This window comes from Schistocerca cancellata, chromosome 6, assembly GCF_023864275.1.
Source record: "Schistocerca cancellata isolate TAMUIC-IGC-003103 chromosome 6, iqSchCanc2.1, whole genome shotgun sequence".
NCBI classification, from domain to species: Eukaryota; Metazoa; Arthropoda; class Insecta; order Orthoptera; family Acrididae; genus Schistocerca; species Schistocerca cancellata.
The window spans coordinates 56,276,843-56,565,200 of record NC_064631.1 but is presented as its reverse complement, the minus strand read 5'-3'; positions in this window follow the sequence as shown (position 1 = coordinate 56,565,200).

The following is a 288,358-nucleotide window of genomic DNA, read 5'->3' as shown; positions in this document are numbered from 1 at the left end:
TACAGTTCATCTTAGGCTATGTACGCGGTGAAGAATCAATTTGGGGTACAGAAATAATAAACAAATGTCACACCTATGCAGATTTTGAAAAGCATTTTTTCAATAAATTCTGGAGTTCAGGTATACAACAAAGACTCCGAAAAGAGGTTTACAACGCCGAACCTTTCAACACCAAAGGAGGAGGTTTGAGACGTTATTTTGAAAAATATCTACGTAAAATTCAGTATTGGGACACGCCCATTTCAACCAAAGATGTAATCATGATCTTAAAGTCAAAACTTCCTGTGTCAATAAGAGAAAAACTAGTTAATGTGAGTGAAGAAGACCTAGAAGCCTTTCTTTCTGTTCTTGACAATTTGGATATGATCTATGAGGATGTGCGTGCGAGCGCGCGGAATAATTATAATAATGGACCGCCCGCTCCGCAGCAGCACATAACAAATTGCGTCAATGGAATGTCGTACCAACATAACACGGGACAACCAAACGCTCAGCCTTACGGCAATCATAACAGTTTCAACCGCCGTAATGGAAAACAATATAACAAACATCCACACCAGAATAGATACAATCCGATTTATCAAAACACACAGCAACAATACGGTAATTCACCGATAAATCACAACGGTAATTACCAGTACCAGAACAACAAGACGAATAATGGAAATCGTCACAAGGGAAAGAAATGAAACAATTATAACAGACCACAACAGTACAGTCAGCCGAGTCACTTCACTCCCTCTCAGCAAATAAATTTTTCACAGCCGAAAAATGCGACATTTTCTCACCAACCCAACCAACAGTTCAGGAACAATAGTCAGGACAATTCGTCGGATGCTTTTCCTGACACCGCCGGTTATAATAGCCAAGGAAATCCGACTATTTTTTACACACAGGCGAACCAAGCACCAAACGCGATGTCAAATAACACGCAATCAATAGATTCACAAGTCGTATGGGACACGAAGGCAAATTTTCGACCTGGTATGTCACAAAATACTAGTCAAGTAAAAATAACTGACATTTCAGCTCCACCCCAGTCGGAAAACCATTAGCAGCTTCTTTATGCCTCCACGGGGAAGCTGCGGAACCAATAAGCTCTCATATCTTTAACAACTCATGCCAACCTAAGAAAAAAGGCGCATGACAAACACATTAGCAAAGTCTTATCGTATCGTATAAATGAACGAGTACTATTAAAGACCCACTTCAAACCATCTTCGGTTCATCATAAGAATCGCAAGTGGCAGCACTTTTATGAAGGACCATATATTATCTTAAGAAAGCCGCACATTGCTATCTATTAGCTGACCCTGTATCTGGACGAATAAAAGGATTGTTTCATCACGCAGACTTGAAGAAATACCGAGTCAACCATTGAAAATATCTGTTAAGTTAAGCTGCTAAAATAAAATATACACACACTATAAGTTGTCATACTATGTGTGAAGTACCAACGTGTGTAACAGTAGTGCACAGGACTAACACCCTGTCGACCTGCCACAACAAGATAAGTAATTTATATGAGCACCTTAAGTAAAACACATTTATTGTAGGAGAGCAAGATTTGCCTTAGATGTAAGTTAGTTTTAAGTTAATTGAGCCATGAACGGCCACAGCCGAAAGAGCTGACATATATTATAGTAGGGACGTGCTAAGTGCCACCTGCTACCACTAGTTTTAAGTATAGCAAAGCTCTCTCCTCTTGAATGAAATAAATTAAAATGATCATTCAGACCAGAATGATTGCTCGTAGAAAAAAAAAAAATAAAAAAAAATTATCAAGGTGGCTTACTCTAATGAGGTAAATGTTATGTTATGCATAAGGAGTGTGTGACAACAAATTTTATGAGACCACCTATGAAACGCAGCAGGCAAAAAGCAGCAGCTTAGCATATAAGAATCAAGTAAGTCAATAACGATCCAGGTAGCAGGAAAGAAGTGCGCAACTCAATTATTTTATTATAATACGGAGAAAACCGTATACGCTCATAACAATTTTACGGCACAGTGCAGCTGAAATACTTACAAAGATCATTTATAAATTAATTAGTTTAGTACTAGAAATATCTATATCAGGTCTTCGAGATACGACGATTTCTTTTTTTAGAAAACAATTTTACGATACATGGAACAGAAGATAGTTAACAGACACAGTTCACTGCTAATGCATGGTTTAAGTAATTTTAGATATGCATAGAAAATTGTTTAGAGAGCTGGATCAGACGACACTGAAACTACTGTATCGATTTAATTATACTATTTGTCATGAAAAACTAAGGTGATAATAATTTATGTTAAGCTCATCATATCATACGTCATTAACACTGTGCCTTCAAATCTCTTCACTCCATAAAAGTCTTTTGTGTTTTCCTCTAACCAGTATCCTTACCATCCTACCTTATCCAGTAGAGAAGTGAATTTTACGAGCTGGTTGCATGATTGATACATACAGGCTATACGAATGGATAGTCGTGACACATTGGTTGTCGACGGGCTATGCTTATTCTTCGCAAATTGCGAGTTCAATTAAGATTTGTTACGTGCAATTGCACGACAGGGAACACCAAGCTTCCCAATTTCCCAATGGTAGTTTGAACACGAACTGTTCATCACGTAACCGAAGCCACATTGACTATGTCTTCAAACTAACGACGTAATAGAGAGAAAATAAAAGAGCTGAACTTGCGAAAAGAGTAACTATTGTAAAAAGAAAAGAATAACAAGATTTCGAACAAAGGGTAAACCTAAAGTGCCTTGAAGCACAAACTACGAACAAGAGACACGCTTTTCGTCAGGCCTTGTAGTCACACAGACTAAATATTTCTTTGTAAATAATTTTTAGACATGATATGTATACTAAATGTTAACTGTACTTTGTAATAATAATGCAGTCAGTAATAAATGGACACGTATGTGCTGCTGCGTGTGAACCGACTATAGACAAGTAATTAATGGACACGTATAAAAGTGGTGCGTGTGAACCTTAACATGACGACAAAATAAATGTGAACACGAATTAATAATAAAGTGTGAACTGAAAAGGTGATAACTCCAAGGGCACGTGTGAAATACCGCGTGTGAAGTAATGTTATAAGTACTTGTACCACGAAACCGCGATGTAGAAAGCCGAAGAGTGAAAGTGAATAAGTGTTGTGTACTTACCACAAACGATACTGTACGCCTTTCCACGGACACATTCTTGGAAACAGCTGCGGGAGTCGCCGCATCTGGCTGCTTCCGTAATCCAGAGTCGATGAAAAACTGTGTAAAAACTCACACCACGGCTAGTAGACACCTAACGCTCTGCTTCTCGCAGAATACTGCTGCTAGCGTTGTGGAACTGTCAAGTTATTATCACGTGATTGTGACCAACGGACGTAACACTGTGTACGCTGAGCGCTCAACAATCAATTTTTCTTTGCACAACGAGCGCGGATGCCAAATGTGTTTGAAATGCATTCAAAATAAAATATGATAAAGCAATGAATTAAGCACTCATGTACCTTGTGAAATTATAAAGACACTAATCGGAAGAGTCTTAAGCTCGATTTTGACAATTGCTACCGAATTTACTGACCAGGCCGAGTAATGACGAAAACGTGTCGAACCAAATAAAACCAGGAAAATAGATAAATATGAGAACTAAGCATTCCTAAGAGAATGAGACCTTATGTACATAAACAAATGTTATCCTTACCTAACCCAATTTTCTTTTAGACTAAGTTATTAGTAAGTAAGCACATTCTAATACAGATTTTTTTTCTGTATTTTTCATGTACGAAAACATAAATGGAAGCACGGACAAGTGTCAAGTGAAATAGAGACCGCCACCATACGGCTCAACATGTTGCAGAACCAGTCTTCCAGTTCCTGACCCTCGACGCATTTCCAACGCAACATCACACCCCGACAACTACTCCAACTTCCACAGTGAAAGTGATGCCCTACTTTTCCTCCACTGTGAAAGTGTAATCAATTTCCCCACTCAAGTGCAGTGCTATCATTTATACCCGAAGTTCTACCACTCCCAGTGCAACTCATACCTACCTAAGTGTAGTGAAACATTTTTTTTTTTTTTGCAGGTCATAAAAGCCACAAATAAGTAAAGTGCTACGTATTTACTGCAAGAAATCTTCGACGAAACAACGACAAAAATATTCCTGTAATATGCCATTGTAAAACAAGAATGTCAATCTTTTGTAACATATTTTTCCACGAGTGCACACAGCACCCAGACTTCCTGCGAAGTCAAGTAATTTATTTCTTTGTTATTTTTTTTAAATTTATTATGCCATGTATAATGTATCTATGTATGTGTATCTTTATCGTAATTTCATTATCTTTTACCGAGAAATGAACATTTGTTATCCTTGTACAATACATTAGAAAGAGCACAGTTCAATTGTCATGTAGTTACCCAATGGACAAATTACTATCAATGTCAGTCGTACGAATATACTTACCCGATACTCTGTATGTTAACCACATTGTCTGATGCAGTGTGTAAAATCTATTGTAAAGAATTTTTGCAAGTAATACTAATTTGTTTCACGAAAGCAATAATATCACGACTACGCGTGAGTCTCGATGATCCTGACGGAGTCATCGCTCCTCACGCGGGAAGCAATGTGATATTATTGGATTTCAGACATTTTTGCATATGAGAAAAGGACAGTCACCAAGCTGTAGTTTGCAGTGATACTAAGCATGACAACACGAGAGTAAAGAAACAAAATCTGTTTATAATGTGCGCCTATACCAAGACGCGCGGCCAGCGTTTAAAAGGTACTTTTAAACACTATGACTCGCTGGGCGCAGATATTTAAAATCATTGCCGCAGCGCTTGATAGCAAGAAGCTGCGAAACAGAAGAAAGAACAATTTATCATTTGTTAGGAAAATTCTAGTCTTTATAGTGGTTGTACTTCTGGTCGCCGATATGTTAACATGTACTTCATTACCTTTGATGTTTGGTTGCCGCCTTGTTAAGACGTGTTGTGTAGCACCGCTACAAGTTTAGTGTGAAAAACCACTTAATCATCAAGAAAGAAAACGCTTTTGTAAACCTAGTGACGATAAAAAATACTTACGCGCACGCCAGGACATTTAATTTTTACAAAATATCACACATACAAAAGCAGCGATTGTTGGACTGCTCCATGTATGAGAAAAACATAAAAATGTAAGTTTTGTATTCAGTGTAAATTTGGTAATGTTTATAGTTTAACGCCTTTCTTCTTTGAGAATATATTTTTCCTCCACTGTACAGAAAATCTATGCTTATTCTTTTCTTTAAATTAACCACAAATAATGTTTATGTTTAAATGAACTTTGTTACAGGTTCGCTCTTTATCGCGGTGTGTCGATTGTATTTGGGAGACCATTAACGTGTTCAATTTACGATCTGACAATTTTTATTTTTACAAAATTTCACTGTTTTGCATACATTTCCAATTTTTTTTATTATTCAAATAGGTCCCTTAGGTAATTTCATTGAAGAGTCTGATTGCGTGAAAGCAATCCGGGTTAAGAGGTCATTTGAGAAACTATTTTCACGCAATCAATCCGTACGACTCCGAAACACAATCGAGAACCGACGCATCGTCGATCATTCATTAATTTACCTCTTTTTCCAAGTCGTACCCAGAAACGGCCAAGGAGAACTGCCGTGAGTACGCAATCTAGTGTTAAAAGGTTGCATTCTTTATCTTGTCGGCAAACATTGCCATGAATTATCAACATCAATGTTATATTTGGTTAAATGTGAAAAGCCAAACAAAAAAAACCGTTTAACGCTAAAAGGTCCAAAGGATACAGTAAACCTGAAGTGAAGCATCGGAATCTAAAACTGGCCTAACACGAAATGCTCAAATCATAGACTGTTAGAAGACTCAGTCTTCTTGTAAATAAGTCGGCATTGTGCCTTTTGTATTTAATTGCGATGCAATTTTTGCGTTTAATCGTCATACTGAGGGTCCAAGGAATACTGTAAACCGGAAGTGAAGTATCGACATCTGAAACTGGTCTCTCAGCAAAGGCTGAAAGCATAGATGGTAAGAAGACTCAGTCTTCTTGTACTTAAGTCGGCATTGTGCCTGATGGATTTAATTCCGATGCAATTTTTGTATTTCATCGTCAAAGTGAAGGTCCAAGGAATACTGTAAACCGGAAGGGGAGCATCGATATCTAAAAATGGTCTCTCAGCAAAGGCTGAAAGCATAGACGGTAAGAAGACTCAGTCTTCTTGTACTTAAGTCGGCATTGTGCCTTTTTATTTAATTCCGATGCAATTTTTGTGTTTAATCGCCAAAGTAAGGGTTCAAGGAATACTGTAAACCGGAATTGAAACATCCATATCTAAAATTAGTCTCTCAGCAAAGACTGACAGCATAGACGGTAAGAAGACTCACTCTTCTTGTACTTAAGTCGGCATTGTGCCTTTTGTATTTAATTCCGATGCAATTTTTGTCTTTCATCGCCAATCTGAAGGTCCAAGGAATACTGTAAACCGGAAGTTAAGCATCGATATCTAAAACTGGTCTCTCAGCAAAGGCTGAAAGCATAGACGGTAAGAATACTCACTCTTCTTGTACTTAAGTCGGCATTGTGCCTGACGTATTTAATTCCGATGCAATCTTTGTGTTTAATAGTCAGAGTGATGGACCAAGGGATACAGTTACCGGAAGTGAAGCATCGATATCTAAAACTGGTCTCCAGGCAAAGGCAAAAGCATAGACGGTAAGAAGACAAACTCTTCTTGTACTTAAGTCGGCATTGTGCCTGATGTATTTAATTGCGATGCAATTTTTGTGTTTCATCGTCAAAGTGAAGGTCCAAGAGAGACAGTAAACCTGAAGTGAAGCATCGGAAACTAAAACTAGTCTAACACGAAAGGCACAAATCATAGACTGTTGGAAGACTCACTCTTCTTGTACTTAAGTCGGCATTGTGCCTTTTGTATTTAATTCCGATGCAATTTTTGTGTTTAATCGTCAAAGTGAGGGTCCAAGGAATACTGTAAACCGAAAGTGAAGCATCGATATCTAAAACTGGGCTCTCAGCAAAGGCTGAAAGCATAGACGGTAAGAAGACTCACTCTTCTTGTACTTAAGTCGGCATTGTGTCTGATGTATTTAATTCCGATGCAATTTTTGCGTTTCATCGTCAAAGTGAAGGTCCAGAGGATACCGTAAACCTGAAGTGAAGCATCGGAATCTAAAACTGGTCTAACACGAAAGGCTCAAAACATAGACTGTTAGAAGACTCAGTCTTCTTGTACTTAAGTCGCCATTGTGCCTCTTGTATTTAATTCCGATGCAGTTTTTGTGTTTAATCGCCAGAGTGATGGACCAAGGGATACAGGTACCGTAAGTGAAGCATCGATATCTAATACTGGTCTCTCAGCAAAGGCAGAAAGCATAGACAGAAAGAAGACTCAGTCTTCTTGTACTTAAGTTGGCATCGTGCATGATGTATTTAATTCTCATGCAATTTTTGTCATTCATCGTCAAAGTGAAGGTCCAAGGGATACAGTAAACCTGAAGTGAAGCATCGGAATCTAAAACTGGTCTAACAGGAAAGACTCAAATCATAGACTGTTAGAAGACTCAGTCTTGTTGTACTTAAGTCGGCATTGTGCCTTTTGTATTTAATTCCGACGCAATTTTTGTATTTAATCGTCAAAGTGAGTGTCCGAGGAATACTGTAAACCGGAAGTGAAGCATCGATATTGAAAACTGGTCTCTCAGCAAAGGCTGAAAACATAGACGGTAAGAAGACTCACTCTTCTTGTACCTAAGTCGGCATTGTGCCTGATGTATTTAATTCCGATGCAATCTTTGTGTCTCATCGTCAAAGTGAAGGTACAAGGAATACTGTAAACCGGAAGTGAAGCATCGATATCTAAAACTGGTCTCTCAGCAAAGGCTGAAAGCATAGACGGTAAGAAGACTCACTCATCTTGTACTTAAGTCGGCATTGTGCCTGATGTATTTAATTCCTATGCAATTTTTGGGTTTCATCGTCAAAGTGAAGGTCCAAGGAATTCTGTAAACCGGAAGTGAAGCATCGATATCTAAAACTGGTCTCTCAGCAAAGGTTGAAAGCATATACGGTAAGAAGACTCACTCTTCTTGTACTTAAGTCGGCATTGTGTCTGATGTATTTATTCCGATGCAATTTTTGTGTTTCATCGTCAAAGTGAAGGTCCAAGGAATACTGTAAACCGGAAGTGAAGCATCGATATCTAAAACTGGTCTCTCAGCAAAGGCTGAAAGCATAGACGGTAAGAAGACTCACTCTTCTTGTACTTAAGTCGGCATTGTGCCTGATGTATTTAATTCCGATGCAATTTTTGTGTTTCATCATCAAATGGAAGGTCCAAGGAATACTGTAAACCGGAAGTGAAGCATCGATATCTAAAACTGGTCTCTCAGCAAAGGCTGAAAGCATAGACGGTAAGAAGACTCACTCTTCTTGTACTTAAGTCGGCATTGTGCCTGATGTATTTAATTCCTATGCAATTTTTGGGTTTCATCGTCAAAGTGAAGGTCCAAGGAATACTGTAAACCGGAAGTGAAGCATCGATATCTAAAACTGGTCTCTCAGCAAAGGTTGAAAGCATATACGGTAAGAAGACTCACTCTTCTTGTACTTAAGTCGGCATTGTGTCTGATGTATTTAATTCCGATGCAATTTTTGTGTTTCATCGTCAAAGTGAAGGTCCAAGAAATACTGTAAACCGGAAGTGAAGCATCGATATCTAAAACTGATCTCTCAGCAAAGGCTGAAAGCATAGACGGTAAGAAGACTCACTCTTCTCGTACTTAAGTCGGCATTGTGCCAGATGTATTTAATTCCTATGCAATTTTTGTGTTTCATCATCAAATGGAAGGTCCAAGGAATACTGTAAACCGGAAGTGAAGCATCGATATCTAAAACTGGTCTCTCAGCAAAGGCTGAAAGCATAGACGGTAAGAAGACTCACTCTTCTTGTACTTAAGTCGGCAATGTGCCTGATGTATTTAATTAGGATGCAATTTTTGTGTTTCATCGTCAAAGTGAAGTTCCAAGGGGTACAGTAAACCTGAAGTGAAGCATCGGAATCTAAAACTGGTCTAACACGAAAGGCTGAAGTCAGAGACTGTTAGAAGACTCAGTCTTCTTGTACTTAAGTCGGCATTGTGACTTTTTTATTTAATTCCGATGCAATTATTGTGTTTAATCGCCAAAGTGAGGGTTCAAGGAATACTGTAAACCGGAAGTGAAACATCCATATCTAAAATTAGTCTCTCAGCAAAGACTGACAGCATAGACGGTAAGAAGACTCACTCTTCTTGTACTTAAGTCGGCATTGTGCCTTTTGTATTTAATTCCGATGCAATTTTTGTCTTTCATCGCCAATGTGAAGGTCCAAGGAATACTGTAAACCGGAAATTAAGCATCGATATCTAAAACTGGTCTCTCAGCAAAGGCTGAAAGCATAGACGGTAAGAAGACAAACTCTTCTTATACTTAAGTCGGCATTGTGCCTGATGTATTTAATTGCGATGCAATTTTTGTGTTTCATCGTCAAAGTGAAGGTCCAAAGGATACAGTAAACCTGAAGTGAAGCATCGGAAACTAAAACTAGTCTAACACGAAAGGCACAAATCATAGACTGTTGGAAGACTCACTCATCTTGTACTTAAGTCGGCATTGTGCCTTTTGTATTTAATTCCGATGCAATCTTTGTGTCTCATCGTCAAAGTGAAGGTACAAGGAATACTGTAAACCGGAAGTGAAGCATCGATATCTAAAACTGGTCTCTCAGCAAAGGCTGAAATCATAGACGGTAAGAAGACTCACTCTTCTTGTACTTAAGTCGGCATTGTGCCTGATGGATTTAATTCCTATGCAATTTTTCGGTTTCATCGTCAAACTGAAGGTCCAAGGGATACAGTAAACCTGAAGTGAAGCATCGGAATCTTAAACTGGTCTAACCCGAAAGGCTCAAATCATAGACTCTTAGAAGACTCAGTCTTCTTGTACTTAAGTCGGCATTGTGCCTTTTGTATTTAATTCTGGTGCAATTTTTGTGTTTCATCGTCAAAGTGAAGGTCCAAGGGATACAGTAAACCTGAAGTGAAGCATCGGAATCTAAAACTGGTCTCACAGGAAAGGCTGAAAACATAGACGGTAAGAAGACTCACTCTTCTTGTACTTAAGTCGGCATTGTGTCTGATGTATTTAATTCCGATGCAATTTTTGCGTTTCATCGTCAAAGTGAAGGTCCAGAGGATACCGTAAACCTGAAGTGAAGCATCGGAATCTAAAACTGGTCTAACACGAAAGGCTCAAATCATAGACTGTTAGAAGACTCAGTCTTCTTGTACTTAAGTCGGCATTGTGCCTTTTGTATTTAATTCCGATGCAATTTTTGTGTTTAATCGTCAGAGTGATGGACCAAGGGATACAGTTACCGGTAGTGAAGCATCGATACCTAAAACTGGTCTCTCAGCAAAGGCTAACAGCATAGTCGGTAAGAAGATTCACTCTTCTTGTACTTAAGTCGGCATTGTGTCAGATGTATTTAATTCCGATGCAATTTTTGTGTTTCATCATCTAATGGAAGGTCCAAGGAATACTGTAAACCGGAAGTGAAGCATCGATATCTAAAACTGGTCTCTCAGCAAAGGCTGAAAGCATAGACGGTAAGAACACTCACTCTTCTTGTACTTAAGTCGGCATTGTGCCTGATGTATTTAATTCCGATGCAATCTTTGTGTCTCATCGTCAAAGTGAAGGTACAAGGAATACTGTAAACCGGAAGTGAAGCATCGATATCTAAAACTGGTCTCTCAGCAAAGGCTGAAAGCATAGACGGTAAGAAGACTCACTCTTCTTGTACTTAAGTCGGCATTGTGCCTGATGTATTTAATTCCTATGCAATTTTTGTGTTTAATCGTCAAAGTGAAGGTCCAAGGAATACTGTACACCGGAAGTGAAGCATAGATATCTAAAACTGGTCTCTCAGCAAAGGTTGAAAGCATCTACGGTAAGAAGACTCACTCTTCTTGTACTTAAGTCGGCATTGTGTCTGATGTATTTAATTCCGATGCAATTTTTGTGTTTCATCGTCAAAGTGAAGGTCCAAGAAATACTGTAAACCGGAAGTGAAGCATCGATATCTAAAACTGGTCTCTCAGCAAAGGCTGAAAGCATAGACGGTAAGAAGACTCACTCTTCTTGTACTTAAGTCGGCATTGTGCCAGATGTATTTAATTCCGATGCAATTTTTGAGTTTCATCATCAAATGCAAGGTCCAAGGAATACTGTAAACCGGAAGTGAAGCATCGATATCTAAAACTGGTCTCTCAGCAAAGGCTGAAAGCATAGACGGTAAGAAGACTCACTCCTCTAGTACTGAAGTCGGCAATGTGCCTGATGTATTTAATTAGGATGCAATTTTTGTGTTTCATCGTCAAAGTGAAGTTCCAAGGGGTACAGTAAACCTGAAGTGAAGCATCGGAATCTAAAACTGGTCTAACACGAAAGGCTGAAGTCAGAGACTGTTAGAAGACTCAGTCTTCTTGTACTTAAGTCGGCATTGTGCCTTTTTTATTTAATTCCGATGCAATTTTTGTGTTTAATCGCCAAAGTAAGGGTTCAAGGAATACTGTAAACCGGAAGTGAAACATCCATATCTAAAATTAGTCTCTCAGCAAAGACTGACAGCATAGACGGTAAGAAGACTCACTCTTCTTGTACTTAAGTCGGCATTGTGCCTTTTGTATTTAATTCCGAAGCAATTTTTGTCTTTCATCGCCAATGTGAAAGTCCAAGGAATACTGTAAACCGGAAGTTAAGCATCGATATCTAAAACTGGTCTCTCAGCAAAGGCTGAAAGCATAGACGGTAAGAATACTCACTCTTCTTGTACTTAAGTCGGCATTGTGCCTGACGTATTTAATTCCGATGCAATTTTTGTGTTTAATCGTCAGAGTGATGGACCAAGGGATACAGTTACCGGAAGTGAAGCATCGATATCTAAAACTGGTCTCTCAGCAAAGGCTGAAAGCATAGACGGTAAGAAGACAAACTCTTCTTGTACTTAAGTCGGCATTGTGCCTGATGTATTTAATTGCGCTGCAATTTTTGTGTTTCATCGTCAAAGTGAAGGTCCAAGAAAGACAGTAAACCTGAAGTGAAGCATCGGAAACTAAAACTAGTCTAACACGAAAGGCACAAATCATAGACTGTTGGAAGACTCACTCTTCTTGTACTGAAGTCGGCATTGTGCCTTTTGTATTTAATTCCGATGCAATTTTTGTGTTTAATCGTCAAAGTGACGGTCCAAGGAATACTCTAAACCGAAAGTGAAGCATCGATATCTAAAACTGGTCTCTCAGCACAGGCTGAAAGCATAGACGGTAAGAAGACTCACTCTTCTTGTACTTAAGTCGGCATTGTGCCTGACGTATTTAATTCCGATGCAATTTTTGTGTTTAATTGTCAGAGTGATGGACCAAGGGATACAGTTACCGGAAGTGAAGCATCGATATCTAAAACTGGTCGCTCAGCAAAGGTTGAAAGCATAGACGGTAAGAAGACTCACTCTTCTTGTACTTAAGTCGGCATTGCGCCTTTTGTATTTAATTCCGATGTAATTTTTGTGTTTAATCGACAAAGTGATTGTCCAAGGCATACAGTAAACCTGAAGTGAAGCATGGGAATCTAAAACTGTTCTCACAGGATACGCTCAAATCATAGACTGTTAGAAGACTCAGTCTTCCTGTACTTAAGTTAGCATTGTGCCTGATGTGTTTAATTCTCATGCAATTTTTGTGTTTCATCGTCAAAGTGAAGGTCCGACGGATACAGTAAACCTGAAGTGAAGCATCGGAATCTAAAACTGGTCTAACACGAAAGGCTCAAATCATAGACTGTTAGAAGACTCAGTCTTGTTGTACTTAAGTCGGCATTGTGCCTTTCGTATTTAATTCTGACGCAATTTTTGTGTTTCATCGTCAAAGTGAAGGTCCAAGGGATACAGTAAACCTGAAGTGAAGCATCGGAATCTAAAACTGGTCTCACAGGAAAGGCTGAAAACATAGACGGTAAGAAGATTCACTCTTCTTGTACTTAAGTCGGCATTGTGTCAGATGTATTTAATTCCGATTCAATTTTTGTGTTTCATCGTCAAAGTGAAGGTCCAAAGGATACAGTAAACCTGAAGTGAAGCATCGGAATCTAAAACTGGTCTCACAGGAAAGGCTCAAATCGTAGACTGTTAGAAGGCTCAGTCTTCTTGTACTTAAGTCGGCATTGTGCCTTTTGTATTAAATTCCGAAGCAATTTTTGTGTTTAATCGTCGAAGTGATGGACCAAGGCATACAGTAAACCAGAAGTGTAGCATGGGAATCTAAAACTGATCTCACAGGAAAAAATCATAGACTGTTAGAAAACTCAGTTATCTTGTACTTAAGTCTTCATTGTGCCTTTTGTCTTTAATTCCGATGCAATTTTTGTGTTTAATCGTCGCAGTGAGGGTCTAAGGAATACTGTAAACCGGAACTGAAGCATTGATATCTAAAACTGGTTTCTCAGCAAAGGCTGAAATCATAGACGTTAAGAAGACTCAGTCTTCTTGTACTTATGTTGGCATTGTGCCTGATGTATTTAATTCTCATGCAATTTTGGTCCTTCATCGTCAAAGTGAAGGTCCAAGGGATACAGTAAACCTGAAGTGAAGCATCGGAATCTAAAACTGGTCTAACACGAAAGACTCAAATCATAGACTGTTAGAAGACTCAGTCTTGTTGTACTTAAGTCGGCATTGTGCCTGATGTATTTAATTCCGATGCAATTTTTGTGTTTCATCATCAAATGGAAGGTCCAAGGAATACTGTAAACCGGAAGTGAAGCATCGATATCTAAAACTGGTCTCTCAGCAAAGGCTGAAAGCATAGACGGTAAGAACACTCACTCTTCTTGTCCTTAAGTCGGCATTGTGCCTGATGTATTTAATTCCGATGCAATCTTTGTGTCTCATCGTCAAAGTGATGGTACAAGGAATACTGTAAACCGGAAGTGAAGCATCGATATCTAAAACTGGTCTCTCAGCAAAGGCTGAAAGCATAGACGGTAAGAAGACTCACTCTTCTTGTACTTAAGTCGGCATTGTGCGTGATGTATTTAATTCCTATGCAATTTTTGGGTTTCATCGTCAAAGTGAAGGTCCAGAGGATACCGTAAACCTGAAGTGAAGCATCGGAATCTAAAACTGGTCTAACACGAAAGGCTCAAAACATAGACTGTTAGAAGACTCAGTCTTCTTGTACTTAAGTCGCCATTGTGCCTCTTGTATTTAATTCCGATGCAGTTTTTGTGTTTAATCGCCAGAGTGATGGACCAAGGGATACAGGTACCGTAAGTGAAGCATCGATATCTAATACTGGTCTCTCAGCAAAGGCAGAAAGCATAGACAGAAAGAAGACTCAGTCTTCTTGTACTTAAGTTGGCATCGTGCATGATGTATTTAATTCTCATGCAATTTTTGTCATTCATGGTCAAAGTGAAGGTCCAAGGGATACAGTAAACCTGAAGTGAAGCATCGGAATCTAAAACTGGTCTAACAGGAAAGACTCAAATCATAGACTGTTAGAAGACTCAGTCTTGTTGTACTTAAGTCGGCATTGTGCCTTTTGTATTTAATTCCGACGCAATTTTTGTATTTAATCGTCAAAGTGAGTGTCCGAGGAATACTGTAAACCGGAAGTGAAGCATCGATATTGAAAACTGGTCTCTCAGCAAAGGCTGAAAACATAGACGGTAAGAAGACTCACTCTTCTTGTACCTAAGTCGGCATTGTGCCTGATGTATTTAATTCCGATGCAATCTTTGTGTCTCATCGTCAAAGTGAAGGTACAAGGAATACTGTAAACCGGAAGTGAAGCATCGATATCTAAAACTGGTCTCTCAGCAAAGGCTGAAAGCATAGACGGTAAGAAGACTCACTCATCTTGTACTTAAGTCGGCATTGTGCCTGATGTATTTAATTCCTATGCAATTTTTGGGTTTCATCGTCAAAGTGAAGGTCCAAGGAATTCTGTAAACCGGAAGTGAAGCATCGATATCTAAAACTGGTCTCTCAGCAAAGGTTGAAAGCATATACGGTAAGAAGACTCACTCTTCTTGTACTTAAGTCGGCATTGTGTCTGATGTATTTATTCCGATGCAATTTTTGTGTTTCATCGTCAAAGTGAAGGTCCAAGGAATACTGTAAACCGGAAGTGAAGCATCGATATCTAAAACTGGTCTCTCAGCAAAGGCTGAAAGCATAGACGGTAAGAAGACTCACTCTTCTTGTACTTAAGTCGGCATTGTGCCTGATGTATTTAATTCCGATGCAATTTTTGTGTTTCATCATCAAATGGAAGGTCCAAGGAATACTGTAAACCGGAAGTGAAGCATCGATATCTAAAACTGGTCTCTCAGCAAAGGTTGAAAGCATCTACGGTAAGAAGACTCACTCTTCTTGTACTTAAGTCGGCATTGTGTCTGATGTATTTAATTCCGATGCAATTTTTGTGTTTCATCGTCAAAGTGAAGGTCCAAGAAATACTGTAAACCGGAAGTGAAGCATCGATATCTAAAACTGGTCTCTCAGCAAAGGCTGAAAGCATAGACGGTAAGAAGACTCACTCTTCTTGTACTTAAGTCGGCATTGTGCCAGATGTATTTAATTCCGATGCAATTTTTGAGTTTCATCATCAAATGGAAGGTCCAAGCAATACTGTAAACCGGAAGTGAAGCATCGATATCTAAAACTGGTCTCTCAGCAAAGGCTGAAAGCATAGACGGTAAAAAGACTCACTCCTCTTGTACTGAAGTCGGCAATGTGCCTGATGTATTTAATTAGGATGCAATTTTTGTGTTTCATCGTCAAAGTGAAGTTCCAAGGGGTACAGTAAACCTGAAGTGAAGCATCGGAATCTAAAACTGGTCTAACATGAAAGGCTGAAGTCAGAGACTGTTAGAAGACTCAGTCTTCTTGTACTTAAGTCGGCATTGTGCCTTTTGCATTTAATTCCGATGCAATTTTAGTGATTAATCGTCAGAGTCATGGACCAAGGGATACAGTTACCAGAAGTGAAGCATCGAGATCTAAAACTGGCCTCTCAGCAAAGGCTGAAAGCATAGACGTTAAGAAGACTCAGTCTTCTTGTACTTAAGTCGGCATTGTGCCTTTTTTATTTAATTCCGATGCAATTTTTGTGTTAAATCGCCAAAGTAAGGGTTCAAGGAATACTGTAAACCGGAAGTGAAACATCCATATCTAAAATTAGTCTCTCAGCAAAGACTGACAGCATAGACGGTAAGAAGACTCACTCTTCTTGTACTTAAGTCGGCATTGTGCCTTTTGTATTTAATTCCGATGCAATTTTTGTCTTTCATCGCCAATGTGAAAGTCCAAGGAATACTGTAAACCGGAAGTTAAGCATCGATATCTAAAACTGGTCTCTCAGCAAAGGCTGAAAGCATAGACGGTAAGAACACTCACTCTTCTTGTACTTAAGTCGGCATTGTGCCTGATGTATTTAATTCCGATGCAATCTTTGTGTCTCATCGTCAAAGGGAAGGTACAAGGAATACTGTAAACCGGAAGTGAAGCATCGATATCTAAAACTGGTCTCTCAGCAAAGGCTGAAAGCATAGACGGTAAGAAGACTCACTCTTCTTGTACTTAAGTCGGCATTGTGCCTGATGTATTTAATTCCTATGCAATTTTTGGGTTTCATCGTCAAAGTGAAGGTCCAAGGAATACTGTACACCGGAAGTGAAGCATCGATATCTAAAACTGGTCTCTCAGCAAAGGTTGAAAGCATCTACGGTAAGAAGACTCACTCTTCTTGTACTTAAGTCGGCATTGTGTCTGATGTATTTAATTCCGATGCAATTTTTGTGTTTCATCGTCAAAGTGAAGGTCCAAGAAATACTGTAAACCGGAAGTGAAGCATCGATATCTAAAACTGGTCTCTCAGCAAAGGCTGAAAGCATAGACGGTAAGAAGACTCACTCTTCTTGTACTTAAGTCGGCATTGTGCCAGATGTATTTAATTCCGATGCAATTTTTGAGTTTCATCATCAAATGGAAGATCCAAGGAATACTGTAAACCGGAAGTGAAGCATCGATATCTAAAACTGGTCTCTCAGCAAAGGCTGAAAGCATAGACGGTAAGAAGACTCACTCCTCTAGTACTGAAGTCGGCAATGTGCCTGATGTATTTAATTAGGATGCAATTTTTGTGTTTCATCGTCAAAGTGAAGTTCCAAGGGGTACAGTAAACCTGAAGTGAAGCATCGGAATCTAAAACTGGTCTAACACGAAAGGCTGAAGTCAGAGACTGATAGAAGACTCAGTCTTCTTGTACTTAAGTCGGCATTGTGCCTTTTGCATTTAATTCCGATGCAATTTTAGTGATTAATCGTCAGAGTCATGGACCAAGGGATACAGTTACCAGAAGTGAAGCATCGAGATCTAAAACTGGCCTCTCAGCAAAGGCTGAAAGCATAGACGTTAAGAAGACTCAGTCTTCTTGTACTTAAGTCGGCATTGTGCCTTTTTTATTTAATTCCGATGCAATTTTTGTGTTTAATCGCCAAAGTAAGGGTTGAAGGAATACTGTAAACCGGAAGTGAAACATCCATATGTAAAATTAGTCTCTCAGCAAAGACTGACAGCATAGACGGTAAGAAGACTCACTCTTCTTGTACTTAAGTCGGCATTGTGCCTTTTGTATTTAATTCCGATGCAATTTTTGTCTTTCATCGCCAATGTGAAAGTCCAAGGAATACTGTAAACCGGAAGTTAAGCATCGATATCTAAAACTGGTCTCTCAGCAAAGGCTGAAAGCATAGACGGTAAGAATACTCACTCTTCTTGTACTTAAGTCGGCATTGTGCCTGACGTATTTAATTCCGATGCAATTTTTGTGTTTAATCGTCAGAGTGATGGACCAAGGGATACAGTTACCGGAAGTGAAGCATCGATATCTAAAACTGGTCTCTCAGCAAAGGCTGAAAGCATAGACGGTAAGAAGACTCACTCTTCTTGTACTTAAGTCGGCAATGTGCCTGATGTATTTAATTCCGATGCAATTTTTGTGTTTAATCGCCAAAGTGAGGGTTCAAGGAATACTGTAAACCGGAAGTGAAACATCCAAATCTAAAATTGGTCTCTCAGCAAAGACTGACAGCATAGACGGTAAGAAGACTCACTCTTCTTGTACTTAAGTCGGCATTGTGCCTTTTGTATTTAATTCCGATGCAATTTTTGTCTTTCATCGCCAATGTGAAGGTCCAAGGAATAATGTAAACCGGAAGTTAAGCATCGATATCTAAAACTGGTCTCTCAGCAAAAGCTGAAAGCATAGACGGTAAGAATACTCACTCTTCTTGTACTTAAGTCGGCATTGTGCCTGACGTATTTAATTCCGATGCAATTTTTGTGTTTAATTGTCAGAGTGATGGACCAAGGGATACAGTTACCGGAAGTGAAGCATCGATATCTAAAACTGGTCGCTCAGCAAAGGTTGAAAGCATAGACGGTAAGAAGACTCACTCTTCTTGTACTTAAGTCGGCATTGCGCCTTTTGTATTTAATTCCGATGTAATTTTTGTGTTTAATCGACAAAGTGATTGTCCAAGGCATACAGTAAACCTGAAGTGAAGCATGGGAATCTAAAACTGTTCTCACAGGATACGCTCAAATCATAGACTGTTAGAAGACTCAGTCTTCCTGTACTTAAGTTAGCATTGTGCCTGATGTGTTTAATTCTCATGCAATTTTTGTGTTTCATCGTCAAAGTGAAGGTCCAAGGGATGCAGTAAACCTGAAGTGAAGCATCGGAATCTAAAACTGGTCTAACACGAAAGACTCAAATCATACACTGTTAGAAGACTCAGTCTTATTGTATTTAAGTCGGCATTGTGCCTTTTGTATTTAATTCCGATGCAATTTTTGTATTTCATCGTCAAAGTGAGTGTCCGAGGAATACTGTAAACCGGAAGTGAAGCATCGATATCTAAAACTGGTCTCTCAGCAAAGGCTGAAAGCATAGACGGTAAGAAGACTCACTCTTCTTCTACTTAAGTCGGCATTGTGCCTGATGTATTTAATTCCGATGCAATTTTTGTGTTTCATCGTCAAAGTGAAGGTCCGACGGATACAGTAAACCTGAAGTGAAGCATCGGAATCTAAAACTGGTCTAACACGAAAGGCTCAAATCATAGACTGTTAGAAGACTCAGTCTTGTTGTACTTAAGTCGGCATTGTGCCTTTTGTATTTAATTCTGATGCAATTTTTGTGTTTCATCGTCAAAGTGAAGGTCCAAGGGATACAGTAAACCTGAAGTGAAGCATCGGAATCTAAAACTGGTCTCACAGGAAAGGCTGAAAACATAGACGGTAAGAAGACTCACTCTTCTTGTACTTAAGTCGGCATTGTGTCTGATGTATTTAATTCCGATGCAATTTTTGCGTTTCATCGTCAAAGTGAAGGTCCAGAGGATACCGTAAACCTGAAGTGAAGCATCGGAATCTAAAACTGGTCTAACACGAAAGGCTCAAATCATAGACTGTTAGAAGACTCAGTCTTCTTGTACTTAAGTCGGCATTGTGCCTTTTGTATTTAATTCCGAGCAATTTTTGTGTTTAATCGTCAGAGTGATGGACCAAGGGATACAGTTACCGGTAGTGAAGCATCGATACCTAAAACTGGTCTCTCAGCAAAGGCTAACAGCATAGTCGGTAAGAAGATTCACTCTTCTTGTACTTAAGTCGGCATTGTGTCAGATGTATTTAATTCCGATTCAATTTTTGTGTTTCATCGTCAAAGTGAAGGTCCAAAGGATACAGTAAACCTGAAGTGAAGCATCGGAATCTAAAACTGGTCTCACAGGAAAGGCTCAAATCGTAGACTGTTAGAAGGCTCAGTCTTCTTGTACTTAAGTCGGCATTGTGCCTTTTGTATTAAATTCCGAAGCAATTTTTGTGTTTAATCGTCGAAGTGATGGACCAAGGCATACAGTAAACCTGAAGTGAAGCATGGGAATCTAAAACTGATCTCACAGGAAAAAATCATAGACTGTTAGAAAACTCAGTTATCTTGTACTTAAGTCTTCATTGTGCCTTTTGTCTTTAATTCCGATGCAATTTTTGTGTTTAATCGTCGAAGTGAGGGTCTAAGGAATACTGTAAACCGGAACTGAAGCATTGATATCTAAAACTGGTTTCTCAGCAAAGGCTGAAATCATAGACGTTAAGAAGACTCAGGCTTCTTGTACTTAAGTCGGCATTGTGCCTGATGTATTTAATTCCTATGCAATTTTTGGGTTTCATCGTCAAAGTGAAGGTCCAAGGAATACTGTAAACCGGAATTGAAGCATCGATATCTAAAACTGGTCTCTCAGCAAAGGTTGAAAGCATCTACGGTAAGAAAACTCACTCTTCTTGTACTTAAGTCGGGATTGTGTCTGATGTATTTAATTCCGATGCAATTTTTGTGTTTCATCGTCAAAGTGAAGGTCCAAGAAATACTGTAAACCGGAAGTGAAGCATCGATATCTAAAGCTGGTCTCTCAGCAAAGGCTGAAAGCATAGACGGTAAGAAGACTCACTCTTCTTGTACTTAAGTCGGCATTGTGCCAGATGTATTTAATTCCCATGCAATTTTTGAGTTTCATCATCAAATGGAAGGTCCAAGGAATACTGTAAACCGGAAGTGAAGCATCGATATCTAAAACTGGTCTCTCAGCAAAGGCTGAAAGCATAGACGGTAAGAAGACTCACTCCTCTTGTACTGAAGTCGGCAATGTGCCTGATGTATTTAATTAGGATGCAATTTTTGTGTTTCATCGTCAAAGTGAAGTTCCAAGGGGTACAGTAAACCTGAAGTGAAGCATCGGAATCTAAAACTGGTCTAACACGAAAGGCTGAAGTCAGAGGCTGTTAGAAGACTCAGTCTTCTTGTACTTAAGTCGGCATTGTGCCTTTTGCATTTAATTCCGATGCAATTTTAGTGATTAATCGTCAGAGTCATGGACCAAGGGATACAGTTACCAGAAGTGAAGCATCGATATCTAAAACTGGCCTCTCAGCAAAGGCTGAAAGCATAGACGTTAAGAAGACTCAGTCTTCTTGTACTTAAGTCGGCATTGTGCCTTTTTTATTTAATTCCGATGCAATTTTTGTGTTTAATCGCCAAAGTAAGGGTTCAAGGAATACTGTAAACCGAAAGTGAAACATCCATATCTAAAATTAGTCTCTCAGCAAAGACTGACAGCATAGACGGTAAGAAGACTCACTCTTCTTGTACTTAAGTCGGCATTGTGCCTTTTGTATTTAATTCCGATGCAATTTTTGTCTTTCATCGCCAATGTGAAAGTCCAAGGAATTCTGTAAACCGGAAGTTAAGCATCGATATCTAAAACTGGTCTCTCAGCAAAGGCTGAAAGCATAGACGGTAAGAATACTCACTCTTCTTGTACTTAAGTCGGCATTGTGCCTGACGTATTTAATTCCGATGCAATTTTTGTGTTTAATCGTCAGAGTGATGGACCAAGGGATACAGTTACCGGAAGTGAAGCATCGATATCTAAAACTGGTCTCTCAGCAAAGGCTGAAAGCATAGACGGTAAGAAGACAAACTCTTCTTGTACTTAAGTCGGCATTGTGCCTGATGTATTTAATTGCGATGCAATTTTTGTGTTTCATCGTCAAAGTGAAGGTCCAAGAAAGACAGTAAACCTGAAGTGAAGCATCGGAAACTAAAACTAGTCTAACACGAAAGGCACAAATCATAGACTGTTGGAAGACTCACTCTTCTTGTACTGAAGTCGGCATTGTGCCTTTTGTATTTAATTCCGATGCAATTTTTGTGTTTAATCGTCAAAGTGACGGTCCAAGGAATACTGTAAACCGAAAGTGAAGCATCGATATCTAAAACTGGTCTCTCAGCAAAGGCTGAAAGCATAGACGGTAAGAAGACTCACTCTTCTTGAACTTAAGTCGGCATTGTGTCTGATGTATTTAATTCCGATGCAATTTTTGCGTTTCATCGTCAAAGTGAAGGTCCAGAGGATACCGTAAACCTGAAGTGAAGCATCGGAATCTAAAACTGGTCTAACACGAAAGGCTCAAAACATAGACTGTTAGAAGACTCAGTCTTCTTGTACTTAAGTCGCCATTGTGCCTCTTGTATTTAATTCCGATGCAGTTTTTGTGTTTAATCGCCAGAGTGATGGACCAAGGGATACAGGTACCGTAAGTGAAGCATCGATATCTTATACTGGTCTCTCAGCAAAGGCTGAAAGCATAGACAGAAAGAAGACTCAGTCTTCTTGTACTTAAGTTGGCATTGTGCCTGATGTATTTAATTCTCATGCAATTTTTGTCTTTCATCGTCAAAGTGAATGTCCAAGGGATACAGTAAACCTGAAGTGAAGCATCGGAATCTAAAACTGGTCTAACACGAAAGACTCAAATCATAGACTGTTAGAAGACTCAGTCTTGTTGTACTTAAGTCGGCATTGTGCCTTTTGTATTTAATTCCGACGCAATTTTTGTATTTAATCGTCAAAGTGAGTGTCCGAGGAATACTGTAAACCGGAAGTGAAGCATCGATATTGAAAACTGGTCTCTCAGCAAAGGCTGAAAACATAGACGGTAAGAAGACACACTCTTCTTGTACTTAAGTCGGCATTGTGCCTGATGTATTTAATTCCGATGCAATCTATGTGTCTCATCGTCAAAGTGAAGGTACAAGGAATACTGTAAACCGGAAGTGAAGCATCGATATCTAAAACTGGTCTCTCAGCAAAGGCTGAAAGCATAGACGGTAAGAAGACTCACTCATGTTGTACTTAAGTCGGCATTGTGCCTGATGTATTTAATTCCTATGCAATTTTTGGGTTTCATCGTCAAAGTGAAGGTCCAAGGAATTCTGTAAACCGGAAGTGAAGCATCGATATCTAAAACTGGTCTCTCAGCAAAGGTTGAAAGCATATACGGTAAGAAGACTCACTCTTCTTGTACTTAAGTCGGCATTGTGTCTGATGTATTTATTCCGATGCAATTTTTGTGTTTCATCGTCAAAGTGAAGGTCCAAGGAATACTGTAAACCGGAAGTGAAGCATCGATATCTAAAACTGGTCTCTCAGCAAAGGCTGAAAGCATAGACGGTAAGAAGACTCACTCTTCTTGTACTTAAGTCGGCATTGTGCCTGATGTATTTAATTCCGATGCAATTTTTGCGTTTCATCAACAAATGGAAGGTCCAAGGAATACTGTAAACCGGAAGTGAAGCATCGATATCTAAAACTGGTCTCTCAGCAAAGGCTGAAAGCATAGACGGTAAGAAGACTCACTCTTCTTGTACTTAAGTCGGCATTGTGCCTGATGTATTTAATTCCTATGCAATTTTTGGGATTCTTCGTCAAAGTGAAGGTCCAAGGAATACTGTAAACCGGAAGTGAAGCATCGATATCTAAAACTGGTCTCTCAGCAAAGGTTGAAAGCATAGACGGTAAGAAGACTCACTCTTCTTGTACTTAAGTCGGCATTGTGTCTGATGTATTTAATTCCGATGCAAATTTTGTGTTTCATCGTCAAAGTGAAGGTCCAAGAAATACTGTAAACCGGAAGTGAAGCATCGATATCTAAAACTGGTCTCTCAGCAAAGGCTGAAAGCATAGACGGTAAGAAGACTCACTCTTCTCGTACTTAAGTCGGCATTGTGCCAGATGTATTTAATTCCGATGCAATTTTTGTGTTTCATCATCAAATGGAAGGTCCAAGGAATACTGTAAACCGGAAGTGAAGCATCGACATCTAAAACTGGTCTCTCAGCAAAGGCTGAAAGCATAGACGGTAAGAAGACTCACTCTTCTTGTACTTAAGTCGGCAATGTGCCTGATGTATTTAATTAGGATGCAATTTTTGTGTTTCATCGTCAAAGTGTAGATCCAAGGGGTACAGTAAACCTGAAGTGAAGCATCGGAATCTAAAACTGGTCTAACACGAAAGGCTGAAGTCAGAGACTGTTAGAAGACTCAGTCTTCTTGTACTTAAGTCGGCATTGTGCCTTTTGCATTTAATTCCGATGCAATTTTAGTTATTAATCGTCAGAGTCATGGACCAAGGGATACAGTTACCAGAAGTGAAGCATCGATATCTAAAACTGGCCTCTCAGCAAAGACTGACAGCATAGACGGTAAGAATACTCACTCTTCTTGTACTTAAGTCGGCATTGTGCCTTTTCTATTTAACTCCGATGCAATTTTTGTCTTTCATCGCCAATGTGAAGGTCCAAGGAATACTGTAAACCGGAAGTTAAGCATCGATATCAAAAACTGGTCTCTCAGCAAAGGCTGAAAGCATAGACGGTAAGAATACTCACTCTTCTTGTACTTAAGTCGGCATTGTGCCTGACGTATTTAATTCCGATGCAATTTTTGTGTTTAATCGTCAGAGTGATGGACCAAGGGATACAGTTACCGGAAGTGAAGCATCGATATCTAAAACTGGTCTCTCAGCAAAGGCTGAAAGCATAGACGGTAAGAAGACAAACTCTTCTTATACTTAAGTAAGCATTGTGCCTGATGTATTTAATTGCGATGCAATTTTTGTGTTTCATCATCAAAGCGAAGGTCCAAGGGATACAGTAAACCTGAAGTGAAGCATCGGAAACTAAAACTAGTCTAACACGAAAGGCACAAATCATAGACTGTTGGAAGACTCACTCTTCTTGTACTTAAGTCGGCATTGTGCCTTTTGTATTTAATTCCGATGCAATTTTTGTGTTTTATCGTCAAAGTGAGGGTCCAAGGAATACTGTAAACCGAAAGTGAAGCATCGATATCTAAAACTGGTCTCTCAGCAAAGGCTGAAAGCATAGACGGTAAGAAGACTCACTCTTCTTGTACTTAAGTCGGCATTTTGTCTGATGTATGTAATTCCGATGCAATTTTTGTGTTTCATCGTCAAAGTGAAGGTCCAAGGAATACTGTAAACCGGAAGTGAAGCATCGCTAACTAAAACTGGTCTCTCAGCAAAGGCTGAAATCATAGACGGTAAGAAGACTCACTCTTCTTGTACTTAAGTCGGCATTGTGCCTGATGTATGTAATTCCGATGCAATTTTTGTGTTTCATCGTCAAAGTGAAGGTCCAAGGGATACAGTAAACCGGAAATGAAGCATCGGATGTATTTAATTCTGATGTATTTAATTCTCATGCAATTTTTGTCATTCATCGTCAAAGTGAAAGTCCAAGGGATACAGTAAACCTGAAGTGAAGCATCGGAATCTAAAACTGGTCTAACACGAAAGACTCAAATCATAGACTGTTAGAAGACTCAGTCTTGTTGTACTTAGGTCGGCATTGTGCCTTTTGTATTTAATTCCGACGCAATTTTTGTATTTAATCGTCAAAGTGAGTGTCCGAGGAATACTGTAAACCGGAAGTGAAGCATCGAAATTGAAAACTGGTCTCTCAGCAAAAGCTGAAAAGATAGACAGTAAGAAGACTCACTCTTCTTGTACTTAATTCGGCATTGTGCCTGATGAATATAAATCAGATGCAATTTTTGTGTTTCATCGTCAAAGTGAAGGTCCAAGGAATACTGTAAACCGGAAGTGAAGCATCGATATCTAAAACTGGTCTCTCAGCAAAGGCTGAAAGCATAGACGGTAAGAAGACACACTCTTCTTGTACTTAATTCGGCATTGTGCCTGATGTATTTAATTCCGATGCAATTTTTGTGTTTCATCGTCAAAGTGAAGGTCCAAGGAATACTGTAAACCGGAAGTTAAGCATCGCTAACTAAAACTGGTCTCTCAGCAAAGGCTGAAATCATAGACGGTAAGAAGACTCACTCTTCTTGTACTTAAGTCGGCATTGTGCCTGATGTATGTAATTCCGATGCAATTTTTGTGTTTCATCGTCAAAGTGAAGGTCCAAGGGATACAGTAAACCTGAAATGAAGCATCGGAATCTAAAACTGGTCTAACACGAAAGGCTCAAATCATAGACTGTTAGAAGACTCAGTCTTCTTGTACTTAAGTCCGCGTTGTGCCTTTTGTATTAAATTCCGTTGCAATTTTTCTGTTTAATCGTCAAAGTGAGGGTGCAAGGAATACTGTAAACCGGAAGTGAAGCAGCGATATCTAAAAATGGTCTCTCAGCAAAGGCTGAAAGCATAGACGGTAAAAAGACTCACTCTTCTTGTACTTAAGTCGGCATTGTGCCTGATGTATGTAATTCCGATGCAATTTTTGTGTTTCATCGTCAAAGTGAAGGTCCATGGTATAGAGAAAACCTAAAGTGAAGCATCGGAATCTAAAACAGGTCTAACACGAAAGGCTCAAATCATAGACTGTTAGAAGACTCAGTCTTCTTGTACTTAAGTCGGCATTGTGCATTTTGTATTTAATTCCGATAAAATTTTTGTGTTGAATCGTCAAAGTGAAGGTCCAAGGGATACAGTAAACCTGAAGTGAAACATCGGAATCTAAAACTGGTCTACCACGAAAGGCTCAAATCATAGACTGTTAGAAGACTCAGTCTTCTTGTACATATGTCGGCAACCTGCGCTTTGTATTTAATTCCGATGCAATTTTTGTGTTTCATCGTCAAAGTGAAGGTCCAACGAATACTGTAAACCGGAAGTGAAGCATCGATATTTTGAACTGGTCCCTCAGCAAAGGCTGAAAGCATAGACGGTAAGAAAACTCACTCTTCTTGTACTTAATTCGGCATTGTGCCTGATGAATTTAATTCAGATGCAATTTTTGTGTTTCATCGTCAAAGTGAAAGTCCAAGGAATACTGTAAACCGGAAGTGAAGCATCGATATCTAAAACTGGTCTCTCAGCAAAGGCTGAAAGCATAGACGGTAAGAAGACACACTCTTCTTGTACTTAATTCGGCATTGTGCCTGATGTATTTAATTCCGATGCAATTTTTGTGTTTCATCGTCAAAGTGAAGGTCCAAGGAATACTGTAAACCGGAAGTGAAGCATCGCTAACTAAAACTGGTCTCTCAGCAAAGGCTGAAATCATAGACGGTAAGAAGACTCACTCTTCTTGTACTTAAGTCGGCATTGTGCCTGATGTATTTAATTCCGATCCAATTTTTGTGTTTAATCGTCAAAATGAAGGTCCAAAGAATACTGTAAACCGGAAGTGAAGCAACGATATCTAAAACCTGTCTCTCAGCAAAGGCTGAAAGCATCGACGGTAAGAAGACTGACTCTTCTTGCACTTAAGTCGGCGTTGTGCCTGATGTATTTAATTCCGATGCAATTTTTGTGTTTCATCGTCAAAGTGAAGGTCCAAGGAATACTGCAAACCGGAAGTGAAGCATCGATATCTAAAACTGGTCTCTCAGCAAAGGCTGAAAGCATAGACGGTAAGAAGACTCACTCTTCTTTTACTTAAGTCGGCATTGTGCCTGATGTATTTAATTCCGATGCAATTTTTGTGTTTCATCATCAAAGTGAAAGTCCAAGGAATACAGTAAACCTGAAGTGAAGCATCGGAATCTAAAACTGGTCTAACACGAAAGGCTCAAATCATAGACGGTAAGAAGACACACCCTTCTTGTACTTAATTCGGCATTGTGCCTTTAGTATTTAATTCCGATGCAATTTTTGTGTTAATCGTCAAAGTGAAGGTGCAAGGAATACTGTAAACCGGAAGTGAATCATCGATATCTAAAACTGGTCTCTCAGCAAAGGCTGAAAGCATAGACGGTAAGAAGACTCACTGTTCTTGTACTTAAGTCGGCATTGTGAATGATGTATTTAATTCCGATGCAATTTTTGTGTTTCATTGTCAATGTGAAGGTCCAAGGAAAACTGTAAACCGGAAGTGAAGCATCGATATCTAAAACTGGTCTCTCAGCAAAGGCTGAAAGCATAGACGGTAAGAAGACTCACTCTTCTTGTACTTAAGTCGGCATTGTGCCTGAGGTATTTAATTCCGATGCAAGTTTTGTGTTTCATCGTCAAAGTGGAGGTCCAAGGAATATTGTAAACCGGAAGTGAAGCATCGATATCTAAAACTGGTCTCTCAGCAAAGGCTTAAAGCATAGACGGTAAGAAGAGTCACTCTTCTTGTACTTAAGTCGGCATTGTGCCTGATGTATTTAATTCCGATGCAATGTTTGTGTTTCATCGTCATAGTGAAGGTTCAAGGAATACTGTAAACCGGAAATGAGGCATCGATATCCAAAACTTGTCTCTCAGCAAAGGCTGAAAGCATAGACGGTAAGAAGACTCACTCTTCTTGTACTTAAGTCGGCATTGTGCCTCATGTATTTAATTCCGATGCAATTTTTGTGTTTCATCGTCAAAGTGAAGGTCCAACGAATACTGTAAACCGGAATTGAAGCATCGATATCTAAAACTGGTCTCTTAGCAAAGGCTGAAAGCATAGACGGTAAGAAGACTCACTCTTCTTGTACTTAAGTCGGCATTGTGCCTGATGTACTTAATTCCGATGCAATTTTTGTGATTCATCGTCAAAATGCAGGTCCAAGGAATACTGTAAACCGGAAGTGAAGCATCGATATCTAAAACTGGTCTCCCTGCAAAGGCTGAAATCATAGGCGGTAAGAAGACTCAGTCTTCTTGTACTTATGTCAGCATTGTGCCTGATGTATTTAATTCCGATGCAATTTTTGTGTTTCATCGTCAAAGTGAACGTCCAAGGAATACTGTAAAGTGGAAGTGAAGCATCGATATCTAAAACTGGTCTCTCAGCAAAGGCTGAGAGCATAGACGGTAAGAAGACTCACTCTTCTTGTACTTAAATCGGAATTGTGCCTGATGTATTTAATTCCGATGCAATTTTTGTGTTTCATCGTCAAAGTGAAAGTCCAAGGAATACTGTAAACCGGAAGAGAAGCATCGATATCTAAAACTGGTCTCTCTGCAAAGGCTGAATGCATAGACGGTAAGGAGACACAGTCTTCGTGTACTTAAGTCGGCATTGTGCCTGATATATTTATTTCCGATGCAATTTATGTGTTTCATCGTCAAAGTGAAGGTCCAAGGGATACAGTAAACCTGAAGTGAAGCATCGGAATCTAAAACTGGTCTAACACGAAAGGCTCAAATCATAGACTGTTAGGAGACTCAGTCTTCTTGTACTTAAGTCCGCATCGTCACTTTTGTATTTAATTCCGATGCAATTTTTGTGTTTAATCGCCAAAGTGGGGGTCCAAGGAATACTGTAAACCGGATGTGATGCATCGAAATCTAAAACTGGTCTCACAGGAAAGGCTCAAATCATTGACCGTTAGAAAACTCAGTCTTCTTGTACTTAAGTCCGCATTGTGCCTTTTTTATTTAATTCCGACGCAATTTTTGTGTTTAATCGCCAAAGTGAGGGTCCAAGGAATGCTGTAAACCGGAAGTGAAGCATCGATATCTAAAACTGGTCTCTCAGCAAAGGCGCAAAGCATAGACGGTAAGAAGACTCACTCTTCTTGTACTTAAGTCGGCATTGTGCCTAAAGTATTTAATTCCGATGCAATTTTTGTGTTTCATCGTCAAAGTGAAGTTCCACGGAATACTGTAAACCGGAAGTGAAGCATCGATATTTAAAACTAGTCCCTCAGCAAAGGCTGAAAGCATAGACGGTATGAAGACACACTCTTCTTGTACTTAATTAGGCATTGTGCCTGATAAATTTAATTCCGATGCAATTTTTGTGTTTCATCGTCAAAGTGAAGGTCCAAGGGATACAGTAATCCTGAAATGAAGCATCGGAATCTAAAACTGGTCTAACACGAAAGGCTCAAATCATAGACTGTTAGAAGACTCAGTCTTCTTGTACTTAAGTCCGCATTGTGCCTTTTGTATTTAATTCCGATGCAATATATGTGTTTAATCGCCAAAGTGGGGGTCCAAGGAATACTGTAAACCGGAAGTGAAGCATCGATATCTAAAAATGGTCTCTCAGCAAAGGCTGGAAGCATAGACGGTAAGAAGACTCACTCTTCTTGTACTTAATTCGTCATTGTGCCTGATGAATTTAATTCCGATGCAATTTTTGTGTTTCATCGTCAAAGTGAAGGTCCAAGGATTACTGTAAACCGGAAGTGAAGCATCGATATCTAAAACTGGTCTTTCAGCAAAGGCTGAAAGCATAGACGGTAAGAAGACTCACTCTTCTTGTACTTAAGTCGGCATTGTGCCTAATTTATTTAATTCCGATGCAATTTTTGTGTTTCATCGTCAAAGTGAAAGTCCAAGGAATACTGTAAACCGGAAGTGAAGCATCGATATTTAAAACTGGTCCCTCAGCAAAGGCTGAAAGCATAGACGGTAAGAAGACACACTCTTTTTGTACTTAATTCGGCATTGTGCCTGATGTATTTAATTCCGATGCAATTTTTGTGTTTCATCGTCAAAGTGAAGGTCCAAGGAATACTGTAAACCGGAAGTGAAGCATCGATAACTAAAACTGGTCTCTCAGCAAAGGCTGAAAACATAGACGGTAAGAAGACTCACTCTTCTTGTACTTAAGTCGGCGTTGTGCCTGATGTATTTAATTCCGATGCAATTTTTGCGTTTAATCGCCAAAGTGAGGGTCCAAGGAATACTGTAAACCGGAAGTGAAGCATCGATATCTAAAACTGGTCTCTCAGCAAAGGCGCAAAGCATAGACGGTAAGAAGACTCACTCTTCTTGTACTTAAGTCGGCATTGTGCCTAAAGTATTTAATTCCGATGCAATTTTTGTGTTTCATCGTCAAAGTGAAGGTCCAAGGAATACTGTAAACCGGAAGTTAAGCATCGCTAACTAAAACTGGTCTCTCAGCAAAGGCTGAAATCATAGACGGTAAGAAGACTCACTCTTCTTGTACTTAAGTCGGCATTGTGCCTGATGTATGTAATTCCGATGCAATTTTTGTGTTTCATCGTCAAAGTGAAGGTCCAAGGGATACAGTAAACCTGAAATGAAGCATCGGAATCTAAAACTGGTCTAACACGAAAGGCTCAAATCATAGACTGTTAGAAGACTCAGTCTTCTTGTACTTAAGTCCGCGTTGTGCCTTTTGTATTAAATTCCGTTGCAATTTTTCTGTTTAATCGTCAAAGTGAGGGTGCAAGGAATACTGTAAACCGGAAGTGAAGCAGCGATATCTAAAAATGGTCTCTCAGCAAAGGCTGGAAGCATAGACGGTAAGAAGACTCACTCTTCTTGTACTTAATTCGTCATTGTGCCTGATGAATTTAATTCCGATGCAATTTTTGTGTTTCATCGTCAAAGTGAAGGTCCAAGGATTACTGTAAACCGGAAGTGAAGCATCGATATCTAAAACTGGTCTTTCAGCAAAGGCTGAAAACATAGACGGTAAGAAGACTCACTCTTCTTGTACTTAAGTCGGCGTTGTGCCTGATGTATTTAATTCCGATGCAATTTTTGTGTTTCATCGTCAAAGTGAAGGTCCAAGGAATACCGTAAACCGGAAGTGAAGCATCGATATTTAAAACTGGTCCCTCAGCAAAGGCTGAAAAGATAGACGGTAAGAAGACTCACTCTTCTTGTACTTAATTCGGCATTGTGCCTGTTATATTTAATTCCGATGCAATTTTTGTGTTTCATCGTCAAAGTGAAGGTCCAACGGATACAGCAAACCTGAAGTGAAGCATCGGAATCTAAAACTGGTCTAACACGAAAGGTTCAAATCATAGACTGTTAGAAGGCTCAGTCTCCTTGTACTTAAGTCGGCATTGTGCCTTTTGTATTTAATTCAGATGCAATTTTTGTGTTTAATCGTCAAAGTGATGGTCCAAGGAATACTGTAAACCGGAAGTGAAGCATCGAGATCTAAAACTGGTCTCACAGGCAAGGCTCAAATCATAGACTGTTAGAAAACTCAGTCTTCTTGTACTTGAGTCCGCATTGTGCCTTTTGTATTCAATTCCGTTGCAATTTTTGTGTTTAATCGTCAAAGTGAGGCTCCAAGGAATACTGTAAACCGGAAGTGAAGCATCGATATCTAAAGCTGGTCTCTCAGCAAATGCTTAAAGCATAGATGGTAAGAAGACCCACTCTTCTTGTACTTAAGTCGGCATTGTGCCTTTTGTATTTAATTCCGATGCAATTTTTGTGTTACATCGTCAAAGTGAAGGTCCAAGGGATACAGTAAGCCTGAAGTGAAGCATCGGAATCTAAAACTGGTCTAACACGAAAGGCTCAAATCGTAGACTGTTAGAAGACTCAGTCTCCTTGTACTTAAGTCGTCATTGTGCCTTTTGTATTTAATTCCAATGCAATTTTTGTGTTTAATCGTCAAAATGAGGGGCCAAGGAATACTGTAAACCGGAAGCGAAACATCGATATCTAAAACTGGTCTCTCAGCAAAGGCTGAAAGCATAGACATTAAGAAGACTGACTCTTCTTGTACTTAAGTCGGCATTGTGCCTGATGTATTTAATTCCGATGCAATTTTTGTGTTTCATCGTCAAAGTGAAGGTCCAAGGGTTACTGTAAACCGGAAGTGAAGCATCGATGTTTAAAACTGGTCCCTCAGCAAAGGCTGAAACGATAGACAGTAAGAAGACTCACTCTTCTTGTACTTAATTCGGCATTGTGCCTGATGAATTTAATTCAGATGCAATTTTTGTGTTTCATCGTCAAAGTGAAGGTCCAAGGAATACTGTAAACCGGAAGTGAAGCGTCGATATCTAAAACTGGTCTCTCAGCAAAGGCAGAAAACATAGACGGTAAGAAGACTCACTGATCTTGTACTTAAGTCGGCATTGTGCCTGATGTATTTGATTGCGAAGCAATTTTTGTGTTTCATCGTCAAAGTGAAGGTCCAAGGAATACTGTAAACCGGAAGTGAAGCACGGATATCTAAAACTGATCTCTCAGCAAAGGCTGAAAGCATAGAAGGTAAGAAGACTCACGCTTCTTGTACTTAAGTCGGCATTGTGCCTGATGTATTTAATTCCGATGCAAATTTTGTGATTCATCGTCAAAGTGAAGGTCCAAGAGATACAGTAAACCTGAAGTGAAGCATCGGAATCTAAAACTGGTCTACACGAAAGGCTCAAATCATAGACTGTTAGAAGACTCAGTCTTCTTGTACTTAAGTCCGCATTGTGCCTTTTGTATTTAATTCCGATGCAATATTTGTGTTTAATCGCCAAAGTGAGGGTCCAAGGAATACTGTAAACCGGAAGTGAAGCATCGATATCTAAAAATGGTCTCTCAGCAAAGGCTGGAAGCATAGACGGTAAGAAGACTCACTCTTCTTGTACTTAATTCGTCATTGTGCCTGATGAATCTAATTCCGATGCAATATTTGTGTTTAATCGCCAAAGTGAGGGTCCAAGGAATACTGTAAACCGGAAGTGAAGCATCGATATTTAAAACTGGTCCCTCAGCAAAGGCTGAAAGCATAGACGGTAAGAAACACACTCTTCTTGTACTTAATTCGGCATTGTGCCTGATGTATTTAATTCCGATGCAATTTTTGTGTTTCATCGTCAAAGTGAAGGTCCAAGGAATACTGTAAACCGGAAGTGAAGCATCGCTAACTAAAACTGGTCTCTCAGCAAAATCTGAAATCATAGACGGTAAGAAGACTCACTCTTCTTGTACTTAAGTCGGCATTGTGCCTGATGTATTTAATTCCGATCCAATTTTTGTGTTTAATCGTCAAAGTGAAGGTCCAAGGGAAACAGTAAACATGAAATGAAGCATCGGAATCTAAAACTGGTCTAACACGAAAGGCTCAAATCATAGACTGTTAGAAGACTCAGTCTTCTTGTACTTAAGTCCGCGTTGTGCCTTTTGTATTAAATTCCGATGCAATTTTTCTGTTTAATCGTCAAAGTGAGGGTCCAAGGAATACTGTAAACCGGAAGTGAAGCAGCGATATCTAAAGATGGTCTCTCAGCAAAGGTTGAAAGCATAGACGGTAAGAAGACTCACTCTTCTTGTACTTATGTCGGCATTGTGCCTGATGTATGTAATTCCGATGCAATTTTTGTGTTTCATCGTCAAAGTGAAGGTCCAAGGTATAGAGTAAACCTGAAGTGAAGCATCGGAATCTAAAACAGGTCTAACACGAAAGGCTCAAATGATAGACTGTTAGAAGACTCAGTCTTCTTGTACTTAAGTCGGCATTGTGCCTTTTGTATTTAATTCCGATGCAATTTTTGTGTTGAATCGTCAAAGTGAAGGTCCAAGGGATACAGTAAACCTGAAGTGAAACATCGGAATCTAAAACTGGTCTAACACGAAAGGCTCAAATCATAGACTGTTAGAAGACTCAGTCTTCTTGTACTTATGTCGGCAACCTGCGTTTTGTATTTAATTCCGATGCAATTTCTGTGTTTCATCGTCAAAGTGAAGGTCCAAAGAATACTGTAAACCGGAAGTGAAGCATCGATATTTTGAACTGGTCCCTCAGCAAAGGCTGAAAGCATAGACGGTAAGAAGACTCCCTGTTCTTGTACTTAAGTCGGCATTGTGCCTGATGAATTTAATTCCGATGCAATTTTTGTGTTTCATCGTCAAAGTGAAGGTCCAAAGAATACTGTAAACCGGAAGTGAAGCAACGATATCTAAAACCTGTCTCTCAGCAAAGGCTGAAATCATAGACGGTAAGAAGGCTCACTCTTCTTGCACTTAAGTCGGCGTTGTGCCTGATGTATTTAATTCCGATGCAATTTTTGTGTTTCATCGTCAAAGTGAAGGTCCAAGGAATACAGTAAACCGGAAGTGAAGCATCGATAACTAAAACTGGTCTCTCAGCAAAAGGCTGAAATCATAGACGGTTAGAAGACTCACTCTTCTTGTACTTAATTCGGCATTGTGCCTGATGAATTTAATTCCGATGCAATTTTTGTGTTTCATCGTCAAAGTGAAAGTCCAAGGGATACAGTAAACCTGAAGTGAAGCATCGGAATCTAACACTGGTCTACACGAAAGGCTCAAATCATAGACTGTTAGAAGACTCAGTCTTCTTGTACTTAAATCGGCATTGTGCCTGTTATATTTAATTCCGATGCAATTTTTGTGTTTCATCGTCAAAGTGAAGGTCCAAGGGATACAGCAAACCTGAAGTGAAGCATCGGAATCTAAAACTGGTCTAACACGAAAGGCTCAAATCATAGACTGTTAGAAGGCTCAGTCTCCTTGTACTTGAGTCCGCATTGTGCCTTTTGTATTCAATTCCGTTGCAATTTTTGTGTTTAATCGTCAAAGTGAGGCTCCAAGGAATACTGTAAACCGGAAGTGAAGCATCGATATCTAAAACTGGTCTCTCAGCAAAGGCTGAAAGCATAGATGGTAAGAAGACCCACTCATCTTTTACTTAAGTCGGCATTGTGCCTTTTGTATTTAATTCCGATGCAATATTTGTGTTACATCGTCAAAGTGAAGGTCCAAGGGATACAGTAAGCCTGAAGTGAAGCAACGGAATCTAAAACTGGTCTAACACGAAAGGCTCAAATCGTAGACTGTTAGAAGACTCAGTCTTCTTGTACTTAAGTCGTCATTGTGCCTTTTGTATTTAATTCCAATGCAATTTTTGTGTTTCATCGTCAAAGTGAAAGTCCAAGGAATACTGTAAACCGGAAGTGAAGCATCGATTTTTAAAACTGGTCCCTCAGCAAAGGCTGAAAGCATAGACGGTAAGAAGACACACTCTTTTTGTACTTAATTCGGCATTGTGCCTGATGTATTTAATTCCGATGCAATTTTTGTGTTTCATCGTCAAAGTGAAGGTCCAAGGAATACTGTAAACCGGAAGTGAAGCATCGATAACTAAAACTGGTCTCTCAGCAAAGGCTGAAAGCATAGACGGTAAGAAGACTCACTCTTCTTGTACTTAAGTCGGCATTGTGCCTAATTTATTTAATTCCGATGCAATTTTTGTGTTTCATCGTCAAAGTGAAAGTCCAAGGAATACTGTAAACCGGAAGTGAAGCATCGATATTTAAAACTGGTCCCTCAGCAAAGGCTGAAAGCATAGACGGTAAGAAGACACACTCTTTTTGTACTTAATTCGGCATTGTGCCTGATGTATTTAATTCCGATGCAATTTTTGTGTTTCATCGTCAAAGTGAAGGTCCAAGGAATACTGTAAACCGGAAGTGAAGCATCGATAACTAAAACTGGTCTCTCAGCAAAGGCTGAAAGCATAGACGGTAAGAAGACTCACTCTTCTTGTACTTAAGTCGGCGTTGTACCTGATGTATTTAATTCCGATGCAATTTTTGTGTGTCATCGTCAAAGTGAAGGTCCAAGGAATACCGTAAACCGGAAGTGAAGCATCGATATTTAAAACTGGTCCCTCAGCAAAGGCTGAAAAGATAGACGGTAAGAAGACTCACTCTTCTTGTACTTAATTCGGCATTGTGCCTGTTATATTTAATTCCGATGCAATTTTTGTGTTTCATCGTCAAAGTGAAGGTCCAACGGATACAGCAAACCTGAAGTGAGGCATCGGAATCTAAACCTGGTCTAACACGAAAGGCTCAAATCATAGACTGTTAGAAGGCTCAGTCTCCTTGTACTTAAGTCGGCATTGTGCCTTTTGTATTTAATTCAGATGCAATTTTTGTGTTTAATCGTCAAAGTGATGGTCCAAGGAATACTGTAAACCGGAAGTGAAGCATCGATGTTTAAAACTAGTCCCTCAGCATAGGCTGAAAGCATAGACGGTATGAAGACACACTCTTCTTGTACTTAATTAGGCATTGTGCCTGATAAATTTAATTCCGATGCAATTTTTGTGTTTCATCGTCAAAGTGAAGGTCCAAGGGATACAGTAATCCTGAAATGAAGCATCGGAATCTAAAACTGGTCTAACACGAAAGGCTCAAATCATAGACTGTTAGAAGACTCAGTCTTCTTGTACTTAAGTCCGCATTGTGCCTTTTGTATTTAATTCCGATGCAATATATGTGTTTAATCGCCAAAGTGGGGGTCCAAGGAATACTGTAAACCGGAAGTGAAGCATCGATATCTAAAAATGGTCTCTCAGCAAAGGCTGGAAGCATAGACGGTAAGAAGACTCACTCTTCTTGTACTTAATTCGTCATTGTGCCTGATGAATTTAATTCCGATGCAATTTTTGTGTTTCATCGTCAAAGTGAAGGTCCAAGGATTACTGTAAACCGGAAGTGAAGCATCGATATCTAAAACTGGTCTTTCAGCAAAGGCTGAAAGCATAGACGGTAAGAAGACTCACTCTTCTTGTACTTAAGTCGGCATTGTGCCTAATTTATTTAATTCCGATGCAATATTTGTGTTTCATCGTCAAAGTGGAAGTCCAAGGAATACTGTAAACCGGAAGTGAAGCATCGATATTTAAAACTGGTCCCTCAGCAAAGGCTGAAAGCATAGACGGTAAGAAGACACACTCTTTGTGTACTTAATTCGGCATTGTGCCTGATGTATTTAATTCCGATGCAATTTTTGTGTTTCATCGTCAAAGTGAAGGTCCAAGGAATACTGTAAACCGGAAGTGAAGCATCGATAACTAAAACTGGTCTCTCAGCAAAGGCTGAAAACATAGACGGTAAGAAGACTCACTCTTCTTGTACTTAAGTCGGCGTTGTGCCTGTTATATTTAATTCCGATGCAATTTTTGTGTTTCATCGTCAAAGTGAAGGTCCAAGGAATACCGTAAACCGGAAGTGAAGCATCGATATTTAAAACTGGTCCCTCAGCAAAGGCTGAAAAGATAGACGGTAAGAAGACTCACTCTTCTTGTACTTAATTCGGCATTGTGCCTGTTATATTTAATTCCGATGCAATTTTTGTGTTTCATCGTCAAAGTGAAGGTCCAACGGATACAGCAAACCTGAAGTGAAGCATCGGAATCTAAAACTGGTCTAACACGAAAGGCTCAAATCATAGACTGTTAGAGGGCTCAGTCTCCTTGTACTTAAGTCGGCATTGTGCCTTTTGAATTTAATTCAGATGCAATTTTTGTGTTTAATCGTCAAAGTGATGGTCCAAGGAATACTGTAAACCGGAAGTGAAGCATCGAGATCTAAAACTGGTCTCACAGGCAAGGCTCAAATCATAGCCTGTTAGAAAACTCAGTCTTCTTGTACTTGAGTCCGTATCGTGCCTTTTGTATTCAATTCCGTTGCAATTTTTGTGTTTAATCGTCAAAGTGAGGCTCCAAGGAATACTGTAAACCGGAAGTGAAGCATCGATATCTAAAACTGGTCTCTCAGCAAATGCTGAAAGCATAGATGGTAAGAAGACCCACTCTTCTTGTACTTAAGTCGGCATTGTGCCTTTTGTATTTAATTCCGATGCAATTTTTGTGTTACATCGTCAAAGTGAAGGTCCAAGGGATACAGTAAGCCTGAAGTGAAGCATCGGAATCTAAAACTGGTCTAACACGAAAGGCTCAAATCGTAGACTGTTAGAAGACTCAGTCTTCTTGTACTTAAGTCGTCATTGTGCCTTTTGTATTTAATTCCAATGCAATTTTTGTGTTTAATCGTCAAAATGAGGGGCCAAGGAATACTGTAAACCGGAAGCGAAGCATCGATATCTAAAACTGGTCTCTCAGCAAAGGCTGAAAGCATAGACATTAAGAAGACTGACTCTTCTTGTACTTAAGTCGGCATTGTGCCTGATGTATTTAATTCCGATGCAATTTTTGTGTTTCATCGTCAAAGTGAAAGTCCAAGGGATACAGTAAACCTGAAGTGAAGCATCGGAATCTAACACTGGTCTACACGAAAGGCTCAAATCATAGACTGTTAGAAGACTCAGTCTTCTTGTACTTAAATCGGCATTGTGCCTGATGAATTTAATTCAGATGCAATTTTTGTGTTTCATCGTCAAAGTGAAGGTCCAAGGAATACTGTAAACCGGAAGTGAAGCGTCGATATCTAAAACTGGTCTCTCAGCAAAGGCAGAAAACATAGACGGTAAGAAGACTCACTGATCTTGTACTTAAGTCGGCATTGTGCCTGATGTATTTGATTGCGAAGCAATTCTTGTGTTTCATCGTCAAAGTGAAGGTCCAAGGAATACTGTAAACCGGAAGTGAAGCACGGATATCTAAAACTGATCTCTCAGCAAAGGCTGAAAGCATAGAAGGTAAGAAGACTCACGCTTCTTGTACTTAAGTCGGCATTGTGCCTGATGTATTTAATTCCGATCCAATTTTTGTGTTTAATCGTCAAAGTGAAGGTCCAAGGGAAACAGTAAACCTGAAATGAAGCATCGGAATCTAAAACTGGTCTAACACGAAAGGCTCAAATCATAGACTGTTAGAAGACTCAGTCTTCTTGTACTTAAGTCCGCGTTGTGCCTTTTGTATTAAATTCCGATGCAATTTTTCTGTTTAATCGTCAAAGTGAGGGTCCAAGGAATACTGTAAACCGGAAGTGAAGCAGCGATATCTAAAGATGGTCTCTCAGCAAAGGTTGAAAGCATAGACGGTAAGAAGACTCACTCTTCTTGTACTTAAGTCGGCATTGTGCCTGATGTATGTAATTCCGATGCAATTTTTGTGTTTCATCGTCAAAGTGAAGGTCCAAGGTATAGAGTAAACCTGAAGTGAAGCATCGGAATCTAAAACAGGTCTAACACGAAAGGCTCAAATGATAGACTGTTAGAAGACTCAGTCTTCTTGTACTTAAGTCGGCATTGTGCCTTTTGTATTTAATTCCGATGCAATTTTTGTGTTGAATCGTCAAAGTGAAGGTCCAAGGGATACAGTAAACCTGAAGTGAAACATCGGAATCTAAAACTGGTCTAACACGAAAGGCTCAAATCATAGACTGTTAGAAGACTCAGTCTTCTTGTACTTATGTCGGCAACCTGCGTTTTGTATTTAATTCCGATGCAATTTCTGTGTTTCATCGTCAAAGTGAAGGTCCAAAGAATACTGTAAACCGGAAGTGAAGCATCGATATTTTGAACTGGTCCCTCAGCAAAGGCTGAAAGCATAGACGGTAAGAAGACTCCCTCTTCTTGTACTTAAGTCGGCATTGTGCCTGATGAATTTAATTCCGATGCAATTTTTGTGTTTCATCGTCAAAGTGAAAGTCCAAGGGATACAGTAAACCTGAAGTGAAGCATCGGAATCTAACACTGGTCTACACGAAAGGCTCAAATCATAGACTGTTAGAAGACTCAGTCTTCTTGTACTTAAATCGGCATTGTGCCTGTTATATTTAATTCCGATGCAATTTTTGTGTTTCATCGTCAAAGTGAAGGTCCAAGGGATACAGCAAACCTGAAGTGAAGCATCGGAATCTAAAACTGGTCTAACACGAAAGGCTCAAATCATAGACTATTAGAAGGCTCAGTCTCCTTGTACTTGAGTCCGCATTGTGCCTTTTGTATTCAATTCCGTTGCAATTTTTGTGTTTAATCGTCAAAGTGAGGCTCCAAGGAATACTGTAAACCGGAAGTGAAGCATCGATATCTAAAACTGGTCTCTCAGCAAAGGCTGAAAGCATAGATGGTAAGAAGACCCACTCTTCTTTTACTTAAGTCGGCATTGTGCCTTTTGTATTTAATTCCGATGCAATTTTTGTGTTACATCGTCAAAGTGAAGGTCCAAGGGATACAGTAAGCCTGAAGTGAAGCAACGGAATATAAAACTGGTCTAACACGAAAGGCTCAAATCGTAGACTGTTAGAAGACTCAGTCTTCTTGTACTTAAGTCGTCATTGTGCCTTTTGTATTTAATTCCAATGCAATTTTTGTGTTTCATCGTCAAAGTGAAAGTCCAAGGAATACTGTAAACCGGAAGTGAAGCATCGATATTTAAAACTGGTCCCTCAGCAAAGGCTGAAAGCATAGACGGTAAGAAGACACACTCTTTTTGTACTTAATTCGGCATTGTGCCTGATGTATTTAATTCCGATGCAATTTTTGTGTTTCGTCGTCAAAGTGAAGGTCCAAGGAATACTGTAAACCGGAAGTGAAGCATCGATAACTAAAACTGGTCTCTCAGCAAAGGCTGAAAGCATAGACGGTAAGAAGACTCACTCTTCTTGTACTTAAGTCGGCATTGTGCCTAATTTATTTAATTCCGATGCAATTTTTGTGTTTCATCGTCAAAGTGAAAGTCCAAGGAATACTGTAAACCGGAAGTGAAGCATCGATATTTAAAACTGGTCCCTCAGCAAAGGCTGAAAGCATAGACGGTAAGAAGACACACTCTTTTTGTACTTAATTCGGCATTGTGCCTGATGTATTTAATTCCGATGCAATTTTTGTGTTTCATCGTCAAAGTGAAGGTCCAAGGAATACTGTAAACCGGAAGTGAAGCATCGATAACTAAAACTGGTCTCTCAGCAAAGGCTGAAACATAGACGGTAAGAAGACTCACTCTTCTTGTACTTAAGTCGGCGTTGTGCCTGATGTATTTAATTCCGATTCAATTTTTGTGTTTCATCGTCAAAGTGAAGGTCCAAGGAATACCGTAAACCGGAAGTGAAGCATCGATATTTAAAACTGGTCCCTCAGCAAAGGCTGAAAAGATTGACGGTAAGAAGACTCACTCTTCTTGTACTTAATTCGGCATTGTGCCTGTTATATTTAATTCCGATGCAATTTTTGTGTTTCATCGTCAAAGTGAAGGTCCAACGGATACAGCAAACCTGAAGTGAAGCATCGGAATCTAAAACTGGTCTAACACGAAAGGCTCAAATCATAGACTGTTAGAAGGCTCAGTCTCCTTGTACTTAAGTCGGCATTGTGCCTTTTGAATTTAATTCAGATGCAATTTTTGTGTTTAATCGTCAAAGTGATGGTCCAAGGAATACTGTAAACCGGAAGTGAAGCATCGAGATCTAAAACTGGTCTCACAGGCAAGGCTCAAATCATAGACTGTTAGAAAACTCAGTCTTCTTGTACTTGAGTCCGTATCGTGCCTTTTGTATTCAATTCCGTTGCAATTTTTGTGTTTAATCGTCAAAGTGAGGCTCCAAGGAATACTGTAAACCGGAAGTGAAGCATCGATATCTAAAACTGGTCTCTCAGCAAATGCTGAAAGCATAGATGGTAAGAAGACCCACTCTTCTTGTACTTAAGTCGGCATTGTGCCTTTTGTATTTAATTCCGATGCAATTTTTGTGTTACATCGTCAAAGTGAAGGTCCAAGGGATACAGTAAGCCTGAAGTGAAGCATCGGAATCTAAAACTGGTCTAACACGAAAGGCTCAAATCGTAGACTGTTAGAAGACTCAGTCTTCTTGTACTTAAGTCGTCATTGTGCCTTTTGTATTTAATTCCAATGCAATTTTTGTGTTTAATCGTCAAAATGAGGGGCCAAGGAATACTGTAAACCGGAAGCGAAGCATCGATATCTAAAACTGGTCTCTCAGCAAAGGCTGAAAGCATAGACATTAAGAAGACTGAATCTTGTTGTACTTAAGTCGGCATTGTGCCTGATGTATTTAATTCCGATGCAATTTTTGTGTTTCATCGTCAAAGTGAAGGTCCAAGGGTTACTGTAAACCGGAAGTGAAGCATCGATGTTTAAAACTGGTCCCTCAGCAAAGGCTGAAAAGATAGACAGTAAGAAGACTCACTCTTCTTGTACTTAATTCGGCATTGTGCCTGATGAATTTAATTCAGATGCAATTTTTGTGTTTCATCGTCAAAGTGAAGGTCCAAGGAATACTGTAAACCGGAAGTGAAGCGTCGATATCTAAAACTGGTCTCTCAGCAAAGGCAGAAAACATAGACGGTAAGAAGACTCACTGATCTTGTACTTAAGTCGGCATTGTGCCTGATGTATTTGATTGCGAAGCAATTTTTGTGTTTCATCGTCAAAGTGAAGGTCCAAGGAATACTGTAAACCGGAAGTGAAGCACGGATATCTAAAACTGATCTCTCAGCAAAGGCTGAAAGCATAGACAGTAAGAAGACTCACGCTTCTTGTACTTAAGTCGGCATTGTGCCTGATGTATTTAATTCCGATGCAAATTTTGTGATTCATCGTCAAAGTGAAGGTCCAATAGATACAGTAAACCTGAAGTGAAGCATCGGAATCTAAAACTGGTCTACACGAAAGGCTCAAATCATAGACTGTTAGAAGACTCAGTCTTCTTGTACTTAAGTCCGCATTGTGCCTTTTGTATTTAATTCCGATGCAATATTTGTGTTTAATCGCCAAAGTGAGGGTCCAAGGAATACTGTAAACCGGAAGTGAAGCATCGATATCTAAAAATGGTCTCTCAGCAAAGGCTGGAAGCATAGACGGTAAGAAGACTCACTCTTCTTGTACTTAATTCGTCATTGTGCCTGATGAATCTAATTCCGATGCAATATTTGTGTTTAATCGCCAAAGTGAGGGTCCAAGGAATACTGTAAACCGGAAGTGAAGCATCGATATTTAAAACTGGTCCCTCAGCAAAGGCTGAAAGCATAGACGGTAAGAAACACACTCTTCTTGTACTTAATTCGGCATTGTGCCTGATGTATTTAATTCCGATGCAATTATTGTGTTTCATCGTCAAAGTGAAGGTCCAAGGAATACTGTAAACCGGAAGTGAAGCATCGCTAACTAAAACTGGTCTCTCAGCAAAATCTGAAATCATAGACGGTAAGAAGACTCACTCTTCTTGTACTTAAGTCGGCATTGTGCCTGATGTATGTAATTCCGATGCAATTTTTGTGTTTCATCGTCAAAGTGAAGGTCCAAGGTATAGAGTAAACCTGAAGTGAAGCATCGGAATCTAAAACAGGTCTAACACGAAAGGCTCAAATGATAGACTGTTAGAAGACTCAGTCTTCTTGTACTTAAGTCGGCATTGTGCCTTTTGTATTTAATTCCGATGCAATTTTTGTGTTGAATCGTCAAAGTGAAGGTCCAAGGGATACAGTAAACCTGAAGTGAAACATCGGAATCTAAAACTGGTCTAACACGAAAGGCTCAAATCATAGACTGTTAGAAGACTCAGTCTTCTTGTACTTATGTCGGCAACCTGCGTTTTGTATTTAATTCCGATGCAATTTCTGTGTTTCATCGTCAAAGTGAAGGTCCAAAGAATACTGTAAACCGGAAGTGAAGCATCGATATTTTGAACTGGTCCCTCAGCAAAGGCTGAAAGCATAGACGTTAAGAAGACTCCCTCTTCTTGTACTTAAGTCGGCATTGTGCCTGATGAATTTAATTCCGATGCAATTTTTGTGTTTCATCGTCAAAGTGAAAGTCCAAGGGATACAGTAAACCTGAAGTGAAGCATCGGAATCTAACACTGGTCTACACGAAAGGCTCAAATCATAGACTGTTAGAAGACTCAGTCTTCTTGTACTTAAATCGGCATTGTGCCTGTTATATTTAATTCCGATGCAATTTTTGTGTTTCATCGTCAAAGTGAAGGTCCAAGGGATACAGCAAACCTGAAGTGAAGCATCGGAATCTAAAACTGGTCTAACACGAAAGGCTCAAATCATAGACTATTAGAAGGCTCAGTCTCCTTGTACTTGAGTCCGCATTGTGCCTTTTGTATTCAATTCCGTTGCAATTTTTGTGTTTAATCGTCAAAGTGAGGCTCCAAGGAATACTGTAAACCGGAAGTGAAGCATCGATATCTAAAACTGGTCTCTCAGCAAAGGCTGAAAGCATAGATGGTAAGAAGACCCACTCTTCTTTTACTTAAGTCGGCATTGTGCCTTTTGTATTTAATTCCGATGCAATTTTTGTGTTACATCGTCAAAGTGAAGGTCCAAGGGATACAGTAAGCCTGAAGTGAAGCAACGTAATCTAAAACTGGTCTAACACGAAAGGCTCAAATCGTAGACTGTTAGAAGACTCAGTCTTCTTGTACTTAAGTCGTCATTGTGCCTTTTGTATTTAATTCCAATGCAATTTTTGTGTTTCATCGTCAAAGTGAAAGTCCAAGGAATACTGTAAACCGGAAGTGAAGCATCGATATTTAAAACTGGTCCCTCAGCAAAGGCTGAAAGCATAGACGGTAAGAAGACACACTCTTTTTGTACTTAATTCGGCATTGTGCCATATTTATTTAATTCCGATGCAATTTTGTGTTTCGTCGTCAAAGTGAAGGTCCAAGGAATACTGTAAACCGGAAGTGAAGCATCGATAACTAAAACTGGTCTCTCAGCAAAGGCTGAAAGCATAGACGGTAAGAAGACTCACTCTTCTTGTACTTAAGTCGGCATTGTGCCTAATTTATTTAATTCCGATGCAATTTTTGTGTTTCATCGTCAAAGTGAAAGTCCAAGGAATACTGTAAACCGGAAGTGAAGCATCGATATTTAAAACTGGTCCCTCAGCAAAGGCTGAAAGCATAGACGGTAAGAAGACACACTCTTTTTGTACTTAATTCGGCATTGTGCCTGATGTATTTAATTCCGATGCAATTTTTGTGTTTCATCGTCAAAGTGAAGGTCCAAGGAATACTGTAAACCGGAAGTGAAGCATCGATAACTAAAACTTGTCTCTCAGCAAAGGCTGAAAGCATAGACGGTAAGAAGACTCACTCTTCTTGTACTTAAGTCGGCGTTGTGCCTGATGTATTTAATTCCGATGCAATTTTTGTGTTTCATCGTCAAAGTGAAGGTCCAAGGAATACCGTAAACCGGAAGTGAAGCATCGATATTTAAAACTGGTCCCTCAGCAAAGGCTGAAAAGATAGACGGTAAGAAGACTCACTCTTCTTGTACTTAATTCGGCATTGTGCCTGTTATATTTAATTCCGATGCAATTTTTGTGTTTCATCGTCAAAGTGAAGGGCCAACGGATACAGCAAACCTGAAGTGAGGCATCGGAATCTAAAACTGGTCTAACACGAAAGGCTCAAATCATAGACTGTTAGAAGGCTCAGTCTCCTTGTACTTAAGTCGGCATTGTGCCTTTTGTATTTAATTCAGATGCAATTTTTGTGTTTAATCGTCAAAGTGATGGTCCAAGGAATACTGTAAACCGGAAGTGAAGCATCGAGATCTAAATCTGGTCTCACAGGCAAGGCTCAAATCATAGACTGTTAGAAAACTCAGTCTTCTTGTACTTGAGTCCGCATTGTGCCTTTTGTATTCAATTCCGTTGCAATTTTTGTGTTTAATCGTCAAAGTGAGGCTCCAAGGAATACTGTAAACCGGAAGTGAAGCATCGATATCTAAAACTGGTCTCTCAGCAAATGCTGAAAGCATAGATGGTAAGAAGACCCACTCTTCTTGTACTTAAGTCGGCATTGTGCCTTTTGTATTTAATTCCGATGCAATTTTTGTGTTACATCGTCAAAGTGAAGGTCCAAGGGATACAGTAGGCCTGAAGTGAAGCATCGGAATCTAAAACTGGTCTAACACGAAAGGCTCAAATCGTAGACTGTTAGAAGACTCAGTCTTCTTGTACTTAAGTCGTCATTGTGCCTTTTGTATTTAATTCCAATGCAATTTTTGTGTTTAATCGTCAAAATGAGGGGCCAAGGAATACTGTAAACCGGAAGCGAAACATCGATATCTAAAACTGGTCCCTCAGCAAAGGATGAAAGCATAGACATTAAGAAGACTGACTCTTGTTGTACTTAAGTCGGCATTGTGCCTGATGTATTTAATTCCGATGCAATTTTTGTGTTTCATCGTCAAAGTGAAGGTCCAAGGGTTACTGTAAACCGGAAGTGAAGCATCGATGTTTAAAACTGGTCCCTCAGCAAAGGCTGAAAAGATAGACAGTAAGAAGACTCACTCTTCTTGTACTTAATTCGGCATTGTGCCTGATGAATTTAATTCAGATGCAATTTTGGTGTTACATCGTCAAAGTGAAGGTCCAAGGAATACTGTAAACCGGAAGTGAAGCGTCGATATCTAAAACTGGTCTCTCAGCAAAGGCAGAAAACATATACGGTAAGAAGACTCACTGTTCTTTTACTTAAGTCGGCATTGTGCCTGATGTATTTGATTGCGAAGCAATTTTTGTGTTTCATCGTCAAAGTGAAGGTCCAAGGAATACTGTAAACCGGAAGTGAAGCACGGATATCTAAAACTGATCTCTCAGCAAAGGCTGAAAGCATAGAAGGTAAGAAGACTCACGCTTCTTGTACTTAAGTCGGCATTGTGCCTGATGTATTTAATTCCGATGCAAATTTTGTGATTCATCGTCAAAGTGAAGGTCCAAGGGATACAGTAAACCTGAAGTGAAGCATCGGAATCTAAAACTGGTCTACACGAAAGGCTCAAATCATAGACTGTTAGAAGACTCAGTCTTCTTGTACTTAAGTCCGCATTGTGCCTTTTGTATTTAATTCCGATGCAATTTTTGTGTATAATCGTCAAAGTCATGGTCCAAGGAATACTGTAAATCGGAAGTGAAGCATCGAGATCTAAAACTGGTCTCACAGGCAAGGCTCAAATCATAGACTATTAGAAAACTCAGTCTTCTTGTACTTGAGTCCGCATTGTGCCTTTTGTGTTCAATTCCGTTGCAATTTTTGTGTTTAATCGTCAAAGTGAGGGTCCAAGGAATTCTGTAAACCGGAAGTGATGCATCGATATCTAAAACTGGTCTCTCAGCAAAGGCTGAAAGCATAGATGGTAAGAAGACCCACTCTTCTTGTACTTAAGTCGGCATTGTGCCTTTTGTATTTAATTCCGATGCAATTTTTTTGTTACATCGTCAAAGTGAAGGTCCAAGGTATACTGTAAACCGGAAGTGAAGCATCGATATCTAAAACTGGTCTCTCAGCAAAGGCAGAAAACATAGACGGTAAGAAGACTCACTCTTCTTGTACTTAAGTCGGCATTGTGCCTGATGTATTTAATTCCGATGCAATTTTTGTGTTTCATCGTCAAAGTGAAGGTCCAAGGGATACAGTAAACCTGAAGTGAAGCATCGGAATGTAAAACTGGTCTAACACGAAAGGCTCAAATCATATACTGTTAGAAGACTCTGTCTTCTTATACTTAAGTGCGCATTGTGCCTTTTGCTTTTAATTCCGATGAAACTTTTGTGTTTATTCGTCAGAGTGAGGGTCCAATGAATACTGTAAACCGGAAGTGAAGCATCGATATCTAAAACTGGTCTCTCAGCAAAGGCTGAAAGCATAGACAGTAAGAAGACTCACTCTTCTTGTACTTAAGTCGGCATTGTGCCTGTTATGTTTAATTCCGATGCAATTTTTGTGTTTCATCGTCAAAGTGGAGGTCCAAGGGATACAGCAAACCTCAAGTGAAGCATCGGAATGTAAAACTGGTCTAACACAAAAGGCTCAAATCATAGACTGTTAGAAGGCTCAGTCTCTTTGTACTTAAGTCGGCATTGTGCCTTTTGTATTTAATTCCGATGCAATTTTTGTGTTTAATCGACAAAGTGATGGTCCAAGGAATACTGTAAACCGGAAGTGAAGCATCGAGATCTAAAACTGGTCTCACAGGCAAGGCTCTAATCATAGACTGTTAGAAAACTCAGTCTTCTTGTACTTGAGTCCGCATTGTGTCTTTTGTATTCAATTCCGTTGCAATTTTTGTGCTTAATCGTCAAAGTGAGGGTCCAAGGAATACTGTAAACCGGAAGTGAAGCATCGATATCTAAAACTGGTCTCTCGGCAAAGGCTGAAAGCATAGATGGTAAGAAGACACACTCTTCTTGTACTTAAGTCGGCATTGTGCCTTTTGTATTTAATTCCGATGCAAATTTGGTGTTTCATCGTCAAAGTGAAGGTCCAAGGGATACAGTAAACCTCAAGTGAAGCATCGGAATCTAAATCTTGTCTAACACGAAAGGCTCAAAAAGTAGACTGTTAGAAGACTCAGTCTTCTTGTACTTAAGTCGGCATTGTGCCTTTTGTATTTAATTCCGATGCAATTTTTGTGTTGAATCGTCAAAGTGAAGGTCCAAGGGATACAGTAAACCTGAAGTGAAACATCGGAATCTAAAACTGGTCTAACACGGAAGGCGCAAATCATAGACTGTTAGAAGACTCAGTCTTCTTGTACTTATGTCAGCAACCTGGGTTTTGTATTTAATTCCGATGCAATTTTTGTGTTTCATCGTCAAAGTGAAGGTCCAAGGTATACTGTAAACCGGAAGTGAAGCATCGATATTTTGAACTGGTCCCTCAGCAAAGGCTGAAGGCATAGACGGTAAGAAGACTCACTCTTCTTGTACTTAAGTCGGCATTGTGCCTGATGAATTTAATTCCGATGCAATTTTTGTGTTTCATCGTCAAAGTGAAGGTCCAAAGAATACTGTAAACCGGAAGTGAAGCAACGATGTCTAAAACCTGTCTCTCAGCAAAGGCTGAAAGCATAGACGGTAAGAAGACTCACTCTTCTTGTACTTAATTCGGCATTGTGCCTGATGAATTTAATTCCGATGCAATTTTTGTGTTTCATCGTCAAAGTGAAGGTCCAAGGGATACAGTAAACCTGAAGTGAAGCATCGGAATCTAATACTGGTCTACACGAAAGGCTCAAATCATAGACTGTTAGAAGACTCAGTCTTCTTGTACTTAAGTCGCCATTGTGCCTGTTATATTTAATTCCGATGCAATTTTTGTGTTTCATCGTCAAAGTGAAGGTCTAAGGGATACAGCAAACCTGAAGTGGAGCATCGGAATCTAAAACTGGTCTAACACGAAAGGCTCAAATCATAGACTGTTAGAAGGCTCAGTCTCCTTGTACTTAAGTCAGCATTGTGCCTTTTGTATTTAATTCAGATGCAATTTTTGTGTTTAATCGTCAAAGCGATGGTCCAAGGAATACTGTAAACCGGAAGTGAAGCATCGCGATCTAAAACTGGTCTCACAGGCAAGGCTCAAATCATAGACTGTTAGAAAACTCAGTCTTCTTGTACTTGAGTCCGCATTGTGCCTTTTGTATTCAATTCCGTTGCAATTTTTGTGTTTAATCGTCAAAGTGAGGCTCCAAGGAATACTGTAAACCGGAAGTGAAGCTTCGATATCTAAAACTGGTCTCTCAGCAAAGGCTGAAAGCATAGATGGTAAGAAGAGCCACTCTTCTTGTACTTAAGTCGGCATTGTTCCTTTTGTATTTAATTCCGATGCAATTTTTGTGTTACATCGTCAAAGTGAAGGTCCAAGGGATACAGTAAGCCTGAAGTGAAGCATCGGAATCTAAAACTGGTCTAACACGAAAGGCTCAAATCGTAGACTGTTAGAAGACTCAGTCTTCTTGTACTTAAGTCGTCATTGTGCCTTTTGTATTTAATTCCAATGCAATTTATGTGTTTAATCGTCAAAGTGAGGGGCCAAGTAATACTGTAAACCATAAGTGAAGCATCGATATCTAAAACTGGTCTCTCAGCAAAGGCTGAAAGCATAGACATTAAGAAGACTGACTCTTCTTGTACTTAAGTCGGCATTGTGCCTGATGTATTTAATTCCGATGCAATTTTTGTGTTTCATCGTCAAAGTGAAGGTCCAAGGGTTACAGTAAACCTGAGGTGAAGCATAGATATGTAAAACTAGTCTCTCAGCAAAGGCTGAAAGCATAGACGGTAAGAAGACTCACTCTTCTTGTACTTAAGTCGGCATTGTGCCCGATGTATTTAATTCCGATGCAATTTTTGTGTTTCATCGTCAAATTGAAGGTCGAAGGAATACTGTAAACCGGAAGTGAAGCATCGATATTTAATACTGGTCCCTCAGCAAAAGCTGAAAAGATAGACAGTAAGAAGACTCACTCTTCTTGTACTTAATTCGGCATTGTGCCTGATGAATTTAATTCAGATGCAATTTTTGTGTTTCTTCGTCAAAGTGAAGGTCCAAGGAATACTGTAAACCGGAAGTGAAGCATCGATATCTAAAACTGGTCTCTCAGCAAAGGCAGAAAACATAGACGGTAAGAAGACTCACTCTTCTTGTACTTAAGTCGGCATTGTGCCTGATGTATTTGATTGCGAAGCAATTCTTGTGTTTCATCGTCAAAGTGAAGGTCCAAGGAATACTGTAAACCGGAAGTGAAGCACGAATATCTAAAACTGGTCTCTCAGCAAAGGCTGAAAGCATAGAAGGTAAGAAGACTCACTCTTCTTGTACTTAAGTCGGCATTGTGCCTGATGTATTTAATTCCGATGCAAATTTTGTGCTTCATCGTCAAAGTGAAGGTCCAAGGGATACAGTAAACCTGAAGTGAAGCATCGGAATCTAAAACTGGTCTACACGAAAGGCTCAAATCATAGACTGTTAGAAGACTCAGTCTTCTTGTACTTAAGTCCGCATTGTGCCTTTTGTATTTAATTCCGATGCAATTTTTGTGTTTAATCGTCAAAGTGATGGTCCAAGGAATACTGTAAATCGGAAGTGAAGCATCGAGATCTAAAACTGGTCTCACAGGCAAGGCTCAAATCATAGACTGTTAGAAAACTCAGTCTTCTTGTACTTGAGTCCGCATTGTGCCTTTTGTGTTCAATTCCGTTGCAATTTTTGTGTTTAATCGTCAAAGTGAGGGTCCAAGGAATTCTGTAAACCGGAAGTAAAGCATCGATATCTAAAACTGGTCTCTCAGCAAAGGCTGAAAGCATAGATGGTAAGAAGACCCACTCTTCTTGTACTTAAGTCGGCATTGTGCCTTTTGTATTTAATTCCGATGCAATTTTTTTGTTACATCGTCAAAGTGAAGGTCCAACGTATACTGTAAACCGGAAGTGAAGCATCGATATCTAAAACTGGTCTCTCTGCAAAGGCAGAAAACATAGACGGTAAGAAGACTCACTCTTCTTGTACTTAATTCGGCATTGTGCCTGATGAATTTAATTCCGATGCAATTTTTGTGTTTCATCGTCAAAGTGAAGGTCCAAGGGATACAGTAAACCTGAAGTGAAGCATCGGAATCTAACACTGGTCTACACGTAAGGCTCAAATCATAGACTGTTAGAAGACTGAGTCTTCTTGTACTTAAGTCGGCATTGTGCCTGTTATATTTAATTCCGATGCAATTTTTGTGTTTCATCGTCAAAGTGAAGGTCCAAGGGATACAGTAAACCTGAAGTGAAGCATCGGAATGTAAAACTGGTCTAACACGAAAGGCTCAAATCATATACTGTTAGAAGACTCTGTCTTCTTGTACTTAAGTGCGCATTGTGCCTTTTGCTTTTAATTCCGATGAAACTTTTGTGTTTATTCGTCAGAGTGAGGGTCCAATGAATACTGTAAACCGGAAGTGAAGCATCGATATCTAAAACTGGTCTCTCAGCAAAGGCTGAAAGCATAGACAGTAAGAAGACTCACTCTTCTTGTACTTAAGTCGGCATTGTGCCTGTTATGTTTAATTCCGATGCAATTTTTGTGTTTCATCGTCAAAGTGGAGGTCCAAGGGATACAGCAAACCTCAAGTGAAGCATCGGAATGTAAAACTGGTCTAACACAAAAGGCTCAAATCATAGACTGTTAGAAGGCTCAGTCTCCTTGTACTTAAGTCGGCATTGTGCCTTTTGTATTGAATTCCGATGCAATTTTTGTGTTTAATCGACAAAGTGATGGTCCAAGTAATACTGTAAACCGGAAGTGAAGCATCGAGATCTAAAACTGGTCTCACAGGCAAGGCTCAAATCATAGACTGTTAGAAAACTCAGTCTTCTTGTACTTGAGTCCGCATTGTGTCTTTTGTATTCAATTCCGTTGCAATTTTTGTGCTTAATCGTCAAAGTGAGGGTCCAAGGAATACTGTAAACCGGAAGTGAAGCATCGATATCTAAAACTGGTCTCTCAGCAAAGGCTGAAAGCATAGATGGTAAGAGGACACACTCTTCTTGTACTTAAGTCGGCATTGTGCGTTTTGTATTTAATTCCGATGCAAATTTTGCGTTTCATCGTCAAAGTGAAGGTCCAAGGGATACAGTAAACCTCAAGTGAAGCATCGGAATCTAAATCTTGTCTAACACGAAAGGCTCAAAAAGTAGACTGTTAGAAGACTCAGTCTTCTTGTACTTAAGTCGGCATTGTGCCTTTTGTATTTAATTCCGATGCAATTTTTGTGTTGAATCGTCAAAGTGAAGGTCCAAGGGATACAGTAAACCTGAAGTGAAACATCGGAATCTAAAACTGGTCTAACACGGAAGGCGCAAATCATAGACTGTTAGAAGACTCAGTCTTCTTGTACTTATGTCGGCAACCTGGGTTTTGTATTTAATTCCGATGCAATTTTTGTGTTTCATCGTCAAAGTGAAGGTCCAAGGTATACTGTAAACCGGAAGTGAAGCATCGATATTTTGAACTGGTCCCTCAGCAAAGGCTGATGGCATAGACGGTAAGAAGACTCACTCTTCTTGTACTTAAGTCGGCATTGTGCCTGATGAATTTAATTCCGATGCAATTTTTGTGTTTCATCGTCAAAGTGAAGGTCCAAAGAATACTGTAAACCGGAAGTGAAGCAACGATGTCTAAATCCTGTCTCTCAGCAAAGGCTGAAAGCATAGACGGTAAGAAGACTCACTCTTCTTGTACTTAATTCGGCATTGTGCCTGATGAATTTAATTCCGATGCAATTTTTGTGTTTCATCGTCAAAGTGAAGGTCCAAGGGATACAGTAAACCTGAAGTGAAGCATCGGAATCTAACACTGGTCTACACGTAAGGCTCAAATCATAGACTGTTAGAAGACTGAGTCTTCTTGTACTTAAGTCGGCATTGTGCCTGTTATATTTAATTCCGATGCAATTTTTGTGTTTCATCGTCAAAGTGAAGGTCCAAGGTATACTGTAAACCGGAAGTGAAGCATCGATATTTTGAACTGGTCCCTCAGCAAAGGCTGAAAGCATAGATGGTAAGAAGACCCACTCTTCTTGTACTTAAGTCGGCATTGTTCCTTTTGTATTTAATTCAGATGCAATTTTTGTGTTTAATCGTCAAAGCGATGGTCCAAGGAATACTGTAAACCGGAAGTGAAGCATCGCGATCTAAAACTGGTCTCACAGGCAAGGCTCAAATCATAGACTGTTAGAAAACTCAGTCTTCTTGTACTTGAGTCCGCATTGTGCCTTTTGTATTCAATTCCGTTGCAATTTTTGTGTTTAATCGTCAAAGTGAGGCTCCAAGGAATACTGTAAACCGGAAGTGAAGCATCGATATCTAAAACTGGTCTCTCAGCAAAGGCTGAAAGCATAGACATTAAGAAGACTGACTCTTCTTGTACTTAAGTCGGCATTGTGCCTGATGTATTTAATTCCGATGCAATTTTTGTGTTTCATCGTCAAAGTGAAGGTCCAAGGGTTACAGTAAACCTGAGGTGAAGCATAGATATGTAAAACTGGTCTCTCAGCAAAGGCTGAAAGCATAGACGGTAAGAAGACTCACTCTTCTTGTACTTAAGTCGGCATTGTGCCCGATGTATTTAATTCCGATGCAATTTTTGTGTTTCATCGTCAAAGTGAAGGTCGAAGGAATACTGTAAACCGGAAGTGAAGCATCGATATTTAATACTGGTCCCTCAGCAAAAGCTGAAAAGATAGACAGTAAGAAGACTCACTCTTCTTGTACTTAATTCGGCATTGTGCCTGATGAATTTAATTCAGATGCAATTTTTGTGTTTCATCGTCAAAGTGAAGGTCCAACGAATACTGTAAACCGGAAGTGAAGCATCGATATCTAAAACTGGTCTCTCAGCAAAGGCAGAAAACATAGACGGTAAGAAGACTCAGTCTTCTTGTACTTAAGTCCGCATTGTGAATTTTGTATTTAATTCCGATGCAATTTTTGTGTTTAATCGTCAAAGTGATGGTCCAAACGAATACTGTAAATCGGAAGTGAAGCATCGAGATCTAAAACTGGTCTCACAGGCAAGGCTCAAATCATAGACTGTTAGAAAACTCAGTCTTCTTGTACTTGAGTCCGCATTGTGCCTTTTGTGTTCAATTCCGTTGCAATTTTTGTGTTTAATCGTCAAAGTGAGGGTCCAAGGAATTCTGTAAACCGGAAGTGAAGCATCGATATCTAAAACTGGTCTCTCAGCAAAGGCTGAAAGCATAGATGGTAAGAAGACCCACTCTTCTTGTACTTAAGTCGGCATTGTGCCTTTTGTATTTAATTCCGATGCAATTTTTGTGTTACATCGTCAAAGTGAAGGTCCAACGGATACAGTAAACCTGAAGTGAAGCATCGGAATCTAAAACTTGTCTAACACGAAAGGCTCAAAACGTAGACTGTTAGAAGACTCAGTCTTCTTGTACTTAAGTCGGCATTGTCCCTTTTGTATTTAATTCGGATGCAATTTTTGTGTTTAATCGTCAAAGTGAGGGGCCAAGGAATACTGTAAACCGGAAGTGAAGCATCGATATCTAAAACTGGTCTCTCAGCAAAGGCTGAAAGCATAGACATTAAGAAGACTCACTCTTCTTGTACTTAAGTCGGCATTGTGCCTGATGTATTTAATTCCGATGCAATTTTTGTGTTTCATCGTCAAAGTGAAGGTCCAAGTAATACAGTAAACCTGAGGTGAAGCATAGATATGTAATACTGGTCTCTCAGCAAAGGCTGAAACCATAGACGGTAAGAAGACTCACTCTTCTTGTACTTAAGTCGGCATTGTGCCTGATGTATTTAATTCCGATGCAATTTTTGTGTTTCATCGTCAAAGTGAAGGTCCAAGGGATACAGTAAACCTGAAGTGAAGCATCGGAATGTAAAACTGGTCTAACACGAAAGGCTCAAATCATATACTGTTAGAAGACTCTGTCTTCTTGTACTTAAGTGCGCATTGTGCCTTTTGCTTTTAATTCCGATGAAACTTTTGTGTTTATTCGTCAGAGTGAGGGTCCAATGAATACTGTAAACCGGAAGTGAAGCATCGATATCTAAAACTGGTCTCTCAGCAAAGGCTGAAAGCATAGGCAGTAAGAAGACTCACTCTTCTTGTACTTAAGTCGGCATTGTGCCTTTTGTATTTAATTCCGATGCAATTTTTGTGTTTATTCGTCAAAGTGATGGTCCAAGGAACACTGTAAACCGGAAGTGAAGCATCGAGATCTAAAACTGGTCTCACAGGCAAGGCTCAAATCATAGACTGTTAGAAAACTCAGTCTTCTTGTACTTGAGTCCGCATTGTGCCTTTTGTATTCAATTCCGTTGCAATTTTTGTGCTTAATCGTCAAAGTGAGGGTCCAAGGAATACTGTAAACCGGAAGTGAAGCATCGATATCTAAAACTGGTCTCTCAGCAAAGGCTGAAAGCATAGATGGTAAGAAGACACACTCTTCTTGTACTTAAGTCGGCATTGTGCCTTTTGTATTTAATTCCGATGCAATGTTTGTGTTTCATCGTCAAAGTGAAGGTCCAAGGGATACAGTAAACCTCAAGTGAAGCATCGGAATCTAAATCTTGTCTAACACGAAAGGCTCAAAACGTAGACTGTTAGAAGACTCAGTCTTCTTGTACTTAAGTCGGCTTTGTGCCTTTTGTATTTAATTCCGATGCAATTTTTGTGTTGAATCGTCAAAGTGAAGGTCCAAGGGATACAGTAAACCTGAAGTGAAACAACGGAATCTAAAACTGGTCTAACACGAAAGGCGCAAATCATAGACGGTTAGAAGACTCAGTCTTCTTGTACTTATGTCGGCAACCTGCGTTTTGTATTTAATTCCGATACAATTTTTGTGTTTCATCGTCAAAGTGAAGTTCCAAGGAATACTGTAAACCGGAAGTGAAGCATCGATATTTAAATCTGGTCCCTCAGCAAAGGCTGAAAAGATAGACGGTAAGAAGACTCACTCTTCTTGTACTTAATTCGGCATTGTGCCTGATGAATTTAATTCCGATGCAATTTTTGTGTTTCATCGTCAAAGTGAAGGTCCAAGGGATACAGTAAACCTGAAGTGAAGCATCGGAATCTAAAACTGGTCTAACACGAAAGGCTCAAATCATAGACTGTTAGAAGGCTCAGTCTCCTTGTACTTAAGTCGGCATTGTGCCTAAAGTATTTAATTCAGATGCAATTTTTGTGTTTAATCGTCAAAGTGATGGTCCAAGGAATACTGTAAACCGGAAGTGAAGCATCGAGATCTAAAACTGGTCTCACAGGCAAGGCTCAAATCATAGTCTGTCAGAAAACTCAGTCTTCTTGTACTTGAGTCCGCATTGTGCCTTTTGTATTCAATTCCGTTGCAATTTTTGTGTTTAATCGTCAAAGTGAGGCTCCAAGGAATACTGTAAACCGGAAGTGAAGCATCGATATCTAAAACTGGTCTCTCAGCAAAGGCTGAAAGCATAGATGGTAAGAAGACTCACTCTTCTTGTACTTAATTCGGCATTGTGCCTGATGAATTTAATTCCGATGCAATTTTTGTGTTTCATCGTCAAAGTGAAGGTCCAAGGGATACAGTAAACCTGAAGTGAAGCATCGGAATCTAAAACTGGTCTAACACGAAAGGCTCAAATCATAGACTGTTAGAAGGCTCAGTCTCCTTGTACTTAAGTCGGCATTGTGCCTAAAGTATTTAATTCAGATGCAATTTTTGTGTTTAATCGTCAAAGTGATGGTCCAAGGAATACTGTAAACCGAAAGTGAAGCATCGGAATCTAAAACTGGTCTAACACGAAAGGCTCAAATCGTAGACTGTTAGAAGACTCAGTCTTCTTGTACTTAAGTCGTCATTGTGCCTTTTGTATTTAATTCCAATGCAATTTTTGTGTTTAATCGTCAAAGTGAGGGGCCAAGGAATACTGTAAACCGGAAGTGAAGCATCGATATCTAAAACTGGTCTCTCAGCAAAGGCTGAAAGCATAGACATTAAGAAGACTGACTCTTCTTGTAACTAAGTCGGCATTGTGCCTGATGTATTTAATTCCGATTCAATTTTTGTGTTTCATCGTCAAAGTGAAGGTCCAAGGGTTACAGTAAACCTGAGGTGAAGCATAGATATGTAAAACTGGTCTCTCAGCAAAGGCTGAAAGCATAGACGGTAAGAAGACTCACTCTTCTTGTACTTAAGTCGGCATTGTGCCTGATGTATTTAATTCCGATGCAATTTTTGTGTTTCATCGTCAAAGTGAAGGTCCAAGGAATACTATAAACCGGAAGTGAAGCATCGATATTTAAAACTGGTCCCTCAGCAAAAGCTGAAAAGATAGACAGTAAGAAGACTCACTCTTCTTGTACTTAATGCGGCATTGTGCCTGATGAATTTAATTCAGATGCAATTTTTGTGTTTCATCGTCAAAGTGAAGGTCCAAGGAATACTGTAAACCGGAAGTGAAGCATCGATATCTAAAACTGGTCTCTCAGCAAAGGCAGAAAACATAGACGGTAAGAAGACTCACTCTTCTTGTACTTAAGTCGGCATTGTGCCTGATGTATTTGTTTGCGAAGCAATTTTTGTGTTTCATCGTCAAAGTGAAGGTCCGAGGATTACTGTAAACAGGAAGTGAAGCACGGATATCTAAAACTGGTCTCTCAGCAAAGGCTGAGAGCATAGAAGGTAAGAAGACTCACTCTTCTTGTACTTAAGTCGGCATTGTGCCTGATGTATTTAATTCCGATGCAAATTTTGTGTTTCATCGTCAAAGTGAAGGTCCAAGGAATACTGTAAACCGGAAGTGAAGCATCGATATCTAAAAATGGTCTCTCAGCAAAGGCTGAAAGCATAGACGGTAAGAAGACTCACTCCTCTTGTACTTAAGTCGGCATTGTGAGTAATGTATTTAATTCCGATGCAATTTTTGTGTTTCATCGTCAAAGTGAAGGTCCAAGGGATACAGTAAACCTGAAGTGAAACATCGGAATCTAAAACTGGTCTAACACGAAAGGCTCAAATCATAGACTGTTAGAAGACTCTGTCTTCTTGTACTTATGTCCGCATTGTGCCTTTTGTATTTAATTCAGATGCAATTTTTGTGTTTAATCGTCAAAGTGATGGTCCAAGGAATACTGTAAACCGAAAGTGAAGCATCGGAATCTAAAACTGGTCTAACACGAAAGGCTCAAATCGTAGACTGTTAGGAGACTCAGTCTTCTTGTACTTAAGTCGTCATTGTGCCTTTTGTATTTAATTCCAATGCAATTTTTGTGTTTAATCGTCAAAGTGAGGGGCCAAGGAATACTGTAAACCGGAAGTGAAGCATCGATATCTAAAACTGGTCTCTCAGCAAAGGCTGAAAGCATAGACATTAAGAAGACTGACTCTTCTTGTAACTAAGTCGGCATTGTGCCTGAAGTATTTAATTCCGATGCAATTTTTGTGTTTCATCGTCAAAGTGAAGGTCCAAGGGTTACAGTAAACCTGAGGTGAAGCATAGATATGTAAAACTGGTCTCTCAGCAAAGGCTGAAAGCATAGACGGTAAGAGGACTCACTCTTCTTGTACTTAAGTCGGCATTGTGCCTGATGTATTTAATTCCGATGCAATTTTTGTGTTTCATGGTCAAAGTGAAGGACCAAGGAATACTGTAAACCGGAAGTGAAGCATCGATATTTAAAACTGGTCCCTCAGCAAAAGCTGAAAAGATAGACAGTAAGAATACTCACTCTTCTTGTACTTAATGCGGCATTGTGCCTGATGAATTTAATTCAGATGAAATTTTTGTGTTTCATCGTCAAAGTGAAGGTCCAAGGAATACTGTAAACCGGAAGTGAAGCATCGATATCTAAAACTGGTCTCTCAGCAAAGGCAGAAAACATAGACGGTAAGAAGACTCACTCTTCTTGTACTTAAGTCGGCATTGTGCCTGATGTATTTGTTTGCGAAGCAATTTTTGTGTTTCATCGTCAAAGTGAAGGTCCGAGGATTACTGTAAACCGGAAGTGAAGCACGGATATCTAAAACTGGTCTCTCAGCAAAGGCTGAAAGCATAGAAGGTAAGAAGACTCACTCTTCTTGTACTTAAGTCGGCATTGTGCCTGATGTATTTAATTCCGATGCAAATTTTGTGTTTCATCGTCAAAGTGAAGGTCCAAGGAATACTGTAAACCGGAAGTGAAGCATCGATATCTAAAAATGGTCTCTCAGCAAAGGCTGAAAGCATAGACGGTAAGAAGACTCACTCCTCTTGTACTTAAGTCGGCATTGTGAGTAATGTATTTAATTCCGATGCAATTTTTGTGTTTCATCGTCAAAGTGAAGGTCCAAGGGATACAGGAAACCTGGAGTAAAGCATCGGAATCTAAAACTGGTCTACACGAAAGGCTCAAATCATAGACTGTTAGAAGACTCAGTCTTCTTGTACTTAAGTCCGCATTGTGCCTTTTGTATTTAATTCCGATGCAATTTTTGTGTTTAATCGTCAAAGTGAGGGTCCAAGGAATACTGTAAACCGGAAGTGAAGCATCGATATCTAAAAATGGTCTCTCAGCAAAGACTGAAAGCATAGACGGTAAGAAGACTCAGTCTTCTTGTACTTAAGTCGGCATTGTGCCTGTTATATTTAATTCCGATGCAATTTTTGTGTTTCATCGTCAAAGTGGAGGTCCAAGGGATACAGCAAACCTGAAGTGAAGCATCGGAATCTAAAACTGGTCTAACACAAAAGGCTCAAATCATAGACTGTTAGAAGGCTCAGTCTCATTGTACTTAAGTCGGCATTGTGCCTTTTGTATTTAATTCCGATGCAATTTTTGTGTTTAATCGTCAAAGTGATGGTCCAAGGAATACTGTAAACCGGAAGTGAAGCATCGAGATCTAAAACTGGTCTCACAGGCAAGGCTCAAATCATAGACTGTTAGAAAACTCAGTCTTCTTGTACTTGAGTCCGCATTGTGTATTTTGTATTCAATTCCGTTGCAATTTTTGTGTTTAATCGTCAAAGTGAGGGTCCAAGGAATAATGTAAACCGGAAGTGAAGCATCGATATCTAAAACTGGTCTCTCAGCAAAGGCTGAAAGCATAGACTGTAAGAAGGCTCACTCTTCTTGTACTTAAGTCGGCATTGTGCCTGATGTATTTAATTTCGATGCAATTTTTGTGTTTCATCGTCAAGGTGAAGGGCCAAGGAATACTATAAACCGGAAGTGAAGCATCGGAATCTAAAACTGGTCTAACAAGAAAGGCTCAAATCATAGAGTGTTAAAAGACTCAGTCTTCTTGTACTTAAGTCGGCATTGTGCCTTTTGTATTCAATTCCGATTCAATTTTTGTGTTTAATCGTCAGAGTCATGGAGCAAGGGATACAGTTACCTGAAGTGAAGCATCGATTTATAAAACTGGTCTCTCTGCAAAGGCTGAAAGCATAGACGGTAAGAAGACACACTCTTCTTGTACTTAATTCGGCATTGTGCGTTTAGTATTTAATTCCGATGCAATTTATGTGTTTATTCGTCAAGTGAAGGTGCAAGGAATACTGTAAACTGGAAGTGAAGCATCTATATCTAAAACTGGTCTCTCAGCAAAGGCTGAAAGCATAGACATTAAGAAGACTCACTCTTCTTGTACTTAAGTCGGCATTGTGCCTGATTTATTTAATTCCGATGCAATTTTTGTGTTTCATCGTCAAAGTGAAGGTCCAAGGGATACAGTAAACCTGAAGTGAAGCATAAATATCTAAAACTGGTCTCTCAGCAAAGGCTGAAAGCATAGACGGTAAGAAGACTCACTTTTCTTGTACTTGAGTCGGCATTCTGCCTGATGTATTTAATTCCGATGCAATTTTTGTGTTTCATCGTCAAAGTGAAGGTCCAAGGAATACTGTAAACCGGAAGTGAAGCATCGATATCTAAAAATGGTCTCTCAGCAAAGGCTGAAAGCATAGACGGTAAGAAGACTCACTCTTCTTGTACTTAATTCGGCATCGTGCCTGATGTATTTAATTCCGATGCAGTTTTTGTCTATCATCGTCAAAGTGAAGGTCCAAGGAATACTGTAACCCCGATGTGAGGCATCGATATCTAAAACTGGTCTCTCAGCAAAGGCTGAAAGCATAGACGGTAAGAAGACTCACTCATCTTGTACTTAAGTCGGCATTGTTCCTGATGTATCTAATTCCGTTGCAATTTTTGTGTTTCATCGTCAAAGTAAAGGTTCAAGGAATACTGTAAACCGGAAGTGAAGCATCGATATCTAAAACTGGTCTCTCAGCAAAGGCTGAAAGCATAGACGGTAAGATGACTCACTCTTCTTGTACTTGAGTCGGCATTCTGCCTGATGTATTTAATTCCGATGCAATTTTTGTCTTTCATCGTCAAAGTGAAGGTCCAAGGAATACTGTAAACCGGAAGTGAAGCATCGATATTTAAAACTGGTCCCTCAGCAAAGGCTGTAAACATAGACAATAAGAAGACTCACTCTTCTTGTACTTAATTCGGCACTGTGCCTGATGAAATTAATTCCGATGCAATTTTTGTGTTTCATCGTCAAAGTGAAGGTCCAAGGAATACTGTAAACCGGAAGTGAAGCATCGATATCTAAAACTGGTCTCTCAGCAGAGGCTGAAATTATAGACGGTAAGAAGACTCACTCCTCTTGTACTTATGTCGGCATTGTGCCTGATGTATTTAATTCCGATGCAATTTTTGTGTTTCATCGTCAAAGTGAAGGGCCAAGGAATACTGTAAACCGGAAGTGAAGCATCGGAATCTAAAACTGGTCTAACACAAATGGCTCAAATCATACAGTGTTAGAAGAATCAGTCCTCTTGTACTTAAGTCGGCATTGTGCCTTTTGTATTTAATTCCGATGCAATTTTTGTGTTTAATCGTCAGAGTCATGGAGCAAGGGATACAGTTACCTGAAGTGAAGCATCGATATATAAAACTGGTCTCTCTGCAAAGGCTGAAAGAATAGGCGGTAAGAAGACACACTCTTCTTGTACTTAATTCGGCATTGTGCCTTTAGTATTTAATTCCGATGCAATTTTTGTGTTTAATCGTCAAAGTGAGGGTCCAAGGAATACTGTAAACCGGAAGTGAAGCATCTATATCTAAAACTGGTCTCTCAGCAAAGGCTGAAAGCATAGACGGTAAGAAGAGTCACATTTCTAGTACTTAATTCGGCATTGTGCCGTATGAATTTAATTCCGACGCAATTTTTGTATTTCATCGTCAAAGTGAAGGTCCAAGGGATACAGTAAACCTGAAGTGAAGCATCGATATCTAAAACTGGTCTCTCAGCAAAGGCTGAAAGCACAGACGGTAAGAAGACACACTCTTCTTGTACTTAAGTCGGCATTGTGCCTGAAGTATTTAATTCCGATGCAATTTTTGTGTTTCATCGTCAAAGTGAAGGTCCAAGGAATATTGTAAACCGGAAGTGAAGCATCGATATCTAAAACTGGTCTCTCAGCAAAGGCTGAAAGCATAGACGGTAAGAAGACTCACTCTTCTTGTTCTTAAGTCGGCATTGTGCCTGATGTATTTAATTCCGATGCAATTTTTGTGTTTCATCGTCATTGTGAAGGTCCAAGGAATACTGTAAACCGGAAGAGAAGCATCGATATCTAAAACTAGTCTCTCAGCAAAGGCTGAAAGCATAGACGGTAAGAAGACTCAGTCTTCTTGTACTTAAGTCGGCATTGTGCCTGATATATTTACTTCCGATGCAATTTTTGTGTTTCATCGTCAAAGTGAAGGTCCAAGGGATACAGTAAACCTGAAGTGAAGCATCGATATCTAAAACTGGTCTCTCAGCAAAGGCTGAAAGCATAGACGGTAAGAAGACTCACTCTTCTTGTACTTAAGTCGGCATTGTGCCTGATGTTTTTAATTCCGATGCAATTTTTGTGTTTCATCGTCAAAGTGACGGTCCAAGGAATACAGTAAACCGGAAGTGAAGCAACGATATCTATATCTGGTCTCTCAGCAAAGGCTATAAACATAGACGGTAAGAAGACTCACTCTTCTTGTACTTAAGTCCGCATTGTGCCTGATGTATTTAATTCCGATGACATTATTGTGTTTCATCGTCAAAGTGAAGGGCCAATGAATACTGTAAACCGGAAGTGAAGCATCGGAATTTAAAACTGGTCTAACAAGAAAGGCTCAAATCATAGAGTGTTAGAAGACTCAGTCTTCTTGTACTTAAGTCGGCATTGTGCCTTTTGTATTCAATTCCGATTCAATTTTTGTGTTTAATCGTCAGAGTCATGGAGCAAGGGATACAGTTACCTGAAGTGAAGCATCGATTTATAAAACTGGTCTCTCTGCAAAGGCTGAAAGCATAGACGGTAAGAAGACACACTCTTCTTGTACTTAAGTCGGCATTGTGCCTGATTTATTTAATTCCGATGCAATTTTTGTGTTTCATCGTCAAAGTGAAGGTCCAAGGGATACTGTAAACCGGAAGTGAAGCATCGATATCTAAAACTGGTCTCTCAGCAAAGGCTGAAAGCATAGACGGTAAGAAGACTCACTTTTCTTGTACTTGAGTCGGCATTCTGCCTGATGTATTTAATTCCGATGCAATTTTTGTGTTTCATCGTCAAAGTGACGGTCCAAGGAATACAGTAAACCGGAAGTGAAGCAACGATATCTATAACTGGTCTCTCAGCAAAGGCTATAAACATAGACGGTAAGAAGACTCACTCTTCTTGTACTTAAGTCCGCATTGTGCCTGATGTATTTAATTCCGATGACATTATTGTGTTTCATCGTCAAAGTGAAGGGCCAATGAATACTGTAAACCGGAAGTGAAGCATCGGAATCTAAAACTGGTCTAACAAGAAAGGCTCAAATCATAGAGTGTTAGAAGACTCAGTCTTCTTGTACTTAAGTCGGCATTGTGCCTTTTGTATTCAATTCCGATTCAATTTTTGTGTTTAATCGTCAGAGTCATGGAGCAAGGGATACAGTTACCTGAAGTGAAGCATCGATTTATAAAACTGATCTCTGCAAAGGCTGAAAGCATAGACGGTAAGAAGACACACTCTTCTTGTACTTAATTCGGCATTGTGCGTTTAGTATTTAATTCCGATGCAATTTTTGTGTTTATTCGTCAAGTGAGGGTGCAAGGAATACTGTAAACTGGAAGTGAAGCATCTATATCTAAAACTGGTCTCTCAGCAAATGCTGAAAGCATAGACATTAAGAAGACTCACTCTTCTTGTACTTAAGTCGGCATTGTGCCTGATTTATTTAATTCCGATGCAATTTTTGTGTTTCATCGTCAAAGTGAAGGTCCAAGGGATACAGTAAACCTGAAGTGAAGCATCGATATCTAAAACTGGTCTCTCAGCAAAGGCTGAAAGCATAGACGGTAAGAAGACTCACTTTTCTTGTACTTGAGTCGGCATTCTGCCTGATGTATTTAATTCCGATGCAATTTTTGTGTTTCATCGTCAAAGTGAAGGTCCAAGGAATACTGTAAACCGGAAGTGAAGCATCGATATCTAAAACTGGTCTCTCAGCAAAGGCTGAAAGCATAGACGGTATGAAGACTCACTCTTCTTGTACTTAATTCGGCATCGTGCCTGATGTATTTAATTCCGATGCAGTTTTTGTCTATCATCGTCAAAGTGAAGGTCCAAGGAATACTGTAACCCCGATGTGAGGCATCGATATCTAAAACTGGTCTCTCAGCAAAGGCTGAAAGCATAGACGGTAAGAAGACTCACTCATCTTGTACTTAAGTCGGCATTGTTCCTGATGTATCTAATTCCGTTGCAATTTTTGTGTTTCATCGTCAAAGTAAAGGTTCAAGGAATACTGTAAACCGGAAGTGAAGCATCGATATCTAAAACTGGTCTCTCAGCAAAGGCTGAAAGCATAGACGGTAAGAAGACTCACTCTTCTTGTACTTGAGTCGGCATTCTGCCTGATGTATTTAATTCCGATGCAATTTTTGTCTTTCATCGTCAAAGTGAAGGTCCAAGGAATACTGTAAACCGGAAGTGAAGCATCGATATTTAAAACTGGTCCCTCAGCAAAGGCTGTAAACATAGACAATAAGAAGACTCACTCTTCTTGTACTTAATTCGGCATTGTGCCTGATGAAATTAATTCCGATGCAATTTTTGTGTTTCATCGTCAAAGTGAAGGTCCAAGGAATACTGTAAACCGGAAGTGAAGCATCGATATCTAAAACTGGTCTCTCAGCAGAGGCTGAAATTATAGACGGTAAGAAGACTCACTCCTCTTGTACTTATGTCGGCATTGTGCCTTTTGTATTTAATTCCGATGCAATTTTTGTGTTTAATCGTCAGAGTCATGGAGCAAGGGATACAGTTACCTGAAGTGAAGCATCGATATATAAAACTGGTCTCTCTGCAAAGGCTGAAAGAATAGGCGGTAAGAAGACACACTCTTCTTGTACTTAATTCGGCATTGTGCCTTTAGTATTTAATTCCGATGCAATTTTTGTGTTTAATCGTCAAAGTGAGGGTCCAAGGAATACTGTAAACCGGAAGTGAAGCATCTATATCTAAAACTGGTCTCTCAGCAAAGGCTGAAAGCATAGACGGTAAGAAGAGTCACATTTCTAGTACTTAATTCGGCATTGTGCCGTATGAATTTAATTCCGACGCAATTTTTGTATTTCATCGTCAAAGTGAAGGTCCAAGGGATACAGTAAACCTGAAGTGAAGCATCGATATCTAAAACTGGTCTCTCAGCAAACGCTGAAAGCATAGACGGGAAGTAGACTCACTCTTCTTGTACTTAAGTCGGCATCGTGCCTGATGTATTTAATTCCGATGCAGTTTTTGTGTTTCATTGTCAAAGTGAAGGTCCAAGGAATACTGTAAACCGGAAGTGAAGCATCGATATCTAAAACTGGTCTCTCAGCAAAGGCTGAAAGCATAGACGGTAAGAAGACACACTCTTCTTGTACTTAAGTCGGCATTGTGCCTGAAGTATTTAATTCCGATGCAATTTTTGTGTTTCATCGTCAAAGTGAAGGTCCAAGGAATATTGTAAACCGGAAGTGAAGCATCGATATCTAAAACTGGTCTCTCAGCAAAGGCTGAAAGCATAGACGGTAAGAAGACTCACTCTTCTTGTTCTTAAGTCGGCATTGTGCCTGATGTATTTAATTCCGATGCAATTTTTGTGTTTCATCGTCAATGTGAAGGTCCAAGGAATACTGTAAACCGGAAGAGAAGCATCGATATCTAAAACTAGTCTCTCAGCAAAGGCTGAAAGCATAGACGGTAAGAAGACTCAGTCTTCTTGTACTTAAGTCGGCATTGTGCCTGATATATTTACTTCCGATGCAATTTTTGTGTTTCATCGTCAAAGTGAAGGTCCAAGGGATACAGTAAACCTGAAGTGAAGCATCGATATCTAAAACTGGTCTCTCAGCAAAGGCTGAAAGCATAGACGGTAAGAAGACTCACTCTTCTTGTACTTAAGTCGGCATTGTGCCTGATGTTTTTAATTCCGATGCAATTTTTGTGTTTCATCGTCAAAGTGACGGTCCAAGGAATACAGTAAACCGGAAGTGAAGCAACGATATCTATAACTGGTCTCTCAGCAAAGGCTATAAACATAGACGGTAAGAAGACTCACTCTTCTTGTACTTAAGTCCGCATTGTGCCTGATGTATTTAATACCGATGCAATTATTGTGTTTCATCGTCAAAGTGAAGGGCCAATGAATACTGTAAACCGGAAGTGAAGCATCGGAATCTAAAACTGGTCTAACACGAAAGGCTGAAATCATAGAGTGTTAGAAGTCTCAGTCTTCTTGTACTTAAGTCGCCATTGTGCCTGATGTATTTAATTCCGATGCAATTTTTGTGTTTCATCGTCCAAGTGAAGGTCCAAGGAATACTGTAAACCAGAAGTGAAGCATCGATATTTAAAACTGCTCCCTCAGCAAAGGCTGAAAGCATAGACGGTAAGAAGGCTCACTCTTCTTGTACTTAATTCGGCATTGTGCCTGATGGATTTAATTCCGATGCAATTTTTGTGTTTCATCGTCAAAGTGAAGGTCCAAGGAATACTGTAAACCGGAAGTGAAGCATCGATATCTAAATCTGGTCTCTCAGCAAACGCTGAAATCATAGACGGGAAGAAGACTCACTCTTCTTGTACTTAAGTCGGCATCGTGCGTGATGTATTTAATTCCGATGCAGTTTTTGTGTTTCATCGTCAAAGTGAAGGTCCAAGGGATACATTAAACCTGAAGTGAAGCATCGGAATCTAAAACTGGTCTAACACGAAAGGCTCAAATCATAGACTGTTAGAAGACTCAGTCTTCTTGTACTTAAGTCCGCATTGTGCCTTTTGCTTTTAATTCCGATGCAATTTTTGTGTTTAATCGTCAAAGTGAGGGTCCAAGGAATACTGTAAACCGGAATTGAAGCATCGATATCTAAAACTGGTCTCCCAGCAAAGGCTGAAAGCATAGACGGTAAGAAGACTCACTCTTCTTGTACTTAAGTCGGCATTGTGCCTGATGTATTTAATTCCGATGCAATTTTTGTGTTTCATCGTCAAAGTGAAGGGCCAAGGAATACTGTAAACCGGAAGTGAAGCATCGGAATCTAAAACTGGTCTAACACGAAAGGCTCAAATCATAGAGTGTTAGAAGACTCAGTCTTCTTGTACTTAAGTCGGCATTGTGCCTTTTGTATTTAATTCCGATGCAATTTTTGTGTTTAATCGTAAGAGTCATGGAGCAAGGGATACAGTTACCTGAAGTGAAGCATCGATATATAAAACTGGTCTCTCTGCAAAGGCAGAAAGCATTCACGGTAAGAAGACACACTATTCTTGTACTTAATTCGGCACTGTGCCTTTAGTATTTAATTCCGATGCAATTTTTGTGTTTAATCGTCAAAGTGAGGGTCCAAGGAATACTGTAAACCGGAAGTGAAGAATCTATATCTAAAACTGGTCTCTCAGCAAAGGCTGAAAGCCTAGACGGTAAGAAGACTCACTCTCCTTGTACTTAAGTCGGCATTGTGCCTTTTGTATTTAATTCCGATGCAATTTTTGTGTTTAATCGTCTAAGTGAAGGTCCAAGGGATACAGTAAACCTGAAGTGAAGCATCGATATCTAAAACTGGTCTCTCAGCAAACGCTGAAAGCATAGACGGGAAGAAGACTCACTCTTCTTGTACTTAAATCGGCATCGTGCCTGATGTATTTAATTCCGATGCAGTTTTTGTGTTTCATCGTCAAAGTGAAGGTCCAAGGGATACAGTAAACCTGAAGTGAAGCATCGGAATCTAAATCTGGTCTAACACGAAAGGCTCAAATCATAGACTGTTAGAAGACTCAGTCTTCTTGTACCTAAGTCCGCATTGTGCCTTTTGTATTTAATTCCGATGCAATTTTTGTGTTTAATCGTCAAAGTGAGGGTCCAAGGAATACTGTAAACCGGAAGTGATGCATCGATATCTAAAACTGGTCTCTCAGCAAAGGCTGAAAGCATAGACGGTAAGAAGACTCACTCTTCTTGTACTTAAGTCGGCATTGTGCCTTTTTTATTTAATTCCGATGCAATTTTTGTGTTTAATCGTCAAGTGAGGGTCCAAGGAATACTGTAAACTGGAAGTGAAGCATCTATATCTAAAACTGGTCTCTCAGCAAAGGCTGAAAGCATAGACATTAAGAAGACTCACTCTTCTTGTACTTAAGTCGGCATTGTGCCTGATTTATTTAATTCCGATGCAATTTTTGTGTTTCATCGTCAAAGTGAAGGACCAAGGGATACAGTAAACCTGAAGTGAAGCATCGATATCTAAAACTGGTCTCTCAGCCAAGGCTGAAAGCATAGACGGTAAGAAGACCCATTCTTCTTGTACTTAATTCGGCATTGTGCCGTATGAATTTAATTCCATCGCAATTTTTGTATTTCATCGTCAAAGTGAAGGTCCAAGGGATACAGTAAACCTGAAGTGAAGCATCGATATCTAAAACTGGTCTCTCAGCAAACGCTGAAAGCATAGACGGGAAGAAGACTCACTCTTCTTGTACTTAAGTCGGCATTGTGCCTGAAGTATCTAATTCCGAGGCAATTTTTGTGTTTCATCGTCAAAGTGAAGGTCCAAGGAATATTGTAAACCGGAAGTGAAGCATCGATATCTAAAACTGGTCTCTCAGCAAAGGCTGAAAGCATAGACGGTAAGAAGACTCACTCTTCTTGTTCTTAAGTCGGCATTGTGCCTGATGTATTTAATTCCGATGCAATTTTTGTGTTTCATCGTCAAAGTGAAGGTCCAAGAAATACTGTAAACCGGAAGAGAAGCATCGATATCTAAAACTAGTCTCTCAGCAAAGGCTGAAAGCATAGACGGTAAGAAGACTCAGTCTTCTTGTACTTAAGTCGGCATTGTGCCTGATATATTTACTTCCGATGCAATTTTTGTGTTTCATTGTCAAAGTGAAGGTCCAAGGGATACAGTAAACCTGAAGTGAAGCATCGATATCTAAAACTGGTCTCTCAGCAAAGGCTGAAAGCATAGACGGTAAGAAGACTCACTCTTCTTGTACTTAAGTCGGCATTGTGCCTGATGTTTTTAATTCCGATGCAATTTTTGTGTTTCATCGTCAAAGTGACGGTCCAAGGGATACATTAAACCTGAAGTGAAGCATCGGAATCTAAAACTGGTCTAACACGAAAGGCTCAAATCATAGAGAGCTAGAAGTCTCAGTCTTCTTGTACTTAAGTCGCCATTGTGCCTGATGTATTTAATTCCGATGCAATTTTTGTGTTTCATCGTCCAAGTGAAGGTCCAAGGAATACTGTAAACCAGAAGTTAAGCATCGATATTTAAAACTGCTCCCTCAGCAAAGGATGAAAGCATAGACGGTAAGAAGACTCACTCTTCTTGTACTTAATTCGGCATTGTGCCTGATGGATTTAATTGTGATGCAATTTTTGTGTGTCATCGTCAAAGTGAAGGTCCAAGGAATACTGTAAACCGGAAGTGAAGCATCGATATCTAAAACTGGTCTCTCAGCAAACGCTGAAATCATAGACGGGAAGAAGACTCACTCTTCTTGTACTTAAGTCGGCATCGTGCGTGATGTGTTTAATTCCGATGCAGTTTTTGTGTTTCATCGTCAAAGTGAAGGTCCAAGGGATACATTAAACCTGAAGTGAAGCATCGGAATCTAAAACTGGTCTAACACGAAAGGCTCAAATCATAGACTGTTAGAAGACTCAGTCTTCTTGTACTTAAGTCCGCATTGTGCCTTTTGCTTTTAATTCCGATGCAATTTTTGTGTTTAATCGTCAAATTGAGGGTCCAAGGAATACTGTAAACCGGAAGTGAAGAATCTATATCTAAAACTGGTCTCTCAGCAAAGGCTGAAAGCCTAGACGGTAAGAAGACTCACTCTTCATGTACATAAGATGGCATCGTGCCTGATGTATTTAATTCCGATGCAATTTTTGTGTTTCATCGTCAAAGTGAAGGTCCAAGAAATACTGTAAACCGGAAGAGAAGCATCGATATCTAAAACTAGTCTCTCAGCAAAGGCTGAAAGCATAGACGGTAAGAAGACTCAGTCTTCTTGTACTTAAGTCGGCATTGTGCCTGATATATTTACTTCCGATGCAATTTTTGTGTTTCATTGTCAAAGTGAAGGTCCAAGGGATACAGTAAACCTGAAGTGAAGCATCGATATCTAAAACTGGTCTCTCAGCAAAGGCTGAAAGCATGGACGGTAAGAAGACTCACTCTTCTTGTCCTTAAGTCGGCATTGTGCCTTTTGTATTTAATTCGGATGCAATTTTTGCGTTTCATCGTCAAAGTGAAGGTCCAAGTGATACAGTAAACCTGAAGTGAAGCATCGATATCGAAAACTGGCCTCTCAGCAAACGCTAAAAGCATAGACGCTAAGAAGACTCACTCTTCATGTACATAAGATGGCATCGTGCCTGATGTATTTAATTCCGATGCAATTGTTGTGTTTCATCGTCAAAGTGAAGGTTGTGATATTATTGGATTTCAGACATTTTTGCATATGAGAAAAGGACAGTCACCAAGCTGTAGTTTGCAGTGATACTAAGCATGACAACACGAGGGTAAAGAAACAAGATCTGTTTATAATGTGCGCCTATACCAAGACGCGCGGCCAGCGTTTAAAAGGTACTTTTAAACACTATGACTCGCTGGGCGCAGATATTTAAAATCATTGCCGCAGCGCTTGATAGCAAGAAGCTGCGAAACAGAAGAAAGAACAATTTATCATTTGTTAGGAAAATTCTAGTCTTTATAGTGGTTGTACTTCTGGTCTCCGATATGTTAACATGTACTTCATTACCTTTGATGTTTGGTTGCCGCCTTGTTAAGACGTGTTGTGTAGCACCGCTACAAGTTTAGTGTGAAAAACCACGTTATCATCAAGAAAGAAAACGCTTTTGTAAACCTAGTGACGATAAAAAATACTTACGCGCACGCCAGGACATTTAATTTTTACAAAATATCACACATACAAAAGCAGCGATTCTTGGACTGCTCCATGTATAAGAAAAACATAAAAATGTAAGTTTTGTATTCATTGTAAATTTGGTAATGTTTATAGTTGAACGCCTTTCTTCTTTGAGAATATATTTTTTCTCCACTGTACAGAAAATCTATGCTTATTCTTTTCTTTAAATTAACCACAAATAATGTTTATGTTTAAATGAACTTTGTTACAGGTTCGCTCTTTATCGCGGTGTGTCGATTGTATTTGGGAGACCATTAACGTGTTCAATTTACGATCTGACAATTTTTTTTTACAAAATTTCACTGTTTTGCATTCATTTCCAATTTTTTTTTATTATTCAAATAGGTCCCTTAGGTAATTTCATTGAAGAGTCTGATTGCGTGAAAGCAATCCGGGTTAAGAGGTCATTTGAGAAACTATTTTCACGCAATCAATCCGTACGTCTCCTAAACACAATCGAGAACCGACGCATCGTCGATCATTCATTAATTTTTCTCTTTTTCCAAGTCGTACCCAGAAACGGCCAAGGAGAACTGCCGTGAGTACGCAATCTAGTGTTAAAAGGTTGCATTCTTTATCTTGTCGGCAAACATTGCCATGAATTATCAACATCAATGTTATATTTGGTTAAATCTGAAAAGTCAACCAAAAAACCTTTTAACGCTAGATGTGGCGCCCGAACAGGGACTCGACTAAAAAACTAATTTGTTCTTTTTATTTTCATGCTACCATCTGGAGAAAATTGGAAGCCAAAACCAGTGATAAAAAAAAGGACGCATATGCAGAAAATCGCAGCAAGAATCCACAACAGCAATAAATAGCAGCGCGCAAGACAACTAATGTGAGTACGATTTTTCATTACGTTTGAAGCTTTGCGTACCGAGCATTCAGTCGGCTCGTGACATTCACTCTCTACGTTTTTTTTTCCTTTTCCTCAAGCAATTTAATTTCCAAATTTCTGTTTCCTTTTGCTATTAGATCCGCCTCTATTTCATCATTTCGCTTACAATAGTTAGAAATAGTTAGCAAGAATTCCATTGTTGTGCATTGTAGTAAATCACAATGGCCGCTATCTGTGCCAGTTTCAGTGCTCCATAAGTGTTTTTCATTTATTTTGTCACTCCCGTTGCTATATTGGCATTTTCGTGTGTCAGAGTTTCAAATGTTTATAACGCGCAAGCAATATCTGTGAAATCAGGACGCGAAATCTTTGGCGCACCTGACAAGTGAAAATCATAATTTAAAAAAAAAAAGAAAAAAAAATTATCTTTTCTAGCTCGTGCAGTGTAACTACTTTAAATTTACGATGGCTGATGAGCAACCAAGGCAACTTAGACCGCGCGCGGGTGTAAACAAACCTGAATCTCGTAGTGAGGGATCAACAGACGACGAAGCGACACGTGAGCTGTTGGCGCCACAGACCGCGTCGCAGTCACGTGAATGCTCGCTGTCAGATATACTAAAATTGTTTGCTGATATGAAAACCAGTTTTGAAGCAAACATGGCGCAGTTAACAAACCAAAGTGACAATATTGAAACGCAAATCAGTCAGTTAACAAACCAAAGTGACAATATTGAAACGCAAATCAGTCAGTTAACAAACCAAAGTGACAATCTTGGAACGCAAATCAGTAAGTTAGCAAATCAAAGTGACAGCAGGTTCAGCAGTTTAGAATCAAGGATAGAGGACATCCAAGCACAAATCAAAAATTCGAATGACACCATGGAGAAAAAAATTAAAGCCATTACCACTGCCTACGCAAGCGAGCTAAACGCAAGCGTACACGCAAAAATCGATAGTGGTCTTTCGATGGTGGAATCCGCCGAGACCAATATTGGTAGCAAGTTCATAGATATGCAGGCCCAAATAGATGTGTGTAAATCAACTGCGAGTGACTCTTTGAAACATTACAGTGATGTTTCAAAGAGAGTAAGCCAATTGACAGGAAGTGTCAACCACGTTGGCGAGCGAGTCGAAGACCTTGCTCAGCAAATATCCGATGTCAATATTGACAAAAAGATCGCAGATGTCAACACCGGTATAAGCAATACACTTAATAGGAAATTTGAAGAGTGGATGCAATCCAAAGAACAGTACGTTGTCAGCAAGGTACACGCTGAACTAAAGGGTACGGTTAAATCTGCTACAGCAGAAATCTTAACCGCTCCCGGTACTTCTGGTGACACTTTAACCAGTGAATTAGGTGAAATCAGACGAGCATTTAGCCACGATCTTCCGGAATGGAAACGTCAGCTAAGCAATGATATAGATCAACTGAGACGACAAGTTACGGAATTGCAAGGTGACAATCAAAGTGAGTATTCGCTACCGCCAGAACACGATAATCGTCAATATCCCGAGTGTCAGGTACAATTATCACCAACAGTAAATAATACGCGTGGCGAAACTTCTACGTGACGTAGTCATGCCGATCAACTAACACCCGTTGAACTAATGCGAGACGAGAGTGTGCTAAAACACAGAGCTTTTCAGCCTTTTATACCCGAAAAACGAAATATACATCCCATGGTATTTCTAAAATCATTCACAAGCGCTTTTCCAGAATCATGGAACGACAGGCAGCGGATACAGTTCATCTTAGGCTATGTACGCGGTGAAGAATCAATTTGGGGTACAGAAATAATAAACAAATGTCACACCTATGCAGATTTTGAAAAGCATTTTTTCAATAAATTCTGGAGTTCAGGTATACAACAAAGACTCCGAAAAGAGGTTTACAACGCCGAACCTTTCAACACCAAAGGAGGAGGTTTGAGACGTTATTTTGAAAAATATCTACGTAAAATTCAGTATTGGGACACGCCCATTTCAACCAAAGATGTAATCATGATCTTAAAGTCAAAACTTCCTGTGTCAATAAGAGAAAAACTAGTTAATGTGAGTGAAGAAGACCTAGAAGCCTTTCTTTCTGTTCTTGACAATTTGGATATGATCTATGAGGATGTGCGTGCGAGCGCGCGGAATAATTATAATAATGGACCGCCCGCTCCGCAGCAGCACATAACAAATTGCGTCAATGGAATGTCGTACCAACATAACACGGAACAACCAAACGCTCAGCCTTACGGCAATCATAACAGTTTCAACCGCCGTAATGGAAAACAATATAACAAACATCCACACCAGAATAGATACAATCCGATTTATCAAAACACACAGCAACAATACGGTAATTCACCGATAAATCACAACGGTAATTACCAGTACCAGAACAACAAGACGAATAATGGAAATCGTCACAAGGGAAAGAAATGAAACAATTATAACAGACCACAACAGTACAGTCAGCCGAGTCACTTCACTCCCTCTCAGCAAATAAATTTTTCACAGCCGAAAAATGCGACATTTTCTCACCAACCCAACCAACAGTTCAGGAACAATAGTCAGGACAATTCGTCGGATGCTTTTCCTGACACCGCCGGTTATAATAGCCAAGGAAATCCGACTATTTTTTACACACAGGCGAACCAAGCACCAAACGCGATGTCAAATAACACGCAATCAATAGATTCACAAGTCGTATGGGACACGAAGGCAAATTTTCGACCTGGTATGTCACAAAATACTAGTCAAGTAAAAATAACTGACATTTCAGCTCCACCCCAGTCGGAAAACCATTAGCAGCTTCTTTATGCCTCCACGGGGAAGCTGCGGAACCAATAAGCTCTCATATCTTTAACAACTCATGCCAACCTAAGAAAAAAGGCGCATGACAAACACATTAGCAAAGTCTTATCGTATCGTATAAATGAACGAGTACTATTAAAGACCCACTTCAAACCATCTTCGATTCATCATAAGAATCGCAAGTGGCAGCACTTTTATGAAGGACCATATATTATCTTAAGAAAGCCGCACATTGCTATCTATTAGCTGACCCTGTATCTGGACGAATAAAAGGATTGTTTCATCACGCAGACTTGAAGAAATACCGAGTCAACCATTGAAAATATCTGTTAAGTTAAGCTGCTAAAATAAAATATACACACACTATAAGTTGTCATACTATGTGTGAAGTACCAACGTGTGTAACAGTAGTGCACAGGACTAACACCCTGTCGACCTGCCACAACAAGATAAGTAATTTATATGAGCACCTTAAGTAAAACACATTTATTGTAGGAGAGCAAGATTTGCCTTAGATGTAAGTTAGTTTTAAGTTAATTGAGCCATGAACGGCCACAGCCGAAAGAGCTGACATATATTATAGTAGGGACGTGCTAAGTGCCACCTGCTACCACTAGTTTTAAGTATAGCAAAGCTCTCTCCTCTTGAATGAAATAAATTAAAATGATCATTCAGACCAGAATGATTGCTCGTAGAAAAAAAAAAAATAAATAAAAAAAAATTATCAAGGTGGCTTACTCTAATGAGGTAAATGTTATGTTATGCATAAGGAGTGTGTGACAACAAATTTTATGAGACCACCTATGAAACGCAGCAGGCAAAAAGCAGCAGCTTAGCATATAAGAATCAAGTAAGTCAATAACGATCCAGGTAGCAGGAAAGAAGTGCGCAACTCAATTATTTTATTATAATACGGAGAAAACCGTATACGCTCATAACAATTTTACGGCACAGTGCAGCTGAAATACTTACAAAGATCATTTATAAATTAATTAGTTTAGTACTAGAAATATCTATATCAGGTCTTCGAGATACGACGATTTCTTTTTTTAGAAAACAATTTTACGATACATGGAACAGAAGATAGTTAACAGACACAGTTCACTGCTAATGCATGGTTTAAGTAATTTTAGATATGCATAGAAAATTGTTTAGAGAGCTGGATCAGACGACACTGAAACTACTGTATCGATTTAATTATACTATTTGTCATGAAAAACTAAGGTGATAATAATTTATGTTAAGCTCATCATATCATACGTCATTAACACTGTGCCTTCAAATCTCTTCACTCCATAAAAGTCTTTTGTGTTTTCCTCTAACCAGTATCCTTACCATCCTACCTTATCCAGTAGAGAAGTGAATTTTACGAGCTGGTTGCATGATTGATACATACAGGCTATACGAATGGATAGTCGTGACACATTGGTTGTCGACGGGCTATGCTTATTCTTCGCAAATTGCGAGTTCAATTAAGATTTGTTACGTGCAATTGCACGACAGGGAACACCAAGCTTCCCAATTTCCCAATGGTAGTTTGAACACGAACTGTTCATCACGTAACCGAAGCCACATTGACTATGTCTTCAAACTAACGACGTAATAGAGAGAAAATAAAAGAGCTGAACTTGCGAAAAGAGTAACTATTGTAAAAAGAAAAGAATAACAAGATTTCGAACAAAGGGTAAACCTAAAGTGCCTTGAAGCACAAACTACGAACAAGAGACACGCTTTTCGTCAGGCCTTGTAGTCACACAGACTAAATATTTCTTTGTAAATAATTTTTAGACATGATATGTATACTAAATGTTAACTGTACTTTGTAATAATAATGCAGTCAGTAATAAATGGACACGTATGTGCTGCTGCGTGTGAACCGACTATAGACAAGTAATTAATGGACACGTATAAAAGTGGTGCGTGTGAACCTTAACATGACGACAAAATAAATGTGAACACGAATTAATAATAAAGTGTGAACTGAAAAGGTGATAACTCCAAGGGCACGTGTGAAATACCGCGTGTGAAGTAATGTTATAAGTACTTGTACCACGAAACCGCGATGTAGAAAGCCGAAGAGTGAAAGTGAATAAGTGTTGTGTACTTACCACAAACGATACTGTACGCCTTTCCACGGACACATTCTTGGAAACAGCTGCGGGAGTCGCCGCATCTGGCTGCTTCCGTAATCCAGAGTCGATGAAAAACTGTGTAAAATCTCACACCACGGCTAGTAGACACCTAACGCTCTGCTTCTCGCAGAATACTGCTGCTAGCGTTGTGGAACTGTCAAGTTATTATCACGTGATTGTGACCAACGGACGTAACACTGTGTACGCTGAGCGCTCAACAATCAATTTTTCTTTGCACAACGAGCGCGGATGCCAAATGTGTTTGAAATGCATTCAAAATAAAATATGATAAAGCAATGAATTAAGCACTCATGTACCTTGTGAAATTATAAAGACACTAATCGGAAGAGTCTTAAGCTCGATTTTGACAATTGCTACCGAATTTACTGACCAGGCCGAGTAATGACGAAAACGTGTCGAACCAAATAAAACCAGGAAAATAGATAAATATGAGAACTAAGCATTCCTAAGAGAATGAGACCTTATGTACATAAACAAATGTTATCCTTACCTAACCCAATTTTCTTTTAGACTAAGTTATTAGTAAGTAAGCACATTCTAATACAGATTTTTTTTCTGTATTTTTCATGTACGAAAACATAAATGGAAGCACGGACAAGTGTCAAGTGAAATAGAGACCGCCACCATACGGCTCAACATGTTGCAGAACCAGTCTTCCAGTTCCTGACCCTCGACGCATTTCCAACGCAACATCACACCCCGACAACTACTCCAACTTCCACAGTGAAAGTGATGCCCTACTTTTCCTCCACTGTGAAAGTGTAATCAATTTCCCCACTCAAGTGCAGTGCTATCATTTATACCCGAAGTTCTACCACTCCCAGTGCAACTCATACCTACCTAAGTGTAGTGAAACATTTTTTTTTTTTTTTGCAGGTCATAAAAGCCACAAATAAGTAAAGTGCTACGTATTTACTGCAAGAAATCTTCGACGAAACAACGACAAAAATATTCCTGTAATATGCCATTGTAAAACAAGAATGTCAATCTTTTGTAACATATTTTTCCACGAGTGCACACAGCACCCAGACTTCCTGCGAAGTCAAGTAATTTATTTCTTTGTTATTTTTTTTAAATTTATTATGCCATGTATAATGTATCTATGTATGTGTATCTTTATCGTAATTTCATTATCTTTTACCGAGAAATGAACATTTGTTATCCTTGTACAATACATTAGAAAGAGCACAGTTCAATTGTCATGTAGTTACCCAATGGACAAATTACTATCAATGTCAGTCGTACGAATATACTTACCCGATACTCTGTATGTTAACCACTTTGTCTGATGCAGTGTGTAAAATCTATTGTAAAGAATTTTTGCAAGTAATACTAATTTGTTTCACGAAAGCAATAATATCACGACTACGCGTGAGTCTCGATGATCCTGACGGAGTCATCGCTCTTCACGCGGGAAGCAATGTGATATTATTGGATTTCAGACATTTTTGCATATGAGAAAAGGACAGTCACCAAGCTGTAGTTTGCAGTGATACTAAGCATAACAACACGAGAGTAAAGAAACAAAATCTGTTTATAATGTGCGCCTATACCAAGACGCGCGGCCAGCGTTTAAAAGGTACTTTTAAACACTATGACTCGCTGGGCGCAGATATTTAAAATCATTGCCGCAGCGCTTGATAGCAAGAAGCTGCGAAACAGAAGAAAGAACAATTTATCATTTGTTAGGAAAATTCTAGTCTTTATAGTGGTTGTACTTCTGGTCGCCGATATGTTAACATGTACTTCATTACCTTTGATGTTTGGTTGCCGCCTTGTTAAGACGTGTTGTGTAGCACCGCTACAAGTTTAGTGTGAAAAACCACGTAATCATCAAGAAAGAAAACGCTTTTGTAAACCTAGTGACGATAAAAAATACTTACGCGCACGCCAGGACATTTAATTTTTACAAAATATCACACATACAAAAGCAGCGATTGTTGGACTGCTCCATGTATGAAAAAACATAAAAATGTAAGTTTTGTATTCAGTGTAAATTTGGTAATGTTTATAGTTTAACGCCTTTCTTCTTTGAGAATATATTTTTCCTCCACTGTACAGAAAATCTATGCTTATTCTTTTCTTTAAATTAACCACAAATAATGTTTATGTTTAAATGAACTTTGTTACAGGTTCGCTCTTTATCGCGGTGTGTCGATTGTATTTGGGAGACCATTAACGTGTTCAATTTACGATCTGACAATTTTTATTTTTACAAAATTTCACTGTTTTGCATACATTTCCAATTTTTTTTATTATTCAAATAGGTCCCTTAGGTAATTTCATTGAAGAGTCTGATTGCGTGAAAGCAATAGGGGTTAAGAGGTCATTTGAGAAACTATTTTCACGCAATCAATCCGTACGACTCCTAAACACAATCGAGAACCGACGCATCGTCGATCATTCATTAATTTACCTCTTTTTCCAAGTCGTACCCAGAAACGGCCAAGGAGAACTGCCGTGAGTACGCAATCTAGTGTTAAAAGGTTGCATTCTTTATCTTGTCGGCAAACATTGCCATGAATTATCAACATCAATGTTATATTTGGTTAAATGTGAAAAGCCAAACAAAAAAAAACCGTTTAACGCTAAAAGGTCCAAGGGATACAGTAAACCTGAAGTGAAGCATCGGAATCTAAAACTGGCCTAACACGAAATGCTCAAATCATAGACTGTTAGAAGACTCAGTCTTCTTGTAAATAAGTCGGTATTGTGCCTTTTGTATTTAATTGCGATGCAATTTTTGTGTTTAATCGTCATAGTGAGGGTCCAAGGAATACTGTAAACCGGAAGTGAAGTATCGATATCTGAAACTGGTCTCTCAGCAAAGGCTGAAAGCATAGATGGTAAGAAGACTCAGTCTTCTTGTACTTAAGTCGGCATTGTGCCTGATGGATTTAATTCCAATGCAATTTTTGTATTTCATCGTCAAAGTGAAGGTCCAAGGAATACTGTAAACCGGAAGGGGAGCATCGATATCTAAAAATGGTCTCTCAGCAAAGGCTGAAAGCATAGACGGTAAGAACACTCACTCTTCTTGTACTTAAGTCGGCATTGTGCCTGATGTATTTAATTCCTATGCAATTTTTGGGTTTCATCGTCAAAGTGAAGGTCCAAGGAATACTGTAAACCGGAAGTGAAGCATCGATATCTAAAACTGGTCTCTCAGCAAAGGTTGAAAGCATCTACGGTAAGAAGACTCACTCTTCTTGTACTTAAGTCGGCATTGTGTCTGATGTATTTAATTCCGATGCAATTTTTGTGTTTCATCGTCAAAGTGAAGGTCCAAGAAATACTGTAAACCGGAAGTGAAGCATCGATATCTAAAACTGGTCTCTCAGCAAAGGCTGAAAGCATAGACGGTAAGAAGACTCACTCTTCTTGTACTGAAGTCGGCAATGTGCCTGATGTATTTAATTAGGATGCAATTTTTGTGTTTCATCGTCAAAGTGAAGTTCCAAGGGGTACAGTAAATCTGAAGTGAAGCATCGGAATCTAAAACTGGTCTAACACGAAAGGGTGAAGTCAGAGACTGTTAGAAGACTCAGTCTTCTTGTACTTAAGTCGGCATTGTGCCTTTTGCATTTAATTCCGATGCAATTTTTGTGTTTAATCGCCAAAGTAAGGGTTCAAGGAATACTGTAAACCGGAATTGAAACATCCATATCTAAAATTAGTCTCTCAGCAAAGACTGACAGCATAGACGGTAAGAAGACTCAGTCTTCTTGTACTTAAGTCGGCATTGTGCCTTTTGTATTTAATTCCGATGCAATTTTTGTCTTTCATCGCCAATCTGAAGGTCCAAGGAATACTGTAAACCGGAAGTTAAGCATCGATATCTAAAACTGGTCTCTCAGCAAAGGCTGAAAGCTTAGACGGTAAGAATACTCACTCTTCTTGTACTTAAGTCGGCATTGTGCCTGACGTATTTAATTCCGATGCAATCTTTGTGTTTAATAGTCAGAGTGATGGACCAAGGGATACAGTTACCGGAAGTGAAGCATCGATATCTAAAACTGGTCTCCAGGCAAAGGCTGAAAGCATAGACGGTAAGAAGACAAACTCTTCTTGTACTTAAGTCGGCATTGTGCCTGATGTATTTAATTGCGATGCAATTTTTGTGTTTCATCGTCAAAGTGAAGGTCCAAGAGAGACAGTAAACCTGAAGTGAAGCATCGGAAACTAAAACTAGTCTAACACGAAAGGCACAAATCATAGACTGTTGGAAGACTCACTCTTCTTGTACTTAAGTCGGCATTGTGCCTTTTGTATTTAATTCCGATGCAATTTTTGTGTTTAATCGTCAAAGTGAGGGTCCAAGGAATACTGTAAACCGAAAGTGAAGCATCGATATCTCAAACTGGGCTCTCAGCAAAGGCTGAAAGCATAGACGGTAAGAAGACTCACTCATCTTGTACTTAAGTCGGCATTGTGTCTGATGTATTTAATTCCGATGCAATTTTTGCGTTTCATCGTCAAAGTGAAGGTCCAGAGGATACCGTAAACCTGAAGTGAAGCATCGGAATCTAAAACTGGTCTAACACGAAAGGCTCAAAACATAGACTGTTAGAAGACTCAGTCTTCTTGTACTTAAGTCGCCATTGTGCCTCTTGTATTTAATTCCGATGCAGTTTTTGTGTTTAATCGCCAGAGTGATGGACCAAGGGATACAGGTACCGTAAGTGAAGCATCGATATCTAATACTGGTCTCTCAGCAAAGGCAGAAAGCATAGACAGAAAGAAGACTCAGTCTTCTTGTACTTAAGTTGGCATCGTGCCTGATGTATTTAATTCTCATGCAATTTTTGTCATTCATCGTCAAAGTGAGGGTCCAAGGGATACAGTAAACCTGAAGTGAAGCATCGGAATCTAAAACTGGTCTAACACGAAAGACTCAGATCATAGACTGTTAGAAGACTCAGTCTTGTTGTACTTAAGTCGGCATTGTGCCTTTTGTATTTAATTCCGACGCAATTTTTGTATTTAATCGTCAAAGTCAGTGTCCGAGGAATACTGTAAACCGAAAGTGAAGCATCGATATTGAAAACTGGTCTCTCAGCAAAGGCTGAAAACATAGACGGTAAGAAGACTCACTCTTCTTGTACCTAAGTCGGCATTGTGCCTGATGTATTTAATTCCGATGCAATCTTTGTGTCTCATCGTCAAAGTGAATGTACAAGGAATACTGTGAACCGGAAGTGAAGCATCGATATCTAAAACTGGTCTCTCAGCAATGGCTGAAAGCATAGACGGTAAGAAGACTCACACATCTTGTACTTAAGTCGGCATTGTGCCTGATGTATTTAATTCCTATGCAATTTTTGGGTTTCATCGTCAAAGTGAAGGTCCAAGGAATTCTGTAAACCGGAAGTGAAGCATCGATATCTAAAACTGGTCTCTCAGCAAAGGTTGAAAGCATATACGGTAAGAAGACTCACTCTTCTTGTACTTAAGTCGGCATTGTGTCTGATGTATTTATTCCGATGCAATTTTTGTGTTTCATCGTCAAAGTGAAGGTCCAAGGAATACTGTGTAAGTAGGCTGTTTATGTTTTCTTTATGTAAGTTTGCTGTTTATGTTTTTTTATTGGCAACGTTACATAGCACTCTATATGAAAATCACTGGCTGTGCTGTGTGCAGTATGTGGCTAGTTTGCATTGTTGTCTGCCATTGTTGTCATGAACTGCTATAGCTGGATGCGAACAGCGTGTAGCGCTGGTCAGTTGGAGGTGAGCCGCCAGCAGTGGTGGACGTGGGGAGAGAGATGGCGGAGTTTTGATAATCTGTAAGACTGAATGTCAATTATGAATATTAAGGTAAATACATTGTTTGTTCTCTATTAATATCTTTCATTTGCTAACTATCCCTATCAGTAGTTAGTACCTTCAGTAGTTTGAATCTTTTATTTAGCTGGCAGTAGTGGCGCTCGCTGTTTTGCAGTAGCTTGAGTAGCGAAGATTTTTGTGAGGTAAGTGATTTGTAAAAGGTATAGGTTAAAGTTAGTCAGGGCCATTGTTTTGTAGGGGTTATTGAAAGTCAGATTGCGTTGCGCTAAATAATATTGTGTATCAGGTTAAGCACAGGCTTGTATAATTGTTCTAAGTGGACGTTTCATATGTAAAATTGTTCAAAGGGGACGTTTCATATGGCGACCCTGCCAGGATACCTCACTGGAATCTTCTGATTTTTTCTTGTAGTTTGTGTATTTAGTGTAGCTTTTGTTTATTGCTAGTGCGTAATTGTAGAGAGAATCTCCTTTGTAGTTGCAGTCTTTCATTGTTGTACAGTAAAACAGTTGTGGCATGCATGTAGCTTTGCGCCAAGTATTTCGCTGCTGCAATTAACTAGATATTATTTTCAGTGCTATCTTAATGTGTTCTCTTATTTTTGCTATTCAAATTGTGCTTTTCTGTGTTATCGTGTGAAATATTGTGACAATAATGGCGTGTGAAAAACGTAACACTCGGCTCCAAAGTAAACTAAGAAATGACAGTGAAGACGAAAGCAGTGTGTTGGCCCCACCATGTAATGAGTTAACTAATGTTCAAAGTAGTAATTTGGTAACTGTGCATAGGGAAATGGAGCGGGCGTCAAACAATGGTGTAGCCAGTCAAACAGGTAATGAACAGGGAAGCATTATCGATCGATCGGTCGGCAACAGCTCGCCTCAGGAATCCGAAATGATAGGACACAATTTTGCAAATACTGTAGATTCAGGTTTTGCGTCCTCACCGTTTTCTCAAATGAGTCAAGACACATTTTCTGCTTGTCAAAATGTGAATGTTGCCGGTGAAAATCCACTGCCAAAAAGCATAGAGAAACAGATTCCAGACACTAATACATTATTATTGCAATTAATGCAACAAATGGAACAAAATCAGAGACAAATGGGACAAAATCTTCAAAAGTTAGACACAATGGAACAAAATCTTCAAAAGTTAGACACAATGGAACAACACCAGAGACAAACACAGCAACAGTTAGACGCAGTGGAACAAAATCTTAAAAAGTTAGACACAGTGGAACAAAATCTTCAAAAGTTAGACACAATGGAACAAAATCAGAGACAAACACAGCAAAAGCTTCAAAAGTTAGACACCACACTTGAACAAACACGTGAAGATTTAACTACTGAATTACATAACATTGAATCGAAATGTCAGAAAGTCTGTAATGATGTAAAAACACAAATTTGTGAGCATTTCCAACCTATTTTTTCGCGGCATGAAAATACATTACAGAATCACGAAGCAGCCATAAAAGAACTGCAAACTATTGTTCATGAAAATCATGAGACCTTGCAAGCTAAAATTGACTCAGTTGCATCTACCGATTCGGTTACGCAACTTGCAAAAACTCAGGAAAACTTAAAGGACACAGTAGAAAGACACATGGGGGAAATTAGTTCATTATCAGAGAAAGTAGCCGAACTTTCGGATCAGGTCACTAACTTATCTACAAAGGTAGATGATGATCTGAATGACACAAGACCCATAGCCTTCACTGACACAGAAGAGTATGAACAAATTAGAAAATTCAAACAAAATCAAAATCAAATCAACACACAGTACAAAAGAGAAATGCGGGAAGTACAAGATCAGCTGACACAGGTAATACAAGAATTACGTATTTCAGAGGACACTCGCGCTCCAACACGGGAAGAGGAACTTAGAAATACGCAAAAGCCACAAAATAATAACACAGGGCATTTCGGTAATTATGAAAGAAATTGGCAAGGTACACCGAATTTTGAGATGGAACCGCCGACACGATATGCTACTCGCCGACACGATGATTTTGACTATAAGCTGTTCATTACTACACGTAAATTCAAAACATTTAAGAATTCTGGCAACGACATTCATCCACAAGCATGGCTCCATCAATTCTCTCATTGTTTCCCTCCCAACTGGTCATTGGAGCACAGGTTAGAATTTATGTGTGGCTACTTAGAGAATGAACCAGCTGTAAGAATGCGATCGGTCATTCACGATTGTCACAGTGAAGGAGAATTTTACCACGCCTTCCTCTCAGCATATTGGTCACAAGCTACACAAGATCGCGTAAAACATAGCATCATGATGATGAAACACTTTGAACAATCTGAATTTTCCAGTCTTGTCAAATATTTTGAAGACATGTTGCACAAGAATCAGTACCTGTCAAACCCATACAGCCCCTCAGAACTCATCCGCATTTGCTTAATCAAACTGCCTGAACATTTACGACATATTATTTTGGCAGGACGTTGCAAAGACGACATTGAAGCTTTTCAGGGACTGTTACAAGAACTGGAAATTGACACAGACAGTCGCGGGATGCGAAAACAGGAAAACAATCACTATAGGTCACATCCGTCACAATTCCGTGACGACAGAAACAATAAATGGCCACGACAAACCTATTCTTACAACGTAAATCGTGACCAAAACAGACACCACCCATATGACAACCACTGGCAGAGTAATAGTTACAGGGAAAGATCACCTTTCCGCGGTAATGACTATCACAGAGACAATCAGAGAAACAGACAATATGGGAACCAATATAACTATTATCAAGGGAGACAGAATAACTTTAGACGCAACGGTCCAGCACGCAGTTACGACTCAGGCAGAAATTCTCCACCACGTGACCGACAAACAAGAAACTATGTAAACTACCGACATGACGACAGACGATATGATCGTAACGACAGACCTGAATTGCATCAGAACTGGCGAGATTTAAACAGAGCAGAGCACTCTCGTCACGATGAATTTGTAGAAGTTAGGTCTCCAAATCCCAATAACGACGCGCGCCAACAAAGAGACAATAGGCAATGACTCACTCCGCTGGCAGCGACAATATGTACTTATGAAACTGACGACGGAGCTGCCGTAGCTAGTAATTACGTAAAAATGGAAGACATTAGGGACATCTTACTCCAGGAACACGACGTAAAACATAACAACATTGCATATCCTGTGATTCACATTACTGTAAATGACGTAAAATTTACGGCAGTACTTGACTCTGGCAGTCCCATTTCAGTAATTAGTGAAACAGCTTTTAGCAAATGCAACAAATCGAACGATTGCCCCACACTTCCGTTACGTAAGATTAAATTACAAGGTGCAATCTTTGGAAAAAGTGTAGATGTACGCCAACAAACCAATTTAGAATTCTTTTGCCAAAGCCACAGCTTCTCTATGAACTTTCTTATTGTTCCATTATTGTCGACGGAAATTATACTGGGAGTAGACTTTTTGAATGAATATAAAGCAATCTTAAGCTTTCACGATGCTGAAATAAGTTTAGAGAAAGAAGGTAAGTCAATAGCTTTGAAATTTGAAGACTGGCTCTCAAACCATGATGAGGAAATTAATCGGCTTTACGTTCTGTTAGACAACAGTTCGGAATTTTCTACGGAACTAGACACTAACAATCACTCTGCAAGTACTGACAGGGATGACATCGACGGCATATTTGAAATTAATGAGTTAATTCAGAATAAAATTCAGACAATTGAGAATTGTAATGACACTGATAGGCAGGACCTTTTTGAGATTTTACAAGCACATTCCACAGTTTTTACTCACAAAACAGGAACAATCAAGGGGTTTCAATACCAATTTCGTGTTCGTGAGCATACTAAATTTTGTGTTAGACCATACGTAATTCCAGCACATTATAGGGACCGTGTTAGAACAGAAATACAATCTATGCTTGACGAGGGCATTATTGAGCCTGCAGTAAGCTCATACAACAATCCGTTACATGTTGTTGAGAAGAAAAATGGATCGATCAGACTTGTCTTAGATTCGAGACAAATCAATACTATCATTATTCCTGAAACAGACAGGCCACAGACGATGGAAGAACTTCTTCAAAATTTTAATGGTGTAAAAGTGTTGTCTTCCATTGATCTCAGATCCAGCTTTTATCAGATCGAACTTCATCCAGAATGTAGAAAATACACAGCTTTCCTTTGTTTCGGCGTTTGTTATCAGTTTCGGAAACTTCCTTTTGGTTTGAACATTTCTTCAGCGGCATTCATTCGGGGGCTAAATTCCATATTACCTGAGTTCTTAAAACGTCACATCACCTTATATGTGGACGATATTCTAATAGCAGAAGCTTCATGGGAACAACATAACCGCATACTCAACAGTTTGTTACGTATTTTTGCAGAATCTGGAATTACAGTTAACTTGGAAAAGTCTGAATTCGGTAGGTCAAAGGTGAAGTTTTTGGGACATATTATTTCTTCTGAAGGCATTCAGCCGGATCCAGAAAAGTTAGAAGCAATCAGAGCCATTCCTGTTCCATCCACAAAAAGACAAGTCCGCAGTTTTCTAGGTCTCGTAAATTTTTACCGTCGTTTTCTGAATATGCAAATTCTAGTTACACCAAAACTTTGTTCTCTCACTGGAAAAAATACTATTTGGAACTGGGACGAACAAGCACAGTTGGAATTCAATTCTTTGAAAGAAGCGTTACTTCACGCGCCAATACTAGCCCATCCAGATCTGTCACAAGATTTCTGCCTTAGCACGGATTCTTCCAAAGTTGGTCTTGGTGCCCATTTATTTCAAGAAGCCATAGAAAATGACACTACCATACAGAAAACCATTGCTTTTGCTAGCCGAGTGCTAACAAAATCTGAAAAAAATTATTCCGTTACTGAATTAGAAGCTTTAGCTATCGTTTGGGCATTTAACAAATTTCGTTTCTTTCTTTCTGGTAAGCACGTAAAAGTATACAGTGATCATCGTGCATTACAGTTTCTTATGTCTTCAAAATTAAATCATGATAGGTTAAAACGTTGGGCATTGTTTCTGCAAGAATTCCGCTTCACAATAGTCTACATTCCCGGCAAGGAGAACATTGTTGCGGACGCGCTGTCACGCGCACCGGCTGGGCTTGAGAAAAGTAACACAGAAGGCAACCTCGAGAAAAATTTCAGTATTCTTTACATTCAGAAAGTCGCCTTTGAAAACTTCATCACCACATCTTTAAAGGACATTGCTCATGAACAAGATAAAGATCCGATTTGGAAAGATATCAAAAGTAAATGGCATGAAAAGACACACACTCAGATTCGGCATTATTACCTGGTTAGAAACAACATACTCTTCAAACGCTGCACTGTTGATGACAAGCTATGGGTACTTTGCATTCCAGACGATTTTGTTAATAAGCTCATTTGGTACATTCATTTCAGCTACGCACATTTTGGTCCACGAAAATGTTATCATATTCTTCGAACGACTTGTTATTTTCACAATATGGAAAAGCGAATTCGAAGAGTCTTGTCTATTTGTAAACTTTGTCAAAAGGCGAAACCATCTACTATCTCACATCGTGCTCCGTTGTTTCCTATTATTCCTTCTAAATTAAAAGAATTTGCTGCTGTTGATCTCTTGGGACCGCTTGTCAGAACATCTAATGGATTTGCATACGTTCTAGTCGCTGTTGAACTTACTTCAAAATTTGTTTCTTTCACTCCGTTACGTAAAGCCACTGGACGGTCTGTATCCAACGCCTTTGTTAAAAATTTCTTACGTGAAGTTGGACACGTTAGTAAAGTCATTTCAGATAACGGACCGCAATTCAGATCTGCTGTTTGGTCACGCATGCTTCGGAATCATAAAATCAAACCTGTTTTTATTTCATTGTATTCACCACATTGTAACCCGTCTGAACGGATTATGAAAGAAATCAATAAGCTTTGCAGACTTTATTGTCACAGAAAGCATCAGCATTGGGACAGATATTTACACTTATTTCAAAATGTGCTGAATGAAATGCCTCATGATTCCACTGCTTTACCACCTACTCTTGTACTGAAGAATGTAGAACCACCGAACAGAATCAGAGAGCTTGTACCTTTCCCGAATACACGTAAACTGCGACACAAAGACATAATTGATTTGGCTCTTAAAAATATAAAAGCTGCAGCAGAGAAAAGGAGAAAACTACACGGTAAAGCAAATGCAAAGAAATTATATATTGGTCAGAAAGTTCTCATTAAAGCTCATTCATTGTCACATAAGAAGAAACACTTGAGTCACAAATTCTTTCTAGTTTACAATGGACCTTACAGAATCCGACGTATACCACATGATAATTGCGTTGAAGTTGAAACTCTGCGTACTAGGAAGAGTAAAGGTTTACACCACATTTCTCATGTCAAACCATTTATTGACAGATAATTTGCTTTTTAACTTAGTCTTTGCAATTTTCACTTCACGCTACTTGTACAATTTGTCAGAGTTAAGAAACTGTTAACATGCAACATTTTGGTTTGCTTACGAGTGGATTCTGGATTTGAGGTGCTTTCTGTGAAATGCCAGATGACACAGTGGTTGGTTTGTGTGACAGCTACACTATTATATCACGACGTTACTAATGAGTTACAATTTACAATGTTGCTTTTGCGGTGTATCTGTTTGATATCTGCACAGTTTTTCTGAATTCTTCTGTAAAGTAAAACATGTTTTAGTGGTGACTTTTGTGCTATTGCTACAAGGAGACAGCCTTTTCCGTAGGACAACAATACGTTACAGCACAGTACTTTCCTCATCACGGCAATAAGCGTAATAAGTATGATATCTATACGCAAAGCATTTCACTTTTGTGTATCATGAGGTAAGTACATTGACTTCTGCAGAACTTAGCTTTCGGAGGACAATAACTACGACACTCCCCAGAGATTATCTTAGAGCAAGACGCACATTTAGCGCTACTGGACACGTATTTGAGTGATTAATTTTGTACTTAAGACATTTATTTTTAGAGATTTTTGAATTACAAAGAAAGTTTTTCGTGACACATTTCATTTCATTGCTGTAAGCTGTAATACCTGAGGATACAATTACAATAAACCTCAGGGGGGTACACGCCTACTTTGTGTACCATGTGTTTGGCAAGCACAAGGAGCCCTAGCTAATATGGTATTTGCTTATACAATTTAACACATCGGTACCATATTTCTCTAAAACACAAATTACACAGCTATCTGATCATTTAACTGAGAGAGACAAACCTTTTTACTACGTCAGTGACAGATGTTTACGCAATTACACAGTTGGGTAACTTCACACTTATGAAATTGTATTTTGTCTCTACTGTGTGAACTGTTCATATTTTTTCAGAACCATTGTGATACTATGAGAGCTTTGAATGATGTATTTGGTAAGGGAGAATGATTTTAAAGTACGTTTGAGGCAGATGAGACTTTTGACATGAGCAGAGAATTTTCTTTAGATTTTGAAACAATTGCAGAAAGCTACGACGTTTTTGAGATTTGACTGAGGTGTTATGATGTTATTTTTACGACGACGATGTGTATTATGCTGTTGAAGTATGTTTATGTCAATAAAATTCTTGACCTGTGAAATGTTTTTATATGAGACTGTCACTGTAGCGGAAACTACTGTCGTAAATATTTCCGTAAGAAAGTTAAGTGACCACCTGCACATAATGTGACGTGGGCACCCAGGTGTGTCAGACACCTGGAGAACAAGCCTTTTCAGACGCTCAGGTAGAAAAGAAAGCCATTAGGATGTGCCTTTCATCGCTAATGCGACACGCTCGTTACTTGAAAACATATGATTTTTGTAATGCGTTGTGGGCACACAGCTGTGTCAAACACCTGGAGAATAAACCATTAGGATGTGCCTTTCATCGCTAATGCGACACCCTCGTTACTTAAAAATTTATGATATTTACTGAAATGCCTAACAAAATGACAAGAAATATTTTTACATCTGCACACCTGATTATGACAAGAGTCTTTGTACGAGAGTTGAGAGCAATTAACTTATGAAATGAAATGTCACATGACTACTGAATGACATTTTTATGCTTTGGTTTGTGTAATTGCTTATTTCATTTGATATCTGGTTTCCAGCTGTGTTGCAGCATTGCTTTTATAAAATGAGATGCATTTGCTAATGTGAACTCTTTCTGTCAACAGATCTATTAAATGATAATTTTGTAATCCACATTCTTTAAAAAAAAGGAGCACTTGGAAAGGAAAGAACAATAAGAAGTAACTAGTAACAGTAACACTTAATTTTCTTTTCAGGTACATGGTAATATTTTTTTACAATCAGTTGTTATGGTGCACCACTTTAATTACATAGACATTAAGATGTGAATATGCATTTCCCTTGTCTGCATTGTTGTTTCCTGTAATATTTTTTCTGCTTGAGCTATGTCATGTTTAGGTATAAGTTGCTGCTGTTTGTCAGGCATAGTGTTACTGAATTTGACTTTGTGTTACTCTTCTAAGCTAGTTTTTCTTGTTTCCTGCATTGCCTTATATTAGTTGTAATATTGCACTTGCTTTGCTAATTTATGCTGCTTGCTTTGCCATTTCTATATTTTGTCATTGATGTTTGTGTTAATTATTTTTTTTTGCTGCATTGCCTCGTCCCTTGGTATATATCTGAGCTCAGTAGATTTAAGTTAGCTTAAGAGGGGGTAGACTATATAAGAAACTGACTATGGAGAATAGGTAAAGAATGCATTGCGAAGAAAGATTTGGGCCCCAATGAGTATTGTACAATCAGAAATAATTACTTTGAAAGAAATATGAATAGAATACAGGAAGGAGGTATAGGTAGGATTATCTTGGAAATAAATAATGAGGTAAGAAATATGTGAACACATAAATACAGAAAGCATGCTTGGATAGGATTTTTTTGGTGGAAGCAAAGGTTGAAATCAGACGAACGATCTATGGAATGAAGGGAGATCTCCAAGCAAAATACTGCAGTAAACCAAACCCTGTCCTTTCCTCTTTGCTGCCTTTTCCAAATATGTAATTGTGTATTGTCCTTTCCTTTTGGTGTTATCCCACTATATGTTTGTGTACCCTTATGTATTTGTGGTTTTCCTGTCTTTATGTGTTGATGTGTTTATGTGCTGATGAGAGCTATGTTGTAGAATTTTTCTAATACTCTGGTATTTTCTTTGTAAAGATGCTTAGACATTATTTATTCTGTGTTGTTTTAATGCTCATGTGTGAAGTTGACGTTTTAAAAGTGATTCTGATCTTTTATTTTTGTACTCATGTCATAATTTCTGTAACACTGATGTATATGTTTATTTCTATTCTTTTGTAAAGCCTGTACTACAAATGTTATCTGTATTGTTATGTTTTTAATTATGTATTTTGTACCTTTGTCATTGTATTCTTATGTTATAAAATTGTAATTGACAGCAGGTCATCAAATTAAGTAACTTGTAAGTTCCATCTCACTGCACACATTTCTGTTGGTCATAGTATATGGACAATATGTGAGAAGTAGGGACTGATAGTGTTTGCACGTGTGTTGATAATTCAGCAAGGGACTGGATAACAGCATTGCTGGTTCTAAAGACAATTCCTAAAACTTTGTGCGTGCACAAGTGATGGTTTATGGACTTGCTATCTTCTCTGCAAGATTCTTCGATGGTGATTGTGCACCTGCACAGTCGCAGCAGATGGCTGCTGGCCATCTCTACAAGGACTACAGTGGGCCTGTCCACAATTTCTACAAGGACTACAGTGGGTCTGCATCTCTGGTGGCCCACCAATACTCCCTACCAGGACTGCAGTGGGTCTGCTCTGTGACCTACCAATATTCATCAACTTCGACTGACTCTGCTGTGGGTTTGCTCTGTTGTGGCCCATTACCTGTCAGCATGTCAAGAGTCAGCACTGTCTTACCATTGGAAGGACACCACTACTTCTTCAAGACTGCATGGAAATCCACTACTTCTGTGTGCAATTTCTTTTACTAATGAGACTTTGTGAAAAAAACTGTAATTACTATTATGATGAATGATCAGGACTGTCTTTATTGACAGTGAGAAAATTTTAGCTTTTGACCAACATTGTATAAATAAGTGTGTGCATTTGATATCTTTGTTATTGTAATTATGAAAAATTTTATCAAATCTTTATTGGCCACTGCCCAAAAATATTTTGTAAAATTTTTTGTGGGGAGCATGGGGGCTATGTAAGTAGGCTGTTTATGTTTTCTTTATGTAAGTTTGCTGTTTATGTTTTTTTATTGGCAACGTTACATAGCACTCTATATGAAAATCACTGGCTGTGCTGTGTGCAGTATGTGGCTAGTTTGCATTGTTGTCTGCCATTGTTGTCATGAACTGCTATAGCTGGATGCGAACAGCGTGTAGCGCTGGTCAGTTGGAGGTGAGCCGCCAGCAGTGGTGGACGTGGGGAGAGAGATGGCGGAGTTTTGATAATCTGTAAGACTGAATGTCAATTATGAATATTAAGGTAAATACATTGTTTGTTCTCTATTAATATCTTTCATTTGCTAACTATCCCTATCAGTAGTTAGTACCTTCAGTAGTTTGAATCTTTTATTTAGCTGGCAGTAGTGGCGCTCGCTGTTTTGCAGTAGCTTGAGTAGCGAAGATTTTTGTGAGGTAAGTGATTTGTAAAAGGTATAGGTTAAAGTTAGTCAGGGCCATTGTTTTGTAGGGGTTATTGAAAGTCAGATTGCGTTGCGCTAAATAATATTGTGTATCAGGTTAAGCACAGGCTTGTATAATTGTTCTAAGTGGACGTTTCATATGTAAAATTGTTCAAAGGGGACGTTTCAACTGTAAACCGGAAGTGAAGCATCGATATCTAAAACTGGTCTCTCAGCAAAGGCTGAAATCATAGACGGTAAGAAGACTCACTCTTCTTGTACTTAAGTCGGCATTGTGCCTGATGTATTTAATTCCGATGCAATTTTTGTGTTTCATCATCAAATGGAAGGTCCAAGGAATACTGTAAACCGGAAGTGAAGCATCGATATCTAAAACTGGTCTCTCAGCAAAGGCTGAAAGCATAGACGGTAAGAAGACTCACTCTTCTTGTACTTAAGTCGGCATTGTGCCTGATGTATTTAATTCCTATGCAATTTTTGGGTTTCATCGTCAAAGTGAAGGTCCAAGGAATACTGTAAACCGGAAGTGAAGCATCGATATCTAAAACTGGTCTCTAAGCAAAGGTTGAAAGCATATACGGTAAGAAGACTCACTCTTCTTGTACTTAAGTCGGCATTGTGTCTGATGTATTTAATTCCGATGCAATTTTTGTGTTTCATCGTCAAAGTGAAGGTCCAAGAAATACTGTAAACCGGAAGTGAAGCATCGATATCTAAAACTGGTCTCTCAGCAGAGGCTGAAAGCATAGACGGTAAGAAGACTCACTCTTCTCGTACTTAAGTCGGCATTGTGCCAGATGTATTTAATTCCTATGCAATTTTTGTGTTTCATCATCAAATGGAAGGTCCAAGGAATACTGTAAACCGGTAGTGAAGCATCGATATCTAAAACTGGTCTCTCAGCAAAGGCTGAAAGCATAGACGGTAAGAAGACTCACTCTTCTTGTACTTAAGTCGGCAATGTGCCTGATGTATTTAATTAGGATGCAATTTTTGTGTTTCATCGTCAAAGTGAAGTTCCAAGGGGTACAGTAAACCTGAAGTGAATCATCGGAATCTAAAACTGGTCTAACACGAAAGGCTGAAGTCAGAGACTGTTAGAAGACTCAGTCTTCTTGTACTTACGTCGGCATTGTGCCTTTTGCATTTAACTACGATGCAATTTTAGTTATTAATCGTGAGAGTCATGGACCAAGGGATACAGTTACCAGAAGTGAAGCATCGATATCTAAAACTGGCCTCTCAGCAAAGGCTGAAAGAATAGACGGTAAGAAGACTCACTCTTCTTGTACTTAAGTCGGCAATGTGCCTGATGTATTTAATTAGGATGCAATTTTTGTGTTTCATCGTCAAAGTGAAGTTCCAAGGGGTACAGTAAACCTGAAGTGAATCATCGGAATCTAAAACTGGTCTAACACGAAAGGCTGAAGTCAGAGACTGTTAGAAGACTCAGTCTTCTTGTACTTACGTCGGCATTGTGCCTTTTGCATGTAACTACGATGCAATTTTAGTTATTAATCGTGAGAATCATGGACCAAGGGATACAGTTACCAGAAGTGAAGCATCGATATCTAAAACTGGCCTCTCAGCAAAGGCTGAAAGCATAGACGGTAAGAAGACTCAGTCTTCTTGTACTTAAGTCGGCATTGTGACTTTTTTATTTAATTCCGATGCAATTATTGTGTTTAATCGCCAAAGTGAGGGTTCAAGGAATACTGTAAACCGGAAGTGAAACATCCATATCTAAAATTAGTCTCTCAGCAAAGACTGACAGCATAGACGGTAAGAAGACTCACTCTTCTTGTACTTAAGTCGGCATTGTGCCTTTTGTATTTAATTCCGATGCAATTTTTGTCTTTCATCGCCAATGTGAAGGTCCAAGGAATACTGTAAACCGGAAATTAAGCATCGATATCTAAAACTGGTCTCTCAGCAAATGCTGAAAGCATAGACGGTAAGAATACTCACTCTTCTTGTACTTAAGTCGGCATTGTGCCTGACGTATTTAATTCCGATGCAATTTTTGTGTTTAATCGGCAGAGTGATGGACCAAGGGATACAGTTACCGGAAGTGAAGCATCGATATCTAAAACTGGTCTCTCAGCAAAGGCTGAAAGCATAGACGGTAAGAAGACAAACTCTTCTTATACTTAAGTCGGCATTGTGCCTGATGTATTTAATTGCGATGCAATTTTTGTGTTTCATCGTCAAAGTGAAGGTCCAAGGGATACAGTAAACCTGAAGTGAAGCATCGGAAACTAAAACTAGTCTAACACGAAAGGCACAAATCATAGACTGTTGGAAGACTCACTCATCTTGTACTTAAGTCGGCATTGTGCCTTTTGTATTTAATTCCGATGCAATTTTTGTGTTTTATCGTCAAAGTGAGGGTCCAAGGAATACTGTAAACCTAAAGTGAAGCATCGATATCTAAAACTGGTCTCTAAGCAAAGGCTGAAAGCATAGACGGTAAGAAGACTCACTCTTCTTGTACTTAAGTCGGCATTGTGTCTGATGTATTTAATTCCGATGCAATTTTTGCGTTTCATCGTCAAAGTGAAGGTCCAGAGGATGCCGTAAACCTGAAGTGAAGCATCGGAATCTAAAACTGGTCTAACACGAAAGGCTCAAATCATAGACTGTTAGAAGACTCAGTCTTCTTGTACTTAAGTCGCCATTGTGCGTCTTGTATTTAATTCCGATGCAATTTTTGTGTTTAATCGCCAGAGTGATGGACCAAGGGATACATGTACCGTAAGTGAAGCATCGATATCTAATACTGGTCTCTCAGCAAAGGCTGAAAGCATAGACAGAAAGAAGACTCAGTCTTCTTGTACTTAAGTTGGCATTGTCCCTCATGTATTTAATTCGCATGCAATTTTTGTGTTTCATCGTCAAAGTGAAGGTCCAAGGGATACAGTAAACCTGAAGTGAAGCATCGGAATCTAAAACTGGTCTAACACGAAAGACTCAAATCATAGACTGTTAGAAGACTCAGTCTTGTTGTACTTAAGTCGGCATTGTGCCTTTTGTATTTAATTCCGACGCAATTTTTGTATTTAATCGTCAAAGTGAGTGTCCGAGGAATACTGTAAACCGGAAGTGAAGCATCGATATTGAAAACTGGTCTCTCAGCAAAGGCTGAAAGCATAGACGGTAAGAAGACTCACTCTTCTTGTAATTAAGTCGGCATTGTGCCTGATGTATTTAATTCCGATGCAATCTTTGTGTCTCATCGTCAAAGTGAAGGTACAAGGAATACTGTAAACCGGAAGTGAAGCATCGATATCTAAAACTGGTCTCTCAGCAAAGGCTGAAATCATAGACGGTAAGAAGACTCACTCTTCTTGTACTTAAGTCGGCATTGTGCCTGATGGATTTAATTCCTATGCAATTTTTCGGTTTCATCGTCAAAGTGAAGGTCCAAGGGATACAGTAAACCTGAAGTGAAGCATCGGAATCTTAAACTGGTCTAACACGAAAGGCTCAAATCATAGACTCTTAGAAGACTCAGTCTTCTTGTACTTAAGTCGGCATTGTGCCTGATGTATTTAATTACGATGCAATTTTTGTGTTTCATCATCTAATGGAAGGTCCAAGGAATACTGTAAACCTGAAGTGAAGCATCGATATCTAAAACTGGTCTCTCAGCAAAGGCTGAAAGCATAGACGGTAAGAAGACTCACTCTTCTTGTACTTAAGTCGGCAATGTGCCTGATGTATTTAATTCCGATGCAATTTTTGTGTTTAATCGCCAAAGTGAGGGTTCAAGGAATACTGTAAACCGGAAGTGAAACATCCAAATCTAAAATTGGTCTCTCAGCAAAGACTGACAGCATAGACGGTAAGAAGACTCACTCTTCTTGTACTTAAGTCGGCATTGTGCCTTTTGTATTTAATTCCGATGCAATTTTTGTCTTTCATCGCCAATGTGAAGGTCCAAGGAATACTGTAAACCGGAAGTTAAGCATCGATATCTAAAACTGGTCTCTCAGCAAAGGCTGCAAGCATAGACGGTAAGAATACTCACTCTTCTTGTACTTAAGTCGGCATTGTGCCTGACGTATTTAATTCCGATGCAATTTTTGTGTTTCATCGTCAAAGTGAAGGTCCGACGGATACAGTAAACCTGAAGTGAAGCATCGGAATCTAAAACTGGTCTAACACGAAAGGCTCAAATCATAGACTGTTAGAAGGCTCAGTCTTGTTGTACTTAAGTCGGCATTGTGCCTTTTGTATTTAATTCTGATGCAATTTTTGTGTTTCATCGTCAAAGTGAAGGTCCAAGGGATACAGTAAACCTGAAGTGAAGCATCGGAATCTAAAACTGGTCTCACAGGAAACGCTGAAAACATAGACGGTAAGAAGACTCACTCTTCTTGTACTTAAGTCGGCATTGTGTCTGATGTATTTAATTCCGATGCAATTTTTGCGTTTCATCGTCAAAGTGAAGGTCCAGAGGATACCGTAAACCTGAAGTGAAGCATCGGAATCTAAAACTGGTCTAACACGAAAGGCTCAAATCATAGACTGTTAGAAGACTCAGTCTTCTTGTACTTAAGTCGGCATTGTGCCTTTTGTATTTAATTCCGATGCAATTTTTGTGTTTAATCGTCAGAGTGATGGACCAAGGGATACAGTTACCGGTAGTGAAGCATCGATACCTAAAACTGGTCTCTCAGCAAAGGCTAACAGCATAGTCGGTAAGAAGATTCACTCTTCTTGTACTTAAGTCGGCATTGTGTCAGATGTATTTAATTCCGATTCAATTTTTGTGTTTCATCGTCAAAGTGAAGGTCCAAGGGATACAGTAAACCTGAAGTGAAGCATCGGAATCTAAAACTGGTCTAACACGAAAGACTCAAATCATACACTGTTAGAAGACTCAGTCTTATTGTATTTAAGTCGGCATTGTGCCTTTTGTATTTAATTCCGATGCAATTTTTGTATTTCATCGTCAAAGTGAGTGTCCGAGGAATACTGTAAACCGGAAGTGAAGCATCGATATCTAAAACTGGTCTCTCAGCAAAGGCTGAAAGCATAGACGGTAAGAAGACTCACTCTTCTTGTACTTAAGTCGGCATTGTGTCTGATGTATTTAATTCCGATGCAATTTTTGCGTTTCATCGTCAAAGTGAAGGTCCAGAGGATACCGTAAACCTGAAGTGAAGCATCGGAATCTAAAACTGGTCTAACACGAAAGGCTCAAATCGTAGACTGTTAGAAGGCTCAGTCTTCTTGTACTTAAGTCGGCATTGTGCCTTTTGTATTAAATTCCGAAGCAATTTTTGTGTTTAATCGTCGAAGTGATTGACCAAGGCATACAGTAAACCTGAAGTGAAGCATGGGAATCTAAAACTGATCTCACAGGAAAAAATCATAGACTGTTAGAAAACTCAGTTATCTTGTACTTAAGTCTTCATTGTGCCTTTTGTCTTTAATTCCGATGCAATTTTTGTGTTTAATCGTCGAAGTGAGGGTCTAAGGAATACTGTAAACCGGAACTGAAGCATTGATATCTAAAACTGGTTTCTCAGCAAAGGCTGAAATCATAGACGTTAAGAAGACTCACTCTTCTTGTACTTAAGCCGGCATTGTGTCTGATGTATTTATTTCCGATGCAATTTTTGTTTTTCATCGTCAAAGTGAAGGTCCAAGGGATACAGTAAACCTGAAGTGAAGCATCGGAATCTTAAACTGGTCTAACACGAAAGGCTCAAATCATAGACTCTTAGAAGACTCAGTCTTCTTGTACTTAAGTCGGCATTGTGCCTGATGTATTTAATTCCGATGCAATTTTTGTGTTTCATCATCAAATGGAAGGTCCAAGGAATACTGTAAACCGGAAGTGAAGCATCGATATCTAAAACTGGTCTCTCAGCAAAGGCTGAAAGCATTGACGGTAAGAACACTCACTCTTCTTGTGCTTAAGTCGGCATTGTGCCTGATGTATTTAATTCCGATGCAATCGTTGTGTCTCATCGTCAAAGTGAAGGTACAAGGAATACTGTAAACCGGAAGTGAAGCATCGATATCTAAAACTGGTCTCTCAGCAAAGGCTGAAAGGATAGACGGTAAGAAGACTCACTCTTCTTGTACTTAAGTCGGCATTGTGCCTGATGTATTTAATTCCTATGCAATTTTTGGGTTTCATCGTCAAAGTGAAGGTCCAAGGAATACTGTAAACCGGAAGTGAAGCATCGATATCTAAAACTGGTCTCTCAGCAAAGGTTGAAAGCATCTACGGTAAGAAGACTCACTCTTCTTGTACTTAAGTCGGCATTGTGTCTGATGTATTTAATTCCGATGCAATTTTTGTGTTTCATCGTCAAAGTGAAGGTCCAAGAAATACTGTAAACCGGAAGTGAAGCATCGATATCTAAAACTGGTCTCTCAGCAAAGGCTGAAAGCATAGACGGTAAGAAGACTCACTCTTCTTGTACTTAAGTCGGCATTGTGCGAGATGTATTTAATTCCGATGCAATTTTTGAGTTTCATCATCAAATGGAAGGTCCAAGGAATACTGTAAACCGGAAGTGAAGCATCGATATCTAAAACTGGTCTCTCAGCAAAGGCTGAAAGCATAGACGGTAAGAAGACTCACTCTTCTTGTACTGAAGTCGGCAATGTGCCTGATGTATTTAATTAGGATGCAATTTTTGTGTTTCATCGTCAAAGTGAAGTTCCAAGGGGTACAGTAAACCTGAAGTGAAGCATCGGAATCTAAAACTGGTCTAACACGAAAGGCTGAAGTCAGAGACTGTTAGAAGACTCAGTCTTCTTGTACTTAAGTCGGCATTGTGCCTTTTGCATTTAATTCCGATGCAATTTTAGTGATTAATCGTCAGAGTCATGGACCAAGGGATACAGTTACCAGAAGTGAAGCATCGATATCGAAAACTGGCCTCTCAGCAAAGGCTGAAAGCATAGACGTTAAGAAGACTCAGTCTTCTTGTACTTAAGTCGGCATTGTGCCTTTTTTATTTAATTCCGATGCAATTTTTGTGTTTAATCGCCAAAGTAAGGGTTCAAGGAATACTGTAAACCGGAAGTGAAACATCCATATCTAAAATTAGTCTCTCAGCAAAGACTGACAGCATAGACGGTAAGAAGACTCACTCTTCTTGTACTTAAGTCGGCATTGTGCCTGACGTATTTAATTCCGATGCAATTTTTGTGTTTAATCGTCAGAGTGATGGACCAAGGGATACAGTTACCGGAAGTGAAGCATCGATATCTAAAACTGGTCTCTCAGCAAAGGCTGAAAGCATAGACGGTAAGAAGACAAACTCTTCTTGTACTTAAGTCGGCATTGTGCCTGATGTATTTAATTGCGATGCAATTTTTGTGTTTCATCGTCAAAGTGAAGGTCCAAGAAAGACAGTAAACCTGAAGTGAAGCATCGGAAACTAAAACTAGTCTAACACGAAAAGCACAAATCATAGACTGTTGGAAGACTCACTCTTCTTGTACTTAAGCCGGCATTGTGCCTTTTGTATTTAATTCCGATGCAATTTTTGTCTTTCATCGCCAATGTGAAAGTCCAAGGAATACTGTAAACCGGAAGTTAAGCATCGATATCTAAAACTGGTCTCTCAGCAAAGGCTGAAAGCATAGACGGTAAGAATACTCACTCTTCTTGTACTTAAGTCGGCATTGTGCCTGAAGTATTTAATTCCGATGCAATTTTTGTGTTTAATCGTCAGAGTGATGGACCAAGGGATACAGTTACCGGAAGTGAAGCATCGATATCTAAAACTGGTCTCTCAGCAAAGGCTGAAAGCATAGACGGTAAGAAGACAAACTCTTCTTGTACTTAAGTCGGCATTGTGCCTGATGTATTTAATTGCGATGCAATTTTTGTGTTTCATCGTCAAAGTGAAGGTCCAAGAAAGACAGTAAACCTGAAGTGAAGCATCGGAAACTAAAACTAGTCTAACACGAAAGGCACAAATCATAGACTGTTGGAAGACTCACTCTTCTTGTACTTAAGTCGGCATTATGCCTTTTGTATTTAATTCCGATGCAATTTTTGTGTTTAATCGTCAAAGTGAGGGTCCAAGGAATACTGTAAACCGAAAGTGAAACATCGATATCTAAAACTGGTCTCTCAGCAAAGGCTGAAAGCATAGACGGTAAGAAGACTCACTCTTCTTGAACTTAAGTCGGCATTGTGTCTGATGTATTTAATTCCGATGCTATTTTTGCGTTTCATCGTCGAAGTGAAGGTCCAGAGGATACCGTTAACCTGAAGTGAAGCATCGGAATCTAAAACTGGTCTAACACGAAAGGCTCAAAACATAGACTGTTAGAAGACTCAGTCTTCTTGTACTTAAGTCGCCATTGTGCCTCTTGTATTTAATTCCGATGCAGTTTTTGTGTTTAATCGCCAGAGTGATGGACCAAGGGATACAGGTACCGTAAGTGTAGCATCGATATCTTATACTGGTCTCTCAGCAAAAGCTGAAAGCATAGACAGAAAGAAGACTCAGTCTTCTTGTACTTAAGTTGGCATTGTGCGTGATGTATTTAATTCTCATGCAATTTTTGTCCTTCATCGTCAAAGTGAAGGTCCAAGGGATACAGTAAACCTGAAGTGAAGCATCGGAATCTAAAACTGGTCTAACACGAAAGACTCAAATCATAGACTGTTAGAAGACTCAGTCTTGTTGTACTTAAGTCGGCATTGTGCCTGATGTATTTAATTCCGATGCAATTTTTGTGTTTCATCATCAAATGGAAGGTCCAAGGAATACTGTAAACCGGAAGTGAAGCATCGATATCTAAAACTGGTCTCTCAGCAAAGGCTGAAAGCATAGACGGTAAGAACACTCACTCTTCTTGTACTTAAGTCGGCATTGTGCCTGATGTATTTAATTCCGATGCAATCTTTGTGTCTCATCGTCAAAGTGAAGGTACAAGGAATACTGTAAACCGGAAGTGAAGCATCGATATCTAAAACTGGTCTCTCAGCAAAGGCTGAAAGCATAGACGGTAAGAAGACTCACTCTTCTTGTACTTAAGTCGGCATTGTGCCTGATGTATTTAATTCCTATGCAATTTTTGGGTTTCATCGTCAAAGTGAAGGTCCAAGGAATACTGTAAACCGGAAGTGAAGCATCGATATCTAAAACTGGTCTCTCAGCAAAGGTTGAAAGCATCTACGATAAGAAGACTCACTCTTCTTGTACTTAAGTCGGCATTGTGTCTGATGTATTTAATTCCGATGCAATTTTTGTGTTTCATCGTCAAAGTGAAGGTCCAAGAAATACTGTAAACCGGAAGTGAAGCATCGATATCTAAAACTGGTCTCTCAGCAAAGGCTGAAAGCATAGACGGTAAGAAGACTCACTCTTCTTGTACTTAAGTCGGCATTGTGCCAGATGTATTTAATTCCGATGCAATTTTTGAGTTTCATCATCAAATGGAAGGTCCAAGGAATACTGTAAACCGGAAGTGAAGCATCGATATCTAAAACTTGTCTCTCAGCAAAGGCTGAAAGCATAGACGGTAAGAAGATTCACTCTTCTTGTACTTAATTCGGCATTGTGCCTGATGAATTTAATTCAGATGCAATTTTTGTGTTTCATCGTCTAATGGAAGGTCCAAGGAATACTGTAAACCGGAAGTGAAGCGTCGATATCTAAAACTGGTCTCTCAGCAAAGGCAGAAAACATAGACGGTAAGAAGACTCACTGATCTTGTACTTAAGTCGGCATTGTGCCTGATGTATTTGATTGCGAAGCAATTTTTGTGTTTCATCGTCAAAGTGAAGGTCCAAGGAATACTGTAAACCGGAAGTGAAGCACGGATATCTAAAACTGATCTCTCAGCAAAGGCTGAAAGCATAGAAGGTAAGAAGACTCACGCTTCTTGTACTTAAGTCGGCATTGTGCCTGATGTATTTAATTCCGATCCAATTTTTGTGTTTAATCGTCAAAGTGAAGGTCCAAGGGAAACAGTAAACCTGAAATGAAGCATCGGAATCTAAAACTGGTCTAACACGAAAGGCTCAAATCATAGACTGTTAGAAGACTCAGTCTTCTTGTACTTAAGTCCGCGTTGTGCCTTTTGTATTAAATTCCGATGCAATTTTTCTGTTTAATCGTCAAAGTGAGGGTCCAAGGAATACTGTAAACCGGAAGTGAAGCAGCGTTATCTAAAGATGGTCTCTCAGCAAAGGTTGAAAGCATAGACGGTAAGAAGACTCACTCTTCTTGTACTTAAGTCGGCATTGTGCCTGATGTATGTAATTCCGATGCAATTTTTGTGTTTCATCGTCAAAGTGAAGGTCCAAGGTATAGAGTAAACCTGAAGTGAAGCATCGGAATCTAAAACAGGTCTAACACGAAAGGCTCAAATGATAGACTGTTAGAAGACTCAGTCTTCTTGTGCTTAAGTCGGCATTGTGCCTTTTGTATTTAATTCCGATGCAATTTTTGTGTTGAATCGTCAAAGTGAAGGTCCAAGGGATACAGTAAACCTGAAGTGAAACATCGGAATCTAAAACTGGTCTAACACGAAAGGCTCAAATCATAGACTTTTAGAAGACTCAGTCTTCTTGTACTTATGTCGGCAACCTGCGTTTTGTATTTAATTCCGATGCAATTTCTGTGTTTCATCGTCAAAGTGAAGGTCCAAAGAATACTGTAAACCGGAAGTGAAGCATCGATATTTTGAACTGGTCCCTCAGCAAAGGCTGAAAGCATAGACGGTAAGAAGACTCCCTCTTCTTGTACTTAAGTCGGCATTGTGCCTGATGAATTTAATTCCGATGCAATTTTTGTGTTTCATCGTCAAAGTGAAAGTCCAAGGGATACAGTAAACCTGAAGTGAAGCATCGGAATCTAACACTGGTCTACACGAAAGGCTCAAATCATAGACGGTTAGAAGACTCAGTCTTCTTGTACTTAAATCGGCATTGTGCCTGTTATATTTAATTCCGATGCAATTTTTGTGTTTCATCGTCAAAGTGAAGGTCCAAGGGATACAGCAAACCTGAAGTGAAGCATCGGAATCTAAAACTGGTCTAACACGAAAGGCTCAAATCATAGACTATTAGATGGCTCAGTCTCCTTGTACTTGAGTCCGCATTGTGCCTTTTGTATTCAATTCCGTTGCAATTTTTGTGTTTAATCGTCAAAGTGAGGCTCCAAGGAATACTGTAAACCGGAAGTGAAGCATCGATATCTAAAACTGGTCTCTCAGCAAAGGCTGAAAGCATAGATGGTAAGAAGACCCACTCTTCTTTTACTTAAGTCGGCATTGTGCCTTTTGTATTTAATTCCGATGCAATTTCTGTGTTACATCGTCAAAGTGAGGGTCCAAGGGATACAGTAAGCCTGAAGTGAAGCAACGGAATCTAAAACTGGTCTAACACGAAAGGCTCAAATCGTAGACTGTTAGAAGACTCAGTCTTCTTGTACTTAAGTCGTCATTGTGCCTTTTGTATTTAATTCCAATGCAATTTTTGTGTTTCATCGTCAAAGTGAAAGTCCAAGGAATACTGTAAACCGGAAGTGAAGCATCGATATTTAAAACTGGTCCCTCAGCAAAGGCTGAAAGCATAGACGGTAAGAAGACACACTCTTTTTGTACTTAATTCGGCATTGTGCCTGATGTATTTAATTCCGATGCAATTTTTGTGTTTCGTCGTCAAAGTGAAGGTCCAAGGAATACTGTAAACCGGAAGTGAAGCATCGATAACTAAAACTGGTCTCTCAGCAAAGGCTGAAAGCATAGACGGTAAGAAGACTCACTCTTCTTGTACTTAAGTCGGCATTGTGCCTAATTTATTTAATTCCGATGCAATTTTTGTGTTTCATCGTCAAAGTGAAAGTCCAAGGAATACTGTAAACCGGAAGTGAAGCATCGATATTTAAAACTGGTCCCTCAGCAAAGGCTGAAAGCATAGACGGTAAGAAGACACACTCTTTTTGTACTTAATTCGGCATTGTGCCTGATGTATTTAATTCCGATGCAATTTTTGTGTTTCATCGTCAAAGTGAAGGTCCAAGGAATACTGTAAACCGGAAGTGAAGCATCGATAACTAAAACTGGTCTCTCTGCAAAGGCTGAAAACATAGACGGTAAGAAGACTCACTCTTCTTGTACTTAAGTCGGCGTTGTGCCTGATGTATTTAATTCCGATTCAATTTTTGTGTTTCATCGTCAAAGTGAAGGTCCAAGGAATACCGTAAACCGGAAGTGAAGCATCGATATTTAAAACTGGTTCCTCAGCAAAGGCTGAAAAGATAGACGGTAAGAAGACTCACTCTTCTTGTACTTAATTCGGCATTGTGCCTGTTATATTTAATTCCGATGCAATTTTTGTGTTTCATCGTCAAAGTGAATGTCCAACGGATACAGCAAACCTGAAGTGAAGCATCGGAATCTAAAACTGGTCTAACACGAAAGGCTCAAATCATAGACTGTTAGAAGGCTCAGTCTCCTTGTACTTAAGTCGGCATTGTGCCTTTTGAATTTAATTCAGATGCAATTTTTGTGTTTAATCGTCAAGGTGATGGTCCAAGGAATACTGTAAACCGGAAGTGAAGCATCGAGATCTAAAACTGGTCTCACAGGCAAGGCTCAAATCATAGACTGTTAGAAAACTCAGTCTTCTTGTACTTGAGTCCGTATTGTGCCTTTTGTATTCAATTCCGTTGCAATTTTTGTGTTTAATCGTCAAACTGAGGCTCCAAGGAATACTGTAAACCGGAAGTGAAGCATCGATATCTAAAACTGGTCTCTCAGCAAATGCTGAAAGCATAGATGGTAAGAAGACCCACTCTTCTTGTACTTAAGTCGGCATTGTGCCTTTTGTATTTAATTCCGATGCAATTTTTGTGTTACATCGTCAAAGTGAAGGTCCAAGGGATACAGTAAGCCTGAAGTGAAGCATCGGAATCTAAAACTGGTCTAACACGAAAGGCTCAAATCGTAGACTGTTAGAAGACTCAGTCTTCTTGTACTTAAGTCGTCATTGTGCCTTTTGTATTTAATTCCAATGCAATTTTTGTGTTTAATCGTCAAAATGAGGGGCCAAGGAATACTGTAAACCGGAAGCGAAGCATCGATATCTAAAACTGGTCTCTCAGCAAAGGCTGAAAGCATAGACATTAAGAAGACTGACTCTTGTTGTACTTAAGTCGGCATTGTGCCTGATGTATTTAATTCCGATGCAATTTTTGTGTTTCATCGTCAAAGTGAAGGTCCAAGGGTTACTGTGAACCGGAAGTGAAGTATCGATGTTTAAAACTGGTCCCTCAGCAAAGGCTGAAAAGATAGACAGTAAGAAGACTCACTCTTCTTGTACTTAATTCGGCATTGTGCCTGATGAATTTAATTCAGATGCAATTTTTGTGTTTGATCGTCAAAGTGAAGGTCCAAGGAATACTGTAAACCGGAAGTGAAGCGTCGATATCTAAAACTGGTCTCTCAGCAAAGGCAGAAAACATAGACGGTAAGAAGACTCACTGATCTTGTACTTAAGTCGGCATTGTGCCTGATGTATTTGGTTGCGAAGCAATTTTTGTGTTTCATCGTCAAAGTGAAGGTCCAAGGAATACTGTAAACCGGAAGTGAAGCACGGATATCTAAAACTGATCTCTCAGCAAAGGCTGAAAGCATAGACAGTAAGAAGACTCACGCTTCTTGTACTTAAATCGGCATTGTGCCTGTTATATTTAATTCCGATGCAATTTTTGTGTTTCATCGTCAAAGTGAAGGTCCAAGGGATACAGCAAACCTGAAGTGAAGCATCGGAATCTAAAACTGGTCTAACACGAAAGGCTCAAATCATAGACTATTAGATGGCTCAGTCTCCTTGTACTTGAGTCCGCATTGTGCCTTTTGTATTCAATTCCGTTGCAATTTTTGTGTTTAATCGTCAAAGTGAGGCTCCAAGGAATACTGTAAACCGGAAGTGAAGCATCGATATCTAAAACTGGTCTCTCAGCAAAGGCTGAAAGCATAGATGGTAAGAAGACCCACTCTTCTTTTACTTAAGTCGGCATTGTGCCTTTTGTATTTAATTCCGATGCAATTTCTGTGTTACATCGTCAAAGTGAAGGTCCAAGGGATACAGTAAGCCTGAAGTGAAGCAACGGAATCTAAAACTGGTCTAACACGAAAGGCTCAAATCGTAGACTGTTAGAAGACTCAGTCTTCTTGTACTTAAGTCGTCATTGTGCCTTTTGTATTTAATTCCAATGCAATTTTTGTGTTTCATCGTCAAAGTGAAAGTCCAAGGAATACTGTAAACCGGAAGTGAAGCATCGATATTTAAAACTGGTCCCTCAGCAAAGGCTGAAAGCATAGACGATAAGAAGACACACTCTTTTTGTACTTAATTCGGCATTGTGCCTGATGTATTTAATTCCGATGCAATTTTTGTGTTTCGTCGTCAAAGTGAAGGTCCAAGGAATACTGTAAACCGGAAGTGAAGCATCGATAACTAAAACTGGTCTCTCAGCAAAGGCTGAAAGCATAGACGGTAAGAAGACTCACTCTTCTTGTACTTAAGTCGGCATTGTGCCTAATTTATTTAATTCCGATGCAATTTTTGTGTTTCATCGTCAAAGTGAAAGTCCAAGGAATACTGTAAACCGGAAGTGAAGCATCGATATTTAAAACTGGTCCCTCAGCAAAGGCTGAAAGCATAGACGGTAAGAAGACACACTCTTTTTGTACTTAATTCGGCATTGTGCCTGATGTATTTAATTCCGATGCAATTTTTGTGTTTCATCGTCAAAGTGAAGGTCCAAGGAATACTGTAAACCGGAAGTGAAGCATCGATAACTAAAACTGGTCTCTCAGCAAAGGCTGAAAACATAGACGGTAAGAAGACTCACTCTTCTTGTACTTAAGTCGGCGTTGTGCCTGATGTATTTAATTCCGATTCAATTTTTGTGTTTCATCGTCAAAGTGAAGGTCCAAGGAATACCGTAAACCGGAAGTGAAGCATCGATATTTAAAACTGGTTCCTCAGCAAAGGCTGAAAAGATAGACGGTAAGAAGACTCACTCTTCTTGTACTTAATTCGGCATTGTGCCTGTTATATTTAATTCCGATGCAATTTTTGTGTTTCATCGTCAAAGTGAAGGTCCAACGGATACAGCAAACCTGAAGTGAAGCATCGGAATCTAAAACTGGTCTAACACGAAAGGCTCAAATCATAGACTGTTAGAAGGCTCAGTCTCCTTGTACTTAAGTCGGCATTGTGCCTTTTGAATTTAATTCAGATGCAATTTTTGTGTTTAATCGTCAAAGTGATGGTCCAAGGAATACTGTAAACCGGAAGTGAAGCATCGAGATCTAAAACTGGTCTCACAGGCAAGGCTCAAATCATAGACTGTTAGAAAACTCAGTCTTCTTGTACTTGAGTCCGTATTGTGCCTTTTGTATTCAATTCCGTTGCAATTTTTGTGTTTAATCGTCAAACTGAGGCTCCAAGGAATACTGTAAACCGGAAGTGAAGCATCGATATCTAAAACTGGTCTCTCAGCAAATGCTGAAAGCATAGATGGTAAGAAGACCCACTCTTCTTGTACTTAAGTCGGCATTGTGCCTTTTGTATTTAATTCCGATGCAATTTTTGTGTTACATCGTCAAAGTGAAGGTCCAAGGGATACAGTAAGCCTGAAGTGAAGCATCGGAATCTAAAACTGGTCTAACACGAAAGGCTCAAATCGTAGACTGTTAGAAGACTCAGTCTTCTTGTACTTAAGTCGTCATTGTGCCTTTTGTATTTAATTCCAATGCAATTTTTGTGTTTAATCGTCAAAATGAGGGGCCAAGGAATACTGTAAACCGGAAGCGAAGCATCGATATCTAAAACTGGTCTCTCAGCAAAGGCTGAAAGCATAGACATTAAGAAGACTGACTCTTGTTGTACTTAAGTCGGCATTGTGCCTGATGTATTTAATTCCGATGCAATTTTTGTGTTTCATCGTCAAAGTGAAGGTCCAAGGGTTACTGTGAACCGGAAGTGAAGTATCGATGTTTAAAACTGGTCCCTCAGCAAAGGCTGAAAAGATAGACAGTAAGAAGACTCACTCTTCTTGTACTTAATTCGGCATTGTGCCTGATGAATTTAATTCAGATGCAATTTTTGTGTTTCATCGTCAAAGTGAAGGTCCAAGGAATACTGTAAACCGGAAGTGAAGCGTCGATATCTAAAACTGGTCTCTCAGCAAAGGCAGAAAACATAGACGGTAAGAAGACTCACTGATCTTGTACTTAAGTCGGCATTGTGCCTGATGTATTTGGTTGCGAAGCAATTTTTGTGTTTCATCGTCAAAGTGAAGGTCCAAGGAATACTGTAAACCGGAAGTGAAGCACGGATATCTAAAACTGATCTCTCAGCAAAGGCTGAAAGCATAGACAGTAAGAAGACTCACGCTTCTTGTACTTAAGTCGGCATTGTGCCTGATGTATTTAATTCCGATGCAAATTTTGTGATTCATCGTCAAAGTGAAGGTCCAATAGATACAGTAAACCTGAAGTGAAGCATCGGAATCTAAAACTGGTCTACACGAAAGGCTCAAATCATAGACTGTTAGAAGACTCAGTCTTCTTGTACTTAAGTCCGCATTGTGCCTTTTGTATTTAATTCCGATGCAATTTTTGTGTTTAATCGTCAAAGTGATGGTCCAAGGAATACTGTAAATCGGAAGTGAAGCATCGAGATCTAAAACTGGTCTCACAGGCAAGGCTCAAATCATAGACTGTTAGAAAACTCAGTCTTCTTGTACTTGAGTCCGCATTGTGCCTTTTGTGTTCAATTCCGTTGCAATTTTTGTGTTTAATCGTCAAAGTGAGGGTCCAAGGAATTCTGTAAACCGGAAGTAAAGCATCGATATCTAAAACTGGTCTCTCAGCAAAGGCTGAAAGCATAGATGGTAAGAAGACCCACTCTTCTTGTACTTAAGTCGGCATTGTGCCTTTTGTATTTAATTCCGATGCAATTTTTTTGTTACATCGTCAAAGTGAAGGTCCAACGTATACTGTAAACCGGAAGTGAAGCATCGATATCTAAAACTGGTCTCTCTGCAAAGGCAGAAAACATAGACGGTAAGAAGACTCACTCTTCTTGTACTTAAGTCGGCATTGTGCCTGATGTATGTAATTCCGATGCAATTTTTGTGTTTCATCGTCAAAGTGAAGGTCCAAGGTATAGAGTAAACCTGAAGTGAAGCATCGGAATCTAAAACAGGTCTAACACGAAAGGCTCAAATGATAGACTGTTAGAAGACTCAGTCTTCTTGTACTTAAGTCGGCATTGTGCCTTTTGTATTTAATTCCGATGCAATTTTTGTGTTGAATCGTCAAAGTGAAGGTCCAAGGGATACAGTAAACCTGAAGTGAAACATCGGAATCTAAAACTGGTCTAACACGAAAGGCTCAAATCATAGACTGTTAGAAGACTCAGTCTTCTTGTACTTATGTCGGCAACCTGCGTTTTGTATTTAATTCCGATGCAATTTCTGTGTTTCATCGTCAAAGTGAAGGTCCAAAGAATACTGTAAACCGGAAGTGAAGCATCGATATTTTGAACTGGTCCCTCAGCAAAGGCTGAAAGCATAGACGTTAAGAAGACTCCCTCTTCTTGTACTTAAGTCGGCATTGTGCCTGATGAATTTAATTCCGATGCAATTTTTGTGTTTCATCGTCAAAGTGAAAGTCCAAGGGATACAGTAAACCTGAAGTGAAGCATCGGAATCTAACACTGGTCTACACGAAAGGCTCAAATCATAGACTGTTAGAAGACTCAATCTTCTTGTACTTAAATCGGCATTGTGCCTGTTATATTTAATTCCGATGCAATTTTTGTGTTTCATCGTCAAAGTGAAGGTCCAAGGGATACAGCAAACCTGAAGTGAAGCATCGGAATCTAAAACTGGTCTAACACGAAAGGCTCAAATCATAGACTATTAGAAGGCTCAGTCTCCTTGTACTTGAGTCCGCATTGTGCCTTTTGTATTCAATTCCGTTGCAATTTTTGTGTTTAATCGTCAAAGTGAGGCTCCAAGGAATACTGTAAACCGGAAGTGAAGCATCGATATCTAAAACTGGTCTCTCAGCAAAGGCTGAAAGCATAGATGGTAAGAAGACCCACTCTTCTTTTACTTAAGTCGGCATTGTGCCTTTTGTATTTAATTCCGATGCAATTTTTGTGTTACATCGTCAAAGTGAAGGTCCAAGGGATACAGTAAGCCTGAAGTGAAGCAACGGAATCTAAAACTGGTCTAACACGAAAGGCTCAAATCGTAGACTGTTAGAAGACTCAGTCTTCTTGTACTTAAGTCGTCATTGTGCCTTTTGTATTTAATTCCAATGCAATTTTTGTGTTTCATCGTCAAAGTGAAAGTCCAAGGAATACTGTAAACCGGAAGTGAAGCATCGATATTTAAAACTGGTCCCTCAGCAAAGGCTGAAAGCATAGACGGTAAGAAGACACACTCTTTTTGTACTTAATTCGGCATTGTGCCTGATTTATTTAATTCCGATGCAATTTTTGTGTTTCGTCGTCAAAGTGAAGGTCCAAGGAATACTGTAAACCGGAAGTGAAGCATCGATAACTAAAACTGGTCTCTCAGCAAAGGCTGAAAGCATAGACGGTAAGAAGACTCACTCTTCTTGTACTTAAGTCGGCATTGTGCCTAATTTATTTAATTCCGATGCATTTTTTGTGTTTCATCGTCAAAGTGAAAGTCCAAGGAATACTGTACACCGGAAGTGAAGCATCGGTATTTAAAACTGGTCCCTCAGCAAAGGCTGAAAGCATAGACGGTAAGAAGACACACTCTTTTTGTACTTAATTCGGCATTGTGCCTGATGTATTTAATTCCGATGCAATTTTTGTGTTTCATCGTCAAAGTGAAGGTCCAAGGAATACTGTAAACCGGAAGTGAAGCATCGATAACTAAAACTTGTCTCTCAGCAAAGGCTGAAAGCATAGACGGTAAGAAGACTCACTCTTCTTGTACTTAAGTCGGCGTTGTGCCTGATGTATTTAATTCCGATGCAATTTTTGTGTTTCATCGTCAAAGTGAAGGTCCAAGGAATACCGTAAACCGGAAGTGAAGCATCGATATTTAAAACTGATCCCTCAGCAAAGGCTGAAAAGATAGACGGTAAGAAGACTCACTCTTCTTGTACGTAATTCGGCATTGTGCCTGTTATATTTAATTCCGATGCAATTTTTGTGTTTCATCGTCAAAGTGAAGGGCCAACGGATACAGCAAACCTGAAGTGAGGCATCGGAATCTAAAACTGGTCTAACACGAAAGGCTCAAATCATAGACTGTTAGAAGGCTCAGTCTCCTTGTACTTAAGTCGGCATTGTGCCTTTTGTATTTAATTCAGATGCAATTTTTGTGTTTAATCGTCAAAGTGATGGTCCAAGGAATACTGTAAACCGGAAGTGAAGCATCGAGATCTAAATCTGGTCTCACAGGCAAGGCTCAAATCATAGACTGTTAGAAAACTCAGTCTTCTTGTACTTGAGTCCGCATTGTGCCTTTTGTATTCAATTCCGTTGCAATTTTTGTGTTTAATCGTCAAAGTGAGGCTCCAAGGAATACTGTAAACCGGAAGTGAAGCATCGATATCTAAAACTGGTCTCTCAGCAAATGCTGAAAGCATAGATGGTAAGAAGACCCACTCTTCTTGTACTTAAGTCGGCATTGTGCCTTTTGTATTTAATTCCGATGCAATTTTTGTGTTACATCGTCAAAGTGAAGGTCCAAGGGATACAGTAGGCCTGAAGTGAAGCATCGGAATCTAAAACTGGTCTAACACGAAAGGCTCAAATCGTAGACTGTTAGAAGACTCAGTCTTCTTGTACTTAAGTCGTCATTGTGCCTTTTGTATTTAATTCCAATGCAATTTTTGTGTTTAATCGTCAAAATGAGGGGCCAAGGAATACTGTAAACCGGAAGCGAAACATCGATATCTAAAACTGGTCCCTCAGCAAAGGCTGAAAGCATAGACATTAAGAAGACTGACTCTTGTTGTACTTAAGTCGGCATTGTGCCTGATGTATTTAATTCCGATGCAATTTTTGTGTTTCATCGTCAAAGTGAAGGTCCAAGGGTTACTGTAAACCGGAAGTGAAGCATCGATGTTTAAAACTGGTCCCTCAGCAAAGGCTGAAAAGATAGACAGTAAGAAGACTCACTCTTCTTGTACTTAATTCGGCATTGTGCCTGATGAATTTAATTCAGATGCAAGTTTGGTGTTACATCGTCAAAGTGAAGGTCCAAGGAATACTGTAAACCGGAAGTGAAGCGTCGATATCTAAAACTGGTCTCTCAGCAAAGGCAGAAAACATATACGGTAAGAAGACTCACTGTTCTTTTACTTAAGTCGGCATTGTGCCTGATGTATTTGATTGCGAAGCAATTTTTGTGTTTCATCGTCAAAGTGAAGGTCCAAGGAATACTGTAAACCGGAAGTGAAGCACGGATATCTAAAACTGATCTCTCAGCAAAGGCTGAAAGCATAGAAGGTAAGAAGACTCACGCTTCTTGTACTTAAGTCGGCATTGTGCCTGATGTATTTAATTCCGATGCAAATTTTGTGATTCATCGTCAAAGTGAAGGTCCAAGAGATACAGTAAACCTGAAGTGAAGCATCGGAATCTAAAACTGGTCTACACGAAAGGCTCAAATCATAGACTGTTAGAAGACCCAGTCTTCTTGTACTTAAGTCGGCATTGTGCCTTTTGTATTTAATTCCGATGCAATATTTGTGTTTAATCGCCAAAGTGAGGGTCCAAGGAATACTGTAAACCGGAAGTGAAGCATCGATATCTAAAAATGGTCTCTCAGCAAAGGCTGGAAGCATAGACGGTAAGAAGACTCACTCTTCTTGTACTTAATTCGTCATTGTGCCTGATGAATCTAATTCCGATGCAATATTTGTGTTTAATCGCCAAAGTGAGGGTCCAAGGAATACTGTAAACCGGAAGTGAAGCATCGATATTTAAAACTGGTCCCTCAGCAAAGGCTGAAAGCATAGACGGTAAGAAGACACACTCTTCTTGTACTCAATTCGGCATTGTGCCTGATGTATTAAATTCCGAAGCAATTTTTGTGTTTCATCGTCAAAGTGAAGGTCCAAGGAATACTGTAAACCGGAAGTGAAGCATCGGAATCTAAAACAGGTCTAACACGAAAGGCTCAAATCATAGACTGTTAGAAGACTCAGTCTTTTTGTACTTAAGACGGCATTGTGCCTTTTGTATTTAATTCCGATGCAATTTTTGTGTTGAATCGTCAAAGTGAAGGTCCAAGGGATACAGTAAACCTGAAGTGAAACATCGGAATCTAAAACTGGTCTAACACGAAAGGCTCAAATCATAGACTGTTAGAAGACTCAGTCTTCTTGTACTTATGTCGGCAACCTGCGTTTTGTATTTAATTCCGATGCAATTTCTGTGTTTCATCGTCAAAGTGAAGGTCCAAAGAATACTGTAAACCGGAAGTGAAGCATCGATATTTTGAACTGGTCCCTCAGCAAAGGCTGAAAGCATAGACGGTAAGAAGACTCACTCTTCTTGTACTTAAGTCGGCATTGTGCCTGATGAATTTAATTCCGATGCAATTTTTGTGTTTCATCGTCAAAGTGAAGGTCCAAAGAATACTGTAAACCGGAAGTGAAGCAACGATATCTAAAACCTGTCTCTCAGCAAAGGCTGAAATCATAGACGGTAAGAAGACTCACTCTTCTTGTACTTAATTCGGCATTGTGCCTGATGAATTTAATTCCGATGCAATTTTTGTGTTTCATCGTCAAAGTGAAAGTCCAAGGGATACAGTAAACCTGATGTGAAGCATTGGAATCTAACACTGGTCTACACGAAAGGCTCAAATCATAGACTGTTAGAAGGCTCAGTCTCCTTGTACTTAAGTCAGCATTGTGCCTTTTGTATTTAATTCAGATGCAATTTTTGTGTTTAATCGTCAAAGCGATGGTCCAAGGAATACTGTAAACCGGAAGTGAAGCATCGCGATCTAAAACTGGTCTCACAGGCAAGGCTCAAATCATAGACTGTTAGAAAACTCAGTCTTCTTGTACTTGAGTCCGCATTGTGCCTTTTGTATTCAATTCCGTTGCAATTTTTGTGTTTAATCGTCAAAGTGAGGGGCCAAGTAATACTGTAAACCATAAGTGAAGCATCGATATCTAAAACTGGTCTCTCAGCAAAGGCTGAAAGCATAGACATTAAGAAGACTGACTCTTCTTGTACTTAAGTCGGCATTGTGCCTGATGTATTTAATTCCGATGCAATTTTTGTGTTTCATCGTCAAAGTGAAGGTCCAAGGGTTAAAGTAAACCTGAGGTGAAGCATAGATATGTAAAACTGGTCTCTCAGCAAAGGCTGAAATCATAGACGGTAACAAGACTCACTCTTCTTGTACTTAAGTCGGCATTGTGCCCGATGTATTTAATTCCGATGCAATTTTTTTGTTTCATCGTCAAATTGAAGGTCGAAGGAATACTGTAAACCGGAAGTGAAGCATCGATATTTAATACTGGTCCCTCAGCAAAAGCTGAAAAGATAGACAGTAAGAAGACTCACGCTTCTTGTACTTAAGTCGGCATTGTGCCTGATGAATTTAATTCAGATGCAATTTTTGTGTTTCTTCGTCAAAGTGAAGGTCCAAGGAATACTGTAAACCGGAAGTGAAGCATCGATATCTAAAACTGGTCTCTCAGCAAAGGCAGAAAACATAGACGGTAAGAAGACTCACTCTTCTTGTACTTAAGTCGGCATTGTGCCTGATGTATTTGATTGCGAAGCAATTTTTGTGTTTCATCGTCAAAGTGAAGGTCCAAGGAATACTGTAAACCAGAAGTGAAGCACGGATATCTAAAACTGGTCTCTCAGCAAAGGCTGAAAGCATAGAAGGTAAGAAGACTCACTCTTCTTGTACTTAAGTCGGCATTGTGCATGATGTATTTAATTCCGATGCAAATTTTGTGCTTCATCGTCAAAGTGAAGGTCCAAGGGATACAGTAAACCTGAAGTGAAGCATCGGAATCTAAAACTGGTCTACACGAAAGGCTCAAATCATAGACTGTTAGAAGACTCAGTCTTCTTGTACTTAAGTCCGCATTGTGCCTTTTGTATTTAATTCCGATGCAATTTTTGTGTATAATCGTCAAAGTCATGGTCCAAGGAATACTGTAAATCGGAAGTGAAGCATCGAGATCTAAAACTGGTCTCACAGGCAAGGCTCAAATCATAGACTGTTAGAAAACTCAGTCTTCTTGTACTTGAGTCCGCATTGTGCCTTTTGTGTTCAATTCCGTTGCAATTTTTGTGTTTAATCGTCAAAGTGAGGGTCCAAGGAATTCTGTAAACCGGAAGTGATGCATCGATATCTAAATCTGGTCTCTCAGCAAAGGCTGAAAGCATAGATGGTAAGAAGACCCACTCTTCTTGTACTTAAGTCGGCATTGTGCCTTTTGTATTTAATTCCGATGCAATTTTTTTGTTACATCGTCAAAGTGAAGGTCCAAGGTATACTGTAAACCGGAAGTGAAGCATCGATATATAAAACTGGTCTCTCAGCAAAGGCAGAAAACATAGACGGTAAGAAGACTCACTCTTCTTGTACTTAAGTCGGCATTGTGCCTGATGTATTTAATTCCGATGCAATTTTTGTGTTTCATCGTCAAAGTGAAGGTCCAAGGGATACAGTAAACCTGAAGTGAAGCATCGGAATGTAAAACTGGTCTAACACGAAAGGCTCAAATCATATACTGTTAGAAGACTCTGTCTTCTTATACTTAAGTGCGCATTGTGCCTTTTGCTTTTAATTCCGATGAAACTTTTGTGTTTATTCGTCAGAGTGAGGGTCCAATGAATACTGTAAACCGGAAGTGAAGCATCGATATCTAAAACTGGTCTCTCAGCAAAGGCTGAAAGCATAGACAGTAAGAAGACTCACTCTTCTTGTACTTAAGTCGGCATTGTGCCTCTTATGTTTAATTCCGATGCAATTTTTGTGTTTCATCGTCAAAGTGGAGGTCCAAGGGATACAGCAAACCTCAAGTGAAGCATCGGAATGTAAAACTGGTCTAACACAAAAGGCTCAAATCATAGACTGTTAGAAGGCTCAGTCTCCTTGTACTTAAGTCGGCATTGTGCCTTTTGTATTTAATTCCGATGCAATTTTTGTGTTTAATCGACAAAGTGATGGTCCAAGGAATACTGTAAACCGGAAGTGAAGCATCGAGATCTAAAACTGGTCTCACAGGCAAGGCTCTAATCATAGACTGTTAGAAAACTCAGTCTTCTTGTACTTGAGTCCGCATTGTGTCTTTTGTATTCAATTCCGTTGCAATTTTTGTGCTTAATCGTCAAAGTGAGGGTCCAAGGAATACTGTAAACCGGAAGTGAAGCATCGATATCTAAAACTGGTCTCTCGGCAAAGGCTGAAAGCATAGATGGTAAGAAGACACACTCTTCTTGTACTTAAGTCGGCATTGTGCCTTTTGTATTTAATTCCGATGCAAATTTGGTGTTTCATCGTCAAAGTGAAGGTCCAAGGGATACAGTAAACCTCAAGTGAAGCATCGGAATCTAAATCTTGTCTAACACGAAAGGCTCAAAAAGTAGACTGTTAGAAGACTCAGTCTTCTTGTACTTAAGTCGGCATTGTGCCTTTTGTATTTAATTCCGATGCAATTTTTGTGTTGAATCGTCAAAGTGAAGGTCCAAGGGATACAGTAAACCTGAAGTGAAACATCGGAATCTAAGATTGGTCTAACACGGAAGGCGCAAATCATAGACTGTTAGAAGACTCAGTCTTCTTGTACTGATGTCGGCAACCTGGGTTTTGTATTGAATTCCGATGCAATTTTTGTGTTTCATCGTCAAAGTGAAGGTCCAAGGTATACTGTAAACCGGAAGTGAAGCATCGATATTTTGAACAAGTCCCTCAGCAAAGGCTGAAGGCATAGACGGTAAGAAGACTCACTCTTCTTGTACTTAAGTCGGCATTGTGCCTGATGAATTTAATTCCGATGCAATTTTTGTGTTTCATCGTCAAAGTGAAGGTCCAAAGAATACTGTAAACCGGAAGTGAAGCAACGATGTCTAAAACCTGTCTCTCAGCAAAGGCTGAAAGCATAGACGGTAAGAAGACTCACTCTTCTTGTACTTAATTCGGCATTGTGCCTGATGAATTTAATTCCGATGCAATTTTTGTGTTTCATCGTCAAAGTGAAGGTCCAAGGGATACAGTAAACCTGAAGTGAAGCATCGGAATCTAATACTGGTCTACACGAAAGGCTCAAATCATAGACTGTAAGAAGACTCAGTCTTCTTGTACTTAAGTCGCCATTGTGCCTTTTGTATTTAATTCCGATGCAATTTTTGTGTTACATCGTCAAAGTGAAGCTCCAAGGGATACAGTAAGCCTGAAGTGAAGCATCGGAATCTAAAACTGGTCTAACACGAAAGGCTCAAATCGTAGACTGTTAGAAGACTCAGTCTTCTTGTACTTAAGTCGTCATTGTGCCTTTTGTATTTAATTCCAATGCAATTTTTGTGTTTAATCGTCAAAGTGAGGGGCCAAGTAATACTGTAAACCATAAGTGAAGCATCGATATCTAAAACTGGTCTCTCAGCAAAGGCTGAAAGCATAGACATTAAGAAGACTGACTCTTCTTGTACTTAAGTCGGCATTGTGCCTGATGTATTTAATTCCGATGCAATTTTTGTGTTTCATCGTCAAAGTGAAGGTCCAAGGGTTACAGTAAACCTGAGGTGAAGCATAGATATGTAAAACTAGTCTCTCAGCAAAGGCTGAAAGCATAGACGGTAAGAAGACTCACTCTTCTTGTACTTAAGTCGGCTTGTGCCCGATGTATTTAATTCCGATGCAATTTTTGTGTTTCATCGTCAAATTGAAGGTCGAAGGAATACTGTAAACCGGAAGTGAAGCATCGATATTTAATACTGGTCCCTCAGCAAAAGCTGAAAAGATAGACAGTAAGAAGACTCACTCTTCTTGTACTTAATTCGGCATTGTGCCTGATGTATTTAATTCCGATGCAAATTTTGTGCTTCATCGTCACAGTGAAGGTCCAAGGGATACAGTAAACCTGAAGTGAAGCATCGGAATCTAAAACTGGTCTACACGAAAGGCTCAAATCATAGACTGTTAGAAGACTCAGTCTTCTTGTACTTAAGTCCGCATTGTGCCTTTTGTATTTAATTCCGATGCAATTTTTGTGTTTAATCGTCAAAGAGATGGTCCAAGGAATACTGTAAATCGGAAGTGAAGCATCGAGATCTAAAACTGGTCTCACAGGCAAGGCTCAAATCATAGACTGTTAGAAAACTCAGTCTTCTTGTACTTGATTCCGCATTGTGCCTTTTGTGTTCAATTCCGTTGCAATTTTTGTGTTTAATCGTCAAAGTGAGGGTCCAAGGAATTCTGTAAACCGGAAGTAAAGCATCGATATCTAAAACTGGTCTCTCAGCAAAGGCTGAAAGCATAGATGGTAAGAAGACCCACTCTTCTTGTACTTAAGTCGGCATTGTGCCTTTTGTATTTAATTCCGATGCAATTTTTTTGTTACATCGTCAAAGTGAAGGTCCAACGTATACTGTAAACCGGAAGTGAAGCATCGATATCTAAAACTGGTCTCTCTGCAAAGGCAGAAAACATAGACGGTAAGAAGACTCACTCTTCTTGTACTTAAGTCGGCATTGTGCCTGATGTATTTAATTCCGATGCAATTTTTGTGTTTCATCGTCAAAGTGAAGGTCCAAGGGATACAGTAAACCTGAAGTGAAGCATCGGAATGTAAAACTGGTCTAACACGAAAGGCTCAAATCATATACTGTTAGAAGACTCTGTCTTCTTGTACTTAAGTGCGCATTGTGCCTTTTGCTTTTAATTCCGATGAAACTTTTGTGTTTATTCGTCAGAGTGAGGGTCCAATGAATACTGTAAACCGGAAGTGAAGCATCGATATCTAAAACTGGTCTCTCAGCAAAGGCTGAAAGCATAGACAGTAAGAAGACTCACTCTTCTTGTACTTAAGTCGGCATTGTGCCTGTTATGTTTAATTCCGATGCAATTTTTGTGTTTCATCGTCAAAGTGGAGGTCCAAGGGATACAGCAAACCTCAAGTAAAGCATCGGAATGTAAAACTGGTCTAACACAAAAGGCTCAAATCATAGACTGTTAGAAGTCTCAGTCTCCTTGTACTTAAGTCGGCATTGTGCCTTTTGTATTGAATTCCGATGCAATTTTTGTGTTTAATCGACAAAGTGATGGTCCAAGTAATACTGTAAACCGGAAGTGAAGCATCGAGATCTAAAACTGGTCTCACAGGCAAGGCTCTAATCATAGACTGTTAGAAAACTCAGTCTTCTTGTACTTGAGTCCGCATTGTGTCTTTTGTATTCAATTCCGTTGCAATTTTTGTGCTTAATCGTCAAAGTGAGGGTCCAAGGAATACTGTAAACCGGAAGTGAAGCATCGATATCTAAAACTGGTCTCTCAGCAAAGGCTGAAAGCATAGATGGTAAGAGGACACACTCTTCTTGTACTTAAGTCGGCACTGTGCCTTTTGTATTTAATTCCGATGCAAATTTTGTGTTTCATCGTCAAAGTGAAGGTCCAAGGGATACAGTAAACCTCAAGTGAAGCATCGGAATCTAAATCTTGTCTAACACGAAAGGCTCAAAAAGTAGACTGTTAGAAGACTCAGTCTTCTTGTACTTAAGTCGGCATTGTGCCTTTTGTATTTAATTCCGATGCAATTTTTGTGTTGAATCGTCAAAGTGAAGGTCCAAGGGATACATTAAACCTGAAGTGAAACATCGGAATCTAAAACTGGTCTAACACGGAAGGCGCAAATCATAGACTGTTAGAAGACTCAGTCTTCTTGTTCTTATGTCGGCAACCTGGGTTTTGTATTTAATTCCGATGCAATTTTTGTGTTTCATCGTCAAAGTGAAGGTCCAAGGTATACTGTAAACCGGAAGTGAAGCATCGATATTTTGAACTGGTCCCTCAGCAAAGGCTGATGGCATAGACGGTAAGAAGACTCACTCTTCTTGTACTTAAGTCGGCATTGTGCCTGATGAATTTAATTCCGATGCAATTTTTGTGTTTCATCGTCAAAGTGAAGGTCCAAAGAATACTGTAAACCGGAAGTGAAGCAACGATGTCTAAATCCTGTCTCTCAGCAAAGGCTGAAAGCATAGACGGTAAGAAGACTCACTCTTCTTGTACTTAATTCGGCATTGTGCCTGATGAATTTAATTCCGATGCAATTTTTGTGTTTCATCGTCAAAGTGAAGGTCCAAGGGATACAGTAAACCTGAAGTGAAGCATCGGAATCTAACACTGGTCTACACGTAAGGCTCAAATCATAGACTGTTAGAAGACTGAGTCTTCTTGTACTTAAGTCGGCATTGTGCCTGTTATATTTAATTCCGATGCAATTTTTGTGTTTCATCGTCAAAGTGAAGGTCCAAGGTATACTGTAAACCGGAAGTGAAGCATCGATATTTTGAACTGGTCCCTCAGCAAAGGCTGAAAGCATAGATGGTAAGAAGACCCACTCTTCTTGTACTTAAGTCGGCATTGTTCCTTTTGTATTTAATTCAGATGCAATTTTTGTGTTTAATCGTCAAAGCGATGGTCCAAGGAATACTGTAAACCGGAAGTGAAGCATCGCGATCTAAAACTGGTCTCACAGGCAAGGCTCAAATCATAGACTGTTAGAAAACTCAGTCTTCTTGTACTTGAGTCCGCATTGTGCCTTTTGTATTCAATTCCGTTGCAATTTTTGTGTTTAATCGTCAAAGTGAGGCTCCAAGGAATACTGTAAACCGGAAGTGAAGCATCGATATCTAAAACTGGTCTCTCAGCAAAGGCTGAAAGCATAGATGGTAAGAAGACCCACTCTTCTTGTACTTAAGTCGGCATTGTGCCTTTTGCATTTAATTCCGATGCAATTTTTGTGTTACATCGTCAAAGTGAAGGTCCAAGGGATACAGTAAGCCTGAAGTGAAGCATCGGAATCTAAAACTGGTCTAAAACGAAAGGCTCAAATCGTAGACTGTTAGAAGACTCAGTCTTCTTGTACTTAAGTCGTCATTGTGCCTTTTGTATTTAATTCCAATGCAATTTTTGTGTTTAATCGTCAAAGTGAGGGGCCAAGTAATACTGTAAACCGGAAGTGAAGCATCGATATCTAAAACTGGTCTCTCAGCAAAGGCTGAAAACATAGACATTAAGAAGACTGACTCTTCTTGTACTTAAGTCGGCATTGTGCCTGATGTATTTAATTCCGATGCAATTTTTGTGTTTCATCGTAAAGGTGAAGGTCCAAGGGTTACAGTAAACCTGAGGTGAAGCATAGATATGTAAAACTGGTCTCTCAGCAAAGGCTGAAAGCATAGACGGTAAGAAGACTCACTCTTCTTGTACTTAAGTCGGCATTGTGCCCGATGTATTTAATTCCGATGCAATTTTTGTGTTTCATCGTCAAAGTGAAGGTCGAAGGAATACTGTAAACCGGAAGTGAAGCATCGATATTTAATACTGGTCCCTCAGCAAAAGCTGAAAAGATAGACAGTAAGAAGACTCACTCTTCTTGTACTTAATTCGGCATTGTGCCTGATGAATTTAATTCAGATGCAATTTTTGTGTTTCATCGTCAAAGTGAAGGTCCAAGGAATACTGTAAACCGGAAGTGAAGCATCGATATCTAAAACTGGTCTCTCAGCAAAGGCAGAAAACATAGACGGTAAGAAGACTCAGTCTTCTTGTACTTAAGTCCGCATTGTGAATTTTGTATTTAATTCCGATGCAATTTTTGCGTTTAATCGTCAAAGTGATGGTCCAAACGAATACTGTAAATCGGAAGTGAAGCATCGAGATCTAAAACTGGTCTCACAGGCAAGGCTCAAATCATAGACTGTTAGAAAACTCAGTCTTCTTGTACTGAGTCCGCATTGTGCCTTTTGTGTTCAATTCCGTTGCAATTTTTGTGTTTAATCGTCAAAGTGAGGGTCCAAGGAATTCTGTAAACCGGAAGTGAAGCATCGATATCTAAAAATGGTCTCTCAGCAAAGGCTGAAATCATAGATGGTAAGAAGACCCACTCTTCTTGTACTTAAGTCGGCATTGTGCCTTTTGTATTTAATTCCGATGCAATTTTTGTGTTACATCGTCAAAGTGAAGGTCCAACGGATACAGTAAACCTGAAGTGAAGCATCGGAATCTAAAACTTGTCTAACACGAAAGGCTCAAAACGTAGACTGTTAGAAGACTCAGTCTTCTTGTACTTAAGTCGGCATTGTCCCTTTTGTATTTAATTCGGATGCAATTTTTGTGTTTAATCGTCAAAGTGAGGGGCCAAGGAATACTGTAAACCGGAAGTGAAGCATCGATATCTAAAACTGGTCTCTCAGCAAAGGCTGAAAGCATAGACATTAAGAAGACTCACTCTTCTTGTACTTAAGTCGGCATTGTGCCTGATGTATTTAATTCCGATGCAATTTTTGTGTTTCATCGTCAAAGTGAAGGTCCAAGTAATACAGTAAACCTGAGGTGAAGCATAGATATGTAATACTGGTCTCTCAGCAAAGGCTGAAACCATAGACGGTAAGAAGACTCACTCTTCTTGTACTTAAGTCGGCATTGTGCCTGATGTATTTAATTCCGATGCAATTTTTGTGTTTCATCGTCAAAGTGAAGGTCCAAGGGATACAGTAAACCTGAAGTGAAGCATCGGAATGTAAAACTGGTCTAACACGAAAGGCTCAAATCATATACTGTTAGAAGACTCTGTCTTCTTGTACTTAAGTGCGCATTGTGCCTTTTGCTTTTAATTCCGATGAAACTTTTGTGTTTATTCGTCAGAGTGAGGGTCCAATGAATACTGTAAACCGGAAGTGAAGCATCGATATCTAAAACTGGTCTCTCAGCAAAGGCTGAAAGCATAGATGGTAAGAAGACACACTCTTCTTGTACTTAAGTCGGCATTGTGCCTTTTGTATTTAATTCCGATGCAATTTTTGTGTTTCATCGTCAAAGTGAAGGTCCAAGGGATACAGTAAACCTCAAGTGAAGCATCGGAATCTAAATCTTGTCTAACACGAAAGGCTCAAAACGTAGACTGTTAGAAGACTCAGTCTTCTTGTACTTAAGTCGGCTTTGTGCCTTTTGTATTTAATTCCGATGCAATTTTTGTGTTGAATCGTCAAAGTGAAGGTCCAAGGGATACAGTAAACCTGAAGTGAAACAACGGAATCTAAAACTGGTCTAACACGAAAGGCGCAAATCATAGACGGTTAGAAGACTCAGTCTTCTTGTACTTATGTCGGCAACCTGCGTTTTGTATTTAATTCCGATACAATTTTTGTGTTTCATCGTCAAAGTGAAGTTCCAAGGAATACTGTAAACCGGAAGTGAAGCATCGATATTTAAATCTGGTCCCTCAGCAAAGGCTGAAAAGATAGACGGTAAGAAGACTCACTCTTCTTGTACTTAATTCGGCATTGTGCCTGATGAATTTAATTCCGATGCAATTTTTGTGTTTCATCGTCAAAGTGAAGGTCCAAGGGATACAGTAAACCTGAAGTGAAGCATCGGAATCTAAAACTGGTCTAACACGAAAGTCTCAAATCATAGACTGTTAGAAGGCTCAGTCTCCTTGTACTTAAGTCGGCATTGTGCCTAAAGTATTTAATTCAGATGCAATTTTTGTGTTTAATCGTCAAAGTGATGGTCCAAGGAATACTGTAAACCGGAAGTGAAGCATCGAGATCTAAAACTGGTCTCACAGGCAAGGCTCAAATCATAGTCTGTCAGAAAACTCAGTCTTCTTGTACCTGAGTCCGCATTGTGCCTTTTGTATTCAATTCCGTTGCAATTTTTGTGTTTAATCGTCAAAGTGAGGCTCCAAGGAATACTGTAAACCGAAAGTGAAGCATCGGAATCTAAAACTGGTCTAACACGAAAGGCTCAAATCGTAGACTGTTAGGAGACTCAGTCTTCTTGTACTTAAGTCGTCATTGTGCCTTTTGTATTTAATTCCAATGGAATTTTTGTGTTTAATCGTCAAAGTGAGGGGCCAAGGAATACTGTAAACCGGAAGTGAAGCATCGATATCTAAAACTGGTCTCTCAGCAAAGGCTGAAAGCATAGACATTAAGAAGACTGACTCTTCTTGTAACTAAATCGGCATTGTGCCTGAAGTATTTAATTCCGATGCAATTTTTGTGTTTCATCGTCAAAGTGAAGGTCCAAGGGTTACAGTAAACCTGAGGTGAAGCATAGATATGTAAAACTGGTCTCTCAGCAAAGGCTGAAAGCATAGACGGTAAGAAGACTCACTCTTCTTGTACTTAAGTCGGCATTGTGCCTGATGTATTTAATTCCGATGCAATTTTTGTGTTTCATCGTCAAAGTGAAGGACCAAGGAATACTGTAAACCGGAAGTGAAGCATCGATATTTAAAACTGGTCCCTCAGCAAAAGCTGAAAAGATAGACAGTAAGAAGACTCACTCTTCTTGTACTTAATGCGGCATTGTGCCTGATGAATTTAATTCAGATGCAATTTTTGTGTTTCATCGTCAAAGTGAAGGTCCAAGGAATACTGTAAACCGGAAGTGAAGCATCGATATCTAAAACTGGTCTCTCAGCAAAGGCAGAAAACATAGACGGTAAGAAGACTCACTCTTCTTGTACTTAAGTCGGCATTGTGCCTGATGTATTTGTTTGCGAAGCAATTTTTGTGTTTCATCGTCAAAGTGAAGGTCCGAGGATTACTGTAAACCGGAAGTGAAGCACGGATATCTAAAACTGGTCTCTCAGCAAAGGCTGAAAGCATAGAAGGTAAGAAGACTCACTCTTCTTGTACTTAAGTCGGCATTGTGCCTGATGTATTTAATTCCGATGCAAATTTTGTGTTTCATCGTCAAAGTGAAGGTCCAAGGAATACTGTAAACCGGAAGTGAAGCATCGATATCTAAAAATGGTCTCTCAGCAAAGGCTGAAAGCATAGACGGTAAGAAGACTCACTCCTCTTGTACTTAAGTCGGCATTGTGAGTAATGTATTTAATTCCGATGCAATTTTTGTGTTTCATCGTCAAAGTGAAGGTCCAAGGGATACAGGAAACCTGGAGTAAAGCATCGGAATCTAAAACTGGTCTACACGAAAGGCTCAAATCATAGACTGTTAGAAGACTCAGTCTTCTTGTACTTAAGTCCGCATTGTGCCTTTTGTATTTAATTCCGATGCAATTTTTGTGTTTAATCGTCAAAGTGAGGGTCCAAGGAATACTGTAAACCGGAAGTGAAGCATCGATATCTAAAAATGGTCTCTCAGCAAAGGCTGAAAGCATAGACGGTAAGAAGACTCACTCCTCTTGTACTTAAGTCGGCATTGTGAGTAATGTATTTAATTCCGATGCAATTTTTGTGTTTCATCGTCAAAGTGAAGGTCCAAGGGATACAGTAAACCTGAAGTGAAACATCGGAATCTAAAACTGGTCTAACACGAAAGGCTCAAATCATAGACTGTTAGAAGACTCTGTCTTCTTGTACTTATGTCCGCATTGTGCCTTTTGTATTTAATTCCGATGCAATTTTTGTGTTTAATCGTCAGAGTGAGGGTCCAATGAATACTGTAAACCGGAAATGAAGCATCGATAATTAAACTGGTCTCTCAGCAAAGACTGAAAGCATAGACGGTAAGAAGACTCAGTCTTCTTGTACTTAAGTCGGCATTGTGCCTGTTATATTTAATTCCGATGCAATTTTTGTGTTTCATCGTCAAAGTGGAGGTCCAAGGGATACAGCAAACCTGAAGTGAAGCATCGGAATCTAAAACTGGTCTAACACAAAAGGCTCAAATCATAGACTGTTAGAAGGCTCACTCTTCTTGTACTTAAGTCGGCATTGTGCCTGATGTATTTAATTTCGATGCAATTTTTGTGTTTCATCGTCAAGGTGAAGGGCCAAGGAATACTATAAACCGGAAGTGAAGCATCGGAATCTAAAACTGGTCTAACAAGAAAGGCTCAAATCATAGAGTGTTAAAAGACTCAGTCTTCTTGTACTTAAGTCGGCATTGTGCCTTTTGTATTCAATTCCGATTCAATTTTTGTGTTTAATCGTCAGAGTCATGGAGCAAGGGATACAGTTACCTGAAGTGAAGCATCGATTTATAAAACTGGTCTCTCTGCAAAGGCTGAAAGCATAGACGGTAAGAAGACACACTCTTCTTGTACTTAATTCGGCATTGTGCGTTTAGTATTTAATTCCGATGCAATTTTTGTGTTTATTCGTCAAGTGAGGGTGCAAGGAATACTGTAAACTGGAAGTGAAGCATCTATATCTAAAACTGGTCTCTCAGCAAAGGCTGAAAGCATAGACATTAAGAAGACTCACTCTTCTTGTACTTAAGTCGGCATTGTGCCTGATTTATTTAATTCCGATGCAATTTTTGTGTTTCATCGTCAAAGTGAAGGTCCAAGGGATACAGTAAACCTGAAGTGAAGCATCGATATCTAAAACTGGTCTCTCAGCAAAGGCTGAAAGCATAGACGGTAAGAAGACTCACTTTTCTTGTACTTGAGTCGGCATTCTGCCTGATGTATTTAATTCCGATGCAATTTTTGTGTTTCATCGTCAAAGTGAAGGTCCAAGGAATACTGTAAACCGGAAGTGAAGCATCGATATCTAAAAATGGTCTCTCAGCAAAGGCTGAAAGCATAGACGGTAAGAAGACTCACTCTTCTTGTACTTAATTCGGCATCGTGCCTGATGTATTTAATTCCGATGCAGTTTTTGTCTATCATCGTCAAAGTGAAGGTCCAAGGAATACTGTAACCCCGATGTGAGGCATCGATATTTAAAACTGGTCTCTCAGCAAAGGCTAAAAGCATAGACGGTAAGAAGACTCACTCATCTTGTACTTATGTCGGCATTGTTCCTGATGTATCTAATTCCGTTGCAATTTTTGTGTTTCATCGTCAAAGTAAAGGTTCAAGGAATACTGTAAACCGGAAGTGAAGCATCGATATCTAAAACTGGTCTCTCAGCAAAGGCTGAAAGCATAGACGGTAAGATGACTCACTCTTCTTGTACTTGAGTCGGCATTCTGCCTGATGTATTTAATTACGATGCAATTTTTGTCTTTCATCGTCAAAGTGAAGGTCCAAGGAATACTGTAAACCGGAAGTGAAGCATCGATATTTAAAACTGGTCCCTCAGCAAAGGCTGTAAACATAGACAATAAGAAGACTCACTCTTCTTGTACTTAATTCGGCATTGTGCCTCATGAAATTAATTCCGATGCAATTTTTGTGTTTCATCGTCAAAGTGAAGGTCCAAGGAATACTGTAAACCGGAAGTGAAGCATCGATATCTAAAACTGGTCTCTCAGCAGAGGCTGAAATCATAGACGGTAAGAAGACTCACTCCTCTTGTACTTATGTCGGCATTGTGCCTGATGTATTTAATTCCGATGCAATTTTTGTGTTTCATCGTCAAAGTGAAGGGCCAAGGAATACTGTAAACCGGAAGTGAAGCAACGGAATCTAAAACTGGTCTAACACAAATGGCTCAAATCATACAGTGTTAGAAGAATCAGACCTCTTGTACTTAAGTCGGCATTGTGCCTTTTGTATTTAATTCCGATGCAATTTTTGTGTTTAATCGTCAGAGTCATGGAGCAAGGGATACAGTTACCTGAAGTGAAGCATCGATATATAAAACTGGTCTCTCTGCAAAGGCTGAAAGAATAGGCGGTAAGAAGACACACTCTTCTTGTACTTAATTCGGCATTGTGCCTTTAGTATTTAATTCCGATGCAATTTTTGTGTTTAATCGTCAAAGTGAGGGTCCAAGGAATACTGTAAACCGGAAGTGAAGCATCTATATCTAAAACTGGTACCTCAGCAAAGGCTGAAAGCATAGACGGTAAGAAGAGTCACATTTCTAGTACTTAATTCGGCATTGTGCCGTATGAATTTAATTCCGACGCAATTTTTGTATTTCATCGTCAAAGTGAAGGTCCAAGGGATACAGTAAACCTGAAGTGAAGCATCGATATCTAAAACTGGTCTCTCAGCAAAGGCTGAAAGCATAGACGGTAAGAAGACACACTCTTCTTGTACTTAAGTCGGCATTGTGCCTGAAGTATTTAATTCCGATGCAATTTTTGTGTTTCATCGTCAAAGTGAAGGTCCAAGGAATATTGTAAACCGGAAGTGAAGCATCGATATCTAAAACTGGTCTCTCAGCAAAGGCTGAAAGCATAGACGGTAAGAAGACTCACTCTTCTTGTTCTTAAGTCGGCATTGTGCCTGATGTATTTAATTCCGATGCAATTTTTGTGTTTCATCGTCAATGTGAAGGTCCAAGGAATACTGTAAACCGGAAGAGAAGCATCGATATCTAAAACTAGTCTCTCAGCAAAGGCTGAAAGCATAGACGGTAAGAAGACTCAGTCTTCTTGTACTTAAGTCGGCATTGTGCCTGATATATTTACTTCCGATGCAATTTTTGTGTTTCATCGTCAAAGTGAAGGTCCAAGGGATACAGTAAACCTGAAGTGAAGCATCGATATCTAAAACTGGTCTCTCAGCAAAGGCTGAAAGCATAGACGGTAAGAAGACTCACTCTTCTTGTACTTAAGTCGGCATTGTGCCTGATGTTTTTAATTCCGATGCAATTTTTGTGTTTCATCGTCAAAGTGACGGTCCAAGGAATACAGTAAACCGGAAGTGAAGCAACGATATCTATAACTGGTCTCTCAGCAAAGGCTATAAACATAGACGGTAAGAAGACTCACTCTTCTTGTACTTAAGTCCGCATTGTGCCTGATGTATTTAATTCCGATGACATTATTGTGTTTCATCGTCAAAGTGAAGGGCCAATGAATACTGTAAACCGGAAGTGAAGCATCGGAATCTAAAACTGGTCTAACAAGAAAGGCTCAAATCATAGAGTGTTAGAAGACTCAGTCTTCTTGTACTTAAGTCGGCATTGTGCCTTTTGTATTCAATTCCGATTCAATTTTTGTGTTTAATCGTCAGAGTCATGGAGCAAGGGATACAGTTACCTGAAGTGAAGCATCGATTTATAAAACTGGTCTCTCTGCAAAGGCTGAAAGCATAGACGGTAAGAAGACACACTCTTCTTGTACTTAATTCGGCATTGAGCGTTTAGTATTTAATTCCGATGCAATTTTTGTGTTTATTCGTCAAGTGAGGGTGCAAGGAATACTGTAAACTGGAAGTGAAGCATCTATATCTAAAACTGGTCTCTCAGCAAAGGCTGAAAGCATAGACATTAAGAAGACTCACTCTTCTTGTACTTAAGTCGGCATTGTGCCTGATTTATTTAATTCCGATGCAATTTTTGTGTTTCATCGTCAAAGTGAAGGTCCAAGGGATACAGTAAACCTGAAGTGAAGCATCGATATCTAAAACTGGTCTCTCAGCAAAGGCTGAAAGCATAGACGGTAAGAAGACTCACTTTTCTTGTACTTGAGTCGGCATTCTGCCTGATGTATTTAATTCCGATGCAATTTTTGTGTTTCATCGTCAAAGTGAAGGTCCAAGGAATACTGTAAACCGGAAGTGAAGCATCGATATCTAAAACTGGTCTCTCAGCAGAGGCTGAAATTATAGACGGTAAGAAGACTCACTCCTCTTGTACTTATGTCGGCATTGTGCCTTTTGTATTTAATTCCGATGCAATTTTTGTGTTTAATCGTCAGAGTCATGGAGCAAGGGATACAGTTACCTGAAGTGAAGCATCGATATATAAAACTGGTCTCTCTGCAAAGGCTGAAAGAATAGGCGGTAAGAAGACACACTCTTCTTGTACTTAATTCGGCATTGTGCCTTTAGTATTTAATTCCGATGCAATTTTTGTGTTTAATCGTCAAAGTGAGGGTCCAAGGAATACTGTAAACCGGAAGTGAAGCATCTATATCTAAAACTGGTCTCTCAGCAAAGGCTGAAAGCATAGACGGTAAGAAGAGTCACATTTCTAGTACTTAATTCGGCATTGTGCCGTATGAATTTAATTCCGACGCAATTTTTGTATTTCATCGTCAAAGTGAAGGTCCAAGGGATACAGTAAACCTGAAGTGAAGCATCGATATCTAAAACTGGTCTCTCAGCAAACGCTGAAAGCATAGACGGGAAGTAGACTCACTCTTCTTGTACTTAAGTCGGCATCGTGCCTGATGTATTTAATTCCGATGCAGTTTTTGTGTTTCATCGTCAAAGTGAAGGTCCAAGGAATACTGTAAACCGGAAGTGAAGCATCGATATCTAAAACTGGTCTCTCAGCAAAGGCTGAAAGTATAGACGGTAAGAAGACACACTCTTCTTGTACTTAAGTCGGCATTGTGCCTGAAGTATTTAATTCCGATGCAATTTTTGTGTTTCATCGTCAAAGTGAAGGTCCAAGGAATATTGTAAACCGGAAGTGAAGCATCGATATCTAAAACTGGTCTCTCAGCAAAGGCTGAAAGCATAGACGGTAAGAAGACTCACTCTTCTTGTTCTTAAGTCGGCATTGTGCCTGATGTATTTAATTCCGATGCAATTTTTGTCTTTCATCGTCAAAGTGAAGGTCCAAGGAATACTGTAAACCGGAAGTGAAGCATCGATATTTAAAACTGGTCCCTCAGGAAAGGCTGTAAACATAGACAATAAGAAGACTCACTCTTCTTGTACTTAATTCGGCATTGTGCCTGATGAAATTAATTCCGATGCAATTTTTGTGTTTCATCGTCAAAGTGAAGGTCCAAGGAATACTGTAAACGGGAAGTGAAGCATCGATATCTAAAACTGGTCTCTCAGCAGAGGCTGAAATTATAGACGGTAAGAAGACTCACTCCTCTTGTACTTAATTCGGCATTGAGCGTTTAGTATTTAATTCCGATGCAATTTTTGTGTTTATTCGTCAAGTGAGGGTGCAAGGAATACTGTAAACTGGAAGTGAAGCATCTATATCTAAAACTGGTCTCTCAGCAAAGGCTGAATGCATAGACATTAAGAAGACTCACTCTTCTTGTACTTAAGTCGGCATTGTGCCTGATTTATTTAATTCCGATGCAATTTTTGTGTTTCATCGTCAAAGTGAAGGTCCAAGGGATACAGTAAACCTGAAGTGAAGCATCGATATCTAAAACTGGTCTCTCAGCAAAGGCTGAAAGCATAGACGGTAAGAAGACTCACTTTTCTTGTACTTGAGTCGGCATTCTGCCTGATGTATTTAATTCCGATGCAGTTTTTGTGTTTCATTGTCAAAGTGAAGGTCCAAGGAATACTGTAAACCGGAAGTGAAGCATCGATATCTAAAACTGGTCTCTCAGCAAAGGCTGAAAGCATAGACGGTAAGAAGACACACTCTTCTTGTACTTAAGTCGGCATTGTGCCTGAAGTATTTAATTCCGATGCAATTTTTGTGTTTCATCGTCAAAGTGAAGGTCCAAGGAATATTGTAAACCGGAAGTGAAGCATCGATATCTAAAACTGGTCTCTCAGCAAAGGCTGAAAGCATAGACGGTAAGAAGACTCACTCTTCTTGTTCTTAAGTCGGCATTGTGCCTGATGTATTTAATTCCGATGCAATTTTTGTGTTTCATCGTCAATGTGAAGGTCCAAGGAATACTGTAAACCGGAAGAGAAGCATCGATATCTAAAACTAGTCTCTCAGCAAAGGCTGAAAGCATAGACGGTAAGAAGACTCAGTCTTCTTGTACTTAAGTCGGCATTGTGCCTGATATATTTACTTCCGATGCAATTTTTGTGTTTCATCGTCAAAGTGAAGGTCCAAGGGATACAGTAAACCTGAAGTGAAGCATCGATATCTAAAACTGGTCTCTCAGCAAAGGCTGAAAGCATAGACGGTAAGAAGACTCACTCTTCTTGTACTTAAGTCGGCATTGTGCCTGATGTTTTTAATTCCGATGCAATTTTTGTGTTTCATCGTCAAAGTGACGGTCCAAGGAATACAGTAAACCGGAAGTGAAGCAACGATATCTATAACTGGTCTCTCAGCAAAGGCTATAAACATAGACGGTAAGAAGACTCACTCTTCTTGTACTTAAGTCCGCATTGTGCCTGATGTATTTAATACCGATGCAATTATTGTGTTTCATCGTCAAAGTGAAGGGCCAATGAATACTGTAAACCGGAAGTGAAGCATCGGAATCTAAAACTGGTCTAACACGAAAGGCTGAAATCATAGAGTGTTAGAAGTCTCAGTCTTCTTGTACTTAAGTCGCCATTGTGCCTGATGTATTTAATTCCGATGCAATTTTTGTGTTTCATCGTCCAAGTGAAGGTCCAAGGAATACTGTAAACCAGAAGTGAAGCATCGATATTTAAAACTGCTCCCTCAGCAAAGGCTGAAAGCATAGACGGTAAGAAGACTCACTCTTCTTGTACTTAATTCGGCATTGTGCCTGATGGATTTAATTCCGATGCAATTTTTGTGTTTCATCGTCAAAGTGAAGGTCCAAGGAATACTGTAAACCGGAAGTGAAGCATCGATATCTGAATCTGGTCTCTCAGCAAACGCTGAAATCATAGACGGGAAGAAGACTCACTCTTCTTGTACTTAAGTCGGCATCGTGCGTGATGTATTTAATTCCGATGCAGTTTTTGTGTTTCATCGTCAAAGTGAAGGTCCAAGGGATACATTAAACCTGAAGTGAAGCATCGGAATCTAAAACTGGTCTAACACGAAAGGCTCAAATCATAGACTGTTAGAAGACTCAGTCTTCTTGTACTTAAGTCCGCATTGTGCCTTTTGCTTTTAATTCCGATGCAATTTTTGTGTTTAATCGTCAAAGTGAGGGTCCAAGGAATACTGTAAACCGGAATTGAAGCATCGATATCTAAAACTGGTCTCCCAGCAAAGGCTGAAAGCATAGACGGTAAGAAGACTCACTCTTCTTGTACTTAAGTCGGCATTGTGCCTGATGTATTTAATTCCGATGCAATTTTTGTGTTTCATCGTCAAAGTGAAGGGCCAAGGAATACTGTAAACCGGAAGTGAAGCATCGGAATCTAAAACTGGTCTAACACGAAAGGCTCAAATCATAGAGTGTTAGAAGACTCAGTCTTCTTGTACTTAAGTCGGCATTGTGCCTTTTGTATTTAATTCCGATGCAATTTTTGTGTTTAATCGTAAGAGTCATGGAGCAAGGGATACAGTTACCTGAAGTGAAGCATCGATATATAAAACTGGTCTCTCTGCAAAGGCTGAAAGCATTCACGGTAAGAAGACACACTATTCTTGTACTTAATTCGGCACTGTGCCTTTAGTATTTAATTCCGATGCAATTTTTGTGTTTAATCGTCAAAGTGAGGGTCCAAGGAATACTGTAAACCGGAAGTGAAGAATCTATATCTAAAACTGGTCTCTCAGCAAAGGCTGAAAGCCTAGACGGTAAGAAGACTCACTCTCCTTGTACTTAAGTCGGCATTGTGCCTTTTGTACTTAATTCCGATGCAATTTTTGTGTTTAATCGTCAAAGTGAGGGTCCAAGGAATACTGTAAACCGGAAGTGATGCATCGATATCTAAAACTGGTCTCTCAGCAAAGGCTGAAAGCATAGACGGTAAGAAGACTCACTCTTCTTGTACTTAAGTCGGCATTGTGCCTGATGTATTTAATTCCGATGGAATTTTTGTGTTTCATTGTCAAAGTGAAGGTCAAAGGAATATTGTAAACCGGAAGTGAAGCATCGATGTCTGAAACTGGTCTCTCAGCAAAGGCTGAAAGCATAGACGGTAAGATGACTCACTCTTCTTGTACTTAAGTCGGCATTGTCCCTGAAGTATTTAATTCCGATGCAATTTTTGTGTTTCATCGTCAAAGTGAAGGTCCTAGGAATATTGTAAAGCGGAAGTGAAGCATCGATATCTAAAACTGGTCTCTCAGCAAAGGCTGAAAGCATAGACTGTAAGAAGACTCACTCTTCTTGTACTTAAGTCGGCATTGTGCCTGATGTATTTAATTCCGATGCAATTTTTGTGTTTCATCGTCAAGGTGAAGGGCCAAGGAATACTGTAAACCGGAAGTGAAGCATCGGAATCTAAAACTGGTCTAACAAGAAAGGCTCAAATCATAGAGTGTTTGAAGACTCAGTCTTCTTGTACTTAAGTCGGCATTAGGCCTTTTGTATTTATTTCCGATTCAATTTTTGTGTTTAATCGTCAGAGTCATGGAGCAAGGGATACAGTTACCTGAAGTGAAGCATCGATATATAAAACTGGTCTCTCTGCAAAGGCTGAAAGCATAGACGATAAGAAGACACACTCTTCTTGTACTTAATTCGGCATTGTGCCTTTTTTATTTAATTCCGATGCAATTTTTGTGTTTAATCGTCAAGTGAGGGTCCAAGGAATACTGTAAACTGGAAGTGAAGCATCTATATCTAAAACTGGCCTCTCAGCAAAGGCTGAAAGCATAGACATTAAGAAGACTCACTCTTCTTGTACTTAAGTCGGCATTGTGCCTGATTTATTTAATTCCGATGCAATTTTTGTGTTTCATCGTCAAAGTGAAGGTCCAAGGGATACAGTAAACCTGAAGTGAAGCATCGATATCTAAAACTGGTCTCTCAGCCAAGGCTGAAAGCATAGACGGTAAGAAGACCCATTCTTCTTGTACTTAATTCGGCATTGTGCCGTATGAATTTAATTCCATCGCAATTTTTGTATTTCATCGTCAAAGTGAAGGTCCAAGGGATACAGTAAACCTGAAGTGAAGCATCGATATCTAAAACTGGTCTCTCAGCAAACGCTGAAAGCATAGACGGGAAGAAGACTCACTCTTCTTGTACTTAAGTCGGCATTGTGCCTGAAGTATTTAATTCCGAGGCAATTTTTGTGTTTCATCGTCAAAGTGAAGGTCCAAGGAATATTGTAAACCGGAAGTGAAGCATCGATATCTAAAACTGGTCTCTCAGCAAAGGCTGAAAGCATAGACGGTAAGAAGACTCACTCTTCTTGTTCTTAAGTCGGCATTGTGCCTGATGTATTTAATTCCGATGCAATTTTTGTGTTTCATCGTCAAAGTGAAGGTCCAAGAAATACTGTAAACCGGAAGAGAAGCATCGATATCTAAAACTAGTCTCTCAGCAAAGGCTGAAAGCATAGACGGTAAGAAGACTCAGTCTTCTTGTACTTAAGTCGGCATTGTGCCTGATATATTTACTTCCGATGCAATTTTTGTGTTTCATTGTCAAAGTGAAGGTCCAAGGGATACAGTAAACCTGAAGTGAAGCATCGATATCTAAAACTGGTCTCTCAGCAAAGGCTGAAAGCATAGACGGTAAGAAGACTCACTCTTCTTGTACTTAAGTCGGCATTGTGCCTGATGTTTTTAATTCCGATGCAATTTTTGTGTTTCATCGTCAAAGTGACGGTCCAAGGGATACATTAAACCTGAAGTGAAGCATCGGAATCTAAAACTGGTCTAACACGAAAGGCTCAAATCATAGAGAGTTAGAAGTCTCAGTCTTCTTGTACTTAAGTCGCCATTGTGCCTGATGTATTTAATTCCGATGCAATTTTTGTGTTTCATCGTCCAAGTGAAGGTCCAAGGAATACTGTAAACCAGAAGTTAAGCATCGATATTTAAAACTGCTCCCTCAGCAAAGGATGAAAGCATAGACGGTAAGAAGACTCACTCTTCTTGTACTTAATTCGGCATTGTGCCTGATGGATTTAATTGTGATGCAATTTTTGTGTGTCATCGTCAAAGTGAAGGTCCAAGGAATACTGTAAACCGGAAGTGAAGCATCGATATCTAAAACTGGTCTCTCAGCAAACGCTGAAATCATAGACGGGAAGAAGACTCACTCTTCTTGTACTTAAGTCGGCATCGTGCGTGATGTGTTTAATTCCGATGCAGTTTTTGTGTTTCATCGTCAAAGTGAAGGTCCAAGGGATACATTAAACCTGAAGTGAAGCATCGGAATCTAAAACTGGTCTAACACGAAAGGCTCAAATCATAGACTGTTAGAAGACTCAGTCTTCTTGTACTTAAGTCCGCATTGTGCCTTTTGCTTTTAATTCCGATGCAATTTTTGTGTTTAATCGTCAAATTGAGGGTCCAAGGAATACTGTAAACCGGAAGTGAAGCATCGATATGTAAAACTGGTCTCTCAGCAAAGGCTGAAAGCATAGACGGTAAGAAGACTCACTCTTCTTGTACTTAAGTCGGCATTGTGCCTGATGTATTTAATTCCGATGCAATTTTTGTGTTTCATCGTCAAAGTGAAGGGCCAAGGAATACTGTAAACCGGAAGTGAAGCATCGGAATCTAAAACTGGTCTAACACGAAAGGCTCAAATCATAGAGTGTTAGAAGACTCAGTCTTCTTGTACTTAAGTCGGCATTGTGCCTTTTGTATTTAATTCCGATGCAATTTTTGTGTTTAATCGTAAGAGCCATGGAGCAAGGGATACAGTTACCTGAAGTGAAGCATCGATATATAAAACTGGTCTCTCAGCAAACGCTGAAAGCATAGACGGGAAGAAGACTCACTCTTCTTGTACTTAAGTCGGCATCGTGCCTGATGTATTTAATTCCGATGCAGTTTTTGTGTTTCATCGTCAAAGTGAAGGTCCAAGGGATACAGTAAACCTGAAGTGAAGCATCGGAATCTAAATCTGGTCTAACACGAAAGGCTCAAATCATAGACTGTTAGAAGACTCAGTCTTCTTGTACCTAAGTCCGCATTGTGCCTTTTGTATTTAATTCCGATGCAATTTTTGTGTTTAATCGTCAAAGTGAGGGTCCAAGGAATACTGTAAACCGGAAGTGATGCATCGATATCTAAAACTGGTCTCTCAGCAAAGGCTGAAAGCATAGACGGTAAGAAGACTCACTCTTCTTGTACTTAAGTCGGCATTGTGCCTGATGTATTTAATTCCGATGGAATTTTTGTGTTTCATTGTCAAAGTGAAGGTCAAAGGAATATTGTAAACCTGAAGTGAAGCATCGGTATCTAAAACTGGTCTCTCAACAAAGGCTGAAAGCATGGACGGTAAGAAGACTCACTCTTCTTGTCCTTAAGTCGGCATTGTGCCTTTTGTATTTAATTCGGATGCAATTTTTGCGTTTCATCGTCAAAGTGAAGGTCCAAGTGATACAGTAAACCTGAAGTGAAGCATCGATATCGAAAACTGGCCTCTCAGCAAACGCTAAAAGCATAGACGCTAAGAAGACTCACTCTTCATGTACATAAGATGGCATCGTGCCTGATGTATTTAATTCCGATGCAATTGTTGTGTTTCATCGTCAAAGTGAAGGTTGTGATATTATTGGATTTCAGACATTTTTGCATATGAGAAAAGGACAGTCACCAAGCTGTAGTTTGCAGTGATACTAAGCATGACAACACGAGGGTAAAGAAACAAAATCTGTTTATAATGTGCGCCTATACCAAGACGCGCGGCCAGCGTTTAAAAGGTACTTTTAAACACTATGACTCGCTGGGCGCAGATATTTAAAATCATTGCCGCAGCGCTTGATAGCAAGAAGCTGCGAAACAGAAGAAAGAACAATTTATCATTTGTTAGGAAAATTCTAGTCTTTATAGTGGTTGTACTTCTGGTCTCCGATATGTTAACATGTACTTCATTACCTTTGATGTTTGGTTGCCGCCTTGTTAAGACGTGTTGTGTAGCACCGCTACAAGTTTAGTGTGAAAAACCACGTTATCATCAAGAAAGAAAACGCTTTTGTAAACCTAGTGACGATAAAAAATACTTACGCGCACGCCAGGACATTTAATTTTTACAAAATATCACACATACAAAAGCAGCGATTGTTGGACTGCTCCATGTATAAGAAAAACATAAAAATGTAAGTTTTGTATTCATTGTAAATTTGGTAATGTTTATAGTTGAACGCCTTTCTTCTTTGAGAATATATTTTTTCTCCACTGTACAGAAAATCTATGCTTATTCTTTTCTTTAAATTAACCACAAATAATGTTTATGTTTAAATGAACTTTGTTACAGGTTCGCTCTTTATCGCGGTGTGTCGATTGTATTTGGGAGACCATTAACGTGTTCAATTTACGATCTGACAATTTTTTTTTTACAAAATTTCACTGTTTTGCATTCATTTCCAATTTTTTTTTATTATTCAAATAGGTCCCTTAGGTAATTTCATTGAAGAGTCTGATTGCGTGAAAGCAATCCGGGTTAAGAGGTCATTTGAGAAACTATTTTCACGCAATCAATCCGTACGTCTCCTAAACACAATCGAGAACCGACGCATCGTCGATCATTCATTAATTTTTTTCTTTTTCCAAGTCGTACCCAGAAACGGCCAAGGAGAACTGCCGTGAGTACGCAATCTAGTGTTAAAAGGTTGCATTCTTTATCTTGTCGGCAAACATTGCCATGAATTATCAACATCAATGTTATATTTGGTTAAATCTGAAAAGCCAACCAAAAAACCTTTTAACGCTAGATGTGGCGCCCGAACAGGGACTCGACTAAAAAACTAATTTGTTCTTTTTATTTTCATGCTACCATCTGGAGAAAATTGGAAGCCAAAACCAGTGATAAAAAAAAGGACGCATATGCAGAAAATCGCAGCAAGAATCCACAACAGCAATAAATAGCAGCGCGCAAGACAACTAATGTGAGTACGATTTTTCATTACGTTTGAAGCTTTGCGTACCGAGCATTCAGTCGGCTCGTGACATTCACTCTCTACGTTTTTTTTTCCTTTTCCTCAAGCAATTTAATTTCCAAATTTCTGTTTCCTTTTGCTATTAGATCCGCCTCTATTTCATCATTTCGCTTACAATAGTTAGAAATAGTTAGCAAGAATTCCATTGTTGTGCATTGTAGTAAATCACAATGGCCGCTATCTGTGCCAGTTTCAGTGCTCCATAAGTGTTTTTCATTTATTTTGTCACTCCCGTTGCCATATTGGCATTTTCGTGTGTCAGAGTTTCAAATGTTTATAACGCGCAAGCAATATCTGTGAAATCAGGACGCGAAATCTTTGGCGCACCTGACAAGTGAAAATCATAATTTAAAAAAAAAAAGAAAAAAAAATTATCTTTTCTAGCTCGTGCAGTGTAACTACTTTAAATTTACGATGGCTGATGAGCAACCAAGGCAACTTAGACCGCGCGCGGGTGTAAACAAACCTGAATCTCGTAGTGAGGGATCAACAGACGACGAAGCGACACGTGAGCTGTTGGCGCCACAGACCGCGTCGCAGTCACGTGAATGCTCGCTGTCAGATATACTAAAATTGTTTGCTGATATGAAAACCAGTTTTGAAGCAAACATGGCGCAGTTAACAAACCAAAGTGACAATATTGAAACGCAAATCAGTCAGTTAACAAACCAAAGTGACAATATTGAAACGCAAATCAGTCAGTTAACAAACCAAAGTGACAATCTTGGAACGCAAATCAGTAAGTTAGCAAATCAAAGTGACAGCAGGTTCAGCAGTTTAGAATCAAGGATAGAGGACATCCAAGCACAAATCAAAAATTCGAATGACACCATGGAGAAAAAAATTAAAGCCATTACCACTGCCTACGCAAGCGAGCTAAACGCAAGCGTACACGCAAAAATCGATAGTGGTCTTTCGATGGTGGAATCCGCCGAGACCAATATTGGTAGCAAGTTCATAGATATGCAGGCCCAAATAGATGTGTGTAAATCAACTGCGAGTGACTCTTTGAAACATTACAGTGATGTTTCAAAGAGAGTAAGCCAATTGACAGGAAGTGTCAACCACGTTGGCGAGCGAGTCGAAGACCTTGCTCAGCAAATATCCGATGTCAATATTGACAAAAAGATCGCAGATGTCAACACCGGTATAAGCAATACACTTAATAGGAAATTTGAAGAGTGGATGCAATCCAAAGAACAGTACGTTGTCAGCAAGGTACACGCTGAACTAAAGGGTACGGTTAAATCTGCTACAGCAGAAATCTTAACCGCTCCCGGTACTTCTGGTGACACTTTAACCAGTGAATTAGGTGAAATCAGACGAGCATTTAGCCACGATCTTCCGGAATGGAAACGTCAGCTAAGCAATGATATAGATCAACTGAGACGACAAGTTACGGAATTGCAAGGTGACAATCAAAGTGAGTATTCGCTACCGCCAGAACACGATAATCGTCAATATCCCGAGTGTCAGGTACAATTATCACCAACAGTAAATAATACGCGTGGCGAAACTTCTACGTGACGTAGTCATGCCGATCAACTAACACCCGTTGAACTAATGCGAGACGAGAGTGTGCTAAAACACAGAGCTTTTCAGCCTTTTATACCCGAAAAACGAAATATACATCCCATAGTATTTCTAAAATCATTCACAAGCGCTTTTCCAGAATCATGGAACGACAGGCAGCGGATACAGTTCACCTTAGGCTATGTACGCGGTGAAGAATCAATTTGGGGTACAGAAATAATAAACAAATGTCACACCTATGCAGATTTTGAAAAGCATTTTTTCAATAAATTCTGGAGTTCAGGTATACAACAAAGACTCCGAAAAGAGGTTTACAACGCCGAACCTTTCAACACCAAAGGAGGAGGTTTGAGACGTTATTTTGAAAAATATCTACGTAAAATTCAGTATTGGGACACGCCCATTTCAACCAAAGATGTAATCATGATCTTAAAGTCAAAACTTCCTGTGTCAATAAGAGAAAAACTAGTTAATGTGAGTGAAGAAGACCTAGAAGCCTTTCTTTCTGTTCTTGACAATTTGGATATGATCTATGAGGATGTGCGTGCGAGCGCGCGGAATAATTATAATAATGGACCGCCCGCTCCGCAGCAGCACATAACAAATTGCGTCAATGGAATGTCGTACCAACATAACACGGGACAACCAAACGCTCAGCCTTACGGCAATCATAACAGTTTCAACCGCCGTAATGGAAAACAATATAACAAACATCCACACCAGAATAGATACAATCCGATTTATCAAAACACACAGCAACAATACGGTAATTCACCGATAAATCACAACGGTAATTACCAGTACCAGAACAACAAGACGAATAATGGAAATCGTCACAAGGGAAAGAAATGAAACAATTATAACAGACCACAACAGTACAGTCAGCCGAGTCACTTCACTCCCTCTCAGCAAATAAATTTTTCACAGCCGAAAAATGCGACATTTTCTCACCAACCCAACCAACAGTTCAGGAACAATAGTCAGGACAATTCGTCGGATGCTTTTCCTGACACCGCCGGTTATAATAGCCAAGGAAATCCGACTATTTTTTACACACAGGCGAACCAAGCACCAAACGCGATGTCAAATAACACGCAATCAATAGATTCACAAGTCGTATGGGACACGAAGGCAAATTTTCGACCTGGTATGTCACAAAATACTAGTCAAGTAAAAATAACTGACATTTCAGCTCCACCCCAGTCGGAAAACCATTAGCAGCTTCTTTATGCCTCCACGGGGAAGCTGCGGAACCAATAAGCTCTCATATCTTTAACAACTCATGCCAACCTAAGAAAAAAGGCGCATGACAAACACATTAGCAAAGTCTTATCGTATCGTATAAATGAACGAGTACTATTAAAGACCCACTTCAAACCATCTTCGATTCATCATAAGAATCGCAAGTGGCAGCACTTTTATGAAGGACCATATATTATCTTAAGAAAGCCGCACATTGCTATCTATTAGCTGACCCTGTATCTGGACGAATAAAAGGATTGTTTCATCACGCAGACTTGAAGAAATACCGAGTCAACCATTGAAAATATCTGTTAAGTTAAGCTGCTAAAATAAAATATACACACACTATAAGTTGTCATACTATGTGTGAAGTACCAACGTGTGTAACAGTAGTGCACAGGACTAACACCCTGTCGACCTGCCACAACAAGATAAGTAATTTATATGAGCACCTTAAGTAAAACACATTTATTGTAGGAGAGCAAGATTTGCCTTAGATGTAAGTTAGTTTTAAGTTAATTGAGCCATGAACGGCCACAGCCGAAAGGGCTGACATATATTATAGTAGGGACGTGCTAAGTGCCACCTGCTACCACTAGTTTTAAGTATAGCAAAGCTCTCTCCTCTTGAATGAAATAAATTAAAATGATCATTCAGACCAGAATGATTGCTCGTAGAAAAAAAAAAAAAATAAAAAAAAATTATCAAGGTGGCTTACTCTAATGAGGTAAATGTTATGTTATGCATAAGGAGTGTGTGACAACAAATTTTATGAGACCACCTATGAAACGCAGCAGGCAAAAAGCAGCAGCTTAGCATATAAGAATCAAGTAAGTCAATAACGATCCAGGTAGCAGGAAAGAAGTGCGCAACTCAATTATTTTATTATAATACGGAGAAAACCGTATACGCTCATAACAATTTTACGGCACAGTGCAGCTGAAATACTTACAAAGATCATTTATAAATTAATTAGTTTAGTACTAGAAATATCTATATCAGGTCTTCGAGATACGACGATTTCTTTTTTTAGAAAACAATTTTACGATACATGGAACAGAAGATAGTTAACAGACACAGTTCACTGCTAATGCATGGTTTAAGTAATTTTAGATATGCATAGAAAATTGTTTAGAGAGCTGGATCAGACGACACTGAAACTACTGTATCGATTTAATTATACTATTTGTCATGAAAAACTAAGGTGATAATAATTTATGTTAAGCTCATCATATCATACGTCATTAACACTGTGCCTTCAAATCTCTTCACTCCATAAAAGTCTTTTGTGTTTTCCTCTAACCAGTATCCTTACCATCCTACCTTATCCAGTAGAGAAGTGAATTTTACGAGCTGGTTGCATGATTGATACATACAGGCTATACGAATGGATAGTCGTGACACATTGGTTGTCGACGGGCTATGCTTATTCTTCGCAAATTGCGAGTTCAATTAAGATTTGTTACGTGCAATTGCACGACAGGGAACACCAAGCTTCCCAATTTCCCAATGGTAGTTTGAACACGAACTGTTCATCACGTAACCGAAGCCACATTGACTATGTCTTCAAACTAACGACGTAATAGAGAGAAAATAAAAGAGCTGAACTTGCGAAAAGAGTAACTATTGTAAAAAGAAAAGAATAACAAGATTTCGAACAAAGGGTAAACCTAAAGTGCCTTGAAGCACAAACTACGAACAAGAGACACGCTTTTCGTCAGGCCTTGTAGTCACACAGACTAAATATTTCTTTGTAAATAATTTTTAGACATGATATGTATACTAAATGTTAACTGTACTTTGTAATAATAATGCAGTCAGTAATAAATGGACACGTATGTGCTGCTGCGTGTGAACCGACTATAGACAAGTAATTAATGGACACGTATAAAAGTGGTGCGTGTGAACCTTAACATGACGACAAAATAAATGTGAACACGAATTAATAATAAAGTGTGAACTGAAAAGGTGATAACTCCAAGGGCACGTGTGAAATACCGCGTGTGAAGTAATGTTATAAGTACTTGTACCACGAAACCGCGATGTAGAAAGCCGAAGAGTGAAAGTGAATAAGTGTTGTGTACTTACCACAAACGATACTGTACGCCTTTCCACGGACACATTCTTGGAAACAGCTGCGGGAGTCGCCGCATCTGGCTGCTTCCGTAATCCAGAGTCGATGAAAAACTGTGTAAAATCTCACACCACGGCTAGTAGACACCTAACGCTCTGCTTCTCGCAGAATACTGCTGCTAGCGTTGTGGAACTGTCAAGTTATTATCACGTGATTGTGACCAACGGACGTAACACTGTGTACGCTGAGCGCTCAACAATCAATTTTTCTTTGCACAACGAGCGCGGATGCCAAATGTGTTTGAAATGCATTCAAAATAAAATATGATAAAGCAATGAATTAAGCACTCATGTACCTTGTGAAATTATAAAGACACTAATCGGAAGAGTCTTAAGCTCGATTTTGACAATTGCTACCGAATTTACTGACCAGGCCGAGTAATGACGAAAACGTGTCGAACCAAATAAAACCAGGAAAATAGATAAATATGAGAACTAAGCATTCCTAAGAGAATGAGACCTTATGTACATAAACAAATGTTATCCTTACCTAACCCAATTTTCTTTTAGACTAAGTTATTAGTAAGTAAGCACATTCTAATACAGATTTTTTTTCTGTATTTTTCATGTACGAAAACATAAATGGAAGCACGGACAAGTGTCAAGTGAAATAGAGACCGCCACCATACGGCTCAACATGTTGCAGAACCAGTCTTCCAGTTCCTGACCCTCGACGCATTTCCAACGCAACATCACACCCCGACAACTACTCCAACTTCCACAGTGAAAGTGATGCCCTACTTTTCCTCCACTGTGAAAGTGTAATCAATTTCCCCACTCAAGTGCAGTGCTATCATTTATACCCGAAGTTCTACCACTCCCAGTGCAACTCATACCTACCTAAGTGTAGTGAAACATTTTTTTTTTTTTTGCAGGTCATAAAAGCCACAAATAAGTAAAGTGCTACGTATTTACTGCAAGAAATCTTCGACGAAACAACGACAAAAATATTCCTGTAATATGCCATTGTAAAACAAGAATGTCAATATTTTGTAACATATTTTTCCACGAGTGCACACAGCACCCAGACTTCCTGCGAAGTCAAGTAATTTATTTCTTTGTTATTTTTTTTAAATTTATTATGCCATGTATAATGTATCTATGTATGTGTATCTTTATCGTAATTTCATTATCTTTTACCGAGAAATGAACATTTGTTATCCTTGTACAATACATTAGAAAGAGCACAGTTCAATTGTCATGTAGTTACCCAATGGACAAATTACTATCAATGTCAGTCGTACGAATATACTTACCCGATACTCTGTATGTTAACCACTTTGTCTGATGCAGTGTGTAAAATCTATTGTAAAGAATTTTTGCAAGTAATACTAATTTGTTTCACGAAAGCAATAATATCACGACTACGCGTGAGTCTCGATGATCCTGACGGAGTCATCGCTCTTCACGCGGGAAGCAATGTGATATTATTGGATTTCAGACATTTTTGCATATGAGAAAAGGACAGTCACCAAGCTGTAGTTTGCAGTGATACTAAGCATGACAACACGAGAGTAAAGAAACAAAATCTGTTTATAATGTGCGCCTATACCAAGACGCGCGGCCAGCGTTTAAAAGGTACTTTTAAACACTATGACTCGCTGGGCGCAGATATTTAAAATCATTGCCGCAGCGCTTGATAGCAAGAAGCTGCGAAACAGAAGAAAGAACAATTTATCATTTGTTAGGAAAATTCTAGTCTTTATAGTGGTTGTACTTCTGGTCGCCGATATGTTAACATGTACTTCATTACCTTTGATGTTTGGTTGCCGCCTTGTTAAGACGTGTTGTGTAGCACCGCTACAAGTTTAGTGTGAAAAACCACGTAATCATCAAGAAAGAAAACGCTTTTGTAAACCTAGTGACGATAAAAAATACTTACGCGCACGCCAGGACATTTAATTTTTACAAAATATCACACATACAAAAGCAGCGATTGTTGGACTGCTCCATGTATGAGAAAAACATAAAAATGTAAGTTTTGTATTCAGTGTAAATTTGGTAATGTTTATAGTTTAACGCCTTTCTTCTTTGAGAATATATTTTTCCTCCACTGTACAGAAAATCTATGCTTATTCTTTTCTTTAAATTAACCACAAATAATGTTTATGTTTAAATGAACTTTGTTACAGGTTCGCTCTTTATCGCGGTGTGTCGATTGTATTTGGGAGACCATTAACGTGTTCAATTTACGATCTGACAATTTTTATTTTTACAAAATTTCACTGTTTTGCATACATTTCCCTTAGGTAATTTCATTGAAGAGTCTGATTGCGTGAAAGCAATAGGGGTTAAGAGGTCATTTGAGAAACTATTTTCACGCAATCAATCCGTACGACTCCTAAACACAATCGAGAACCGACGCATCGTCGATCATTCATTAATTTACCTCTTTTTCCAAGTCGTACCCAGAAACGGCCAAGGAGAACTGCCGTGAGTACGCAATCTAGTGTTAAAAGGTTGCATTCTTTATCTTGTCGGCAAACATTGCCATGAATTATCAACATCAATGTTATATTTGGTTAAATGTGAAAAGCCAAACAAAAAAAACCGTTTAACGCTAAAAGGTCCAAGGGATACAGTAAACCTGAAGTGAAGCATCGGAATCTAAAACTGGCCTAACACGAAATGCTCAAATCATAGACTGTTAGAAGACTCAGTCTTCTTGTAAATAAGTCGGTATTGTGCCTTTTGTATTTAATTGCGATGCAATTTTTGTGTTTAATCGTCATAGTGAGGGTCCAAGGAATACTGTAAACCGGAAGTGAAGTATCGATATCTGAAACTGGTCTCTCAGCAAAGGCTGAAAGCATAGATGGTAAGAAGACTCAGTCTTCTTGTACTTAAGTCGGCATTGTGCCTGATGGATTTAATTCCGATGCAATTTTTGTATTTCATCGTCAAAGTGAAGGTCCAAGGAATACTGTAAACCGGAAGGGGAGCATCGATATCTAAAAATGGTCTCTCAGCAAAGGCTGAAAGCATAGACGGTAAGAACACTCACTCTTCTTGTACTTAAGTCGGCATTGTGCCTGATGTATTTAATTCCTATGCAATTTTTGGGTTTCATCGTCAAAGTGAAGGTCCAAGGAATACTGTAAACCGGAAGTGAAGCATCGATATCTAAAACTGGTCTCTCAGCAAAGGTTGAAAGCATCTACGGTAAGAAGACTCACTCTTCTTGTACTTAAGTCGGCATTGTGTCTGATCTATTTAATTCCGATGCAATTTTTGTGTTTCATCGTCAAAGTGAAGGTCCAAGAAATACTGTAAACCGGAAGTGAAGCATCGATATCTAAAACTGGTCTCTCAGCAAAGGCTGAAAGCATAGACGGTAAGAAGACTCACTCTTCTTGTACTTAAGTCGGCATTGTGCCAGATGTATTTAATTCCGATGCAATTTTTGAGTTTCATCATCAAATGGAAGTTCCAAGGAATACTGTAAACCGGAAGTGAAGCATCGATATCTAAAACTGGTCTCTCAGCAAAGGCTGAAAGCATAGACGGTAAGAAGACTCACTCTTCTTGTACTGAAGTCGGCAATGTGCCTGATGTATTTAATTAGGATGCAATTTTTGTGTTTCATCGTCAAAGTGAAGTTCCAAGGGGTACAGTAAATCTGAAGTGAAGCATCGGAATCTAAAACTGGTCTAACACGAAAGGGTGAAGTCAGAGACTGTTAGAAGACTCAGTCTTCTTGTACTTAAGTCGGCATTGTGCCTTTTGCATTTAATTCCGATGCAATTTTTGTGTTTAATCGCCAAAGTAAGGGTTCAAGGAATACTGTAAACCGGAATTGAAACATCCATATCTAAAATTAGTCTCTCAGCAAAGACTGACAGCATAGACGGTAAGAAGACTCAGTCTTCTTGTACTTACGTCGGCATTGTGCCTTTTGTATTTAATTCCGATGCAATTTTTGTCTTTCATCGCCAATCTGAAGGTCCAAGGAATACTGTAAACCGGAAGTTAAGCATCGATATCTAAAACTGGTCTCTCAGCAAAGGCTGAAAGCATAGACGGTAAGAATACTCACTCTTCTTGTACTTAAGTCGGCATTGTGCCTGACGTATTTAATTCCGATGCAATCTTTGTGTTTAATAGTCAGAGTGATGGACCAAGGGATACAGTTACCGGAAGTGAAGCATCGATATCTAAAACTGGTCTCCAGGCAAAGGCTGAAAGCATAGACGGTAAGAAGACAAACTCTTCTTGTACTTAAGTCGGCATTGTGCCTGATGTATTTAATTGCGATGCAATTTTTGTGTTTCATCGTCAAAGTGAAGGTCCAAGAGAGACAGTAAACCTGAAGTGAAGCATCGGAAACTAAAACTAGTCTAACACGAAAGGCACAAATCATAGACTGTTGGAAGACTCACTCTTCTTGTACTTAAGTCGGCATTGTGCCTTTTGTATTTAATTCCGATGCAATTTTTGTGTTTAATCGTCAAAGTGAGGGTCCAAGGAATACTGTAAACCGAAAGTGAAGCATCGATATCTAAAACTGGGCTCTCAGCAAAGGCTGAAAGCATAGACGGTAAGAAGACTCACTCATCTTGTACTTAAGTCGGCATTGTGTCTGATGTATTTAATACCGATGCAATTTTTGCGTTTCATCGTCAAAGTGAAGGTCCAGAGGATACCGTAAACCTGAAGTGAAGCATCGGAATCTAAAACTGGTCTAACACGAAAGGCTCAAAACATAGACTGTTAGAAGACTCAGTCTTCTTGTACTTAAGTCGCCATTGTGCCTCTTGTATTTAATTCCGATGCAGTTTTTGTGTTTAATCGCCAGAGTGATGGACCAAGGGATACAGGTACCGTAAGTGAAGCATCGATATCTAATACTGGTCTCTCAGCAAAGGCAGAAAGCATAGACAGAAAGAAGACTCAGTCTTCTTGTACTTAAGTTGGCATCGTGCCTGATGTATTTAATTCTCATGCAATTTTTGTCATTCATCGTCAAAGTGAGGGTCCAAGGGATACAGTAAACCTGAAGTGAAGCATCGGAATCTAAAACTGGTCTAACACGAAAGACTCAAATCATAGACTGTTAGAAGAATCAGTCTTGTTGTACTTAAGTCGGCATTGTGCCTTTTGTATTTAATTCCGACGCAATTTTTGTATTTAATCGTCAAAGTGAGTGTCCGAGGAATACTGTAAACCGAAAGTGAAGCATCGATATTGAAAACTGGTCTCTCAGCAAAGGCTGAAAACATAGACGGTAAGAAGACTCACTCTTCTTGTACCTAAGTCGGCATTGTGCCTGATGTATTTAATTCCGATGCAATCTTTGTGTCTCATCGTCAAAGTGAATGTACAAGGAATACTGTAAACCGGAAGTGAAGCATCGATATCTAAAACTGGTCTCTCAGCAAAGGCTGAAAGCATAGACGGTAAGAAGACTCACACATCTTGTACTTAAGTCGGCATTGTGCCTGATGTATTTAATTCCTATGCAATTTTTGGGTTTCATCGTCAAAGTGAAGGTCCAAGGAATTCTGTAAACCGGAAGTGAAGCATCGATATCTAAAACTGGTCTCTCAGCAAAGGTTGAAAGCATATACGGTAAGAAGACTCACTCTTCTTGTACTTAAGTCGGCATTGTGTCTGATGTATTTATTCCGATGCAATTTTTGTGTTTCATCGTCAAAGTGAAGGTCCAAGGAATACTGTAAACCGGAAGTGAAGCATCGATACCTAAAACTGGTCTCTCAGCAAAGGCTGAAAGCATAGACGGTAAGAAGACTCACTCTTCTTGTACTTAAGTCGGCATTGTGCCTGATGTATTTAATTCCGATGCAATTTTTGTGTTTCATCATCAAATGGAAGGTCCAAGGAATACTGTAAACCGGAAGTGAAGCATCGATATCTAAAACTGGTCTCTCAGCAAAGGCTGAAAGCATAGACGGTAAGAAGACTCACTCTTCTTGTACTTAAGTCGGCATTGTGCCTGATGTATTTAATTCCTATGCAATTTTTGGGTTTCATCGTCAAAGTGAAGGTCCAAGGAATACTGTAAACCGGAAGTGAAGCATCGATATCTAAAACTGGTCTCTCAGCAAAGGTTGAAAGCATATACGGTAAGAAGACTCACTCTTCTTGTACTTAAGTCGGCATTGTGTCTGATGTATTTAATTCCGATGCAATTTTTGTGTTTCATCGTCAAAGTGAAGGTCCAAGAAATACTGTAAACCGGAAGTGAAGCATCGATATTTAAAACTGGTCTCTCAGCAGAGGCTGAAAGCATAGACGGTAAGAAAACTCACTCTTCTCGTACTTAAGTCGGCATTGTGCCAGATGTATTTAATTCCTATGCAATTTTTGTGTTTCATCAACAAATGGAAGGTCCAAGGAATACTGTAAACCGGTAGTGAAGCATCGATATCTAAAACTGGTCTCTCAGCAAAGGCTGAAAGCATAGACGGTAAGAAGACTCACTCTTCTTGTACTTAAGTCGGCAATGTGCCTGATGTATTTAATTAGGATGCAATTTTTGTGTTTCATCGTCAAAGTGAAGTTCCAAGGGGTACAGTAAACCTGAAGTGAATCATCGGAATCTAAAACTGGTCTAACACGAAAGGCTGAAGTCAGAGACTGTTAGAAGACTCAGTCTTCTTGTACTTACGTCGGCATTGTGCCTTTTGCATTTAACTACGATGCAATTTTAGTTATTAATCGTGAGAGTCATGGACCAAGGGATACAGTTACCAGAAGTGAAGCATCGATATCTAAAACTGGCCTCTCAGCAAAGGCTGAAAGCATAGACGGTAAGAAGACTCAGTCTTCTTGTACTTAAGTCGGCATTGTGACTTTTTTATTTAATTCCGATGCAATTATTGTGTTTAATCGCCAAAGTGAGGGTTCAAGGAATACTGTAAACCGGAAGTGAAACATCCATATCTAAAATTAGTCTCTCAGCAAAGACTGACAGCATAGACGGTAAGAAGACTCACTCTTCTTGTACTTAAGTCGGCATTGTGCCTTTTGTATTTAATTCCGATGCAATTTTTGTCTTTCATCGCCAATGTGAAGGTCCAAGGAATACTGTAAACCGGAAATTAAGCATCGATATCTAAAACTGGTCTCTCAGCAAATGCTGAAAGCATAGACGGTAAGAATACTCACTCTTCTTGTACTTAAGTCGGCATTGTGCCTGACGTATTTAATTCCGATGCAATTTTTGTATTTAATCGGCAGAGTGATGGACCAAGGGATACAGTTACCGGAAGTGAAGCATCGATATCTAAAACTGGTCTCTCAGCAAAGGCTGAAAGCATAGACGGTAAGAAGACAAACTCTTCTTATACTTAAGTCGGCATTGTGCCTGATGTATTTAATTGCGATGCAATTTTTGTGTTTCATCGTCAAAGTGAAGGTCCAAGGGATACAGTAAACCTGAAGTGAAGCATCGGAAACTAAAACTAGTCTAACACGAAAGGCACAAATCATAGACTGTTGGAAGACTCACTCATCTTGTACTTAAGTCGGCATTGTGCCTTTTGTATTTAATTCCGATGCAATTTTTGTGTTTTATCGTCAAAGTGAGGGTCCAAGGAATACTGTAAACCTAAAGTGAAGCATCGATATCTAAAACTGGTCTCTCAGCAAAGGCTGAAAGCATAGACGGTAAGAAGACTCACTCTTCTTGTACTTAAGTCGGCATTGTGTCTGATGTATTTAATTCCGATGCAATTTTTGCGTTTCATCGTCAAAGTGAAGGTCCAGAGGATGCCGTAAACCTGAAGTGAAGCATCGGAATCTAAAACTGGTCTAACACGAAAGGCTCAAATCATAGACTGTTAGAAGACTCAGTCTTCTTGTACTTAAGTCGCCATTGTGCGTCTTGTATTTAATTCCGATGCAATTTTTGTGTTTAATCGCCAGAGTGATGGACCAAGGGATACATGTACCGTAAGTGAAGCATCGATATCTAATACTGGTCTCTCAGCAAAGGCTGAAAGCATAGACAGAAAGAAGACTCAGTCTTCTTGTACTTAAGTTGGCATTGTCCCTCATGTATTTAATTCGCATGCAATTTTTGTGTTTCATCGTCAAAGTGAAGGTCCAAGGGATACAGTAAACCTGAAGTGAAGCATGGGAATCTAAAACTGGTCTAACACGAAAGACTCAAATCATAGACTGTTAGAAGACTCAGTCTTGTTGTACTTAAGTCGGCATTGTGCCTTTTGTATTTAATTCCGACGCAATTTTTGTATTTAATCGTCAAAGTGAGTGTCCGAGGAATACTGTAAACCGGAAGTGAAGCATCGATATTGAAAACTGGTCTCTCAGCAAAGGCTGAAAGCATAGACGGTAAGAAGACTCACTCTTCTTGTAATTAAGTCGGCATTGTGCCTGATGTATTTAATTCCGATGCAATCTTTGTGTCTCATCGTCAAAGTGAAGGTACAAGGAATACTGTAAACCGGAAGTGAAGCATCGATATCTAAAACTGGTCTCTCAGCAAAGGCTGAAATCATAGACGGTAAGAAGACTCACTCTTCTTGTACTTAAGTCGGCATTGTGCCTGATGGATTTAATTCCTATGCAATTTTTCGGTTTCATCGTCAAAGTGAAGGTCCAAGGGATACAGTAAACCTGAAGTGAAGCATCGGAATCTTAAACTGGTCTAACACGAAAGGCTCAAATCATAGACTCTTAGAAGACTCAGTCTTCTTGTACTTAAGTAGGCATTGTGCCTGATGTATTTAATTACGATGCAATTTTTGTGTTTCATCATCTAATGGAAGGTCCAAGGAATACTGTAAACCTGAAGTGAAGCATCGATATCTAAAACTGGCCTCTCAGCAAAGGCTGAAAGCATAGACGGTAAGAAGACTCACTCTTCTTGTACTTAAGTCGGCAATGTGCCTGATGTATTTAATTCCGATGCAATTTTTGTGTTTAATCGCCAAAGTGAGGGTTCAAGGAATACTGTAAACCGGAAGTGAAACATCCAAATCTAAAATTGGTCTCTCAGCAAAGACTGACAGCATAGACGGTAAGAAGACTCACTCTTCTTGTACTTAAGTCGGCATTGTGCCTTTTGTATTTAATTCCGATGCAATTTTTGTCTTTCATCGCCAATGTGAAGGTCCAAGGAATACTGTAAACCGGAAGTTAAGCATCGATATCTAAAACTGGTCTCTCAGCAAAGGCTGAAAGCATAGACGGTAAGAATACTCACTCTTCTTGTACTTAAGTCGGCATTGTGCCTGACGTATTTAATTCCGATGCAATTTTTGTGTTTAATTGTCAGAGTGATGGACCAAGGGATACAGTTACCGGAAGTGAAGCATCGATATCTAAAACTGGTCGCTCAGCAAAGGTTGAAAGCATAGACGGTAAGAAGACTCACTCTTCTTGTACTTAAGTCGGCATTGCGAATTTTGTATTTAATTCCGATGTAATTTTTGTGTTTAAACGACAAAGTGATTGTCCAAGGCATACAGTAAACCTGAAGTGAAGCATGGGAATCTAAAACTGTTCTCACAGGATACGCTCAAATCATAGACTGTTAGAAGACTCAGTCTTCCTGTACTTAAGTTAGCATTGTGCCTGATGTGTTTAATTCTCATGCAATTTTTGTGTTTCATCGTCAAAGAGAAGGTCCAAGGGATACAGTAAACCTGAAGTGAAGCATCGGAATCTAAAACTGGTCTAACACGAAAGACTCAAATCATACACTGTTAGAAGACTCAGTCTTATTGTATTTAAGTCGGCATTGTGCCTTTTGTATTTAATTCCGATGCAATTTTTGTATTTCATCGTCAAAGTGAGTGTCCGAGGAATACTGTAAACCGGAAGTGAAGCATCGATATCTAAAACTGGTCTCTCAGCAAAGGCTGAAAGCATAGACGGTAAGAAGACTCACTCTTCTTCTACTTAAGTCGGCATTGTGCCTGATGTATTTAATTCCGATGCAATTTTTGTGTTTCATCGTCAAAGTGAAGGTCCGACGGATACAGTAAACCTGAAGTGAAGCATCGGAATCTAAAACTGGTCTAACACGAAAGGCTCAAATCATAGACTGTTAGAAGACTCAGTCTTGTTGTACTTAAGTCGGCATTGTGCCTTTTGTATTTAATTCTGATGCAATTTTTGTGTTTCATCGTCAAAGTGAAGGTCCAAGGGATACAGTAAACCTGAAGTGAAGCATCGGAATCTAAAACTGGTCTCACAGGAAACGCTGAAAACATAGACGGTAAGAAGACTCACTCTTCTTGTACTTAAGTCGGCATTGTGTCTGATGTATTTAATTCCGATGCAGGTTTTGCGTTTCATCGTCAAAGTGAAGGTCCAGAGGATACAGTAAACCTGAAGTGAAGCATCGGAATCTAAAACTGGTCTAACACGAAAGGCTCAAATCATAGACTGTTAGAAGACTCAGTCTTCTTGTACTTAAGTCGGCATTGTGCCTTTTGTATTTAATTCCGATGCAATTTTTGTGTTTAATCGTCAGAGTGATGGACCAAGGGATACAGTTACCGGTAGTGAAGCATCGATACCTAAAACTGGTCTCTCAGCAAAGGCTAACAGCATAGTCGGTAAGAAGATTCACTCTTCTTGTACTTAAGTTGGCATTGTGTCAGATGTATTTAATTCCGATTCAATTTTTGTGTTTCATCGTCAAAGTGAAGGTCCAAAGGATACAGTAAACCTGAAGTGAAGCATCGGAATCTAAAACTGGTCTCACAGGAAAGGCTCAAATCGTAGACTGTTAGAAGGCTCAGTCTTCTTGTACTTAAGTCGGCATTGTGCCTTTTGTATTAAATTCCGAAGCAATTTTTGTGTTTAATCGTCGAAGTGATGGACCAAGGCATACAGTAAACCTGAAGTGAAGCATGGGAATCTAAAACTGATCTCACAGGAAAAAATCATAGACTGTTAGAAAACTCAGTTATCTTGTACTTAAGTCTTCATTGTGCCTTTTGTCTTTAATTCCGATGCAATTTTTGTGTTTAATCGTCGAAGTGAGGGTCTAAGGAATACTGTAAACCGGAACTGAAGCATTGATATCTAAAACTGGTTTCTCAGCAAAGGCTGAAATCATAGACGTTAAGAAGACTCACTCTTCTTGTACTTAAGTCGGCATTGTGTCTGATGTATTTATTTCCGATTCAATTTTTGTTTTTCATCGTCAAAGTGAAGGTCCAAGGGATACAGTAAACCTGAAGTGAAGCATCGGAATCTTAAACTGGTCTAACACGAAAGGCTCAAATCATAGACTCTTAGAAGACTCAGTCTTCTTGTACTTAAGTCGGCATTGTGCCCGATGTATTTAATTCCGATGCAATTTTTGTGTTTCATCATCAAATGGAAGGTCCAAGGAATACTGTAAACCGGAAGTGAAGCATCGATATCTAAAACTGGTCTCTCAGCAAAGGCTGAAAGCATAGACGGTAAGAACACTCACTCTTCTTGTGCTTAAGTCGGCATTGTGCCTGATGTATTTAATTCCGATGCAATCGTTGTGTCTCATCGTCAAAGTGAAGGTACAAGGAATACTGTAAACCGGAAGTGAAGCATCGATATCTAAAACTGGTCTCTCAGCAAAGGCTGAAAGGATAGACGGTAAGAAGGCTCACTCTTCTTGTACTTAAGTCGGCATTGTGCCTGATGTATTTAATTCCTATGCAATTTTTGGGTTTCATCGTCAAAGTGAAGGTCCAAGGAATACTGTAAACCGGAAGTGAAGCATCGTTATCTAAAACTGGTCTCTCAGCAAAGGTTGAAAGCATCTACGGTAAGAAGACTCACTCTTCTTGTACTTAAGTCGGCATTGTGTCTGATGTATTTAATTCCGATGCAATTTTTGTGTTTCATCGTCAAAGTGAAGGTCCAAGAAATACTGTAAACCGGAAGTGAAGCATCGATATCTAAAACTGGTCTCTCAGCAAAGGCTGAAAGCATAGACGGTAAGAAGACTCACTCTTCTTGTACTTAAGTCGGCATTGTGCGAGATGTATTTAATTCCGATGCAATTTTTGAGTTTCATCATCAAATGGAAGGTCCAAGGAATACTGTAAACCGGAAGTGAAGCATCGATATCTAAAACTGGTCTCTCAGCAAAGGCTGAAAGCTTAGACGGTAAGAAGACTCATTCTTCTTGTACTGAAGTCGGCAATGTGCCTGATGTATTTAATTAGGATGCAATTTTTGTGTTTCATCGTCAAAGTGAAGTTCCAAGGGGTACAGTAAACCTGAAGTGAAGCATCGGAATCTAAAACTGGTCTAACACGAAAGGCTGAAGTCAGAGACTGTTAGAAGACTCAGTCTTCTTGTACTTAAGTCTGCATTGTGCCTTTTGCATTTAATTCCGATGCAATTTTAGTGATTAATCGTCAGAGTCATGGACCAAGGGATACAGTTACCAGAAGTGAAGCATCGATATCGAAAACTGGCCTCTCAGCAAAGGCTGAAAGCATAGACGTTAAGAAGACTCAGTCTTCTTGTACTTAAGTCGGCATTGTGCCTTTTTTATTTAATTCCGATGCAATTTTTGTGTTTAATCGCCAAAGTAAGGGTTCAAGGAATACTGTAAACCGGAAGTGAAACATCCATATCTAAAATTAGTCTCTCAGCAAAGACTGACAGCATAGACGGTAAGAAGACTCACTCTTCTTGTACTTAAGTCGGCATTGTGCCTTTTGTATTTAATTCCGATGCAATTTTTGTCTTTCATCGCCAATGTGAAAGTCCAAGGAATACTGTAAACCGGAAGTTAAGCATCGATATCTAAAACTGGTCTCTCAGCAAAGGCTGAAAGCATAGACGGTAAGAATACTCACTCTTCTTGTACTTAAGTCGGCATTGTGCCTGACGTATTTAATTCCGATGCAATTTTTGTGTTTAATCGTCAGAGTGATGGACCAAGGTATACAGTTACCGGAAGTGAAGCATCGATATCTAAAACTGGTCTCTCAGCAAAGGCTGAAAGCATAGACGGTAAGAAGACAAACTCTTCTTGTACTTAAGTCGGCATTGTGCCTGATGTATTTAATTGCGATGCAATTTTTGTGTTTCATCGTCAAAGTGAAGGTCCAAGAAAGACAGTAAACCTGAAGTGAAGCATCGGAAACTAAAACTAGTCTAACACGAAAGGCACAAATCATAGACTGTTGGAAGACTCACTCTTCTTGTACTTAAGTCGGCATTGTGCCTTTTGTATTTAATTCCGATGCAATTTTTGTGTTTAATCGTCAAAGTGAGGGTCCAAGGAATACTGTAAACCGAAAGTGAAACATCGATATCTAAAACTGGTCTCTCAGCAAAGGCTGAAAGCATAGACGGTAAGAAGACTCACTCTTCTTGAACTTAAGTCGGCATTGTGTCTGATGTATTTAATTCCGATGCAATTTTTGCGTTTCATCGTCGAAGTGAAGGTCCAGAGGATACCGTAAACCTGAAGTGAAGCATCGGAATCTAAAACTGGTCTAACACGAAAGGCTCAAAACATAGACTGTTAGAAGACTCAGTCTTCTTGTACTTAAGTCGCCATTGTGCCTCTTGTATTTAATTCCGATGCAGTTTTTGTGTTTAATCGCCAGAGTGATGGACCAAGGGATACAGGTACCGTAAGTGTAGCATCGATATCTTATACTGGTCTCTCAGCAAAGGCTGAAAGCATAGACAGAAAGAAGACTCACTCTTCTTGTACTTAAGTTGGCATTGTGCCTGATGTATTTAATTCTCATGCAATTTTTGTCCTTCATCGTCAAAGTGAAGGTCCAAGGGATACAGTAAACCTGAAGTGAAGCATCGGAATCTAAAACTGGTCTAACACGAAAGACTCAAATCATAGACTGTTAGAAGACTCAGTCTTGTTGTACTTAAGTCGGCATTGTGCCTGATGTATTTAATTCCGATGCAATTTTTGTGTTTCATCATCAAATGGAAGGTCCAAGGAATACTGTAAACCGGAAGTGAAGCATCGATATCTAAAACTGGTCTCTCAGCAAAGGCTGAAAGCATAGACGGTAAGAACACTCACTCTTCTTGTACTTAAGTCGGCATTGTGCCTGATGTATTTAATTCCGATGCAATCTTTGTGACTCATCGTCAAAGTGAAGGTACAAGGAATACTGTAAACTGGAAGTGAAGCATCGATATCTAAAACTGGTCTCTCAGCAAAGGCTGAAAGCATAGACGGTAAGAAGACTCACTCTTCTTGTACTTAAGTCGGCATTGTGCCTGATGTATTTAATTCCTATGCAATTTTTGGGTTTCATCGTCAAAGTGAAGGTCCAAGGAATACTGTAAACCGGAAGTGAAGCATCGATATCTAAAACTGGTCTCTCAGCAAAGGTTGAAAGCATCTACGATAAGAAGACTCACTCTTCTTGTACTTAAGTCGGCATTGTGTCTGATGTATTTAATTCCGATGCAATTTTTGTGTTTCATCGTCAAAGTGAAGGTCCAAAAAATACTGTAAACCGGAAGTGAAGCATCGATATCTAAAACTGGTCTCTCAGCAAAGGCTGAAAGCATAGACGGTAAGAAGACTCACTCTTCTTGTACTTAAGTCGGCATTGTGCCTTTTGCATTTAATTCCGATGCAATTTTAGTGATTAATCGTCAGAGTCATGGACCAAGGGATACAGTTACCAGAAGTGAAGCATCGATATCTAAAACTGGCCTCTCAGCAAAGGCTGAAAGCATAGACGTTAAGAAGACTCAGTCTTCTTGTACTTAAGTCGGCATTGTGCCTTTTGTATTAAATTCCGAAGCAATTTTTGTGTTTAATCGTCGAAGTGATGGACCAAGGCATACAGTAAACCTGAAGTGAAGCATGGGAATCTAAAACTGATCTCACAGGAAAAAATCATAGACTGTTAGAAAACTCAGTTATCTTGTACTTAAGTCTTCATTGTGCCATTTGTCTTTAATTACGATGCAATTTTTGTGTTTAATCGTCGAAGTGAGGGTCTAAGGAATACTGTAAACCGGAACTGAAGCATTGATATCTAAAACTGGTTTTTCAGCAAAGGCTGAAATCATAGACGTAAGAAGACTCACTCTTCTTGTACTTAAGTCGGCATTGTGTCTGATGTATTTATTTCCGATGCAATTTTTGTGTTTCATCGTCATAGTGAAGGTCCAAGGGATACAGTAAACCTGAAGTGAAGCATCGGAATCTTAAACTGGTCTAACACGAAAGGCTCAAATCATAGACTCTTAGAAGACTCAGTCTTCTTGTACTTAAGTCGTCATTGTGCCTGATGTATTTAATTCCGATGCAATTTTTGTGTTTCATCATCAAATGGAAGGTCCAAGGAATACTGTAAACCGGAAGTGAAGCATCGATATCTAAAACTGGTCTCTCAGCAAAGGCAGAAAACATAGACGGTAAGAAGACTCACTCTTCTTGTACTTAAGTCGGCATTGTGCCTCATGTATTTAATTCCGATGCAATTTTTGTCTTTCATCGCCAATGTGAAAGTCCAAGGAATACTGTAAACCGGAAGTTAAGCATCGATATGTAAAACTGGTCTCTCAGCAAAGGCTGAAAGCATAGACGGTAAGAATACTCACTCTTCTTGTACTTAAGTCGGCATTGTGCCTGACGTATTTAATTCCGATGCAATTTTTGTGTTTAATCGTCAAAGTGAGGGTCCAAGGAATACTGTAAACCGAAAGTGAAACATCGATATCTAAAACTGGTCTCTCAGCAAAGGCTGAAAGCATAGACGGTAAGAAGACTCACTCTTCTTGAACTTAAGTCGGCATTGTGTCTGATGTATTTAATTCCGATGCAATTTTTGCGTTTCATCGTCGAAGTGAAGGTCCAGAGGATACCGTAAACCTGAAGTGAAGCATCGGAATCTAAAACTGGTCTAACACGAAAGGCTCAAAACATAGACTGTTAGAAGACTCAGTCTTCTTGTACTTAAGTCGCCATTGTGCCTCTTGTATTTAATTCCGATGCAGTTTTTGTGTTTAATCGCCAGAGTGATGGACCAAGGGATACAGGTACCGTAAGTGTAGCATCGATATCTTATACTGGTCTCTCACCAAAGGCTGAAAGCATTGACAGAAAGAATACTCAGTCTTCTTGTACTTAAGTTGGCATTGTGCCTGATGTATTTAATTCTCATGCAATTTTTGTCCTTCATCGTCAAAGTGAAGGTCCAAGGGATACAGTAAACCTGAAGTGAAGCATCGGAATCTAAAACTGGTCTAACACGAAAGACTCAAATCATAGACTGTTAGAAGACTCAGTCTTGTTGTACTTAAGTCGGCATTGTGCCTGATGTATTTAATTCCGATGCAATTTTTGTGTTTCATCATCAAATGGAAGGTCCAAGGAATACTGTAAACCGGAAGTGAAGCATCGATATCTAAAACTGGTCTCTCAGCAAAGGCTGAAAGCATAGACGGTAAGAACACTCACTCTTCTTGTACTTAAGTCGGCATTGTGCCTGATGTATTTAATTCCGATGCAATCTTTGTGTCTCATCGTCAAAGTGAAGGTACAAGGAATACTGTAAACCGGAAGTGAAGCATCGATATCTAAAACTGGTCTCTCAGCAAAGGCTGAAAGCATAGGCGGTAAGAAGACTCACTCTTCTTGTACTTAAGTCGGCATTGTGCCTGATGTATTTAATTCCTATGCAATTTTTGGGTTTCATCGTCAAAGTGAAGGTCCAAGGAATACTGTAAACCGGAAGTGAAGCATCGATATCTAAAACTGGTCTCTCAGCAAAGGTTGAAAGCATCTACGATAAGAAGACTCACTCTTCTTGTACTTAAGTCGGCATTGTGTCCGATGTATTTAATTCCGATGCAATTTTTGTGTTTCATCGTCAAAGTGAAGGTCCAAGAAATACTGTAAACCGGAAGTGAAGCATCGATATCTAAAACTGGTCTCTCAGCAAAGGCTGAAAGCATAGACGGTAAGAAGACTCACTCTTCTTGTACTTAAGTCGGCATTGTGCCAGATGTATTTAATTCCGATGCAATTTTTGAGTTTCATCATCAAATGGAAGGTCCAAGGAATACTGTAAACCGGAAGTGAAGCATCGATATCTAAAACTTGTCTCTCAGCAAAGGCTGAAAGCATAGACGGTAAGAAGACTCACTCTTCTTGTACTGAAGTCGGCAATGTGCCTGATGTATTTAATTCGGATGCAATTTTTGTGTTTCATCGTCAAAGTGAAGTTCCAAGGGGTACAGTAAACCTGAAGTGAAGCATCGGAATCTAAAACTGGTCTAACACGAAAGCCTGAAGTCAGAGACTGTTACAAGACTCAGTCTTCTTGTACTTAAGTCGGCATTGTGCCTTTTGCATTTAATTCCGATGCAATTTTAGTGATTAATCGTCAGAGTCATGGACCAAGGGATACAGTTACCAGAAGTGAAGCATCGATATCTAAAACTGGCCTCTCAGCAAAGGCTGAAAGCATAGACGTTAAGAAGACTCAGTCTTCTTGTACTTAAGTCGGCATTGTGCCTTTTGTATTAAATTCCGAAGCAATTTTTGTGTTTAATCGTCGAAGTGATGGACCAAGGCATACAGTAAACCTGAAGTGAAGCATGGGAATCTAAAACTGATCTCACAGGAAAAAATCATAGACTGTTAGAAAACTCAGTTATCTTGTACTTAAGTCTTCATTGTGCCATTTGTCTTTAATTACGATGCAATTTTTGTGTTTAATCGTCGAAGTGAGGGTCTAAGGAATACTGTAAACCGGAACTGAAGCATTGATATCTAAAACTGGTTTTTCAGCAAAGGCTGAAATCATAGACGTAAGAAGACTCACTCTTCTTGTACTTAAGTCGGCATTGTGTCTGATGTATTTATTTCCGATGCAATTTTTGTGTTTCATCGTCAAAGTTAAGGTCCAAGGGATACAGTAAACCTGAAGTGAAGCATCGGAATCTTAAACTGGTCTAACACGAAAGGCTCAAATCATAGACTCTTAGAAGACTCAGTCTTCTTGTACTTAAGTCGGCATTGTGCCTGATGTATTTAATTCCGATGCAATTTTTGTGTTTCATCATCAAATGGAAGGTCCAAGGAATACTGTAAACCGGAAGTGAAGCATCGATATCTAAAACTGGTCTCTCAGCAAAGGCTGAAAGCATAGACGGTAAGAACACTCACTCTTCTTGTACTTAAGTCGGCATTGTGCCTGATGTATTTAATTCCGATGCAATCTTTGTGTCTCATCGTCAAAGTGAAGGTACAAGGAATACTGTAAACCGGTAGTGAAGCATCGATATCTAAAACTGGTCTCTCAGCAAAGGCTGAAAGCATAGACGGTAAGAAGACTCACTCTTCTTGTACTTAAGTCGGCATTGTGCCTGATGTATTCAATTCCTATGCAATTTTTGGGTTTCATCGTCAAAGTGAAGGTCCAAGGAATACTGTAAACCGGAAGTGAAGCATCGATATCTAAAACTGGTCTCTCAGCAAAGGTTGAAAGCATCTACGGTAAGAAGACTCACTCTTCTTGTACTTAAGTCGGCATTGTGCCAGATGTATTTAATTCCGATGCAATTTTTGAGTTTCATCATCAAATGGAAGGTCCAAGGAATACTGTAAACCGGAAGTGAAGCATCGATATCTAAAACTGGTCTCTCAGCAAAGGCTGAAAGCATAGACGGTAAGAAGACTCACTCTTCTTGTACTGAAGTCGGCAATGTGCCTGATGTATTTAATTAGGATGCAATTTTTGTGTTTCATCGTCAAAGTGAAGTTCCAAGGGGTACAGTAAACCTGAATAGAAGCATCGGAATCTAAAACTGGTCTAACACGAAAGGCTGAAGTCAGAGACTGTTAGAAGACTCAGTCTTCTTGTACTTAAGTCGGCAATGTGCCTTTTGCATTTAATTCCGATGCAATATTAGTGATTAATCGTCAGAGTCATGGACCAAGGGATACAGTTACCAGAAGTGAAGCATCGATATCTAAGACTGGCCTCTCAGCAAAGGCTGAAAGCATAGACGTTAAGAAGACTCAGTCTTCTTGTACTTAAGTCGGCATTGTGCCTTTTTTATTTAATTCCGATGCAATTTTTGTGTTTAATCGCCAAAGTAAGGGTTCAAGGAAAACTGTAAACCGGAAGTGAAACATCCATATCTAAAATTAGTCTCTCAGCAAAGACTGACAGCATAGACGGTAAGAAGACTCACTCTTCTTGTACTTAAGTCGGCATTGTGCCTTTTGTATTTAATTCCGATGCAATTTTTGTCTTTCATCGCCAATGTGAAGGTCCAAGGAATACTGTAAACCGGAAGTTAAGCATCGATATCTAAAACTGGTCTCTCAGCAAAGGCTGAAAGCATAGACGGTAAGAATACTCACTCTTCTTGTACTTAAGTCGGCATTGTGCCTGACGTATTTAATTCCGATGCAATTTTTGTGTTTAATCGTCAGAGTGATGGACCAAGGGATACAGTTACCGGAAGTGAAGCATCGATATCTAAAACTGGTCTCTCAGCAAAGGCTGAAAGCATAGACGGTAAGAAGACAAACTCTTCTTGTACTTAAGTCGGCATTGTGCCTGATGTATTTAATTGCGATGCAATTTTTGTGTTTCATCGTCAAAGTGAAGGTCCAAGAAAGACAGTAAACCTGAAGTGAAGCATCGGAAACTAAAACTAGTCTAACACGAAAGGCACAAATCATAGACTGTTGGAAGACTCACTCTTCTTGTACTTAAGTCGGCATTGTGCCTTTTGTATTTAATTCCGATGCAATTTTTGTGTTTAATCGTCAAAGTGAGGGTCCAAGGAATACTGTAAACCGAAAGTGAAGCATCGGAATCTAAAACTGGTCTAACACGAAAGACTCAAATCATAGACTGTTAGAAGACTCAGTCTTGTTGTACTTAAGTCGGCATTGTGCCTGATGTATTTAATTCCGATGCAATTTTTGTGTTTCATCATCAAATGGAAGGTCCAAGGAATACTGTAAACCGGAAGTGAAGCATCGATATCTAAAACTGGTCTCTCAGCAAAGGCTGAAAGCATAGACGGTAAGAACACTCACTCTTCTTGTACTTAAGTCGGCATTGTGCCTGATGTATTTAATTCCGATGCAATCTTTGTGTCTCATCGTCAAAGTGAAGGTACAAGGAATACTGTAAACCGGAAGTGAAGCATCGATATCTAAAACTGGTCTCTCAGCAAAGGCTGAAAGCATAGACGGTAAGAAGACTCACTCTTCTTGTACTTAAGTCGGCATTGTGCCTGATGTATTTAATTCCTATGCAATTTTTGGGTTTCATCGTCAAAGTGAAGGTCCAAGGAATACTGTAAACCGGAAGTGAAGCATCGATATCTAAAACTGGTCTCTCAGCAAAGGTTGAAAGCATCTACGGTAAGAAGACTCACTCTTCTTGTACTTAAGTCGGCATTGTGTGTGATGTATTTAATTCCGATGCAATTTTTGTGTTTCATCGTCAAAGTGAAGGTCCAAGAAATACTGTAAACCGGAAGTGAAGCATCGATATCTAAAACTGGTCTCTCAGCAAAGGCTGAAAGCATAGACGGTAAGAAGACTCACTCTTCTTGTACTTAAGTCGGCATTGTGCCTGATGTATTTAATTCCGATCCAATTTTTGAGTTTCATCATCAAATGGAAGGTCCAAGGAATACTGTAAACCGGAAGTGAAGCATCGATATCTAAAACTGGTCTCTCAGCAAAGGCTGAAAGCATAGACGGTAAGAAGACTCACTCTTCTTGTACTGAAGTCGGCAATGTGCCTGATGTATTTAATTAGGATGCAATTTTTGTGTTTCATCGTCAAAGTGAAGTTCCAAGGGGTACAGTAAACCTGAAGTGAAGCATCGGAATCTAAAACTGGTCTAACACGAAAGGCAGAAGTCAGAGACTGTTAGAAGACTCAGTCTTCTTGTACTTAAGTCGGCATTGTGCCTTTTGCATTTAATTCCGATGCAATTTTAGTGATTAATCGTCAGAGTCATGGACCAAGGGATACAGTTACCAGAAGTGAAGCATCGATATCTAAAACTGGCCTCTCAGCAAAGGCTGAAAGCATAGACGTTAAGAGGACTCAGTCTTCTTGTACTTAAGTCGGCATTGTGCCTTTTTTATTTAATTCCGATGCAATTTTTGTGTTTAATCGCCAAAGTAAAGGTTCAAGGAATACTGTAAACCGGAAGTGAAACATCCATATCTAAAATTAGTCTCTCAGCAAAGACTGACAGCATAGACGGTAAGAAGACTCACTCTTCTTGTACTTAAGTCGGCATTGTGCCTTTTGTATTTAATTCCGATGCAATTTTTGTCTTTCATCGCCAATGTGAAGGTCCAAGGGATACTGTAAACCGGAAGTTAAGCATCGATATCTAAAACTGGTCTCTCAGCAAAGGCTGAAAGCATAGACGGTAAGAATACTCACTCTTCTTGTACTTAAGTCGGCATTGTGCCTGACGTATTTAATTCCGATGCAATTTTTGTGTTTAATCGTCAGACTGATGGACCAAGGGATACAGTTACCGGAAGTGAAGCATCGATATCTAAAACTGGTCTCTCAGCAAAGGCTGAAAGCATAGACGGTAAGAAGACAAACTCTTCTTGTACTTAAGTCGGCATTGTGCCTGATGTATTTAATTCCGATGCAATTTTTGTGTTTCATCGTCAAAGTGAAGGTCCAAGAAAAAAAGTAAACCTGAAGTGAAGCATCGGAAACTAAAACTAGTCTAACACGAAAGGCACAAATCATAGACTGTTGGAAGACTCACTCTTCTTGTACTTAAGTCGGCATTGTGCCTTTTGTATTTAATTCCGATGCAATTTTTGTGTTTAATCGTCAAAGTGAGGGTCCAAGGAATACTGTAAACCGAAAGTGAAGCATCGATATCTAAAACTGGTCTCTCAGCAAAGGCTGAAAGCATAGACGGTAAGAAGACTCACTCTTCTTGAACTTAAGTCGGCATTGTGTCTGATGTATTTAATTCCGATGCAATTTTTGCGTTTCATCGTCAAAGTGAAGGTCCAGAGGATACCGTAAACCTGAAGTGAAGCATCGGAATCTAAAACTGGTCTAACACGAAAGGCTCAAATCATAGACTGTTAGAAGACTCAGTCTTGTTGTACTTAAGTCGTCATTGTGCCTTTTGTATTTAATTCCGACGCAATTTTTGTATTTAATCGTCAATGTGAAGGTCCAAGGGATACTGTAAACCGGAAGTTAAGCATCGATATCTAAAACTGGTCTCTCAGCAAAGGTTGAAAGCATATACGGTAAGAATACTCACTCTTCTTGTACTTAAGTCGGCATTGTGCCTGACGTATTTAATTCCGATGCAATTTTTGTGTTTAATCGTCAGAGTGATTGACCAAGGGATACAGTTACCGGAAGTGAAGCATCGATATCTAAAACTGGTCGCTCAGCAAAGGTTGAAAGCATAGACGGTAAGAAGACTCACTCTTCTTGTACTTAAGTCGGCATTGTGCCTTTTGTATTTAATTCCGATGCAATTTTTGTCTTTCATCGCCAATGTGAAGGTCCAAGGGATACTGTAAACCGGAAGTTAAGCATCGATATCTAAAACTGGTCTCTCAGCAAAGGCTGAAAGCATAGACGGTAAGAATACTCACTCTTCTTGTACTTAAGTCGGCATTGTGCCTGACGTATTTAATTCCGATGCAATTTTTGTGTTTAATCGTCAGACTGATGGACCAAGGGATACAGTTACCGGAAGTGAAGCATCGATATCTAAAACTGGTCTCTCAGCAAAGGCTGAAAGCATAGACGGTAAGAAGACAAACTCTTCTTGTACTTAAGTCGGCATTGTGCCTGATGTATTTAATTGCGATGCAATTTTTGTGTTTCATCGTCAAAGTGAAGGTCCAAGAAAAAAAGTAAACCTGAAGTGAAGCATCGGAAACTAAAACTAGTCTAACACGAAAGGCACAAATCATAGACTGTTGGAAGACTCACTCTTCTTGTACTTAAGTCGGCATTGTGCCTTTTGTATTTAATTCCGATGCAATTTTTGTGTTTAATCGTCAAAGTGAGGGTCCAAGGAATACTGTAAACCGAAAGTGAAGCATCGATATCTAAAACTGGTCTCTCAGCAAAGGCTGAAAGCATAGACGGTAAGAAGACTCACTCTTCTTGAACTTAAGTCGGCATTGTGTCTGATGTATTTAATTCCGATGCAATTTTTGCGTTTCATCGTCAAAGTGAAGGTCCAGAGGATACCGTAAACCTGAAGTGAAGCATCGGAATCTAAAACTGGTCTAACACGAAAGGCTCAAATCATAGACTGTTAGAAGACTCAGTCTTGTTGTACTTAAGTCGTCATTGTGCCTTTTGTATTTAATTCCGACGCAATTTTTGTATTTAATCGTCAATGTGAAGGTCCAAGGGATACTGTAAACCGGAAGTTAAGCATCGATATCTAAAACTGGTCTCTCAGCAAAGGTTGAAAGCATATACGGTAAGAATACTCACTCTTCTTGTACTTAAGTCGGCATTGTGCCTGACGTATTTAATTCCGATGCAATTTTTGTGTTTAATCGTCAGAGTGATTGACCAAGGGATACAGTTACCGGAAGTGAAGCATCGATATCTAAAACTGGTCGCTCAGCAAAGGTTGAAAGCATAGACGGTAAGAAGACTCACTCTTCTTGTACTTAAGTCGGCATTGTGCCTTTTGTATTTAATTCCGATGCAATTTTTGTCTTTCATCGCCAATGTGAAGGTCCAAGGGATACTGTAAACCGGAAGTTAAGCATCGATATCTAAAACTGGTCTCTCAGCAAAGGCTGAAAGCATAGACGGTAAGAATACTCACTCTTCTTGTACTTAAGTCGGCATTGTGCCTGACGTATTTAATTCCGATGCAATTTTTGTGTTTAATCGTCAGACTGATGGACCAAGGGATACAGTTACCGGAAGTGAAGCATCGATATCTAAAACTGGTCTCTCAGCAAAGGCTGAAAGCATAGACGGTAAGAAGACAAACTCTTCTTGTACTTAAGTCGGCATTGTGCCTGATGTATTTAATTGCGATGCAATTTTTGTGTTTCATCGTCAAAGTGAAGGTCCAAGAAAAAAAGTAAACCTGAAGTGAAGCATCGGAAACTAAAACTAGTCTAACACGAAAGGCACAAATCATAGACTGTTGGAAGACTCACTCTTCTTGTACTTAAGTCGGCATTGTGCCTTTTGTATTTAATTCCGATGCAATTTTTGTGTTTAATCGTCAAAGTGAGGGTCCAAGGAATACTGTAAACCGAAAGTGAAGCATCGATATCTAAAACTGGTCTCTCAGCAAAGGCTGAAAGCATAGACGGTAAGAAGACTCACTCTTCTTGAACTTAAGTCGGCATTGTGTCTGATGTATTTAATTCCGATGCAATTTTTGCGTTTCATCGTCAAAGTGAAGGTCCAGAGGATACCGTAAACCTGAAGTGAAGCATCGGAATCTAAAACTGGTCTAACACGAAAGGCTCAAATCATAGACTGTTAGAAGACTCAGTCTTCTTGTACTTAAGTCGCCATTGTGCCTCTTGTATTTAATTCCGATGCAGATTTTGTGTTTAATCGCCAGAGTGATGGACCAAGGGATACAGGTACCGTAAGTGAAGCATCGATATCTTATACTGGTCTCTCAGCAAAGGCTGAAAGCATAGACAAAAAAGAAGACTCAGTCTTCCTGTACTTAAGTTGGCATTGTGCCTGATGTATTTAATTCTCATGCAATTTTTGTCTTTCATCGTCAAAGTGAATGTCCAAGGGATACAGTAAACCTGAAGTGAAGCATCGGAATCTAAAACTGGTCTAACACGAAAGACTCAAATCATAGACTGTTAGAAGACTCAGTCTTGTTGTACTTAAGTCGGCATTGTGCCTTTTGTATTTAATTCCGACGCAATTTTTGTATTTAATCGTCAAAGTGAGTGTCTGAGGAATACTGTAAACCGGAAGTGAAGCATCGAAATTGAAAACTGGTCTCTCAGCAAAGGCTGAAAACATAGACGGTAAGAAGACTCACTCTTCTTCTACTTAAGTCGGCATTGTGCCTGATGTATTTAATTCCGATGCAATCTTTGTGTCACATCGTCAAAGTGAAGGTACAAGGAATACTGTAAACCGGAAGTGAAGCATCGATATCTAAAACTGGTCTCTCAGCAAAGGCTGAAAGCATAGACGGTAAGAAGACTCACTCATCTTGTACTTAAGTCGGCATTGTGCCTGATGTATTTAATTCCTATGCAATTTTTGGGTTTCATCGTCAAAGTGAAGGTCCAAGGAATTCTGTAAACCGGAAGTGAAGCATCGATATCTAAAACTGGTCTCTCAGCAAAGGTTGAAAGCATATACGGTAAGAAGACTCACTCTTCTTGTACTTAAGTCGGCATTGTGTCTGATGTATTTATTCCGATGCAATTTTTGTGTTTCATCGTCAAAGTGAAGGTCCAAGGAATACTGTAAACCGGATGTGAAGCATCGATATCTAAAACTGGTCTCTCAGCAAAGGCTGAAAGCATAGACGGTAAGAAGACTCACTCTTCTTGTACTTAAGTCGGCATTGTGCCTGATGTATTTAATTCCGATGCAATATTTGCGTTTCATCATCAAATGGAAGGGCCAAGGAATACTCTAAACCGGAAGTGAAGCATCGATATCTAAAACTGGTCTCTCAGCAAAGGCTGAAAGCATAGACGGTAAGAAGACTCACTCTTCTTGTACTTAAGTCGGCATTGTGCCTGATGTATTTAATTCCTATGCAATTTTTGGGATTCTTCGTCAAAGTGAAGGTCCAAGGAATACTGTAAACCGGAAGTGAAGCATCGATATCTAAAACTGGTCTCTCAGCAAAGGTTGAAAGCATATACGGTAAGAAGACTCACTCTTCTTGTACTTAAGTCGGCATTGTGTCTGATGTATTTAATTCCGATGCAATTTTTGTGTTTCATCGTCAAAGTGAAGGTCCAAGAAATACTGTAAACCGGAAGTGAAGCATCGATATCTAAAACTGGTCTCTCAGCAAAGGCTGAAAGCATAGACGGTAAGAAGACTCACTCTTCTCGTACTTAAGTCGGCATTGTGCCAGATGTATTTAATTCCGATGCAATTTTTGTGTTTCATCATCAAATGGAAGGTCCAAGGAATACTGTAAACCGGAAGTGAAGCATCGACATCTAAAACTGGTCTCTCAGCAAAGGCTGAAAGCATAGACGGTAAGAAGACTCTCTCTTCTTGTACTTAAGTCGGCAATGTGCCTGATGTATTTAATTAGGATGCAATTTTTGTGTTTCATCGTCAAAGTGAAGTTCCAAGGGGTACAGTAAACCTGAAGTGAAGCATCGGAATCTAAAACTGGTCTAACACGAAAGGCTGAAGTCAGAGACTGTTAGAAGACTCAGTCTTCTTGTACTTAAGTCGGCATTGTGCCTTTTGCATTTAATTCCGATGCAATTTTAGTTATTAATCGTCAGAGTCATGGACCAAGGGATACAGTTACCAGAAGTGAAGCATCGATATCTAAAACTGGCCTCTCAGCAAAGACTGACAGCATAGACGGTAAGAATACTCACTCTTCTTGTACTTAAGTCGGCATTGTGCCTTTTGTATTTAACTCCGATGCAATTTTTGTCTTTCATCGCCAATGTGAAGGTCCAAGGAATACTGTAAACCGGAAGTTAAGCATCGATATCAAAAACTGGTCTCTCAGCAAAAGCTGAAAGCATAGACGGTAAGAATACTCACTCTTCTTGTAGTTAAGTCGGCATTGTGCCTGACGTATTTAATTCCGATGCAATTTTTGTGTTTAATCGTCAGAGTGATGGACCAAGGGATACAGTTACCGGAAGTGAAGCATCGATATCTAAAACTGGTCTCTCAGCAAAGGCTGAAAGCATAGACGGTAAGAAGACAGACTCTTCTTATACTTAAGTCGGCATTGTGCCTGATGTATTTAATTGCGATGCAATTTTTGTGTTTCATCATCAAAGCGAAGGTCCAAGGGATACAGTAAACCTGAAGTGAAGCATCGGAAACTAAAACTAGTCTAACACGAAAGGCACAAATCATAGACTGTTGGAAGACTCACTCTTCTTGTACTTAAGTCGGCATTGTGCCTTTTGTATTTAATTCCGATGCAATTTTTGTGTTTTATCGTCAAAGTGAGGGTCCAAGGAATACTGTAAAGCGAAAGTGAAGCATCGATATCTAAAACTGGTCTCTCAGCAAAGGCTGAAAGCATAGACGGTAAGAAGACTCACTCTTCTTGTACTTAAGTCGGCATTTTGTCTGATGTATTTAATTCCGATGCAATTTTTGCGTTTCATCGTCAAAGTGAAGGTCCATAGGATGCCGTAAACCTGAAGTGAAGCATCGGAATCTAAAACTGGTCTAACACGAAAGGCTCAAATCATAGACTGTTAGAAGACTCAGTCTTGTTGTACTTAAGTCGGCATTGTGCCTTTTGTATTTAATTCCGACGCAATTTTTGTATTTAATCGTCAAAGTGAGTGTCCGAGGAATACTGTAAACCGGAAGTGAAGCATCGATATTGAAAACTGGTCTCTCAGCAAAGGCTGAAAGCATAGACGGTAAGAAGACTCACTCTTCTTGTACTTAAGTCGGCATTGTGCCTGATGTATTTAATTCCGATGCAATCTTGTTGTCTCATCGTCAAAGCGAAGGTACAAGGAATACTGTAAACCGGAAGTGAAGCATCGATATCTAAAACTGGTCTCTCAGCAAAGGCTGAAATCATAGACGGTAAGAAGACTCACTCTTCTTGAACTTAAGTCGGCATTGTGCCTGATGTATTTAATTCCTATGCAATTTTTGGGTTTCATCGTCAAAGTGAAGGTCGAAGGAATACTGTAAACCGGAAGTGAAGCATCGATATCTAAAACTGGTCTCTCAGCAAAGGTTGAAAGCATATACGGTAAGAAGACTCACTCTTCTTGTACTTAAGTCGGCATTGTGTCTGATGTATTTATTCCGATGCAATTTTTGTGTTTCATCGTCAAAGTGAAGGTCCAAGGAAAACTGTAAACCGGAAGTGAAGCATCGATATCTAAAACTGGTCTCTCAGCAAAGGCTGAAAGCATAGACGGTAAGAAGACTCACTCTTCTTGTACTTAAGTCGGCATTGTGCCTGATGTATTTAATTCCGATGCAATTTTTGTGTTTCATCATCAAATGGAAGGTCCAAGGAATACTGTAAACCGGAAGTGAAGCATCGATATCTAAAACTGGTCTCTCAGCAAAGGCTGAAAGCATAGACGGTAAGAAGACTCACTCGTCTTGTACTTAAGTCGGCAAAGTGCCTGATGTATTTAATTCCGATGCAATTTTTGTGTTTAATCGCCAAAGTGAGGGTTCAAGGAATACTGTAAACCGGAAGTGAAACATCCATATCTAAAATTGGTCTCTCGGCAAAGACTGACAGCATAGACGGTAAGAAGACTCACTCTTCTTGTACTTAAGTCGGCATTGTGCCTTTTGTATTTAATTCCGATGCAATTTTTGTCTTTCATCGCCAATGTGAAGGTCCAAGGAATACTGTAAACCGGAAGTTAAGCATCGATATCTAAAACTGGTCTCTCAGCAAAGGCTGAAATCATAGACGGTAAGAATACTCACTCTTCTTGTACTTAAGTCGGCATTGTGCCTGACGTATTTAATTCCGATGCAATTTTTGTGTTTAATCGTCAGAGTGATTGACCAAGGGATACAGTTACCGGAAGTGAAGCATCGATATCTAAAACTGGTCGCTCAGCAAAGGTTGAAAGCATAGACGGTAAGAAGACTCACTCTTCAAGTACTTAAGTCGGCATTGCGCCTTTTGTATTTAATTCCGATGTAATTTTTGTGTTTAATCGACAAAGTGATTGTCCAAGGCATACAGTAAACCTGAAGTGAAGCATGGGAATCTAAAACTGTTCTCACAGGAAACGCTCAAATTATAGACTGTTAGAAGACTCAGTCTTCTTGTACTTAAGTTAGCATTGTGCCTGATGTATTTAATTCTCATGCAATTTTTGTGTTTCATCGTCAAAGTGAAGGTCCAAGGAATACTGTAAACCGGAAGTGAAGCATCGATATTGAAAACTGGTCTCTCAGCAAAGGCTGAAAGCATAGACGGTAAGAAGATTCACTCTTCTTGTACTTAAGTCGGCATTGTGTCAGATGTATTTAATTCCGATTCAATTTTTGTGTTTCATCGTCAAAGTGAAGGTCCAAAGGATACAGTAAACCTGAAGTGAAGCATCGGAATCTAAAACTGGTCTCACAGGAAAGGCACAAATCGTAGACTGTTAGAAGACTCAGTCTTCTTGTACTTAAGTCGGCATTGTGCCTTTTGTATTAAATTCCGAAGCAATTTTTGTGTTTAATCGTCGAAGTGATGGACCAAGGCATACAGTAAACCTGAAGTGAAGCATGGGAATCTAAAACTGATCTCTCAGGAAAAAATCATAGACTGTTAGAAAACTCAGTTATCTTGTACTTAAGTCTTCATTGTGCCTTTTGTCTTTAATTCCGATGCAATTTTTGTGTTTAATCGTCGATGTGAGGGTCTAAGGAATACTGTAAACCGGAACTGAAGCATTGATATCTAAAACTGGTTTCTCAGCAAAGGCTGAAATCATAGACGTTAAGAAGACTCACTCTTCTTGTACTTAAGTCGGCATTGTGTCTGATGTATTTATTTCCGATGCAATTTTTGTGTTTCATCGTCAAAGTGAAGGTCCAAGGGATACAGTAAACCTGAAGTGAAGCATCGGAATCTTAAACTGGTCTAACACGAAAGGCTCAAATCATAGACTCTTAGAAGACTCAGTCTTCTTGTACTTAAGTCGGCATTGTGCCTTTTGTATTTAATTCCGATGCAATTTTTGTGTTTAATCGTCAAAGTGATGGTCCAAGGAATACTGTAAACCGGAAGTGAAGCATCGAAATCTAAAACTGGTCTCACAGTAAAGGCTCAAATCATTGACTGTTAGAAGACTCAGTCTTCTTGTACTTAAGTCGGCATTGTGCCTTTTGAATTTAATTCCGATGCAATTTTTGTGTTTAATCGTCAGAGTGATCGACCAAGGGATACAGTTACCGGAAGTGAAGCACCGATATCTAAAACTGGTCTCTCAGCAAAGCCTGAAAGCATAGACGGTAAGAAGACTCAGTCTTCCTGTACTTATGTCGGCATTGTGCCTTTAGTATTTAATTCCGATGCAATTTTTGCGTTTCATCGTCAAAGTGAAGGTCCAGAGGATACCGTAAATCTGAAGTGAAGCATCGGAATCTAAAACTGGTCTAACACGAAAGGCTCAAATCATAGACTGTTAGAAGACTCAGTCTTCTTGTACCTAAGTCGCCATTGTGCCTCTTGTATTTAATTCCGATGCAATTTTTTTGTTTAATCGTCAGAGTGATGGACCAAGGGATACAGTTACCGGAAGTGAAGCATCGATACCTAAAACTGGTCTCTCGGCAAAGGCTGAAATCATAGACGTTAAGAAAACTCACTCTTCTTGTACTTAAGTCGGCATTGTGTCTGATGTATTTATTTCCGATGCAATTTTTGTGTTTCATCGTCAAAGTGAAGGTCCAAGGGATACAGTAAACCTGAAGTGAAGCATCGGAATCTTAAACTGGTCTAACACGAAAGGCTCAAATCATAGACTCTTAGAAGACTCAGTCTTCTTGTACTTAAGTCGGCATTGTGCCTTTTGTATTTAATTCCGATGCAATTTTTGTGTTTAATCGTCAGAGTGATGGACCAAGGGATACAGTTACCGGTAGTGAAGCATCGATATCTAAAACTGGTCTCTCAGCAAAGGCTGAAAGCATAGACGGTAAGACGACTCACTCTTCTTGTACTTAAGTTTGCATTGTGCCTGATGTATTTAATTCTGATGCAATTTTTGTGTTTCATCGTCAAAGTGAAGGTCCGAGGGATACAGTAAACCTGAAGTGAAGCATCGGAATCTAAAACTGGTCTAACACGAAAGGCTCAAATCATAGACTGTTAGAAGACTAACTCTTCTTGTACTTAAGTCGGCATTGTGCCTTTTGTATTAAATTCCGAAGCAATTTTTGTGTTTAATCGTCGAAGTGAAGGACCAAGGCATACAGTAAACCTGAAGTGAAGCATGGGAATCTAAAACTGATCTCACAGGAAAAAATCATAGACTGTTAGAAAACTCTGTTATCTTGTACTTAAGTCTTCATTGTGCCTTTTGTCTGTAATTCCGATGCAATTTTTGTGTTTAATCGTCGAAGTGAGGGTCTAAGGAATACTGTAAACCGGAACTGAAGCATTGATATCTAAAACTGGTTTCTCAGCAAAGGCTGAAATCATAGACGTTAAGAAGACTCACTCTTCTTGTACTTAAGTCGGCATTGTGTCTGATGTATTTATTTCCGATGCAATTTTTGTGTTTCATCGTCAAAGTGAAGGTCCAAGGGATACAGTCAACCTGAAGTGAAGCATCGGAATCTTAAACTGGTCTAACACGAAAGGCTCAAATCATAGACTCGTAGAAGACTCAGTCTTCTTGTACTTAAGTCGGCATTGTGCCTGATGTATTTATTTCCGATGCATTTTATGTGTTTCATCGTCAAAGTGAATGTCCAAGGGATACAGTAAACCTGAAGTGAAGCATCGGAATCTAAAACTGGTCTAACACGAAAGGCTCAAATCATAGACTGTTAGAAGACTCAGTCTTCTTGTACTTAAGTTGGCATTGTGCCTTTTGTATTTAATTCCGAATTAATTTTTGTGTTTAATCGTCAGAGTGATGGACCAAGGGATACAGTTACCGGAAGTGAAGCATCGGTATCTAAAACTGGTCTCTCAGCAAAGGCTGAAAACATAGACGGTAAGAAGACTCACTTTTCTTGTACTTAAGTTGGCATTGTGCCTGATGTATTTAATTCTGATGCAATTTTTGTGTTTCATCGTCAAAGTGAATGTCCAAGGAATACAGTAAACCTGAAGTGAAGCATCGGAATCTAAAACTGGTCTCTCAGCAAAGGCTGAAATCATAGACGTTAAGAAGACTCACTCTTCTTGTACTTAAGTCGGCATTGTGTCTGATGTATTTATTTCCGATGCAATTTTTGTGTTTCATCGTCAAAGTGAAGGTCCAAGGGATACAGTAAACCTGAAGTGAAGCATCGGAATCTTAAACTGGTCTAACACGAAAGGCTCAAATCATAGACTCTTAGAAGACTCAGTCTTCTTGTACTTAAGTCGGCATTGTGCCTTTTGTATTTAATTCCGATGCAATTTTTGTGTTAGTCGTCAGAGTGATGGACCAAGGGATACAGTTACCGGTAGTGAAGCATCGATATCTAAAACTGGTCTCTCAGCAAAGGCTGAAAGCATAGACGGTAAGACGACTCACTCTTCTTGTACTTAAGTTTGCATTGTGCCTGATGTATTTAATTCTGATGCAATTTTTGTGTTTCATCGTCAAAGTGAAGGTCCGAGGGATACAGTAAACCTGAAGTGAAGCATCGGAATCTAAAACTGGTCTAACACGAAAGGCTCAAATCATAGACTGTTAGAAGACTAACTCTTCTTGTACTTAAGTCGGCATTGTGCCTTTTGTATTAAATTCCGAAGCAATTTTTGTGTTTAACCGTCGAAGTGAAGGACCAAGGCATACAGTAAACCTGAAGTGAAGCATGGGAATCTAAAACTGATCTCACAGGAAAAAGTCATAGACTGTTAGAAAACTCTGTTATCTTGTACTTAAGTCTTCATTGTGCCTTTTGTCTGTAATTCCGATGCAATTTTTGTGTTTAATCGTCGAAGTGAGGGTCTAAGGAATACTGTAAACCGGAACTGAAGCATTGATATCTAAAACTGGTTTCTCAGCAAAGGCTGAAATCATAGACGTTAAGAAGACTCACTCTTCTTGTACTTAAGTCGGCATTGTGTCTGATGTATTTATTTCCGATGCAATTTTTGTGTTTCATCGTCAAAGTGAAGGTCCAAGGGATACAGTCAACCTGAAGTGAAGCATCGGAATCTTAAACTGGTCTAACACGAAAGGCTCAAATCATAGACTCTTAGAAGACTCAGTCTTCTTGTACTTAAGTCGGCATTGTGCCTGATGTATTTATTTCCGATGCATTTTATGTGTTTCATCGTCAAAGTGAATGTCCAAGGGATACAGTAAACCTGAAGTGAAGCATCGGAATCTAAAACTGGTCTAACACGAAAGGCTCAAATCATAGACTGTTAGAAGACTCAGTCTTCTTGTACTTAAGTTGGCATTGTGCCTTTTGTATTTAATTCCGAATTAATTTTTGTGTTTAATCGTCAGAGTGATGGACCAAGGGATACAGTTACCGGAAGTGAAGCATCGGTATCTAAAACTGGTCTCTCAGCAAAGGCTGAAAACATAGACGGTAAGAAGACTCACTTTTCTTGTACTTAAGTTGGCATTGTGCCTGATGTATTTAATTCTGATGCAATTTTTGTGTTTCATCGTCAAAGTGAATGTCCAAGGAATACAGTAAACCTGAAGTGAAGCATCGGAATCTAAAACTGGTGTCACAGGAAAGGCTGAAATCATAGACGGAAAGAAGACTCACTCTTCTTGTACTTAAGTCGGCATTGCGCCTTTTGTATTTAATTCCGATGCTATTTTTGTGTTTAATCGTCTGGGTGATGGACCAAGGAATACTGTAAACCGGAAAGGAAGCATCGATATCTAAAACTGCTCTCTCAGCAAAGGCTGAAAGCATAGACGGAAAGAAGACTCCGTCTTCTTGTTCTTATGTCGGCATTGTGCCTTTTGTATTTAATTCCGATGCAATTTTTGTGATTAATCGTCAGAGTGATGGACCAAGGGATACAGTTACCGGAAGTGAAGCATCGATACCTAAAACTGGTATCTCAGCAAAGGCTGAAAGCATAGACGGTAAGAAGATTCACTCTTCTTGTACTTAAGTCGGCATTGTGGCTGATGTATTTAATTCCGATGCAATTTTTGTGTTTCATCGTCAAAGTGAAGGTCCAAGGGATACAGTAAACCTGAAGTGAATCATGGGAATCTAAAACTGGTCTAACACGAAAGGCTCAAATCATAGACTGTTAGAAGACTGAGTCTTCTTGTACTTAAGTTGGCATTGTGCCTTTTGTATTAAATTCCGATGCAATTTTTGTGTTTAATCGTCGAAGTGATGGTTTAAGGCATACAGTAAACCTGAAGTGAAGCATGGGAATCTAAAACTGGTCTCACAGGAAAGGCTCAAATCATAGACTGTTAGAAGACTCAGTCTTCTTGTACTTAAGTCGGCATTGTGACTTTTGTATTTAATTCCGATGCAATTTTTGTGTTTAATCGTCAAAGTGCGGGTCCAAGGAAAACTGTAAACCGAAAGGGAAGCATCGATATCTAAAACTGGTCTCTCAGCAAAGGCTGAAAGCATAGACGGTAAGAAGACTCACTCTTTTTGTACTTATATCAGCATTGTGCCTGATGTATTTAATTCCGATGCAATTTTTGTGTTTAATCGTCAGAGTGATGGACCAAGGGATACAGTTACCGGAAGTGAAGCATCGATACCTAAAACTGGTCTCTCAGCAAAGGCTGACAGCATAGACAGTAAGATGACACACACTTTTTGTACTTGGGTCGGCATTGTGCCTTTAGTATTTAATTCCGATGCAATTTTTGTGTTTAATCGTCAGAGTGATGGACCAAGGGATACAGTTACCGGAAGTGAAGCATCGATATCTAAAACTGGTCTCTCAGCAAAGTCTGAAAGCATAGACGGAAAGAAGACTCAGTCTTCTTGTACTTAAGTCGGCATTGTGCCTTTTGTATTTAATTCCGATGCAATTTTTGTGTTTAATCGTCAAAGTGAGTGTCCAAATAATACTGTAAACCGGAAGTGATGCATCGATATCTAAAACTGGTCTCTCAGCAAATTCTGAAAGCATAGACGGTAAGAAGACTCACTCTTCTTGTACTTGAGTCGGCATTGTGCATGATGTATTTAATTCCGATGCAATTTTTGTGTTTAATCTTCAAAGTGATGGTCCAAGGAATACTGTAAACCGAAAGTCAAGCATCGAAATCTAAAACTGGTCTCACAGGAAAGGCTCAAATCATAGACTGTTAGAAGACCCAGTCTTCTTGTACTTAAGTCGGCATTGTGCCTTTTGTATTTAATTCCGATGCAATTTTTGTGTTTAATCGTCGAAGTGAGAGTCTAAGGAATACTGTAAACCTGAAGTGAAGCATCGATATCTAAAACAGGTTTCTCAGCAAAGGCTGAAAGCATAGACGGTAAGAAGACTCACTCTTCATGTACTTAAGTCGGCATTGTGTCTGATTTATTTAATTCCGTTTCAATTTTTGTGTTTCATCGTCAAAGTGAAGGTCCAAGGGATACAGTAAACCTGAAGTGAAGCATCGGAATCTAAAACTGGTCTAACACGAAAGGCTCAAATCATAGACAGTTAGAAGAATCAGTCTTCTTGTACTTAAGTCGGCATTGTGCCTTTTGTATTTAATTCCGATGCAATTTTTGTGTTTAATCGTCAGAGTGATGGACCAAAGGATACAGTTATCGGAAGTGAAGCATCGACACCTAAAACTGGTCTCTCAGCAAAGGCTGAAAGCATAGACGGTATGAAGACTCACTTTTCTTGTACTTATGTCGGCATTGTGCCTGATGTATTTAATTCCGATGCAATTTTTGTGTTTCATCGTCAAAGTGAAGGTCCAAGGGATACAGTAAACCTGAGGTGAATCATCGGAGTCTAAAACTGGTCTAACACGAAAGGCTCAAATTATAAACTGTTAGAAGACTTAGTCTTCTTGTACTTAAGTTGGCATTGTGCCTTTTGTATTAAATTCCGATGCCATTTTTGTGTTTAATCGTGAAAGTGATGGTCCAAGGCATACAGTAAACCTGAAGTGAAGCATGGGAACCTAAAACTGGTCTCACATGAATGGCTCAAATCATAGACTGTTAGAAGACTCACTCTTCTTGTACTTATGTCGCCATTGTGACTTTTGTATTTAATTCCGATGCAATTTTTATATTTAATCGTCAAAATGAGGGTCTCAGGAATACTGTAAACCGGAAGTGATGAATCGATATCTAAAACTGGTCTCTCAGCAAAGGCTGAAAGCATAGACGGTAAGAAGACTCAATCTTCTTGTAGATAAGTCAGCATTGTGCCTGATGTATTTAATTCCGTCGCAATTTTTTTGTTTCATCGTCAAAGTGATGGTCTAAGGGATACAGTAAACCTGAAGTGAAACATCGGAATCTAAAACTCGTCTAACACGAAAGGCTCACGTCATAGACTGTTAGAAGACTCAGTCTTCTTGTACTTAAGTCGGCATTGTGCCTTTTGTATTTAATTCCGATGCAATTTTTGTGTTTAATCGTCAAAGTGATGGTTCAAGGAATACTGTAATCCGGAAGTGAAGCATGGGAATCTAAAACTGGTCTCACAGGGAAGGCTCAAATCATAGACTGTTAGAAGACTCAGTCTTCTCGTACTTAACTCTGCATTGTGCCTTTTGTATTTAATTCCGATGAAATTTTTCTGTTTAATCGTCAGAGTGAGGGTCCAAGGAATACTGTAAACCGGAAGTGAAGGATGGGAAACTAAAACTGGTCTCACAGGAAAGGCTCAAATCAGAGACTTATAAATAACTCCGTCTTATTGTACTTGAGTCCACATTGTGCCTTTTGTATTTAATTCCGATGCAATTTTTGTGTTTAATCGTCAAAGTAAGGGTCCAAGGAATACTGTAAACCGGAAGTGAAGCATTGAAATCTAATACTGGTCTCACAAGAAAGGCTGAAAGCATAGACGGTAAGAAGAATCACTCTTCTTGTACTTAAGTCACATTGTGCCTATTGTATATAAATCCGATGCAATTTTTGTGTTTAATCGTCAAAGTGATGGTCCAAGGGATACTGTAAACCGGAAGTGAAGCATCGAAATCTAAAACTGGACTCACAGGAAAGACTCAAATCACAGACTGTTAGATGACTCAGTCTTCTTGTACTTAAGTCCGCATTGTGCCTTTTGTATTTAATTCCGATGCAATATTTGTGTTTCATCGTCAGAGTGATGGACCAAGGGATACAGTTACCGGAAGTGAACCATCGATATCTAAAACTGGCCTCTCAGCAAAGGCTGAAATCATAGACGGTAAGAAGACTCACTCTTCTTGTACTTTAGTCGGCATTGTGCCTGATGTATTTAATTGCGAAGCAATTTTTGTGTTTCATCGCCAAAGTGAAGGTCCAAAGGATACAGTAAACCTGTAGTGAAGCATCGGAATATAAAACTGGTCTAACACGAAAGGCTCAAATCATAGACTGTTAGAAGACTCAGTCCTCTTGTACTTAAGTCGGTATTGTGCCTTTTATATTTAATTCCGATGCATTTTTTGTGTTTAATCGTCAAAGTGATGGTTCAAGGAATACTGTAATCCGGAAGTGAAGCATGGGAATCTAAAACTGGTCTCACAGGGAAGGCTCAAATCATAGACTGTTAGAAGACTCAGTCTTCTCGTACTTAAGTCTGCATTGTGCCTTTTGTATTTAATTCCGATGAAATTTTTCTGTTTAATCGTCAGAGTGAGGGTCCAAGGAATACTGTAAACCGGAAGTGAAGCATCGATATCTAAAACTGGTCTCTCAGCAAAGGCTGAAAGCATAGATTGTGAGAAGACTCACTCTTCTTGTGCTTAAGTCGGCATTGTGCCTGATGTATTTAATTCCGATGCAATTTTTGTGTTTCATCGTCAAAGTGTAGGTCCAAGGGATACAGTAAAACTGAAGTGAAGCATCGGCATCTAAAACTAGTCTAACTCGAAAGGTTCAAATCATAGTCTGTTAGATGACTCAGTCTTCCTGTACTTAAGTCGGCATTGTGCCTTTTGTTTTTAATTCCGATGCACTTTTTGTGTTTAATCGTCAGAGTGATGGTCCAAGGAATACTGTAAACCAGAAGTAAAGCATCGAAATCTAAAACTGGTCTAACTGGGAAGGCTCAAATCATAGACTGTTAGAAGACTCCGTCTTCTTGTACTTAAGTCGGCATTGTGCCTTTTGTATTTAATTCCGATGCAATTTTTGTATTTAATCGTCAGAGTGATGGACCAAGGGATACATGAACAGGAAGTGAAGCACCGATATCTAAAACTGGTCTCTCAGCAAAGGCTGAAAGCGTAGACGGTAAGAAATCTCAGTCTTCTTGTACTTAAGTCGGCATTGTGCTTGATATATTTAATTGCGGTGCAATTTTTGTGTTTCATCGTCAAAGTGAGAGTCCAACTAATACTGTAAACCGTAAGTGAAGCATCGATATCTAAAACTGGTCTCTCAGCAAAGGCTGAAAGCATAGACGGTAAGAAGACATACTCTTCTTGTACTTAAGTCGGCATTGTGCCTTATGTATTTAATTCCGATGCAATTTTTGTGTTTAATCGTCAAAGTGAAGAATACAGGGGATACAGTAAACCTGAAGTGAAGCATCGGAATCTAAAACTGGTCCAACACGAAAGGCTCATATCATAGACTGTTAGAAGACTCATTCTTCTTGTACTTTAGTCGGCATTGTGCCTTTTGTATTTAATTCCGATGCAATTTTTTTGTTTAACCGTCAAAGTGATGGTTCAAGTCATACAGTAAACCTGAAGTGAAGCATGGGAATGTAAAACTGGTCTAACATGAAAGGCTCAAATCATAGACTGTTAGAAGACTCAGTCTTCTTGTACTTAAGTCGGCATTGCGCCTTTTGTATTTAATTTCGATGCAATTTTTGGGTTTAATCGTCAATGTGATGGTCCAAGGAATACTGTAAACCGGAAGTAAAGCATCGAAATCTAAAACTGGTCTCACATGAAAGGCTCAAATCACAGACTGTTAGATGACTTAGTCTTCTTGTACTTAAGTCGGCATTGTGCCTTTTGTATTTAATTCCGATGCAATTTTTGTGTTTAATCGTCAGAGTGATGGAACAAGGGATACAGTTACCGGAAGTGAAGCATCGATATCTGAAACTGATCTCTCAGCAAAGGCTGAATGCATAGACGGTAAGAAGAGTCACTCTTCTTGTACTTAAGTCGGCATTGTGCCTGATGGATTTAATTGCGATGCAATTTTTGTGTTTCATCGCCAAAGTGAAGGTCCAAAGGATACAGTAAACCTGAAGTGAAGCATCGGAATCTAAAACTGGTCTAACACGAAAGGCTCAAATCATAGACTGTTAGAAGACTCAGTCTTCTTGTACTTAAGTCGGCAATGTGCCTTTTGTATTTAATTCCGATACAATTTTTGTGTTTAATCGTCAAAGTGAGAGTCCAATTAATACTGTAAACCGGAAGTGAAGCATCGATATCTAAAACTGGTCTCTCAGCAAAGGCTGAAAGCATAGACGGTAAGAAGACATACTCTTCTTGTACTCAAGTCGGCATTGTGCCTGATGTATTTAATTCCGATGCAATTTTTGTGTTTCATCGTCAAAGTGAAGATCCAAGGGATACAGTAAACCTGAAGTGAAGCATGGGACTCTAAAACTGGTCTAACACGAAAGGCTCAAATCATAGTCTGTTAGAAGACTCAGTCTTCTTGTACTTAAATCGGCATTGTGCCTTATGTATTTAATTCCGATGCAATTTTTGTGTTTCATCGTCAAAGTGAAGATCCAAGGGATACAGTAAACCTGAAGTGAAGCATCGGAATCTAAAACTGGTCTAACACGAAAGGCTCAAATCATAGACTTTTAGAAGACTCAGTCCTCTTGTACTAAAGTTTTCATTGTACCTTTTGTATTTAATTCCGATGCAATTTTTGTGTTTAATCGTCAAAGTGAGAATCTAAGGAATACTGTAAACTGGAAGTGAAGCATCGATATATAAAACTGGTCTCTCAGCAAGGGCTGAAATCATAGAAGGTAAGAAAACTCACTCTTCTTGTACTTAAGTCGGCATTGTGCCTGATGTATTTCATTCCGATGCAATTTTTGTGTTTAATCGTCAAAGTGAGAGTCCAAGGAGTACTGCAAACAGGAAGTGAAGCATCGATATATAACACTGGTCTCTGAGCAAAGGCTGAAAGCATAGAAGGTAAGAAGAATCACTCTTCTTGTTCTTAAGTCGACATTGTGCCTGATGTAATTAATTTCGATGCAATATTGTGTTTCATCGTCAAAGTGAAGGTCCAAGGGATACAGTAAACCTGAAGTGAAGCATCAGTATCTAAAACTGGTCTAACACGAAAGGCTCAAATCATAGACTATTAGAAGACACAATCTTCTTGTACTTAAGTCGGCAGTGTGCTTTTGTATTTAATTCCGATGCAATTTGGTATTTAATCGTCAAAGTGATGGTCTAAGGCATACAGTAAACCAGAAGTGAAGCATGGGAATCTAAAACTGGTCTCACAGGAAAGGCTCAAATCATAGACTGTTAGAAGTCTCTGTCTTCTCGTACTTAAGGCGGCATTGTGCCTTTTGTATTTAATTCCGATGCAATTTTTGTGTTTAATCGTCAAAGTGAGGGTCCAAGGAATACTGTAAACCGGAAGTGAAGCATCGAAATCTAAAACTGGTCTCACAGGAAAGGCTCAAATCATAGACTGTTAGAAGAATCAGTCTTTTTGTACTTAAGTCGGCATTGTGCCTTTTGTATTATATTCCGATGCAATTTTTGTATGTAATCGTCAGAGTGATGGACCAAAGGATACAGTTACCGGAAGTGAAGCATCGATATCTAAAACTGGTCTCTCAGCAAAGGCTGAAAACATAGACGGTAAGAAGACTCAGTCTCCTTGTACTTAAGGCGGCATTGTGCCTGATGTATTTAATTATGATGCAATTTTTGTGTTTCGTCGTCAAAGTGAAGGTCCAAGGGATTCAATAAACCTGAAGTGAAGCATCGGAATCTAAATCTAGTCTAACATGTAAGGCTCAAATCATAGACTGTTAGAAGACTCAGTCTTCTTGTACTTAATTCGGCATTGTGCCTGATGCATTTAATTCCGATGAATTTTTTGTGTATCATCGTCAAAGTGAAGGTCCAAGGGATACAGTAAACCTGAAGTGAAGCATCGATATATAAAACTGGTCTCACAGGAAAGTCTCAAATCATAGATTGTTAGAAGACTCAATCTTTTTGTACTTAAGTCGGCATTGTGCCTTTTGTATTTAATTCCGATGCATTTTTTGTATTTAATCGTCAGAGTGATGGACCAAGGGATACAGCTGCCGGAAGTGAAGCATCGATAATTAAAACTGGTCTCTCAGCAAAGGCTGAAAGCATAGACGGTAAGAAGACTCAGTCTTCTTGTACTTAAGTCGGCATTGTGCCTGATGAATTTAATTCCGATGCAATTTTTGTGTTTCATCTTCAAAGTAAAGGTCCAAGGGATACAGTAAACCTCAAGTGAAGCATCGGAATCTAAATCTGGTCTAACATGAAAGGCTCAAATCATAGACTGTTAGAAGACTCAGTCTTCTTGCACTTAAGTCGGCATTGTGCATTTTGTATTTATTTCCGATGGAATTTTTGTGTTTAATCGTCAAAGTGAGAGTCCAAGGATTACTGTCAACCAGAAGTGAAGCATCGATATATAAAACTGGTCTCTCAGCAAAGGCTGAAAGCATAGAAGGTAAGAAGACTCACTCTTCTTGTACTTAAGTTGGCATTGTGCCTGATGTATTTATTTCCGATGCAACTTTTGTGTTTCATCGTCAAAGTGAAGGTCCAAGCGATACAGTAAACCTGAAGTGAAGCATTGGAATCTAAAACTAGTCTAACACGAAAGGCTCAAATCATAGACCGTTAGAAGACTCAGTCTTCTTGTACTTAAGTCGGCATTGTGCCTTTTGTATTTAATACCGATGCAATTTGGTGTTTAGTCATCAAAGTGATGGACCAAGTCATACAGTAAACCTGAAGTGAAGCATGGGAATCTAAAACTTGTCTCACAGGAAAGGCTCAAATCATAGACTGGTAGAAGACCCAGTCTTATCGTACTTAAAACGGCATTGTGCCTTTTGTATTTAATTCCTATGCAATTTTTGTATTTATTCGTCAGAGTGATGGACCAAAAGCTACAGTTACCGGAAGTGAAGCACCAATATCTTAAACTGGTCTCTCAGCAAAGGCTGAAAGCATAGACGGTAAGAAGACTCAGTCTTCTTGTACTTAAGTCGGCTTTGTGCCTTTTGCATTTAATAACGATGCAATTTTTGTGTTTCATCGTCAAAGTGAAGGTCCAAGGGATACAGTAAACCTGAAGTGAAGCATCGGAATCTAAAACTGGTCTATCATGGAAGGCTCAAATCATAGACTGTTAGAAAACGCAGTCTTCTTGTACTTAAGTCGGCATTGTGCCTTTTGTATTTAATTCCGATGCAATTTTTGTTTTTAATTGTCAAAGTGATGGTCCAAGGCATACAGTTAACCTGAAGTGAAGCATGGGAATCTAAAACTGGTCTCACAGGAAAGGTACAAATCATAGACAGTTAGAAGACTTAGTCTTCTTGTACTTAAGTCGGCATTGTGCCTATTGTATTTAATTCCAATGCAATTTTTGTGTTTTATCGTCAAAGTGAGGGTCCAAGGAATACTGTAAACCGGAAGTGAAGCATCGATATGTAAAACTGGTCTCACAGGAAAGGCTCAAATCATAGACTGTTAGAAGACTCAGTCTTCTTGTACTTATATCGGCATTTTGCCTTTTGTATTTAATTCCGATGCAATTTTTGTGTTTAATCGTCGGAGTGATGGACCAAGGGATACAGTTACCGGAAATGAAGCATCGATATCTAAAACTGGTCTCTCAGCAAAGGCTGAAAGCATTGACGGTAAGAAGACTCAGTCTTCTTGTACTTAAGTCGGCATTGTGCCTTTTGTATTTAATTGCGAATCAATTTTTGTGTTTAATCGTCAAAGTGAGGATCCAAGGAATACTGTAAACCGGAAGTGAAGTATCGATATAGAAAGCTGGTCTCTCAGCAAAGGCTGAAAGCATAGACGGTGAGAAGACTCACTCTTTTTGTGCTTAAGTCGGCATTGTGCCTGATGTATTTAATTCCCCTGCAATTTTTGTGTTTCATCGTCAAAGTGAAGGTCCAAGGGATACAGTAAACCTGAAGTGAAGCATCGGTATCTAAAACTGGTCTAACACGAAAGGCTCAAATCATAGACTGTTAGAAGACTCAGTCTTCTTAAACTTAAGTCGGCATTGTGCCTTTTGTATTTAATTCCGATGCAATTTTTGTGTTTAATCGTCAAAGTGATGGTCCAAGGAATACTGTAAACTGGAAGTGAAGCATCGAAATCTAAAACTGGTCTCACAGGAAATGCTCAAATCATAGACTGTTAGTAGACTCAGTCTTCTTGTACTTAAGTCGGCAGTGTGCCTTTTGTGTTTAACTCCGATGCAATTTTTGTATTAAATCGTCAGAGTGATGGACCAAGTGATACAGTTACCAGAAGTGAAGCATCGATATCTAAAACTGGTCTCTCAGCAAAGGCTGAAAGCATAGACGGGAAGAAGACTAGGTCTTCTTGTACTTAAGTCGGCATTGTGCCTGATGTATTTAATTCCGATGCAATTTTTGTGTTTCATCGTAAAAGTGAAGATCCAAGGGATACGTTAAACCTGAAGTGAAGCATCGGAATCTAAAACTGGTCTAACATGAAAGGCTCAAATCATAGACTCTTAGAAGACTCAGTCTTCTTGTACTTAAGTCGGCATTGTGACTTTTGTATTTAATTCCGATGCAATTTTTGTGTATCATCGTCAATTTGATGGTCCAAGGAATACTGTAAACCGGAAGTGAAGCATCGAAATCTAAAACTGGTCTCACAGGAAAGGCTGAAAACATAGAAAGTAAGAAGACTCCCTCTTCTTCTACTTAAGTCGGCAATTTGCCTAATGTATTTAATTCCGATGCAATTTTTGTGTTGCAACGTCAAAGTATAGGTCGAAGGGATACAGTAAACCTGAAGTGAAGCATCGGAATCTAAAACTGGTCTAAAACGAAAGGCTCAAATCACAGACTGTTAGAAGACTCTGTCTTCTTGTACTTTAGTCGGCATTGTGCCTTATGTATTTAATTCCGATGTAATTTTTGTGTTTATTCGTCAAAATGAGGGTCCAAGGAATACTGTCAACCAGAAGTGAAGCATCGATATATAAAACTGGTCTCTCAGCAAAGGCTGAAAGCATAGAAGGTAAGAAGACTCACTCTTCTTGTACTTAAGTTGGCATTGTGCCTGATGTATTTATTTCCGATTCAACTTTTGTGTTTCATCGTCAAAGTGAAGGTCCAAGGGATACAGTAAACCTGAAGTGAAGCATTGGAATCTAAAACTAGTCTAACACGAAAGGCTCAAATCATAGACTGTTATAAGACTCAGTCTTCTTGTACTTAAGTCGGCATTGTGCCTTTTGTATTTAATTCCGATGCAATTTGGTGTTTAGTCATCAAAGTGATGGACCAAGTCATACAGTAAACCTGAAGTGAAGCATGGGAATCTAAAACTTGTCTCACAGGAAAGGCTCAAATCATAGACTGTTAGAAGACCCAGTCTTATCGTACTTAAGTCGGCATTTCGCCTTTTGTATTTAATTCTGATGAAATTGTTGTGTTTAATCGTCAAAGTGAGGGTCCAAGGAATACTGTAAACCGGAAGTGAAGCATCGAAATCTAAAACTGGTCTCACAGGAAAGGCTAAAATCATAGACTGTTAGAAGACTTAGTCTTCTTGTACTTAAGACGGCATTGTGCCTTTTGTATTTAATTACTATGCAATTTTTGTATTTATTCGTCAGAGTGATGGACCAAAAGCTACAGTTACCGGAAGTGAAGCACCAATATCTTAAACTGGTCTCTCAGCAAAGGCTGAAAGCATAGACGGTAAGAAGACTCAGTCTTCTTGTACTTAAGTCGGCTTTGTGCCTTTTGCATTTAATAACGATGCAATTTTTGTGTTTCATCGTCAAAGTGAAGGTCCAAGGGATACAGTAAACCTGAAGTGAAGCATCGGATTCTAAAACTGGTCTAACATGGAAGGCTCAAATCATAGACTGTTAGAAAACTCAGTCTTCTTGTACTTAAGTCGGCATTGTGCCTTTTGTATTTAATTCCGATGCAATTTTTGTTTTTAATTGTCAAAGTGATGGTCCAAGGCATACAGTTAACCTGAAGTGAAGCATGGGAATCTAAAACTGGTCTCACAGGAAATGTTCAAATCATAGACAGTTAGAAGACTTAGTCTTCTTGTACTTAAGTCGGCATTGTGCCTATTGTATTTAATTCCAATGCAATTTTTGTGTTTTATCGTCAAAGTGAGGGTCCAAGGAATACTGTAAACCGGAAGTGAAGCATCGATATATAAAACTGGTCTCACAGGAAAGGCTCAAATCATAGACTGTTAGAAGACTCAGTCTTCTTGTACTTATATCGGCATTTTGCCTTTTGTATTTAATTCCGATGCAATTTTTGTGTTTAATCGTCGGAGTGATGGACCAAGGGATACAGTTACCGGAAATGAAGCATCGATATCTAAAACTGGTCTCTCAGCAAAGGCTGAAAGCATAGACGGTACGAAAACTCACTCTTTTTGTACTTAAGTCGGCATTGTGCCTGATGTATTTAATTCCGATGCAATTTTTGTGTTTCATCGTCAAAATGAAAGTCCAAGGGATACAGTAAACCTGAAGTGAAGCATCGGAATCTAAAACTGGTCTAACATGAAAGGCTCAAATCATGACTGTTAGAAGAATCAGTCTTCTTGTACTTAAGTCGGCATTGTGACTTTTGTATTTAATTCCGATGCAATTTTTGTGTATCATGGTCAATTTGATGGTCCAAGGAATACTGTAAACCGGAAGTGAAGCATCGAAATCTAAAACTGGTCTCACAGGAAAGGCTCAAATCATAGACTGTTAGAGGACTCAGTCTTCTTATACTTAAGTAGGAATTGTGCCTTTTGTATTTAATTCCGATGCAATTTTTGGGTTTAATCTGCAGAGTGATGGACCAAGGGATACAGTTACCGGAAGTTAAGCATCGATATCTAAAACTGGTCTCTCAGCAAAGGCTGAAAACATAGAAAGTAAGAAGACTCACTCTTCTTGTACTTAGGTCGGCAATTTGCCTAATGTATTTAATTCCGATGCAATTTTTGTATTTCAACGTCAAAGTAAAGGACGAAGGGATACAGTAAACCTGAAGTGAAGCATCGGAATCTAAAACTGGTCTAACACGAAAGGATCAAATCATAGACTGTTAGAAGACTCTGTCTTCTTGTACTTAAGTCGGCATTGTGCCTTATGTATTTAATTCCGATGTAATTTTTGTGTTTAATCGTCAAAGTGAGGGTCCAAGGAATACTGTAAACCGGAAGTAAAGCATCGATATTTAAAACTGGTATCTCAGCAAAGGCTGAAAGCATAGACGGTAAGAAGACTCGCTCTTCTTGTACTTAAGTCGGCATTGTGCCTTTTGTATTTAATTCCGATGCAATTTTTGTGTTTAATCATCAAAGTGATGGTCCGAGGCATACAGTAAACCTGAAGTGAAGCAAGGGAATCTAAAACTGGTCTCACAGGAAAGGCTCAAATCATAGACTGTTAGAAGACTCAGTCTTCTTGTACTTAAGTCGGCATTTTGTCTTTTGTATTTAATTCCGATGCAATTTTTGTGTTTAATCGTCAAAGTGATGGTCCAAAGAATACTGTAAACCTGAAGTGAAGCATCGGAATCTAAAACTGGTCTAACATGAAAGGCTCATATCATAGAATGTTAGAAGACTCAGTCTTCTTGTACTTAAGTCGGCTTTGTGCCTTTTGTATTTAATTACGATGCAATTTTTGTTTTTAATCGTCAGAGTGATGGACCAAGGGATACAGTTACCGGAAGTGAAGCATCGATATCTAAAACTGGTCTCTCAGCAAAGGCTGAAATCATAGACGGTTAGAAGACTCGGTCTTCTTGTACTTAAGTCGGCATTGTGCCTTTTGTATTTAATTCCGATGCAATTTTTGTGTTTCATCGTCAAAGTGAAGGTCCAAAGGATACAGTAAACCTGAAGTGAAGCATCGGAATCTAAAACAGGTCTAACACGAAAGGCTCAAATCATAGGCTGTTAGAAGACTCAGTCTTCTTGTAATTAAGTCGGCATTGTGTCTTTTGTATTTATTTCCGATGCAACTTTTGTGTTTAATCTTCAAGGTGATGGTCCAAGGTATACAGTAAACCTGAAGTAAAGCATGGGAATCTAAAACTGGTCTCACAGGATAGGCTCAAATCATAGACTGTTAGAAGACTCAGTCTTCTTGTACTTAAGTCGGAATTGTGCCTTTTGTATTTAATTCCGATGCAATTTTTGTGTTTAATCGTCAAAGTGAGGGTCCAAGGAATACTGTAAACCGGAAGTGGAAGTGAAGCATCTATATATAAAACTGGTCTCTCAGCAAAGGCTGAAAGCATACACGGTAAGAAGACTCAGTCTTCTTGTACTTAAGTCGGCATTGTGCCTTTTGTATTTAATTCCGATGCAATTTTTGTGTTTCATCGTCAAAGTGAAGGTCCAAGGGATACAGTAAACCTGAAGTGAAGCATCGGAATCTAAAACTGGTATAACACGAAAGGCTCAAATAGTAGACTGTTAGAACACTCAGTCTTCTTAAACTTAGGTCGGCATTGTGCCTCTTGTATTTAATTCCGATGCAATTTTTGTGTTTAATCGTCAAAGTGATGGTCCAAGGAATACTGTAAACCGGAAGTGAAGCATCGAAATCTAAACCTAGTCTCACAGGAAATGCTCAAATCATAGACTGTTAGTAGACTCAGTCTTCTTGTACTTAAGTCGGCAGTGTGCCTTTTGTATTTAATTCCGATGCAATTTTTGTATTTAATCGTCAGAGTGATGGACCAAGTGATACAGTTACCGGTAGTGAAGCATCGATATCTAAACTGGTCTCTCAGCAAAGGCTGAAAGCATAGACGGGAAGAAGACTAGGTCTTCTTGTACTTAAGTCGGCATTGTGCCTGATGTATTTAATGCCGATGCAATTTTTGTGTTTCATCGTCAAAGTGAAGATTCAAGGGATACATTAAACCTGAAGTGAAGCATCGGAATCCAAAACTGGTCTAACATGAAAGGCTCAAATCATAGACTGTTAGAAGACTCAGTCTCCTTGTACTTAAGTCGGCATTGTGACTTTTGTATTTAATTCCGATGCAATTTTTGTGTATCATCGTCAATTTGATGGTCCAAGGAATTCTGTAAACCGGAAGTGAAGCATCGAAATCTAAAACTGGTCTCACAGGAAAGGCTCAAATCATAGACTGTTAGAAGATTCAGTCTTCTTGTACTTAAGTCGGCATTTTGTCTTTTGTTTTTAATTCCGATGCAATTTTTGTGTTTAATCGTCAAAGTGATGCTCCAATGAATACTGTCAACCGGAAGTGAAGCATCGAAATCTAAAACTGGTCTCACAGGAAAGGCTCAAATCATAGACTGTTAGAAGACTCAATCTTCTTGTACTTAAGACGGCATTGTGCCTTTTGTATTCAATTCCGATGCAATTTTTGTATTTAATCGTCAGAGTGATGGACCAAGGGATACAGTTACCGGAAGTGAAGCACCGATATCTAAAACTGGTCTCTCAGCAAAGGCTGAAAGCATAGACGGTAAGAAGACACAGTCTTCTTGCACTGAAGTCGGCATTGTGCGTGATGTATTTAATTCCGATGAAATTTTTGTGTTTCATCGTCAAAGTGAGGTCCAAGGGATACAGTAAACCTGAAGTGAAGCACCGGAATCTAAAACTGGTCTAACACGAAAGGCTCAAATCATAGACTGTTAGAAGACTCAGTCTTCTTGTACTTAAGTCGGCATTGTGCCTTTTGTATTTAATTCCGATGCAATTTTTGTGTTTAATCGTCAAAGTGATGGTCCAAGGGATACTGTAAACCGGAAGTGAAGCATCGAAATTTAAAACTGGTCTCACATAATAGGCTCGAATCATAGCCTGTTAGATGACTCAGTCTTCTTGTACTTAAGTCGGCATTGTGCCTTTTGTATTTAATTCCGATGCAATTTTTGTATTTAATCGTCAACGTGAGGGTCCAAGGAATACTGTAAACCGTAAATGATGCATCGATATATAAAACTGGTCTCTCAGCAATGGCTGAAAGAATAGACTTTAAGAAGACTCACTCGTCTTGTACTTAAGTCGGCATTGTGCCTGATGTATTTAATTCCGATGCAATTTTTGTGTTTCATCGTCAAAGTGAAGGTCCAAGGGATACAGTAAACCAAGGTGAAGCATCGGAATCTGAAACTGGTCTAACACGAAAGGCTCAAATCATAGACTGTTAGAAGGCTCTGTCTTCTTGTACTTAAGTCGGCATTGTGCCTTTTGTATTTAATTCCGATGCAATTTTTGTGTTTAATCGTCAAAGTGATGGTCCAAGGAATACTGTAAACCGGAAGTGAAGCATCGATATGTAAAACTGGTCTCTCAGCAAAGGTTGAAATCATGGACGGTAGGAAGACTCACTCTTCTTGTACTGAAGTCGGCATTGTACCTGATGTATTTAACTCCGATGCAATTTTTGTGTTTCATCGACCAAGTGAAGGTCCAAGGGATACAGTAAACCTGAAGTGAATCATCGGAATCTAAAACTGGTCTAACACGAAAGGCTCAAATCATAGACTGATAGAAGGCTCTGTCTTCTTGTACTTAAGTCGGCATTGTGCTTTTTCTATTTAATTCCGATGCAATTTTTGTATTTTATCGTCAGAGTGATGGACCAAGGGATACAGTTACCGGAAGTGAAGCATCGATATCTAAAACTGGTCTCTCAGCAAAGGCTGAAAGCATAGACGGTAAGAAGACTCACTCTTGTTGTACTTAAGTCGGCATTGTGCATTTTGTTTTTAATTCCGATGTAATTTTTATGTTTCATCGTGAAAGTGAAGGTCCAAGAGATACAGTAAACCTGAAGTGAAGCATCGGACTCTAAAACTTGTCTAACACGAAAGGCACAAATCATAGGCTGTTAGAAGACTCAGTCTTCTTGTACCTAAATCGGCATTGTGCCTTTTGTATTTAATTCCGATGCAATTTTTGTGTTTAGTCATCAAAGTGATGGTCCAAGGCATACAGTAAACCTGAAGTGAAGCATGGGAATCTAAAACTGGTCTCACAGGAAAGGCTCGAATCATAGACTGCTAGAAGACTCAGTCTTCTTGTCCTTAAGTCGGCATTGTGCCTTTTGTATTTAATTCCGATGCTATATTTGAATTTAATCGTCAGAGTGATGGACCAAGGGATACAGTTACCGGAAGTGAATCATCGATATCTAAAACTGGTCTATCAGCAAAGGCTGAAAGCATAGACAGTAAGAAGACTCAGTCTTCTTGTACTTAAGTCGGCATTGTGCCTGATGTATTTAATTCCGATGTAATTTTTGTGTTTCATCCTCAAAGTGAATGTCCAAGGGATACAGTAAACCTGAAGGGAAGCATCGGAATCTAAAACTGGTCTAACATGAAAGGCTCAATTCATAGACTGTTAGAAGACTTAGTCTTCTTGTACTTAAATCGGCATTGTGCCTTTTGTATTTAATTCCGATGTAATTTTTGTGTTTAATCGTCAAAGTGATGGTCCAAGGCATACAGTAAACCAGAAGTGAAGCATGGGAATCTAAAACTGGTCTCACAGGTAGGGTAAATTCATAGACTGTTTGAAGACTCAGTCTTCTTGTACTTAAGTCAGCATTGTGCCTTTTGTAATTAAATCCGATGCAATTTTTGAGTTTAATCGTCAATGTGAGTGACCAAGGAATACTGTAAGCCGGAAGTGAAGTAACGATATAGAAAGCTGGTCTCTCAGCAAAGGCTGAAAACATAGACGGTAAGAACACTCACTCTTCTTGTGCTTAAGTCGGCATTGTGCCTTTTGTATTTAATTCCGATGCAATTTTTGTATTTAATCGTCAGAGTGATGGACCAAGGGATACAGTTACCGGAAGTGAAGCATCGATATCTAAAACTGGTCTCTCAGCAAAGGCTGAAAACATAGACGGGAAGAAGACTAGGTTTTCTTGTACTTAAGTCGGCATTGTGCCTTTAGTATTTAATTCCGATGCAATTTTTGTGTTTAATCGTCAAAGTGATGGTCCAAGGGATACTGTAAACCGGAAGTGAAGCATCGAAATCTAAAACTGGTCTCACAGGAAAGGCTCAAATCATAGACTGTTAGATGACTTAGTCTTCTTGTATTTAAGTCGGCCTTGTGCCTTTGGTATTTAATTCCGATGCAATTTTTGTGTTTAATCGTCAGAGTGATGGACCAAGGGATACAGTTACCGGAAGTGAAGCATCGATATCTAAAACTGGTCTCTCAGCAAAGGCTGAAAGCATAGACATTAAGAAGACTCACTCTTCTTGTACTTAAGTCGGCATTGTGCCTGATGTATTTAATTACGATGCAATTTTTGTGTTTCATCGACAAAGTGAAGGTCCAAGGATACAGTAAACCTGAAGTGAAGCATCGGAATCTTAAACTGGTCTAACACGAAAGGCTCAAATGATAGACTGTTAGAAGACTCAATCTTCTTGTACTTAAATCGGCATTGTGTCTTTTGTATTTAATTCCGATGCAATTTATGTGTTTATTCGTCAAAGTGATGGTCCAAGGCATACAGTAAACCTGAAGTGAAGCATGGGAATCTAAAACTGGTCTCACAGGAAAGGCTCAAATCATAGACAGTTAGAAGACTCAGTCTTCTTTTACTTAAGTCGGCATTGTGCCTTTTGTATTTAATTCCGATGCATTTTTTGTGTTTAATCGTCAAAGTGAGAGTCTAAGGAATACTGTAAACCGGAAGTGAAGCATCGATATATAAAACTGGTCTCTCAGCAAAGGCTGAAATAATAGACGGTAGAAAGACTTACTCGTCTTGTACTTAAGTCGGCATTGTGCCTGATGTATTTAATTCCGATGCAATTTTTATTTCATCGTCAAAGTGAAGGTCCAACGGATACAGTAATCCTGAAGTGAATCATCGGAATCTAAAACTGGTCTAACACGAAAGGCTCAAATCAAAGACTGTTAGAAGACTCAGTCTTCTTGTACTTAAGTCGGCATTGTGCCTTTTGTATTTAATTCCGATGTAATTTTTGTATTTAATCGTCAGAGTGATGGACCAAGGGATACACTTACCGGAAGTGAAAAATCGATATCTAAAATAGGTCTCTCAGCAAAGGCTGAAAGCATAGACGGTAAGAAAACTCAGTCTTCTTGTACTTAAGTCGGCATTGTGCCTGATGTATTTAATTCCAATGTAATTTTTGTGTTTAATCGTCAAAGTGAGGGTCCAAGGAATACTGTAAAACGGAAGTGAAGCATCGATATCTAAAACTGGTCTCTCAGCAAAGGCTTAAAGCATTGACGGTAAGAAGACTCACTCTTCTTGTACTTAAGTCGACATTGTGCCTGATGTATTTAATTCCGATGCAATTTTTGTGTTTCATCGTCTAAGTTTAGGTCCAAGGGATACAGTAAACCTGAAGTGAAGCATCGGAATCTAAAACTGGTCTAACACGAAAGGCTCAAATCATAGACTGTTAGAAGACTCAGTCTTCTTGTGCTTAAGTCGGCATTGTGCCTTTTCTATTTAATTTCGATGTAGTTTGGGTTTAATCGTCATAGTGATGATCCAAGACATACAGTAAACCTGAAGTGAAGCATGGGAATCTAAAACTGGTCTCACAGGAAAGGCTCAAATCATAGACTGTTAGTAGACTCAGTCTTGTTGTACTTAAGTCGGCATTGTGCCTTTTGTATTTAATTCCGATGCAATTTTTGTGTTTTATCGTCAAAGTGAGGGTCCAAGGAATACTGTAAACCGGAAGTTAAGCATCGATACATAAAACTGGTCTCTGAGCAAAGGCTGAAAGAATAGACGGTAAGAAGACAAACTCTTCTTGTACTTAAGTCGGCATTGTGCCTGATGTATTTAATTCCGATGCAATTTTTGTGTTTCATCGTCAAAGTGAAGGTCCAAGGGATACAGTAAACCTGGAGTGCAGTATCGGAATCTAAAACTGGTCTAACACGAAAGGCTCAAATCATGGACTGTTAGAAGACTCAGTTTTCTTGTACGTAAGTCGGCATTGTGCCTTTTGTATTTAATTCCGATGAAATTTTTGTGTTTAATCGTCAAAGTGATGGTCCAAGGTATACAGTTAACCGGAAGTGAAACATCAATATCTAAAACTGGTCTCACAGGAAAGGCTGAAAGCATAGACGGTAAGAAGACTCTGTCTTCTTGTACTTAATTCGGCATTGTGCCTTTTGTATTTAATTCCGATGCAATCTTTGTGTTTCATGGTTAAAGTGACGTTCCAAGGGATACAGTAAACCTGAAGTGAAGCATCGGAATCTAAAACTGGTCACTCAGGAAAGGCTTAAATCACAGACGGTAAGAAAACTCAGTCTTTCGGAACTTAAGCCAGTATTTTGCCCTTTGTATTTAATTCCGATAAATCTTACTTGTTCCATCGTAGAAATGAAGGTCCAAGGGATACAGTAAACACGAAGTGAAGCATCGGAATCTAAAGCTGGTCTCACAGGAAAGGCTCAAAACATAGACGGTAATAACACGCAGTCTTCTTGTACTTAAATCGGCATTGTGCCTGATGTATTTAATTCCGATGCAATTTTTGTGTTTCATCATAAAAGTGAAGCTCCAAAGGATACAGTAAATCTGAAGTCAAGCATCGGAATCTAAAACTGGTCTAACACGAAAGGCTCCAATCATTGACGGTTTGAAGACCCAGTCTTCTTGAACTTAAGTCGGTATTGTGCCTTTTGTATTTAATTCCGAAGCAATTTCTTTGTATCATCGTCAAAGTGATGGTCAAAGGGATACAGTAAACCTGAAGTGTAGCATCGGAATCTAAAACTGGTCTAACACGAAATTCTCAAATCATGGACGGTTAGAAGACACAATCTTAATATACATAAGTCGGCATTGTGCCTTTTGTATTTAATTCCTACGCAATTTATGTGTTTAATCGCCTAAGTGATGGTCCAAGGGATTCAGTAAACCGGAAGTGAAGAATTGAAATCTAAAACTGGTCTCACAGGAAAGGCTCAAAACATAGACGGTAAGAATACTCAGTCTTCTTGTACTTAAGTCGGCATTGTGCCTTTTGTATTTAACTCCGATGCAATCTTTGTGTTTCACCGTCAATGTGAAGGTCCAAGGGATACAGTAATCCTGAAGTGAAGTTTCGGAATCTAAAACTGATCTCACAGGAGAGGGTCAAAACATAGGCATTAAGAAGACTCAGTCTTCTTGTACTTAAATCGGCATTGTGCCTTTTGGATTTAGTTCCGTTGCAATTTAGTGTTTCATTGTCAAAGTGAAGGTCCAAGGGGTACAGTAAACCTCTAGTGAAGCATCGGAATCTAAAACTGGTCTCACCGTAAAGTCTCAAATCGTAGACAGTAAGAAGATTTAGTCTTCGTGAACTTATGTCGTCATTGTGCCTTTTGTATTTAATTCCGATGAAACTTATGTGTTTCATCGTCGAAATGAAGGTCCAAAGGAGACAGTAAACCTGAAGTGAAGCATCGGAATCTAAAACTGTTCTAACACGCAAGGCTCAAATCATAGACGGTTAGAAGACGCAGTCTTCTTGTACTTAAGTCGGCATTGTGACTTTTGTATTTAATTCTAATGCAATTTATGTGTTTAATCGTCAAGGTGATGGTCCAAGGGATACAGTAAACCGGAAGTGAAGCATCGAAAACGAAAACTGGTCCCACAGGAAAGACTCAAAAACATAGACGGTAAGTAGACTCTGTCTTCTTATACTGAAGTGGGCATTGTGCCTTTTGTTTTTAATTCCGATGCAATTTTTGTGTTTCACCGTCAATGCGAAAGTCCAAGGGATACAGTAATCCTGAAGTGAAGTTTCAGAATCTAAATCTGGTCTCACAGGAAAGGCTCAAAACATAGACGGTAATAAGACGCTGTCTTCTTGAACTTAAATCGGAATTGTGCCTTTTGTTTTTAATTCCGATGCAATTTTTGTGTTTCATCGTCAAAGGAATGGTCCAGGACATACAGTAAACCGGAAGTGAAGCATCGAAATCTAAAACTGGTCTCACAGGAGAGGCTCAAACCATAGACGGTAAGAAGACTCAGTCATCTTGTACTTAAGACGGCATTGTGCCTTTTGAATTTACTTCCGATGCAATTTCTGTGTTACATCGTCAAAGTGAAGGCCAAGGGATACAGTAAACCTGAAGTGTAGCATCGGAATCTAAAACTGGTCTAACACGAAAGGCTAAAATCATAGACGGTTAGAAGACTCAGTCTTCTTGTACTTAAGTCGGCATTGAGCCTTTTGTATTTAATTCGGATGCAATTTTTGTGTTTAATCAACAAAGTGATGGTCCAAGGGATACAGTAAACCGGAAGTGAAGCTTCAAAATCTAAAACTGGTCTCACAGGAAAGCCTGAAAGCATAGACGGTAAGAAGACTCAGTCTTCTTGTACTTAAGTCAGCATTGTGCCTGATGTATTTAATTCCCGTGCAATTTTTGTGTTTCATCGTCAAAGTGAAGGTCCAAGGGATACAGTAAACCTGAAGTGAAACATCGGAATCTAAAACTAGTCTAACACGAAAGGCTCAAATCATCGACGGTTAGAAGACTTAGTCATCTTGTACTTAATTCGGCATTGAGCCTTTTGTATTTAATTCCGTTGGAATTTTTGTGTTTAATCGACAAAGTGATGGTCCAAGGGATACAGTAAACCTGAAGTGTAGCATCGGAATCTAAAACTGGTCTAACACGAAAGGCTCAAATCATGGACGGTTAGAAGACTCAGTCTTAATATACGAAAGTCGGCATTGTGCCTTTTGTATTTAATTCCTACGCAATTTTTGTGTTTAGTCGCCTAAGTGATGGTCCAAGGGATACAGTAATCCTGAAGTGAAGTTTCGGAATCTAAAACTGATCTAACAGGAACGGCTCAAAACATAGACAGTAATAAGAGTAAGGCTGCTTGTACTTAAGTCGGCATTGTGGCTTTTGTATTTAATTCCGATGCAATCTTTGTGTTTCATGGTTAAAGTAATGGTCCATGGGATACAGTAAACCTGAAGTGAAGCATCGGAATCTAAAACTGGTGACACAGGAAAGGCTCAAAGCATAGACAGTAAGAAGACTCAGTCTTCTTGTACTTATGTCAGCATTGTGCCTTTTGTTTTTAATTCCGATGTAATATTTGTGTTTTACCGTCAATGTGAAGGTCCTAATGATACAGGAAACATGAAGTGAAGCATCTGAATCTAAAAGTGGTCTACCACGAAAGGGTCAAATCATAGACTGTTAGAAGACGCAGTCTTCTTGTTCTTAAGTCTGCATTGTGACTTTTGAATCTAATTCCGAAGCAATTTCTGTGTTTCATTGTCAAAGTGATGGTCCAAGGGATACACTAAACCTGAAGAGAAGCATCGAAATCTAAAACTGGTCTCACAGTAAAGGCTCAAAACATAGACGGTAATAACACATAGTCTTCTTGTACTTAAATCGGCATTGTGCCTTTTGTTTTTAATTCCGATGCAATTTTTGTGTTTCATCGTCAAAGTGAATGTCCAGGATATACAGTAAACCGGAAGTCAAGCATCAAAATCTAGAACTGGTCTCACAGGAGAGGCTCAAATCATAGACGGTAAGAAGACTCAGTCTTCTTGTACTTAAGTCGGCATTGTGCCTGATGTACTTAATTCCGATGCAATTTTTGTGTTTCATCGTCAAAGTGTAGGTCCAAGGGATACAGTAAACCTGAAGTGAATCATCGGAATGTAAAACTGGTCTAACTCAAAAGGCTCAAATCATAGACAGTTAGAAGATACAGTCTTCTTGTACTTAATTCGGCATTGTTCATTTTGTATTTAATTCCGAAGCAATTTCTTTGTTTCATCGTCAAAGCGATGGTCCAAGGGGAACAGTAAACCTGAAGTAAGGCATCGGGATCTAAAACTGGTCTCACAGGAAAGGCTCAAAACATAGACGGTAAGAAGACTCAGTCTTCTTGTACTTAAGTCGGCATTGTGCCTGATGTATTTAATTCCGATGCAATTTATGTGTTTCATCATAAAAGTGAAGCTCCAAAGGATACAGTAAATCTGAAGTGAAGCATCGGAATCTAAAACTGGTCTAACACGAAAGGCTCCAATCATTGACGGTTAGAAGACTCAGTCTTAATATACATAAGTCGGCATTGTGCCTTTTGTATTTGATTCCAACTTAATTTTTGTGTTTAATCGCCTAAGTGATGGTCCAAGGGATTCAGTAAACCGGAAGTGAGGAATTGAAATCTAAAACTGGTCTCACAGGAAAGGCGCAAAATATAGACTGTAAGAATACTCAGTCTTCTTGTACTTAAGTCGGCATTGTGCCTTTTGTATTTAATTCCGATGCAATCTTTGTGTTTGATGTATAAAGTGATGGTCCAAGGGATACAGTAAACCTGAAGCGAAGCATCGGAATCTAAAACTGGTCTCACAGGAAAGGCTCAAAACATAGACGGTTAGAAGACGCAGTCTTGTTGTACTTCACTCGGCATTGTGCCTTTTCAACTTAATTCCGATGCAATTTTATGATTCATCGTCAATGTGATGGTACACGGGATACTGTAAACCTGAAGTGAAGCATCGGAATCTAAAGCTGGTGAGACAGACAAGCCTCAGAACATAGACAGTAAGAAGAATCAGACTTCTTGTACTTTATGCAGAATTGTGCCTTTTGAATTTAATTCCGATGCAATTTTTGTGTTTCATTGTCAAAGTGAAGGTCAAAGGGATATAGTAAATCTGAAGTGAAGCATCGTAATCTAAAACTAGTCTAACACGAAAGGTTCAAATCATAGCCGGTTAGAAGACTCAGTCTTCTTGTACTTAAGTCGGCATTGTGCCTTTTGTACTTAATTCCGATGCAATTTTTGGTGTTTAATCGTCAAAGTGATGGTCCATGGGATACAGTAAACCGGAAGTGAAGCAGCGAAATGTAAAACTGGTCTCACAGGAATGGCTCAAAACATAGACGGTAAGAAGACTCTGTCTTCTTATACTTAAGTCGGCATTGTGCCTTTTGCTTTTAATTCCGATGCAATTTTTGTGTTTCACCGTCAATGCGAAGGTCCAAGGGATACAGTAATCCTGAAGTTAAGTTTCAGAATCTAAAAGTGGTCTCACAGGAAAGACTCAAAACATAGAGAGTAATAAAATGCAGTCTTCTTGTACTTAAATCGACATTATGCATTTTGTATTTAATTCGGACGGAATTATCGTGTTTCATCGTCAAAGTGAAGTTCCAAGGGATACAGTAAACCTAAAGTGAAGCATCGGAATCTAAAACTGGTCTCACAGAAAAGGCTCAAACATAGATGGTAAGAAGACTCAGTCCTCCTGTACTTGAGTCGGCATTCTGCCTTTTGTATTTAATTCCGATGCAATTTTTGTGTTTCATCGTCAAAGTGTAGGTCCAAGGGATACAGTAAACTTGAAGTTTAGCATCGGAATCTAACACTGGTCTAACATGAAAGGCTCAAATCATAGATGGTTAGAAGACTCAGTCTTCTTGTACTTAATTCGGCATTGTGCCTTTTGTATTTAATTCCGATGCAATTTTTGTTGTTCATTGTCAAAGTGATGGTCCAAGGGATACAGTAATCCAGAAGTGAAGCATCGGAATCTCAAACTGATGACATAGGAAAGGCTCAAAACATAGACAGTATGAAGACTTAGTCTTCGTGTACTTATGTCGGCATTGTGCTTTTTGTATTTAATTCCTATGCAATTTTTGTGTTTCACCGTCAATGTGAAGGTCCAAGGGATACAGTATACCTGAAGTGAAGCATGAAAATGTAAAACTTGTCTCACAGGAATGGCTCAAATCATTGATGGTAAGAAAACTAAGTCTTTCGGAACTTAAGTCGGCATTGCGCCTTTTGTATTAATTTCGATGCAATTTTTGTGTTTCATCGTCAAAGGAATGGTCCAAGACATACAGTAAACTGGAAGTGAAGCATCGAAATCTAAAACTGGTCTCACAGGAGAGACTCAAACCATAGACGGTAAGAAGACTCAGTCTTCTTGTACTTAAGTCGGCATTGAGCTTTTTGTATTTAATTCCGATGCAATTTTTGTGTTTAATTGTCAAAGTGAGGGTTCAAGGGATACAGTAAACCTGAAGTGGAGCATCGGAATCCAAATCTGGTCAAACAGGAAAGGCTCAAAACATAGACGGTAAGAAGACTCAGTCTTCTTATAATCAAGTGTGCATTGTGCCTGATGTATTTAATTCCGATGCATTGTTTGTGTTTCATCACCAAAGTGATGGTCCAAAGGATACAGTAAATCTGAACTGAAGCTTCGGAATCTAAAACTGGTCTAACACGAAAGGCTCCAATCACAGACGCTTAGAAAACTCAGTCTTCTTGTGCTTAAGTCGGCTTTGTGCCTTTTGTATTTAATTCCGAAGCAATTTCTCTGTTTCATCGTCAAAGTGATGTTCTTAGGGCAACAGTAAACCTGAAGTGAAGCATCGGAATCTAAAACTGGTCTCACAGGAACGGCTCAAAGCATAGACGGTGATAAGAGTCAGTCTGCATGTACTGAAGTCGGCATTGTGCCTTTTGTATTTAATTCCGTTGCGATCTTTGTGTTTCATGGTTAAAGTGATGGTCCAAGGGATACAGTAAACCTGAAGTTTAGCATCGCAATCTAAAACTGGTCTAACACGAAAGGCTCAAATCATAGACGGTTAGAAGACTCAGTCTTTTTATACTTACGTCGGCATTGTGCCTTTTGTATTTAATTCCTATGTAGTTTTTGTTTTTAATCACCAAAGTGATGGTCCAAGAGATACAGTAAACCGGAAGTGAAGAATCGAAATCTAAAACTGGTCTCACAAAAAAGGCTCAAAACATAGACGGTAAGAATACTCAGTCTTCTTGTACTTAAGTCGGCATTGTGCCGTTTGTATTTAATTCCGATGCAATCTTTGTGTTTCACCGTCAATGTGAAGGTCCAAGGGATACAGAAATCCTGAAGTGAAGTTTCAGAACCTAAAACTGATCTCACAGGAGAGGGTCAAAACATAGGCATTAAGAAGACTCAGTTTTCTTGTACTTAAATCGGCATTGTGCATATTGTATTTAATTCCGATGCAATTTTTGTGTTTCATCCTCAATGTGAAGTTCCAAGGGATAAAGTAAATCTGAAGTCAAGCATCGAAATCTAAAGCAGGTCTCACAGGAAAGGCTCAGTCTCCTTGTACTTAAATCGGCATTGTTCCTTTTGTATTTAATTCCGATAAAATTTGTGTGTTTCACCGTCAATGTGAAGGTCCAAGGGATACAGTAAACCGGATGTGAAACATCGGATTCTAAAGCTGGTCACACAAGAAATGCTTAAAACAGAGGCGGTAATAAAACTAAGTCTTTAGGAACTTAAGTCGTCATTGTGACTTTTGAATTTAATTCCGATAAAACTTATGTGTTTCATCGTCGAAATGAAGGTCCAAGGGATACAGTAAACCTGAAGTGAAGCATCGGAATCTAAAACTGCTCTCACAGGAACGGCTGAAAACATAGACGGTAAGTAGAGTCAGTCTGCTTGTACTTAACTCGGCATTGTGCCTTGTCTATGTAATTCCGATGCAATCTTTGTGTTTCATGGTTAAAGTGATGGTCGAAGGGATACAGTAAAGCTGAAGCGAAGGATCGGAATATAAAACTGGTCTCACAGGAAAGGCTCAAAACATGGACGGTTAGAAGACGCAGTCTTTTTGTATTTAAATCGGCATTGTGCCTTTTGTTATTAATTCCGTTGCAATTTTTGTGTTTCATCGTCAAAGTGAAGTTCCAAGGGATACAGAAAACCTAAAGTGAAGCATCGGAATCTAAAACTTGTCTCACAGGAAAGGCTCAAACATAGATGGTAAGAAGACTCAGTCCTCCTGTACTTGAGTCGCCATTGTGCCTTTTGTATTTAATTCCGATGCAATTTTTGTGTTTCATCGTCAAAGTGTAGGTACAAGGGATGCAGTAAACCTGAAGTTTAGCATCGGAATCTAAAACTGGTCTAACACGAAAGGCTCAAATCATAGACGGTTAGAAGACTCAGTCCTCTTGTACTTGAGTCGGCATTGTGCCTTTTGCAGTTAATTCCGATGCAATTTCTGTGTTTCATCGTCAAAGTGAAGGTCCAAGGGATACAGGAAACCTCAAGTGAAGCATCGGAATCTAAAACTGGTGTCACAGGAAAGGCTCAAAACATAGACGTTAAAAAGACTCAGTCTTTTGGAACGTATGTCGGCATTGTGCCTTTTGTATTTAATTCCGATGCAACTTTTGTGTTTCATCGTCGAAGTGAAGGTCCAAGGGATACAGTAAACCTGAAGTGAAGCATCGGAATCTAAAACTGGTGACACAGGAAAGGCTCGAATCATAAACAGTAAGAAAACTCAGTCTTCTTGTACTTAAGTCAGCATTGTGCCTTTTGTATTTAATTCCGATGCAATTTTTGTGTATCACCGTCAATGTGAAGGTCCATGGGATACAGGAAACCTGAAGTGAAGCATAGGAATCTAAAACTGGTCTCACAGGGAAGGCTCAAAACATAGACGGTAGGTAGAGTCAGTCTTCTTGTACTTGAGTCGGCATTGTGCCTTTTCAATTTAATTCCGATGGAATTTCTGTGTTTTATCGTCAAAGTAAAGGTCCAAGGGATACAGTAAACCTGAAGTGAAGCATCGGAATCTAAAACTGGTCTCACAGGAAAGGCTTAAAACATAGACGGTAGGAAGAGCCAGTCTTCTTGTACTTGAGTCGGTATTGTGCCATTTGTATTTAATTCCTATGCAATTTTGTGTATCATCGTCAAAGTGAATTTCCAAGGTATACAGTAAACCTGAAGTGAAGATTAGGAATCTAAAACTGGACTCATAGGAACGGCTCAAAGCATAGACGGTAAGAAGAGTCAGTCTGCTTGTTCTGAAGTCGGCATGGTGCCTTTTGTATTTAATTCCGATGACATTTTTGTGTGTCAACTTCGAAGTGAAGGTCCAAGTGATACAGTAAACCTGAAGTGAAGCATCGGAATTTAAAGCTGGTCTAACACGAACGGCTCAAATCATAGATGGTAAGAAGACTCAGTCTTCTTGTACCTAAGTCGGCATTGTGCCTTTTGTATTTAATTCCGATGCAATTTCTGTGTTTCATTGTCAATGTGAATGTACTAGGGATACAGTAAACTTGAAGTGAAGCATCGGAATCTAAAACTGCTCTCACAGGAACGGCTGAAAGCATAGACAGTAAGGAGAGTCAGTCTGCTTGTACTTAAGTCGGCATTGCGCCTTTTGTATTTAATTCCGATGCAATCTTTGTGTTGCATGGTTAAAGTGATAATCCAAGGGATACAGTAAATCTGAAGTGAAGCATCGGAATCTAAAACTGGTGACACAGTAAAGGCTCAAATCATAGACACTAAGAAGACTCATTCTTCTTGCACTTAAGTCAGCATTGTGCCTTTTGTAATTAATTCCGCTGCAGTTTTTGTGTATCACCGTCAATGTGAAGGTCCAAGGGATACAGGAAACCTGAAGTGAAGCATCGGATTCTAAAACTGGTCTCACAGGAAAGGCTCAACTCATAGATGGTAAGAAAACTCAGCCTTTCAGAACTTAAGTCGGCGTTGTGCCTTTTGTATGAATTCCGATGCAATCTATGTGTTTCTAGGTTAAAGTGATGGTCCAAGGGATACAGTAAACCAGAAGTGAAGCATCGGAGTATAAAACTGGTGACACAGGTAATGCTCAAATCATAGACAGTAAGAAGACTCAGTCTTCATGTACTTAAGTCAGCATTGTGCCTTTTGTATTTAATTCCGATGCAATTTTGTGTTTAATCGCCATAGTGAAGGTCCAAGCGATACAGTAAGCATGAAGTGAAGCATCAGAATCTAAAACTGGTACTACATGAAAGACTTAAATCATACACGGTAAGAAGACTCAGTCTTCTTGTACTTGAGTCGGCATTGTGCCTTTTGTGTTTAATTCCGATTAAATTTTTGTGTTTCATCGACAAAGTGAAGGCGAAGGGATACAGTAAGCATGAAGTGAAGCATCGGAATCTAAAACTGGTACTACAGAAAAGGCTTAAATCATACACGGTAAGAAGACTCAGTCTTCTTGTACTTTAGTAGGCATTGCGCCTTTTGTATTTAATTCCGATGCAATTTTGTGTTTCATCGTCAAAATGAAGGTCCAAGAGATACAGCAAACATGAAGTGAAGCATCGTAATTTAAAACTAGTCTCGCAGGAAAGGCTCAAAACATAGACTGTAAGAAGACTCAGTCTTCTTGTACTTGAGACGGCATTGTGCCTTTTGTGTTTAATTCCGATGCAATCTTTGTGTTTCATCGACAAAGTGATGGTCCAAGGGGTACAGTAAACCGGATGTGAAGCATCGAAAACTAAAACTGGTCTCGCAGGAGAGGCACATAACATAGACGGTAAGAAGACTCAGTCTTCTTGTACTTGAGACGGCATTGTGTCTTTTGTGTTTAATTCCGATGCAATCTTTGTGTTTCATCGTCAAAGTGATGGTCCAAGGGATACAGTAAACCTGAAGTGAAGCATCGGAATCTAAAACTGGTCTCACAGGAAAGGCTCAAAGCATAGACGGTAAGAAGACTCAGTCTTCTTGTACTTAAGTCGGCATTGTGCCTTTTGTATTTAATTCCGATGCAATTTTTGTGTTTCACCGTCAATCTGTGGGTCCAAGAAATACAGTAAATATGAGGGGAAGCATCGGAATCTAAAACTGGTGGCACAGGATACGCTCAAAGCATAGACGGTAAGAAGACTCAGTCTTCTTGTTCTTAAGTCGGTATTGTGCACTTTTTATTTAATTCCGATGCAATCTTTGTGTTTCACCGTCAAAGTGATGGTCCAAGTGATACAGTAAACATCAAGTGAAGCATCGTAATCTAAAACTGGTGACACAGGAAAGGCTCAAATCAAAGACAGTAAGAAGACTCATCCTTCTTGTACTTAGGTCGGCATTGTGCATTTTGTATTTAATTCCGATGCAATATTTGTGTTTCGCCGTCAATCTGTGGGTCCACGAAATACAATAAACCTGAAGTGAAGCATCGGAATCTAAATCTGGTCTCACACGGGAGGCTCATATCAAAGACGGTAAGAGTACTCAGTCTTTCGGAACTTAAGTCATCATTGTGCCTTTTGTATTTAATTCCGATGCTATTTTTGTGTTTCGCCGTCAATGTGAAGGTCCAAGGGATACAGTAAACCTGAAGTGAAGCATCGGAATCTGAAACTGGTCTCACAGGAAGCGCTCAAAACATAGACGGTAAGAAGACGCAGTCTTCTTTTACGTCAGTAGGCATTGTGCCTTTTGTATTTAATTCCGATGCAATTTTGTGTTTCATCGTCAAAATGAAGGTCCAAGGTATAGTGAACCTGAAGTGAAGCATCGTAATCTAAAATTGGTCTCGCAGGAAAGGCTCAAAACATAGACTGTAAGAAGACTCAGTCTTCTTGTTCTTAAGTCGGTATTGTGCCCTTTGTATTTAATTCCGATGCAATCTTCGTGTTCCATCGTCAAAGTGATGGTCCAAGGGATACAGTAAACCTGAAGAGAACCATCGGATTCTAAAACTGGTCTCACAGGAAAGACTCAAAGCATTGACGGTAAGAAGACTCAGTCTTCGTGTGGTTAGGTCGGCATTGTGCGTTTTGTATTTAATTCCGATTAAATTTTTGTGTTTCATCGACAAAGTGAAGGCCGAGGGATACAGTAAACCTGATGTGAAGCATCGGAATCTGAAACTGGTCTCACAGAAAGGCTCAAAATATAGACGGTAAGAAGACGCAGTCTTCTTTTACGTCAGTAGGCATTGTGCCTTTAGTATTTAATTCCGATGCAATTTTGTGTTTCATCATCAAAATGAAGGTCCAAGGTATAGTAAACCTGAAGTGAAGCATCGTAATCTAAAATTGGTCTCGCAGGAAAGACTCAAAACATAGACTGTAAGAAGACTCAGTCTTCTTGTACTTGAGACGGCATTGTGGCTTTTGTGTTTAATTCCGATGCAATGTTTGTGTTTCATCGTCAAAGTGATGGTCCAAGGTATACAGTGAACCAGAAGTGAAGCATCGGAATCTAAAACTGGTCTCACAGGATACGCTCAAAGCATAGACGGTAAGAAGACTCAGTCTTCATGTTCTTAAGTCGGTATTGTGCCCTTTGTATTTAATTCCGATGCTATCTTCGTGTTTCATCGTCAAAGTGATGGTCCAAGGGATACAGTAAACCTTAAGAGAAGCATCAGATTCTAAAACTGGTCTCACAGGAAAGGCTCAAAGCATTGACGGTAAGAAGACTCAGTCTTCTTGTAGTTAGTTCGGCATTGTGCCTTTTGTATTTAATTCCGATCAAATTTTTGTGTTTCATCGACAAAGTGAAGGCCAAGGGATACAGTAAACCTGAAGTGAAGCATCGTAATATAAAACTGGTCTCGCAGAAAAGGCTCAAAACATAGACGGTAAGAAGACTGAGTCTTCTTGTACTTAAGTCGGCATTATGCCTTTTGTATTTAATTCCTATTCAATTTATGTGTTTCATCGTCAAAGTGAAGGTCCAAGGCATACAGTAAACCGGAAGTGAAGCATCGAAACCTAAAACTGGTCTCACAAGAAAGGCTCAAAGCGTAGACGGTAAGAATACTAAGTCTTCTTGTACTTAAGTCGGCAATTTGCCTTTTGTATTTAATTCCAATGGAATTTTTGTGTTTCATCGTCAAAATGAAGGGCCAATGAATACAGTAAATCTGAAGTGAAGCATCAGATTGTAAAGCTGATCTCACAGGAAGGGCTCGACACATAGACGGTAAGAAGACTCAGTCTTCTTGTTTTTAAGTCGGCATTGTGCCTTTTGTATTTAATTCCGATGCAATTTTTGTGTTTCATCGTCACTGTGAAAGTCCAATTCATACAGTAATCCGGAAGTGAAGCATCTAAATCTAAAACTGGTCTCACAGGAAAGGCTCAAAACATGGACGGTAAGAAGACTCAGTCTTCTTGTACTTAAGTCGGAAAATGTGCCCTTTGTATCTAATTCCGATGTAATTTAAGTGTTTCATCGTCAAAGTGATGGTCGAAGGGATACAGTAATACTGAAGTTAAGAATCGGAATCTTAAAATGGTGTCACAGGAAAGGCTCAAAACATAGACGATAAGAAGACTCAGTCTTTTAGAACTTAAGTCGGCATTGTGCCTTTTGTTTTTCAGACCGATGCAACTTTTGTGTTTCATCGTCAAAGTGAAGGGCCAATGAATACAGTAAACCTGATGTGAAGCATCGGAATCTAAAGCTGGTCTCACAGGAAAGGCTCAAAACATAGACGGTAAGAGGACTCAGTCTTCCTGTACTTTAGTCTGCATTGTGCCTTTTGTATTTAATTCCGATGCAATTTTGTGTCTCATCGTCATAGCGAAGGTCCAAGGGATACAGTAAACCTGAAGTGAAGCATCGGAATCTAAAACTGGTCGCACAGAAAAGGCTCAGAACATAGACATTAAGAAGACTCAGCCTTTCTTGTACTTAATTCGGCATTATGCTTTTTGTATTTAATTCCGATTCAATTTTTGTGTTTCATCTTCAAAGTGAAGGTCCAAGGCATACAGTAAACCGGAAGTGAAGCATCGAAACCTAAAACTGGTCTCACAGGAAAGGCTCAAAGCGTACACGGTAAGAAGACTAACTCTTCTTGACTTAAGTCGGCATTGTACCTTTTGTATTTAAATCCGATCCAATTTTTGTGTTTCACCATCAATGTGTAGGTCCAAGGGATACAGTAATCCTGAAGTGAAGCATCGGAATCTAAAACTGGTCGCACAGAAAAGGCTCAGAACATAGACATTAAGAAGACTCAGCCTTTCTTGTACTGATATCGGCATTGTGCATTTTGTATTTAATTCCGATGCAATTTTTGTGTTTCATCGTCACAGTGAAGGTCCAATTCATACAGCAAACCGGAAGTGAAGCATCGAAATCTAAAACCGGTCTCGCAGGAAAGGCTCAAAACATGGACGGTAAGAAGACTCAGTCTTCTTGTAATTAAGTCGGCATTGTGCCCTTTGTATCTAATTCCGATGCATTTTAAGTGTTTCATCGTCAAAGTGATGGTCCAAGGGATACAGTAAACCTGAAGTGAAGAATCGGAATCTTAAAATGGTGTCACTGGAAAGGCTCAAATCATAGACTGTAAGAAGACTCAGTCTTCCTGTACTTTAGTCGTCATTGTGCCCTTTGTATCTAATTCCGATGCAATTTAAGTGTTTCATCGTCAAAGTGATGGTCCAAGGGATACAGTAAACCTGAAGTGAAGCATCGGAATCTGAAACTGGTCTCACAGGAAAGGATCAAAACATATGCGGTAAGAAGCCTTAGTCTTCTTGTACTTGAGTTGGCATTGTGACTTTTGTATTTAATTCCGAAGCAAATTCTGTGTTCCATCGTCAAATGGAAGGTCCAAGGCATACAGTAAACCGGATGTGAAGCATCGAAAACTAAAACTGGTCTCACAGGAAAGGCTCAAAGCACAGACGGTAAGAAGACCCAGTCTTCTTGTACTTGAGTCGGCATTCTGCCGTTTGTATTTAATTCCGATGCAATTTTGTGTTTAATCGCCAAAGTGAAGTTCCAAGGGATACAGTAAACGTGAAGTGAGGCATCCAAATCTAAAACTGGTCTCACAGGAAAGACTCAAAACATAGACGGTAAGAAGACTCAGTCTTTCGGAACTTAATACTGCATTGTGCCTTTTGTATTTAATTCCGATGCTATTTTTGTGTTTCGCCGTCAATATGAAGGTCCAAGGGATACAGTAAACCTGAAGTGACGCATCGGAATCTGAAACTGGTCTCACAGGAAACGCTGAAAACATAGACGGTAAGAACACTCAGTCTTCTTGTACTTAAGTCGGTATTGTGCCCTTTGTATTTAATTCCGATGCAGTCTCTGTGTTTAATCGTCAAAGTGATGGTCCAAGGGATACAGTAAACCTGAAGAGGAGCATCGGATTCTAAAACTGGTCTCACAGGAAAGGCTCAAAACAAAGACGGTAAGAAGACTCAGTCTTCTTGTACTAAAGTCGGCATTATGCCATTTGTATTTTATTCCGATTCAATTTTTGTGTTTCATCGTCTAAGTAAAAGTCCAAGGGATACAGCAAACCTGAAGTGAAGCATCGGAATCTAAAACTGGTCTCACAGGAACGGCTCTAAAGATAGACTGTAAGAAGAATCAGTCTGCTTGTTCTTAAGTCGGCATTGTGCCTTTTGTACTTAATTCCGACGAATTTTTTCTATGTCATCGTCGATGTGAAGGTCCAAGGGATACAGTAAACCTGAAGTGAAGCATCGGAATCTAAATCTGGCTGCACAGGAAAGGCTCAAAGCACAGACGGTAAGAAGACCCAGTCTTCTTGTACTTGAGTCGGCATTGTGCCTTTTGTATTTAATTCCGAAGCCGTTTTGTGTTTCATCGTGAATGTGAAGGTCCAAGAGATACAGTAAACCTGAAGTGAAGCATCGGAATCTAAAACTGGTCTCACAGGAAAGGCTCAAAACGTAGACGGTAAGAAGACTCAGTCTTCTGGGACTAAAGTCGGCATTGTGCCTTTTGTATTTAATTCCGATGAAATTTTTGTGTTTCTTCGTCGAAGTGAAGGTCCAAGTAATACAGTAAACCTGAAGTGAAGCATTGGAGTCTGAAACTGGTCTCACAGGAAGGGCTCAAAACATAGACGGTAAGAAGACTCAATCTTCTTGTACTTAATTCGGCATTGTGCCTTTTGTATTTAATTCCAATACAATTTTTGTATTACTTTGTCAAAGTGAAGGTCCAAGGGATACGGGAAACCTGAAGTGAAATATAGGAATCCAAAACTGGTCTCACAGGAAAGGCTCAAATCATAGACGGTAAGAAGACTGAGTCTTCTTGTAATTTAGTCGGCATTGTACCTTTTGTATTTATCTCCCATGCATTTTTTTGTGTTTCACCGTCAATGTGAAGGTCCAAGGCATACAGTAAACCTGAAGTGAAGCATCGGAATCTAAAACTGGTCTCACAGGAAATTCTCAAACCATAGACGGTAAGAAGACTCAGTCTTCTTGTACTTAAGTCGGCATTGTGCCTTTTGTATTTAATCCCGATTCAATTTCTGTGTTTCATCGTCAAAGTGATGGTCCAAGGGATACAGTAAACCAGAACTGAAGCATCGGAATCTAAAACTGCTCTCACAGGAAAGGCTCATTACTTAGAAGGTTCTAAGACTCAGTCTTCTGCTACTTCAGTCGGAATTGTGCTTTTTTTATTTAATTCCCCAGCAGTTATTGTGTTTCGTCGTCAAAGCGAAGGTCCAAGGGATACAGCAAACCTAAAGTGAAGCATCGGAATATAAAACCGATCTCACAATAAAGGCTCAAACATAGACGGTAAGAAGACTCAGTCTTCGTGTAGTTGAGTCGGCATTGTGACTTTTGTATTTAATTCCGATGCAATTTCTCTGTTTCATCGTCACAGTGATGGTTCAAGGGATACAGTAAACCTGAAGTGAAGCATTGGAATCTAAAACTGGTCTCACATCAAAGGCTCAGAACATAGACTGTAAGGAGACTCAGTCTTCTTGTACTTTAGTCAGCATTGTGCCTTTTGTATTTAATTCCGAAGCAATTTTGTGTTTAATCGCCAAAGTGAAGGTCCAAGGGATACAGTAAGCCTGAAGTGAAGCATCGGAATCTAAAACTGGTCCTACAGGAAAGGCTAAAAACGTAGACGGTAAGAAGACTCAGTCTTCATGCACTTGAGTCGGCATTGTGCCATTTGTTTTTAATTCCGATGCAATTTCTATGTTTCATCGTCAAAATGTTGGTCCAAGGGATACAGTAAACCTGAAGAGAAGCATCGGAATCTAAAACTGGTCTCACAGGAAAGGCTCAGAACATAGACATTAAGAAGACTCAGTCTTCTTGTACTTAAATCGGCATTGTGCCTTTTGTATTTAATTCCGATGGAATTTTTGTGCTTCATCGTCAAAGTGAAGGTCAAATTCATGCAGTAAACCGGAAGTGAAGCATCGAAATCTAAAACTGGTCCCACAGGAAAGGCTCAAAGCATAGACGGTTAGAAGACTCAGTCTTCTTGTACTTAAGTCGGCATTGTGCCTTCTGTATTTAATTCCGATGCAACTTCTGTGTTTCATCGTCACAGTGATGGTCCAAGGGACACAGTAAACCTGAAGTGAAGAATCGGAATCTTAAAATGGTGTCACAGGAAAGGCACAAAGCATAGACGGTAAGAAGAAACGGTCTTTTGGAACTTAAGTCGGCATTGTGCCTTTTGTATATAATTCCGATACAATTTTTATGTTTCATCGTCAAAGCGAAGGTTCAGGGCATACAGTAAGCTGGAAGTGAAGCATCGCGATCTAAAACTTGTCTCACAGGAGAAGCTCAAAACATAGACGGTATGAAAACTCAGTGTTCTTGTACTTAAGTCGTCATTGTGCCTTATGTATTAAAATCCGATGCAATTTTAGTGTTTCAGCGTCAAAGTGATGGTCCAAGGGATACAGTAGACCTGAAGTGAAGCATCGGAATCTAAAACTGGTCTCACACAAACGACTCAACTATAGTCGGTAAGAAGAGTCTGTCTACTTGTACTTAAGTCGGCATTGAGCATTTTGTATTTAATTACGATGCAATCTTTGTGTTTGATCGTCAAAGTGATTGTCCAAGGGATACAGTAAACCTGAATTGAAGCATCGGAATCTAAAACTGGTCTCAAAGGAAAGGATCAAAACATAGACGGTAAGAAGACGCAGTCATCTTGTACTTAAGTCGGCATTATGCCCTTTGTATTTAATTCCGATTCCATTTTTGTGTTTCATCGTAAAAGTGAGGGTCCTAGGCATACAGTAAACCTGAAGTGAAGCATCAGAATGTTAAGCTGGTCTCACAGGAAATGCTCAAAACATAGACGGTAAGAAGACTCAGTGTTCTTGCACCTAAGTCAGCATTGTGCCTTTTGTATTTAATCCCGATGCAATTTCTGTGTTTCATCGTCAAAGTGATGGTCCAAGGGATTCAGTAATCCTGAAGTGAAGCATCGGAATCTAAAACTGCCCTCACAGGAAAGGCTCATTACTTAGAAGGTACTAAGACTCAGTCTTTATGTACTTCAGTCGGAATTGTGCCTTTTTTATGTAATTCCCAAGCAGTTTTTGTGTTTCGTCGTCAAAGCGAAGGTCCAAGGGATACAGCAAACCTAAAGTGAAGCATCGGAATCTAAAACCGATCTCACAGGAAAGGCTCAAACATAGACGGTAAGAAGACTCAGTCATCGTGTAGTTGAGTCGGCATTGTGCCATTTGTATTTAATTCCGATGCAATTTATGTGTTTCATCGTCAAAAAGGATGGTCCAAAGGATAGAGTAAACCTGAAGTGAAGCATCGGAATGTAAAACTGGCCTCACCTTGGAGGCTCATACCATAGACTGTAAGAGGACTCACTCTTCTTGTACCTAAGTCAGCATTGTGCCTTTTGTATTTAATTCCGTAGTAATTTTTGTGTTTCATCGTCAAAGTGAAGGTCTAATGGATAAAGTAAACCTGAAGTGAAGCATCGGAATCTAAAACTGGTCTCGCAGGAAAGGTTCAAAACATAGACAGTAAGAAGACTTAGTCTTCTTGTACTTAACACGAAATTGTGATTTTTGTACTTAATTCCGAAGTAATTATTGTGCTCCATCGTCAAAGTGAAGGTCCAAGGGATACAGTAAACCTAAAGTGAAGCATCAGCATCTAAAACTGGTTTAACAGGAAAGGCTCAAAAAATAGACGGTAAGAAGACTCAGTCTTCTTGTACTTAAATCGGCATTGTGCCTTTTGTATTTAATTGCGATACAATTTTTGTGCTTCTTCGTCAAAGTGAAGGTGCAAGGAATACAGTGAACCTGAAGTGAAGCATCGGAATCTAAAACTGCTCTCACAGGAAAGGCTCAAAACTTAGAAGGTTCTATGACTCAGTTTTCTTGTACTTCAGTCGGAATTGTGCCCTTTTTATTTAATTCCCAAGCAGTTTTTATGTTTCGTCGTCAAAGCGAAGGTCCAAGGGACACAGCAAACCTAAAGTGAAGCATCGGAATCTAAAACAGGTCTCACAGGAAAGGCTTAAAACATAGACGGCAAGAAGACTCAGCCTTCTTGTAATTAAGTCGGCATTGTGCATTTTGTATTTAATTTGGACGCAATTTTTTTACTTCATCGTCAAAGTGATGCTCCAATTGATACAGTAAACGTGAAGTGAAGCATCGGAATCTGAATCTGGTGACACAGGAAAGGCTCAAATCATAGTCAGTAAGAAGACTCAGACTTCTTGTACTTAAGTCGGCTTTGTGCCTTTTGTATTTAAATCCAATGCAATTTTTGTGTTTCACCGACAATGTGAAGGTCCATGCGATACAGCAAACCAGAAGTGAGGCATCGGAATCTAAACCTGGTCTCACAGGAAAGGCTCAAAACATAGACTGTATGAAGACACAGTCTTCTTGTACTTAACTCGGCATTATGCCTTTTGTATTCAATTGCGATTCTATTTTTGTGTTTCATCGTCAAAGTGATGGTCCAAGGGATACAGTAAACCTGAAGTGACGCATCAGGATCTGAAACTGGTCAAACAGGAAAGGCTCAAAGCATTGACGGTAAGAAGACTAAGTCTTTTTGTACTTATGTCGGCATTGTGCCTTTTGTATTTAATTCCGATGCAATTTTTGTATTTCACCTTTGAAGGGAAGGTCCAAGGGATACAGTAAACCTAAAGTGACGCATCGGAATCTAAAATAGATCTCACAGCAAAGGCTCAAATCATAAACGGTAAGAAGACTCAGTCATCTTGTACTTATGTAGGCATTGTGCCTATTGTTTTTAATTTCGATGCAATGTCTGTGTTTCATCGTTGAAGTGAAGTTCCAAGGTATACAGTAAACATGAGGTGAAGCATCGGAATCTAAAACTGGTCTCACAGGAAAGGCTCAAAACATAGACGGTAAGAAGGCTCAGTCTTTTTGAACTTAAGTCGTCATTGTGCCTTTTGTATTTAATTTCGATGAATTCTTGTGTTTCATCTTCGAAGTGAAGGTCCAAGGGATACAGTAAACCTGAAGTGAGGCATCGGAATCTAAAACTGTTCTCACAGGAAAGGCTCAAAACATAGGAGGTTATACGATTCAGTCTTCCTGTACTACAGTCGGCATTGTGCCTTTTGTATTTAATTCCGATGCAGTTTTTGTGTTTCTTCGTCAAAGTGATGGTCCAAGGGATACAGTAAACCGGAAGTGCAGCATCGATATCTAAAACTGGTCTCACAGGTAAGGCTCAAAACCTAGACGGTAAGAAGACTCAGTCTTCTTGTACTTAATTTAGCATTGTGCCTTTTGTATTTAGTTCCCATTCAATTTTTGTGTTTCATCGTATAGGGGATGGTCCAAGGGATACAGTAAACCTGAAGTGAAGCATCGGAATCTAAAACTGCTCTCACAGGAAAGGCGCAAACATAGAGGGTACGAAGACTCAGTCTTTTGGAACTTAAGTCGGCATTTTGCATTTTGTATTTAATTCCGGTGCAATTTTTTTGTTTCATCGTCGAAGTGAAGGTCCAAGGGATACAGTAAACCTGAAGTGAAGCATCGGAATCTAAAGCTGGCCTCACATTAAGGGCTCAAATCATAGACGGTAAGGAGACTCTGTCTTCATGTACTTAAGTCGGCAGTGTGCTTTTTGTATTTAATTCCGATGCATTTTTTGTGTTTCATCGTCAAAGTGAAGGTCCGAGAGATACAGTATACATGAAGTGAAGCATCGGAATCTAAAACTGGTCTCACAGGAAAGGCTCAAAACATAGACGGTAAGAAGACACGGTCTTTTGGAACTTAAGTTTCATCGTCGTAGTTAAGGTCCAAGGGATACAGTAAACCCGAAGGGAAGCATCGGAATGTAAAACTGGACTCACATGAAAGGCACTAAACATAGACGGTAAGAAGTCTCAGTCTTCTAGTACATATGTCACCATTGTGCCTTTTCAATTTAATTCCGATGCAATTTCTGTGTTTCATCGTCAAAGTGATGGACCAAGGGACACAGTAAACCTGAAGTGAAGCATCAGAATCTAAAAGTAGTCTAACAGGAAAGGCTCAAACATAGACCCTTAAGAAGACTCAGACTTCTTGTACTTATGTTGGCATTGTGCCTTTTGTATTTAATTCCGATGCAATTTTTCAGTTTCCTCGTCAAAGTGAAGGTCCAGGCGATACAGTAAACCTGAAGTCAAGCATCGGAATCTAAAACTGGTGACACACGAAAGGCTCAAAACATAGACGGTACGAAAACTCAATCTTTTGGAACCTATGTCGATATTCTGCCTTTTGTATTTAATTCCGATGCTATTTTTGTGTTTCATCGTCGAAGTGAAGTCCAAGAGATACAGTAAATCTGAACTGAAGCATCGAAATCTAAAACTAGACTCAAATGAAAGGCTCAAAACATAGAAAGTAAGAAGCCTCAATCTTCTTGTACTTAAATTGGCATTGTGGATTTTGTATTTAATTCCGATGCAATTTTTGTGTTTCATCGTCAAAGTGAAGGTCCATGGGACACAGTAAACCTGAAAGGAAGCCTGGGAAACTGAAACTGGACTCACATGAAAGGCTCAAAACATAGACGGTACGAAGATTAAGTCTTTTTTAACTTATGTCGGCATTGTGCTTTTTGTAATTAATTCCGATGCAATTTTTGTAATTCATGGTCGAAGTAAAGGTCCAAGTGATATATTAAACCTGAAGTGAAGCATCGGAATCTAAAACTGGTATCACAGGAAAGGCTCAAATCATACACATTAAGAAGACTCAGTCTTCTTGTACTTAAATCGGCATTATGATTTTTCTATTTATTTCCGAAGCAGTTTTTGTGTGTCATCGTCAAAATGAAAGTCCTAGGGATACAGTAAACCGAAAGTGAAGCATCGAAATCTAAAAGTGGTCTCACAGGATAGGCTCAAAACATAGACGGTAAGAAGACTAAGTCTTCTTGTACTTAATTCAGCATTGTGCCTTTTGTATTTAATTCCGATGCAATTTCAGTGTTTCATCGTCAAAGTGATGGTCCAAGGGCTACAGTAAACCTGATGTGAAGCATCGGAATCTAAAACTGATCCCACAGAAAAGGCTTAAAACATAGACGGTAACTAGACTCAGTCTTTTGGAACTTAAGTCGGCATTGTGCCTTTTGTATTTAATTCCAATGCAATTTTTGTGTTTCATCGTCGAAGTGAAGGTCCAAGGGATACAGTAAACCCGAAGTGAAGCATCGGAATCGAAATCTCGTCTCTCAGGAAAGGCTCATAACATAGAGGGTAAGATGACTCAGTCTGTTTATACTTAAGTCGGGTTTGTCCCTTTTGTATTTAATTCCGATTCAATTTTTGTGTTTCATCGTCTAAGTGATGGTCCAAGGGATACAGTAAAACTGAAGTGAGGCATCGGAATCTAAAACTGGTCTCACTGGAAAGGCGCAAACATAGAGGGTACGAAGACTCAGTCTTTTGGAACTTAAGTCGGCATTTTGCCTTTTGTATTTAATTCCGGTGCAATTTTTGTGTTTCATCGTCCAAGTGAAGGTCAAAGGGATACAGTAAACCTGAAGTGAAGCATCGGAATCTAAAACTGGTATCACTGGAAAGGCTCAAAACTTAGACGGTAAGAAGACTATGTCTTCTTGTACTTAAGTCGGCATTGTGCCTTTTGTTTTTAATTCCGATGCAATTATTGTGTTTCATCGTCAAACTGATGGTCCAAGGGATACAGTAAACCGGAAGTAAAGCATCGGAATCTAAAACTAGGCTCACTGGAAAGGCTAAAATCATGGACTGTAAGAAGACTAAGTCTTTTTGTACTTAAGTCGGCATTGTGCCTTATTATTTAATTCTGATGCAATTTCTATGTTTCTTCGTCAAAGTGATGGTGCAAGCGATACAGTAAACCTGAAGTGAGGCATTGGAATCTGAAACTGGTCTCACAGGAATGGCTCAAAACATAGACGGTAAGAAGACTCAGACATCTTGTACTTATGTCGACATTGTGCCTCTTGTATTTAATTCCGATCCAATTTCTGTAATTAACTGTCAAAGTGGAGGTGCAAGGGATACAGTAAACCGAAGTGAAGCATTGGATTCAAAAACTGGTCTCACTGGAAAGGCTCAAAACATAGACGGTAAGAAGACTCAGTCTGCTTGTACTTAAGTCGGCATTGTGCCTTTTGTATTAAATTCCGATGCAATTTTTGTGTTTCATCGTCAATGTGAAGGTCCAAGGGATATAGTAAACCGGAAGTCAAGCATCGGAATCTAAAACTGGTCTCACTGGAAAGGCACAAAAGATAGACGGTAAGAAGAATCAGTCTACTTGTACTCAAGTCGGCATTGTGCTTCTTGAATTTAATTCCGATGCAATTTCTGTGTATCATCGACAAAGTGATGGTCCAAGGGATACAGTAGACGTGAAGGGAAGCATCGGAAACTAATGCTGGTCTCACAGGAAAGGCTCAAAACATAAACGGTAAGAAGTCTCAGTCTTCTTCTACTTAAGTGGGCACTATGCCTTTTGCATGTAATTCCGATGCAATTTTTGTGTTTCATCGTCAAAGTGAAGGTCCAAGGGATACACTAAACCCAAAGGGAAGCATCAGAATCTAAAACTGGTCTCACATGAATGGCTCAAAGCATAGATGGTACGAAGACTCAGTCTTTTGGAACTTAAGTCTGCATTGTGCCTTTTGTATTTAATTCTGATGCAATTATTGTGTTTCAACGTCTAAGTGAAGGTCCAAGGGATACAGTATACCTGAAGTGAAGCATTGGAATCTAAAATTGGTCCCACAGGATAGATTCAAAACATAGACAGTAACAAGACTCAGTCTTTTGGAACTTAAGTCGACATTGTGCCTTTTGTATTTAATTCCGAAGTAATTTTTTCGCTCCATCGTGAAAGTGAAAGTCCAAGGGATACAGTAAACCTGAAGTGAAGCATCGGAATCTAAAACTGGACCCACAGGAAAGGCTTAAAACATAGCCGTTAACTAGACTCAGTCTTTTGTAACTTATGTCGGCATTGTGCCTTTTGTATTTAATTCCGATGCAATTTTTGTGTTTCATCGTCGAAGTGAAGGTCCAAGGGATACAGTAAACCTGAAGTGAAGCATCGGTATGGAAATCTGGTCTCTCAGTAAAGGCTCAAAGCATAGATGGTAAGATGACTCAGTCTGCTTGTAGTTAAGTCGCCATTGTCTATTTTGTATTTAATCCGATTCAATTTTTGTGTTTCACCGTCTAGGTGATGGTCCAAGGGATACAATAAACCTGAAGTGAAACATCGGAATCTAAAACTGGTCTCACAGGAAAGTCTCAAAACATAGACGGTAAGAAGACTCAGTCTTCTTGTACTTAATTCGGCATTGTGCCTTTTGTATTTAATTCCGGTGCAATTACTGTGTTTCATCGTCAATGTGATTGTCCAAGTGATACAGTAAACCTGAAGTGAAGCATCGGAATCTAAAACTGGACTAACAGGAAAGGCTTAAAACATAGACATTAAGAAGACTCAATGTTCTTGCACTTAAATCGACATTGTGCCTTTTCTATTTAATTCAATGCAATTTTTGTGTTTCATCGCCAAAGAGAATGTCCAGCGGATACAGTAAACTGGAAGTGAAGCATCGAAATCTAAAACAGGTTTCACAGGAAAGGCTCAAATCATAGACGGTAAGAAGACTCAGTCATCTTGTACTTAAGTCGGCATTGTGCCTTTTCTATTTAATTCCGATGCAATTTTTGAGTTTCATCGTCAAAGTGAAGGTCCAAGGGATACAGTAAACCTGAAGTCAATCATCGGAATCTAAAACTGGTGACACACGAAAGGCTCAAAACATAGACAGTAAGAAGACTCAGTCTTCGTGTACATAAGTCGGGAGTGTGCTTTTTCTATTTAATTCCGATGCAATTTCTGTGTTTCATTGTCAAAGTGATGGTCCAAGGGATACAGTAAACCGGAAGTAAAGCATCGGAATCTAAAACTAGTCTCACTGGAAAGGCTCAAACATAGGCTGTAAGGAGACTCACTCTTCTTGTACTTAAGTCGGCATTGTGCCTGATGTATTTAATTCCGATGCAATTCTTATGTTTCATCGTCGTAGTGAAGGTCCAAGGGACACAGTAAAGCTGAAGGGAATCATCGGAATCTAAAACTGGACTCACATGAAAGGCTCAAAACGTAGACGCTAAGAAGACTGAGTCTTCTAGTACTTAATTCGCTATTGTGACATTAGCATTTAATTCCGATGCAATTTCTCTGGTCCATGGTCAAAGTGAAGGTCCAAGTGTAAAGTAAACTTGAAGTGAAGCATCGGAATCTAAAACTGGTCTCACAGGAAAGGCTCAACCCATAGACGGTAAGAATATTCAGTCCTCTTGTACTTAAGGCGGCATTGTGCCTTTTGTACTTAATTTCGATGCAATTTCTGTGTTTCATCGTCAAAGTGATGTTCCAAGGGATACAGTAATCCTGAAGTGTAGCATCGGAATCTAAAACTGGTCTCACAGGAAAGGCTTAAAACATAGACGGTACAAGACTCAGTCTTTTGGAACTTAAGTCGGCTATGTGCCTTTTGTAATTAATTCCGATGCAATTTTGTTGTTTCGTAGTCGAAGTGAAGGCCCAAGGGATACAGTTAACCCGAAGTGAAGCATCGGAATCGAAAACTTGTCTCTGGAAAGTCTCAAACATAGACGGTAAGAAGACTAAGCCTTCTTGTACTTATGTCGACATCGTGTCATTTGTATTTAATTGCGATACATTTTTTGTGTTTCATCGTCAAAGTGAAGGTCCAAGAGATACAGTAAACAAGAAGTGAAGCATCGGGATGTAAAACTGGTCTTACAGGAAAAGCTCAAAACATAGACGGTAAGGAGATTCAGTCTCCTTGTACCTAAGTCGGCATTGTGCGTTTTGTATTTAATTCAGATGCAATTTTTGTGTTTCATCGTCAGAGTGTTGGTCCCTGGGATACCGTAAACCTGAAATAAAGCATCGGAATCTATAACTGGTGACACAGGAAAGACTCAAATCATAGACAGTAAGAAGACTCAGTCTTCTTGTACTTAAGTCGGCATTGTGCCTTTTGTGTTTAATTCCGATGCAATTTTTGTGTTTCTTCGTTAAATTGAGGGACCAATGGATAGAGTGAACCGGAAGTGAAGCATCGGAATCTAAAACTGGTCCCACATTACAGGCTCAAAACATAGACGGTACGAAGATTCAGTCTTTTGGAACCTAAGTCGGCATTCAGCCTCTTGTATATAATTCCGACGCAATCTTTGTGTTTCATCGTCAAAGTGAAGGTCCATGGGATACAGTAAACCTGAAGTGAAGCATCGGAATCTAAAACTGGACTCACATGAAAGGCTCAAAACATAGACGGTAAGAAGACTCAGTCTTCGTGTACATGAGTCGGCAGTGTGCTTTTTCTATTTAATTCCGATGCAATTTCTGTGTTTCATTGTCAAAGTGATGGTCCAAGGGATACAGTAAACCGGAAGTAAAGCATCGGAATCTAAAACTAGTCTCACTGGAAAGGCTCAAAACATAGACTGTAAGGAGACTAAGTCTTCTTGTACTTAAGTCCGCTTTGTGCCTTTTGTATTTAATTCCGCACCAATTTTTGTGTTTCATCGTCAATGTGAAGGTCCAAGGGATACAGTAAACCTGAAGTGAAGCATCGGAATCTAAAACTGGTCACACAGGATAGGCCCAAAACATACACGGTAAGAAGACTGAATCTAATTGTACTTAAGTCCGGCATTGTGCCTTTTGTATTTAATTCCGATGCAATTTTTGTGTTTCATCGTCAAAGTGAAGGTCCAAGGGATACAGTAAACTTGAAGAGAAGCATCGGAATCTAAACTGGTGACACAGGAAAGGCTCAAAGCATAGACAGCAAGACGTCTCAGTCTTCTTGTACGTAAGTCGGCATTGTGCCTTTTGTGTATAATTCAGATGCAATTTTTGTGTTTCGTCGTCAAAGTGAAGGTCCAAGGGATGCAGTACACCTAAAGTGAAGCATCAGATTCTAAAACTGGTGACACAGGAAAGGCTCAAAACATCGACAGTAAGAAGATTCAGTTTTCTTCTACTTACATCGACATTGTGCCTTTTGTATTTAATTCCGATGCAATTTTTGTGTTTCATCTTCAAAGTGAAGGTCCAAGGGATACAGTAAACCTGAAGTGAAGCATCGGAATCTGAAACTGGTGACACAGGAAACGCTCAAAGCATAGACAGTAAGATGACTCAGGCTTCTTGTACTTAAGTCGGCATTGGGTTTTTGTACTTAATTAGGAAGCAATTTTTGTATTTCATCGTCAAATTGAAGGTCCAAGGGATACAATAGACCTGAAGTGAACACTCAGAATCTAAAACTGGTCTCACAGGAAAGGTTCAAACATAGACCGTAAGAATACTCAGTCTCCTTGTACTTGTATCAGCATTGTGCCTTTTGTATTTAAATCCGAAGCAATTATTGTGTTTCATCGTCAATGTCAAATTCCAAAGGATACAGTAAACCTGAAGTGAAGCATCGGAATCTAAAACTGAACTCACAGGAAAGGACCAAAGCATTATCGGTAGAAGACTGAGTCTTCTTGTACTTAAGTTCGCATTGTGCCTTTTATATGAAATTCCGATGCAATTTTTGTGTTTCATCATCAAAGTGAAGGTCAAAGGGATACATCGGAATCTATAATTGGTCTCAAAGGAAAGGCTCAAAGCATAGACCGTAAGAATATACAGTCTCCTTGTACTTAAGACGGCATTGTGCCTTATGTACTTAATTTCGATGCAATTTCTGTGTTTCATCGTCAAAGTGATGGTCCAAGGGGTACAGTAAACCTGAAGTGAAGCATCGGAATCTAAAACTGGTCTCACAGGAAAGGCTTATAACATAGACAGTAACAAGACTAAGTCTTTTGGAACATAAGTCGTAATTGTGCTATTTGTACTTAATTTCGATGCAATTTATGTGTTTCACCGTCTATGTGATGGACCAAGGGATACAGTAAACCTGAAGTGAAGCATCAGAATCTAAAACTGGACTCACATGAAAGGCTGAAAACATAGAGGATAAGAAGACTCAGTCTTCTAGTACATAAGTCGCTATTGTGCCTTTAGTATTTAATTCCGATGCAATTTCTCTGTTTCAACGTCAAAGTGAAGGTCCAAGGTATACAGTAAACTTGAAGTGAAGCATCGGAATCTAAAAATGATCCCACAGGAAAGGCTTAAAGCATAGACAGTAAGAATTATCAGTCTTCTTGTACTTAAGTCGGCATTGTGCATTTTGTATTTAATTCCGATGCAATTCTTATGTATCATCGTCGTAGTGAAGGGGCAAGGGACACAGTAAACCTGAAGGGAAGCATCGGAATCTAAAAATGTTGACACAGGAAAGGCTCGAAAACATAGACAGTAAGAAGAATCAGTCTTACTGTACTTATGTCGGCATTGTGTTTTTTATATTTAATTCCGATGCAGTTTTTATGTCTCATCGTCAAAGTGAAGGTCCAAGGGATACAGTAAACCTGAAGTGAAGCATCGGAATCTAAAACTGGTCTCACAGGAAAGGCTTAAAACATAGACGGTAACAAGACTCAGTCTTTTGGAACTTAAGTCGGCATTGTGCATTTTTGTAATTAATTCCGATGCAATTTTTGTGTATCATAGTCGAAGAGTAGGCCCACGGGATACAGTAAACCCGAAGTGAAGCATCGGAATCTAAAACTGGACTCACATGATAGGCTCAAAACAGACGGTAAGAAGACACAGTCTTCTAGTACTTAAGTCGCAACTGTGCCTTTTGTATTTAATTCCTCTGTAGTTTTTGTGTTTCGTCGTCAAAGTGAGGGTCAAAGGGATAAAGTAAACCTGAAGTGAATCATCGGAATCTAAAACTATTCTCACACTAGGGGCTCAAAACATAGACGGTAAGAAGACTCAGTCTTCTCGAACTTAAGTCTGCATTGTGCCTTATGTATATAATTCCGATGCAATTTTTGTGTTTCTTCGAATAAGTGGAGGTCCAAGGGATACAGTAAACCTGAAGTGAAGCATCGAAATCTAAATCTGGTCTCACAGGAAAGGCTCAAAACATAGTCATTAAGAAGACTCAGTCTTCTTGTACTTAAATCTGCATTCTGCCTTTTATATTTCACTTCGATGCAATTTTTGTGTTTTAACGTCAAAGTGAAAGTCGAAGGGATACAGTAAACCGACAGTGAAGCATATGAAATCTAAAACTATTCTCACAGGAGTGGCTCAAAACATAGACTGTGAGAAAACTGAGTCTTCTTATACATAAGTCGGCATTGTTCCTTTGGTATTTAATTCCGAAGTAATTTTTGTGTTTCATCGTCAAAGTGAAGGTCCATGGGGTACAGTAAACCCGAAGTGAAGCATCGGAATCTAAAACTGGTCACACAGGAAAGGGTCAAAACATAGACATTAAGAAGACTCAATGTTCTTGTACTTAAAAACGGCATTGTGCCTTTTGTATTTGATTCCGATGCAATTTTTGTGTTCCATCGTCAAAGTGAATGTCCAAGGGATACAGTAAACCTGAAGTGAAGCATCGGAATCTAAAACTCGTCTCACAGGAAAGACTCAAATCATAGACATTAAGAAGACTAAGTCTCCTTGTACTTAAATCTGCATTGTGCCTTTTATATTTAATTCCGATGCAATTTTTGCGTTTTAACGTCAAAGTGAAAGTCGAAGGGATACAGTAAACCGGCAGTGAAGCATCGAAATCTAAAACTATTCTCACTGGAGTGGCTCATAACATAGACTGTAAGAAGACTCAGTCTACTTATACATAAGTCGGCATTGTTCCTTTGGTATTTAATTCCGAAGTAATTTTTGTGTTTCACCGTCAATGTGATGGTCCAAGGGATACAGTAAACCTGAAGTGAAGTATCGGAATCTATAACTGGTCTCACAGGAAAGGCTCAACGCATAGACGGTAAGAAAATTCAGTCTTCTTGTCCTTAAGGCGGCATTGTGCCTTTTGTACTTAACTTCGATGCAATTTCTTTGTTTCATCGTCAAAGTGATGTTCCAAGGGATACAGTAATCCTGAAGTGAAGCATCGGAATCTAAAACTGGTGTCACAGGAAAGGCTTAAAACATAGACGGTACAAGACTCAGTCTTTTGGAACTTAAGTCGGCTATGTGCCTTTTGTAATTAATTCCGATGCAATTTTGTTGTTTCGTAGTCGAAGTGAAGGTTCAAGGGATACAGTTAACCCGAAGTGAAGCATCGGAATCGAAAACTTGTCTCTGGAAAGGCTCAAACATAGACGGTAAGAAGACTAAGCCTTCTTGTACTTATGTCGACATCGTGTCATTTGTATTTAATTCCGATACATTTTTTGTGTTTCATCGTCAAAGTGAAGGTCCAAGAGTTACAGTAAACAAGAAGTGAAGCATCGGAATCTAAAACTGGTCTTACAGGAAAAGCTCAAAACATAGACGGTAAGGAGATTCAGTCTCCTTGTACCTAAGTCGGCATTGTGCGTTTTGTATTTAATTCTGATGCAATTTTTGTGTTTCATCGTCAGAGTGTTGGTCCCTGGGATACCGTAAACCTGAAATAAAGCATCGGAATCTATAACTGGTGACACAGGTAAGGCTCAAATCATAGACAGTAAGAAGAGTCAGTCTTATTGTACTTAAGTCGGCATTGTGCCTTTTGTATTTAATTCCGATGCAATTTTTGTGTTTCTTCGTTAAAGTGAAAGACCAAGGGATAGAGTAAACCGGAAGTGAAGCGTCGGAATCTAAAACTGTTCCCACATTAAAGGCTCAAAACATAGACGGTACGAAGATTCAGTCTTTTGGAACCTAAGTCGGCATTCAGCCTCTTGTATATAATTCCGACGCAATTTTTTTGTTTCATCGTCAAAGTGAAGGTCCATGAGATACAGTAAACCTGAAGTGAAGCATCGGAATCTAAAACTGGACTCACATGAAAGGCTCAAAACATAGACGGTAAGAAGACTCAGTCTTCGTGTACATAAGTCGGCAGTGTGGTTTTTCTATTTAATTCCGATGCAATTTCTGTGTTTCATTGTCAAAGTGATGGTCCAAGGGATACAGTAAACCGGAAGTAAAGCATCGTAATCTAAAACTAGTCTCACTGGAAAGGCTCAAAACATAGACTGTAAGGAGACTAAGTCTTCTTGTACTTAAGTCGGCATTGTGCCTTATTATTTAAATCCGATGCAATTTCTACGTTTCATCGTCAAAGTGATGGTCCAAGGTATACAGTAAACCTGAAGGGAAGTTTCGGAATCTAAAGCTGGACTCACATGAAAGACTCTAAACATAGACGATAAGAAGACTTAGACTTTGGGAACTTAAGTCGGAATTGTGCCTTTCGTATTTAATTCCGAAGCAATTTTTGTGTTTCATCGTCAAAGTGAAGGTCATACGGATACAGTAAACCTGAAGTGAAGCATGGGAATCTAAAACTGGTCTCACAGGAAAGGCTCAAACATAGACGTTTAGAAGACTCAGTCTTCTTGTACTTTAGTCAGCATTGAGCCTTTTGTATTTAATTCAGATGCAATTGTTGTGTTTCATCGTCAAAGTTATGGTGCAAGGGATACACTAAACCTGAAGTGAAGCATCGGAATCTAAAACTGGTCTCACTGGAAAGGCTCAAAACATAGACGGTAAGAAGACTCAGTCTGCTTGTACTTAAGTCGGCATTGTGCCTTTTGTATTAAATTCCGATGCAATTTTTGTGTTTCATCGTCAATGTGAAGGTCCAAGGGATATAGTAAACCGGAAGTCAAGCATCGGAATCTAAAACTGGTCTCACTGGAAAGGCACAAAAGATAGACGGTAAGAAGAATCAGTCTACTTGTACTCAAGTCGGCATTGTGCTTCTTGAATTTAATTCCGATGCAATTTCTGTGTATCATCGACAAAGTGATGGTCCAAGGGATACAGTAGACGTGAAGGGAAGCATCGGAAACTAATGCTGGTCTCACAGGAAAGGCTCAAAACATAAACGGTAAGAAGTCTCAGTCTTCTTCTACTTAAGTGGGCACTATGCCTTTTGCATGTAATTCCGATGCAATTTTTGTGTTTCATCGTCAAAGTGAAGGTCCAAGGGATACACTAAACCCAAAGGGAAGCATCAGAATCTAAAACTGGTCTCACATGAATGGCTCAAAGCATAGATGGTACGAAGACTCAGTCTTTTGGAACTTAAGTCTGCATTGTGCCTTTTGTATTTAATTCTGATGCAATTATTATGTTTCAACGTCTAAGTGAAGGTCCAAGGGATACAGTATACCTGAAGTGAAGCATTGGAATCTAAAATTGGTCCCACAGGATAGATTCAAAACATAGACAGTAACAAGACTCAGTCTTTTGGAACTTAAGTCGACATTGTGCCTTTTGTATTTAATTCCGAAGTAATTTTTTCGCTCCATCGTGAAAGTGAAAGTCCAAGGGATACAGTAAACCTGAAGTGAAGCATCGGAATCTAAAACTGGACCCACAGGAAAGGCTTAAAACATAGACGTTAACTAGACTCAGTCTTTTGTAACTTAAGTCGGCATTGTGCCTTTTGTATTTAATTCCGATGCAATTTTTGTGTTTCATCGTCGAAGTGAAGGTCCAAGGGATACAGTAAACCTGAAGTGAAGCATCGGTATGGAAATCTGGTCTCTCAGTAAAGGCTCAAAGCATAGATGGTAAGATGACTCAGTCTGCTTGTAGTTAAGTCGCCATTGTCTATTTTGTATTTAATCCGATTCAATTTTTGTGTTTCACCGTCTAGGTGATGGTCCAAGGGATACAATAAACCTGAAGTGAAACATCGGAATCTAAAACTGGTCTCACAGGAAAGTCTCAAAACATAGACGGTAAGAAGACTCAGTCTTCTTGTACTTAATTCGGCATTGTGCCTTTTGTATTTAATTCCGGTGCAATTACTGTGTTTCATCGTCACTGTGATTGTCCAAGTGATACAGTAAACCTGAAGTGAAGCATCGGAATCTAAAACTGGACTAACAGGAAAGGCTTAAAACATAGACATTAAGAAGACTCAATGTTCTTAACACTTAAATCGACATTGTGCCTTTTCTATTTAATTCAATGCAATTTTTGTGTTTCATCGCCAAAGAGAATGTCCAGCGGATACAGTAAACTGGAAGTGAAGCATCGAAATCTAAAACAGGTTTCACAGGAAAGGCTCAAATCATAGACGGTAAGAAGACTCAGTCATCTTGTACTTAAGTCGGCATTGTGCCTTTTCTATTTAATTCCGATGCAATTTTTGAGTTTCATCGTCAAAGTGAAGGTCCAAGGGATACAGTAAACCTGAAGTCAATCATCGGAATCTAAAACTGGTGACACACGAAAGGCTCAAAACATAGACAGTAAGAAGACTCAGTCTTCGTGTACATAAGTCGGCAGTGTGCTTTTTCTATTTAATTCCGATGCAATTTCTGTGTTTCATTGTCAAAGTGATGGTCCAAGGGATACAGTAAACCGGAAGTAAAGCATCGGAATCTAAAACTAGTCTCACTGGAAAGGCTCAAACATAGGCTGTAAGGAGACTCACTCTTCTTGTACTTAAGTCGGCATTGTGCCTGATGTATTTAATTCCGATGCAATTCTTATGTTTCATCGTCGTAGTGAAGGTCCAAGGGACACAGTAAAGCTGAAGGGAATCATCGGAATCTAAAACTGGACTCACATGAAAGGCTCAAAACGTAGACGCTAAGAAGACTGTGTCTTCTAGTACTTAATTCGCTATTGTGACATTAGCATTTAATTCCGATGCAATTTCTCTGGTCCATGGTCAAAGTGAAGGTCCAAGTGTAAAGTAAACTTGAAGTGAAGCATCGGAATCTAAAACTGGTCTCACAGGAAAGGCTCAACCCATAGACGGTAAGAATATTCAGTCCTCTTGTACTTAAGGCGGCATTGTGCCTTTTGTACTTAATTTCGATGCAATTTCTGTGTTTCATCGTCAAAGTGATGTTCCAAGGGATACAGTAATCCTGAAGTGAAGCATCGGAATCTAAAACTGGTCTCACAGGAAAGGCTTAAAACATAGACGGTACAAGACTCAGTCTTTTGGAACTTAAGTCGGCTATGTGCCTTTTGTAATTAATTCCGATGCAATTTTGTTGTTTCGTAGTCGAAGTGAAGGCCCAAGGGATACAGTTAACCCGAAGTGAAGCATCGGAATCGAAAACTTGTCTCTGGAAAGTCTCAAACATAGACGGTAAGAAGACTAAGCCTTCTTGTACTTATGTCGACATCGTGTCATTTGTATTTAATTGCGATACATTTTTTGTGTTTCATCGTCAAAGTGAAGGTCCAAGAGATACAGTAAACAAGAAGTGAAGCATCGGGATGTAAAACTGGTCTTACAGGAAAAGCTCAAAACATAGACGGTAAGGAGATTCAGTCTCCTTGTACCTAAGTCGGCATTGTGCGTTTTGTATTTAATTCAGATGCAATTTTTGTGTTTCATCGTCAGAGTGTTGGTCCCTGGGATACCGTAAACCTGAAATAAAGCATCGGAATCTATAACTGGTGACACAGGAAAGACTCAAATCATAGACAGTAAGAAGACTCAGTCTTCTTGTACTTAAGTCGGCATTGTGCCTTTTGTGTTTAATTCCGATGCAATTTTTGTGTTTCTTCGTTAAATTGAGGGACCAAGGGATAGAGTGAACCGGAAGTGAACCATCGGAATCTAAAACTGGTCCCACATTACAGGCTCAAAACATAGACGGTACGAAGATTCAGTCTTTTGGAACCTAAGTCGGCATTCAGCCTCTTGTATATAATTCCGACGCAATCTTTGTGTTTCATCGTCAAAGTGAAGGTCCATGGGATACAGTAAACCTGAAGTGAAGCATCGGAATCTAAAACTGGACTCACATGAAAGGCTCAAAACATAGACGGTAAGAAGACTCAGTCTTCGTGTACATGAGTCGGCAGTGTGCTTTTTCTATTTAATTCCGATGCAATTTCTGTGTTTCATTGTCAAAGTGATGGTCCAAGGGATACAGTAAACCGGAAGTAAAGCATCGGAATCTAAAACTAGTCTCACTGGAAAGGCTCAAAACATAGACTGTAAGGAGACTAAGTCTTCTTGTACTTAAGTCCGCTTTGTGCCTTTTGTATTTAATTCCGCACCAATTTTTGTGTTTCATCGTCAATGTGAAGGTCCAAGGGATACAGTAAACCTGAAGTGAAGCATCGGAATCTAAAACTGGTCACACAGGATAGGCCCAAAACATACACGGTAAGAAGACTGAATCTAATTGTACTTAAGTCCGGCATTGTGCCTTTTGTATTTAATTCCGATGCAATTTTTGTGTTTCATCGTCAAAGTGAAGGTCCAAGGGATACAGTAAACTTGAAGAGAAGCATCGGAATCTAAACTGGTGACACAGGAAAGGCTCAAAGCATAGACAGCAAGACGTCTCAGTCTTCTTGTACGTAAGTCGGCATTGTGCCTTTTGTGTATAATTCAGATGCAATTTTTGTGTTTCGTCGTCAAAGTGAAGGTCCAAGGGATGCAGTACACCTAAAGTGAAGCATCAGATTCTAAAACTGGTGACACAGGAAAGGCTCAAAACATCGACAGTAAGAAGATTCAGTTTTCTTCTACTTACATCGACATTGTGCCTTTTGTATTTAATTCCGATGCAATTTTTGTGTTTCATCTTCAAAGTGAAGGTCCAAGGGATACAGTAAACCTGAAGTGAAGCATCGGAATCTGAAACTGGTGACACAGGAAACGCTCAAAGCATAGACAGTAAGATGACTCAGGCTTCTTGTACTTAAGTCGGCATTGGGTTTTTGTACTTAATTAGGAAGCAATTTTTGTATTTCATCGTCAAATTGAAGGTCCAAGGGATACAATAGACCTGAAGTGAACACTCAGAATCTAAAACTGGTCTCACAGGAAAGGTTCAAACATAGACCGTAAGAATACTCAGTCTCCTTGTACTTGTATCAGCATTGTGCCTTTTGTATTTAAATCCGAAGCAATTATTGTGTTTCATCGTCAATGTCAAATTCCAAAGGATACAGTAAACCTGAAGTGAAGCATCGGAATCTAAAACTGAACTCACAGGAAAGGACCAAAGCATTATCGGTAGAAGACTGAGTCTTCTTGTACTTAAGTTCGCATTGTGCCTTTTATATGAAATTCCGATGCAATTTTTGTGTTTCATCATCAAAGTGAAGGTCAAAGGGATACATCGGAATCTATAATTGGTCTCAAAGGAAAGGCTCAAAGCATAGACCGTAAGAATATACAGTCTCCTTGTACTTAAGACGGCATTGTGCCTTATGTACTTAATTTCGATGCAATTTCTGTGTTTCATCGTCAAAGTGATGGTCCAAGGGGTACAGTAAACCTGAAGTGAAGCATCGGAATCTAAAACTGGTCTCACAGGAAAGGCTTATAACATAGACAGTAACAAGACTAAGTCTTTTGGAACATAAGTCGTAATTGTGCTATTTGTACTTAATTTCGATGCAATTTATGTGTTTCACCGTCTATGTGATGGACCAAGGGATACAGTAAACCTGAAGTGAAGCATCAGAATCTAAAACTGGACTCACATGAAAGGCTGAAAACATAGAGGATAAGAAGACTCAGTCTTCTAGTACATAAGTCGCTATTGTGCCTTTAGTATTTAATTCCGATGCAATTTCTCTGTTTCAACGTCAAAGTGAAGGTCCAAGGTATACAGTAAACTTGAAGTGAAGCATCGGAATCTAAAAATGATCCCACAGGAAAGGCTTAAAGCATAGACAGTAAGAATTATCAGTCTTCTTGTACTTAAGTCGGCATTGTGCATTTTGTATTTAATTCCGATGCAATTCTTATGTATCATCGTCGTAGTGAAGGGGCAAGGGACACAGTAAACCTGAAGGGAAGCATCGGAATCGAAAAATGTTGACACAGGAAAGGCTCGAAAACATAGACAGTAAGAAGAATCAGTCTTACTGTACTTATGTCGGCATTGTGTTTTTTATATTTAATTCCGATGCAGTTTTTATGTCTCATCGTCAAAGTGAAGGTCCAAGGGATACAGTAAACCTGAAGTGAAGCATCGGAATCTAAAACTGGTCTCACAGGAAAGGCTTAAAACATAGACGGTAACAAGACTCAGTCTTTTGGAACTTAAGTCGGCATTGTGCATTTTTGTAATTAATTCCGATGCAATTTTTGTGTATCATAGTCGAAGAGTAGGCCCACGGGATACAGTAAACCCGAAGTGAAGCATCGGAATCTAAAACTGGACTCACATGATAGGCTCAAAACAGACGGTAAGAAGACACAGTCTTCTAGTACTTAAGTCGCAACTGTGCCTTTTGTATTTAATTCCTCTGTAGTTTTTGTGTTTCGTCGTCAAAGTGAGGGTCAAAGGGATAAAGTAAACCTGAAGTGAATCATCGGAATCTAAAACTATTCTCACACTAGGGGCTCAAAACATAGACGGTAAGAAGACTCAGTCTTCTCGAACTTAAGTCTGCATTGTGCCTTATGTATATAATTCCGATGCAATTTTTGTGTTTCTTCGAATAAGTGGAGGTCCAAGGGATACAGTAAACCTGAAGTGAAGCATCGAAATCTAAATCTGGTCTCACAGGAAAGGCTCAAAACATAGTCATTAAGAAGACTCAGTCTTCTTGTACTTAAATCTGCATTCTGCCTTTTATATTTCACTTCGATGCAATTTTTGTGTTTTAACGTCAAAGTGAAAGTCGAAGGGATACAGTAAACCGACAGTGAAGCATATGAAATCTAAAACTATTCTCACAGGAGTGGCTCAAAACATAGACTGTGAGAAAACTGAGTCTTCTTATACATAAGTCGGCATTGTTCCTTTGGTATTTAATTCCGAAGTAATTTTTGTGTTTCATCGTCAAAGTGAAGGTCCATGGGGTACAGTAAACCCGAAGTGAAGCATCGGAATCTAAAACTGGTCACACAGGAAAGGGTCAAAACATAGACATTAAGAAGACTCAATGTTCTTGTACTTAAAAACGGCATTGTGCCTTTTGTATTTGATTCCGATGCAATTTTTGTGTTCCATCGTCAAAGTGAATGTCCAAGGGATACAGTAAACCTGAAGTGAAGCATCGGAATCTAAAACTCGTCTCACAGGAAAGACTCAAATCATAGACATTAAGAAGACTAAGTCTCCTTGTACTTAAATCTGCATTGTGCCTTTTATATTTAATTCCGATGCAATTTTTGCGTTTTAACGTCAAAGTGAAAGTCGAAGGGATACAGTAAACCGGCAGTGAAGCATCGAAATCTAAAACTATTCTCACTGGAGTGGCTCATAACATAGACTGTAAGAAGACTCAGTCTACTTATACATAAGTCGGCATTGTTCCTTTGGTATTTAATTCCGAAGTAATTTTTGTGTTTCACCGTCAATGTGATGGTCCAAGGGATACAGTAAACCTGAAGTGAAGTATCGGAATCTATAACTGGTCTCACAGGAAAGGCTCAACGCATAGACGGTAAGAATATTCAGTCTTCTTGTCCTTAAGGCGGCATTGTGCCTTTTGTACTTAACTTCGATGCAATTTCTTTGTTTCATCGTCAAAGTGATGTTCCAAGGGATACAGTAATCCTGAAGTGAAGCATCGGAATCTAAAACTGGTGTCACAGGAAAGGCTTAAAACATAGACGGTACAAGACTCAGTCTTTTGGAACTTAAGTCGGCTATGTGCCTTTTGTAATTAATTCCGATGCAATTTTGTTGTTTCGTAGTCGAAGTGAAGGTTCAAGGGATACAGTTAACCCGAAGTGAAGCATCGGAATCGAAAACTTGTCTCTGGAAAGGCTCAAACATAGACGGTAAGAAGACTAAGCCTTCTTGTACTTATGTCGACATCGTGTCATTTGTATTTAATTCCGATACATTTTTTGTGTTTCATCGTCAAAGTGAAGGTCCAAGAGTTACAGTAAACAAGAAGTGAAGCATCGGAATCTAAAACTGGTCTTACAGGAAAAGCTCAAAACATAGACGGTAAGGAGATTCAGTCTCCTTGTACCTAAGTCGGCATTGTGCGTTTTGTATTTAATTCTGATGCAATTTTTGTGTTTCATCGTCAGAGTGTTGGTCCCTGGGATACCGTAAACCTGAAATAAAGCATCGGAATCTATAACTGGTGACACAGGTAAGGCTCAAATCATAGACAGTAAGAAGAGTCAGTCTTATTGTACTTAAGTCGGCATTGTGCCTTTTGTATTTAATTCCGATGCAATTTTTGTGTTTCTTCGTTAAAGTGAAGGACCAAGGGATAGAGTAAACCGGAAGTGAAGCGTCGGAATCTAAAACTGTTCCCACATTAAAGGCTCAAAACATAGACGGTACGAAGATTCAGTCTTTTGGAACCTAAGTCGGCATTCAGCCTCTTGTATATAATTCCGACGCAATTTTTTTGTTTCATCGTCAAAGTGAAGGTCCATGAGATACAGTAAACCTGAAGTGAAGCATCGGAATCTAAAACTGGACTCACATGAAAGGCTCAAAACATAGACGGTAAGAAGACTCAGTCTTCGTGTACATAAGTCGGCAGTGTGGTTTTTCTATTTAATTCCGATGCAATTTCTGTGTTTCATTGTCAAAGTGATGGTCCAAGGGATACAGTAAACCGGAAGTAAAGCATCGGAATCTAAAACTAGTCTCACTGGAAAGGCTCAAAACATAGACTGTAAGGAGACTAATTCTTCTTGTACTTAAGTCGGCATTGTGCCTTATTATTTAAATCCGATGCAATTTCTACGTTTCATCGTCAAAGTGATGGTCCAAGGTATACAGTAAACCTGAAGGGAAGTTTCGGAATCTAAAGCTGGACTCACATGAAAGACTCTAAACATAGACGATAAGAAGACTTAGACTTTGGGAACTTAAGTCGGAATTGTGCCTTTCGTATTTAACTCCGAAGCAATTTTTGTGTTTCATCGTCAAAGTGAAGGTCATACGGATACAGTAAACCTGAAGTGAAGCATGGGAATCTAAAACTGGTCTCACAGGAAAGGCTCAAACATAGACGTTTAGAAGACTCAGTCTTCTTGTACTTTAGTCAGCATTGAGCCTTTTGTATTTAATTCAGATGCAATTGTTGTGTTTCATCGTCAAAGTTATGGTGCAAGGGATACACTAAACCTGAAGTGAAGCATCGGAATCTAAAACTGGTCTCACAGGAAAGGCTCAAAACATAGACGGTAAGAAGACTCAGTCTTTTGGAACTTAAGTCGGCATTGTGCCTTTTGTATTTAATTCCGATACAATTTTTGTGTTTCATCGTCTAAGTGACGGTCCAAGGGATACAGTAAACCTGAAATGAAGCATTGGAATCTAAAACTGGTCTCACAGGAAAGGCTCAAATCATAGACGGTAAGAAGACTTAGTCTGCTTGTACTTAAGTCGGCATTGTGCCTTTTGTATTTAATTCCGATGCAAATATTGTGTTTCATCGTCAAAGTGATGGTCCAAGGGATACAGTAAACCTGAAGTGAAGCATGCCAATCTAAAACTGGTCTCACAGAAAAGGCTCAAAGCATAGACGGTAAGAAGACTCAGTCTTCTTGTACTTCAGTCGGCATTGTGCCTTTTGTATTTAATTCCGATGCAATTTTTCCGTTTCATCGTCAAAGTGAAGGTCCAAGGGATACAGTAAACCTGAAGTGAAGCATCGGAATCTAACACTGGTCTCACAGGAAAGGCTCAAAGCATAGACTGTAAGAAGGTTCAGTCTTCTTGTACTTAACTCATCAGTGTGCCTTTTGTATTTATCTCCGATGCAATTTTTGTCTTTCATCGGCAAAGTGAATGTCCAAGGGATACGGTAAACCTGAAGTGAAGCATCGGAATCTAAAACTGGTCTCACAGGAATGGCTCAAACATAGACAGTAGGAAGACTCAGTCTGCTTGTACTTAAGTCGGCATTGTGAAATTTTTATTTAATTCCGATGCAATTTTTTTGTTGCATCGTCAAAGTGATGGTCCAAGTGATTCACTAAACCTGACGTGATGCATCAGAATCTAAAACTGGTCTCACAGGAAAGGTTCAAAACATAGGCGGTAAGAAGACTCAGTCTGCTTGTACTTAGGTCGGCATTGTGCCTTTTGTATTTACCTCCGATGCAATTTTTGTGTTTCATCGTCAAAGTGAAGGTCCAATGGATACAGTAAACCTGAAGTGAAGCATCGGAATCTAAGACTGGTCTCACATGAAAGGCTGAAAACATAGACAGTAAGAAGACTCAGTCTTCCTGTACTTAAGTCGACATTGTGCCTTTTGTGTTTAATTCCGATGCAATATTTTTGTTTCATCGTCATAGTGAAGGTCCAAGGGATACAGTAAACCTGAAGTGAAGCATCGGAATCAAAAACTGGTCTCACAGGAAAGGCTCAAAACATAGACGGTAAGAAGATTCAGTCTTCTTGTACTTAGGTCGGCATTGTGCCTTTTGTATTTGTCTCCGATGCAATTTTTGTGATTCATCGTCAAAGTGAAGGTGTAAGGGATACAGTAAACCTGAAGTGAAGCATCGGAATCTAAAACTGGTCTCACAGGCATGGCTCAAAACATAGACAGTAAAAAGACTCAGTCTGCTTGTACTTATGTCGGCATTGTGCCGTTTGTATTTAATTCCGATGCTATTTCTGTGTTTCATCTTCAAAGTGATGGTCCAATGGACACAGTAAACATGAAGTGAAGCATCGGAATCTAAAACTGGTCTCACAGGAAATGATCAAGGCATAGACGGTAAGAAGACTCAGTCTTCTTGTACTTAAGTCTGCATTGAAGCTTTTGTATTTAATTCCGATGCCATTGTTGTGTTTCATCGTCAAATTTATTGTCCAAGGGATACAGTAAACCTGAAGTGAAGCATCGGAATCTAAAACTGGTCTCACAGGAAAGGCTCAAAACATAGACAGTAAGATGACTCAGTCTGCTTGTACTTAAGTCGGCATTGTGCCTTTTGTATTTAATTCCGATGCATCTTTTTGGGTTTCCCTTCGTAGGGCTTCTTCGAAATTCCAGGACGTCTTGATGAATGTCACTCCCATGACCTCTTGATGAAATGTTGAGGTTGCATGGGTGATCCATACACAGGGTGAAACGGGTATAAGTGCAGTGGTACCGTTATAAGTACACTCATAAATGTTTTGGTTGTCTTTTCTCTCCGTCGTACAGTCTTCACACAAAGACGTCATAATCTTTATTACTCGATGTTTTCTGCACCGTCTGAACCACACCACTTCGGTATAGAGTAACCGTTTTGCGTCCACGTGTGCATGCTTCAACACCAGAGCTGGTGCCCAGCGGCAAATAGGCATTAATGGCTTCCTCTTGCCACACATACTTGGAGAGGCTAACCAAGCTACAAGCATACGACTTGTGTTAGCTATAATTATGAGTCTGCAAATGGCGTGAATACGGATGTAATGTCGTTCAATACACCGTCCTCAGTTACAGCCTGTATATATGCGAGAGGTGGTGGACTCTCCCCAGGTGTGTCGTGTGGTGCGGGTGCTGACCGCTATTTGACCCTCAGTGCATTCAGTGTTGTTCAGACTGGCGAAGTGTCAACTGTTGGCTGCGCTCTTGGCGTAAGGCCGCCAATACAGGGTCCCATGCCGAACATAGCTGATGGCCCTCGGCTATTGACAAGACTGTTATGGAGTCGTATCTCACTAAATTCTTTGATGATGCTCTCCCAAAGCTAACTACCTCGACGCAACATATTTTATGTCTCTTCGTCTTTACGCCTTAGGTGTACGCATCTAATGTGTTCCATCCACCGTTACGAGATGCAGTGCTGCGTTTTCTCGATCCGTTGTCGCCGGTACTGTCAAGGAATGCCATATACACCCGGTGGTCGGTTTCCTTTACCGATCTAACCATATTTTTCCTTTTTCGTAATGTCGAAAGATAGCCAGTTTTTTCCCCAGAATTTCTTCCAGTTTATGTTTATGGAGTGCCAACACAGGGGACAAATGTAAGTTTCTGTTCCTCTTTCCCTACCTCTTATTTGCGGATGGCTGTATCATTAGTTTTCTACAGTGCAAGTCAATCTGCGCTTCGCTGTACTCTGTTCTTGGCAGAAAACAATCTAAGCTGTCGCAGAGTATCTCTGTACCAGTGACGTCAGCTTGTTGCACGAAGGTACAGATCTGAGTGTGTCTTTTTCTATATACAGCGTGTCGTAGGGGACCATCTGTACTTCCTCGTATTAGCATGTCTAAAACTGGAAGATATTTCTTACTTTCTAGCTCAATTGCCAATTGTATGTTTTCATGGACACTGTTCAGGCAGTCCAGTAACTCAGTCAGGGCCTGTCCCCACTTGAAGAAGGGTCATCCACGAAAATTACTTGCTCTCGTTTTGGCAATGTTTGGGTTGAAAGTGATATCAACCGTCGAGCTAGAATGTATGAAGTCTCTAGAACAAACGGTTCGTTTATTAGCCCGTTCACAACCGCTGGGATATATGTGTGTCGTGCCAGAGGACCATTGGGCATTTGCTTTGTGTAATACTAGCCTACTGAAAATTTAGAGACTGCAACTGAAGGATATGCTGTCTTAATTATTACCTAGAGTTGGGACTGTATGGCAGATGTTTTATTTTTATTTTTTGTGATGTGATTGCTTTTCTACTATTGAATATCCTAGGACGTCTATCATGGAGCTCTTGTAACAATTTTACAGAATATGGGACTCCTTCCAAAACTAAATTAATAGCACTTATTCTAAGCAAAGCCAAATCGAAAGTTAAGTTCAGAGCAGAAATTTCTGAACCATTCCTTATAAAAACACATTTAAGTCATCATGACTGTCTATCACCATTGCTGTTCAACTATACGCTGGAATATACAGTATAATAAGAAAATGGTACAAGCACCTCTCAAAGAAGAGCTAAAAAAATATAAGTTTGAACTGCTTGGGATTTGCTGATGATCTTAGTCTCCTAGCCAACAATGTTCACGAAAACAGGCAACAAGTTAAATCACTACAAGAGATAGCACAGAAAAACTTCCTCAGCCTGTCATAAAAAAACGGAGGTTATGATAACTGATCCTCCACTTGCAAAAAGAATAACAAGAGGAGAACAATAAATCAAAATTGTTGATCAATTTAAATATGTCGGTGAAATCGTAAGTTACAATCTAAATGAGAACCCATCTTGGAAAAATGGAGTAAAAAACTGAAAAAATCAAATTACATTAACAAAACGAAATACGACTAAAGAAGCCTCCCTATTCATGCTAAATTAAAACATTAAATGATACTTACACGACCAAAAAAAACTGATGCAACTGAAACCATCTTCAAAACTACTAATACACCAGAAATTGATAAAATACTAAAGACAAAAAGAAGAATAATTAGGACATTTGTAAATAGACACTATCAAATAAATGGGCATTGGAGAACAGCTTCTAATGAAAGAATGTACAAGAAACAGCAATGTGCATAATCAGGAACAAGCGTTTATCGTTCTCTGGACATCTGATGAGAACACCAGCAAACAGAATTAGCAACTGAATTATTAAAAAAATTGTGCAATAGTAAGAGTAACAATGAATGGATCACATAAATTAAGGAAGATATAAGAGAACTCAAAATTACAATAAATGAAATAAAAAACTAAACAGAGAAAATCAGAATACTGCAAGACACACAAGCCAGACTACAAATGAAGACAAATAAAAGAGCTACAGAAGAGTGATCTCAGACGGAGCAAGAAAGAAAATATCCGAAAGAATGAAAAAGTATTGGGCAGACAGATGGGCAAAACTCCTTCTTTAAATAATAAATTTCAATAATCCATAAATAACCACTGCACTATTGGACTGTATTGTTGGATTATTATTGAATTTCACTGTATTACTGAATAACAGCAACCTGATAAACCTTTGTATAACTGGCTAAAGTGTTCCAGTGAAGACCATAAGGTAAAATCATAAATTAACGTACACTCAGTAGCGATTACAATGGATTTCACCGAAGTAATACAAAGCAAATACGTCGACGTAAATTACTTATATCTTTGAGTCCCACTTTAATCGAGTTAACGGTACAAAATACCAGTATTTTCATTTAGTAGACTTTTGCTGTAGCTACAGTATTGGTCCAAACTCTCCATTTACTCACTGTCAAGTAAAGTACAGGATGTGGAAGAAAAAAGAACTATTTTAATTAAGGTCTAAAAGTGGAATGTTATTGTTGGCGACACTTCATACCAGTCACCACCATTTGCCGAGATGGAGCAGTGGAGCTGGTCAGGACGTGCTGTGGCTGTGAAGGCCTCTCACGAGGACGGTGGCCGTGTGCTGCTGCTGCTACACGGGAATGCCGCCGCCAATTCGGCGTTAGACGGGCTGATGCTTTACCGTCGGCACACAAAATCATGATATGGGTGAAAAACTATTAAGCAACGGGAAGTGCACTTAAGCTGAAATCGCCAGGAAGGCCCAGAACCTGTCACTCACAGGAACTGATAGAGGACGTTACTGTCGCGAGGACAATGCTCAACAGTACCACAAGGCCCCTTACACGGCCAGAAAGCAACAGTTTGGTGCGCTGTCTCCTCGATGGACATAATGGATCCTTTCTTTTTTCAGGACGAACATGAACTCGCGACCACAGCCACATCTCAGCGGTATACTGCAATCGGTGGCACGTTATTCGCACCTCAACTTGAACTGTTTCCTGCCAATGACTGCTGGTTACGGCATCGTGGCACTACGTCTCATTGTGCTCAAATTTCAGTGGCAGCACTGCTCAAAGGGTTTGCCAACCACATCATTTCAGGGACTAGGGACATATTGTGACCTTCAAGGCCTCCCGACTTATCGATCTCTGACTATTTCTTTTGGTAGTCCCTTAAACAAAGGGCGCAAGATAGACTCCTGTACACAACTGCCTAACTGAATGACAGCATTCACGCTGAAATCTGAATCATTCCTATAAAGCTGCTTGTACGTCCCATAAACGATTTACAGCGAAGATTGCCGGGTGGGTCAACGTAAAAACATCATTTCCCAAACTTGAACGATGCGTGAAATGGAAATAAGCAAGGATTTCGTTGTTGTGATTGAAAATGTCTTACAATATACACTCCTGGAAATGAAAAAAGAACACATTGACACCGGTGTGTCAGACCCACAATACTTGCTCCGGACACTGCGAGAGGGCTGTACAAGCAATGATCACACGCACGGCACAGCGGACACACCAGGAACCGCGGTGTTGGCCGTCGAATGGCGCTAGCTGCGCAGCATTTGTGCACCGCCGCCGTCAGTGTCAGCCAGTTTGCCGTGGCATACGGAGCTCCATCGCAGTCTTTAACACTGGTAGCATGCCCCGACAGCGTGGACGTGAACCGTATGTGCAGTTGACGGACTTTGAGCGAGGGCGTATAGTGGGCATGCGGGAGGCCGGGTGGACGTACCGCCGAATTGCTCAACACGTGGGGCGTGAGGTCTCCACAGTACATCGATGTTGTCGCCAGTGGTCGGCGGAAGGTGCAGCGACGCACGGATGCACGCCAAGACCGTAGGATCCTACGCAGTGCCGTAGGGGACCGCACCGCCACTTCCAAGCAAATTAGGGACACTGTTGCTCCTGGGGTATCGGCGAGGACCATTCGCAACCGTCTCCATGAAGCTGGGCTACGGTCCCGCACACCGTTAGGCCGTCTTCCGCTCACGCCCCAACATCGTGTAGCCCGCCTCCAGTGGTGTCGCGACAGGCGTGAATGGAGGGACGAATGGAGACGTGTCGTCTTCAGCGATGAGAGTCGCTTCTGCCTTGGTACCAATGATGGTCGTATGCGTGTTTGGCGCCGTGCAAGTGAGCGCCACAATCAGGACTGCATACGACCGAGGCACACAGGGCCAACACCCGGCATCATGGTGTGGGGAGCGATCTCCTACACTGGCCGTACACCACTGGTGATCGTCGAGGGGACACTGAATAGTGCACGGTACATCCAAACCGTCATCGAACCCATCGTTCTACCATTCCTAGACCGGCAAGGGAACTTGCTGTTCCAACAGGACAATGCACGTCCGCATGTATCCCGTGCCACCCAACGTGCTCTAGAAGGTATAAGTCAACTACCCTGACCAGCAAGATCTCCGGATCTGTCCCCCATTGAGCATGTTTGGGACTGGATGAAGCGTCATCTCACGCGGTCTGCACGTCCAGCACGAACGCTGGCCCAACTGAGGCGCCAGGTGGAAATGGCATGGCAAGCCGTTCCACAGGACTACATCCAGCATCTCTACGATCGTCTCCATGGGAGAATAGCAGCCTGCATTGCTGCGAAAGGTGGATATACACTGTATTAGTGCCGACATTGTGCATGCTCTGTTGCCTGTGTCTATGTGCCTGTGGTTCTGTCATTGTGATCATGTGATGTATCTGACCCCAGGAATGTGTCAATAAAGTTTCCCCTTCCTGGGACAATGAATTCACGGTGTTCTTATTTCAATTTCCAGGAGTGTATTTCTCTAACTGTTTCGCTATATCCAAATAGGCCCGCTTTTCATCTACACACAGTATTTGTTAACAGTTACAGATTTCTCCCTAATACGCTCACAACCGCTACAGCTCTCTCTCTATGGTCTTAGTACCCCGTTTACAGTAATCAGTAACTCTTGAATTAGTGTCTCGTTCATACTCACCTCCCTACAACTATTCGTCTGCGTCCCCCGCTACAGACTTCTACGCCAGATACTCTTATTGTTACGCTCTGTGAACGCAGCACTGGTCCGTTGCTGGGCAATGTTCTTCTGAACTGGTCAACCGAGTTGCCCTTGGCGCATTTAGAAGAAGCTTCGCTGCTATACATTGCCGTACTTTTGCAACCGAGTTGACACCGGACATCTACTAATGAAGGTAAAGAACATACGTGTTCTGTGATGTGTCTTAAATAGTCTGTGTAACGTCCTTTCCACGCTAAAAGGTATGGATTACGGAAGGCTGATATATACTTCTTTAGACGTGAAACTGCTGAAAATAAAATCTAACTTAGGTGTATAAATGTGTACAAAATGAAAAATATGTCAAAATAATCGTTTGGGTACAGTAAAGAACGAAGATTCGTTTCTGTGACACATGGCCAATATTGATGGTTGGTTGACGCGCTTTTTATCGTGTCGGTTCTAAACAGTTTACTATTAATTACTTTTGCGTCAACATTGTGTTTCGTTATCAAACTAACTTGACTGAAAGTCTGTTGGATTAGCTCCTCCTCGCTACACTGGGAAATTTTTGTCTTTTGGTGTTTAAGGGGAGTACGTATGGCGGAACTGGTCAAAACGTGACTTTCGGATTATTATCTCTTATTAATATTTGATCTCTTCTGAATAATTTGATGCATTATTTGCCGAAAAATTCCAACTAGAAGTCTAGTTTTTATCATTTCAAAGTTAATAGTGCGTGTGTAAAATTATCCGGTCGTTCTGCACTGACTTGCCCAAGTGTCACTATCTCTTGAACTATTCAATCTAGAAGGCTATGACCTTCAGCTATTTATTCCTTGAAATCATGTTAATGTTCGTGTTAAGAGGTTGGATGCACTGTGTAAACAGAAATGGCGGTATAGCTTATGCACTTTGTTTATTTACTTTGTGGTTGTCTCGCTTCATAAGTTTTGAACTGAAAACATAGTGGTTTGGTGTGTTATTATACGCTCTTATACCTCTTTTAAACATGACGAAAAGAAAGGATTGTTTTAAGAAGCGACGTTTCCACGGAGATCAGCATATCACAAAATCTGATTCCAGTGTTGATCCTGAAATAGATTTTTCACAGACCCGTGATAAGGACACGCCTACTAGTGCTCCGAAGAGGAAATTTGGAGACCATGAGAATTTATTTATTGGTAAAGATCAAAATAGTTTAGGCTATGTTCTTTTAGATTTGAGTGTGTTAGGACAAGTTTTGCAAGATGCTGTGTCATGTAAGGTCTGTGGTGGGCAAATTAGCATCTATGAGGACTCATCTGCAAGGACTGGACTGGCTAACGAACTTGATATTCAGTGCTAAGTTTGCAGGCTATCGACGTCATTTTGGACTTCTGAAAAGTGCAAGAATGACTTGTTTGTGAGCAATGTTAGATTCCTGTATGGAATGAGGTGGATTGGGAAAGGATTGACTGCAGCTGAAGTATGTGCAACGCTGAACTTGACAGACCCAACAACGAGATCAAGTAAGCACACAGAAGTGATTGGTGAAAGTGTCAAATCTCTTGCTGTTGCTTCTATGAAATCTGCTTCTAAAGAAGCAATAGAATTAAATAACACAACAGACTTATCTCTGGCAGTTGATCTCACATGGCAGAATGGAGGTCACACATCAAAAAATGCAGTTGCAACTGTCACTAGTGTTGACACAAGTAAAGTTTTAGACATTGAAGTGTTAACAAAATACTGTCATCAGTGTAAATCAGTTGATGAAACAAGTGAAAGCCATAAAACAAATTGTGCCATGAATTATGATGGAAATTGGGAGGGGGGGGGGGTATGGATGCTACTGCAGTTGTTTCTATGTTCAGACGTTCACAACTGGACAGAGGTGTGTGTTACACTAAGAACTTGGGGGATGGAGATTCAAAAGCTTACAAATCAGTAGTGGAAAGCCAACCTTATGGTAATAAGCAGATTGTTAAGATTGAATGTGTGGGCCTCGTTCAAAAACGGATGGGAACGCGTCTCCGAAAACTGAAGCAGACAAAAGGAAAAGAGAAGTTATCAGATGTAAAGACTCTAAATGGTAAAGAAAGACTTACAGACAAAAACATTGATGAACTCCAGCACCATTATAGAATGGCAATAAGAAACAATACACATGACCTACAAGGGATGAAACGAGCAGTGTGGGCTACATTCTTACACAAATCTTCCACTGGTGATACATCTATACATGGTCTTTGTTCACCTGGTGCTGATTCATGGTGCAAGTACCGCAAAACTCAGGCAGCGGATAGCGAGGAACAATTTAGGCACAAAAGTAGCATACCATCTGCAGTGATGGAAGCTATTAAACCAATATATAGATAATTAGCTCATCCTGACCTTCTTTCCAAATGTCTCCATGGTCGAACACAAAACCCGAATGAGTCTTTCAATAATGTAATTTGGACCCGCATACCAAAAAATGTCTTTGTAAGAAGGAGAACTCTATACTTGAGTGTTTGTGATGCTGTGATAACGTTTAATGATGATATAAAGGGAAGAATTGGGGTATTAGAGGAACTTGGTATCACTCCAGGTGCCAACACACAGCAAGCCTTTCAGCGAATGGATCGACTTAGGATCATGAAAGCCCAGCGTGCAGCAGAGGAAATGACTAAAGGAGGAAGAGGCAGGAAAGGAAGGAAGCTTCTAGGTTTGCAGTATAGTCAAGAACAGGATCCATTTAATGCTGATTATGGGCCTTGCTGTTTCTAGAAGCTGGCATGCCTCCACGTGTAAGTTAATATCAAATAAAATGTTTGAACTTGAATTGCCGAAAATGACATTTATAAAATTATTTGACCTATTATCTCAGGAACTATTACAGATACCTATCTCTAATTTTACACTATGTTACCAGTTAGTATACTGCAGCTACTGAACCTCCCAAAGCATCTCTGCCTCTAACAGTTTTTTACTTACGGAAAAAAGTGGATTTTTAAAAGAAAATATAGAACAACAATTTTAAAAAATCATAACTAGCTAGTTATTTCTCTGTACATTATTGTTATAGTTCAGTAATCAGAAAAGGAGTGATATTATACATCCCAAAATTTCACATCTCTATCTGTCACATGTTCTGAGATAATGGGTCGCCAATATTGCAAATTTAACACTGTGGGTATAGGACGTACATACACCAGTATCAGTCATGTATAATGTGAAATAATCAATGCTCCCTCGATATGGCCGATTAAACGCCACGCCTAAAATTAGTCTAGTCTAACTTTTTAGCTTATAGTCCTCTTCGTGGTTCATAAACTAATCTATTAGCTCTACAACTTTGCTTTCGCCACTTAAAATAGATGGCAGCAGCGGAAAGTGATGGTGCAGGTGGCAGATAGTAAGTGCCATAAAATAAGCTGATGCATCTGTGAGCAGAGTGCCATCAGAATATTTGTCTGTTTGTAATGTAATCATAAAGTTAACCTCGACGGAATATGTCAACTTCCGTGCGCAGTTCTAGTCGTCTACGAGAAGTGATAATTTTCTGCGTTAACATGAAGAAATCTGCGGCAGAGGCTCATGAAATGCTGGGTAAGATCTACGGTGAGTTACCTATTGGTGAAATAACTTGCAGAGAATGGTTTCAGTGCTTCAGAAACGGCGATTGTGACGTCGAATACCGGAACGGCGATTTTCGTAGCTATTGGAACCGACGGAAACAATCAGAGGAGATAGTCCTCGAAACAAATTGATGCATTTGAGCCCAATACTGATAGACAAATGGCCACAATACAGCGACCGTCATGAAAAGGTGATTTTGTAGCGTGACTATGCCATGGTTTGATGATGCCAAGTTAAGAAGTGTTGAAAATACAGAACAATAGTGTAAAAGTATTTTAGCAAATCGACTTAACGAAGCCAAAGATCGCGTAGGAGAGGGTACTGAAGAAAGATGGAAACGGTCAGTGAGACTGCTGAAACTATACAGGCTAGAAAAAAGCAAGCGAGATCCCATGTCTGGTTTCATGGAAATTGTAGGAGGAAGATACAAGATAGAAGTAAGGAATGAGGCAATAAAAGAATGCTGCAGAGGAGAACAAGAATTACTGTAAAAGAATACCAGGAGAAGAGAAGTGCATAAAGAATATAGGAGGAAAAAGAGAGAATTTGAAAAACGGTGAACTGATGAGTTAGAAGAGAGAGAGAGACTGCTCAGGAAACAAGGAAATTACATATGCTGATGAAAGATATAAATAAAGGACCCGAACTCAGAGCAGTTACCTGTAACGATAAGGAGGAAATTCTGATTAGAGGAAAAGATCAATTATAGACAGATGGTTGGAGTATTTTAATGTACTGAATACAGAACCGGAAAACGAAGGCGAGATTGATGCTAGTATGGTAGAGGAGCTGAAGCAGGGAGTAAACAGAGAAGAAGAGTACCAGATATCAGTCGACGAACCTACGCTAAAGAAGTTAACGGTAGTATCAAGACCCTTAAAAACAATAAAGCTCCGGGAGAAGACAATATTACAACAGAAACGAGATCATATGGCGGAGAAAAACTAGTAAGGGATTTGTATGAGATTATAGGGGAAAGGAAATATGGCTGAACAATGGAATACAGTAATACTCTGCCCTATGCAGAAGAAACACGACAAAGTCGACCATGCGAGTTATAGAGGAATTGCAATGCTCGATATACACTCCTGGAAATTGAAATAAGAACACCGTGAATTCATTGTCCCAGGAAGGGGAAACTTTATTGACACATTCCTGGGGTCAGATACATCACATGATCACACTGACAGAACCACAGGCACATAGACACAGGCAACAGAGCATGCACAATGTCGGCACTAGTACAGTGTATATCCACCTTTCGCAGCAATGCAGGCTGCTATTCTCCCATGGAGACGATCGTAGAGATGCTGGATGTAGTCCTGTGGAACGGCTTGCCATGCCATTTCCACCTGGCGCCTCAGTGGGCCAGCGTTCGTGCTGGACGTGCAGACCGCGTGAGATGACGCTTCATCCAGTCCCAAACATGCTCAATGGGGGACAGATCCGGAGATCTTGCTGGCCAGGGTAGTTGACTTACACCTTCTAGAGCACGTTGGGTGGCACGGGATACATGCGGACGTGCATTGTCCTGTTGGAACAGCAAGTTCCCTTGCCGGTCTAGGAATGGTAGAACGATGGGTTCGATGACGGTTTGGATGTACCGTGCACTATTCAGTGTCCCCTCGACGATCACCAGTGGTGTACGGCCAGTGTAGGAGATCGCTCCCCACACCATGATGCCGGGTGTTGGCCCTGTGTGCCTCGGTCGTATGCAGTCCTGATTGTGGCGCTCACCTGCACGGCGCCAAACACGCATACGACCATCATTGGTACCAAGGCAGAAGCGACTCTCATCGCTGAAGACGACACCTCTCCATTCGTCCCTCCATTCACGCCTGTCGCGACACCACTGGAGGCGGGCTACACGATGTTGGGGCGTGAGCGGAAGACGGCCTAACGGTGTGCGGGACCGTAGCCCAGCTTCATGGAGACGGTTGCGAATGGTCCTCGCCGATACCCCAGGAGCAACAGTGTCCCTAATTTGCTTGGAAGTGGCGGTGCGGTCCCCTACGGCACTGCGTAAGATCCTACGGTCTCGACGTGCATCCGTGCGTCGCTGCGGTCCGGTCCCAGGTCGACGGGCACGTGCACCTTCCGCCGACCACTGGCGACAACATCGATGTACTGTGGAGACCTCACGCCCCACGTGTTGAGCAATTCGGCGGTACGTCCACCCGGCCTCCCGCATGCCCACTATACGCCCTCGCTCAAAGTCCGTCAACTACACATACGGTTCACGTCCACGCTGTCGCGGCATGCTACCAGTGTTAAAGACTGCGATGGAGCTCCGTATGCCACGGCAAACTGGCTGACACTGACGGCGGCGGTGCACAAATGCTGCGCAGCTAGCGCCAATCGACGGCCAACACCGCGGTTCCTGGTGTGTCCGCTGTGCCGTGCGTGTGATCATTGCTTGTACAGCCCTCTCGCAGTGTCCGGAGCAAGTATGGTGTGTCTGACACACCGGTGTCAATGTGTTCTTTTTTCCATTTCCAGGAGTGTAGTACATAATGAATGAGGAAAAATCATGGCTGGTCTTCTAACAAGATATATCTAAGAATATCTAGGAGACTACCAGTGTGGTTTCAGAACTAATAGATCAACTACAGATAAGATTTTTACTATCAGCCAGATCCTTGAAAGATTTTATAATATCGATGTCCACCAGCTGTTCATTTATTTCAAACAAGCTTATGATAAAATCAAAAGGGATCAACTCTCGAATGGAATGCAAGAGGCACGCGTACCCACCAAACTGGGAAGACTAGTTCAAACGACTTGAGAAGAATATTATCCAAAGCAAAGATTGAGGGAGCATTATCAAAGGCTTTTGAAGTTAACAGACGACTGCGGAATGGTTTTGTGCTTTCCACTATTCTGTTCAATGTCGCCTTGGACAGGGTAATACGAAAGTCACGAAGTGGCAACACTGGGGTACCAGTATTTAATACGAGGGCAGTTCAATAAGTAATGCAACACATTTGTTTTCTGAAACAGGGGTTGTTTTATTCAGTATTGAAATACACCAGGTTATTCCCCAATCTTTTAGCTACACAACACTATTTTTCAACGTAATCTCCATTCAATGCTACGGCCTTACGCCACCTTGAAATGAGGGCCTGTATGCCTGCACGGTACCATTCCACTGGTCGATGTCGGAGCCAACGTCATACTGCATCAATAACTTCATCATCCGCGTAGTGCCTCCCACGGATTGCGTCCTTCATTGGGCCAAACATATGGAAATCCGACGGTGCGAGATCGGGGCTGTAGGGTGCATGAGGAAGAACAGTCCACTGAAGTTTTGTGAGCTCCTGTCGGGTGCGAAGACTTGTGTGAGGTCTTGCGTTGTCATGAAGAAGGAGAAGTTCGTTCAGATTTTTGTGAACAATTGTGACAGCACTACCAACAGAGATGTCAAGTTGAGCACTGAGTTGTTTGATGGTGATCCGTCGATCATCTCTAACGAATGTGTTCGCACGCTCCGCCATTGCAGGAACCACAGCTGTGCACGGCCGGCCCACACGCGGGAGATCAGACAGTCTTGCTTGAACTTGCGGCGATGATGACACACGCTTTGCCCAACGACTCACCGTGCTTTTGTCCACTGCCACATCACCGTAGACATTCTGCAAGCGCCTATGAATATCTGAGATGCCCTGGTTTTCCGCCAAAAGAAACTCGATCACTGCCCGTTGTTTGCAACGCACATCCGTTACAGACGCCATTTTAACAGCTCCGTACAGCGCTGTCCCCTGTCGGAAGTCAATGAAACTATACGAGACGAAGTGGGAATGTTTGAAAATATTCCACAAGAAATTTCCGGTTTTTTCAACCAAAATTGGCCGAGAAAAAAAATGTGTTGCATTACTTATTGAACTGCCCTCGTAGAATGACGCAACGATCTTGCATATGTATATACACTGAAGAGCCAAAGAAATTGGTACACCTGCCTAAAATCGTGAAGCGTCCCCACCAGCACAAACAAGTGGCGCAACACGACGTGGCATGGACTTGACTAATGCCTGAAGTAGTGCCGGATGGAACTGACACCATGAATCCTGCAGGGCTGCCCATAAATCCGTAATAGTACGAGGAGGTGGAAGTCTCTTCTGAACAGCACGTTACAAGGCATCCCAGATATGGTCAATAATGATCATATCTGGAGATTCTGGTGGCCAGCGGATGTGCTTAAACTCAGAAGAGCGCTCCTAGAGCCAAGCCACTCTGTAGCAATTTTGGACGTTTGGGGTGACGCAGCCGGCCGAAGTGGCCGTGCGGTTAAAGGCGCTGCAGTCTGGAACCGCAAGACCGCTACGGTCGCAGGTTCGAATCCTGCCTCGGGCATGGCTGTTTATGATGTCCTTAGGTTAGTTATGTTTAACTAGTTCTAAGTTCTAGGGGACTAATGACCTCAGCAGTTGAGTCCCATAGTGCTCAGAGCCATTTGAACCATTTTTTTGGGGTGACGCATAGTCCTGATCAAATTGCCCAAGACCGTAGGAATGCACAATGGACATGAATGGATGCAAGTGATCAGACAGGATGCTTACGCACTTTGTCACCTGTGAGAGTCGTATCTAGACTTATCACGCACGAACACAGAACTGCACTCTCTCCACACCATTACAAAGCCTCCAACAGCAAAACAGACCGCTCTGACATGCAGAGTCCATGGATTCATGAGGTTACCTCCATACCTGTACATGTCCATCCGCTCGACACAATTTGCAACGAGACTCATGCGATCACGCAACGTGTTTCCAGTCATCAACAGACCAATTTCGGTGCTGAAGGGCCCAGGCGAAGTATAAAACTTTGTGTCGTGCAGTCATCAAGGGCACAGATTGGCTCCGAAAGTCCATAAACGATGATCTTTCGTTGAATGGTTCGCACGCTGACACTTGTTGATGGCCCAGCGATGAAATCTGCAGCAATTTGTGGAAGGGTTGCACTTCTGTCACACTGGACGATTCTTTTCAGTCATCGTTGGTCCCGTTCTTGTAGGATCTTTTCCCAGCCGCAGCTATGTCGGAGATTTGATCTTTTACGGGATTCCTGATATACACGGTATTCTCTTGAAATTGTCGTACTGAATAATCGCCACTTCGTCGCTACCTCGGAGATGCGTCCTATCGCTTTTGCACCGAGTTTAACACCACGTTCTAACTCACTTAAAACTTGACAGTCAGCCATTGTAGCAGCAGCAACCGAACTAACAACTACGCCAGACACATATTGTCTTATACATGCGTTTCCGACCGCAGCGCCGTATTCTGCCTGTTTACATATCTCTGTAATTGAATACGTATGTCTAAACCAGTCTTTTTTGGTGTTTCAGTGTATCCAGTGTTATTATCCAGTGGGAAACGAGACCTGGGAGAAAAGGTTAAAAAATTAGAAGGATATAGAGCGGAGATACGGCTGACAATTAATCAGTCAAAGACCAAGTGTATGTTAACATCTAGGAAAAGGTACGGTGAAGGAGAAATAAGCATAACTTTGAATGGGGAGGAATATGAGCACTGTGAGAGCTTAACATATCTTGGGCCCCCGATATGAGAGAAGAAATACATAGATGAATTGCAGCTGGTAACAGGAGTTACTTTGCATGGATTAAAGCATTAAAAGCAAGAAGCCTTTGTAGGAATCTGAAGCTGACTGTGTATCCTACAGCAGTGACACCTGTGGTGGTGTATGTTTCAGAGACTTGGACGATAAGGCAAAATGATGAGGAGTTGTTGCAGAGATAGGAAAGGAAGATACTTAGCAAAATCTACGGACCGATGGATGATAGGGGAGCTTTGGCGAATCGGAAATAATAACGAGATCAGAGAGGTGTATAACAAAGCAGGTATCGTGACACAAATAAAGATTAATAGTGTACGTTAGTTGGGACGTACACAAAGACTGGTGGAGAACAGGACAGCCAAGAAACAGCCAAGAAAGTTTTCAAAGGAAAACCAGGGAGACGCCACATAAGGCGCAGCCCAAGAACCACATGGCTAGACAACGTGGAGGAGGACTTGAGAAGAATGGGAGTCAGAAGATGGAGAGCCGAGGCACCCAGCAGAGAAGATTGGGCATAGATTGTCCAGTAGGCCAAGGCCCTACACGGGCTGTAGCGGCAAGAAGCAAGCAAGTAAGTAAGATCTATGGTGATGGACCTTTTAGTGAAAGTACTTGTAGAGAATGCTTACAGCGCTTCAATAACGGCGATTTTGACGTCGGAGACCGGCATAGCTGTGGAAGTGGGAAGCTTTTCAAAGCGACTGACACCGGGTGGAAACAGTCACAAGAGTTACATGTCGAAAGCAATTGACATTTTTGAACGGAACACTGGAAGGCAAACGGCCACAGTACAGCGAAAGACATGAAAAGGTGAGTTTGCAGCATGGCTGTGCTCGACCTACCCGTCAAAACATAACTGGAAACGTTGAACTGGGAAGTAATGTCCCACTCGCCGTATTATTCAGACATTGCTCCCTCTCACTATCACCTTTCTTGGACAGTTACACAAGGCCTGGCTGACCAGTGCTTCCGGTCATATGAGCAAGTGCAAAATTAGATCGATTCATGGATCTCCCCAAAAGACGCCCAGTTCTTCTGCCGCGGGATTCCTATGCTGTCCGAGAGACGGGAGAATGTGGTGACCGGCGGACGACGAATGTGACGAGGTCTGAAATGTTGAAAAATTTCTGGAAAGAAATTTTTGGTTACAGTTGCATAATTTATTGAACAGCAAATGGTTGGCTGTGCTTGAGATCTGTAAGCGTACCTGGCGCTGTACAAACATCAGCACGCTGCCAAGGCATTTACCTGCGCCAGGGAACACTGAACTGTGTACAGTGACATCTTTTGGAGAAAAAGTCGTTTGTAACGCAGCACAGCGTTGACAGCCATCTCACGCCAGTAAAAAGCTTTCCTGTGTGCTGCTGTTCGTACTGAATCGGTTATCGTTGCTACAGCTCTCAAACCCGACCAGTCACGGAATACTCATGAAATTATATGACTGTATCCCGACACATATGCGTTTAACGAGTTTAACATTATACTGAAAGTGCCTACAAAGAGGAAACATCGAGGTGTACAAAGTAAAAATAAGGTACATATAAAAAACAAGCAAAGCAGGAAGCCAATTTATTTCAAGAAGTTTACCACTGGCGAGGAACCTGTTACAACTAAAAACTATTAAATGAGATTGTAGCCTAATCGGATTTTGGGATTTATTTTTATTTAACATTGTTATTTGTTACCTTCTAGTTTTTCAGAGAGCATAGAGTGCTATTTGTCGCTTATCGATTAATATCTAATTGCTTGGTATATCTTTAGTACTATATTATTTTACGAAACTGTGATGTGATATTGCAATTCATTTCCTTTATGTTTCAGTCTTGCTCAGCTGTGGCCCTACACGTTACCATTTTCTCATTTTTTTACATATCCCAGTATTTTGTTTCTTACAGCAACTTTGTAAGTCAACTGAAGCTTATGTATATCTTTTGCTTTTTCTCGCTGGTGTGGTACTGATTCCGTCCCACTGATCTAACGAACATCTTGCTGCTGTATCATCTGTTGCTACGTGCGTCCCTCTAGTGGAATACATTTGGTATTTAATTTAGGTCACGTCTCTTCGCGATTTTGGTTCCTGTTTAGGCACATATCTATAAAAATATCAGTACAGAGTCTGTTTCTGACGCATATGTATTACCGTGGAATGTCTGAAACTTTTTGCACATATCATGCTAAATTTTCTCCACAAATGTAATGTTAAAAATTCTAATAAAGAGAAGCAAATGAGATTAGATGTTTATCCGCAATTTGTCATCTACAATTGACATATGTAGGGGAGAGCTGCCTTTATTGTACGGGCACCCCTACAACAAAAGACGTACCTCACGCAATGTCCGACATTTTGTGACTTCACCGTGAAATACGTGCTTCTTGGAGCCATAATATCGGCTGCTTATTGAGGAACAGGTCATCTGTAGACTGCTTTCATTTTGTTGTAGTTTTCTTCTACCGTAACCTTTTTCTTTTGCACACGTGGCGAAGAGAATTAGCATTACAAGGTAAATGGTCACATAATGTTTTATTTTGGATTAATGTTCATGAAACAACTTTAATTTGCAGACGTTCATGATCTGTATTCGTTGTGGTTGATTTGTAGGGAACTGACAAAAGGAAAAAGGCGACGTTGCCTATAATATACCACTGTAAGTTTCAGTTACAATTTAAGAAACTTGTTCCTATACTCCAGTTGAAAAACTTGTTTGGCATTATTTTTGCAATATAATTCTTTCATATGATGTGGTGCTTTTTATCATGCGTTTTTATCCTAAGTTATTAATCGAACAATAATAATGTAGTATTATAACATGGTAACACAAAGGTGTTATGGTAAGTGAAGCGCAGATGAATTGGACTTAGTTGTAACAGTACATCGAAATGGCAATCATAGATTAAATGTATATGAAAAAATGTAAAATGTCCCTAAGCTAAATATTATGAGACATGCTGAGAATGAGAAGAAAAACGCCAACGGGGATGTTAAAATGTTTTCCAACAAAGCTGAAAACGAATTGGCATGATATACGCTTACATTTCAAGAGATAGTGTTGAATTTGAGCTTCTCGGACGTAATAAAACTTGCGTTAGACTTTGCATAATGAGTCTGCTTGTCCCATAATTTCAGTGCAGAAGAAGCAATGACAGACAAAAACTATGCTGAAACAGTCCATCCAATCAAAGGTGAAGAAAATTAGAACTACAGTTCGACCTGTGAAATGGAAGTGTTTCGGAGACTGCGGGAAGCCATTACAGAGACTCATTCCTAAAACACAGAAATGGTGTAGTGAGTTTTTGATGAAGACCAAATGGAAGAAGTGATCAGACGCATGGAATAAGAAACTGTGGGCTCCTGCCAAGTGTACAGGGACAGGTAACGCAGGGAAAAAGCTGTATCCCGATGCATACAAATAGTGTTGTAAGAACTAATACTTGGAATATTTCCTTAAACTTAGACTAATACGTATCTTTAAGTACAGGGATATAGTTTATACGGAAGTTACAAATTAAGAAACCAGTTTCTCAATTTCTTCAGCATGTAGATGTTTAGAAAATTAAGTGTAGTGTTTTTAGTTTTCCAAGAGTTTCAGTTCCTTAAATCAGACTACGAGAACAAAATCCTACAGTTGAGGATGGCAATGTTTAAATGATTTTATAACGCAATTTTCAGCCTATAGTAAACAAAATATCAAGTGTGGTACAATTTAGACAAATAGCTACGAAATAATTTATCTCTCCTTTTGCTTAATTTCAGCAGATTCGCTATGAATTGTACTATGTATTACAATTTCCACGATTCTAATTTCGATTTTCGGTTATTTTAAAGTGGTTGAATGTCCAGAAAACACAGAAACTATCAGTGAAACGAATAAAAATAATTTAAGCCTGTGTTCACTTTATTAATGCTGACAATTGCTGTGCTCTCAGAACAAACAAAGATTTATCTTTTCTATTCCGGTGGTACGGAACTCTGTAAGAAATGCGAGACTGTGTTGCAGCTTACGTCTACTCACAGATTACATCTGGAAAACTTATTTGTTTGTGTGAAACACATCAGCAGGTAACCTGAAGTGGGACAAACAAACGTACATCTACGTCTGCATACACACTGCGCGGGCCACCGAGCGGTGCGTAGCGGAGAGTGCCCTCGTACCCTGAACCAGTACTAGTCACCTCATTTTCTGTTCCACACGCAGACAGAACGAGGCGAAAACGACTGTCTGTGCACTGATGAGCCGCAAGTTATGCCCACGTGCTTAATAGCGTGTCTGTTCGTCTCTGGAACGAAATACATCACTCATTCTGCGTATCAGGGATCCTGCAATTTGCTGATAGGTTTGTGGATGTATGTCGCAAGTTTACCTCTGCTGTGCCAATGAACTCGACAATGTCACGTAGGTGTTGTCCTATATTTTTTGCCTCGAATGTGTATCTGAAGTAATAGTGTCAGACAACGGACCTCAGTTCACGTCAAGTGAGTCTGAAACTTTCTGTGCACGCAATGGCATACAGCATGTAACTAGTGCACCGTTCCATCCACAGTTAAACGGCGAAATGCAACGTTTTGTCAGAACCTCCAAACAGTAAATGGCCAAACTTCGCTCCGCACGCACCAGGGATGAAGCATTGCAGCTGTTTCTCGCCTCCTATCGTTCGCACCCACGAAATAGACCATCGCCGGCGGACTTGCTTCACAGCCGGCGCCATCGGACACTGCTCCACCTGCTCCACCCTCCTCAGCATCCGGCGCCGAAGGAAGGCCGCAGGCATCGCTTCGCGTCGCATGTTACTGTCTTTTACAGGGTGTTTAGCGGCAGCTGATGGTGGGCGCTAGGCGAGATCGTCCGTCAACTTTGGCGCATGCATGTACCTTATTTCAGGTCCAGACGGCATGCAGCGCCGCCATCAAAATCAGCTTCGCCACTGCCATGTGAACGGTCATTACGACACCGCGGGACGATCCCGTGGAGGCGGAGTCTCCTCCGCCTTCTCTAGTCCTACCGTTGGAGCTGGTTCCGCCCACACAGCAGCAGTCGACACCTTCCACATTGGAGGTGGAGGTGGATGCGTACCCTTCTGGTTGTTTTCTGGGGGACGTTTCCAGCAGAGCGCAGGCCGGACGGATCGGTGCGAGCCGAACCGGAAGTTTGACGCCCCCTGCAGCCACAGCTTCCGGTGCAGCTCAGCGTCCACCGTGCGTCCTCCGCTGCCGTTGCCGCGCTCTCTACCCGCCGACGGTCCGTCTCCTTGAGGGGGGGGGGGGGGGGGAGGAGGGAGGAATTGTCCGGTGTAACATCAAGCGCCGGCACGTCGGCATGGAAACTCACAGTAGAGAAGGCTGTGAGACGACATCAGCCAATAGTACGCTGACTAGGACGACACGGCGATACTAGCGGCATCTATACGAAGAGAATGAAAGTGCTGCTCCAGCTGGCCTCGATCGCACCAGAAGAGCCGCCCTTGAAGACGAGCTGCGACGTAAACTCTATAGCAGTAACTTATGAGCTTGTATGATCTGCTTGCATGGATATTGTGTATATCGACAGACATTAATTGTTTGCATGTCGCCATTTGCTTGTTGCCCATCTTTGTAGAAACGCAAGTGTTGTGAATTTAACATATTGTAATAAACTCTATCAATAGGAATTGCTTGAAATGTTGTTTAGCTATCCGAGAAAGGAGATTCCTAGGCACCCTACATTACACGATTGGGCAGGATCCCACAAATAGGATCAGTCAGGTCCTTCGGAAATTCTTCAGTCACCTTCCTTGGCACATCAGTTGATGGACCCCATAAGAAAGCGCCTCATGCTCGGTGTTCTTCTTGTTGTAGAATGATTCTATTTGCCTCAACATTATCTCTCCACTGATAGGTATTAACATTGATCCACCATATTATATCTACAAAGATTTCAACAAACTCATTCTCGTTTTGTGATAAAACATTGAAGTACTCTCGATAGAATCTGGCGTTGTCCTGTTTCGTATAGGCTGTCCTGTTCCTTATACGACTGTACCAACCTCTCTTTGTTTCCTCAAACCTACTATATTCCAAATACGAAGACTACACTGCTGGACATTAAAACAGAGTAACAAAAAGCATAGTCAATAATTTAATTCTATTTGTACTGCAACAATATGTAACAGCTTGACAGAGAAATACTTTATTAAATTTTTTCATTGAAGGTGTGCAAGGTGCAGAGTGGTGTCAGGATTGCGCTTGTATTCAGGTGTCCCGCTGCTGATTGTGGTGATTGTGAGTGTTATTTAGCTGAGTAGAAGAATTTCAACCAAAGGGTTGCCAGTTAGTAAGTCAGGGAAGTGTGAAAGAAAGATAAATTTATCCACCGCATTAGTTATAGCAGTTGATTTGCTGCCCTGAGCAGCGAGTGTCTGACGTCGGTCCTGGATGTTAGTAATGTGTAAAACCAGCCAGTTTACAGCGGTAATAGGCCAAGGAGAGGTGTCAATGGCGACAGTGCTTTGCCAGGTGGAGAAGTGTCAAGTCAGGCCCCTGGGCCAGTGTCAGGCTCCTATGGAGGCGAGGAGGTGCAGGCACGATGCTGTGAGTGTGCTGAGGAAGGCAGTGTGGGCGGGAACGACAGTCGCCTGCAGAACTAGTGTGCCAGCAAGAGACAGCAGCCGAGTGTGCATGAAGTAGGGATGCAATGACTCGTCGACTGGTCAAGCTGAGGTGCGAACCCTAACCCACTGTCAGTGAGTGAGCGGTCCCCTGACTGAAGGTACCAGGTCGACACTCTGCAGCATCGGGCCTAGGTACTGCCAGTAGCAGCCAATGCAGGCCACGTCTAGTTGTGGCAGCTAGATGAATCATATCAGGTCAGCGAGTGGCATGGAACATTTCTCAAACTCTGCTGGCAGTGGCTATCGCTACCTGGATAAAATGGGCAGCATTAATGTGAGTTTCACCCACGAACGAATTGCTGAGGCAGCATATCTTGTTACATAGGAAAAATAATAGCCAGGTGTTGGTCCAGAACGTGTGGTAACTCTGGTCGGCCGTACTACATTCTGACTCCTTCACTTCTACTGTGTCACCACTGTTCGGCCCTGATGGAGACGGTGACTCCTAGAAGTATGGTAACTTTGTATATGGCAAGGCCTGAATGGTAATTTTTGCTGTGTCAGACCGGTCCATTCAGAGCTTCTTGCCAAAGAACGCCTAGGCGCCCTCCTCTGTCCTGCTGCCATGTACCTTCTTCTGTCAAGTAATGATGGCTACTGACATTAATCTGGCCACACTAAGTACAAAGAAACCGTGGCACAACAAAAGGGTGACATTCATAACACAGAGTTTGCACCTCTGATGGCAACAGTGGCTCTAAACCTGCAGTGTACGTAGCCGAAACGGAGCTGGATCACAGATATGGGCACATCATTCCAGTGTGCTTAAACTTTGTCATGGAGGTGGTTAGTTAGTGATTAAGGCATTCCAGTAACTCTATAACTTATTACTAGTTAGTTTCCCTAGATGACACATCCCACAATAAGCTCAGTTGGGCAAGAGTTGAATATCAGCAGTATCAAGATACGTCATAATAGGAATGGCAGCCTGCAGCTTTATAGTTTCTTGTTTAGATGTAACGTCATGGGGCTACCGGCCTGATAAGAAATGCAATAACTGTTGTTCATCTTATCAACTATGCGAACCAGAACTGATCGTGTAGTGTACCCAGTGACATTCCACACCAAAACGCCATGTGATGTGTCCATCAATGCGAACCAGAACTGATCGTGTAGTGTACCCAGTGACATTCCACACCAAAACGCCATGTGATGTGTCCATATGACAGTCTTGCGCTAACTTCAGAGGCTTGCGCACACGGATACGTCTCTCTGGACACAATACGTAGAGGAAACTCGTCTCAAGAGATGCTGTGGTGTCACTCTAGTGTCCATTGTCGCCGTTCCTCTGCTGGTATACCTCTCTCTGTTGCTGACATTCCGTGGTGCTCCACTCGTCGTTGCACATCGCGTATACATTCTTGCCTTGCTGGAAGCAAGCCCATTTCCCGACTCAAGAAATGTGATGTTACTGTACGATGCTGTAGAGCCGAACCAGTCCTCTCGCACTCTAGTCGCGTGCGATCATTAAGGCCTTTCGTGGTGTTCGGCAAAGTCGCTATGATCTCATCAATTTCATATTTACGTGGAAATCGTGGCGTGCCAAACAACACGTGCAGCAACATTGTGGGACTGCAGACCCGATAGGTCATGACACTGCTACAGTCGAATACCAGAATGTGTTGGCAGACAGTCCACGTTCTTATACAAATTACAGTAATCAACATTCACATACCGTTTATGAATAAGAAACCCGTCTGTGTAACCTTTCCTTTTATACAGAATGTTGTACAAGTAGTATTCACGCCATTTGCTCGTTTCTTGCATGTCATCTTCTTGTTCATGCTGTTTCACTTTTAATAGGCAGCAATTTACAAACATTTATTAATGTATTAAATTTCAAGGCATACGGGTGCCATTATTATCAAACATTACTTTGTCTGAAAGACACTAACCTGTTTACCCTGAAGACGCGGACCATGCGTGTACAGGTTCGGTAGCGAGTTCTTGTTCTACCGACCATGGCAGCTATTGTCGCTGAAATAATGCATAAACACAGGGAACAGAGAGTTACGTATTTTTCGACTGTGAAAAAATACTTGGATGACTACAGCTATGTCTGCATTCGTAAAAAACAAGGAAGAGAAAATGAGTGCATGGAGAATGGATTGGCCTGGAAAAGACGTGTTGGTGATACGTATTCATTTGTTTCCAAGCGAGAGCCACTTTAATACCATCTCCGAGGTAAAATAGAATCAACACGGTCTTTTCTTCCCAGTACCGAATAAAAAGCACTAGCCATTAATGTCATGAACGGGAATTCAGGGTTATAACAAAAAATTGCATTTTGTCATATACATTTTCTTACCTTAACAATTTATTTGTGCGTGTAGTTCGCACCATAGGCCGTATTTCTGCAAATAATTTTAGTAGATGTAATGTTCCAGTCCGCTTGAGTTTCGCGATATTAATAATGAATTATTAAATAAAATGCGAGTGGTTTGGTGCAAGAAAAGTTCACAAGAGGAACAGAAAAAAATGGCTCTGAGCACTATGGGACTTAACTTCTGAGGTCATCACTCCCCTTGAACTTAGAACTACTTAAACCTAACTAACCTAAGGACATCACACACACCAATGCCCGAGGCAGGATTCGAACCTGCGACCGTAGCGGTCGTGCGGTTCCAGACTGTAGCGCCTAGATCCGCTCGGTCACATCGGCCGGCCAGAGGAACAGAATTGCATAAGGAAGCAGAAACTGATTCACGGCATTGAGGACATACAGAAGATCACGACAGCATCCCTTGTTCTGTACAAGCTATTTGTCGTTAACTGACTGACCGAGAGTTGGCACTTTGAATGGGAGCAGCCAGAATTTGTGTTTGCATAGTACGACTGGAACGCATTGAAACATATGCATATAACCCACCAACTGAAATATTAGTCAGACAATCTGGACGGGACTTCCTAAGTGACAACCATCTACAAAGCATTCTTTAAAAATCTTTCATTCCATCTTAAAGGAGATGTTGGGTTACAGGCCTTTCCAGCCAGTATTTGTATTCTGTGTTGTTGTGACGCCACTTATTTACGACAACTAGATGCTTATTTAATTTTGTAGAACTTTTAACTGGATCTAGATGGATAGCTGAGAGTAAGATGTTGTTCATTAAGTTTCTTTCGTGCCATGTTCCTGCATATGCCTTACGTCTGAGAGAAAAACCTCTCTGTCGATAAAAATGTCAGGTAGAAATTTGTTGCCTGCTATTTGTCTTACATACGTTCATACTGTCTCAGTGATCTTTATAATGCTATAGTGTGATTTTGTAATTCGTTGGTGTAGAAACGTTTCTGTCTAATTCTGTGGAAGACGAGAAACTTTAAAATCTTGCCGCTGCAGAGAATATTATCTCCTGCTATAGGAGTTGATTGAAGTAATTTTGCTCAGTAAGTTGTTCTTCTCTATATCAGGCTGCTACATTATCCCAAATACTTGTAGGTGCTCTCGGTTTGTTGACAGTGTCATTGAGTTCTTCGTTTTCCAGAGGATTCTGTTGGAGTGAATTGGATACTGCTTCGAGAAAAATATAGGGGAAAATGAACTTTTGAATTTCGGAAAATTAAACGTTGTATTATAGGGCTACAAGAGTGATTTTGTGAGTCTGTTGTTACGTAGTCTGTTGATCCCGAATCTGGTGATTTCTTCTTTTATTCTGTGTAGTATGTTCTTGGTTTTAAGTATTTCGTAAGGGAGTTTGTTTGGAAGCTATACCGTAGATCTTCAGCAGTGTGTTCTTGGTTTTAAGTGTTTCGTGAAGGGAGTTTGTTTGGTAGCATTAGAATGTAAGAAGAGAAACTGGTAGCTCCAGTCTATGTGTTTGATATTTCGTGAGACGTACAAAATTACGTCGGCTTTCAGCTTATTTAATCTTTTCGGTCATGTCTTTCTGGCTACTTAAGAGTTCATCTCGACAGATGTAGACAAGAAATTTGACGTTTAGTTGTGAGGCAATTTCTTGTCCACAAAGTCGAATGTAGAGTTTTGGGTTATGCTGTAGTAGGCGATTAGTAAGATTGCCCTGTCTGAAAAGGAAAGGTTTACTTTTTGGTGGATTAGATCAATCAGATTCTCCATTTACTGGGCTACGTTTCAAGTTTGCTGATGTAGCTGTTGACTTGTTCATTGATTGCATTCGAGGTGGGCGCATGACACCAGTAAGTGGTGTCATCTGCATATAGAACCATGTCTTCATTCCACCACCGGGGTCTTGGGATATCCGCTGTGTATAACTAAGTGGATATGACGGCAGCCTGAAGCACTCCTGGTCTGGGTGTGGGGCAGGACGACTTTGACCCCCGTCTCGTAGTCGTACTTTTCAGTTTCAAATGAGGTAAGCCAGTAATTGCAGGTGGGAAGTTGTGCTTTAGCACTTTGTGAAGATGTCTGTATCTTATCAAAAGCGCGTTCTGTGTCCAGAAAGAGGGTAGCAGTTGCACCTGTGAAATTGCAGGCTTCCGCTGCATTGCTAATTAGCCTTAATCATTGATCAGCGGGATTGTGTTTCTGAAACCAGCTTGTTCATGTGATATAATGCTTTTGTCTTCTGAAAAATGTTGTAGTACGTTGTCAATTATGTCTTTCAAAGTCTTGTCAATTATTTATAATTATTTTTATATTTCTAAGTTTGGTTTCAAAGTCGGTTTGGTCAGTGGTGAGTTCGACACGGTTCCTTCTTTATTTCATGTAAATCACAAATTGTACAAGGTTGAATTCTTTCAGTCCAGGTGTGAAAAGGCTTAGTTGTTTCCTTGGGGTCCATATTTTCAATGATAACAATTCTAGTTAGAACATTCAGATCAATCATTACTGGGTTCTCACCGGAATCTGTGGACATGCTGGAGTTTCATCTCGAGTTACGCCTGGAGCGTACCTTTTAAAAACCTTCGTCGTTATGTATCTCAAGAGATTCCGTTTCATGAGGAGAATCATTTGTTTAGCAATGAGTAGCTGGTTGTTGGACGCACTGAGATTGCTGAGGATGCTGAGATTGTTGGGGTCGGTTGGTGACTGTTGAGATTCGACCTGTGTCGTTGCGTCAGATCTCATGATTTTCTCGCGTTTTTTGTTTAGCATGAAGAACGTTGACTCTGCATGGTGGAGATGGGATGACCTGAGCTTTCTCTTCATACAGTTTGTTTTGGACGAGATTCCTGCCGTATACCATTTGCTTCTTTTACTAATTTGACATTCATAGTAACTATATTTTGTCAAACAGTGAAAATAGTTGCTACGTTGAGGAAAACTAACAGATCAAATTACACTTACACCTAAAAAAAACAGTCTGAGAAAAATAAACATCATTATACGCAACATAATGAGATCACAAATATCTCATTCTCTAGATCAGTCCTGTAAATTTACTCTACCTTGTGTTTATAAATTGACATATGGAAGCCAAAATAAAATTTACATTAGAATAGACAGAAGGAATTTTGAAAACAATGTTCATACCACATCTGAATCTCACTGCCATAATATTATCCTCATTGGCTCACCGTTAAAACAACCAGTTCTACACACCAATGAAAAAGGACTTGTGCTAAATATTTTACAAGAAATAGAAAGTTTCTTATATATGATAAAACTTCAAGACATTGTTTTGAACGAACAGGTTGAATCAAAACAATTCATTGTAAATTTCACCAATGTTATTCTAAATGTTTCATGTTGAAACACATTATTTTCTTTAGATAATGTGTTAATGTAGATAACACTATTTATGAATGAAATGATATTGTCTGTGATATAGCAAAGTTAGTCATTATCTTTGTATGTAAAGCACTCTACTATTAAAACTTAAACAATAACCAAATACACTCCTGGAAATGGAAAAAAGAACACATTGACACCGATGTGTCAGACCCACCATACTTGCTCCGGACACTGCGAGAGGGCTGTACAAGCAATGATCACACGCACGGCACAGCGGACACACCAGGAACCGCGGTGTTGACCGTCGAATGGCGCTAGCTGCGCAGCATTTGTGCACCGCCGCCGTCAGTGTCAGCCAGTTTGCCGTGGCATACGGAGCTCCATCGCAGTCTTTAACACTGGTAGCATGCCGCGACAGCGTGGACGTGAACCGTATGTGCAGTTGACGGACTTTGAGCGAGGGCGTATAGTGGGCATGCGGGAGGCCGGGTGGACGTACCGCCGAATTGCTCAACACGTGGGGCGTGAGGTCTCCACAGTACATCGATGTTGTCGCCAGTGGTCGGCGGAAGGTGCACGTGCCCGTCGACCTGGGACCGGACCGCAGCGACGCACGGATGCACGCCAAGACCGTAGAATCCTACGCAGTGCCGTAGGGACCGCACCGCCACTTCCCAGCAAATTAGGGACACTGTTGCTCCTGGGTTATCGGCGAGGACCTTTCGCAACCGTCTCCATGAAGCTGGGCTACGGTCCCGCACACCGTTAGGCCGTCTTCCGCTCACGCCCCAACATCGTGCAGCCTGCCTCCAGTGGTGTCGCGACAGGCGTGAATGGAGGGACGAATGGAGACGTGTCGTCTTCAGCGATGAGAGTCGCTTCTGCCTTGGTGCCAATGATGGTCGTATGCGTGTTTGGCGCCGTGCAGGTGAGCGCCACAATCAGGACTGCATACGACCGAGGCACACAGGGCCAACACCCGGCATCATGGTGTGGGGAGGGATCTCCTACACTGGCCGTACACCATTGGTGATCGTCGAGGGGACACTGAATAGTGCACGGTACATCCAAACCGTCATCGAACCCATCGTTCTACCATTCCTAGACCGGCAAGGGAACTTGCTGTTCCAACAGGACAATGCACGTCCGCATGTATCCCGTGCCACCCAACGTGCTCTAGAAGGTGTAAGTCAACTACCCTGGCCAGCAAGATCTCCGGATCTGTCCCCCATTGAGCATGTTTGGGACTGGATGGAGCGTCGTCTCACGCGGTCTGCACGTCCAGCACGAACGCTGGTCCAACTGAGGCGCCAGGTGGAAATGGCATGGCAAGCCGTTCCACAGGACTACATCCAGCATCTCTACGATCGTCTCCATGGGAGAATAGCAGCCTGCATTGCTGCGAAAGGTGGATATACACTGTACTAGTGCCGACATTGTGCATGCTCTGTTGCCTGTGTCTATGTGCCTGTGGTTCTGTCAGTGTGATCATGTGATGTATCTGACCCCAGGAATGTGTCAATAAAGTTTCCCCTTCCTGGGACAATGAATTCACGGTGTTTTTATTTCAATTTCCAGGAGTGTATATGTTCTGATTGCAACTGGTATGTTATCAGTTAAGATTAAATATGTCAGTGGCTAACGTCTGCTGTGTAAGTTGTGTGAAAAAACAGTCGTCATGTTAACTAATAAGGAACAGTAGCCACTCGACGTAAATCTGCCTCGAAGTATATTTTGTCTTCTCTAATGCTAGTAGTGCTACTTATAGACAGTTGCTTTTGTTACTATCCGAGCAATGTATAAATAAAGGAATTCTCACTTGTTAAGTTTATGTGAGGCAAACCCAGTACCAACAGCCCTGGTGCCTCGTGCTTTCCGTAATCCGACACAAAACCTGTTTTTTAATGGTTCAGTTTTAATAATCACTATCTCCCAATGTATACAATAGTCCCAGAGACCTTTCAAAAGTGAAAGCTCAAAATGATTCTCTTCCAGCAAAAATGGCATATCATTACATACCTCCCAGTTCTTACATACTACAAATTACTTCCTTCCCTCAAAAGTACAGAAAATATTTTTTCTTCTAACCCTATTTTAAATACTGCCCTGATCATGATTCCTTACTTACAACTACGAGCAATCCCCAGTAAATTCAGCTTCATTCGCTACATAAATGACTGGAATAACTAGATGAAAAAATGCAGGTGTACAAGATCTGAAAGCAATACATACTGTTCTTGTTTCTGAGTAATGTACAACTCCAAAGACTTTTAATCAGCATAAAAAATCAAAGGAGCTTAAGTGCAAATTGATGCAAAATGCTTCCAGGTCGGTAGACGTATCGCTTTCGAACTGAAACAATTCCTACATCTAACGAATTTTGTAGCTAGTAAAATGTTTTCAACAGTGTTAGATGGGAATCAGGTAAAATTCTGTGGAGCCTAGTGTAAGCACAGAATATAGTAACTGGGAAGCTGACAAAATCCAGGTCGTTGATATAGATGTCCATAGACAACAGGTACTTTTTGGGCCTAAAACTAATCTGTTATTATCAAGTGAAGAAGATTCACATTAAATCCGTCCACAGCTGTATACATTCTGAAGATAAAATCCGGTTTTTGTGCGCATGATTCCCTGCTTTGTACAATAAAAGTCAGTTAAATTCGTACTGATATTCCCAGCTCGTTGTTTCTGTCATCAAGTGTCAATGTAGAAGTCAGGTTTCTTAACGGCCAGTTACTCCAATCCAGATCCTGGTATTCATAATCACAAAAATTCAGTTTTGGTAGTTAGTTGTGTAACACAATTTTCTCTAAGAAAGGTATACATAAAATCGGCGCTTCTGACTCTGATTAAAGCTAGCAGCACATAAATATAAGCCACAGTACCAACTACACTGGCATAATAACATCAGAAAACTGGCACTGAGAACCAGTCATGCCAACACAGTATATGTGGACTAGATAAAAATTTGAAAAAGAGAAGATAAAACGTCGTTTAAACTAATGATGGTGCTTACGTTGTCGATGCTAAGATTTTTAATAGTAACTGTTTCTCAGTAACGATATAGGAGAAACAAATAAGACAAAATACCATCGTTTCGTGGCGGAGAAATGATAACTGAATTTTAAGAACTGTGTTTCAAAAACAGAATGTTAGAATTCTAATGACCAGCAGTGCACATTGGACTGTTCGGTAAATAGAGTATACGTACCGATTGATTTTTAAATGTTTGGACTTCGTTTGCTGCAACACTCTTTTAATCTTCATACTACCCAGTCGATAGATTATAGAGACCATAATTCAAGTATGATTTAAAAATGTGATGCCAAAAATTGAAACAATATTATCAACTCACTTTGGGTTTGGTATAACATACGTGTATTTCTTTGATTATTCTTTGTGTTGCAATAATGACAGCGATACCACTAACGCTTCTTGAAAATACTGACAAAACTGTGCCCCACATTAACAAGCATGTACTCCCAGTAAACCACCAAAGCTTTTTTGAAGTCCTACCTCTTATATCGGATGTCAAAAATTTCTGCAATAGCTAAACTTCACGAAATTATTTTGAGTCCAGTTTATGCTAAGTCTGTCCCATATGCGAATACCATTACGAGTCCAAAAAATAGTTGGCTCATCTGCCTGTATTCTTACAACTTTGAAACTCTTACTCACTGATAAAAATATGCTAATTTGAGAACATACAACTGGCAACAGTTGTTGCAAGTTCGAAATACTCGCTAACTCGCGGAAATATTCTAAATGCACATGATTTGTTCCTAAAAAATTTGCTACGTTTCCTGCCATCATCGCGCCGACAATTTGACAAGTCCACAAACTTTTACTTGGAGGATTACAAACACTTCAGATCGCCACTTACCGCTCATGTATATATACGTCTGCACTGTTCTGCTCTGCAGTCCAGAACGACTGTACCATACCAAGATGGTCGTTGACTCTTTAATCCCTTAGACCTTGGTTCCAAAAGATCATCTCATAGAAAGTTTTCCAAATTGTACCAAACATATATCACATATTATACATATACATATGACATACCAGACTAGACTTAACTTTTATCACCTTTAAGATACTGTATTTAATTTTTTGTTGAATATTTTACATTTCTCACAAACAACAGTATTGTCAATGTAATCATTGGTTTGCCGTGTTTTGATTGTGTGAAAATTAAAAGTATATAGGAATTAATAATACATTTGCAGGTAAATACACTAGCATTATTTATTATGCTGCAATTACTTCTCTCACTTTATTACTTGTTTTGAGTAAAATTGACCTCTTGGTAGTATAGAATATTTAGTGTGTCATATAATATAAATTGTCTTTTATTCTTTTAATACTCTCTGATGGGGGCTTCAGGCTCTACCCATTGAGACGAAGTTCATCAATTTCGCCCAAGACGTACTAATTTTTAAATTTCACATGATTAGCGAAACTTAGATAATTCACTAATCAGAAACTGCTTTTCTGCTTGAGGGCATGTTTACAAGCACCCTTCGGTCATTCCACTTCTGTAAGTGTGTTTATTTACGTTACAGCTTTCTTGGATCAGGTTTTACGGGATATTGATCTATTTAGTAAGTATGGTAGTCTCTCGTTTCCACCATGGTGGCTAGAACGTCACGTTTCTCTCCAGTGACTAAGTGCACCTGGATTTTCCCAGTCTACCACTTTATCTGCTCCCTGAAACTGTAGCGCCCTCTTACTGTCGAGGATACCCCGCATGACGTCGGGTATGAAGCTGCTGGTCCCATCAGTTCCATAGTCTCATGACAGTCGAGAGATCCGATTAACCCAAACAGAATTATCCTGGAATGATAAGATGCAGTGTTGATACACTAAGGTTCTAATGTTGTCGACATTCGGCAGGTACTGGTATTTCTACTTCTCGCTCGAGGCATATCTCAGTCATCTGAGAAACAAATAACGTTGAAATACGGTCTGTGAATGAGAGACAACATACTTGTTCTTCAGTTATATTCAATATGCAGGTGACGTTATTACTATCCATGTCGTGTGTTTGCGCTGATATGCAAACCATCCGCATGTAAAAGCATGTAGAGCACTTCAGGTAATTTGCCGTTTACTGCTTGTCGCCTTCAAGGTCGAATTCCTACTGCTTTAACGACCATTGATATCGATTTGTTTCTTCAGTACGAAATTACAAACAATATGGATGGCAGTTATTTGTCATTGAATATAATTCTGTATGAAAGCAATAACCTAGTTACCAATACGTGTAGTCCATTTGTCTTCGCAGTTACGGATTAGAGTTCTTATTGCGCCTTCCTCGGTGCTTTTCGTCCCTGAAATAACATGGGTGAGGTGACAGATATGTATGCCGGGTCTGTGAGAAACGACGCAGAACATTTGGGCTGTCTCTCAATTGTACGTTGGTAATGAACGAGAAACACATTGATTAAACCATGAAAATAAAGTAGTCTATAGTTGACGTACTGTAGGAAGTAATTTTTTAAGAAAGTAATTTTTCTTAAAGTGGCTGTCATTTTAATAGCCACTGCAGGAACCGTCGAATCAATACAGAAAGCTTAAAGCCACACTTTTTTTCTGCTCCGTAATTTTTTTTTGTTTACTTCAATATTTCCTATTTTCTCAAACCGTTTGATATCAATGTTATATTTTATAGTGCTTCGTACTATACGAATTTATTATCTAACGATTATCTAGCTCAACGTAGACTCATGTACATCTCTTGAGAGAAACAAAGTCGGTCAGAGAACTAACGGTTAAGGAGTTATCACTTTGAATACATGCAGTGAGAACCTCTTACTAGATCACAGAACTGGAGCGACGATTGTTACGACAGTTTTTTTATTTATTTGATGATTATTTGTTAAGAAGTATTCGACTATTCTTACATTAAATGTTTAGTACAATATGTCAAATATTGAGTCGTTTGTAAAGTAATGTTGAAGGTGCATTATACATGGCAGAGTGATTATTTAACTAAGAAGGATTCTTTGGGGTGTGGTTAAGGGGCAGAGGGGCGTTACTTCTATAAGAAACGAAAAGTATTTGGAATCTAAAGTAGCATGGGGAATAAGACAAATTACTTGTAATGGAAATAAATTAGTTTAGTTACTATGGACTGTTACTGTAACACAAAATTACTCAGATACAGAATCCAGAAAACACGCTACATTCTCATATACTACAGTACTAACCCACACCACTGAAACACAGATTCTTAAATTTAGAATTCTGCAACATTAAACGCCACTGCTATAGTGGGTAATTTAATACCTCGTTGAAGCAGACGCATTTTAAAGTCACATTTTTTATTGTTTTCTTTTGGCACGTACAAAACGAATTATATTTTCTTCTGTATTTATCAAAGCTCTTTATATTACAGAATAATATTACCTATGTCGAAGATCTGGCTAAGAATAATAATACTTACTTGTATTTTTTCTCCCTTGATCCTTCAGATGTGCCTCGCTAGTGCGAGAACGTAGAGATTGCGTGGGTTTCCCATACACAGGGTGTAACTGGTATAAGTGCGTTGGTGTCTTTATAGGTACACCCATGAATATGTTGGTTGTCTTTTCTCTTCATCCTACAGTCTTCTCACATATACGTCACAAACTTTATGACTTGATGTTTCCTGCTTGGTCCTAACAACACCACTAAGTCAACTACACGTTTCGGTATAGACTAATCGTTTTGCGTCCACGTGTCCATACATCAGCGCCTGACCTGCTTCCCACGGGAAAATAAGCATTAACGGCTTTTTCTTTCCACACATGCTTGGATAGGCTAACCAAAATACAAACATAAGAGTTGTGTAAGCTACAATTACGAGCCTGCAAATTACTTGAATATTGATGTAATGTCGTTAAATACACCGTCCTCAGTCAACAATAGTGATATCTGCACTTACAGCCGTTACGCCCTGTATACAGCCGAGAGGTGGCCGACGCACCCCAGGTGTGGCGTGTGGTGGGGGGCGCTGACCGCCATTCGACCCTCGGTGCATACAGTCTCGCTCAGGGGGGGCCCAAATGGCCTGCGCAGCTCGGCGAATATTTCGTCGTTCTGCGCATGACGTCAGCATAGGAGCACGTTGTGTCGAGGCACCAAAAGAGCTGTTTTACCGGTGTTGTTGTTTTGCTTTAGTTTGTGGTGTTGTTGCAGTGCTTTGTAGAAGTGTTGCGTTAAAATGCCTGGGTGTGCTGTAACAGGGTGTCTGTCGTACAGCCGAAAGACAAAAGGCACGGATATAATTTATCATTCGTTCCCAAAACACGTTAAAGTGCAGAAGGCCTGGATTATGAAGTACCACCGAAAAGATCGCTTAACTGTTTGTTCGTTGCATTTCACATCCGATGATTATCTACGTGACTTGCGAACAGAACATCTCAATCTACCGCCGAAGAAAACACTTAAACCAGACGCTGTGCCGAATGTGAATATACCAGGAAGTGTTCCCAGAGTTAGTGGAAATTCAGGCCCTGATGACACAGTTTCTCCGAATAGGGCAGACAGGTTGTAGGCAAGAAAGACAATGAAAAATGCAGTTGAGCACCTGGCTAGTGTTTCTCCGAAAAAAAGAAAAATAGACCAGTCAACAGCGACAGATGACTGTGACACTGGTAGTAAACAGATCAGCGAACTCTGTAAACGTATAGAAGAATTAGAATACAGGAACCGCAGACTGACTGCTATGTGTGCTAATCTCAGGTGTAGTGAGAAGCGTTTGAAACTCAAAGTGAAAGCTTGTGGTGAGAAAATAAAATATCAACAAAAGTGTCAAAAGAAGTAAGTGCAGGAGAAAGTGACTCAAATATTAGGCAAATTGTTGTCAAAAACACAGATAAACTGCTTGTTGAGTGGAAAGAAACGAGCAAAATGGCAAAGAGAAGATATTTGTAAAGCGGTTACACTTCCTACTGTGTCTAGGAAGTGTTATTTGTTTTTAAGAAATCAGGTCGGTTTCCCACTTCCGGGACTGTTAACACTTAAAGAGATGGACGTCAAGCTCTTTCAGATGCTTTCCTGGTGTGCTGACAGATGTTTTGCAACTAATGAAAGCCCACTCATCTGTATTGACAAAAATTGAACGTGTGAGTGTGCTATCATTCGACGAAATGAATGTAGACAGCAATATTATTTACGATCCTGTTGAAGTTCGTGTTGTAGGGCCAAAGAGTAACGTGCTATTTGTTATGGTACGTGGTTTGTTTTCTGGATGGAAGCAACCCATTTACTATGATTTTGACACACAAATAACAGCTGATCGGTTAAACAGTATTATCAGCTCTGTGCAAGGTGTTGGTTACGATTTTGGTTACGATTTTGTTGCGGTAGTGTGCGACCTTGGAACAAAAAATCGATCTGTGTGGAAAGATTTTAGTGTGACAGAAACAAATTCCTGCTTTTCCAATCTGCAGTATGAAAATAAACGAATCTGGGTGTTTTCAGATGTTCCGCATTTGTTTAAATTAATGAGGAACCACTTTCTGGATGACGGACTAAGGCTTCCAAGTGGGAAAATTGTTAACAAATCTATTGTTGAAAGACTGCTCGCATTAGATAGGAGTGAAATGAAGTTGTGTCCTAAACGGTCACAGCTTCATGTCAGTGTCAAGGGGAGAGAGCGTCAATGGATTTATTTGCCAATGCAACTTTTTTCGAGTACCACAGCTAAAACCATGAAGTACCTAATGCCTGAAGAAGAGGAAGCAGCAAATTTTTTTCAGTTAGCAAACGACGCATTCTGAATGCTCGGAGGTACAATAACAATGCGTTATCATGTGGTTATGGGATACATAAGGGTGTTCAAGAAAAAATATTGAGATAACTGTATACGTGTGCCGAAAAAATACGCGTAGGCAATGCAAATCACTTGCTCCCATTCCAGAAAGGCATAATGACAACTGTTCGGTCATTACGTGGACTGTTTTCAGACCTTCAGCCACTACAAATAACATATACAAGGTGCATTCAAGTTCTAAGGCCTCCGATTTTTTTTCTCCGGAGTGGAAAGAGATAGAAACATGCGCATTGTTTTAAAATGAGGCTGCGTTCATTGTCAATACGTCCCAGTGATGGCACCACCGTATGGCAGATAGAATTTTACCGCCAGCGGCGAGAATGAGAACTGTTTTAAATACTTAAAATGGCGACGTTTCCTTACTTGAACAGCGTGCAATCATTCGTTTTCTGAATTTGCGTGGTGTGAAACCAATTGAAATTCATCGACAGTTGAAGGAGACATGTGGTGATGGAGTCATGGATGTGTCGAAAGTGCGTTCGTGGGTGCGACAGTTTAATGAGGGCAGAACATCGTGTGACAACAAACCGGAACAATCTCAGGCTCGCACAAGCCGGTCTGACGACAAGATCGAAAAAGTGGAGAGAATTGTTTTGGGGGATCGCCGAATGACTGTTGAACAGATCACCTCCAGAGTTGGCATTTCTGTGGGTTCTGTGCACACAATCCTGCATGACGACCTGAAAATGCGAAAAGTGTCATCCAGGTGGGTGCCACGAATGCTGACGGACGACCACATGGCTGCCTGTGTGGCATGTTGCCAAGCAATGTTGACGCGCAATGACAGCACGAATGGGACTTTCTTTTCGTCGGTTGTGACAATGGATGAGACGTGGATGCCATTTTTCAATCCAGAAACAAAGCGCCAGTCAGCTCAATAGAAGCACACAGATTCACCGCCACCAAAAAATTTCGGGTAACCTCCAGTGCTGAAAAAATGATGGTGTCCATGTTCTGGGACAGCGAGGGCGTAATCCTTACGCATTGCGTTCCAAAGGGCACTACGGTAACAGGTGCATCCTACGAAAATGTTTTGAAGAACAAATTCCTTCCTGCACTTCAACAAAAACGTCTGGGAAGGGCTGCACGTGTGCTGTTTCACCAAGACAACGCACCCGCACATCGAGCTAACGTTACGCAACAGTTTCTTCGTGATAACAACTTTGAAGTGATTCCTCATGCTCCCTACTCACCTGACCTGGCTCCTAGTGACTTCTGGCTTTTTCCAACAATGAAAGACACTCTCCGTGGCCACACATTCACCAGCTGTGCTGCTATTGCCTCAGCGATTTTCCAGTGGTCAAAACAGACTCCTAAAGAAGCCTTCGCCGCTGCCATGGAATCATGGCGTCAGCGTTGTGAAAAATGTGTACGTCTGCAGGACAATTACGTCGAGAAGCAACGCCAGTTTCATCGATTTCGAGTGAGTAGTTAATTAGAAAAAAAAATCGGAGGCCTTAGAACTTGAATGCACCTCGTATTTTAACTGCAAGATGGAACCAGGATGCACTGGTCATTTCCATTTGAACCCTTCTCCAACAGAAGTAAAATATCGATTACGGCTGTTACTGCTGGGACACAATGCTCATGACATTCCTCTGCCAAGTGACACATCAATAGAGGCAGATGTGTGTGATGGATTTTTGACGTCACATCTGTTCACAGGAATTTTGCCTGACATGAGCGAAGCAAATGATCGATGGTGAAAAAGAGCTAAGAGGTATTAACTTTCCTCTTCAGCCTGCACCAGAAGAATCTGCTGTGAAAGAGGGATGTGACTGCTCTGCAGAAGGATTCCGTTACCTGGCTGGCTGGCTACATTGCATATCGTGCAAAGAACTGTGACAAGACACTGGGAACGCCGTCTGCTGATATTTTAAGTCCTCCAACAAATGAAAATTATGGTTGGATTGAATTTCCATCTCGCGGTGGGCTTACAGTTCCAACAGATGAGTGGCTACATAAGGTGTCTCAGTTTGAACTAATTTTTAATGAGTGTAATGGATTGGATAGTATTTCCAGGAAAAAAAACATAGTGAAAACAATATGCACTGCTGTCCAAACTAAATATCCGGAATTTTTGTCACACGTTATAAAATTGTATGTCAGAACGCGACTTTTCATTCGTATGCGGTTCCTCAATACGAAGCACAAAATGCAGAAAGAAGCAGCAGCACAGAAGCGGAAATCAAGACAGTGGCACTCTTCTTCTACTGCAATCATCTAAACAGGTAAATCAACTGTTTTAAATAATATCCTGAGAACTTATTGCTGTTATAAGTAGTTGCTTGTCCTCAGTAAGAGTCGCTTGCTGCGCTAGCCGCTGCCTCGCTTTGCTCCTACAGTGACGTCACTGCGCCAGCCAAAAACAGCCGATTTAGCTTCGGGCCCAACCTCCCTTTTAAATAACCTTGGTCTTGCTCAGACTCGCGAAGCGTCAACTGCCGGGTGCGTTCTTGACGGTAGTCCGATAGTAAAGGGTCGCATGCCGAATTCAGCTAATAGCCCTCGTCCCTGTTGACGAGGGTGTCGTGTTTTTTTCTCAAATTCGAACGTATGCTTCTCGTTGAGGCTATGTTTAGCCAGTGCTGATCTGTCTTTATGCCCCAGGCATTCGCATCTAATGTGTTCCATCCATCGCTGCTAGATGCTGTGCTGCGTTTTCCCCTTTCTTTGACGGTGACACGTTCAAGGAATGCCATATAAACCTGGTATTTATCTTGTCCTTTACTGAGATAAACATAGTTTTCGTTTTTCGTGGTGGTCGAAAAACGTCCAAATTTTTTTCGGAGTTTCTCCCAGTTTTGGCTTAGGGAGCCCCAGCACAGGGAATAAAGTTGAATTTCTGTTCCTCTTTCCCTTCCTCTTATTTTCGATAGGCTGTGTCATTTGTTTCCTTCAATGCACGTCAATTTTGGCAGCATACAATCTAAGCTGTTACAGACTATCTCTGTGCCAGTGATGTCAGCTCGTTGCATGAAGGAACAGATCTAAGAGGGTCTTTTTTCCATAGACTGCATGTCCTAGGGGACCATCTGTATTGCCCTTGTTAGCACGTCCTAAACTGGAAGACATCTCTTACGTTCTAGCTCCACCGTCAATTGTTTGTTTTCAGCCGGCCGCGGTGGTCTAGTGGTTCTAGGCGCGCAGTCCGGAACCGCGGGACTGCTACGGTCGCAGGTTCGAATCCTGCCTCGGGCATGGATGTGTGTGATGTCCTTAGGTTAGTTAGGTTTAAGTAGTTCTAAGTTCTAGGGGACTGATGACCACAGAAGTTAAGTCCCATAGTGCTCAGAGCCATTTCAACCATTTTTTTGTTTGTTTTCATGGACCCTGTTGAGGCAGTCTGGTATCTCAGTCAGGGCCTCTTTGCCATGTTCCCGCAGGACGAAGGGACATCCACGTAGCTTATTGGCTCTTTATTTGGAAACGTCTGCGATGAAAGTATGTCTACCGTCGAGCTAGTATGTACGTAGGCAGCGAGAGGAAACGGTTCGTTTTTTAGCCCGTTCACTACCAGTGGGAAATATGTGTCGCATGATAGGCTGTTCTCTTGCTGTGTGAGAACCAGTTGAATATGCTGTATGTTACTACTATGTGTAGTATGGGACGATGGAGAGTATTAGAGATTGCTCTTGAAAGTTGTGCTGTCTTAATTATTACGTAGAAATGAGAGAATTTTATCAGCTTTTAGAACAGAGTGGAATTTATAGAATTTCCTGCAATCTGTGTGGCAAATTATATGTAGATCAATCAGTTAGGGCTATAACTCATAGAGTAACTGAGCATGAAGGGAGTTGGAGGCTGAGAAAGAAAGAGTTCACCTTCTCTAAACATGCTCTGAATGTCATCCATATGATATGAAGTGTAATATTCTCCATAAAGGAACTAAGGGGAGAAATCTAACATTACTTGGAACTCTGGTCGTTAATAAACCACACTCAAACAAACCTGACTTTGTCCTTAATGACCAAACACAGTTCCATTACTCATCCTTATTAAAGTTGTAGCCAGCTATTATGCCTCTCATCATTGGTTAATAAGCTTTCTGTAACTGTTGTACAGCCACATTCCATAGCCTTTTTCTTGCCCTCCCTTTATTTAGTCCGTTCATCACATTCACCAGTTTGTCCATATGACATATGAGTCCCTGCCATTACTAATTTGTAGAACATTTCTGTTTTGTACGCTCACGTACTTTTAATATTTGAATATACTGTAATATAAGATTTATTTATTCAGAGTCTCTTTAGATGCTTCAAAAAATCGTTCAAATGGCTCTGAGCACTATGGGACTTAACATCTAAGGTCATCAGTCCCCTAGAACTTAGAACTACTTAAACCTAACTAACCTAAGGACATCACACACATCCATGCCCGAGGCAGGATTCGAACTTGCGACCGCAGTGGTCACGCGGTTCCAGACTGTAGCGCCTAGAACCGCTCGGCCACTCCGGCCGGCCTTTAGGTGGTACATCATACTTGTTTCGTATCGATATAGCCATAAAAGTCACACATTTTTGTACAGCATTCTATGTACACATAGATTCTTGCTGAAGTTGTGTGGATTACCTGTTTAGCATCATGTTATCTAACGATGGCCTGAGAAGCTGAAAGCCAGTTCATAACAAACTAGTAAATATTATTGTGTAACACTAATAATTTGTATTGAAGTTATTAATAAGCAAAATTTCCTCCAAAAACCGGCAGAATATTCTATAAATATTAATGTTCATTTTATATGTGGTTGATTCCTTAATGAGGTAATTTTCTACATCCATTGTGTAGCATCTTCTTTCAGTATCAGGTCTGATTTGATGAATGTCTAGTTTCATCATATGACTTTCATGAATATTTTGATGCAATATAATGTATTTATCTGAATAATGTATGACATAATGAGAAGATACAGGTAAGAACTTGCGTATGTTGCGAATCTCAAAGCGTGACGCGTGATTATCAGTGGATATTTTCTATGTAGTGAGGTCCAGTACGTGCTGTGAATTTTATGTCGGGGGATTTACGCCGGTTTTGTTTTACCTTTACTTGATATTCAGTTTGATTTTTCCTTGAATGAGTGACCTTCTTTGATAGAAACCAGGCCTTATGGAAGATACGTGTAGGCACTTTCTGATATGTTGTGGATATTTATATTTTCCAAAGTTTCTATTATATCTCTATGGTTCCACAGTTGTCCAGATAAAGAGATGGTTCCGTCATAGTATGTTTAAAAGTGAGTTTTTATTTGCAATGATTGTCTCTTGGTCTGTGTGAGATGAGTATATATTCAGCCTAGCGAGTACGCTGTGACGATGAAAGCGAATGTGATGTGTAGTGAGGTTACCGCCCTAAGGCTTAGTGGCTCATACTCAGTGCCACTAATGTCGAGGCCGTGCATATTTCGTCTTTCATTTTGTGTGCTGTTTCCGACCCTTGCTCCGCCTTGTGTCTGTAGATCTACTACCATCACTGGACGTGGTGTGAGAGTTGTTTAATAAGGTTGGCCATCTACGAGAAAATTTGTACGTCCACATATTACGAAAGTGATATGATTCTTTTGGGTGGGGTGAAAAATAGTGGATCGCGTCAAGGGAAATAATAATTGTTACAGGGTGTCCAGAAAAGGACTCCCTGATTTCAAAATTAAATATCTCGAAAACAAAGATCGATAGAGAAATGCAGTAAACGGCATGTTTATTGTGAAAGCTGTAAGAAGTTTATACAGCAGTTTGAAATAATAGTTACAGAAGCATATAACAGATGGCGTTGTAATCGCCATACGTAATGCCTAGTATAAATAGTGATCCGAAGCCCAGAGCGATCAGTTCCACTATCAGTTCCACTACTTAAACGTGAAACGAGGTTAGCGTACCGAAGGAAGAGATTAAAACCATGTACTCCATTGAACAACGCGTTTTTCTGGTGCTAGAGTACCACAGGTTAGAAGAGAGTCCTACGGCAACAAGGCGAAGTTTTCAAGCACGATTAAATTTTCAAAAAGGACCCGATGCGAAAATCATTCGTACGCTCTTCGCAAAATTTCAACGAACAGGCAGCGTAACTGATGATCTAGTGGGGCATGTTGGCCGCAAGCAAACCGCAGTTAGCCTGAAAATATCGCCACAGTTTCTGGAATTATTCAGCGAAATCCAATGTCATCCGTCCGTAGAATTACATCTGAGACTGGCTTGAAGCGTTCTAGCATGCAGAAAATACTGAGAAAGAGCCTACACATGCTTCCATCCGAAATTCAAACGCACCAGGCCACACCCGTACGAGCTGTGCAACAAAGGGTTGCCTTTGCTAATCAGATGCTCACAATGATAGATAGTGAAGGATTTGATGTTGGCTGCATCTGGTTTACAGATGAAGCACGCTTCCACCTGAATGGATACGTGAATAAGCAGAACTGGCGATTTTGGGGTTCCGAAAAGCCATATTGGTGTGAAGCGAAACCCCTGTGTTCTCCTAAATTTATTGTGTGGGCTGCAGTATGCAGCAGACGCATTACTGGCCCTTTTTTCATTCGAGAAACGGTCACTGGTGCACGTTACATTGCAATTTTGGAACAATTTGTCGCCACACAGCAAGCGTTAGAGGATCGACCAGGTACTGAATGGTTTATGCAAGATGGAGCCCGACCACATCGGGCCGAACAAGTGTTTCGCTTTCTTGAGGAATACTTCGGGAATCGAGTCATTGCTTTGGAATATCCCAAATTTACTGGTGCAGGCATGGAATGGCCTCCATATTCGCCGGATTTGACTCCCTCCGACTTTTTTTTGTGGGGCACAGTGAAAGACATGGTCTACCCGAAGCATCCCGCCACGCTGGACGAGCTTGAATCGGCGATCTCTGTGGCATGTGAATCCATTTCGGTTGAGACACTACGAAATGTGATGGCGAATTTCATTCTTCGTTTGCGCCACCTCTGTAGGTGAACATTTTGAAAACATTGTGATGTGATTGTTTGCAAAGTTTGTTTTCATACGATTATTTCACTTATGTATCCTGATATGAGCTGTACAGCGTACAGCGCCATCTGTTAGCAGATTTTGCAACTATTATTTCAAACTGCTGTATAAACTACTTACAGCTTTCACAATAAACATACCGTTTACTGCATTCCTCTATCGATCTTTGTTTTCGAGATATTTAATTTTGAAATCAGGGAACCCTTTTCTGGACATCCTGTATTAAGGTTTCGGTATCGATCCCAGTTCACAAATGCTTGATTATGTTTTATGATGATTATTCCAGACTGTTGTGATGTTCAAAACTGCGATAGTCCCATTTCTCTATGCAACAAAGCTGGCATCACTCAACTTTACGTCCGAGATTCACACTAGTATAACTTTGGTAGCGGTAGGTTTTTCTACCTGCAATAACTCTTATTTGATGTCCGACTGAAGACAGTCACGTATCACCGTTTACATTCTCCTACGTCAGGTAGTGTTTGTGACCTTCTTCTGCTGCCGCATACTGTTGTTGGTTGCTGTTGCTCTGTGTTGCATTTGACATCTTCGTCAACCTTCGGTTTTGTCCTGAGGAACACAGCTTCCCTAGAATCTCTTGAGACACTCTGTAACCACCAAAAACATGCCAGTTGTTGTTCTTGAACTTTTATTAAATGGTTCAAATAGCTCTGAGCACTATGGGACTTAACATCTAAGGTCATCAGTCCCCTAGACCTAGAACTACTTAAACCTAACTAACCTAAGGACGTCACACACATCCATGCCCGAGGCAGGATGCGAACCTGCGACCATAGCAGCAGCGCCATTCCGGACTGAAGCGCCTAGAACCGATCGGCCACAACGGTCGGCTGAACTTTTATCTTTCTCTTAAATGCAATAATTTATTATGTGCTTCAAGATTTATAAATTCATGCAACTTACACCATTTCTAAGGAAATCATTTCAGTCTTTGCTGTTGATAATTACCAATTGCGTGAAAATTTAACGTATTGAAGAAAGTGCAGCACTTTTAATTTGTCTGCTATGTTTTCCACAGATGGGAGGTTACATGCTGGTTTTATGTGAAGCTAGCCACACTATAACTGGATAAACTGCACAACAGACTTGAATCCGTCTATCACTGTAGCTCTCGTCTTTGTCGTGCACTACTAAGGAAGAAAAAAGTTTGAAGAAGAAGGTCATACCATTTACAATATTACAGACTTTTAATAGCTATTTGCGGTTCAGGTGAAAATTAATGTAATAGGAGTGTACTGTACTAGCTCATAATCATACCAAAAACGCTATAGAATTTTAGTTCGTAACAGTCCATGTTCACCAGAGCTACTGTACTCTCCTTTATTCTTCAGAACACTTCCCAGAAAGTTAACAGAACCACGGTACAAGTTGTAATGAAAGACAAGGACGCCACCAACATCCTCATATCCAAGGGAACGAAGCCGTAAAGTTCATGAGTGGGAATCTGGCCGCGGACCAGGTGGTAAAAGTGCCGCAGCTCTACCGTTTCTGCGCTACGGAGAGTCGAACCCAGGAGCAGCCGGCACAGGACAGGAGCTGTCTGCGCCGCCTCCCTGGACAGCGCGTGCGAAGCCACTGTCACCATTAACACCTGTGACGATTGACACGATAGAACCAAAATCTGCATCACCACTGGCTGTTTCTGCTGCTGTGTTAAGACTGTGGCAACTGCATTCCAAGATATACAGCACAGCACGAATAAAGCTAGGAGTATCTGGTGCGCTAAAAGAACCTCCTGGGACAGGTGGCACAGTGCGGAGTAGACATTCCTCAACTTGCGGTAGCGATCTGCAAGTAGTCGCCGCTGGCATCTCACTTGGGCTGTAGCTCTCAGACACTGGTTGAGCTGGCGCAGGTCACTCCTCACAAGAAGAACGAACCCCACACACCTGGAAACAGCTGTAGGTATTATACTACTGGAGAACAATGATAACACATATGCCCAGTTCATGCCGTACCACAGATAATCCAACGTCAGAGCAGCTATCTGTAGAGCGAGAAACACTGTGTACACCACTTTGCAGGAGATTCTCACGGCCGCGCTGGAGGAATGGGGCGATTCCAGGATGCCACTGTCCCGATACGACAACAGAGTGAGGATCCTCTGGTATTTATGGGTGTTTCTAAAAAGGTGTTCGGCGTTCGCCGTCACCATGCAGGCGCAGTGTGTCATCATGTAGGTTACCAACCACACAAAAGTGATGGAATCCTTTTTTCTCGCGTTCACAGCTTGCAACGAATTTACCGTAAGCGCTGTTATTGCCAGGCTCATGACGAGAACAGCAGCTGCATACAGTGTACCAGCACGTGTCTTCCGTATTTCACACCTCTCAGTCTCCACTGCGAACGGTGTCAGCCCGAAAAACCTGCAGATAGTGTGGTATGGTGTTACAGATCGTAAGAGGTCTCTTCTGTTCGCCATTTCAACATCGTCTAGCACTCCGATATACCTTCGTTACCTGTGAAGAAAAAGTTCCCCAGTTATAGTAAGCCAGCTGCTTGCATTAATCTAAAATTCTCGAATCACTCATAAATTGTTGAGTATGGTGTGTAGGTAAATTTTGGTTGTTTGGTCGTACGTCCATTTAAAAAAATTAAGAAGACAGACCTTGCTGTAATACGTCTGTTAAATATTACAAGCATTATTATTTATTCATAAAAATCACGTATCGAGCAAATTGCAAACTTTATTCTTTTCAGTATCTTTAAGGAGTCTAGGTTACATTAGAGACAGAACCTGAAAGATTTAAACATTCTGGGTGAAGTAACTAAATAAATGAAAGTAAATAAAACCGTAATGAAAGAAAGTTAAGAGCAAATATTTGATCATAATGGGGAAAATTACAAACGGCGTACTAAATCCCTTAGAGATGGAAGCGATGGTTGCCACTTGAAGGAGTAGTGTCAACAGTCGTCAAGATAAGCCAAGAAAACGTAAATCTTCTGGTACATTGGAAATTTATATAACATTTCTCCCATATACGAGTTCAGCAACTCAGCTTTCATCCGAAACTTTTTGCCACTATGGTATGACAGTGAACAGAGATTTTTTGTTATCACGTTTTCGTGTTAGCGTAATTTCGTCTTTTATTTTATTTACATGTACGTATAAGTTGTTAACATAAGCCTTATGTACTGAAGTGGGATCGTAACCATCGTTTTCTGCTTTTTTTGCTACTTAAGTTAGATCATTTTTTATTTTATTGTGGTGCTTATTACCCACCTGAACCATGGACCTTGCCGTTGGGGGGGAGACTTGCGTGCCTCAATGATACAGATAGCCGTACCGCAGGTGCAACCACAACGGAGGGGTATCTGTTGAGAGGGCAGACAAACGTGAGGTTCCTGAAGAGGGGCAGCAGCCTTTTCAGTAGTTGCAGGGGCAACAGTCTGGATGATTGACTGACCTGGCCTTGTAACACTAACCAAAACGACCTTGCTGTGCTGATACTGCGAACGGCTGAAAGCTAGGGGAAACTACAGCCGTAATTTTTCCCGAGGGCATGGACCTTTACTGTATGGTTAATGATGATGGCGTCCTCTTGGGTAAAATATTCCGGAGCTAAAATAGTCCCCCATTCGGATCTCCAGGCGGGGACTACTCAAGAGGACGTTGTTATCAGGAGAAAGAAAAGTGGCGTTCTACGGATCGGAGCGTGGAATGTCAGATCCCTTAATCGTGCAGGTAGGTTAGAAAATTTAAAAAGGGAAATGGATAGGTTACAGTCAGATATAGTGGGACTTAGTGAAGTTAGGTGGCAGGAGGAACAATAATTTTGGTCAGGTGAATACAGGGTTATAAATAAAAAATCAAATAGGGGTAATGCAGGAGTAGGTTTCATAATGAATAAAAAAATAGGAGTGCGGGTAAGCTACTACAAACAGCATAGTGAACGCATTATTG